Genomic DNA, 288,358 nt, shown 5'->3' with positions numbered 1-288,358 from the left:
CAGAAGCCAGCCTTGGCCTCTCACCTATACAGTGTCCACTTTCCCAGGCTCAGTGACAGACATCCAGAGATGGCATCTGTCCCAAAGGGCGCCTTGCACCAGGGCTGAACCCGACTCAATGCAGCTGTCCTGGCATCCTCCTCCTAGACGTCCACACCCCTGCCAGCTCTCCCCGCAACACTCCACACCCCTGCCAGCTCTCCCCACAAGACTCTACACCCCTGCCAGCCCTCCCCGCAACACTCCACACCCCTGCCAGCCCTCCCCGCAACACTCCACACCCCTGCCAGCCCTCCCCGCAAGACTCCACACCCCTGCCAGCCCTCCCCGCAACACTCCACACCCCTGCCAGCCCTCCCCGCAACACTCCACACCCCTGCCAGCCCTCCCCGCAACACTCCACACCCCTGCCAGCCCTCCCCGCAACACTCCACACCCCTGCCAGCCCTCCCCGCAACACTCCACACCCCTGCCAGCCCTCCCTGCAACACTCCACACCCCTGCCAGCCCTCCCTACACGGCTTCTCCATGGCCATCATCTCCATAATCAGGAGCCAAGAGTGACCATGACACTCCGGTCCATGACGTCTAGTGTCCACTGTTGGGGCCCCCATCACCCTCCTCCCCAGCAGCACCAGGAAGGCACAGCGCTTTCCTCCCAGATTTCACCCCATAGTTTCCAGAAGCTTCCTGGTCCCCATCAAATCCACCACTTGCAGTCCACACAGAGCAATGATCAGTGAATCAATCAAGGTGGCCCTCCAGGAATCCTGCCAGGGAGCAAGAAGCCAGTCTGGCTGGGCTGAGGGGGAGGGGCAGAGACTGAAAGGGGCCAGGCCCAGGGTGGGGGAGTGAACAGCCAAGCTGGCTCTCAAGGCTTGAACTCAGAGGGATCCGTAGAGTAAAACAGGGGACTTTCTATTGGCAGAACTCTTGTGCGGTGGGCCTCAAGGCTGCCCTAGGTACCCAAGGACAAGAGGTGAATCCCTACCACCTGGCTGGGTTGTCAGATTGCAACCCCTAGCTCCCCCTGACCCCTGGGGCTCGCAGCTGCTAATTTGGGTCTGCATTTAGCACACCTTTTCTTCTCAGCGCTGGTTGTCATTGGCTCAGCCACTAACTAATTAGAGACCCCCCCCCCCCCGCTCCCCTCCATTCCTGCTTGCTTGCTTCCACAACTAGCATTTCTGTCACTGAGAGATGGAGATGAAAACTCAAGCTGTGACAGCAGCATGAATAAGTTACTCGGACCTGGCAGCTCTGCTTGCCAGGATGATCTGGTTCAAAAAGGATAACACATCACCATGGCTGAGAAGCCAGAAACCTGGAACCCTGGTTCTAGCCCTGCCATGTGTTAAGACTTCCACCAAAGGTTCTCCTAGCAGGGAAGGGAAAGCGAGAGCCCCTGGGGACTTGAGCTCTGCAGCCCCGCTCTGTACCCACAGCCTCAGGTTCTTCCTGGGTAAAGTGTGGTGGTCATACCTCTCTGGCCTTCCTTCGTCCACTCCCTTTTCTTTCCAGTCTGCTGTCTGTCAGTGCTGCAGTCACATGAGCTTCCTAGATCAGAGCCTCCTCTCTACACAGTTCTCCAAGTTACTCAATAAGGACCTGCTTGCTCTAAACTCTACCAGGCTTTTTCTGCTTCCCCTCCCGTTTTAACTCTTCCATCTTCCCACAGTTCTCTTCTCTGCCACAGGCCCTTTGCACACGTTGCTTACATGTATGGCATGCTTTTCCTATCTCTTCCATCAAACTGGCCATGTCTCATCCTTCCTAGAGTCTCCCCTTGGAACCTGAGCCAAGAGAACAGACCGAGGCTCCTCTTCTCTGTAGCAGCTGTCAAAATTACAAGTTCACATCTGCATTATCATCTGATGAACGAACTAAACCTACCACAGGCCAGCAAGCTGCATGAAGACAGGCACCTTCACATCTAACCCAGTACCTATAGAAAGGGTCAAAATGCATGCAATAAAAATCCAACAACGACTAATATTTATGAAGCGCTTCACAGCAGCCCTAAGAATGATGCTTTAGCCAGGCACAGCGGTTCAAGCCCGTCACCTTAGTTCCTTAGGAGGCAGAGATAAGGGGAATCACAGTTCAATGCCAGCCTGGGCATAAAAGTCCATGAGACCCCATCTCCACCAACGTGCTGAGGATGATGGCTCTCAACCCTTATCCCCGCTACAAGGGCAACACCATGTGACCCAGGGAAGCATGAGTAAGAGGATCATAGCCTAGGCATAATGGCAGGTTGAAGACGTGGCTCTGGTGGGAAAGCATCTGCCCGGCAAGCAGGAGGCTCTGAGTTCAAAGCTGAGTTGCAGAATTTTCTACCCAACATCGGCCAGTAAATGGTCTGCTCCCCAAAGTCCATTTCTTATGGACTGAAATCTGTGAGTCCCTGAGGCAGAATCAGAGACTGAGCCTTTAAGAAGCATCCCATAATAACTACAGATAGATGGTGAATATCTGTTATGGTGTCCAAGACTGTCCTGAAGTCTTTTACGTGAATTAACTGATTTAATCCTACCTGCCATTCTGCTCACTATACAGACTAGCAAACTGAGACTGGGAGACACGAGCAGTCCACAGTCACCTGGCTCGTAGAAGCAGAACTTGAACCCTCGTCCACTTTGTACAAAGCTCTGTAGTCTCAGGGAGGCCTGGGCTGCAATAAATACAGAGCTAGAATACACAGAGCCAGAACCAATTCTCCATAGAGCTCTGAGCTTCCTGCTTTTCTGTCCCCGAGTGAGAAAGGTCATGCTTTGTATTTCTTAGAGTGGTACCCAGCTGGGCCGGGTGTGCCCTGGGGAAGATAAAGCCAGCCACTGGCATAGGTCCCTGGTCAAGGAGGCTGCCCTGTGATCTGATGGAGTAGCAAGGGAGGAAGAAATCTGCACCCAGAAGTGTGTGTGTGTGTGTGTGTGTGTGTGTGTGTGTGTGTGTGTGTGTGTGTGTGTTATTAACATGACCATCAGTAACAAGGCAAATCCCACCTGGCCCCGCCTTTGCCCCTCTCACTTCCACCAGTCATCCAGGACCCAGAATGTATTCCCTGCCCAAACCCCAAGCCTTACCACTTAGCAAGGGTGACATCCTTTCAAACCAGTGGTTGAACTTTTCTGCCCCTCAGATTCCCCACAGAAAAATGGGGACCAGAAACACCCACTTCACAACACTAGTGCAGCTCTGAAATGAGGTCATCCATGTGGAAGGATTCACATGGTACCCAGTGGGGTCCTGGGCCGAGGAGAAGAGTGAGACACACAGCACAGTTCTCTCAGAGCCCCTGTCTTTCCAGTTCCTGCCTGTGCCCACACAGGGAGCTTCACAGCTGGTTTCAGCCTTCCTCCCTCCCAGCACAGGATGGCAGGATCCGTGAGAATGCAGATAATAGATAGCCATTATCTAAGTGCGTGCCGTGAATGAGATACTGGGATAACCACTTTGTATTTATTAGTTCTTTGGTCTTCACAGATATTCTGTGAGCTAGTCTGAGAGCCCGACTGACAAATTCGTCTAGCCAGCCAACCTTCAAGCTGGGTCACTCGAGGCAGATTCCTTAAAATTTCTGTCCTCCAACTTCTTAGGCTTTTAAGTAGGTTTTTCTCATCGCACCTGCTTCTAGGTATTGAGCGGTCTGGCTCTCTACTAAAGACTTATACTCCTCCCATAAAGTAGAATTGTGGGGAGAGCCAGCTGCCCAGCCCAGACACCCCCAACTCCCAGCCACTCTGCTTGAGCTAAGGCCATGTGATAGAGCTGTGGCTATTGGCAAGGGGAAGGAATCGACAAATCTCTGTTTGGAATTGTTTCATAAAAACCTCTCATGAGACTGGGTACCAGTGGTAATGCCTATTACCCTAGGGACCCCAGAGACAGAAATCGGGAGGACTTCAGTTTGAGGCCAACTTGTAAACCAGGTTCACAAGAGCTTGTCTCAACCAGGAAACATTGAATACTATGCCTACCATTCCAGCTACATAGTAGGCAGAAATAGGAGGATCATGGTCCAGGCTGGCCCAGAACTCAACTGCAAAACAACTCAAGCAAGAAGGATGGGTGGGATCCACAGTAGAGCACCTGCCTAGCACGTATAAATCTCAACACAGAAGCAACAACATATTTTCACATGATCTTTCATACTCTGCCCACCATTCCCAATCAGAGGAGTTCCTCCCTCTCAGTCACCTTCTGTACCTGGCAGACCATGGTCAATTTCCATGGTCATCGCCCCACATCAGCCTCTGAACACAAAGAAGGAAAGAACTTTTGATGGTGTCCCGTCACAAAGACCCTGGATTTATCCGACACATCCACTGCCTGATGAATATGGAAATTGCACCAGGAGTAGGGCATTGAAGATATGTTACCCTGACTTAGAAATCACATGTTGGTTCTGATATCAGAGGCTGGGAAACTGGAGGCCCCTGAACTGTAGTAGGAAAACATGAGGTTTCACTGTCACCTAGGCTAATTTAGCAGCAGAACTCCTGCTAATCTGCAGCAGTTCTAATGAAAGTGGTAGGAAATGAAAAGCTAGTTCTGTTTTCTGATTGTTCCTGGCTATGTTTGGCAGGTTTTTAAACCTCAGGTATAAATCAACCAGTTGGCAAGGAAAAATTAGAGAAAAATAACTGAGAGGGGGGAAAAGTTAACTATTTCTAGACCTCAAACAATAAAAGCTTTCAGAAAACTTGAAGTGTAATACATATCAGACCAAAGGTCTAAGTCTAGTGGCCTGGAGGTAGATGTCCTGACAATGAGAGCAAAAGAGAGGCACAAAAATCCAGAAGTAAAGAATACTCTAGGCTTGAGCTGGGCATCGGAAAGAACTGGGAATATGACTCCTGAAACATGTGACATTGGTTATGGTTTGGCCTTACCCAGCTCCCTCTGCTTGCTGATTCTACTAGAACTGCTCACTCCACCAGGCACCACTACCATTGTCATCTGTCACCAACCACGGATCCTCATCCAGAACCGAGCCAATGCCCTTGAACCTAAATAAACTTTTTTTCTTTATCATGGTAACTGCTATGAGTATTTCATCACAGTATTACAAAGCTGACTAATACAACAGAGAGGCATAACTGAAAGTGCTATTAACCGTAGAGGGAATTGCATTGGTAAAAATCTCTAAGCTTGGATTTTAAAAGTTGTTTTGCTATTGCAGCATTAAAATAATCTCTGAATGTTCAAAAAATTATTTCATCCTCACACACATTTTGCAAGCAAGTCCAAGAGCTTGACTGACAAATTCCAGTCTAACTAGGCCCTTGCAAGCTGGGTCACCCAAGGAAAATGCTGCATTCAACCTACTTCATGTATGATCAAGAAGAATAATGAACATAGAAAATCCTCCTTCTTGTGACCAGAGAGATGGTGGCTCCTTCCTCCCTCAAGGAAAAGTCAAGGACAAGCTACTTGGTGGGCAAACAGTCAGAGGGACACATGTAGCCAATGAATGGACATACGGGCGCCATCGACTTAGGATCCTTCTACAATACCTTTCTTCACATCTTCTCCTGCTTCCCATCCCTAATGGCTCATTGTCCAAGGGGGAACTGGAAGCTACAAGCTGACCATACACAAAGCAAACCCTCCACGAATCGAATTTAAGTACCCAGTCATCCTCCTGCCGCCCCATCCCACCCACTCATCTCCCAATCAGAGTTTAAGTGAGAAGTGATCTTCTATTATGACAAGAAGATATGGTGACCTCTTTTATCATAGCTGATGTGGCAATACAATACTACAGTATTATGTGTACTACAGTACACTTAAAGCAGCACCTGGCAGGTAAAAAGCTGTGCAAGAGTAGCCATTGTGGTTATGACACCCATTTTACAGATCGGAAAACTACAGTTTACAAGTATGTCTGACTTTAGCATCAATTACTGTTTTATATTTACCTTTCCGTAGATGATAATAATAGTAATAAATATAATAATAAGAATAATAGTAATTAGAGCCCTTTTATAGGAAGAATTTGTCATCTGGCTCAAGGTCATAACGAGTAACAGGCTCAGAATTAGGTTTGCCTCCTGTTCAAGCCACAGCACCCAACCCTTGACCTCCAGTCTCCATGTTGGTCTTGCAATACTTTCTTGGGTCATTATTTTTGTTTTATTTTTCCCAGAAACATTCAATTTAAATGGTCCAGCAGGGAAATGACAAATGCATGTGTGTGGAGATGTGGACACACACACACACACACACACACACACACAAACTAACCCTCTACTGACCCAAATTCCAAGTTTTTATTTATGTCAAGCCAGGTAATTAAGAATCTGTCCTGTGAGGAAAGACACCACTAAGGCTGGCTCATCAAATGGCTGAGTTCTTCAAGTGACATTTCCATCCAACACAGGAAACGACACTAAGGAACAGAATGACCAATTCCATGATGGGAAAACTTTGCAGCAAGCATTCACTGTGAATCTGAGTCCACTGGCTACCAAAAAACAGAGGACCTATGAACTACCTGCCACCAAGCCAGCATGAGCAAGGCATGGGTTACTGTTAATTTATGCTTAGAAGAAAAATCACTGGAGATCCCTGAAATGAAAGCGATAACTCAAAATCCCCAAAGTACCCTTATCACCCGCCTGGTGAATCTGTTTCTTAAGGAAGTCATTATTATTGAGTGGTGGGGGTTTTCAGAGATGGCACTGGATCTAATCCTCTGATCCCCCTACGAGCTAGATTTGGGTTCTTGGATCAAGTTCTCATTTTCAAATGAGGAAAACCAAATTCAGCAAAAGTTTCCTGTGAGAAAGCAGTACAGCTGAGATTCCAGACTAGATATATCTGTCAAGTTCCACCCCTTTCCCCACAACCCTTGGCCTCTTCCAGCCTTCCCTTCTCATTCTTTCTGGGTTTTAAAAAGAATATTTAGCTAAATACTGGTGACTCACATCTGTAAATCCTAGCTACTCAGGAGGCTGAGAGATGAGGACCATGGTTCAAAGCCAGCCTGGACAGGAAAGTCTGTGAGAATATCTCCAATTGAACCATCAATATACTAGAAATACAGGTGTGTGGCTCACGTGGTAAAACACCAGCTTCCAGTTAAAAAGTATGAGGGTCTGAGCCCAAACCCTAGTAGCAGACAGACAGGTGTACACACACACACACACACACACACACACACACACACACACACACTATTCAGAAGCACCTATAGATTTTTTTTTTTGCTTTTTCCCCCCTGAACTATACATTCCAACACAGATACCCAAATATGTGCAGATATGGCACAAATGGGAAACAAATGTAGAAATTTCCAAAGATGATTGGAGCCAGGTGCTAGTGACTCCCACTGTAACTCTAACTGCTCAGGAGACCAAGATGTGAGGATCATGGTTCAAAGCCAGGCCAGAAAGGAAGCTTTGTGAAGCTTTTATTCCCAATTAACCACCAAAAAGCCAGAAGAAGAGCTGTGGCTCAACTGATAGAAAGCTACCTTGAGTGAAAAAGCTTAAGGACAGTACCTAGACCCTGAGTTCAAGGCCCAGGACCAGGGATCATGGACACACACACACACAGCAAAGGTGATCTGAGAAACTGCAAAAGTAATTGCCATTGCATAAGATAGAACACTTGCTTGTTCGACTCAATAGGCACTTAATAAGTGTCAACTGTGTATAAGGCTCTCTCTTAAACTTAGCAAAGAATATGATATATGAAAACGTAAAGTTCAGTACTGCCTAATTCAGTTTGGTAGGAACAAAAGGCATATCAATCAGGAGAAAAATAATGTCACATTGCACAGAGTCTCCATTCAATTATGAAGATAGTGAAGGATGTCCTGAAGGCAGAAGACTCATCCATCTCTAGCACCAGATACGATAGTGATTAAGGGATAGACCCTGCCAAGTAAGGTGGCTCACACTTTTAATCACAGCTATTTGGGAGGTGGAGGTGACCCATGGCCAGTCTGAGCAAAACAAAGAATCCAATCAGGAAAAGCAAAAAGGACTAGCTTGGCAAGCACAGGCCCCACTGTTTAAATCCTGTTGTGAACAAAGGTAAGGAGGAGGGGAAGAAAGAAAGAAGTGGCCTGAAGCTCATCTGCCTTTAACCACTCAAGGTACTCACGTCTCCATGCCTCAGTTTCTTCTCTAGCACCTTTTCGAAAGAACACAGGGAGGTGAAATAGGTTAATGTAAAGAGTAATGCTGGCTGTCCTTATCTCTTTCCCTGAGCTCCCTTCATTGAGTTCCTAGCATTTAGAAACTGCTCAATAAATATTGACTAACAAATGAATTCCCAAATGAATGAATAAGTGGTGTTACTGAGTTAAAGGGGAGAAATCTATTAGGAAAGTTATGCTCTCTTTAATAAGGCTGTTGGCTCAGAGAGCCTGTCATGCAAAACAGCTTAAAGAAATAGGCCTGATGTTTAGTGTATGTTTCACATGGTTAAGGCATTACTCACTCATTCCACAGCTCTTCACACATGCCCTGCCGTTTTGAACAAGTTCAAGGAGCCCAGATGAAGAGATCACAGCGAATTACAAGCCCTCCCTCACCTACCCTCCCCCCAAAAAAACCCAGGAGTTAAGCTCAGTGGTGTGGGAACCAAACAGCCAGCCACACTCACTCTGTCCCAAACCAACACGGTGGCCTTTTCTTTCCTGAAATGATCCCCACTCCAAAAAGCATAAACACCAACGCTGTCATTATAAGACATGATGAAGGAGCATAAGTACAACACAATCTATTTGAAAACAACAAGGCTTCTAAGAGCTAAGGAAGGATTGGGGCTGCCACCTATGTTCACTGGAAACGGGGGTTTATGGATGAGAGGCTGAGATTCAAAGTCACTGGGAATCGCAGCTTAAGAGACCTGTGGACAAGTGGCACCCGTCCCCCAGGTTGGCAAACTGGATCATTTTGAGGAGAATAAGAATTCCTCAGAAAGGAAAATGGGGAGAGGAAAGAAAAAAAAAGAGGCCCCAGACTGGAGAGGAGGGTTGAAGGCTGAGGGTTGGGGGAAGGAGTCACCCCCTCTGGGCTTATTTGGAGGGGTGGGTGAATGGGAGGAGGGCGGTGGGCTTCCAGACAAAGACGGATCTGCAGGCAGGTGGTGGGTGGGGACAGGTGAATCCCTTGGTTTTGAAGAAACGCTATCTCTGCCCGGATTGTTTGATACAGAGCGTATGGACTTGTGTGTAGATATCATCACTGGGGGCTGGGGGCTGGCAAAGAAGGAGGAAGGGCTCTGGTAAATAGACCCTGAAGAATGTGGGGATTGATGCACCTTTAGCCCCCAAACACACACACACACACACACACACACACACACACACACACACACACACACACACACACACACACTTTGTCTTTTCCTTCCCTCCGCCCCCCCATGATCAAATCCAGGTGAAATAGTGGAACCCAGAGCCGCAGGGCCAGTTTCTGATAGATTTGGGCTGGAGCCTCATGCCAGGGCAGGAGCTCTCCCTCCTGCATGCACTCCCAGGACTCACTCCCAGGCACATGCACACACAAGCAACGCAAACACACACACGTACATATTTGCACATGTACACGTTGGCACGCGTACACACACACACGCACACACACTTGGCATAAGCAGCGCCCCCTCCATCCCTTCCTGGGGTCCCCAGGGAAACAGACAGGCAGCGACATGAATGAAATCTGCCCAGAAAGGCTGCATTTCAGCCCCGACCACGCAAACCTCGGGCCAAACCACTGACTATGTAACAAAGTTTGACTCGGCTGCTACAGTCTCCAGTTACGCTTCTACCATTTCCTGTGGAAAACTGAAGCTTTGAAGTGTCTCGCTCCGGCTTTCGGAGACACACAGGACCGTCGGGGCCAGCTCAAAAACAAGCGTCCCCACCCCACCCCACCCCTCCCAGGACTCCGCGGCGAGAAATGTGGGTTCAAACCCGCCTGGGAGTCTCCAAAACAGGGGAGGGTGTGCGAAGAGGGGGCTGCAGATCCCGTAGGAAACGGCACCCTAAACTGACAACCCAATCCCCCCTACCACACACAGACACAGACACAGACACACACACAGACACACACAGACACACACAGACACACACAGACACACACACACACACACACACACACACACTCAAGCGGGGGACCCAAGCTTGAGTGGCCTGGTGCTTTATTTTTCTCTTGGCTCTGCCTTGGGGGGCGGGAGAGGGGCAGAAAGCAAACTTGGCGCTGCGGACTCCACCTCTTACCACGCACACCTTTGCAGGATCGTCTTCAGGCTGCGCCAGCCGTGCGTCCTACCGCGCCCGCGGGCCCGCCGGCCCCTCCTTCCCCGGGGAACCTCCCGCGTCCCACGGGGGGAGCAGGGCCAGAACCCGGTGGCCGGGAGAGGACCGCGGGATCCTCCTCCAGGATCCTAGACCGCCGAGCTGGTGGGCGTGGGCTGAACGATCGTAAATGAGAGGGCTCGGGTAAAAAGTAGGTACTAGGCGCGAACGCTCTCACACCTGTCCTGGAAACGCGCCTTTGGGTTTTGCGCACCGATGGCGGAGGGAGCGGGGGGGGGGGGGGGTGCTTTGTGCTCCAGGACCTGAGATCTCCAGCTAGGTGGCCCCCTCTCCAAGCCCCAGTTCAGCAAGAAAGGCGGGGAGGGATGGACACGAGAGGAACTTGTGCCCAAGAGTCGGCCGAGTTAGCGCGCAGCCACTTACCGCTGGCGTTCTTCCCGCAGATGAGGTGCTGGTAGGGCTGCAGGAGCCCCCAGATCTCGGAGTCGTTGTTGACCGTGTGCTCCAGGGTCTCCACGGTGAACTTGGGCGCTTCGTGGAGCGCGTGGTGAAGGTGGTGGTGGTTGGCGGTGGCCGGGGGGACTGCGGCGGCCCCCGTGGCGGGCGGGGCGCAACAGCCGCTGCCCCCGCTGGCGCTGCTGGCTGCGCTGCAGGCGCCGCCGCTCGCCGCGCCCCCACCCGGCGCCTCCCGCTCTTTCTCCACCGCGGGGGCCGAACCCGGGCCTGAGCTGGGGCCTGGGCCGGAGCCCGAACCGGAGCCCGAACCGGGGCCACTGCAGCTACGGGGTAGCCCAGAGGCCACCACCCGGGAGTAGATGTCCCGGAAGAGGCTCTCCATGCAGGCGGTCAGGTAGATGGCTGCGTGCTCGTGGATGCGCAGCGCCACGCGGCTGTCCACCATCCAGCGGTACACGCGGCCCACGGAGAAGGTGAGGCCGCAGCGCGCCGACTTCCCGCGGCCCAGGCGGTCGCCGCCGGCGCTGCTCATGTTATAGAGGGACAGAGCGGCCAGGGCGGCCGCCGTGCAGTGCGCGGCCAGGCCCCAGGACAGCACGATCTCCATGGCGCTCTGGATCTCATACTTGGTGCACTTGGCGAAGCGCAGGCTCAGGCGCTGCGCCTCTTTGGCGATGCGCACCAGCGCCCGGCTCACCAGCATCGACAGCTTGGCCAGCGCGTCCTTGGGCAGGCTGCCGGGGGCCGCTGGGCCTGCCCGGGGGTCCCGAGAGCGCAGCAGCAGCGCCTCCAGCTCCTGGAGGGTCCAGGGGACCTCGTCGAGGTCCGGCAGCAGCCGCGGGCAGTGCTGGCCGGCGCAGTCCAGCCCCTCGGAGTCTTCCACCAGGGCAGTGTTGACCGTGTCAAAGCTGTTGTGCCGGCTGTGCATGGAGTCAGCTAGAGGCGGCCAGCAGCTCCCGCCATACGGGGACGCCGGGTGCGAGTCGGAGCAGCACAGGGACAAGTTGGAGGAGCGCACAGAGTCCGCCGCGCCACCATAACCCGAGTCCAGCGTCAGATCCTCCAGCGTCCGCACCACCGGCTTCTTACCTCTCCTGGCCATCGCTGCGCCACTTCATGCTGCGGCCGCCGGGGGGTCGCGGGGGTCCGCGGGCTCCGCGCTGCCTCGGCTCACTTTTCCCACCAGGCGTCAGCACCCGGTCTCACTACTTCGGGTTGCTTCGCCCCGGAGCCGGCGCCGCCGGAATACGCTGCCACACACAGCTCGGGCGCTGTGGTCGTCGGCTCCGGTCCGGGCCAGCGCTGGGGCGCCCTAGAAGCCAGCCAGGCCAGGAGGGAAGCTCGGGCCGGGACTCGCCCGAGGCATTCCAAAATAAAGCGTGTCCATCCAGCCCGCCCCTCCCTGCGGCTCGGGTGGGTACCGACGCCGCCAGGCGCCCGCCGCAGTGTTGGTGGGACCCAAGCCCGCCCCGGATGCCACCGCCGCAGCTCCGCCGGCGGCCGGCTCCGCGCCCGCAGCTCCCGCCCGCCCCGCACTGGAGCACTGGAGCGGCCCCGGCGCCGGCGAAGCCTGCCCAACCCCAGCAAACCCCAGGACGGCCGGGGGGCGGGAGTATGCAAAGAAGGGCCCGTGGACAGCCAATGGGATCCGAGGACGCTAATGACCCTCCTTTTTAAATTCTGCCTCTCCGCGCGGCCACGCCCCCACGGCCACGCCCCCGGCCTTGACCATGGCTGCGGCTTCGGGGAGCCGCGAGGGGAGGCCAGTGGGATCATGGAGACGGGGAGGGGGGCGCTGCCACGCTGCTGCCCGTCCCTTGTCCCTCGGGTACCCTCGCGGGTGAATCCCCCACCGAGGAGCCATCGCCCCAGCGGTCCACCGCGCAGGGCCCCGTCAGAGGATCACTTTCTGCTCGGGTGATTGATTGCGCTTTCCTCCCCTCCCCCATACCTGCAGCGGGTCTGGGGGGTATCTTTCTTCTTCTTCTTCTTCTTCCCTGTCTCTGCACTCCCCACCCCCATTTGATACCCACACCAGTCCTCGTAGACTGTGTCAGCCCCGGTTTGCTCCTGTGTGGAGGGAGATAAACCAGACCAGCAATCGGAGGGGCCTGGGCGATGAACGCCACCCTGAGGCCGAATCTCAGGACACAAGCCACCCGCCATCAGGGCTCCCTAGGGATGTTTTAAAAATCATCATCATCATCATCATCATCATCATCATCATCATCATCATTATTAGGACACTGTGCCCATCCTCCAAAGCCCTCACAGGTGTGCTGCAGAAAGGACTCAAGTACCACTTTGCTTGATGGGCCAAACAGCTCAGCTTGACAATTCTCCCTGTCTCCCTCTTTTCCTCACACATCCCCTCCTTGCCACCCCCCCCCCCAGCCTTGGTGCTTGAACTCAGGACCTAGCTGCCGCCCTTTAGCTTTCTCCCTCAAGGCTGAGGCTATACCACTTGAGCCACAGCTCCATTTCCAGCTTTTTTTGATGGGGCACAGGGGAAGACTTGTAAACTGGGAGGCGTCTTGTTAACTGGATCCAGTTTGTGGTTGGCTTGGAGCTACAATCCTCAGAACTCAGCTTCCTGAGTAGCTAGGCTTACAGGTATGAACCTGTAATCACCTCTGCCTTCCCTTTTTTGACTACAGGGAAAAAATGTGCAACTTAGCTGCATCTCTGTGTCAAATGGATTGCCTCGGTTACATGTACACCTGCACCCATCCTAGCAGAAACTACATTTTATTCATCTGGGGATCTCAGCACCTGTACAGTTCCTCTTATCTGAGAAGTCTGATCCTACAAGGAAAGCCTTCCCAGACCTCTCCAAACGAATTTGATTCTGCCGCTCCTCACTCCTATGACTGTGAATTTCCGGTTACTTTGGTAGCTATAGACTGTGGATTTGCCTGGAATCTGTGTGGTGAGGAATTTGCCACACACAGGCCTGGCACAGAGGAAGCTCTCCACAAACACATGTAACTAGAGGAAGAAGGAAGAATCCGCCTTTGAGCTGTTAGCTTGGATGCTCATGGGGGCCAACTGGCCTATGAAAAGATGTTTAACACCACTGTCTTCAGGGAGCTGCAAATCAAATCCATAACGAGCTGTCGCCTCACACCTGTTTAGGATGGTGATTATCAAAAAGTCAAAGATAACAAGCATTGGCAAGGAGAAAGGGGCGCCTCTCCCCCTGTGCGTGGAATGTAAATTAGTACAGTCATTATGGAAAATAATGTAGACTTTTCCTCCAAAAAATTAGAACTGTGCTCACTTTGGCATCCTACTTGGGGATCTATTCAAAGGAAAGGAAAGGAAAGGAAAGGAAAGGAAAGGAAAGGAAAGCTCCTGTTTAGAGGAGCTGAATGCATTCTGTGTTCACTGGAGTCTCATCTGCAATCACCAAATGCTGGAAGAAGACAAAGAGTCTAACAGATTAATGAAGACAGATGATAGATAGATAGATAAATAGATAGATAGACAGACAGACAGACAGACTCTCTCTGTGTACATGCTGCCAAAATATCATGCTGCACTTTGTAATTTGTTGTTCATACCTCAGTAAAGCTGGGAGTGAGGGCCAATAGATTAGCTGGTGTTCTTCCTATCTGTGAGCTCCAACTCTGCCATCACACTGACTAAACTACTACACTAATTACACATGCTTGTTACTTCTTACTGTGATTATTAGTGATTTTCTACCCATCTTCTTCTGCCTCTTCTCTCTCTATGATCCATCCAATCTGAAAATCTTCTAGCAGACCAATCTCATTTTATCATGCAAAACAAATCATCTTAGCCAAACCAAATGTGAACTGGGCCCAGATCCACACCTATAATCATATGTACTCAGGAAACTGAGATCTGAGGATCACAGCCTGGAGAGAAAAAAAAATCTGTGAGACTCTTATCTCCAATTACTCAGTAAACAAGCAAACAACTAAAACAGAGTAGAGGTGTGGCTGATACAGTACCAGGCTTGAATGCAAAGGTCATTTCATTGCAAGAGGCCCTGAGCTCAAGGCCCAGTAGCAGCACAAAATAACAGCAACAACAAAGCAAAGACTCCTCATTGTTTTATAGGTTCATAAAATGCATCCTGATTAGCTAGTCAGATCTGTTCCCAAACACTCTTTCCATAACATTGAAGCCTTTCCTAAGAGGTAGTCTAATAGTCTGAATTTTGTCTCCTTCTCTGGCCTTATGAACACACACACACCAGCTCACGGCTGGTTTTCCCAGTCAGTCTGCATTTCCTCTTACACTGAGAAGCATTTCAGGTCAGTACCTGCTCCCTTTGCTTTCACAAAAACCCTCCCCCAGCCCGTACCTGGCAAACCCTCTCTCCCATCCTCTTCAAGATCAGCTCCGGGTTGACTCAGCCAGTGTTCCCTGCTTTTCACCCAGTCCAGGGCAGAGGGGGGAGAGGCCCCATTCCTTCCCTCCTACAGGCTTCTCAGATGATCTCATTCTCCCAGCACCTTCAGTTGGTACCCCTGTGGTGATGATGCCAGAGTGTCAGTGATGGGTACTCAGTACAGCAAAGGCTTCATGAGAACTGGGAAAGGCTCAATGTGTGGCAGTGGACAGATGCAGCAGAGTGGTAACAGCAATGGACTTAACATCCTCTCTATCTTCCAAATGCAGATTACAGGCATGGATTTCACACACACAGAAGAGTGATTATTCTGTAAACTATTTTTGCATTCTGACTTTTCCTCAAAAATTTCCCTCCAACTTTTATAATAGAATCATTTCCCCATGCTGTTAGATAGTCACCCAAAATACTCTTTCATTGTGGCTACAAAACATTCTATGGGTGTGCTTCAACCTTAATTAGCATACTGATTCCAAGTTGGTTGTTTCTGCTTATTATGGATAAGTAACGCTTGGATGAACATAAATAATGCTTCAACACCATGTCTTATGTTTGTTATCTTCTAAGAAATGCAAATAAGCACATGCTGGAGATTAAACAATTTTAACTCCAAAAGCTGGTTATTGGTGGCTCATGCCTATCATGCTAACTCCTCAAAACACAGAGATCAGGAAGATCAAGGTTCAATGCCAGCCTGAAGATACACTAGAGACCCCATGTCCATCAACAGCTGCAGGCATTGGTGCATGCCTGTCACCCCAACTGTGTGGGAATCAAAAATAGGAGATCGAGGTGCAAGCAGGCCAGGGCATAAACACGATAAACACAATAAAAAGTTCTAGAAGCCTGGCCTATGTAGTAGAGCACCTGCCTGGAAAAGCAAGGTCCTGAATTCAATCCCCAGTACTACCAAAACATTGAAGATCAGAAATGAAACTACTGGAGTATTTTGCCTAGCAGATGAACAAAGGTTTGACTGAAGTGTGTCAGGACAGAGTATAATGCTGAGCAGTATTTTGGATGGTGCCTTGACAGTGTGTGTCAAATGGAGATAAGAGTTTCACAGACTTTGTGGCCCAGGCTGGCTTTGAACCAAGATCCTCAAATCTCAGCCTCTTGAATAGCTAGGATTATAGGTGTGAGCTACCAGCACCCAGTTACATGGCATTTAATAAGGCCAAATATATTAGATTATAGTAATTCATACAAAGGAGTATGAAGTGGTTGCCCAGAATAACCATGTGACCTTTATTTCCACAATCTGTGTATTAAGGAACATTTAAAACGTATGTTTTGAAGGTGTGTACAAAGCAAAATCTCATTTATAAAAAGTGCTTTGTGTAGAGCTAAATATATACACATACACAGTATGTAAATGTGCCAATAGAATGGAAATAATAGCAATTATATAGTTCCTTTGGGTTTTTTAAGCAACTTTCATTCATTCTCTCTCTGTTGCTTTCATTCTTATTTGCTTTTTCTGAAACTTCTAAACTTTTTGCAATAAACAAGCATCGTTTTTACCAGATCCCTTTTCAAAAGAAAGTAATTTTTTTTCTGCCCATGAATCTGACTGTCTGTCAATCAAAGCTTGAATAGAAGACTTCATCTTTCCACATTCTATAAGTAAACAATTGGAGGTATCAGCTCAGTGCTGGTGCAACAACCATAATGCAAACCAGCCTCATTCAGCTGCAGGCACATCTGTGGCTCTTCCCAGGACCTCCTGATACCTATCAAGTTGGCTCTAGCTGCCATGAAGTTGGGGTTTGAAGCCTGCATGTCAGCAGCTTTGTAGCCTTGAGCAACTTCCTTAGCCCCTTAGGCCCTGATCTGCTTTTCTTCATTATTCATTAGGGTTAATGGTTGATTAGAGATGAGTCTCACTTTCCTACCTAGACTGGCTTTGAACCACAATCCTCATATCTCAACTTCCTGAATAGCTAGGATTGCAGGTGTAAGCCACCCATGGCCAGCTCCAAATCAGACTTTCAATCTGCATTGCTTCTGTTCATATTTCATTGGTTAATGACAGTCATACAGCCACATCTACTTTCAAAGGAGCAGTATAACACAGACTACCTACCCAGAAAGCTGTGTGAAATATTCATGAACAATTATAAGAATTACATACAACAAATACAGCCTTCAGATTCTCCAGGAATATTACTCTAGACACAGGGGCATTTTCTCTCATTGACAAGACTCGGGAGGAGATGCGAACTTTCCCAAGTTCATTATCTGCCAGCAATCTGGTCTGTTAAAATCTGACAGTGCTGGTGATAAGCAATCGGGGAGTGGAAAGAAAACAGATAGGCATGTGTGGTGTCTGTGCCCTCTGGTGCTAGGGTGACATGAGATGGCAAATGGAAATGGTTCCAGTACACTCCCCACCACACAGCCCACTTGGCTCTCTGGCAGAGCCTAACTTCCTTTCCTTAGGAAGGCCTAACCTGACCACATGACCCCAGGCCAGGTCAAGCTCCTCTGTTTCAGCCTCAGAGCACGCTCACTTCTCCTTCACAGCGTGTGTCCTAGTTTTTAAGTTATAGATTCATGCTAGCTGGTTAATGTCTTTGCTCTCTAACTGGACTTTAGGCTTCAAGAGGGCTCACAGCTACAAATACCATCACCTAGCAACATTAGACATACTAAAAAAAAATGGTCAGGCAGGCAATGTCTGTGTGGAATCTCAGCATGAAGAGGATGAGGACAGAGCGTTCAAGGTCAGACTGGACTACATAGTAAATCCCACACTCCTGTGAGCTTCCTAGTGAGGCGTTGTGTTAACAGAGCAAAATAAATAGGAGAAGGAAAAAAAGGAAGAGAAGGAAAGATTGTTGGAGTGGGAGGATAGATGTCCTGATAACAGAAATGATTCTAGTATTGTATTTTTAGATTGTATATATATATATATTTTTTTTTACCTGAAAGCTTCCATTTTGTGACCCAATTCTCTGACAGGGTAACTCTAGCCAGTTATTATCCCCCCCCCCCCGAATCTACCCCATGAGCCATCCTTTCTCTCCATTATTACACCAAAGTCCTCTCTGAACTGCACCCATCACCTCTTGTCCCTAACTGATTTGGGGGTTGTTTGTTTTAGTTTCTTTTTCTTTTTTCTTTTTTCTTGGTTGGTTATGGGGCTTGAACTCTGGCTGTCCTTGAGCTCCTTTGCTCAAGGCTAGCACTCTACCACTTCAATCCACAGCTACCATTTTACTATATAAATATATATAGTAAGTTGGCGTTACTTCATCTCAATAAATATGAGTGGTAAGTGATGCCTGTAATCCCACTGATGAGGAAATGGAGGCAGAGTCCCTGCTATTTCCCATAGGTCACACAGGCTGGATGCAGTAACCCAGCAGTATGAACCAGATTCTGTGCCACCGTCTTGTTTTATGATATTACCTCTCAGCATAGCCTAACATTTGCTTAACTGCCCTTGAAGGTGATTTGTTTCTCTCTTCTGTGTTTTATATCTTTGTTTAGGAGCATTCCCCGTGTGTTGATTTCTCTTTTATTTATTTATTCATGGTCCTAAGATGCTTGTCTTTTCTTTACAGATCTTTATGAGTTACTCACAGAATTTTAGCATATAGCTCATTCTGCTATAGATTGTAAAAAAAAAAAACAAACAAAAAACCTCTTACATGGTTTGTCATTTTATTCCTTTAAATTTACTTACTTATTTTGCTATCATAAAATTTTAATTTTCTCCTAGATAGATGTGGCAGTTGCTGCTTAAAAGGTTGGTAGGTTTTAAAAGGTCTTTCCTCTTCTTGAGAGGATAAATATGATCCAATATTCTTATCTTCTCTCCTCACACTTTATATTCTGAAATCTTCAATCCATCTCATTTCGTCTTATTTTAGCACCAGGGTGGAAATGGGTCATGTCAGTCGATGGGTTGGTTCCAGAACATTCGCTATGTCATGGAATCCAGGAAGGTCACACGAATTCCTCAAGAGTAATGTCCCAAAGACAAAACCACTCCCCGTGTCCATCTGCCTTCTAAACTGACATCCCTCCCGCTGTGTTCTAGGGGAGATTCGAAAACACTCGATATGTTGGACTGGCAAGACAAAGCCTATTTCTCTTACATGCCAAGAATTCATTCGATTTGAAGGACCTTTTCAGGGCTCTGTTTGTTCCCAGCATCCTTTAAACATTTTAAATACAGCCCAATGAAGTGTTTCTGGCACTACTTCAATGCCATTATGCTAGCTGCCCTTGAGGACAGTACTTCGCTTCAACAGGCTATGCTATTTGCAGCAAGGCTGTGATTTTAACGTTCACTGATTCCTTTCTTTCTTGCCTTTGCTCTTTGCCCAAATATTGTGGCTGAAACCATTACAAGCAAAGTGAAACAATTAGCAATTTCCAAATATACTTCAGGAGCAACCATTCCCTGCTTGCAGGCTATGCAACCTAGTAGACACTCAGTCAATGTTTGCTCAGTAAATTAGTGCCAGTATGTGTGGTGTGTGTGCAGGGGGAAGCTATGAAATCCATACTGAACATCTGACTTTTTACAAGGGAGAATCAGCCCATAAAATCACAAGTGTAAAGCTGTGTGTGATGGTCCAATCCTGCAAGCCTAGTTACTTGGACGTTGGAAACCAGTACATTACAGCTTGAGGTCAGACTATGTTTGCCAAACTCTGTCTCAGTCTATGGCTGGGCACAGTGGTACACACCTGTTATCCACAAAGGAAAGCACAAATAGGAGGACTGCAGTCTAGGCCAAGATTGTAGACAGGCCCTATCTTGAAAGTAACTGATACAACCAGGCAGAGTGACTTGCGCCTATAACACTAGCAACTCAGGAGGTTGAGATATGAAGATCTCAGGTCAAAGCCAGCCCAAACAGAAAGGTCTAGTTGAAAGTGGAGGAGTGGCTTAACGGGTAAAGCATTAGCTTTGAGTACCTGCATAATAAGCCTAGGACCCTGAGATCAATCCCCAGTACCACCAAAAAAAATCAGAAGTTTAATCATTGACTCATTTAACTGAAATTTCTAATGTGTGTTCCACAAAATACTCATCTTAGCTAGATGATGGTGGCTCACACATGTAATCCTAGCTAGTCAGGAGGTTAAGATCTGAAGATCATGGTGTCAAGCCAGTCCTGGAAGGAAAGTCCATGAGATTCTCCTCTCCACATAAACACCAAAAAGCTGGAAGTGGAGCTGTGACTAAAGTGGTAGAGTGCCAGCCTCAAGCAAAAAAGCTTAGAGACAGTGCCCAGGCCTTGAGTTCAAGCCCCAGGACCAGTACCAGTACAAACAATACAGACACACAGACATAGACAGACAGACAGACACACACACACACACGCACACACATACATACACACACAAATTTAGTCTTACAGAATACAGAACAAAAAGATAAAATAAAATTAAAAGTTGAGAAGTTTGGGATCCTCTGAACACATTCTCTCCCTTTAAGAGATTCATGATGAACATTTGCATATTAAGGCCTCATTTATTTCAGCAGCAGTGAAACATGCTTTAAATTAATTAACTCCACTAGGGCAGAAGTAAGTTCTGTTGAGATCAGTAATGTTCTCAGGGGCCTCACAGAGTGCTCTTGGATATTTATTGAATGAATGAAAGAATGTACTTGGTTATCTATTGCTCTGTAAAGAATTATTCCAAAATGTAGGGCTTTGGAACAGCCAACACTTATGATTTCATAGTTTGGGAGTATATTTTAGTGGAGCCCCTCCTTCAGAATCTGAGAGGCTACAATTAGGGGTGCAGGGTGGCAGGCTTTTGGGGAGAGCCACGTGTAAGATCATTCAGACGGCGCTAACTACAGCTTCTGGTCCCCTGTTCTATGGACAGATCCCACAGACAGCAAGTTTCTCTCCAAACAGAAGAAATAGTGCCCAAGACAGAAGCCACAATCCTTTTATAACCGAATCTCAACAGCGGTGTTTCTCTGCCATGGTGTACTGTTTAGACGTAGGTCAATAGATGCTGTGCACACTCAAGAGGAAGATAATTGCACAAGCATATGCATGCCAAGAGGTGGGGCCATTAACCAGCTCAGAGGCCAAGAGGTGAGACCACTGACCAGTGAGAGATGAGATCAACCGTGATCTGAGTATCACAGTTCGAAGCCAGCCTGGGCACTAAAGTCCGTGAAACTCTTATCTCCAATTAACCACCAGAAAACTGAAAGTGGTGCTGAGGCTCAAGTGGTAGAGCACTAGCCTTGAGCTGAAGAGCTCAGGGACAGAGCCCAGGCCGAGTTCAAGCCCTATAATCAACAAGAGGGAGGGAGAGAGGGAGGAAGGGAGGGAGGGAGGGAGGGAGGGAGAGAGACTCACTGAATAAGAGATGGGATCATTGGCCAAATTTGATGTCAGGAGATGGAATTATTAGTCAGCCTAGAGGCCTTCTCTCACAAAGAATAGCTGAAGGAATCCATTATTCCCACCAATTATTTGGCCAAATCTCCCCCGCCCCCACCACGGCACTTCCCACCAGTGGCTTTTAACTTAGAAATCTATTTCAGGAAACATGGAGGACTACTATGTCTAGAGTGGTAAATTATAGAGCACCAGGACAAATAGGACATAATTTCTCCATATATATATTATATACATGTATATGTATATAATATATAATATACATATATAATATATTTAATATATCATATAAATGTATATATAGTAAATGTATATATACATACACACACACATATATATATATATATACATACACACACATATATTTACATTTATTTATTTTTGCCAGTCCCCTGGGTCTTGAACTCTGGACCTATACCTAAACAACTCTTGGTCCGAGGCTAGTGCTCCATCACTTTAAGCCTCAGCTCCACTTCTGGCCTTTTCTGAGTAGTTTATTGGAGATGGACTTTCCTGCTTCAAACCCTGATCATCAGACCTCAGCCTTCTGAGTAACTAGGATTAAAAGCGTGAGCCACTGGTTCCTGGAGGAAGAATCCTTTTTTCTTTTTCTTTTTTTCTTTCTTTTTTTTTTTTTTGCTAGTCCTGGGACTAGAACTCAGCATCTGGGCAGTCCTTGGGTTTTCTCTGTACCACTTGAGCCACAGAATCACTTGTGGCTTATTCTCTGTGTGTGGTACCAAAGAATTGAACTCAGGGCTTTATGCATGCTAGGCAAGCTAGCACTCTACCACTAGGCCATGCTCCGGGCCCCTGAATCCTTATTTTATTATTTTATTTTATTTGTCAGTCGTGGAGTTTGAACTCTGGGCCTGGGTGCTGTCAGCTTAAGGCTACTGCTCTACCACTTGAGCCACAGCGTTACTTCTGGTTTTCTAGTTTTTAACTGGAGATAAGAGTCTCACAAACCTTCATGCCTAGGCTGACTTCAGGCCCTGGTCGTCGGCTCTCAGCCTCCTGAGTAGCTAGGATTACAGGCATGAGCTCCCAACACCCAGCCCTCTGTTTTTTGTTTTTGTTTTGTTTTTGGTCACAAATATGTTCTCTGTGCCTGGTGCTACCCCTTGATGAGGTCAGAGGTCAGCCTCTTTGGCCTACATTGCCCTGCCAGAAGCAAACTATACAGCTGAAGAAATGGAAAAATTCTGTCATCAGTATGGCTCTCTGACAGAGTAGCACATGCCCTCTCTCGTGTGCCTTCTGGAATAAGGCACCAGATATAACTTAGCCAGTGGAACACTTACATCAGGATTAATTGGGGGTGGGGAGGGCAGTATTGGGGTTTGAACTCAGGACTCCCACTTGATAGGCAGGTACTCTGTGACTGAGCCACACACCCCCCCAGCCCCTTTTTTCCCTTTTACTTTTGAGACAGGGTCTTAATTTCTTCATATGGGCTAAAATCTGCTCATTTTAGGCTTCCTATTGCAGCTGGAGTGACGTGTGGACACCACCACCCCCAACTCCTTGACTGAGATGGCATCAGGCATTTTTCTTCCTGGGCTGGCCGGGATGATCATTCTCGGAATCTTAACCTCCCCTGCAGCTGGGACGACGACGACGGTCACCTATGGGTTGAGAGGGAGTCTCTGACACTTTTCTGCCTGAGCTGACCTCCTACTCTGAATTTTTTCAGGTAGTTAGGAATTACAGTCATGAGACATTGGTACCTGACTTGGGGATTTTGAAAATAGTTTGAAGCAGAGCCTTGCTGTAGAGCCCAGGATGGCCTCAAAATTGAGAGCCTTCTGTCTCAGCCTTTCTAAGTGCTGGAATTGCAGGTGCATGCCACCATTCCTGGCTCCAGCATTTTGACTTGCAAAGCTAGTGAGAAAATATTCATGATGGAGGTGGCATTGGTATCCTGGAGACATCAAACTGATCACAATTATAAAACTCTTCTGAGCTGCTTAGTGAAATTGTATGCCCCCCATGCTCTAGGAAATTGGGCAGACATGTGTTTATCCTGGTCAGTGATGCTTGAAGAGAAATAGCATATCAGAAAGAAACTTTAGGGATGAATGTATAGTTCTCCTTATACTCTTTTCTTTTCCTGCCTCTGGGATCACAGGAGTTAAAATGGAGTTTCTGTTAGCCTGCAACCTCTAGCCACTCTGAGGATGGAACAGATGATGGAACCAAACCCTTTTTTGTCGGGATAATGTATAGAGGGGTTACAGTTACATTAGTCAGGTAGTAGGTACATTACTTCTCACACATTGATATCCCTTCTCATGTTTTTGTCCCCATTTCCCTTCCCTCACTCCTCCCAATCATCTTGTTTTCCCCCTTCCTTTCCTATTTCAAATAAACATATATACAATATACCAGGTAACAAAGTCAGATACAGTAACAATATAAGATTAACTGTAAGGGCAAAAAAAGAGAAGAGAAATAACAGTGCATTAAGGACAACAATCATATAAGATAAACCTCTTGTTTCCGTATCTTAGGGTTCCTTTCATTTAGTTTCATCCTGTATGACTTTATGTACCTTGGTTTTGAGTTATTGTAATCCTCTGCTAGGAGAGTCCTAGATGTGTACTAATTACGACAAATGAGGGAAACCATTGAGCCTGTGTTCCTTTGGGTCTGGCTTACTTCACTTAATATGATTCTTTCCAAGTCTTTCCATTTCCTTCCAAATGGGGCAATGTCATTCTTTCTGATGGCAGCATAGAATTCCATTGTGTATAAGTACCACATCTTCTTGATCCAGTCTTCTACCGAGGGGCATCTGGGTTGAATGGAAATAACCTTTGTCATTTAAGACATTGGGACTTACAACGTTACTACAGCATAATCTAGCTGATACAGCAGTCTGGAAGTGAAAATCAGCATGACTGAGTGTCTAGCTGTGGTAGTTCCAGTGCTGATGTCTTGACCAGCCAGGACTATGGCTGGATTTCTGTTGTGTAACTTCTATTGCTTCTTTCCTGTGTTATGAAATTGGTTGTGAGCTATATCTGTTCAATAAATCCTTTTCTTGTTTAAATCACCCAAGGTATGTTTCTGTTGCTTGCAACCAAAAACCCTACCTAATGTCAATCCTATTTCATCTAACAGGAATTTATCGACCCCCGTGCTCATTACTGTCCTAAGCACAGGCAATAAAGGCACATTTCATATCAGAATCCAACGATGAATCACACCTACTCCTTAATCTCAAGTTATTTATAATCTATTAAACAAATAATATGCACATAAAGGTACCTAGCAGGGAAAATTAAAATAAGCACATGACGATGAAGATACATGGGTGTGTTCCTTAGTTACAAACTTTGCAGAAAAATAAAAACATACAGATAAAATCAAGTAGGGTATTTACATTTTAATTGGCTTGCACTATTCTTTTTTTCTTTTTGCCAGTTCTGGGGACTGAACTCTGTCCTTGGGCTTTCCTCAAGACTAGTGCTCTACCACTTGAGCCACAGCACCACTTCCGGCTTTTTCTGTTTATGTGGTACTAAGGAATCAAACCCAGGGCTTCATACATGGTAGCCAAGCACTCTACCACTAAGCCACATTCCCAGATCCAATTAGCCTTTTGATTTGAGCAGTATTCTCTCAAAATAGTGATATTATTACCATAGTGCTGGGTGCATAGTAAGCATAGTATATATTCACTGAATAACTAACTGAATGAATGTGATCAAGGGCATAGGCTTTAGAAACTATGGTCAAGGGTTTAAGTCTTACTTGACCACTTACTAATTCCTATACAGTTTCCTGAAGATTAATCGATCAGTTTTGCTAAGCACTAATGGCTCGGCCTGTAATCCCACCTACTCAGGAGGCTGAGATTGGAGGATCACAGTTGGAAGGAGGCATTTACTAATTCATACAGTAGCCATTTCTTGGTGCTTGCCATAGGCTGCACCTCATTTAGGATCAAGAATCAGTCTATAGCTGACTTCTTGCTTCAAAGCACTTTTCCACAGTTCTGGGAATCCCCAAGTCCTTCCTTGTACATCTCCTCCCTGAGGAAAAAAAGATCGAGTTGTGGCCGAGACTTTGACTCACCTGCCACTCATCAATTCTCCTTTCTTCCTTCTATGAAAACCTTGATTTTCGCGAGAGCAGGAGCACATCTTGCTGTAAGACTAACTCCTCCTGTGACCAGTTGTGGCCAAAGCCATGTAAGCGGGATTATTCCAGCCTTTTCAGGAAAGTACTTGATGGTGTAGCCTATGCAATTATGAATGCAACATGCATTTTATGGGTATTGCACAAGATAGTAAGGTGCTTAATGAATTGTTCTGTACAAATGACTGGAAAATAGCAAGTTCATGATGTTGATCTTAATACTAAGAAACATAGGTCTTAGCAATGTAACACTATTAGAACTCAGAGTGATTACACTGAACCACTGAATGGATGAAATCAGACAGTTTTCAATTTCCATGTGACATAGAGGGGGCTTGAACTTGAGACACGGACACTGTCCCTGAGTCCTTTATACTCAAGGCTAAGACTCCACCACTTGAGTCATGGAGCCACTTCCAGTTTTTGAGTTATTAATTGGAGGTAAGTTTCATGGGGGCTTTTCTGCCTAGGCTGGCTTTTTTTTTATTAAAGAATTTATTAACATTGATTTTTGCATCATAGTTCAAATGACATATTTAACAAACAAGTATTCAAGAAGGGAATCTCTATATACAATAACTGACACTTAGAGTTTAGTACATAATTGAAATTAGGCTGAGGGTTTGTATGTCATAGATACATATTAATCTATGTATAAAATATTATGTCTATAGAGTCACAAATTTTTATGTTTATATAGTTGTGTTTATATTTCCAATACCAAGTCCATAGCATTGGGTATGTAAATAATGAGTCCTTGCTCTTGTATTGTTTGGATCTAATAGCTACATATTAAGAATACCATGCGCCTTTTGTTCCTTTGGTCTTGACTAGTCTCACTCAACATGATTCGCTCTAGATTCATCCACTTCCCTGCAAATGCCATTTCTTTATCTTGTCTGTTGGCTATATAGAATTCCATTGTTTATACATACCACATTTTCTGTATCCATTCATCTGCAGTAGGGCATCTCATTGTTTCCATCGCCTAGGCTGGCTTTGAATTTCAATTCCCAGATCTTAGCCTCCTAAGTAGACAGGTCACTCAACCCACTTGTCTTTCTTCCCTATTGCAAGCTGCTGCTCTGGAAAACAGGACTGAGCCATGCAAGGTCCTGATGTGCCAGTGTTGACACCACTTCACAGGGGACTGCTGGCTGAGAGGGGACACTCAGGCATGTCCTAGACTTGTTCAAAAATGATACAACCTGGAAATGAAGCTGTGGCTCAAAGTGGTAGAGTGTTAGCCTTGAGCAAAAGAGCTCAGGGACAACACCTAGGCCTTGAGTCCAAGCTTTACTACAGACAAAAAAAAAGAACTGATACAACCCAATATGGTAGATACAGAGTTCTCAGCATGAATGAATGGAGAATGTTGCAACCCTGTGCTGCTAGGCCTAGCGGAAGGAGATTTGTGATGAGAGGAAATAATGGGAAACTATGTCCTGCCTGTGATCCTGTACCAGAAGCACTTGATACCATGAACTTTTTACCAAGGAGTCTATTCTTCAAGCCAGGGTTTATGATTCCCACTTCACAGATGAAGAACCCAGGCCATGCAGATACCAAGGGACTTGACCAATGACACAGGTAAAGGACATAAGGAAAGCAGGGTTTGAACTGAGCTCCCCTTACCCACCTGAAGTATTGCAGAGTACCCCTCCCCCACTCCCCACACCATTGCTCACCCACTCATACAAAGTAAAGGCTTTGGAATGATGTCCCTCAGGCTGCTTCTCAATCACACATCAAACAAGAGTATAGATGCTAATTTTGTCCTGGTAAAATTTCTGCCTGTGATAACCCAAGTATCCAGAAATTGTAAGGACAAGGAGGTGGCTCTGGGAGCAAATGCCACATTCAGGTTTCACTTCTTTATTTATCCATCCATTCACTCTCCCTATGCATGAAGCACTGTGCTGGGTACAGGGACCCAGGGTGACAGAAAGGTGTCCATCTTAGATTTGGTATGGTCATGGGAAAGGCAGATGGAAAGAAAAGCAGAGGAGTCACGAGCGAGAGTGTGAATAAGAAGCTGACATTAGCTGGGTGCTGGTAGCTCATGCCTATAATCCTAGCTACTTAGAAGCCTGAGGTCTGATGATCCCAGTTTAAAGCCAGCCCAGGCAGGAAAGTCCATGGGACTTTTATCTCCAATAAACTACTCAGAAAAAAATTTCAAATGGTGCTTTGGCTCAAGTGGTAGAGTGCTAGCAAAATGATGCTCAGGGACAGTGCCCAGGCACCAGGAGTGGCAATTTTTTTAAAGCTGGTATTGAGAGCCAAACATTGGGCCAGGACAAGAGGCAGGAAAGAGACATTAAGACAGTCCTGAGAGATGAGAAGGGCAGAGTAGGGCAACAAGCTTACCAGATAAGGTGACCAGGGTCCAAGCCCTGAGATAAAAAGCCTTTGGCATTGTGGCTGGAGTCCAGGAGGTGGGGAGGGAGCAGTCCCCACTGAGTTTGGACAAATTTTCAAGACCACCTAATACAGCTTGGATTTTACTGTAGTTATGCCAGAAAGCCACTGACCTTGAAGTACTGCTTTCAAAATGTATTGTCTTACAGAAGGAAATGAGTAGAGATGAGAGAGTTACAGTTTGGTAAGATTAAAATTGTTCTTCCCATAATTCTCTACCATCTCTATCCATGTCTTTTGCCACTGGACTTTCCCAATTCCTCTCAGTATGAAGAGTCACCTGGCATCTGGGCTGGGCATTTTCTTATGCCTTGCATAAAGAAAATGTGGTGCAAGCAGAGATTTGAAAAGGTGTTAGCATGTTTCTACTTGTTCTGGCATTCCCTTGAAACAGAACTGGCTTACTTAGAAGAAAGACAGGAAGAGCTGGGAGTCAGACAGATCTAGGCATCAGTCATCTCATTCAAGGCCACACTGGCTCAGCCAACAGCCAGCCATACTTGTAGATAAAGCTGGGCAGCTCAGCTGGGCCCACCAGCAAAGTTCATCTGACCACAGGCTCATGAGTGATTTCAGCCAAGCCCAGATGGGGCAGACGAGTGAGATTAACCAGTGCTTAGTCAGGTGCTGGTGGCTCATGTTTAATAAACCCATCTCCTTAGGAATCTGAGATCTGAAGATTGTGGTAGGTACTCCAATTAGGGAAAATGACAATGTGGGTGGGGAAATCTGCAAGGCTCTCCAAATAACCAGCATAAGCCTAGAAATAAAGACATAGCTCAAATGGTAGAGTGCCAATCATGAATGAAAAAGCTGAGTGAGAGCACAAGACCTTACATTCAAGCACTGTTCACTGCTAGATGTCACTGAGGCTTGGTGGGTGGCTTTTACACAATTTTTTGGTAGCAATGGAGAATGCAACCTTGCCTCAAACTCTGCTAAAATATAAACCCCTGTAAACCTGAAATTCCAGTTCAGATAAAGGGCTTGGATGATTTCATTCCCAGCATGGACTCTAGTTCCCTGGAGAGAGTTCGGTGGGGGGGGAGGATGCTTTGCTTCTTATCACTCGGCTGTGCCTGCGCAATATATTTTTCTTCTCGAACCCTCAGTTTTTGGCATGTAGAATGGGCTCAATGTATCACAGCTGCACAGCAGGGTTTATTAGGAAAAAAATCAGAAAATGATCAGTTATGATGGTACAAGTCTGTAATCCCTAATACTCCAGAGGTAGAGGTAGGCAAGTCTGGAAAAACAACAAACAAACAAACAAAACCCCTAAAAGCAAAAGGACTGGAGATATGGCTCAAGTGAGTAGAGTGTTAGGCTTTGTAAATGTGAGGCCCTGAGTTCAGTCCTCAGTACTGTAAAAAAAAAAATGGCTAGGGGGGATTGCTCAGGAGGTAGAGTTCCAACCTCACTGTCAAGAGGGACTGAGTTCAAACACCATACTGCCCCCCCCCCCCAAAAAAAAAAGGAAATAAAAGGAGCCATGAGAAGTCACACAGAGCCTGCCATTAAAAGTGACTCCTATTAATAAGCAGAATCTGCCATGGAGGAAGAAGCAGAGGAAGGTGGTCTTTTGCCTGGAGCAAAACATGTGCTGTTTGTACACTGGTGTTAAGGAATGCCAGATGCTAAGGAACTGTCAGGTTAGTTGGCCCGAGGCCTGCAGCGGCCTCCTTGGCTAGTCTATCCCTGTGGCTTCCTGTAGAAGCATGGCCCACAAGTCTGTGAGGGCAGTGTTACCTGGCAGGCTGGGTGCTCAGGCTGACAGGGGTCGATTCACATGAGGATGCACACAGAAGGCAGCAGTTGAAGACAATCCCTTCCCCTCGCTTGGAAGGCCAGGCTCCTCCTTCCAGGGAGGCCAGGCCTCTAGGCTTCTTCCCCTTTGTCTTTTTAAAGCTTGCCTCCCTGCTAGGTCTTCCCTCAGGATGCTACCACACCTCTAACTCTCTCCCCAGCGCACTGACAGTAGCACTAAACTCCCATGGCTGGTTGCCTCCCCCAGTTTGAATGCTTTGGTCTGGCCTCCACGAAACAGAATTCTAAGCAGTGTTTCCAGTTCTTCAGACCCCGGCTGGTAAGCTCTTCTTGTGGCAATGTCTCTAGTTTTGTATAGTCAGTCTCTTCTGCTCATACTTGGTTGGTGCAGTAACGATGTGGTGGAAGACACCTTCTGCCTCTGTAGGAAAACCCATGTGACACAGGGTGAAGATGTAGACGTGAGGGAAGAATCTCAAGCAATAAGGCAGTCTGTCACATAGCTGTATCTCTCTAAGCAAACCGATTTCACTGCAGACAGGCACAGATACACAGACATAGACAGACAGACAGACAGACAGACAGACACACACACACACACACACACACACACACACACACACACACACACACTGCTTCTTATCCCTCTCCTGAGATAATGTAAGAGCTTTAGAGATGATAACTCGTGGGTTGCCTGAGACAGGAAGACCCTCTTCCCATTCATAAATAGAGACCAGAAGCAGAGTCTTGTAGATATTAAGGGTCCCCTAAAACTTAAAGACACTCATGACACCAACCACCTGTGCTTCCAGCATTCTAAAACTTGGGGGGCATGAAATAGTCCCCAATAAAGTCTGAGATTCATTTCCCACATCTAGTGAAACATGTGTATAGTGTCATAACGAAGTTGACTTCAATTAAAAAATGCTTTCCTATACGTCTGAGTTGAAGAACAGTCATTCTCCCCACCCCCACCTAACTATAAAAATTATAGCTCAAAAATTTCAAACCAAGGCTTCTGGAAAGATTAACCTAAAATAGCATTTAGATATTTGAGGACATTTGTTCCATTTTCATATGAAATCTTGTAAGTGCAAAGGCCTGTGCAGGATGCCAAAAGAGAAGTACCCTTAATGAGACAAAAGACCTTAGTCCCCACCTTCCAGGGTCGGAGGGCTCTTTTGTAAAACCCACACGATCACAGATTGTGAGGTGAAATTAGCAATAATGTTTAAATTATGCAGGTTCCCAGCTGTGCTGTGATGTTTGCACACTTTCTAGGAAATGACTAATTATAATTGGTGCTTCAATACAAAAGAAGTACTGTCATTAGTGAAAAGGAGAGAAATCACACTGATGGCTATGTTCATCCACTTAACGCTGGCTGCTCGCTGAAGGACAGGAGGAAAATGAATAGCGCTCTCCTCCCTCTGTGAGAGAAGACAGATTCAGAGGCTGCTAGGTCAGGAGAGGATGCTGAACACAGAACAATACCCAGCACTGCGGAGCCAATGTCAGGAAAACGGGGAGGAGAGGTAAGCATGAAGCCATGGGCAGAGCTCATGGTTCTAGCTCTCATTCCTTGGGGGAAAAGCATTTATCTTTTCCCGGTCTCAGATTACAAAGTAAGACCAACCATGCTTGCTCATAAAGATTGGGTTTTTCCTAAGGATTGTTTCCCTGCTATTTCTTTGAATGCTTGTAAGATGCAAGACCCTGAGCTACAGCCTACGGGTTTGAAGGTAGGAAGGAAATCATAGAACCTTCCCCCTTGAGCTCGCTTGCCCTTTCTGTTTATCTTTACTGTGCTAGTTTTCTCAATCTTTCTTCAGTCCTTTCCCAAGAAAAGGAGGATCCAAATCCTATTTTCTGTTTACTGTTACATTCCCAGTACCGACCGTGATTCTGGACATTGTAGACACTGGATAAGCATTATTTGGACAAAGGAAGAGAAGTGCCTTAACTTATATTGGCAGAAAAGGATTTAAAGGCATTAGTCTTGCCTTGACTACACCATAATGCCTTGCAAATGAAGGGAGTGTGTGTGGCATTTCTTCTGGCATTTACTAAGGTGCTCAGCAGTTCTGAGCATGGAATTACTCCTGTGATCCCATGAATAATTATCAAGCCCTCCTGTGCACTAGTGCTCGAGTAGATGCTGAAGGCCCAGCACTGACATCCAGAGTTGCACTGCCTTATGGGACTTGGGGAAGGAGAGTCAGGTTGCTAATGAGACATCAGAGCAATAAACTCTCCACCAAAGCTGGGAACAGCCCTGCAGCAAACACTGCAGGCTGCCCTCGGAGCACCACCCTTTCCTCTCCTGTGCTAACTGAACCCCAATTGTTTTGGGAAGGCCATACTTCAGGTTTCACACATGATTTGGCAGAATGTTATTGAGGTAGATTAAAATGTCATACTACTTCCATTTCCCCAGAGCAGCCACATGTCTTCGTGGTCATGGCCAATAAGCCAGAAGGAATCTTCCAGAGAGATTCTAGGAATTATTTTCCTTGTGTGAAAGTAGAAAGCTACTTTCCTTGTTCTTCTAGCTTGGGGTGTAGTCACATGACACTGATCATTGCTGTTGTGGCAGTCATCCTGTAAGACTAAGGGCCACAACTGTACTAACGTACAGTGATGATAAGCTTAACCTAGCTGGGCTTCCGAGAGTGTCTGGCAAGAGCCTGCGGATGCCTTGTGAGTCAGGTAATTAGGATAGGCATGAAGCAGAATCCATCAGCCTGATTGCTGGCAAATGCTCAGTGTGTGGCTAGAGCTTCATAGAGGATGGGCTGGGCCTGAGTCTTCAGGCAAATATAGCACTAGGATCAGAATCTACCTGGAGAAACATCATGCACATGTGCTGTGTGTGAGACTCCATCCCCCTGAACAGACTGACCAAATTTATCAAACACACAGCCATCCCTCTCCAGGATGGAATGAGTGCAGTCGAAGAGCAATCAGGGTTTGCAGTGACCCAGAGGATCACTGTGATACTTACTGCCCATAGGAATTCACACAAAGCACTGTACCTCATCCCCAGCCACATGACTTAGCCTCTGCACAGGCCTCAGCATTGCCTTTGAACCTCTTGTAACCTGATGCTTACACATGTGAAACCTCTGCATGGCTGAAGGGACTTTTAGTGAGGTGTGATGTTCACTGCAACCAAAGCATCTCAACTGGTCGGGGCACGACAAAGGAAAAGCAGAGGGAAACCACGCAAAAGGGAGCCTCGCTTTCACCTGGCCAGGGGCAGAGGGAGTCACAGGGACTGGGTCTAAATTTACACCATTAAAGCTGCCCCAGAAGGGTGCAGAGGATGAAGAAGATTTTACAGACAAAGGAAATAGAAAGTGAGAACACCCCCAAAGCATCAAAGGAAGTCCCTACATGGAGGAGGGAGCTGTGTGAGATAGGATTCCAGGTGTTGATTCCTGGGTTTATATGTGGGATATGACAGGGAAAAAGGGCATTTCCAGGAAGCAGGCCATATGGTGGGGTTCTGCCAGCAAAGATGTTCACTAAGGCGTAACCTTGAGATGAGTGTCTGAAAACAAGGGAAGGGAACGAGGTAGGATTGGGCAGGTGGACCCATGGAGGCTGGTGCAAGCTCAGCAACTGGCGCCAAGGTGAGTTGTTCTGGATCTGGAAGAGCCCTTCAGAACTGTCCCAAGATACGTCAAAATCAGAACTTTGTGTCCTCTCATATAAAACCCTCATGGTATACGGGCCAGTGGAGAAGATGGCACTGCAGTGAGGGATCTCACTAAATGGCTGGCAGTTAGGGATCATCTCCAAAGGGCTGGCAACCAGAGAAACAAGATGTTTCCTGAAGATGTCGGGCAATATCCTAAATGCAAGGAACGCAGCACAGGGGAGGTCGTAGAGAAGAGGACTGGAGGAGGCCGAGTCATTCTGAAGCCTGCATGCCATTCCAGACTGACTTGTACAGTGCTATTGGATAGAGGGCAGGGTGGTCTCTGGGACCTCCTTGTCATTTTCTCATCTCAAGTCTCTTCTTGGCCTCTTTCTGCCAGTTGTTTAGGCTGAGGTTGTTTAACCCTGAACTTACTGACCTTGGGACTCCTTGTGAGGTGGACTATCTTGTGCCTCAGGATGTTCTGCAACCAACAATCTCTCTAGCCATTGCCCAATGTCTCCCAAGTATCAAATTGCCCAGGTGAAGAACACCTAGCTTAAAGTATTTGCACCACGGGCTCAAAGGCAATGACATAACTTAATATAGATCCATTGAACCATATAGCTCTCTCAAATCATTGAGATGCATCAAGGACTATGTAGATCCTTTGGAAAATATTCCTGACTATATAGATAGAGACTCTATTATAGATTCCATAGAGCTTTCAAACCATTTAGGTCCCTGGGCTATATAGATCTTTAGGCACCTGCATGGGATAAGGTAGGCAGGCAGCCTTTACACATTCTTGATGCCCTTACAGAGAGAGACTCAGTGATTCATGTAAACTTGAACATGTGGAAATCTGTACAAGTACAGCAGTGACACCCTCCCCTACCTTCCTCTTACTCTACAGCGGACTACTGAGTCAAAAGCAAGATCACAGTTACCAAGTCTTCCTGCCGTCTTACTAAACAACTCATTGTTTTCCCTTCTAGCATTATCCCTGGGCTTCTCACCCAAGCTGACTCATTTAATGCCTCTTCAGAATTCTCTGCCCAGCCTTGAACTTTATGACTCTCGCCTCGGCATACATTCTATTCCGAGCCTGATTTGAAATGTGTTCAGTCAGCATCTGCTCCTATAAGGATTTAGCCATTCACCAGCTTTTGTTTTCCTGAATCTTTGCCTGTGTGACAGGGTGGAGTTCTTAGAAGGGAAGGAAGGCCTGGGAGCAGAGCCACTTAAACAAGTGCAAAACTTAGAATTGCCACAGCTCCCTCCTTCAATGAATATATCCCCTTCCACCACCATCTCCCTGGGTTTTCATGGAGTACTGAGATTTGAACTCATAGTTTCCTGATGACTATGCAAACACTCTACACTACCACTTGAGTCATGCCCCAGGTCCTTCTCCATTTGAGTGCTTTTCAGATAAGTTCTCCAATTATAGCCCATAACCCTCCTACTTCCATCTCTTAAGTTTCAGGAATTACAGGTGTGTGCCACCACATCTGCCTGCTCCTCCCATTGTTTGATGAGTCACTCCTTAATGGAAGCTACAAGTTTCGTTCTATATGCGGTCTCTGAGGTCGCCATATTCACACAGTCTCTCCTGGCTCATCACTGAGCCAGTCATGACCAGTTGAGCCAATTGTGCTCAGCTTCTTTCATCCTGTTCAAATAATTGGATCATTGTGGAGCTATTGGCAGCCAGATAACCCCACCCCCATAAAAAGAAGTCCACGTAGAAAGAGACGCAGGAAAAGGCAGGGGTAACAACTGCCTTTGAGATTTTGTGGTACGTCTGCCACAGTCATTTGGCTATTTCAATAAAAGTGTCTTCAAGAAGTACCAGTGAGGGCCGGGAGTTTGGCCTAGTGGTTAAAGTGCTTGCCTAGCATGCACGAAGACCCGGGTTCGATTCCTCGGTACCACATACATAGAAAAAAGCCAGAAGTGTGGGGGGTGTGGGGGGGGAGGGAAATGGGTACCAAGACATGTGAAAGGGTATCAATGTATGTGAATTAATGCACCTTCTATCTGGCAAATATCATGTAACCCTTTTACTAATTACAATAAAAAAAAAATAAATCCAAAAAAAAAAAAAAGCCAGAAGTGGTGCTGAGGCTCAAGTGGTAGAGCTCTAACCTTGAGAAAGTCCAAGGGCAGTGCTCAGGCCCTGAGCTGAAGCCCAGGACTGGCAAAAAAAAAAAAAAAAAAAAAAAAAAAAAAAAAAAAAAAAAGTACCAGTGATTGCATATAGAGATTCCTTTCTTGAAGACTTGTTTGTTAAACGTGTCATTTGAAAAAAAAAAAAAGTGTCTTCAAGGTCTAGGTACCTCAAAACAATGATCTTTGAAATGTAAAAATCACATTAATCATTTTAAAATGTAAGCTCATTGATACGAAAAAAGACCAACATAAAATATTGAGTATAATGACATATGTATCCGGTTTGCTAAAGTGAAAGCAAGAAAGAAAAATGCTACAAAATGAATGTCATAATCTATGAATTACATAAGCCTTCCTTTTACTACTCCTCCAAATTGTTGTCCAAACAAGAAAGCACTCAGACTTAGGAAAACATATTCTTCTGCTAACCCATGTGTTCCGTTAACTTCTTTGGCTTTGGTTATGTTGCTCTTCTCACTGAGTCCTCACTAACGAAATCTCTCTTCAACAAGGAACTGAAATCACTTTCCTAGGAAGGTTCAGGCCCAGGCTGATTGTTGCTTTTCTACATTCCCCGCAGCCCTGGTGCGGCTTCACCGTCTCATTTGAGTTCACTGTGTTTCCCCAGCTAGACTGAGATACTTTGAGGCAATGCCAAGATTGCTTTCCTGAAAACTAATATCACACAAAGGGAAGAGTCTCGGCCTGACAGCATGAGTTCACAATGATTAAGCCCTATCAGACTCATGCCACTTCTGCCTTTGAAGGGCTTTCTGGCCAGCTGGATCAAGGAAAGAAAGGAAGAAAACGGATATTTCAGTGACACGTACATATGTTTGTGTCAGGACTGGGTTGGGTTTATTTAGCTATTTTGCAATTTTCCCCATGTGTTTACTGTATTTGTGGCACACTGCTAACGTCTATATGAGCACACTTGAAGTTTTTGCTTACAACAGCATTATGAGGCAGGAGTTAGCACAATTCCAGTATTCTCCATGAACACACTAGGTTTCTGAGAAATTCAGTGACTTGTCTCTAAGTCAGCAGTAGAACTGGAATTTGAACCCAGGGAGTATAGTTCTCTAAGCAGCAACTATAACTTCTGTTTAATCATCATCATAATCTCAGGAGTTGGGAAATATTTTCTATCTTTAAGCCACAGATGGAAAGTCTGAGACTTAAAGACATGAAGGTATTTATGTGGGGGTCATAACAAAAAGTGGTAAAATTAGCACTCAGATTTAGATTATTCCATTCCAACTTTACTGTCATTTTGTTTTGGTTTTTTTTTTGTTGGCTATGGAATTTGAACTCAGGGCCTGGGTACTGTCACTGAGATGTGTTGCTCAATGTTAGTGCTCTACCACTAGAGCCACAGCTCTACTTCTGGTTTTCTGGTAAGTTACTGATGAAGAGTCACATGGCCCTTCCTGCCTGGGCTGGCTTGAAACCAGGATCCTTAGATCTCAGCCTCCTGAGTAGCTACAGGCATAAACCATCAGTGTCCAGCCAATGGACTAGTTTTCTCTGTGTTTCTATCAGATTAGATCTAGACAGACAAGATGAGACTCACATGGACTTCCATGGTAGATTTCTCAGTGCCTAAGACATGCCACAGTCATAACACCAGTGTGACCTTCCAGAAGCATGAGAAGAATGTTAGAAATAAACTACAATATGTACTTCAACCACTGAGACTCAAAGTCAGGAAGAATTTATTTAGAAGCCATATATGGGGGCTCATGTCTATAATGCTAGGTAATTGAAGATCCCAGGAGTCAAATAGCCCAGGTTATGGTTTAAGACCAGCCCGAACAAGAAGAAATGTGTTAAATTCCAGCTCAACCAATTGCCAAGTGCTGGTCTGAATACCTCTTACACCATCTATGGGAGAAGTATAGTAGCTGGGCATAGTGATTTGTGCCTGTCATACCCAGTGGCTTAGGAAAGCACAAGTAGGAGGATCATAAACCAGGCTCAAAAATAACCAGTGAACGATAGCTGTTATATTATATAGATTGATATGTATCTATGACATACAAACCCTTAGCTTAATTTTAACTATGTTTTAAAATCTATGTGCCTGTGATTGGATATAGAGATTCCCTTCTTGAATACTTGTTTGTTAAACATGACATTTGAAATATTATGTAAAAATCAGTGTTAATAAAATCTTTCAAAAAATAACCAGTGAAGAAGCTGGAGGTGTGGCTCAAGTGGTAGAGCACCTGTCTCGCAAGCACAAGGCCCTGAGTTCAATGCCCAGTACCACCACCAAAAGAAAAATGATTCACTTGAAGTTGGAATAATTCATTGATAGAATTATCTGTTTAGATCTAAATAAACCCAGTGTTAGATTTTCAGAGTGTTTGTGTTTCCAACAATAGTCCAAAATAATCTCTTAATATGCTAGAAGGTAAAAGAAGAAAAACCAAAAATGATAAGAATTGGAAATGACATAGGCCTGTCAAAAGACTATGAAAGGAGAAAAGTGAATTATGCAGTCCTGTGTGTTTCACAGTAGTAGAAAAATCATCAATAAAGATGAAGAGTGTGTGCATTTCCTAGAATCCTTCCTGAGTAAGCCTCACCCACTTTCTCTGCTATGTGCTGCTGAGGGGTTTGCGTGATATCTGTGTTATAGCAAAGCAGACAGTGAATGGGCATCTGGCAGGGAGAAGATGCTGTAGGTATTTTCAAACATTGATGGAAAACAAGCTTCAAACAGTTTTTAGGGTTTGTTTCAGTCATGACATTCTAGAAATTTGCAAAGGGAGATAAGCCTCCTCCCCCACCCCAAGGAAATGCTAAAACAAAATACAGAGGAGGAAGACATGTTTTTCAAAGTTTTTTTAAAGAGGTTTTTCTTAATGTCACTACCTGCTTAACAGTACCACCTGGTCACCGCTTTTTCCCTAAGAGGAAAATGTCCCCTGGTACCAACATGAACCCTGCCATTATGGTTGTAATGACAGATCTGTATTGTGTTTGTACCTTAATAACAGTTATGGCAAGAAGGAAAGACAGTTATGCTGTTTTAGCTAGAATGAGCAATAAGGCAAACAGAATGCTTTCTGATAACATTGTCTGGGTGAAAATATGGAAGTGAAAATATTGCAGACATTCTGTCTATACAGAATGAAGTCTCTCTAAATTCTTCTGGCAAACAAGCAAGCCCTAGGTAAAAAGGGCTTCCAAGTCCTTTTACCCATTTCATTGTAGAATCTTCCAACTAAATTCTATTTCTGCATCTGGCTTGTGGAACCAAGGCTTTCTGCCTGAGAGCAGGAGCGGGCAGTTAAAAGGTGGATACATGTTAGATAGGAACCTCCATTTTTCTCCTGCTTCATGTTTCCAAGTGGTGGTTGGGGGTCATTATTTGAGTAACACTCTGGGCTCTCTTCCCAAGGGAAGAAGAGGAACTTACCTGATTGCTGAAGTTAACACGAAGAAACAAGCATGCTCGTTTGTATCTCTCTGTCTTTTTGTCTCTTTCTCTCTGAAGCATTATCAATAGCTCCAGGTAGATCTGTTCCTGTAGGAAAGGCCTGTCTGTTATGAATTAAATTCAGTACTAGGAAGTGTTAATGAGCAATCTGGACAGATACAGGCCATATTTATTGTTTTGTCAGTAATAATGCTCACATTTTAATCTCCATCTGCAGGACTCTTTGGGGTTTCTCTCAATGAATTAGGCATTCAGGCAGGAAGCAGGGATGCCACTGATGAAATCTCTAATCCTCACAGTAGAATTATCTCACTTGCTTTGGTTCACTCATCTCTCCAGCCATATCTCCAAGAATATTTGGTGTCATAGCCCATACTACTACATGCACTTACGGCTTTGTGTTATTACTTATGTGGACACACATGTCCCCTCCCCACCATACTCCTTGCTCTGTCTGTTAACACTTACCCATAGATCCATCCTCATTCTATGGAGCACCACTTCCAGGAAGCCTTCCCTGTCCATTCCCACCACTCTTGACTCAATCTTTTGTGTTCCTCTATGTTGTTTTAAAAGGTCTCTGACAGCACTTGGTTTTTGAGTGGGGAGTAGGCGTTCTCTGAATCCTTCGCTATTCAGAAGCCTCCACAGACAGCAAGCACATTCCACAGGTGTTAATGGGTAAATTAGTCAGCGGTGGGCAGTGCACAATCCTGAGGCTGGCCTGCATGGGGAAGGGCATTTTCACTAAGCCAGGGAGCAGAAGAAAGATGACAAAGTAACAGGGTCAAGTGCCTAGTCCACAGAACAATGGCAAAGTGAGCAGAGGCAAAAAAAAACCACCTGACAAGACAAGAGGAAGGAGAAGCTGAAATGGCATAGGGGGACAAAACATGGGCCAGACAAGTGATGCAGAACTAAGGCTGTGGGAAGCAGCTTGAGATGAGCCTTGATGCCAGGTGGTCTGTGGAGCTCCTGTGGTTTGAGTGTGTCTCCCAGAGTGCCTCCATCGGAAACTTCCTTCCCAAATCCAGCATATTTAGGAATGGAGACTTGGGAGGTGAGGAAGTTGGGCCACATAGATAAGGTTCCCATGACGGCATTAGTGGCTTTATAAGACATGGAATTTGGGTATGGTAGTGCATGCCTGTAAGTCTAGTGCTCAGAAGGCACAGGCAAGAGAATCATGAGTTCAAGGATACCTGGACCGTAAGTCATTGTCTACTATGGCGATAATTTGTATGTTATGAACCCTCAGGAATGGACAGAAATGAGGAGATGAGGAGGGATGCAAGGCATTAGGGAAGACTTCCTGGAAATATTAGTCCACAAAGGTGAACCAGACATACACAGGTAGAAAGGATGAAAGAGGTGGGTGGGTGGATGGATGGATGGATGGATGGGTGGGTAGAAAAGTAGGATATTCTTCATGTCTCCCTCCCAATGGGGTTTGAACTCAGAGCCTTAAGCTTGGTGGGCAGGTGCTCTATAATTGGAGCCACACCTCTAAAAATGTAAAGATAAACATGAACGTACATGGGCTCGCCAGGAGAGCTGCTCTGGGAGAGTAAGGACAGGGGAAAGGGAAAGAAGCTGACACTGTGCTACTGCATAGGGTTGGTTCTTGTGGCGGATGTATTTTGGGTTGAGAAAATTTGATATCCCTTCCCCCTCATCCATCTGGAAACTTCCAATTCTTCCTTTACAATTTAGCCAAAGCAACCTTCCTTTCTGTACGATTCCCCGTTCCTTGATGCTGACTACTGCCTCTGCCTTGGGCAAGTTAAGGGCCCCAGGAAACCTGGTCCTTGAACCTCATGACCATAGTGCATTTGCCACCTAGGTACTGAGACCATGTGCTCTTCTCCCTCCTACTCCAGAGCCCGCTTCCCAATTCCCATCGAGGGGAAGAACCATTGTTAGTGTCATGCCGGAGATGTCCGGGAGGCTCTTTTTCATTAAGAGCAACAGCTGTGCCAAGGCCACTGGGATTCTTTCTGTGGCGGGACCAGGACTTCCACAGCCTTCCTATTCACCCATGGAGGGTCCGGGCTGCAAGTCGAACACCACTTCTATCCCTCCTCTTCACTGATTAGTTTGTTTTTTGAGGGGGTTGTCAGTCATGGGGCTTGAAGTCTGGGCCTGGGCACTGTCCCTGAGCTTTTCAGCCCAAGGCTAGCACTCTATCACTTTGAGCCACTGTGCCACTTCCAGTTTTCTGGTGGTTAATTGGAGCTTAGAGTCTCACAGACTTCCTTTCCAACATCCTTAAAGCTCTGTCTTCTGAGTTCTTAGGCTTATAGGCGTGCCACTGGTGATTGGCTCTCCTGCACACTCTTGGTCGCCCAAGTGTCTCCTCCCTCTGTGGTGGCATCCTGGCCTGTGTCCACAGAGATCAACCAGATGTGTGCTCTGTGCGCTAAGCTATCTTTTCTGATGAAGAAAGAATTTGGAGACCTGACTTGGGTTTCCTATCCCAGCTGTGGTTCATGGCAGCCTAATTTGCATGAGTGCTAATGGAATGATTAGGCATCCGTTTATTAATTAATCAAGTGGAACTGTGGTCTTTTTCCTATTATTATTTGTGTCTGTTTCTATAATATATATACATTCGAGACTCCTGCTGTCAGAACTCTGGGACTGAGAGACTCATGGAGCAGGAGTTGGCACTTTAATATCCCCCCTCTCTACCCACAATATATTTTTAGTGAAATATTCAAGCCCAGTGATTTTTTTTTTCAGCCCCAGTTGGTTGTATGTTAGAATTGCCTTCCCCCCAGGAAATCCAGATGGTTCTAAGTGTGTGGTTAAATTTGAAAAGCTGTAAAGGAGCACTTAGAAAGTCACCTCACCCTCCGAAGGACATGAACTGTGTGCTATGGAGCAGTGAAAAAGAAGCTTCTGGAAGCAGTAGCTAGAAGCAGAGTTCTGAGTGACCTTGAGTCACATCACCCAGCATCTTTGACAGAAGAGGGTTCACCAGGAGCTCTGCTTTTGATATTCTGAGCGTCAGGGACACCTTCGAAATGGTCACAAACGTTCTAGGCATCTCCCCAGGAAAAATCAGTCTTCCATATGTGCACACTTACCTTTCACTTCTGGGGTGCTAGGAGACCCTGGCCTCAAGTACTAGTGCATGGCTTTCAGATTCATTGTCCCCAGCGCTTTAATCTGTTAGAGAGGAGCTGTGGATTAGCCAGTCCTCCCCGTCAAAACACAAGTTCTGTGTCTCTCAGCCCTCGAAGCAACAAGATGCTCACATAAGAGAAGGACAGGCAGCTGAAGGAAACAACAGCTTCACTACTAGTCAAATTATTATTATAGTATTGTTGTTGTCATAGTAGTTTTTATTCATCACAGGGCTTGAACTCACGGCCTGGATGCTGTACTTGAGCTTTATCTCTCAAGGCCACTTGGAGCCACAGTGCCACTTCTGATTTTCGGATGGTTAATTAGGGATAATTCTCATAGACTTTCCTGATTTGGCTAGCTTTGAACTGTGATCCTTAGATCTCAGCCTCCTGAGCAAGCTAGGATTCCAGCCATGAGCTACCAGCACCCAGAAGTCAAATTATTTATTCGATCTACTAAGCCTCAGGCTCTGGGATAAAGTCTTGAGCAAAACCTGCACACACACACTGGGTACCTTTGTCTTGATTGGGGTGGGGGATGTCTCCTATTCTGTACATAGTATAGAACACAGACATGTGCTTACTGTGTGGAAGTCACCCATATTTAGAAATCTCTCCTTGTCTCTTTCTCTCTCTGTCTCTGCCTTTCTAAGTGGCTGAAAGCTCATAGGTGGCTTTTTTTGAAAGAAATGTAGTATTTCCCCAGGCCAAAGCCTCTCTCCTTAGCCAGCTCTGTAGAGGGTGCAGAACAGAACCCCTCTGCTATGCTCCTCTACCCACAATGAGGGGGGCCCATGAGGCTTCGGATGTGTCCTCCTGGGGTGTGCACCCCCCACACACTTCCACACCATGCGTGCTCTTGGTATCTGGGACCCACTATTCCTTGCCACAATGTCCCCAGGGCCTGTATAGCTTTGAACTGGACCACAATGAATGCTCATTTACATCTCTGTCCCCGGATTGGTGACCAAGGGAGGGCTGGGAGATATGTAGGAACTCCTATAGGCTGGTATATTCATGTGACCACGTGAGGCTCCTCCCCCTGCCCCAGCAGAGAGTCAGTGTCAGCGTTTCCCCGGACTGGAGACTGGCTGGGCCTGCCTCTTTCTAGGCTGTCACTATAGCACTCCGAAACTAAACATTCTAAATTTAAATCTGGCCTTCCAGGGTATATTTTTGTAATGATAAAAATATATTTGTCAAAGTAGGTACATAGAACGTATTTTTAGTTTACAGTTTTATAAGTTTTAAATGTTTATATAAATGGCATTTGACACTTTACTTTGACTGCAGGTCCCACAGATGCTAAGGCAGGACCAAAGGATATATGGGTATGGTGTGAATCTGATAACTTTTCTTTACTAGTTCTTTATGATAGCAAAAATAATGCTAACTGTAAAGTCTGTCGAAAGGAAACTCCGCGCAGTTCAGAAGAAGAGGGTTTGTTGCGTGAGGAAAGAGCAGACTCCTGCCACCCAAGATGGAGTCGGGGAGCAAGAGAGCTTAGGGCGGGCAGTGAGTGATTATATAGGGGCAGGGGTATAGACACAGAGGATGGGGAAATGCCTCAGTGGGGACCTCCCACTGCCCCCAGGCATGCCAGGTGCCAAGGTTACAGGGGCTGGGTGGGGATTTCCAGGGTGCAGGGGGAGAGAGCCAAGGGAAGAAGTCATTTCTTCCAGGCGGACCTAACATTCCTGACTTCTGATAGTTGTAAAGGTGTGGGGAGCCGGGCCCCTCCCGCGCGGTGGCGGGACCTGGAGGCACGTGTCCCCCTTTCACTGTGGGGCCACCTGTGGTGCTGGTGGCAGCGTGACTCAGGGATATCCGCCCCATCCGCCGCATGACTGGATGAAGGCCGGCATCCATTTTGGGGAGTGCTGCCATTGTTAGCGGAAGCCTGGTCTCTGCGTGGCCGGATGCATGAAGGGTGCATGACTAGAGCGTGTGAAGCCGTGATTGGAGGGCCTGAGCGAGTTGGCATGAGTTGATTGGCCCACTGCCTGTATATAGCCTCAGGAGAGGAGGAAGGGGGAGGAGAGGCCTCAGAGAGGGGAGGAGAAGAAGAATAAAGGATCCTGCTTAAGCTAGCATTGTGTTGAGCGTCTTCCTTGCGGGACAGGGATAGCGCGTGATATAAAGGGGCGCAGATTCTTTCTGGCTACTTCCTGCTGACAAGGGGCGTCGACATTGAGGGTAGAAGGCAGGGATGCTGTCCATGCAGAAGGAGCAGTAAGAGTTCCATGGTAGTAAGATGTGTCCTTTGGATGAAATTCAAAAGAAGTCTTAAGAGGCAGGGGTGCCATCTTCTTCAGGGATGCAAGATACCGTGGCATCATAGAAGGGGCAAGAGCAGGAGCCTTTTTCATTCTTGCCAGAAGAAACCACAGTGGCTGTCCATTGAGCTAAACTGTGTGGGAGCGGTCAGCAGGACCTGATGAGGCCCAGTCCACTTAGGATGTAAACCAGAGAGATTAAGGGTCTTAAGAAAGAATCGATCCTCAGGCAAAATTGGGGGAGAGGAAAAGGGCTTTAAGGGGCTGAGGGAGCCTTGGATAAGGGACAGCGGGGTAAGATTAGAAAGGAATGTTAAAAAAGGAAAGCTATCTATTCTACAGAGCAAGTAAGAAGGCCATCTATACCCACCATGGAGATCTGGGAGGGGAAAGACAGGCTGGAACACTCAGGTAACAATGAGTAACTGGCTCCCATATCCAAAAGAAAGGATACAAGTAGCGTGCCTGCATCCTGGAGGCATACCCTGGGCTCCTCCATTGTGGGATCCAGCGGCCCTGGGCACCATCACACTTCCGTTGCCAAGCTGAGTTATCTCGGATAAGTTGGGCTCCTCCCCATGTGTGGGGGGTATAGGAGGGACTGGCCCACCTTGTAGAGACAAGGAGGGATAGTCGACTCCCCAGCATCCCGGCTGTCCACACTTTGGTGGGATCCAGATGGTGGTTGTAGAGTAGGGCAAGCCCTTGCCCAGTGGCCTTCCTTGCCACACTTGAAGCATGGTCTGGATGGTGTGTGTTGGGTGCTTCTTCTTTGAGGAGCCCAAAGGGCAGCAGCCAGGAGCTGGCAATTTTTCCTATTACAGGCAGCCTTATCAGCTTTTTTATGTTCCTCTTGGTTGTTAAAAACCTTAAAGGCCATGCTCACCAGATCTCCTTGAGGGGTTTGAGGGCCATCCTCAGCCCTTTTCAACTTTTTTTTTTAATATCGGGAGCTGATTGGGAAATGAAATGGGTATTAAGGACCATTATACCTTCTTTTGACTCCGGGTTCTGCTTAGTATAACGCTGGAGTGCCACTGTAAGGCTATCAAGAAATTCGGCAGGGTTTTCAGTGGGTCTTCTTTAGTTTATCATAGCTGACTGCATGGTGGGCTGCCTTCTGGAGGCCAGCTACCAGGCAAGTTACCATCCTGTTTCTGCTAACCCTTCCAGGAGCATTATTTTCATAATTCCATTTGGGCTCTTCCCTGGGCACAGCCGTTGCCCCTACTGGGAAAGTATTGTCTAGGCGGTGGGTTTCATCAGCATGTGCCTGGGCTGCAACCCAAACCCTTTCCTTTTCTTCAGAGGTAAGGGTAGAGGACAGGACTGTATATAAGTCATGCCAGGTGAGGTCATAAGTCTGAACAAGGTATTTAAACTCTTTGGTATAATTATTGGTATCTTGGGAGTCTGATCCTAGTCTCTTCTCAATCTGGGAAAGATCTGTCATTGAAAAGGGGGCATGCACACGAATGACCCCTTCTGCCCCTGCCACCTCCCGCAAAGGATATAGGGAGGCTGGTGGAGGCTGTGAGCTACCAGTACAAGATCGAGTATGAGTAGCAGGAGGTGAGTCAAAAGGAGATGAAGGGGGAGGAGAAGGAAGGAAAGGTTCAGCTTGGGGAGGAGAAGCAGAATCTTCAGTGTTGAGTAGGGGATCAGGCACTTTAGAGTTAGGAAGAGACTCCAGGCTCTTAGGTGATTTGGCAGGGACAGGCTGCCCATGTGCCAGGAGGATAGGGGAAGTTGAACAGGATTGGTAGAGAGAAGGGCAAGCATGGAGAGCAAAGAAAGCCTGAACATATAGAACCTCTGGCCATTTACCATTGTGTCGGCAGAAACTGTCTAAATTCCTGAGAATATTATAATCCAAAGTCCCATTTTGGGGCCATTGAGACCAATTGTCTAGCCTATACTTTGGCCAGACATAATTGCAATAAAAGATGAGCCGTTTTGGCTTTATGGAGTCTCTGAGTAGAAGAACATCTAAAGAGCGTAAAAGATATCCCAAGGGGGTGTCCTGGCTTGGGTGAGACTGATGAGACCCCATTGTAATAAGAAACACTAAGAGGAAGTGAAGTCTGTGAGGATGGGGAGTGGTCAGTGAGGAGGTAGGGGAAGAGTTAGTGAGGACATGGGTGGGGGGTCCAGTAGGTGAGGACACCAGGGAGGGGTGGAGTCAGTGAGGATGTCAGGGGGTGGGGTTACTGAACATGGGGCAGAGTCAGTGAGATGGACAGGGGCGGAGTCCATTGGGTAGAGTCAATAAGGATGTTGAGTGGGAAAATAGTGTGGTGGGGAGGGGGAATCCAACCTCACCAGAACATGTTGGGGGTGGGGGGTCTTAAACTAGACACAGGGAGAGAGCCCTAGGCAGGGGTGGGTTAAAGGAGACAGAAAAGAGGCCTGCAGGCAGGAGTCACTCACCAGGTGCAGACAGGAAACATTGTAGCGAATGCACTGCCAGCAATGGGAAAGACAGAGGTCCAAAGTGGAGTTTCCTTTCTCTGGTTCAATGGAGGGGGGGCAGAAGGCGCATTGACCCCCGAGAAAAGAGGGGATCCAGCCAGTCCTCTCCCCCATCCGAGTCACGGCACCAAATGTAAAGTCTGTCGAAAGGAAACTCCGCGCAGTTCAGAAGAAGAGGGTTTGTTGCGTGAGGAAAGAGCAGACTCCTGCCACCCAAGATGGAGTCGGGGAGCAAGAGAGCTTAGGGCGGGCAGTGAGTGATTATATAGGGGCAGGGGTATAGACACAGCGGAAACGGATGTGATCTCAGAGGATGGGGAAATGCCTCAGTGGGGACCTCCCACTGCCCCCAGGCATGCCAGGTGCCAAGGTTACAGGTGCTGGGTGGGGATTTCCAGGGTACAGGGGGAGAGAGCCAAGGGAAGAAGTCATTTCTTCCAGGCAGACCTAACACTAACCACTATAACCTTTGTTTGTTTTGTTGTTACTGAGTTTTGGTCAGTCATGGGGCTTGAACTCTGGGCCTGGGCACTGTCCTTGGGTTCTTCAGCTCAAGGCTATCGCTCTACTACTTGAGCCACGGTGCCACTTCCAGTTTTCTGGTGGTTAACTGTAAATAAGAGTCTCATAGACTTTCATGCTGGGACTGGCTTTGAACTGCAATCCTCAGATCTCAGCCTCCTGAGTAACTAGGATTATGAGTGTGAGCCACTGGTGACCGGCTTTCACTACAACTTTTTGTATAGAACTTTTGCAGTACTAGGGAATGAGCCTGGGCCTTTACATTTGCATAGTAAGCATTCTACTTAAGATTTTTTTTGTTATTATAAAGGTAAAAAGTACATTTCGTTCTGGACAATATCACCCCCATTCTACTTCTTTTTTTTTTTTTCGCCAGTCCTGGGTTTGAGCTCAGGGCCTGAGCACTGTCCTTGGACTTTCTCAAGGCTAGAGTTCTACCACTTGAGCCTCAGCACCACTTCTGGCTTTCTTTTTTTCTATGTATGCGGTACCGAGGAATCGAACCCAGGTCTTCGTGCATGCTAGGCAAGCACTCTACCAGTAGGCCAAACTCCCGGCTCCCTTCTTATTATTTTTGTCAGTTATGAGGCTTGAACTCCAGGCCTGGGTGCTGTCTCTGAGGTCTTCTGCTAAATCTAGCATTCTATCACTTTGAGTCACAGCACCACTTCCAGTTCTTTGATGGTTAATTGGAAATAAGAGTCTCACAGATTTTCCTTCTCAGGATGGTTCTGAACTGAGATCCTCAGATCTCAGCCTCCTGAGCAGCTAGGATTACAGGGCGGAACAACCAGTGCCTGACTCACATTCTATTTCTTGAGCCACCATCCTAGCTGTTTTAAGATAAAGTCTCACTAACTTTGCCTCAGTGATCCTGCTGCCTCTGCTTTCATAGTAGCTGGGAATGTAACTGTGAGCCACCATATCCATGTCTCAGAATAAAAGTCTTGCTGAAGCATGATATACATACATAAAACTCTCACTGAAGTATAATTACATAAAAGCGCAAATATAGAATAAAGATATCCGTAGAAGAACTAACAGGATGGAGGCACAGAACTTCAGGAGCATTTTAAACACCCTCTTCCCAGTAACTACTCTCTTCTGAAAATAAACATTGTTCTGGTTTACCTTTGCCTTTTTGAATTTTATAGAAATGAGATAATATCTTACATATTCTTTTGTATCCAGCATTTTTCCTCCAGTACTAAATGCTACTCACCCATTGCATTTCATGTGAAAATCGTTCATTCACTTGCATTGTGATATGGTATGCCATAGAAAGAGAAATTCACTTTTCATTTACTCCCTTGATTCTCAGAGAGACATTTGGGCTGTTTACAAATGCTGCTATGAATATTCTTTGCAGACCTCTTGGTGTTGATATAAACTCATCTACAGTGCCTGTATATTCCTAAAAATGGGATTACAAGGTCTCAGGTCATAGACAAACAGCACTACCAGCTATTGCAAAATATGTGTTTGTGTGGGATGGTTTTAAATTATTCACTGTGCTTCTTTCATGGATCCTGTTAGTTGGTTTCCATTTCCTCAAGTGTCAGTTTTGCTTTCCAAGATATTGGTCCATTTCTTTAGGTAGCTTGTTTATAATAGCCTTTGTAATGTTAATACTTATAGAATCTATATTCCTGTCCCATTTTTACTTATGAAGTCTTTGTCTTCCTTTCTTTTTTTCTTTCTTTCAAATTTTTGTGTGTATATCAGCGCTTGGGCTTGAACTCAGGTCCTTGGTGCTATCCCTGAGTTGTTTTTTTTTTTTTCTCAAGTCTAGTGCTCTACACTTGAGCTACAGTTTTACTTGTACCTTTTCTGGAAATTAGTTGTGGACTTTCCTGCCAGGCTGGCTTTGAACTGCAATCCTCAGATCTGCCTCCTGAGTAGCTAGGATTATAGGTATGAGCCACCAGCACCAGGTTTGTTTTTTTTTTTTTTTTCATTTTTATTTGTAAGTGATTAATCAACTTTATAAGTCTTTTCAAAGAAATAACTCTTGTTTTGTTGATTTCTCATTGAAAATTTGTTTCAATGGTCTGTCCTTATAGCTGTTCCCTCTTTCCTTGTATTTTGTGAGGATTTAGCAAGCTGAATGCTTACTAGCTTCTTAATATGAACAGTAAGCCATTTACTGCTGCTCTGACAGAATATCGCAGTCATGGTGAATTGTGGATGAAAAAAATGTACATTTCATGGTTCTGGAGACCAGGAAGTCTGATTTCGGGGTAGGGATGGCATCTGGTTGGGGCCTCTGGCTGCATCATAATGTGTCAGAGGGGCCAGCCCATTTGTGCGCAAATGAAAGAACAAAAGAGACCAGGAAGGAACTGACTTTTATTTCAGCCTACTCCCTGACTCACTAACTCACTCCTACAGTAACGGCACTAATCCACTTATGAGGGTGGAGAGCTCTTAAAAGTTGTACCTCTTCATATGTGATGGTAGTTGCATTTTCCTTATGGGTTTAGTAAAGGCCATTTGGACCACAGTAGATATTTGAGTAATTTGATTTAATTGCAGCCTTCCTTCTTTCCCAATATAGGTATCTAAACACACATATATTTAATGTATGTATACATATGCACCCATATATATAAATACATATCCATACTCCTTTTGGATATAATACACATTATGTTTTCATAAACACTCCTATGTTTTATCTTTTATCTATCCATTGTTTCATTCATTCACTTATTTATTTTGGTGATATTAGATTTGAACTCAGGGCTTTGTGCTTGTGATGTAGGATTATATAAGCATTGCATTCTAAATCTCTTCTGATTTCCTATGTGACACTGTTCATTTTTGCTTATTTATTTATTGAGACAGTGTCTCCTTGACCTGTCTAAGCTGGTCTGGAAATCAGTATGTAGCCCAGGTTGGCCTTGAACTTGCAATCCTCCTATTTTGGCTTTTTCCATGTGCTGGGACTACAGATATGTGTACAAGTCATCATTTCATCGTCATTATATTATTAAAAAGTATATTGCTTATTTTCCAAATATCTGGAAATATTTTAGCTGGCCATGGTTATTTATTTCTAGCTCAATTTCTTTGTGGTCAGAGAGCTCAGTTCTTCATGTCAGCCCTTTGAAATGTATTGAGATGGAAGTCAGAAAGCATCGACACTCCACAATGGTGAGGCCTAAGCTTCTATATATATTAACTAGGCCACGCTTTATGATCATGCTGGCCTTGCTGCCTCTTGTTCTATCAGTTACTGGAAAGGTTTGTTAAAAAATCTCCAAAATTTCTGTGGGTTTGTCTAATTCCCATTTATTTGTGTCATATTATTCTACCTTTTAAGGTGTTATTAAAAGTTCATACATACTTAGAATATTTGCAATTTCTGTGGCTCGACCTCCCATCATTTGAAATGCTTCCCTTTATCCTCAATATTTCTTCACTTATTTTTCTACAGTTGTTATATAATCATGCCAGCTCTTTTTATAATCATGACATCTACCTTTTTCAGGCCTTTTATTTCAACTCTCTTCATCTGAGTATTTAAATTCTGTGTTGTAGCCAGGTGTTCATGGCTCTTGCCTGTAATATTAGCTACTTAAGAGGCTTAGAGCTGAGGCTTGTGGTTCAAAGACAGCCTGGACAGTAAAAATCTGTGAGACTCTTATTTCCATTAACTCTAAAAAGCCAGAAGTGGAGCTGTGGCACGAATGGTAGAGTGCTAGCCTTGAGCTGAAGCACTCAGGAATGCACCTAGGACCCAAGTTTAAACCCCAGTACAGGCACAGAAAAATAGATAAAGTAAATACATTTAATCAGTTCTGTATTGTAGACATTAATATAGCTTTATTTTTTCTGTCCCATGTGAATGTTTATTAAATACTGAAAAACAAGTGAAGCCTAAACAAAAAATATCTCAACTCACCTATTACCTCCTCTAGCTCAGCAATATCCTCTTCCTCTACCCCAACGTCAGCCTGCTCCTGCAACAGCTGCTCTGTCCTTCCATTTCCCCATAAGAGCAACGTTCACAAAGAATGCACTCAGAGATACGCAGTGTGAGAAAATGACTGTCAAATGTTGTTTCCTCCACTGTTTAATGTTTCCAGCTGTACTGGTTCTCTGTTTTATTTGGTCCAAGACCAGGACTTAAACTTGATACCTGCTGCATTCACTCACTGGCTAGCTCTCTACTACTAACTAACTGAGCCATGCCTCTAGCCCCTGCTTCTCTGTTCCTTTGGGGAAGGTTCCTTCCCACAGGTCTGATGTGTGCTCATGGGACGCTGACACTTGTAACTTTTCCATGGACCTGTGTCTCAGTCTTCAAGGTAAATGGTCTCATGACTTAATTTCATTAAAACAGTTCACCACTTCTTGAGATGAAAAGTTCATTTTCTATTTTGAGTAATTTTACTATATTGTGATCTCTCTATTTAGTTCTGTTGGGGTTCATAAGACTCATTGAGTAAGAGTAATGTTCTGTATCAATTTTAGAACAATTTCAGCCACTGTCTCCTCATATAGATTCCCCCCGTTCTAAATATTTTGGTCATCTAGAATTCCAGCTACTTATTTCTTCTCTCTCCCATTCTATGTTTTCATTATTTTAATCCTCCATACAGATGACTTGTCCTGCACTAATTCTGTCTCAGCTTTTTCTAACCTACCAATAACTCTACATACTCAGTTATTCACTTCTAGAAACTCTAAAATAATCTAGGCTCTTGGTTTTTAATACTTTCTTATTCTATGCTGAAAACATCACCTCATCATTTAATTTGAACAAACTTATGAAAGTTATTTTTAGCCTATATGAACTTCAGTATCTTTATTGCCCATCTGAATTTCTTTTCTTTTTGGACATTTTGTCTTGGCTTCAAGAAAGTCTGGCAATTTTGATATAGTGAGTGATTGTTGTCCTTAATGTACTATGTTATCACTCATCTCTTTTGCTGTCTCTTGGTTATCTCATATTGTTACAGTATCTCACTTCGTTATCTGATAATTGGATATATTTGTATTTGGTTATTTGAAATTGGATAGGGAAGGGGGGAAAACAAGATGAGGGGTAGGGTGGGGGGAGGGAAATGGGGACCAAGACATGAGAAAGGGCATCAATGTTTGTGAAGTAATGCACCTTCTATCTGGTGAATATAATGCAACCCTTCTATTAATTACAATAAAATTATATGGAAAAAAAGAAAATCTGGCAATTTTGGATTGAAGATGAGATCTCATCTGTAAAACTGTGGGTGCTGATTCTCTTTTTCCAGAGAGGTTTAACTTTTGCTTTTAATAAGTAACTAGGGGGCTGGGAGTTTGGCCTAGTGGTAGAGTGCTTGCCTAGCATCCACGAAGACCTGGGTTGGATTCCTTGGTACCATGTACATAGAAAAGCCGGAAGTGGTGCTGTGGCTCAACTGGTAGAGCACTAGCCTTGAGGAAAAAGCCTGAGTACAGTGTTCAAGGCCCAGAACTGGCAAAAGAAGAAGAAGAAGGAGGAGGAAGAGGAGGAGGAGGAGGAAGAAGAAGAGGAGGAGGAGGAAAAGGAGGAGGAAGAGGAGGAGGAGGAGGAAGAAGAGGAGGAGGAGGAAGAGGAGGAGGAGGAAGAGGAGGAGGAGGAAGAGGAGGAGGAGGAGAAGGAGGAGAAAAGAAAAAAAGAAATGATAAGTAACTAGGTAAAGGCAGATTGGCCCACCTTAGTTAAACCAGTGATGGAACAGACTTCAGTCTTTGAGAATGGAAGCATTTCTAGCTAATCTATATTTCTAGGTTTTAACCATTGGGACACCAAATACAAGGTAAAGACTAGCTCCTTTCCCCATTACCTTTTGGGTTCCTTCCATCCTACAAGTCTGGCAGAAGTGACACTCAGTTTTAAACTCCTTGTCTTTTCTATTCTATTTCTTGATGTCTTAGAAAAAAACCCATTTTTCATAAAATAAATGCCTTGTGGGGAAGAAGCACAGAATATTGGGTCCATTTCTCTTTGTTTCTCTTCTTTCTGAGATCTTGGGCTCCAAGTTCTTTCAGCCTTGGCAGGTCTCTGGAGCCTTTGTAATTTATTTCTTAAAATTTCATCTCATTTTTCTAGTTGTTCTTGATGGAAGAGCTGTCCTTAAACAAGAGAGCTACTCTAAATCCTCACTGGCTAATATGTATGCATAAAGGTGCCAGGCACTGGTCCACACTTTCTGGGTATAGCTATTCATTTAAACATCACATTCCAGAAATGTAGATTCTCCAGCTTTCTCTGCTTCACATGGAAGAGAAATGGTGAACAGAAAGACAAGTTGCTTATCTAAGGTGATAGAGTATAAATGATATATCAAGATTTAGAAGCCAATACATGAAAAGACTTCCAGGATATGGAAACAAGAGCCATATAATGTGATTATTGTTCTTAATGTACTATATTATTTCTCATCTCTCTTGTTGTCCCTTGGTTATCTCATATTGTTACAGTATCTTACCTTGTTATGTGATATATTATATATATGTTTATTTGTTTATTTGAAATAGGATAGGGAAGGGGGAAAACATGAAGGGAGAGAAATGGGGACAAAAACATGAGAAGGGGTATCAATAGTTGTGAAGTAATGCACCTCCTTTCTGGCCAATATAATCATTAGAAAACCAGAAGTGACACTTTGGTCAAGGGGTAGAAGGGGTAGCCTTGAGCTGAAGAGCTCAGGGACAGTCCCCAGGCCCAGAGTTCAAGTCCCACAACCAATCAAAAAAAAAAGAAAGAAAAAAAGAATTGGAAGCCAGTCAACTTGAAACCAATTCCTTAGTTGTAAAACCCTAAACTTCTTAATTATCAGAAGAGAGAGAGAGAGAGAGAGAGAGAGAGAGAGAGAGAGAGAGAGAGAGAGAGAGAGAGAGAGAGAGAAAGAGAGAGAGGGGAGGGAGGGAGGGAAGGAGGGAGGGAAGGAGAGAGACAGAGATTGGATGCTGGGTCTTGAACTCAGAGCCTGGGTGCTATCCTTGAGCTTTTGTGTTCAAGAATAGTGCTCTGCCACTTGAGCCACAATTCCAATTCTAACCTTTTGGTGGTTAACTGGAAATAAGAGTCTCACAATTTTGTAGCTCAGGCTGGCTTCAAATGGAGATCCTCAGATCTTAGCCTTCTGAGTAGCTAGAATTATATAGGCATGAGCCATTGGTACTAGTTTTCGCGAGTCTTAATGCTCATTATCCATGATGTGAATCTAAAGATTCACATCTAAAGATGTGATACTAAAGATATATTTTATTGGGGGTCATCTAAACAAAATGCTATAACTTGCAATCAGGGATCACTTCTTTTCTTTTTTTTCTCTGTCATTCACTTCTTCCTTTTTTATTTTGAAAGAGTCTTGACTACATGGGTTCAATTACAGAACCTAATATTTTCTAAACAATGAAAAAAAGAAAGAAAGATATATATGAAAGAAAGAAAGATATGTTTTGATATGTAGCTCAAACTGGCCTTGAATTCACACTCTTTCTGTCTTAACCTCCTATGCACTGAGATTACAGGTGTGTGCTACCATGCCCAGCTACACTATCAAGTGATTTCTAATCAAACTCCTTGAATACCCAAATGCTTCATTAAAATAAAAGCCCCAAATGGATATTTTGTTCACTCACACACCTTCTCCTCATCTACTTCCTTTACATTTCAAGGAAATGCACTGACAATTCCCAACGTACCAGCAAACCTATCCACAAGAAGTAAAAGATATATTAAAGTTAAAAGTAGGCAGCCAGAAGGAAGGAACAAAGTTCTCCAGCAAGGTTAAAATCGACCAAGCTTGTGGTCTAAGCCCCAGAGCACAGCTTGAACAGAGAGGTAATTGAGCCAGCTGCTGAGAGCCATCCTCCATGTCTCCCCAACTCATTAATCTGCCTCCCCCAGCTATGAAAGGGACTCAGGGCTTCCATTTTAGCAGCATGAGGAAGCACACCATTTTTATACATTGTACCATAAAAAAGATCCCCTTGCAAAACTAAAGTAATACTCAAGAGAACAGCCTCTGCAGCTTCCTCTAGCTTTTAATAGCAGATCCTACCTCTTCAAACGCAGCCATCGGTTTATTTGTTCATCAGCTGGCCAGTCGTGTTATACAATGGCGGGTGTTTTTGGTCTATTCTCACTTACAGCAAGTCTAGGAAGAAGGGAGGAGATGAAAGGAGGTTGGTGGAAGGGAACAAGGGATAAGGAGAGATGTGTCTTTGGTGAAATGGAATTCTAAAGCAGAGTGGAAGCCTTTCCTCTTTGTCAGGACACAATGGGGGAAGAGGAGATGGATGCTCAGCTTGTCTGGTGACACTCTGTTCCCTAGCATCCAGACAGAAACCCTCAGATCCCTGTGAGAAAGGAGCACCGAGAATCAGCAAGAGCACTCATAAGGACTGGGGCTGCTTGGCTCAGCAGATTCCAATAGAAACTCTCTTCCAATCACCCTGCCGGGATGACGGATTGACGGATGACAATGACGATGATGACAGGTCATTTCACTGGCTATTATTCATTAGATGATGTATATGCATTGTCTCTAAGCAACCTGACAGGTTGCTATTTTTATCCTAATTTTACAGATGAGAAAATGAGGGTGGAAAGATGGCTCGACTCTATGTTCTTTCTCAAAATACCACCCCATCTTACAACTTCTGTTTATTGGCACACCACAATGGTAATGAGGATTTTAAAGCACGCTCACATCTGTATTGTGATGGAATAACTACTTTTCCACATAGAAAAAGAAACACTAAAGATTGTCTAACCTAGCCTTGGGCGAGAGGCTTCCTACATCCTGCAGTGGACAATTAGACTGAAACAAGTTTCCAGATAACCCAACCTTCCAAACAAATGTTTGGACTAGATGGTCCTGCTTATGTGAAGGGTGAGCCTTCAAAAGAGAGTCTTCCTTATCTCCTAGCATAGCAGTGCTCAATTTTTTTTTTCCCCTCAGAGACCTCTCTACATGCTTAAAAGTGATGGATGACTCCCTGGCTAGAAGTATGGCTCCAGTGATTGATAAAGCAGCTGCTTAGCAAGCAAAAGGCCCCAAGTTCAAACACTGGTCCTCCACACAAAAAAAAACCCTAATAAAAATTCTTGATGATTCAAAGAGATTTTATTTGTGTGAGCTATATCTATGAATGTTACTAGTAATAGAAATGAAAACTACAACTGAACATATTTAATTTGGCTAAAAGCAATAAAAAATAAGCCCATTGTGTATTAACACAGATCTTTTATGAAAAATAGTTTCAAAAACAAAGAGCTGATGAGTAGCATTGTTTTACAGTTTTAAAAATCTCACTAACATCTAGCTTCATAGAAACTAGATAGACTCTCATATCTGTTTCTGTATTCAAGCTGTTGCATAATGTTGCTTTGATTGAAAATTTGATCTCATGGGAATATGTGATTGGAAAGGAAGAAAATCTTGCTAGTTTTCTCTATAACCGTGGAAATTCTTCTCTGCTGTTACACCAAAACTAGACAGGCACTACAGTAATCTCTTGAGCATTATTTGTGTCAATCACTTTTGTTCTTTGTCACATTAAAAATCCTCTGGTCTGTCTGGTACTTAGGATGGATGCATTTTTTAAGGAACATAATCCATTGTTTTATCATTTGGAAATATATAGATAGGATTTTATTTTATAGATACTGACACATTGCATTTTATCTGAGCCACAAATTATATTCATTCATCCGCCATGCCACCCAAAAAGTCTTTAAGTATGGAAAGCTATCAAGCAATCAAATGTAGACTTCATAAAAATTCCAATTTGTCCTTGAAAACTCAATTTTTTTATTACTGGCAACAAAAACTATCAACTTTGTTTCTTCTGGGAGTGTCAGGCTCTCTTTGTACCTTTGTGAGAAAATAGACACCAAATTCCCAAGTCAGTTCAGCATTATATGAGATGTCAGTTTTTCCTTCGAATAAAAACAGTGATTTGTAGAAGACGAGGTCTGTTCTCTCAGCTTGAAGCTTGTTCTCAAAGTGTTGTCTTAAGCATCCCAGTTAGCTTGAAGCAGAAGGACTTAGTTCTACTTTCTGTTCCATGACAAGACATTCCTATAAGGATGTATATTCAAGGTTTGAAACCTACTAATTTTAGTATTTTTGTTTTACTTGTCAAGACATTCTTAAGTGAAACCAAATGGTTTTTCCTCTACAGGTGAGTGCAGACTGGTAAAGAATCTAGTTTAGACTGCTGCTGTACTTGGGTTCCATGAATTTGATTAAATGTTATCACCAGCTTTTACCACCATTACTTCATTCCATGAGCACAAAAGACACAATAATCTAAAGACAGTACTGGGGTTTGAATTCAGAGTTTGGTGCTTTGTTAAGTATGAACTTTACTGCTTGAGACACACTTTTAGCCTATTTATTTATTTATTTATTTGACTGATTATTTTTGAGATCGGTTCTTATTGTTCTGGACGGCAATCTGTCTATTTATGCTTCTTGTTGTAGCTGGTATGACAGGTAAATGCCACCATTTCTGATCTCAGGCATGTACCACCAAGCTCAACCGGGCAAGTCATTTCTTATTATAAAAGTATTTGAACTTTTTGAGGCTCCTGAAGGAGCCTTAAAGACCCCCAGAAACCCATGGTTCGTAGTATAAAGGCCTAGCAAACTGGACAAAGGAAGTCCCAAGATCACAGAAAAAGTGGAGAATGGCTCCCTCTGTGGAAACTTGTGGGACTGCAGTGTTGGCAAGCAAACGCTGGCTGCCATCTGAGTGAGAGGAATCTTGGTAGAATCTTGGCACGTGTACCCTGGCATGTAGGAATAGCGTGAGATACTTGAGATGGTCGATTTGGGCCCTGTCTCCTGAGGAGGAGGAAGAGGAACTTTATGGTGATTTGTCCATCCGGATGGGGCATTCTTTTCTTGCTTGCCCCAAACATAGTACATACTAGTAACAGCTCTGGTTTGGGGAAAATGTTTGCATGTATCCAGGGGCTTCTCACTTAAAGACTTCTGAAATCAAGAAGCACAGACTCAGTGTCTGGGGAGAGGCTGCTTCTTGGCATTTTGTAGGGGTCATGATAGGAAAGGGAAGACAACTCTCTAGGGATTTATATGTAGTTATTAATCACATTCATGATCACCTATCAAATGCCAAACTCCTACTATTGTAATACAGGGAGTGGGATTTTAAAGTAAGAATTTAGGGAGACTAGAATGCAGGGTTTTGTTTGTTTACTTTGTGTGTTTCAGGATGGGTCTTGGACTCTGGGCCAGGGAGCCCTTCCTTAGCTTTTTGCTCAAGGCTGATGCTCTACCACCTGAGGCATACCTCTACTTCCTGGGGTTTTTTTCTGGCTAAATGGACACAATACTCTCATGGACATTTTCCACCTGGGTTGGCTTTTTTTTTTTTCTGTCAGTCATGGCACTTGAACCCTGGGCCTGCACGCTGTCCCTGAGCTCTTCAGCCCAAGGCTACCACCCTACCCTTTGACCTGGACATTATCATTCAGCTCTTCAGCTCAAGGCTACCACCCTACCCCTTGAGCCACAGTGCCACTTGTCACTTCCAGTATTATGGTGATTAATTGGAGGTAAGAATCTCTCGATCTTGGATCTTTCAGTTCCTGGGCTGGTTTTGAGCCATGATTCTAAGATCTCAGCCTCCTGGGTAGCCATGCCCTGCCTGAGTTGATTTTAAACCTCAATTCTCCTAAGTAGCTAGAGTTATAATTGTAACCACCAGCGATCATTTGGTCTCTGGTTCTGCACTTAAAAAGAAAGTGGAGCACTCTTCTATCATGCTGTTTTACCATAGCTGAGAGTTCCAGGGGACTCCAGAGCTTTCCAAAACCTCAAGTCCGGCAGTGTGGGGTTAAAAGAAGAATCAGGAAGCCAGGCTTGGATGGTTCACACCTGTAATCTTAGCTACTCAGGAAGCTGAGAGCTGAGGATCAAGGTTCAAAGCTAGCTTGGGCACAAAAGTCTGTGAGACTCATCTCCAATTAACCACCAGAAAGCCAGACATGGTGCTGTGGCTTAATGGTAGAGGCATAGCATTGAGATGAGCTCAGAGACAACACCCAGGCCCAGAGTTCAAGTCCCACAACTGACCAAAAAAAAAAAAAAAAAAAAAAAAAAGTCAGGAGACCTAGAGCTGTCCAAGGTACCCAGGAAAAGGAATGGTTTCCAAGATGAGGGAAACACTGGCAGGACATGTTCCTGCCATCAACCAGCAGATAATTTATCACTCTCTGATTTTTTTTTTTGTCTGAGATTGGGACTTGAATTTGGTGTCTGACACTTTTGCTCATTAGCTGGCATTCTACCACTTGATCCATGCCTCCAACCCCAGTCTTCCTGACTCTTAATATGCTGAAGGCTGCAGATCCAGAAAGTGGAGCAGAAGGAAGAAAGGCAATGATTTGCAGGCCCTCCTTCCTTTTCCCTGTGCAATACGGGGAAGATGAAAGAACAGTGGCTCAGAACTCCTTTATCCAAGGCAGGGAAGTGTAGAACTCTAAAATGGACACTCAAAACAACAATTTTACACTAAACTGAAATCAATTTAAATTGTCTGCTCTTGTCAAGAAAATCATGTAAGCCAGGCGCGGTGGCTCATGCCTGTAATCTTGGCTACTTAGGAGGCTGAGATCTGAGGATCAAGATTCAAAACCAGTGTGAGCACAAAAGGACCTAATTCTCCTCTAGAAAACAGGAAGTAGGGCTTGCCTGAAGGGTAGGGCGATAGCCTTGAGCTGAAGAGCTCAGGGACAATGCCCAGGCCCAGTTTAAGCCCCATGACCCACAAAAAAATCATTTAATTAGCTTTTGACAAAGGATTTACTATCCTAAAGGAAAGAGTTAAATAAGTATAACTAGGGGTAGTAAGTGGGATAAATAAAACTGTATATGAAAAATAAAATAATTAGTTCCCTATCCCCTGAGCTGAGATTCCCCAAATCACTCACATTTAAATAGATAATATTGACTGAAAGGCACAGGTTCAAGGTTCTTTGTAGTCCGCTCCCTAAAGCACCCAAGTGGCAGGGAAATCTCATTCTGGAAATGAAGAGAACACTGACTAAAAGAACAATGCTCTCTCTTCCCTTCACCCAGAGCCCTTCTTTTCATGGTTACTATATCTCCTGATCCTGTCTGGTGCCCGAGGGGATCACCATGCTCTCTTTCTTGTCCTCTAGCGACAGGGTCAACATGTGATTCAGGCTTAGCTAACTGTGGCACCTCATTTCCTTGATTTGAATGATTACTGTTGTGGAGGAAAACCAGAGCCTTGTAGACTATGCAATCAGTTTCTGTGACAGCTTTGATCTATGATTCATAAGAGAGGAAGTTGAGGGTTTTTTTTAATCATGGAGCAAAATGAATGGACCAACTTTGCTAATAGGTCCATGGTGAGTAGACAAAGAAGAAAACAGAGCTGAGGGAGATAGGTCTGGAGGAGGGGGGTAAAGGAGGAGGGAGGGAAGAAGAGAGAAAGAGGAGAAACGAAGTGGGAGAGAAGGAGGAGGAGGAAGAAAAATGGAGAAAAGGACAGTAGTAGAAAGGAGAAAAGTTGAGTAGAGAGAAGAGCAGAGGAGACAGCAGGGGAGAGGAGTGGAGGGGAAAGGAGAGGCAAAATGTTGACTCCGATTCCATTCTTGGACCTCTTATGGCTAGCCGGAAAACATTCTTCAGACTTTTAAGTTAGGGGCCTTGCTGTTAGGTTGTTAAATATTCCTCAGCGGTTCCTGGGCAAAAGCTTGATCCTCAGGGTAGTTGTGCTGGGAAGTGTTAGGGATCTTTAAGGTGTGGGAAAATGTACAATGTGTACATTTTTGTTTTAAATCCTGGCAAGGGAACTCTTGAGCTGGAAGCATAGCACAAGCCCTGGATTCTACCCTGAATACCACAAAAAATGGGTTGGACCTGATGGGAAGTCTTTAGATTTTGGGGAGTCATACCCTCAAAGGGGCTTGGAGGACCCTAGGACTCATTTCTCCCCTTCTTCAGTTTGAGATATGACTACTCCTGTCATAAAATGCATCATCTCCCCTCCTTCACAGAGCTCAAACCAATGGTGACATCTGATCTTGGATCTGAGCTTCCAAAGAGTTGAGCTAAATAAACTCCACAAGTAACCTGCCCTAGGAATTATGTTATAGTGGTGTAAAACTATAACAGATCTACTGTGCTTGCGCTCTCTTTCTCTCTCTCTCTTCTCTTTCTTTCTCTCCCTCTTCCCCCCCCCCTCTCTCTCTCTAACCAGGAAAAGTTTGGGTTTTGTTGTTCTGTCTGCTCAAAAGTTCTGACAACACTGGATTTGGATTCCACTATTTCAATTACTCACATATGAACATATACAACTTATGAAACTTCATTCAGTCTTTGGTTTACTCATTCACTTATTCTGTAAATATTTCTTAGGTATATCCTAAGTGGACAACACCAGGGATACAAGACAAAACTATTTGATCTCTATTTTTAAGAAACTCCATATTTGGGAGATAAAAAATAATAAAGCCAGGCGTGGTGGCTTATGCTTGTAATCCTAGCTACACAGGAGGCTGAGCTCTGAGGATCAAGGTTCAAAGCCAGCACAGGCACAAAAGGACTGAGACTCTTATCTCCAATTAACCTCTAGAAAACTGGAAGTGGGGCTTGGCTCAAGGATAGGATGGTAGCCTTGAGCTGAAGAGCTCAGGGACAGTGCACAGGCCAAGTTCAAGCCCTATGACCCCCTCCACCCCCCCCCCCACAAATCAGAAAGAAATCAATGAAAAAAATACTGCTTTAGAATTTAGGGGCAGGATGGAGAAAAGGCATCAACACCCATCTGTCTAGAAATACCAAGCAATGCAGTGCAGTTAGTTTGGGGGTTGCTGTCAGAGAGCGACAAGGACATCTGAGACCGAGAAGAGCATTTGCAAAGATGTGAGGGACAGAAGAGGGATTGGAAATGACTCAGCCAAGTGGATAAATGGGAGAGTTCATAATCTATGTCATGAAAAGATGGCGGCCTTTATCCTACACAGCCCCATGGGAAATCTGCAATCACCCAATTCCCAAACTATAATACTTTCTTAGGAGCGAGTGAAAGAGGGTCGGGCTTGAATGATGAAAAACCCAAACAAATGAAAACAATCCTAGATAATGGGAATGGCGCAAAATAAGAAAGGGTAATGTGGTTCAGAAGGATAGCTAATGAATCATCCAGGTATGATACAGTGAATAACTGGGCTGAGATGGTAGACATACAAACTGAATTGACAGAACACAGTGGCTCTTTGGCAAAAGGTAAATGGGGTGAGGACTGCATACTACTTAGTGGGTCTATGATGAAAATAGTTTCTATCTTCCTCCAAATTTTGACCTTTGGTGCATTATATAGTCCCCACGAAGAATGTATTCTCTACCCTGTGCTTTCCACCAGTAAGGCCACCTGCATTTGTGAGTCCCAAAGGCCGCCAGTAGCCAGGATCTAGACTTTATGCCAGCTGCTCTGTTGGACACTTCACACTCAGCTTAGTGGCTGCTCACCAGGATTAGAGGTTGTCGGCTGAATGAATCTAACATTTCTCAGGCACTGGCTTGACCGATGCATGAATTGTTATGCTGATTTGGGGATGGGGTGGTTCACAGCCAGAAAATACCATGGCCAAACCTCCCTACACACAGCCCAGGGACTCCTCCCCTACAGAGAAACTTCCACAGGTGCCTGACTTTTCCAGGACAGGCAACCTTCTGTCCAGAAGCTGAAGCCTGAGGCAGCACTCCAGGAGTCAACAGGGCGCAGTATTTAACAGCTGCTCTTGGAAATCGTCCATGCTGCCTGTCACCTAGTTGGGCTTGTTTGTGCCTTCCAGTGCTGGGAGCACTGCTTACTCCTTTGCGTACTCGAGATGCCAGGTTTCAGGCTGCACAGCCTTTTGTAGATGTGGTGAAGTGATGTCCTGCCACCGCTCTCCGAAGCATTGGATAGGTTCTTATCTGTGGACTGTTCCAAAGACTATATGAGCACCACTCTTGCAGTGTCACCTAATTTGTCCTTTAACTAATCTGAAGTTTGCTGGATATGTGAAGAAACTAATGCTGAATAAATGACATGGCTGAGTTCATAGGATCAATTTGGAGAAGAGAGTTTCCCAGATCCTCCCTGCAAGAGGTAGTTCCACCATAGTCATGCTCCTGTGTGTGTGGAGGGTAGGGGGTGGGGAAGGGATGTATTGGAGGGCTTGAACTCAGGGCCTGGCTGCTACCCCTGAGATTTTGTGCTCAAAGCTAGTGCTCTACCTCTGGAGCCCACAGCTTAAAACTTGGTTTATTAGAAATATGAATCTCACAGACCTTCTTGCCTGAGCTGACTTTGAACCATGATCCTCAGACCTCAACCTCCTAAGTATGAGCCAATGGCAACTGGATCAGACTCATCTATCTCAACTGACAGACAGTAGACTGGCAGGAAAGCTTGCTGCAAGTTCAAAACCCCAGCCCTGCCTCTCAGCAGGGAAGATCCAATAGCTTTAGGAAAGGCCTGAGAACCTTTTGGAAAGGGCTCCAGGTAATTGTGATGCCAGGGTTTTCCAGATGATACTCACAGTCACATTGCTCTCAACCTTCTGCTTTATGCAGACAAAGAGCACATTGTTCTTGCCTCCATTTCTCTAGAGGCTGCAGAGCACCAGGCCCATGGCAAATGCCCAGGAAAGTGGGCAGGCATTTGCTGAGATCCTGCAACATGGCGGGTTCTACAGGAGGTACTTCAGGTGTGTTCAGAGAGACAGGTATCCCCAATGGTCAGACCACTTCTCCCCCCCAAAAGCAGGGAACATGGCTCCCAATACTTGTTTGGCTGACTTACTTACTTCTAACAGGCAGAATAAGCAGATGTGATAAGATCACATGCCACATTAAGTTAGACAAAAGGCTTTGTGTAGACTCCTGGCCCTGAGAGATTTGACCAGCCAGGCTGTGCACTGTTTTGTGGAGATGCCTACGTAAGAAGGAATGAAAGTATCAGCCATTGAGCCAATAAACACCCGAGGCCTCCCATCCGCCATGCTGTGGCCTTGGAAACCATCACTGCCCATCCAGCCTTGAGAAGACCACAAGTCCCCTCCCCACTCCCACAGTGGGCACCCTGATCACAGCTAGTGAGAGAGCTTGAAGCAGAGGCCTTCAAGGTACCTTGAACTGCAGAGCTCTCAGATACTATGCATTTGTTGCCTTGAGCTGTTGGATTTGGATATAATTTGTTCTCCTCAATAGATAAGTCATGCAGTGATACTACACAAAGGTTTATGTAGAAAAGAAAAAGAAAATGCTTTGTTATTGTTGGTAATTCCATTAATTGGGGGTGGGAGGATGACAACACCAGAAGAGAGCCGCTGTTGCCTACAAGAGGGGATGAGCCCTGTAGGAAAGAAGAGAAGGTGATTTGAGATCAAAGGCCATCTGCAGAGTGAGAGCACAGATTCACTGGAGAACTGCTCTGCAAAGTCTCAGGTGATGAAGCTCGAGTAAAACGGGCAGGAAGTCTGGGTGGATTATTTTTGTTTTTCTCCATTCATATTCAGCTACATAGGCTGGACTTGGAGCAGGAGGAATATATTTAATCACGGCTTTCATTTTGCCAAAAGAGGAGGCTGAAGCTGAGAGAGTGTTGGGCTAAGGGTGTATGCCATGGCACTTAGATCAGTCCTTGGCCATTGGCCAAGCCAGACGAGGACAAAGGATTGTTAGAGAAAGGACAGTGGTTAGAGAATGGACTCCAGAAGTGAAAGTGAGGAATGAGTGCAGTCTCAGGAGAGGCCGAGGATGAGGAGGAGAGCCTCACTGAAGGAAAGAAGTGGGGAGAGGTCAATGTGGATGTATCCACTTTATCTTCAGTAGACAGGCCATGGATGCATGTTAATAAATGAAGATGCTAACTGATAGACACATAGGAAGTCACTTTATAAAAATCTCAAGCCAGTTCAGGAAAAAAGGCAGTTCTAGTCATATTAAGTATATAACCCTCTCTTAATCTCTGCTAGGTATTATTCTAAGGATTAACTGGATTAACTTGCTCCCTCCTTATAGCAACTGGAGGAGAGGGGTTTCTGTTACAGCTCCCATTTTCTTTTTTCTTCTTTTTTTTTTCTCTTTGGTTGGTCATGGGGCTTAAACTCAGGGCCTGGGTGCTGTCTCTGAGTTATTTTGTTCAAGGATAGCACTCTATCACTTTGAGCTATGGCTCCACTTCTGGTTTTTGAGTGGATGATTGGGGAGTTTCCGGCCTTTAAACCGTAATCCTCAGATCTCAGCCTCCTAAGTAATTAGGATTACAGACACAGCCATGAGAGCCCAGCACTGGTCCCATTTTCTGCATGAAGAAAGAAGCACAGGAAAGTTGAGTTACTAGTCTCAAATCCAACTGCTGATAGACAGAGAGATAGATCCAAGTTCTCAGGCCTAGTTTTAGCGTCTTTACCCTCGCCACTTTATTATCTCTATAACACTTATTACTATTGGAAATTATTATACATACTATTTATTTCTGCCTCTTTTCCTAGCATATAAAGGCCAGGAGGGCAAGAATGTTGTGTTCCCTCTCACGGAGGTCATCCAATGCTTGGCATCAGAAACCACTCACTAAACCTTTGCTGGCTAAATGTTGAATGGGCAGCCAGAGCTGTTTATAACAAAGGTCCACATTAGCGGAATGTTTACTGTGTTCAGGACATTGTCTTCCACCCTTCTTATGAATTTCTTCATTGTATCTCCACAAAGAGCCTACTGAAGAAGCACACCGGTGCCTACCTCTGCCTAAGCAGCTCTGGAGAGCAGAGCAAGTTAAGCCCCACCTTCAAGGTCACCGGAAGGCAGATGGAAGAACCAGGTGTCCCAACCATGATTCACAAAGCCTACAGTCCTGACCAGTGCATTTTTTTTGGGGGGGGGGTTGAGAAATTTCTGTCTTTCCTTGCCAGAACTTTCTTATTCCAGCCTGGCTGCTATATCTGGCACTCAGGCCAGCTGCCTTCAGTCTCACCAGGGAACATCCTGGAAAATACCCAACTTTGTTCTTTGTAAAAGAGCCCCCACTGGGCTGGGAAAAGCAGGCCCTGTGAGGCTCCCGCTGGCTTGCCCCTGCCTGCTGGCACAGCCACATGGCGGTGATTGATTTTCGAGAAGAAGCCACCAGGTGCCAGAGTTGCTGAGCCAAGGGTCTCAACGGGCTCCTCATTCCCACAGCCTCATCCTGCTGGCCCCATACTTCCAGCTCCACCAGGGTATTTGCTATCTCCAAATATTCTGCTCCCCTGCCTGGCATGTCCTTCACACCTCCTTGTCCTCATGCAAACTCCTACTCATCCTTCAAGACTCACTTCCTGAGTCCCCTCCTCCAGGAAGCCCTTTCTGATTTTTCCCTGGGCACATTGGAATGCCCTTCTCTGTCCCCCCATTCTCTGCTGTACTTTGAGGCATGAGGTAGAAAAGCCAGGCAAATGAGAGGACAAACCATGGCAAATCTGCTAGTAAGTCATGTGACTGCAGGGAGTTACTTGAACTCCCCAAGCTACGGTTGTCCTATCAGATAGACAACAACAGTACCGAGCTCACGGTGTTGGTGTGAGGCTTAACTGAGGTCATCAAGGAAGGCTGGAGCAACAGTTAGTAGCAACTCCACCCCCTGAACAATCTTCGAGTCTGTTTCTCCCTCTCACTGCATTGTCACCTTGTGGTACTGTCTCATACTCCTGAGGCATAAACGGTGCCAAGAATACACTGGCTCTACTACATAAAAAAATAGCTCTGGTCATTGTTCAGAAAGTATACATTGAGTGAGAGTAGGACAGAGCTACTAGAGAAGCAGTAAGGATATAGTTGATCTGTCTGTCTGTCTGTCTGTCTGTCTGTCTGTCTGTGTCTCTCTCAACTATCACCACCACCGCCAATGACAACAACTTTTTGTTTTGTTGAGGAATAGTCAGGGTGGATCTGAGGACTGTGGCCTCTGTGCCTACTCTTGACCTGAGGCCAGTCTCCTTCAACAGCTACCTCACAAAGAGGAAGTCTTCCCAGGATGCTATGGGCACCTCAGAACTTCAGGCCCCAGACAAAGCGGCTGGACCTTTCCCCAGGGTCACGCTGGGATCAGATTTCTCCTCCGGTTCCTGTGCATTTGTTATTCATGATCAGCCCGATGGCAGGTAGTTTCATGACTTTACATGCTATATGGCACAGGCTCTCTGTGCTTAGAAGGTGGGGGCGGGGAAGGGCTCCCCTATGTCATACCCCTCTCCTCACCGTGTTCCCTATGAGTGCTCACATCACCTCCTGGCTCTCATTTCCCAGCATTTCCCGCTCCTTCATTATATTTCTTTTCCTATAAAAAGTCCCACATTCAGCCAAATTCCTTTCAAGAGAACTTCCTATAATAAATACCCTACCTTAACATAGCACATTAATGCCCTTCTTTAAAAAATATCTTCTCATTACAGAAGTAAAGCGTGTTCATTATTAAAAACTATGGGAAAAGCAAGGACATTTTTTTAAGAATATTTAAATCACCCATAATCTAAGAACCCTGAGAAAACCACAGCTAACATGTTTGTACAGGTCCTTCCAGACTTCTGCTTGTGCACATAGTTGTACATCATTAATGCCATGTTATTTATTAAACAGAGATATGCATCACACACATTGCATTATTTAGAGTTTGTGGGTTTTCCTAATATACACCCACCAGTTCACTTTTTTTCATTTTTTAAATTGTTTTTGGGTCAAGACCACCACCATTAAAAGGAGAGAGGATATTAGAATGCTGGAACGCTTAACACAGAAAAGTAAGGCTCTGCTGGATGCTAGTGGCTCATGCCTATAATCCTAGCTACTCAGGAGGCTGAGATCTGAGGATCTCGGTTCAAAGCCAGCCTGGGCACTAAGGTCCGTGAGACTCTTATCTCCAATTAACCCCCAGAAAATGGGAAGTGGCAATGTGGCTCAAGTGGTAGAGCACTAGCCTTGAGCTGAAGAGCTTAGGGACAGCACCCAGGCCCAGAGTTCAAGCCTCACAACCAACAAAAAAAAAATGAGGATACAAAGGAAGTAACATTTTCAAGCTCATGGAGTTTGCTTACATAACTGGGGTTGGAAGCCAGGTCTCTTGAGTCTTCAAGTCATTTTTCCACTTGTCAGAAAGAAAGAAAGAAAGAAAGAAAGAAAGAAAGAAAGAAAGAAAGAAAGAAAGAAAGAAAGAAAGAAAGAAAGAACACCTGCCCTAGCAGCACCCAAAAGATGAATCTTAAATACTAATAACAAATGTATGAATATAGAACCAAGTTCTGAGGTTGTTTACTTCTAAATCCAAAGTCCAAAAAAGGCAAAGGTTGGAACATTTTCAGGAGGTGAATTTGGACATATGCACTTTGATCAGATGGAGTGAGGTCTGACCTTGCCCTCACCTTGAAGCTCACATTGCTGACCAGCTCTTTTACTTAGTTTCAAGTTACAAACAGAAAAAGAACTTGTTCCAATGCCATGTAGAAAACTAATGGATTCAAGGCTCTCAGGATGTCATAGAATCTCCAAAAAGACCAGACAAGTAGGTTTGGTAGCCGTATAACTAGGAACAACCAGGTGTAGGGCAACTGTCAAATAACTGGCAACCGTGTTTTAGACACCAACTAATCTGAATGGTAGAGAGCCTGTTGATAATCATGACATTGTTCTGTAATGTCATCACTGAATATTAGCCCTACCCAAATCAAACCCCCAAAACAGTCCAGTCAGGTCATTGTATTAGTCAGTTTTCTTACATAATAAATTATTCCTAGCCACAACGACGAATTTTTTTTTAAATTTTCTGTTATTTTATTTGACTAACCTTGACTGACGGTCTGGGGTTCATAGTGTGGGTGAGGTGTAGGTCTCTTCCAGGCATTGTCATTTTAAGGATCCAGATGAAAGGGACAGACATCACAAGGAGTTGCCTGCTCTGATGATGAGGGAAGAGGCTCAGGAGGGCTGATCAAAATTTACCATGGTTCTCAAAACCTTTCCCTGGATTAACTTGAGATGCTGTCCCTTCCACCTGCAATCCATGCTCAAAACAAATCCTCTAGCCAAGCTCAATGTCAGGCATCTGGAATGTAGGTTCTGTGTGCTATCCTAGGAGGCACTGAAACGTCACATAGCCTATGGCATGGGTTCCATTAAGGAGGTAGAGTGAAGAGTGGAAATGGAGGTCCTGTCTACCCCAGCCCTACCATCCCCACCCCTACATATAGCCCTGTACTTTACTGAAGCCCTCTTCCTACTGCCCCTGACAAATGGAGGGGCCTGCCACCATCTTCATGAAAATAGACACTTTTCTGCTTTGTTTCACTAGTTCCCAGTATTGTCATCTAGAGCAGATCTACCCCATTAGCTGTTTCCTTGATTCTGAGAAGGCTTAGAAAGTTCCTTAACTTTGATAGAGGATGAGGGTGGAAAAGTTAATTCATTCAAGGAGATTTGATTTATTAACTTGGGGATTTCTTTCTTTCTTTTTTGTGGGTCATGGGGCTTGAACTTGGACTGGGTGCTGTCCCTGAGCTCCTCAGTTCAAGGCTACCTCTGTACCCATGAGCCAAGCCCCACTTCCCATTTTCTAGAGGTTAACTGGAGATAAGAGTCTCAGGTCCTTTTGTGCCCAGACTGGCTTTGAACCTTGATCCTCAGATCTCAGCCTCCTGAGTAGCTAGGATTACAGGCGTGAACCACTGCATCCAGCTTTAACTTGGGGATTTCTCCAACATTGAAACTCCAGCTCAGCCCTTGACCCAGCCCTTCACTTGTAAAAGCAGAAGCCATTCCTTGGATGTTTGGAACTGGGAATAGAAGATTTTAGTTAATGCTAAATCAGTCTCCTGGGAAGAACTTTTATAATTATTAGTAATTGCCAACTGCTATGTCAAAGTCCAGTCCCTAAAATGGCCTGATTAACTCTGCTCACTGAGTATGAGGACTAAGTCCAAAAGCCTTGAAGATCTTCTGAGTTTGATGGCTGACACAGTAGAACTGTCTACAAGGTGCTAAAAAAAAAAAAAAGGATATGGCTTTATACTATAAAGTGTGCAGAGTGGCTGTTTTATTTTTTCCCTCCATTAATTATTCCTCAGCCATAGTCAGGTTTGGTCAGAGTAACCTGCTCACTGGCTTACCTCCCTGCTCTCAATATTTACTATCTGCAGCAGCCTGGGGACCCATCCTGTTCTCCAGAAGTTTTCTGCTCAGGGCCTGCTTTGAGCTGTGAGGGCTCCTGCTTGCATTATTGATAGGAAGTAGAGAATCTGAAAGGCCAATGCAGTGAGCCTGCTTCAAATTCCTCCTTCAAGTCTGGGCTTGTACACCAAAACTGGCCTGGTGATTTCAGAAATGTACAGCTATATTACAAAATTCAAAACACAAACATCTCCCCCACAGTCGATGTCTCGAATTCTGAAAAGCACAGTTCAACTAGAAAGTGAGGAATTTAAAGAAACCTGGAGTGAGTTGGGGATCCACTGAGACTTTTGAGCTGGTCTTGCTGTAGTCCCTTGGAGAGCCACAGAAAAGGATTCAAGATACCCCACTCCCCTCTCTCTCTGGACGAAATAAAATTCAGTGGACTACATACAGCATCTCACCCTCATGAATTAAGGAATGAATCTGGAAGAAGCACACACTGAGGGTTTCTCTAACCTTGCTACCCAGAAGTAACCCTGAGCCCTGACAACTTCAGTGTCACCACAGAGGGAGAAAGCTTTGAAGTAAGAAGCAGGAAGAGACTATGAAGAGAAAAGATTCACTGGTATCTTGGGAGCAGACATCAAGGATGAGCTGTGTGGTGAATGTGATATCTGTGCTGATGCTCTCTGGCGTCCTGTTGAAAATACTGCCTCCTTCAAAAGCATTCATTAAAGACAGCATTCATTCCAGTGTTGTTCACAATAGGAACATCAAACCGTGGAGGATGGAGCTCATCTTCAAATCACTCAAGTGGGGAGACAAAAGATGATTTCTTTAGGCAGTTAGAGCTTGGGAGGCACCCCCAGATTCAACTCAGGAAGTCCTGAGAGATTAGCTTGCCCCTGTTTAGTTCTCCTCTATCTGGTAAAACCTGAGAATGGGTTTTGTAAGTGAAAAGGTAAAACATCTTCTGGCAATTGCAGTGATCTCGATGGTAAAGGAAAGCTGTCTTTTATCAGTGTTCAAGTGTACTATCTTCCTGGAACAAGAGGGAGTTTTAATGCTTGTTTGGTGTTTGAGATTAATCTGATGTTTCTAGCCCTCACATCAGGCTCTAGGGAACAATAGTTATTTTCCACTTTGTAAAGCTTTCCTTCATTTAAAAAAAATCCCATTCAAAGGCAGCTATTCTAAATTTTGAGTGTCTTTTATATTAACAGAGGCTTTCTTGGACTATTATAGATGGCTTCATAGAAAAAGGCATTGTCAGTGGACTCCAGTAACAGCAGAGAAACACCTCGCCACGTGAGCCACATTCCTTCTGAGGGCTAGTGCTCAAGGTTTTATAGACATGACCGCAACCCCTGTGTTTAATCACCTATGTTTTATACGTCTTGGACATTAGACAGTAAAACCTTCTAAATTACCAATAAATCACGAAAACACAGCCATGCAGAAATGAACCACATGTGTTGAATTCACTCACAGGCTCCTGAGGAGAGGACTCTCATGAGGAAATGGCCTTCCCAGAGGGGAGATAATGCTAAGACATCCAAATACACCTGTCCCCAGCTTCGGAAACTGGCTGGAAAGCCTCAGAAAAGGCTTCTCATAGCACAGTGAGTAGTTGATGTGGATTTTATCTCATTGTGCTCATTAGGAACTCAATCAAAGATGGATATACCCAGGTTCCTATCATGGCTTCATTATTTAATAACTTTGTGACCTGAGAGAAGTTGCTTAGTCTTCTTCTACCTTCATTTCTTTGTTTGTAAGATAAGAATACCTGATCGAGTTATTGCACAGTTAAGTGAGGTACTGACAATAAGTCTCTTAGCCAGGACACATGAAATGCTCTAGGTCTTTCGATTGAAAGGAATTTAATCCAGGAAATGAATGATACAGGAGATAGTAGAAATGAGAAACTCAATAGAGGCCAAAAAGACAATTTCAGAGGTTAGGAATGACGAGTCACTGGGGCTAGAGAAACAATAGGAGCTGAAACCACATGAGGGTCTAACTTAAAGGCCCAGACAAAATGCTCCAGGATACAGAGAGAGGGGGCAGAAATATTCTGGCTGCTCTGTGAAATCTGTTTCAAAGTCTCTTTCGCAGAAGCTCCAATGGCGGAACCTTCTTGGGGACTATAAGGTAAGAGTGCCCAGAGACTGTTTCCCCTTGTAAAGCAGAGAAAAAGAAGCTGAAGGATGAGTCTGAGTGAATCAGCAAGTGCTGATATTTAATGAGCACTTACCATGAGCCAAGGACTGAGCTCAGTGCTTCACATGGATTAATGAATTCAAACCTCTTTGAAATAGCCAATAAGTTTTTAGTGTTCCTAAAGTAATTAGCATAAAGCTTTCCCCTCTCCAAAAAATAATGACTTATCTCACATTCAAATACACTGATGTACAGAAATATGTCTAATTCATCTTTAAGTCCCAAGCACAACGCATGGTACCTTGCCTTTGGCAATCCTTTCATTCAGATTTGTTAAATAACATGAAATTAACAGCAATGGAATCAGTGAAGAAGAGTGAAGTAAAGCAATCTCTCCCACCTTCTAGTGATTTCCATAGCTGGATCCCAATAGAACCCTGCTGGGCTTTGTGTCTAGCAAGCATCAGAAATGCCACTTACCAACTAGATATGAGACGTGCATAGTGTCTTCAAAGCCAGTGCTGGAAAGCAAGTCTGAGCAGACCACAGAGGAGAGAGAGGTCTGAGGAGTCCCAGGCCCTTGAGTCTACAGCCTTGAGTCCACAGCTTCTTCATGCATGAAGAAACCTTCGAGAGGCACCGTGGCCCAGGCTGATAGCAGCCACATGAATAGATATGGTGAAACTCCCTGCTGAGTCCCCTGAATTGATGCCCTACAGACAACACACAGGTAGATACCACACATTTTTTTTGTTTATTTTATTAGGCAGCAATAGATTATTGATCTATAACTATATAGATATGTAAAATAAAATAGCAGTAGCAAAAGAAAGCCCAAATAAATAGACTAGCAAAAGGTACTTCAAAATAAATCACAGTGATTGTCTTTGATAGTGAGTGTGTATGTGTGTATGTGTGTAAATTTTTTTGAATTCCTTTATGAATTTTTTAAATAATTTTTTATTGTGATTAATAGAAGGGTTACATTATATTCACCAGATAGAAGGTGCATAACTTCACAAACATTGATACTCTTTCTCATGACATGGTCCCCATTTCCCTCTCACCCTCCCCCCACTTATCTTGATTTCCCCCCTTCCCTATCCAATTTCAAATAATCTATTAAGCACATACAAAATATATCAGATAACGAGGTGAAATATTGTAACAATAGGAGATAACCAAGGGATGGCAAAAGAGATGAGAGATAACATAGTACATTAAGGACAACATCACTCATTATATGGCTTTTGTTTCCTTATCCTGGAGGTCCTTACATTTAGTGTCATAGTATTTGGCCTAATGTCTCTAGATTTTGTTCTATTGTAAATCTCTGAATAGGAGATACACTAGGCCTCCTTGGCACAGGTTGAAACTTTCTCAATAAGGACCGAGAAACACAACAAATCAGAGAAAGGCTGGATAAGTGGGACTGCATTAAACTGCAGAGCTTCTGTATGGCAAAGGACATAGCTAGTAAATTAATTAGGAAGCCTACAGAATGGGAGAAGATCTTCACTAACCATTCAGCGGACGAAGGCCTCATATCTAAAATATATCAACAGCTCAAAAAATCGAATCACTCCAAAACTAATTTCCAAAGTAACAACCATCCCATTAAAAGATGGGCCAAAGACTTAAAGAGAGTCTTCTCTGAAGGAGAAATAAAAATGGCCTATAGACACATGAAGAAATGCTCAACATCTCTGGTCATAAAAGAAATGCAAATCAAAACAACTCTAAGATTCCACATCACTCCAGTTAGAATGGCCAGGATCAGGAAAACTAATAACAACAGATGCTGGAGGGGATGTGGCCAGGAGGGATCACTACTACACTGTTGGTGGGAGTGCAAACTCATTCAACCACTATGGAAGGCATTATGGTAGTTTCTCAAAAGACTAAACATAGAGCTCCCCTATGACCCAGCAATTCCACTACTTGGCATCTACCCAAATGTTCAGAAATAAGGGCATACTAAATCCACTAGCACAATGATGTTCATTGTAGCACCATTTACCATAGCAAAGATATGGAACCAACCCAGATGCCCCTCAGTTGATGAGTGGATCAAAACGATGTGGTATTTATACACAATGGAATTCTATGCTGCTGTCAGAAAGAACGACATTGCCCCAATTGTAAGGAAATGGAAAGACTTAGAAAAAAATCATATTAAGTGAAGTAAGCCAGACTCAAAGGAACATAGGCTCAATAGTCTCCCTCATTTGTCATAATCAGTAGAAACCTTTATGAATTGTTTGTGTAGGTATTTCTTTGAAAAACTGAAAAACTGAATTTATATTTAAAAAAGAAGAAGAAGAAACCAATACTTAACAGTGGGTGTTTTGGGCATCAAGGTTCCTTCAGACAAGCTCTGAAGTTCACAGCAGGGATATGAAACTGAATCACCTGAAGTCTGAGGGGGAACTAGGCCCCCTTGTCCAACCCTCCCACCCCCTTGGACCTTGAATCTCCAGTACGCATACCCTTCAAACAGTTGTCCAGCTTCCCATGAATTAAACACCTCTGTGACAGAGACTCATCCCATCCAAGGCAGGTTCCTGCCATCTTCAGCCTCACTGACAGGAAGTCTTTTCTCCTAATGAACTGAAAGTATCTCCTGGGAGCTTCCAATCACTGGTGGTACTCATGAAATATGTATGAAGCCATCATCAAGTGTCTGCCATGGGCCATGCATTGATGTAGGCCTTGGAGAAAATAGGGAGCAAGACAGAATGCTTAGCAAGGAACTCAGATAGTAGCTGGGAAGACCCATGATTTAAAATAAATATGACTGCTATAGCTTGAAGGGATCTCCCAGCAGTTCCTGAGCAGCAACTTTACTTCCCTGTTGTGGCAGTTTTAGAAGGTGGGACACAATGGGAGGTGCAGGCAATTGAGATAGAATCGTGTAAATGGACCAATGCCTTTCTCTCAGGAACGGATGAGCTACAGGCAGGGTCCTGATTTCCCTTTTGCCTTCTGATCATGAGTGGAAGCAGCCAAAGGCCCACATCAGATACAAGTGGATGATCTTAGACTCCCTAGTGTCCCAAGTCTTGAGCCAAAATAAACTTCTTTTCTTTATAAATGACTCACTTTCAAATATTCTATGACAGCAATGGAAAACAGAATAAGAGAATGAAGACATTGAGTGCCTTGAAGAAAAGAAATCAAGGTGAGAGAACACCATGGCCTGTGGAAGAACACTGTAAGTGGAGGAACACCAAGAATAAAGTCCCCAGGCTCCGGAATGCTTGGCAAATGAGAATTCAGAAGGCTAAGTTGGCTGGAGGATGAGGGAAAGATAGAATGTAAGGATGGGTATAACCACTTCAGGGCCATGCAGAGGACTTTGGATTTCATTAGATGTGATGGGAAACCACTGGAGGGTTTTGCACGGAGTGGCAGTCGCTGACTAATGTCATGTGAGAACAGGAGACGGGTGAGGAAGGAGGAGAGTCTGGGGACCCCCTGGCAGGTTGCCAAGTGCCAAGCAACAAATAGGCAACAAGTGGGTGGATTCTGGATGTATCTCAAAGGTAGAAGCAATAGGACCTGTTGGGAGCCAAGTTTCTTGTGAGCTTGTGGCTCCCCTATGAACAAAGAATAGTGTTTGATGTTCAAATCATCTTACAAAATGACTGCTTGGTATGTCAGATGGTTTAGAATTAGAATATTTAGAGTACTGGAATCCATAAGAGCACTTAGGGTTTCCTGAAGGAGAAATACGAGCATGTAGCCCGAATAAGGAAGGGGGAGGTGGAACCAGCATGGCTGTGGCTGGAAGGAAGAAGCTGGGAAAACCCTCTATGTCGTTGAGTATTAGTAGAATTCAGTGTGCACCACAGGACAAGGAAGGAAAATGAGGACGGGAAAGTGTAGGGAGCAAGCATTAGCCAGTATAAAGAGACTGGACTTCATCTTGAGGACCAAGAGAGTCACAGGTGGGTGCCTACACCAAGGAAGTCTGCAATGAGATGTGGGCATCAGCAAGATCTCACAGCCAAGCATGGAGAAAGGAGTGGCAAGGTCAGACTGATGGCACTGGTACTGGAACTGTAATAGAAGTGAGAAATGGAACCAGTGCAAGAGAGGCAAAGACACAAGGAAGATGTGCTAAAGAAGCCATTAGTAAGAGGGACAGACCTTGGTAGCCAATTAGATATCAGGGTGATGGAATGTAGTCCAGGATGGGTCTGAGCTCCTAATGAAGGTGAATGAAGTAGGAAGTTAGAGGGAAGGACAATGGGTATACTTAAACATTGAATTTCAGTGCCTTAAGGACACACCAAAGGGTCTCTTAAGCAGTTATATTAGAAGTCTGAAGCTCAAGGACAAGGTCAAAGCTGGAAGTAAGGAAACGTCCATGTCACTCTATTCCTGGGGGCTCTATACATCAAGACTGCTTTGCGTTTCACATGGAGATTTTTGAGGACAGCCATGTCATTCTTCATTCTAACCCACTGAGTGCCTTAGGCACCATCCCTGCTTCCTTCTACCACAGCTCACTTTGAGCACAATCTTGCTACTGAAAGAATTGGCCTGGGGTCCAGTGGCATTGCCCGGGGGCTTTGAGATAGGTAGAACCTCAGATTCACTCAGACCTACTAGATTAGCGCTTTTATTTTAACAGATTACTCATGCAGAGAACTGGTTTAAATTGGACTGAAACCCTGCTGGGTTTGTACCATGGCCCTTCGACCTGTGTGGACAGATGATCAGATTATCATTTGTGTGTGTTATATGGGGGGGGGGGAGTGGGGGAGAAAGAGGTGGAGACTTGAACTTAGGGCCTGGGTGCTGTCCCTGAGTTCTTTTGCTCAAGGCTAATTCTCTACCACTTTCAGCCACAGTTTTCTGGTAGCTAATATTATCTTTCTGTGCCTGTTTCTTTATCTATTGGGAATGTTGCAGTGGGGCGAATTAGGACTTACCACATAAGAAAATTATGAAGGCTTAAACGAAATAATTCAAGCAAAGTACTTCTTATAGTTAGGACCTCAAGGTGGATTTATTATTAATGATACTGCTCTAGACCTTAATGTACTAACTAGTCTCTTCCTAATTGCTTCTTAATTTGCCTATACTCCTCTTAAAGAAAAATGCTCACTGAGTGAGATCTGGTCAGCCCTGGTAAACAGGACTGATTCATTCTAGGATATTCCATCTTTATAACTTCTGTCTTCAGGTGGGGTAAAAGAGAGTCAATCACACCAAATAGCCCAGAACTGAACTAGGCAGCCACACTTCCTGTGTTTGGATCTTGTCCCTACCAGGCTGGGGCCTGACCCAAGCCAGTTAACTTCTTTGGGCCTGTTTCCTCATCTATTAAATAGGGGATACAGGGCCGGGAGTTTGGCCTAATGGTTAAAGTGCTTGCCTAGCATGCACGAAGACCCGGGTTCAATTCCTTGGTACCACATTCCTACAAAAAAAAAAAAAGCTGGAAGTGGTGCTGAGGCTCAAGTGGTAGAGCTCTAGCCTTGAGAAAGTCCAAGGACAGTGCTCAGGCCCTGAGCTCAAGCCCAGGACTGGCAAAAAAATAAATAAATAAAAAGGGGATACAGGGACTTGGATTTGGCCTAGTGGTAGAATGCCTGCCTAGCATGCACGAAGCCCTGGGTTTGATTCCTCAGTACCACATACTTAGAAAAAGCTGGATGTGGTGCTGTGGCTCAAGTGGAAGAGCACTAGTCTTGAAAAAGCTCAGGGACAGTGCCCAGGCCCAGAGTTCAAGCCTAGGACTGGCAAAAAAAAAAAAAGAAAGGAGGGAAGAGGGAGGAGGGAGGAGGGAAGAGGGAGGAGGAAGGAGAGAAGAGGAAGGAGGGATACAATAGTACCAACTTTATGGGATGCTGAGATGCTTTGGTTTGTATATAGTTTGTCTCTAGTGTGGTAGGTTGAGATGACAAAATCCTTTAAGAAGCAAAGTGGCCTAGAAGGTAATTAGGTCATGGTGCTCTGTCCTCATGAATGTATTAATGCTGGTTTTACAGGAGTGGGTTAGGTCTAGGAGGAGCCAATCTCTCTTGGCGGATTACAATGAAGAGAGCAATCTGTAATCAATACAGAAAGCCTGTCCTTAGCCTCTTGCTTCCTAGCTTGCACATGTGTCCCTTTTGCACATGAATTCTTCCTCTTCTGCTTCTCTGCCATTCTGTGATACAGCAAGAGGACCTCAAAGGGATGCTAGCATACTCTGCCCATACCTAATAAACCTCTTTACCCAGCCGTTAGCATTTTGTTATGTGCTTGTGAAGGTTAGATGACTTCAAGCCCTGGTGGTAGGATCTGAGATACCGGAAGTATCCACTGCCTATGATCATCAGCAGAATCCCAGAATAGTGCATTGATCATTGTATTTCAAAATCTGTCACAATCAATGATTTCCCTGGGTGCTATTCATACATACCAAAACAAACAAACAAAAAGAGCCGGGCACTGGTAGCTCACACTTGTAGTCCTAGCTACTCAGGAGACCTGAGACTCTCAGTAGAAAGCCAGTCCAGGCAGGAAAGTCCCTGATACTATTATCTCTAACCACCAGAAAGATGGAAGTGGCGTGGTGGCTCAGAATGGTAGAATATGGACCTTGAGCAAAAGTTGCTCGGGAACAGCACCCAGGCCACAAGGTCAATGACAGGATAGTAAAAGAGTAAAAAAGAATGTCAGGTCAGATGGAGGGACGGGGGTGGCTAGGTACGAGTAGGAATCGGAAGGGCTAATGAAGAAAATGAAGGAGGATGACTAGGTTCTACTAGGTTTATTTGCATATGCAAAACAGAACAATAATAGAACAATACAATTATTGAGATTGGTTTTAGAAAGGCAAGTGGGATGAGGGAGAAGGGTCGAGTGAGTGCAGCTGATGGGGACATTTTGGTTACATGTGTGGAAATATCCCAACAAAACTTGTCTTGTACAACTAATGTACGCTGATGATAATTAAAAAAAAAAACTTTATGACATTTTGGAACGCCAGATAATTGAGCACGCACACCAGCTAGAGTCATGGAAACACTAGCTTGAAAACCAGCTCCCCTAAAACCTGCCTGCATCTCCTCACCCAAGCTACCATATGCTTTGGAGCCAATGGCCCCTCACACACTGCTCTACCTACATAACAGCAGAATGGACCTGCTGTCTCTATTCTGAGCATGAAAACACAGCTGCCTCTGTGAAGGCCTGGGGAAAGATGGGGAATGCTGTCTATATTCACAGAATCTTAATGTTTTGGGATTTCTGCTTCTGGTCAGTAGTAAGTTCTATAACTATTAAAAATGTGAAGTTAATTTCAGTGGGAAATAATTTTGATTCTCCCCACACAATTGCCTGATTGCCTTAAATCTTAAAAAGTATTAATGGCTGAGGATTTTCCCTGGTACCTGGCACAGAATGTATTCATTTTTTCCACCTTTTCCCATAAGCAGTGGCAAATGGCAAAGGCATCAGCATCTCTGTCTGGTTGGAGGGGCTCTGTTGATGGTTTTTGATACGCAGAATGTCCGCCGGCATGCAGGTGCTTTGCTTGGCATGAGAGGACGATGGGTACAAACCGTAACAGTCAACATCAGAGAGGTCATTCCTCGTCCTTCCCAGAAAGCTGGCTTGGTTACATGAATCAGAAGAATAAACACCATGAGGGACCTAAGCATGGTGGCACAGACATGTAATTCCAGACCTTAGGATACAGGAAGATGACCATTCTGAGGCCAGCCAGGACTACAAAGAAAGACCCTGTCTTAATAACAAGGCACAGCAAGTGCTCATCACCAAAAACAAAATCATAAAACAATAGCAACAACGACAAAAATTCACTCTGAGAAAGCTGTGGTATAATATGGATTTTGAAAAGAATCCTTAGAGTTAGATATGGGTCATGTCTCCTTATAAGATCTTAATTTCTCTAAGCTTTAGTTCCTTCTAACAGGGAGGCTAATAATAATTTAATCTACCACATAAAATTATTTTAGAATTAAGCAAGATAAAGCACATCAAAAAGTGAAATTCTCACCTACGTAGTGTACACACTCCATAAAAGTGTAGAGGTTAAGCCTTGGGCTTGTGAGCCATTTGTTACTGCAACATAGTAGTACATGGCAACTGCTCAAGTTAATATCTGTTATGATTATTAGAGTGATTTCCCTTCAATGTCTTACACTCAGGTAGAGCACAACCAACACTTACAAGTGAAGGGTGAAAGGCAAAATCTTTGCAGCCTGTGCAGAGAGCTAAATGAATGGAGAAAAAAAAACCAGCTACAGTATATATTTTAGAAGGCAGAGAAAAGAGAGACTGACCTACAGTAATTAGAAAATGGTTGGTTTTATAATAAGTTTAAATTTACTGAGACTTTAATTTGTGTTCTGTCTAAAGTAAGAAGAAATTTAATTCCTGCCGTGTCTTGTCATATAACCCAGACCTTGCATCCTTGGGAGAAATCTTGAATTAAATATTTAAACAATTATAGCAACTAGGGCCTCCTGAAGTATTACCTGCTTTCATTAAATGTCAATTTTCTAAGACAGATGTCTACTCTTTTGCCTTTCCATTAAAGGAGGAAAAAGAGCGAAAGAAGGAAGAAAATCTAGTGTGTAGCAATAGGATACATCAGTATTTGGTCCTTAAAGCATTCTAGGCTCTTGTCTGCTGTCCATACTACCAGAGTGTGTGGAGGTCTAGGCAGTGGACTGAGATGGGAGACTATGAAGGGGAGGGGGCTGGGACAGGGACCAGCAGTATCGGCATAGGAGTGAGGGGAAAGCAATCACAATCAGAGCTGCAGAGAAGAGTCAATCTATGATCCTGGTAGAATAGGCAGTCTCCTCCCTGGGGACTCACTGGGTATGTGCAGACCCTTGACCTCTGCTTCCATGGCCATGTCTTGGTTTCCTCTGGCACTCAGATGCTGTGCTAGGAAGAAGGGAGGAGAGGAAGAACACATAACTCCAATAGGAGTCTGAGCTCAGAATAGATTCAGCAAACTGATGAGGTGCACACAGACTTTCCTGGAAGGATGGGAATGTCAGAGCAAGACGAGATCAGTGTTTGAGAAAACTGAAGCACTATTTCTTCCCCCTGAATGAGATTTTACTCCACCATCTATATGCTGATATAATCATATGCAGTGACGGAACCATGGTGGTCTCGCTGACACTCGAACAGGACTCTGGAACAGCACTTGTCATTTTGATGTTTTCAGAACCTATGTGGGTATGAGAATCACACAGAGGAAGGCCTGTGAGTGTGAGTTACTGGACTTGCACCCAGAATTCCCAGGAGTCTGGGGTGGGGCTAGGGACCTGCATTTCTGTGAAGATCTCTGGTGAGGCTGATTCTACTGGATCTGGGGCCATACATGGGGCCACTGTACCAAGTCCTGTAATTGACTCACTTTAGTTAATACTTTATATCAGCAGGTGAAATATTATAGAACAGAGCTGATTTGTTATCCTTGGTATCACCATCATCATCTTCACTGTCATCAGCACCATTATCATCATCACCATCCTTATCCTCATCACTTTCTCACCTCAGTTGGCCCTGACCTTTGCTGATATTTACCAAGCGGTTCCTATGAGCCAAGCACTGTACCAAGAACATTGTATAAAACTCATTTAATCTTCTCCTGTCTAGGTCCATTTGTGAAGCACAGAACTGAAGCAGCAAGAAGTCCAGGAACTTTGTGATTTGGGTCTGAATAAGCTTTGTGCTAGCTCATTCGAGGCTGCAAGTTGTTTTGGGAAGAGTCCACTTGCAGACACTGGCATTTTAATTATGACTCGCATTTCCACCTCTTAAAGTGTGGCTTCTCTGTATCCCCTGATCGAATTCCGGTATAACAATGACAGTACCCAAGTAGCACATCAAGGCATCACTGACCACTGTGACCCAGGGCACAGTTTCTAAACCACTGGCAATTCTCTCTGTCATCTGAATACTGTTCTGTATAAAGGGGTAATTGAGAGGCTACAGAGACCTGGAATTGATTTTAAAAACAAAAACAAAACACCCCACTGTGCATTAAACCCTTCCCTCTCCCTCTCTCTCTCTCTCTCTCTCTCTCTCTCTCTCTCTCTCTCTCTCTCTCTCTCTCTCTCTCTCTCTTTCTCATTTTTTAACTATTGCAGACACTAGGATTTTTCCAGTAGTGTTTCTCCAGAGCTTCTTCCCCAATCACTATCTCTTTAAAATTCCCCTCCCATTTTTATTCATTTCCTATGGAGAGTTTAGGCTTTAGTTTCCTGGTCAACCATCTTCATTGTCTGGGGAAGGGGGCTGCAGAGGGGCGCTTGTTTGAGCATCTAATTAAATTGAATTTTGCTAAACAAAACAGCATCTCCTCTAGAGAGAAATCATATCACTGTTTGTGAGCAGAAGCAGCTGTCAGCAATTATGTTTTAAATAGTAGGGTTTATTCTCCTATTTGATATGCATCATTTATATATTTTAAAAAAAGCATGCTTGTATGGAGAAGCAAGTCCAAGAATGAACTGGAACAAAACCAGTTATATTCAAGGCAAACTCTTGAATTGGACCCAAAGGCTATTTTCCACTATTTTCCTTGGTGTGCATGCGTGTGTGCGTGTGTGCATGTGTGTGTGCATGTGTGTGTGTTTCCACCATAATCCTGCACATTTTACCAGTGGCTGGCAGTTCCAGCTCCAATCCCAACTTTACCTTTAAGATAAGGAATGGGGTCATGAATCACAGTAGACAACTAACAAGAACATTTTCCCCACAAGCATTTCCAATGTGGGTGTCAGAGCCAGCAGGATAAAGCCATCTTCTGAGTCCATCTGCAACCACACCACATGTATTCGCATTTCCCTTCCCCAGTTCAACTGTTTCCCAGAACACGGGGAAACTGATGGAAACTCCTTTACTCCCTCATATCTTTCTCCCTTCCTCTTCCTCTTCCTCCCTGGGGTCAAGGACACAGTCTATCTGGTTCCAATTCTGTATTATGTGAAGTAGATCAGCTGGATCTCTGATCCACAATGCCAGGCAGGGGATGGAGGTGGGGCTTGGACACAGGGGATGCTGGAGGAAGATTACAGAAGTGAAATGGAAACAAAGAAACAAACAAAACTCAGAGGTGTAGCCACCAATTTACCATGTGTCTGTCCAGTGTAGTCCTTGTTCTGGGTTTTCATGAAGAGCCTTTGCAACCTTCCAACACAGAAATAAATATACGTGGTTGTGTGTGTGTGTGTGTGTGTGTGTGTGTGTGTGTGGTCAGTTGTGGGGTTTGAACTCAGGGCTTGGGTGTGTCCCCGAGCCTCTTTATGCTCAAGGTTAGTGCAGTATTTGAGTGGTTAATTGGAGACAAGAGTCTCATGTGGACTTTTCTGCCCAGGCTGACTTTGAACTGAGATCCTTAGAGCTCAGCCTTCTGAGTAGCTAGGATTGCAGATGTGAACCACTGGCACCCAGCTACACACTTTGTTTTTTTTTTTAACTCTCTCATATCCTTTCCTTTCTCTAGTTCATATGCACCCTCTTTCTTATTTTCCTGATTATAAATGAAATGTGTTCTCATTACAAAGGAAAAGAATGAAGAAATGAATAAATAGACAAAGGTCTCATTCACCCTCCAAAATAATCAGTGAGTCAGCTACTTTTCATATAGTTTTGAATATTTCAGAAATGTTTGGATATTTATGTCTATCATCCAGATGGTTTTCACAGCCTGACTGAGGCATACTCTTTATCCAGCTGTCTTTTTGCTTCATATTAAATTATGGCTCTTTTCTAAGCCAATCAATATATATTTACAGCATGATTCCTAATGGTACATTATATGGCAGACTTATAATTTATTCAACTGGCTGCTCTTAATGAACTCGATATCTTCCCCTTCAGTCCCAGAAAACTGACATCTAGAAACTTTCTCCTCACAGCTGCTTCTGGTTTTCATTCATCACCCCCCACAAAGGGAGCCTTGGGTCTTTCTTATGAATCCCTGTGGATAGAACCATGACCTCCAAACATTTGAAATTCCTATAGCCAGTGCACTGCTGACTTATGAATAGGATAGCTATAGACCAAAGAAGGGGAACTGGCTCTTAACTCACCTCTCTCCCGTTGACAAGCTTTTCTTCCTTAGCTTATCCTCTGTCTCTAAATGTGCAAATCTTACAGGCTCAACACCTTTCACCAACATTTCCTTCTTGTATTCTCCGTAAGCTTACCTTAGCTAACACACATCTAGAATTCTTCCTTTTTCCCTCTGTCCTGGTAAACTTTCTTTCCCGCTCTTCTATAATACACACACTGTGGTAAACATTCCTTATCCACACATCTATACCCCTCATCCTCACCCCACTAACCCACAGCCAGTAACTGAATGTTGATGGCTCAGAAACAGGGGTCCCTGGAATCCTTCCTCTCTTCTCAATGGAAAACAACTAGCCTTTGAAAAATCAGGCTGAGCAGGCCTGCTAGTGGCTGGCCGATTGCAGCACTGGAGGGGTTCATCTACCTAGATTTGAGAGCTCATGAACTTCCTCCAAAACCTTCAATAGCACTGAAGCTGAGCTGAGAAACAGGAAAAGAAAAGTAGAAATGCAAAGCACACTGTCCTAGATTGTCATTTTGCTGTCTGTATGCTGGCACGGTATAGGATTTTCTTTTTTATTATTATGAAAGCAATATTTAGAGGGGTTATAGTTACATCAGTCAGGTAAAGAGTGCATTTCTCCTTGGACAAATGGGATAGGTGTTTCTGATACATGGTGTAATCCTTTGAAACCAACCTGGTTATTCCTCAAGATATCAGGAGGATTTACAAGAAGCCTTTGAAATGACCAGGAGGTCTTCATGGAGACAATTTATTGGATTGCAAATGAGATTGTTGTGCCTTATCTAGATGGAAGTATTTCTCTGGATTTTGCTTTTATTCACCTCTAATTATTTCCCTGGAAGGAAAGGTCAGAGCTTCTTTTCTTGTTCATTTTCTTGCCATTGCATTCTACCAGTAAAGTGGCAAGGGAGGAGCTTAAGAGAGGCAGAAGTTTTACATTCACATGGTGGGTAAAAACAAGGTTCAATTACCACCTCCACTATGTTCTCCAGTGAGTCTAGACCACTCATTCACTTTGAATCTCAGTTTCTCCATCTGTAGCATCAAAATATGTTTTCTAGCTCTGAATTATTATTCCGAATTATTTATTGCTTTAGGCAATAAAGATAAGAATTGGAAGAAAGCAAGATTCTAGCAAGGCATTGGATGGCTCATGTCTATAAGCCTAGCTACTAAGGAGGCTGAGATTTGAGGATCTTGGTTCAAAGCCCACCCAGGAATGAAAGTCTTATCTCCAATTAACCTCCAGAAAACCGCAAGTGGCACTGTGGCTCAAGTAGTAGTGTATTAGCCTTGAGCTGAAGAGCTCAGGGACAGTGCCCAGGACCAGAGTTTAACCCTACAACCACCACCACCACCAACAAAACAAAGTAAGATTCTATTTATCAGTTACACTAAAAAAAAAAAGTAATGAAATGACAGTCACTTCTGTAGGTGAATGCTGATTCATAATAAAACTCAGGCTCAGACAGAAAAGGCTTCCTGGGAAGATCATGAAGGGGTCTGTTGACCATTTCCTAGATATTACCCCCTCTTCTCTCCTTTAAGTACAACAGCCTCACTCAAACATGTAATATTTTATCTGGGTAAACAACCACTTAGTCAGAGCCAAAATTTCCCAGAGTTCCTTGCACCGCTTGTGGAGTGTGAGCAGAAAGCCATTTAGCACAATAGCATGCAAGCAATTTCCTTATATGTGCTTGTTCTTGACTTCCTTTGTCCACTTCTCTTGGCTGAGCACAGGGACAACTGGAGCCATGGATTCATGGCAAAGCCTTCCTCCTACCTGAATCATTCAACTCTGGACTTTTTTTTTGCCAGTCCTGAGCCTTGAACTCAGGGCCTTGGCACTGTCCTTGGGCTTTCTCAAGGCTAGTGCTCTACCACTTGAGCCATAGCACCACTTCTGGCTTTTTCTGTGTATGTGGTAAGGAGGAATCAAACCCAGGGCTTCGTGTATGCTAGGCAAGCACTCTACCACTAGGCCACGCTCCCAGCCCTCAACTCTGGGCTGCTAATGAGAGAATTAGGAAGAAATTAATACTATCATCAAGCATCATAATATCTGAAGCATTAAAACACCAGACAGTGATGAGAAGATAACCAGACAGAGCTAGATTTGAATTCTGGCTCTGTTGCTTATCGGCTCTTAAACAGATCATTTTCCTGTCTATTCACCTTTCTATAAAATATGCGGATGCTCTCTTTTCATTGTATTTTTATTCTTTATTATTCTCCTTAAGGGGCTTGTACAAAGGGTTTTCAGTTCAACCTGTCTGTTTAGGTGTGCAATGCATCTTGCCACTGTCACCCCTCCATCATTCCCCCCATGTATTCTAACCCAATCCAACACCTCAAATTACCCAGTTCCATTTTCATGAACAATATATGAGTATTATGACTGTATTTACCTACTCTTCCTCTCTCTCTCCAACCTCTGTCCTACCCTTCTCTGATAAAAACAAGTTTCAGCTTCTTGGTATTCATTTTGTTAAACTACAAGTTCTTCAAAAAAGCTTCACCAAGATATTTTCTTATTTAGGATGACTGTGGAGGTCAACAAGGTAATATAAGCAGGTACTACTCAATAGATAGTACTTGTGATTATTATTCAGAAGGCACCATGGTAAAAGTCATTTCAGGAGGGGTCAAACAGTGGGACTGTAGGGATGAGAGCTGCAAAAGCTCTCAGCTTCAGTGGGGTACAGTGACTCACACTTGTAATCCTAGCTACTTAGGAGGCTGAGATCTGATGATTGAGCTGCAAAGCCAGCCCAGGCACTAAAGACCTTGAGACTCTCATCTCCAATTAATCACTAGAAAATGGGAAGTGGAGCTGTGGGTCCAGGAGGGTGGTAGCCTTGAGCTGAAGAGCTCAGGGACAACGTCCAAGCCCAGAATTCAAGCCCCATGACCCACAAAAAAGAAGAAGGAGGGAGGAGGGCCAGGAGTTTGGCCTAGTGGTAGAGTGCTAGCCTAGCATGCACGAAAGACCCAGGTTTGATTTGTCGGTACCACATACATAGGAAAAAAAAAACCAAACAAGCTGGAAGTGGTGTTGAGGCTCAAGTAGTAGAGTTCAAGCCTTGAGAAAGTCCAAGGACAGTGCTTAGCCCCTGAGCTCAAACCTAGAACTGGCAAAAAAAAAAAAAAGCTTCAGAACAGCATTCCTAGGTGTTACCCAATATGAGATAGAAGGCCATCAGCAAACTGAATAAATGCCCGAAGAGGAACCAGACATGGAACTATTTCAACAAAATAGAGTAAGTGTTGAGGGAGTAGGGTCAGAAAACATTTTTATCTTTCTGGTCCTAGATGCAGAATTGTACTGAATAGGTACCATATACTTTATGGCTGATCAAGTCCCCCTTTCCACTTTCATGCTGCAAAGATCAAGACCAAGTTTGTGGCTTCCCACCTGGTGATGGGCACGCTAAAGGGACAAGCACCTTGGTACCTGGTCTACTCTTTTGTTCACTTTATATCTCTAACTTGGTTGCTTTTCTCTTTCTTAATTTTTCCAAGTTATGTTCTCTTGTGGGACTTTATGAATTCCCACTAAACTCTTAATATTTTTTTTCCTGAAACGAAGAATGAATTAGTGGATAGATAGATGATTTAGTGATAGCAGAATTGAAAAAATGGGCAGAGATCTTAGGAGACATACAATAATTTAATTCCAGGGTTTCTTCCTGAAATATCCTTGAGCTATGCCTCAATATGTGCAGTGATTAGAAGACTTCTCCAGTAAGTATTATCTAAATTCACATTTATAGCATTGTATGATTTGGTTTCTAATATGTAGATATAGGACAATAATAGTGCAAAGACATTTTACTCAAATTAAGTCTAGTGTATGATACATGTGGTATCTCTTAAAACAATATATACAAGAACCTAAAAACAGCAGGCATTGCTCGGGACATGATTCAAATGATAGAGTGCCTGCCTAGCAAATTCAAGGCCTCAAGTTCAATCACTAGTACCTCAAAAAGAAAAAAGAAGAATTAGCAATCATTGTGAAAACAATAAAAAGTCAGAAAACATGACTTTATTAGGAAAATATGAATCCAAACCATAATGAAATATATATTATACCTGTTATGATGTTTATATAATTAGTTTTTTAAAAGAAAAGAATAAGTTTTAACCAAAAAATGGAAACTCAAACCTCACATAAGTTACAGATGAAAATATAGCAGAGAGAAACTCAAGTTCACATACATTGCTGGTGGAAATATAAAATGGGATAGGGTCTTTTTGCTATCAGAGTCCCCAGAGAGCTTAGGATGTCACATGATAAGAGACTGAATTCTTGCGAGACCTAGTCAAACTGCATTTTATAGTAGATTCACTTCGCAGATAACTCACTAGCCTATGAATGCACTAATCTCTTCACTGCATGAATGAATCAACTCATTTGTAAGGAGAGAGTCCCTGTAACCTCTCAAATGTCCATCTGCCTGGTGGAGAGAAAATTCAAGATGGCAGAAGAGATGTTTCTCCATTGAACTCTGTGTAGGAGTCTGGGAGAGAGAGAAAGGGAAAGAGAGAGAGAGAGAGAGAGAGAGAGAGAGAGAGAGAGAGAGAGAGAGAGAGAGAGAGAGAGAGAGAGAGAGGCAGACAGAGAGAGACAGACAGAGAGACAGAGAGAGAAATTCATGTGTAGAAGAGTAAAACTGAGGAAAAAGCACCAAGAACCAAAAGAGAGAAAGGAGGCAGCTGAAATGAGCAGGGAAACAGAAAGGAGACAGAAAATCAGAAGAGTTTGCAGCTCCAACCTTGTCTCCCAGTGGAGGAGGGAAAGTCAGTGCTTCCACTACATAGTAAACCAGGCGACCTCTGTGTCACAGTGGCAGACTTAGCAGGTGACTAATCCACACCTCCCATCCTCCTTAAACCCAGTGCAGGGATTTGGCAGGTCAGTGACTTTTATAACATGACAGGTCAGCATCAGACTTCCCACCCTCAGGAGCTGGCAGGAAGGTACCATCTTGTAGTAAAATTCTGCTTGGGATTGACATACTCAGCATATCAGATCACACTAGCTGTTTGCAGGCAGCCTGTGGCCTGTGGAGGAGTTTGAGACTGAGACACAATCTGGGGCTTGGGAATGAAGGAACCATCACATTCTGCACATTCTGACACATTCTGCAAGCCCTAGCCATTGTGTGTGCAGACATGGAAAGAGAGTTAGCCCTCTGTGCAGTGAGAGCAAATTGCTAGCCTGAGGACCATTTCAAAAAACCAAAGAATCTAGTTTCTCCTGGTCAGTTAATCAAGGGGATCAGTTTATCCCCTTGAGAGCTGCCATTCATCTTATGTATATTTATGTTATATACATATACCACACGTAGCTAGCATAGAGTATAGTGAATACATATTATATAAGCACACACATATATCCCTTATTTCATTTCATGACCAACTCTGAGGTTCCTATTATTACCCCTATTGTACAGGCTCAAAAGGAAACTGAGTCACAGGTTAAAGAAGGGTCCAACTTCAGACATTGGAAAGCAAGAACTGAGTCTCAGAAAGGCTGAAGGAGAGGGCCAGGAGAATGGCCTAGCGGTAGAGTGCTTGCCTCATATGTATGAATCCCTGGGTTCAATTCATCAGTACCACATACCCAGAAAAAGCCAGAAATGGTACTGTGGCTCAGGTGGTACAGCACTAGCCTTGAGAGAGCCCAAGGACAGTGCCTAGGCCCTGAGTTCAAGCCCCAGGACTGGCAAAAACAAAACAAAACAAAGAAAGGCAACGGGTGGTAAAAATCACACAAGTAAAATAAGAACTTAAATTTTCTATAAGAATAAATCTTTATTAGGATGTCATGTCCAGAATCTTCCACATTATTTGAATACTCATTCTCTATGGAAGTATGAATATAATAGATACTGGCACAAACAAATAGATTTATTCCTGTGTGGTAACAAGAAAAGTTGAAAGAAACAGTGAATGCCTTCTAACAGTTTGTCTGGAGGAGCTTGGCCTACTTTCTGTCTCCATGGACTTTAAAAAGGTGATTCTCTTTCTTTAGAGTTAGATCTTATTTTGGATTTGATTAAGTGCAAGTCACAGTGCTTTGCTGAGGTAAAGAGCTTAACACAAACCGTTCAAAGCTATTTGTTGCTGGATTAAAGACCCAAACCACAATGTTAAACATAAAAAAATGCAAACATAAAGTACTTCTAAAATCCACATGCTCTGAACACACATCTGAACATGCTCTGAACACTCATTATGTACTACTCCATCCCATCCCATATGATCTGGACATTGTACATCATTGTACGTGTGTGTGTGTGTGTGTGTGTGTGTGTGTGTGTGTGTGTGTGTGTATGCAGAGAGAGAGAGAGAGAGAGAGAGAGAGAGAGAGAGAGAGAGAGAGAGAGAGAGAGAGAGAGAGAGAGAGAGAGAGAAATGCAGCTGGAGAACTGACTGATCCAGCAAAAGTAATATTTACTTTTTGTTTCCAGTTCTAGGGCCTGAAGTCAAGGATTGGGCAGTAGTTGTAAGTCTTTGTGCTCAAAGCTAATGCTCTACCACTTTGAGCCACAGCACCATTTCTGGCTATTTGGTAGTTAATTGGACATAAGAGTGTTACAAGACTTTCCTGCCCAGGCTAGTTTTGAACCAAGATCCATAGATTTCAGCCTCCTGAATAGCTAGGATTATAAGTGTGAGCCACTAACACTCAACAATATTTACTTTTATTGAACAGTAAACAATAAAATGTTTATGGTGTATTAGGGCTTGGCACTTTTCATGCAGCATCTGATAAAATCTTCCTTCCCAGAATGCTATGAAAGATAAGAAAACTAAGGCCTAGAGATATAGTAATAACTGACTCCATGTCAAATGGCTAGCACTTGACATAGAATCCAGACTCAGATCTGTTGGAAGCTTCAGTTGAACTATATCCTATCAGACTTTCTGTGTGTGTGTGTGTGTGTGTGTGTGTGTGTGTGTGTGTGTTCAACTTCATACTACCCCTCTGAGAACTGTGGAATTCAGTCTCTCTGCTTCCTTGAAAGCCTAACTACATCAATTAAGCATATTCTCAGAATATATTGAAAGATCTCTACAGTAATTTTTTAAAAAACTACATGTGTATATCATACTGATTTTAACTGAAGTCTCTCAGCATACATACTGTGAAGTTTCAAGTTGACTGGTAAGGATATTTAAAGATTATGAACCCATTTAGATTTCTGGCTAACTTTGTGCATGCCAGGCCTTTCACCAAGCCCTGGGATCTGGCTTTGGCTTCACATAATCCTAACCTTAAGGGGTCTAAGATTTAATAGCAGAGACCCGGAGACATAGGAACTAAACCATCACACAATATCACCTGTGTCACTTGACATCAAGTGTTTAACATTCTTAATATCTGAATATAGCACAGGCACTGGTGAGCCACAGAGTGAATGGACTCTAGCCATAAACATCTAGTATGACTAAAGTCTTGGTAGTGGGTTTCTGTTTTGAAGAGTACCATCTACAAGAGAGGCAAGCTGCAAAGCCACGTGCTGTCTTGATGATTCAAAAGAGAGGCATTTCAGTAGGCAAAAAGAAGCCAAAAGACATCCCAAGGGAAAACAACATGAGCAAAGGGAAGGAAGAAGGTCCCAGAGAGGGGCATCTGAGACTGAGAGGTGGGTGCCCAGTAGGAATGGTGAGAGATGAACTCAAAAAGGCAGATTGACAGCATATTTTGAAGGGTCTTGAATACTTCAGTGAATCATTTGACCTTCCTTTATATTTTTTTCTTCCTTTATATTTTTGACACTTCAGTCTTATGCAGAATATAAGATGAGTGTTCCAATATGCTTGGGCATATTGTCACAACCTATAATAGCTCTTTAACTCTTCATATGCTCAATAGATTTCATAAATGAACTCAACAGGAGAACCTGAGGGATCTGTTGGGCCATCCTTATTTTAAATCTCTCAAATTCTACCAACCTCCCTGTGTGTGTATGTGTGTGTGTGTGTGTTCATCCTGGGGCCTGAACTCAGGGCCTGGGCTCTGTCCCTGAGCATTTTTGTTTGAGGCTAGCTAGCACTACCCCTTGGGCCACATCCACTTTCAATTTTTGGTAGTTAATTGAAGAGCCAACTGCTTTGGCTGGCTTTGAATTGCAATCCTCAGATTCAGACTCAAATAACCAGGATTCTAAGAATGAGCCCCTAGGTACCTGGCTGCCAACTTCCTTTCCTACAAAATTCAAGGATATGATTGGATGGTCTTTGAGATCGTTTTCTGATTTAAGAGTCTTGGAAGGTATGATATGCATGACTAAGCTTCCTTCTGGAAGTTGCTAATGCTTTGCAGTGTGAGAATCTGCACATTCCCAAGATACACTGAAGAAAGCAGAGGCAATTACTCTGAAAAGTCGATCAAGGGCAAAGCAAACTACTTTGATAAAATTATCTAGGTTTTGTTTTTGAAAGACGGTGTCCAGTCAGGTCAATCAGATGGGAAGATGTCAGCAACAATTCTAAGAGAAACCCTTTCCCCTACTTTCTGGAAGGGTATGTTTCTTAAAAGAAAGAAGAAGAAAAAAATCAGTCTCCAGAGTCATAACTATGGTTCTAGCTTCCACCAAGTTCAGCTGAAAGCAAGTAACTTCGGAAGGTGACTTCATTGCTTGGCTGGGCAATTCTTTGGGATGGAAATCTAAGTCCAACCAGCCTGTGAAACTTTTCTTGAAGTGGAATTTAAGATGGCCAAAAAGCCTGTCCTTAGTTAACCCTAATAAAAGAAGAGCCTTACATCTTGAAGTGTAATTAAGAGATGAGTATACTTTTAATTATGTGGCTGAAATATATTATGGGAATCATTTTCATTTTTAAAAAGATCTCTTTCTCCCTCTCTCCTCCCCCCCTCCCTCTCTCCAGTGTAAAGAATTTGACGGTTCCTAATGGTTCTCCTCAAGGGCAAATATTCAGGGCTCTGCTGTGACCCCACTCTCACCTCTTGTCACCAGGGAGAACTCAACAGCACTAGCTCTGACTGATTTAAAGGAACACAAGTACAGAGAGGAGGTGATGGGGAGATATATTGGGAAAGAGGGGAAAAAAACACAAATTCACATTGCAATCAACAGAGAAAACTCCTGTGACCTTCAAAAGTGTAGAGATTTCTCACGAGCAAGGATACAGCGTTGTATGTAGTAGACACCAGCTGGTGTCCCCCCAGTGTGGTTACTTTCCAGTTCCAGATCACACACAATGCAGTCTCGGCCCTCAATATTCTCTCCAATGAACCACCAGAAAATATAGAGTGGAGCTGTGGCTTCAAGTGGTATAATGCTAGCCTTGAACAAGAGACGAGAGTTTAGGGACAGTGCCCAGGCCCTAAGTTAAAGCCTCACAACTGATCTAAATAAATAAATAAATAAATAGTCTTAGCCAGGCGCCAGGGGCTTAAAACTGTAATCCTAGCTACTTAGGAGGCTGCAATGCCAGCCAGGGCACAAAAGTCGTAAGACTCTTATCTCCAGCTAACCACCAGAAAACCAGAAGTGGTGCTGTGGCTCAAGTGGTAGAGCACTAGCCTTAAGCTGAAGAGCTCTGGGACCTCACCCAGGCCCTGAGTTCAAGCTTCCTGATGAACCAAAAAAAATTTAATTAGATAGACAGATGATAGATAGATAGATAGATAGATAGATAGATAGATGATTGATAGATAGATAGATAGATAGATAGATAGATAGATAGATAGACAGATAGATAGATTTGGGGAAACCGGGGCATACCTGGGTATTAAATAAAAAAGAAAATAGCAAGACTCTGGGATTCCAATGGAGGTAGCCTTAATGCTAACTCCATGTTAATCAACTCTGCATGTTATTCTCCACAGTGTTTTAGGCAAGGGGCCCCCTGCCTGCAACTACAGAGTAGATGTGCAATAGCTGCAGGGTGGCTACGAATCCACTTGGCCAGAGAACAATCCACAAACAAGGATAGAATGTCCCAGACATCTAGGCACAAATATCTTTGCAAATGTACACAGCTGCTATTGCGGAAAAAATAAAAGTATCAAATATTGAACACATCATGGCTTTTACTTACGGTTTCTCCATTTGAAATCCAAGGGAGAAATCAAAGTCCACATAGATATATCCAATTACTGCCATCTTTTTGCTGAATTTTCAGACACTGATAGATGATTCTTCTGTCTGTTATTTTAAAGGAACATCAATCAAAAGAATAAATAAGTGCAAATTCTAAACAGAGGCGATGTAAAACGTTTTTATGGAAGCATAACACGCACAGGGAGAGCAGCACACATCCTGGTGGAACATCTGGATGAATTCCATTAATTGACACATCTGCATAACTAGCATCCAGAAGCAGATCTGGAACCTCTGAAGATTCCTCGCGCTTCCTGCAGTCACTTTCCAGTTCCCTCGAGGCTAATCATTTGTACTGGCTATAGTTGTGTCTCCCCAAAGAGTCCTAAGACCTGGCACTGGACTGAATGGAACCTTATCTGGAGATTGAGTCGGGCCTTTGCAGATGCATAGTGAGATCATAGTGAATTCAATGACTGAGGAAAGAAGACCACATACAAAACAGGATCCTGCCCCCCCCCCAAAGACACAGAGCATGGCACTGGAAGATGGCCTTGTGAGGCCAGAACCAGGCAATGGGTCGATGGAGCTACACACTCAGAGATGCATGGATTGCAGATGGCCACAGGAAGCTGAAAGAGGCAAAAAAGGAGCCACCCCTAGAAACTTGATAGTGGGTGTCCTATCCATCTGACCCCTTGGTTTCTGACTTCTAGAAAGTAAATGTCGCTTTAAGCCACCTAGGGTGTGGCAATGTGCTACAGCACTGTAGGAACCCAGCAAACCATTGTTAAGCCTACTAACAGCAGGGTCAGATTTCTGCTTGTGTTTGTTTCAGCTGGTGGAACCACACAGAGCATGCTCCCTGTCTTCTTCCTGTCAGCACCCAGCTCATGATTTCGCTGCTGTAATTGCAATCTTCTGTCCTTTTGTCTTCAGTATTCTATCTAAGCAAAGGAGCTTTAAATGGACCTGTCACCCTGTCTCACTTGAGTTTATAACCCACCTCTTTGCAAGGGTAAGGAAACTATGCCAGGTTTGTATGAGAGTCAGAGTTCATAGGCTATACATCTCACCAGCTTCTTGTAAGAAGAAAGCATCATCTTAAGTTCCATGTAGGAAATCCCCAAGGGTCTCCTCTAAGAGACACAGAACGTTGCCTGGTATGGGCTATTGGCCTGAAACTAAATAGTATTAGGAATTGTGGAGAGGAGATCCTGTACTGAAAAAATACTTTGGTTTTCCAGATTTTCTTTCTGGAACTGTCTAATAAAGTTGTCATAGTGTTAACATTTCAGTACATTCCTTTTGTGGGTTCAGGAGGTCAGAAAAGGCAATAAAAAAGTAAATTCTCATACTCAAAAAGCCAAGAAAGCATCAAAGAAAGTGATGGGAGGTGGGCAGAATTATTACAACATGAAAGAATTGTTACAGCATGGAAGATTGATAGACTTAAACAACAAAGGTTATTGTTGTCTCACAGTGGTGGAAGGTAAAATGTAAATATGGAGATTCACACCTGTAATCCCAGCACTCGGGAGTCTAAGGCAGGAAGATCAGGATGTCAAGACCAGCCTGGGTTAAATATCATGATGGAACCATCCATAGAGCTAATTTCTTTCTTTCTTTTTTTCTGTCGGTTGTAGGGCTTAAACTCTGGGCCTGGGCATTGTCCCTGTGCTCTTCAGCTCAAGGTTACCACTCTACCCCTTGAGCTGCAGTGCCACTTCCAGTTTTCTAGTGGCTAATTGGAGATCAGTCTCATGGACCTTAGTGCCTGAACCGACTTTGAACCTCGATCTTCAGATCTCAGCCTCCTGAGTAGCTAGGATTACAGGCACAAGCCACTGTGCCTGGACAGAACTGATTTCTTGTGAGGTCTCTCTCCCAGGTTTGTGCATGACTACCTTACCCTTTTCCCTCCTGGGTGTTTTGTGTCCCTATGGTCTTTTGTATGTCCTTGAAAAGATACCAGCGTGAATTAGAGCCCACTGTGATTGACATTTTTTAACTTGACCACCTCTCTTAAAGTCTAAACCACAAATATAATCATATCCTAAGGACCTGGGGGTTAAAATAATGTGAATTTGGAAGAGGTGATATGACCCAGCCCATAAAAATCATTTGATGCTTTTTTTTTTCTTCTTGTTTTTTTTGGCAGTACTGGGGTTTGAACTCAGGTCCTTGAGCTTACATTTGGCTTTTTTATTCAATACTGGCACTCTACCATGTGAGCTATGCCTCCAGTCTAGCATTTTGCTGGTTAATTGGAGATAAAATCACATGGACTTTCCTGCCAGGGCTGGCATAGAGTCACCATCCTCCAGATCTCAGCCTCCTGAGATCCTAGCCAGGATTACAGGTATGAGCCGCCAACACTTAGCTATTATTTTTAATTTGTATGGTGGCTCCATCCTCCTGCTGATGGGCTTTCATTTGAGCAGGCTTCAGTCAAGGACAACTAAGGCTTATACCAATGCCACCCATACTGTATGGGGCCACAGGGGCCCAGAACTCTCTCCTCGGCTGAAGTCTCTATTGACCATTTTGTTTCTTGCTTGCTTTTTTTTTTAAAAAAAAACTTTGCATTTTTATTAATGTGAAGTGTTTTTCTTTTTTTTTATTGTAATTAGTAAAAGGGTTACATGATATTTGCCAGATAGAAGGTGCATTAATTCACATACATTGATACCCTTTCACATGTCTTGGTACCCATTTGCTTGCTTTTTTTTTTTTTGCCAGTCCTGAGGCTTAAAGGAGCACTGTCCTTGGGCTTTTTCAAGGCTAGAGCTCTACATTTGAGCCACCACCGCACCACTTCTAGCTTTTTTCTATGTATGTGTCACCAGGGAATCAAACCCGCTTCGTACAAGCATTTTACCACTAGGCCATGCTCACTCTCTCTTTCTCACTTTCTCCTTTCCTCCCTCTTTTTCACTCTTATTTTTTCAATGCAGAGACATTCTGGCTAGAGACTGCAGAGGTTTAAATGTTTTCATAATGAAGCTTGACAGGAGCATTTTATTTTCCCAGGTACAAGTGCAGTGCCCAAGACTAGCAGTGACTGCCTCGGAAGCAACCCTTCTCAGCCAGCACTTTCAATGAAAGCGTGCCCTTTGCAAGGATATAATGCAAAATGTTTGTTCCCTGTGGTTAGATTTCTCTTCCTTTTATTTTTTGAACTTTCTGTGTTTTGTTGAACTATGTATTATGGAAAGGTTCATAAACAGGGGCTTTTGTTATCATGAATGTATACAAAATAAAATGAGTCAAAATCTCCATCCTTCAAGGAGTCTTTGCTGAGTGTCTCATTGTTGGCCATCGTGCTCAATTCTGGAACTACAGAGATGGGGACCAGAGTTTCAGGGTCCAGCGCCAGAGACAAGAGTGCAACATCTGATTCTCAGGGTGCCAGACAGTGGCTAAGGACACGGTGTGCACTCTGGCCTGACATTCCTCTGAGCAGTGGCCCTTCTAGCCCTCAGGGATAGGGTCTAACAGTGACAAGGAGCAGAGATGCTGCCATCAATCCACCACACTGGTGGGATAAGAAGGAAACAAGCTGCCAGGCACCGGTGGCTCATACCTGTAATCCTAGCTACTCAGGGAGGCTCAGATCTGAGGACTGAGTTTCAAAGACAGCCCCAGTAGGAAAATCCATGAGTCTTTTCTCCTATTAACCACCTGAAAACCAAAAGCAGAGCTGTGGCTAAAGAGGTAGAGCATTAGCCTTGGGCAAAAATGCTCAGGGACAGTGCCTAGGTCCTGAATTCAAGCCCCAAGACCACCACCAACAACAACAAAAAGAAGAGGACAAGTGTGATGTGTTGAATTATGGTTCAGAAATGTTCATCATTCTCTGCTAATCACTTGACCTTAAGATGTGAATTCAGGTGCTGTGATGGTTACTTCATTGCTCTGAGAATTACATGAATCCATGTAAACAGAGAAGAACAGCACTCATTCTGAGACAGAAGCAGAAACATGCTGCCTTATGGTGATAAGTGTGTATGTACATGTATGTATGCATACTCTTAGCACTCCAGGTCCTGTTCCTGTACCTCCTAATAAGCCCCTCTTCTCCTATGCTAGACTTACACTATAGGCTTGTGGGCCAGGTATGATTTTCTCATTAAGGACTGTCCTGCACACTGCAGAATGTGTAACAGCATCTCTGGCTGCTAGTCATCAGATGCTAGCAGTAATGATCAAAAAACATCTCCAAAGATGATCAGATGTCCCTGGAGAGGTAAGGGTAGAGCATGGAAAACTCCTGTGCTACAGGGCATGAGACTCTTTTACCTGAGACCAAAAGAGCTGAGGTCCTTCCTAGAATCTGGGCTGGCCCTGAGCACACCAGGCATATGCACTAAGGAAAGGGTGTCCAGACCCAGGGACTAGGAATTCAAGTTAAACAAGATGAAATAGAGCTATGTACCCTTCCCTTTCTCTTTTCATCTTAATTATCAGAGATTTAAAAAAAAAAAAAACAAGCTGAGATCTGAGGATCGAAGTTCCAAGCCAGCTGGGGCAGAAAGGAAGGTCTGTGAGACTCTTATCTCCCATTAACCACCAGAAATTCAGAAACGGTACTGTGATAGAGCACTAGCTGTGAGCAAAAGAGCTCAGGGACAGTGCCCAGGCCCTGAGTTCAAGCCACAGGATCAACTAACTAAAGAAATAAATGGCATATAGTTCACTCACCAGTGAATAAACAAAATGTGTTATATTCAAACAACAGAATTTAAGTGGCCCTGAAAAAGACTAGACTACTGATGCTTCTCTAATTGAACTGAACATCAGTGCTCAGGGAAGGAAACAAAACACAAAAGACCACCTAGCCCGTAATTCCATTTATACACAAGTTCAAAACAGGAGAATGTACAGGAGGTCTCTATAAATTTTTAAGGGCTAGGACAGGATATTGGGAGATAGGGAACAGGTACAGGGCTTCTTTTTAAGATGAAAATGATCTCAAGTGGTAATAGTTGTATAAATTCATAGCCACATAAAAATTGTTGAATTGGGTATATTAAATGGATGGGCTATATATATATATATGAATAGTATCTCAATAAATCTACCTATGCAAACAGATGCTTAAAGCTTCTAAACATTGGCCGGGAGTTTGACTTAGTGGTAGAATACTTACCTAGCATGCACAGAGACCCGGATTAGATTCCTCGGTACCATATACGTAGAAAAAAGCCAGAAGTGGCGCTGTGGCTCAAGTGGTAGAACACCAGCCCTGAGAAACCACAAGGATAATTCCTAGTCCCTGAATTCAAGGCCCAAGACTGGCAAAAAAAAAAAAAGAAGCTTTTAAGCACTGTAAATATTAAATATGGTCATATTCAATATTAGGCTGAGGTCTAAGGATCATAGCTCAAAATCAGCCTAGAAAGGAAAGTCCAGGAGACTTTTATCTCTAATTAGGGTGGGGGGTGGGAGAAGAAAGAAAACTGAGAAGTGGTGGTGTGGTTCAAGTGATAGAGTACTAGCTTTGAGTGTGAAAAGTTAAGAGAAAGTATCCAGGCCCTGAGTTCAAGCACCAGTACTGGTATGGATGCATGTGACACACACATGTACAAGCACGCATGCACACACACACACAAATACATACACACAAGCTACTGTAGAGTTCTCTTTCCTTTCCTCCCTTCCCCTCTGTATGGTGTCATGCCCTCTTGGGGACTCACAGCTCATTTAGGAAACGATGGAAGTAGTGGATCAGATTCCTTTGCCTCCCTCTTTCACAGTGGGACACTGCTGGAGAGAGCTGGCAGCAAGGCGGGATACCTGATTAGGGGGTGAGGATGAAAAAAGAAAAAGACAAGTAACAGATGGGGTTGGGAGGGCTACAGCCCAAGACTACACCCTAAGGCCATAAGCATAAGACCGCAGCTCCCGTTTAGTTCCCGTTCCGGTCTTATATAGACTCTACAAAACAAGAACCTGTCAGGTGTTACATTGAGAATCAATTCTCAGCAGAGAGTGATAAAGCAATAACACATTCGTACCCAATGGTAATCAAGTCTCAGCAGAAAGTGATTCACAAAACCGGCAATGTAGCTCAAAGTTCATAGGCATGGCGTCATACATGACAGCTCATTTCTTTGTGTGGTTATCTTACTCAGTGAAGCAGATTCATGGGCCAGCCTGACCCCACACTCAGCTCCCAACAGGGCACTATTAAAAGTTAGACATCCTATCAAGTACCCAACTTGAGAACCAAAAAAACAAACAAACAAACTCTGCACCCAACTCAAGAGTAAAAAAGAACTCTCTCAACAACAAGCATAGCAATGATGTGAAGAAAACAAGATAGGATGAGACTGCTCTATTCACACTCTCTTCATGGGTGCATAAATGGGCATAATCACCTTACTATTAAAGCTAAGCTATACAGACCCTAAATCCCAGCAATTTAATTTCTTGGTATTTACCCAACAGAACTGCAAACAGAGAGGAGGAGATAAAGGAAAGCTGGCTAATGAGAACCAAATCACAATGAAGCAGAAGGAACAGAGTGACCCACACACCCCAGAGGGATGACAGAAGTTCACAGTAAATATTATATATTTTATGAAGACCTAGGGAAGAGCAGCTTGAAGGATCCAAGCACAGAGGAATTGTAAAAGGGAAATTATTTTTTCTTTCTTTAAAAACCATTTTTATGAAAGAGAACTTTGGGTGATTACATTTAATCAATGGCTGCTCTTTGTTGAAATACCACCATATCCTATTAGTCTAATGAATTCAGGTTAACCCAAAATATTTTTCATTTGTATAAACAAAAAGGAATGCAGGGGGATGGGAGTTTGGCCTAGTGGTAGAGTGCTTGCCTAACATGCACAAAGACCTGGGTTTAATTCCTGGGTACCCCATAGAAAAAGCCAGAAATGGTGCTGTGCCTCAAGTGATAGAGCACTAGCCTTGGGAAAGCCCAAGGACTTTGCTCAGGCCCTGAGTTCAAGACCTAGGACTGGCAAAAAGAAAAAGGAACACAAAACAGGAACCTCAGAAGACAGCTGCTAGAATGCTCATAACAGCATTGTGTGCAATAGCCCCACACCACAAACAACCCGAATGTCCATCAGTAGACACACTCCCACAATGAATTCCATTCCTACTGAGAATGAGTGGGTTGCTCCTATACACTGAAAATGAATACATCTCATGAAAAGAAAATAACTTGATTTCCTTTTTCAGGGTTTTAAAGTTTTCATCAAAAAGGGCCTTTACATTCTTAGTTAAGCTAATTCCTAGGTACTTTATTTTCTTTGAGGCTATTGTGAAAGGAGTTTCTTTCCTGATTATTGCCTGTTCCTCTCACTGTTGATGTAAAGGAGAGAAGTTGATTTTTGAGGGTTAATTTTTATAGCCTGCTACCCTTCCAAAGTTTTGAATCAGCTCAAGGAGCTTGGGAGTAGAGTCTACAGGATTCTTTAAATACAGAATCATCTGCAAAGAGGGATAGTTTTACTTCCTCTTTCCCTACTTGGATCCCCTTTATGCTTGCTTCTTGCCTTATTGCACTGGCTAGGAATTCTAATACTATGTTAAAGAGGAGTGGAGAGAGTGGGCATCCTTGTCTCGTTCCTGATTCTAGAGAGAATGGTTTTAGCTTTTCGCCATTAAGTATAATACTAGTTGTGGGTTTGTCATACACAGCCTTTATTATATTGAGGAATGTTCCATGGATTCCTAGTTTCTCCAGAGCTTTTAACATAAAGGGGTGTTGGATCTTGTCAAATGCCTTTTCCGCATCTATTGAGACAATCATGTGATTTTTGACCTTGCTCCTGTTGGTGTGTTGAATTATATTAATTGATTTGTGTATGTTGAACCAGCTTTGCCTCCCTGTGATGAATCCTGTTTGATCATAGTGTATAATTTTTTTTATAAGTTGTTGTAGACGGTTGGCCAGTATTTTGTTGAGAAGTTTTACATCGATGTTCATCAAAGAAATAGGTCTATAGTTCTCTTTCTTTGATGAATCTCTGTCTGGTTTGGGGATGAGGGTTATACTGGCTTCATAGAATGAGTTTGGTAAAGAACCTTCATTTTCAATTTCGTTAAAGAGCTTGAGGAGTATTGGTGTGAGCTCTGCTTTGAAGACCTTATAGAATTCAGCTGTGAATCCATCTGGCCCTGGGCTTTTCTTAGGTGGTCTCTTAAAAGCAGAACTAAGAAAATGGAAAAACCTCCCATGCTCCTGGATTGGAAGAATCAACATTGTGAAAATGACAATCTTGCCAAGGGCTATCTACAAATTCAACGCAATACCCATCAATATCCCAATGGCATTCTTTAAAGAAATAGAAGAGGCGATCCAAAATTTCATATGGAATAATAAAAGACCCCGTATAGCAAAAACATTTCTTAACAGAAAGAACAGTGCAGGAGGAATTTCAATACCAAACGTTAGACTCTATTACAGAGCTATAATTATCAAAACAGCTTGGTACTGGCACAAGAACAGGCCTGAAGACCAATGGAATAGAACTGAGGACCCAGATATTAAACCATAGACCTATGGCCACCTAATCTTTGACAAGGGAGCCAAAAAAATAGAATGGAAGAAAGATAGCCTCTTCAACATGTGGTGCTGGCAGAACTGGTTAAGCACCTGCAAAAAACTAAAGTTGGATCCTTCTTTGTCATCCTGCACTAGAATTAACTCCAAATGGATCAAAGACCTGGAGGTAAAAGCTGACACACTGAAAACTTTACAAGAAGGAATAGGAGATACACTAGGCCTCCTTGGCACAGGTCAAAACTTTCTTAATAAGGACCAAGAATCACAACAAATCAGAGAAAGGCTGGATAAGTGGGACTGCATTAAACTGCAGAGCTTCTGTATGGCAAAGGACATAGCTAGTAAATTAATTAGGAAGCCTACAGAATGGGAGAAGATCGTCACCAACCATTCAGCGGACGAAGGCCTCATATCTAAAATATATCAACAGCTCAAAAAATTGAATCACTCCAAAACTAATCTCCAAAGTAACAACCATCCCATTAAAAAATGGGCCAAAGACTTAAAGAGAGTCTTCTTTGAAGAAGAAACAAAAATGGCCTATAGACACATGAAGAAATGCTCAACATCTCTGGTCATAAAAGAAATGCAAATCAAAACAACTCTAAGATTCCACCTCACTCCAGTTAGAATGGCCAGGATCAGGAAAACTAATAACAACAGATGCTGGAGGGGATGTGGCCAGGAGGGATCCCTACTACACTGTTGGTGGGAGTGCAAACTTGTTCAACCACTATGGAAAGCAGTATGGCAGTGCCTCCAAAGGCTAAACATAGAGCTCCCCTATGACCCAGCAATTCCACTACTTGGCATTTACCCAATTGTCCAGAAACAAGGGCATACTAAATCCACTAGCACAACAATGTTCATTGCAGCACTATTACCCTTAGGAAGATATGGAACCAACCTAAATGCCCGTTGGTTAATGATTGGATCAACAAGATGTGGTATTTACACACAATGGAATTTTATGCTGCTGTCAGAAAGAACAACATTGCCCCATTTGTTAGGAAATGGAAAGACTTAGAAAAAAATCATATTAAGTGAAGTAAGCCAGACTCAAAGGAACTTAGGCTCAATGGTTTCCCTCATTTGTCATAACCAGTAGAAACATTGGGCTCTACTAGCAGAGATCTGCAATAGAGCAAAACCTTGATACATAAGGCCATATAGTATGAAGCTAATTGAAAGGACCTCCAGGATATTGAAACAAAAGCCATATAATGAATGATTGTTGTCCTTAATGTACTATGTTATTTCTCATCTCTTTTGCTGTCCCTTGGTTATCTCATATTGTTACAGTATCTCACTTTGTTATCTGATATATTGGATATATTTGTATTTGGTTATTTGAAATTGGATAGGGAAGGGGGGAAAACCAAGACAGGGGGTGCGGGGGGGGGGTGGGGGAGGGTAATGGGGACCAAGACATGTGAAAGGGTATCAATGTATGTGAATTAATGCACCTTCTATCTGGCAAATATCATGTAACCCTTTTATTAATTCCAATAAAAATATTAAAAAAAAGAAAATAACTTGAAAAAAAAAAGAAAATGACTTGAGTGAAAGAAGCTAGACATGAGAGGGCACAGAGCAATTCGATTTAGATGAAGAAAAGTAGAGGAATCCATATTGTTAGAAGTCGGGCCTACACAGAATGGGAGAGATCTTCACTGGCCATACAACAGACAAGAGGCTCATATCTAAAATATATCTACAGCTCAAAAAATTGAATCTCTCCAAAACAAATCTTCAAAGAAACAATCATCCCATTAAAAGATGGGCCAAGGACTTAAAGAGACACTTCCCTGAAGAGGAAATAAGAATGGCCTAATGTCACGTGAAGAAATGCTCTGGCCATAAAGGAAATGTAAATCAAAACAACTTTGAGATCCTACCTCACTTCAGCATTATTCATCATAGCAAAGATATGGAACAACCCAGATGCCCCTCAGCAGATGACTGGATCAAGATGTGGAAGGTATATACGATAGAATTCTATGCTGCCATCAGAAAGAATGGCATCGACCCATTTGGAAGAAAATGGAAAGACTTGGAAAAAATCATAGTGAAGTAAGCCAGACTCAAAGGAACATAGGCTCAATGGTTTCCCTCATTTGTATTAATTAGTACACATCTAGGACTGTCCTAGAAGAGGATTACAATAGCTCAAAGCCTAGGTACATAATGCCATATAGGATGAGACTAAATGAAATGAACTCTAGGATATGGAAACAAGAGCTTTATCTTGTGTGATGGTTGTTCTTAATGTACTGTTATTTCTCTTCTCTTTTTTTGCCCTTCTGGTTAATCTCATATTGTTTCTGTGTCTGACTTTGTTACCTGGTATATTAAATATGTTTATTTGTTTATTTGAAATTGGAAAGGGATGGGGGAAAACAAGATGATTGGGAGGGGTGGGGGGAAGCAAATAGGGACAAAAACATGAGAGGGAGTAGCAATGTGTGAGAAGTAATACACCTATTACCTGACGAATGTAACTGTAACCCCTCTATACATTATCCCAACAATTAAATAAATAAGAAATCAGGCCTTCTTGAGGTCAAGATGCTAGGGGGAGGGGAGTTTGCTTTATTTCTCACCAAGGTGAATGCCATGGGTAGATTTGATTTGTATGAATTCTTGGAGCAGGAGACTTTGATTTTCACACTTTCCTACATGTTTTCTATATGTTAAACCAAATAAAGGTCTGCTCTGGGGCCTTTGCATTTTCAGTTCCCTTTGTCTATGAGATCCAGAATGACCACTCTTTCCCAGAAAGAACTTGATTCCTGATTACCCTGTCAAAAATAGGATCTACTATTGCATTCATTTTATGTTTGTACCAGTCCTGTGACCAGAATTCTGGGCCTGGCCACTGTCCCTGAGCTTTGTTTGTGCTCAAGGCTAGTACTCTACCACTTGAGCTACAGCTCCACTCCTGGCTTTTTGGTAGTTTACAGTCTGGCTGGCTTCAAACCCATGATCCTCAGATCTCAGCCACTTGTATAGCTAGGATTACAGGCTTGAGCCTTGAAGCCAAACTACTCCATTACTTTTAGTCCACTTTATCCACATTTGTTGCTGTTATTGTTGTTTGTATTTGAGTTTGTACTCAGTGTCTCGTGCTTGCTAGCTAAGCCACCAGAGCCACTTTCTCCATTCTTTTTTCCTAAAAGTGCTCAATGCTACACTGGACTCTATTTATTTATTTATATTTGTTTCTTATTTTACTTTTCCATCTCCCCAGTAAACGATTATAGAATCCAATGGTGTTTTGTTCACTGTTGCATCCATAGTAGCAGCTGGCATACAGCAGGTGATTAATAAATACCTACCAAAGGGAGAAGGACATTCCCCTCACAGTAGGAAATAGCAATTCTCGACTTGACCCTGTGTCTTGACCTTCTTAGCAAAGGTCTGGCCCAGGGGAAGAAGTCAGGGAATACATAGTCCATGAGTAATCACCCATGTTCTAACTAAATTCTCTATTCTAGATGACACTCTTTAAGGGTGAGGGTCCACACCACCTGTCTTGTACACCCCTACCTCACAGTCCTGTGCCTTGCAGCTCTCGCATTTCTGGAACTCCTGGCCTCTAAAGCCAATGTCCATTGCTCTGTACCTACAGGGCACTTCATCAGTCTGTTTAAATTCCTACTGCACACTTCCACTTAATCTTTCTATTGCCGAGTTCATTATGAGGCAGAAACACACATATTAAACAAGAGGATGACCACATGGGGAACACATGGCCCCCGTTTTGACTCATTGGATGATTTTATGTTCACAGCTTCAGCAACCTGCTATTAGACTGCACCACAATGAATCTGCTGAATGCAGAATCAGATCCACTTGGAACAAGATTAAGTTCTTTTTTTTTTTTTTAAAGTACCACTTTTGCCATTTTTAAAATAGGATGCATCTTTCAGTGAGCCTTTTGGGACAGCTTGTTTAAGAAACTTGCATCCTGAGTGAAATATAATAGCCTTGGTGAGAAGCACTTTCTAGAATAAGCAAGTAGAGGAGAGGACAGGCTTTTTCCTTTTTGATCCAAAGGTCAAAAGAGAATGAAGTTGTCAAACACTTTGCCCCCATGAGAGAATTAAAGAGCTGGGTTTAGGCTGTTTCATTATGAAGGGTAGTGAAGAGTGGAGCGGGCAAGAGGAAAAGAACAAGAATGCTATTTACTTAATTTCCTATGGAAAACATTAAGCACAGTACCGCGCATGTGCCCAGTGCACCCATCTCAGTCCATCTGGCTTAGAACTTGGGGCCAGGGCCAGGCACCAAGGTGATGGGGCTTGTTGTTTTTGCCAGATTCTGGCTTGTTACATACAAAGCTTGGTGGAAATTTGTATTCTCCCCGATTCTGGGGAAATCAGATTTAGAAACAGGATACAGAGAGAATTTTTTAGAATCTAATGACTCTCTTTATAAGCCAAAGGCAAAAATGTTAGCTCAGGTGGCAGGATAATGAAGTAGATCGTTAACAGCTCCTGCAGCTCCTGCTCTGGTGAACCATGAGAAATCAGTTGGAAGATTGCAGATTGCCCATTTAGCCTGCTCTCAGTGCTATGTCACCGAGCAAGATCTAGGTGTTGTCTCTGGTTTGGAGAAAAGCAAAAGAAGCTGGAAATAATCTGTTAATTCCCTGGAAAGTAGGTGGAAGAACAAATGTTTTCAAAGGTGCCCAGAGTCTAAAGGACTAGAACAGGACCTCTGATGCATTAGGAAGAAAGGGGAAAAAGTAGCATTGCCTCAGCCTAAGTATGCATAATACAGGAAACAGCCATTTTGCTAGATGACTATTGATTGCAAATCATCACATGTAAAGAGAAGCTTAACCTTCATCTTAATCACAGATGATGTTTCTAAGACTACCATGAAGCCAGACATGGTGGCATAAAACTTAATCTCAGCACTCAGGCTGAGGCAGGTCAATCACAAGTTTGAAGCTCTTCTAAAAGATATAGTACGTATGTGTGCACACATGCATATGTGCACGTGCATTATGTTTTAAGTTTGGGGTCGAACATGCAGACCCTAGTCTAAGAAATGTCCTGTTGAAGAATATCTTTAGCATCTGTCATCTGGTCACTGGCTTAAAACTGGCATTTTAGGAATAAACCTACACGTCTGCTAACCAGTACTTAGAGGTAAGAGAGGAAATTGCATGTTCAGTGTGGTATATCACATTCTGTGAACCATGAAACATCAGGTTTCATATGGGGGCAAGTCTTATCCCAGAAAATGATTCGCAGGCATTAGTATGCCCCAGTTTGGCACATTGGTTCAAGGTGCCTATGGTAATAAGTTGGGCTTTGTATTCAGCCTCCAAATACCAAAATCAAAGGTCTGTTACTCCTAAGGAGTCAAAACAGTGAGGGGCTGGAGTTGCAATCATTGGCTCTTGAAAATTAGGAGTTAACTGCTCAGGAATTTTTTGAGTTCGTTGTTAGTTGTTGTGAAGCACTGTGGTAGGAATATTTATGCAATGGAAATTGGCACACATCACAAAGCTTGGCTTCGATTATTTTTTTAGGAGTCATTTTACCAGCATGAGGACGTTGAGAGACGTGGAAAAACGAGTTCATTGGGAGCTGCCAAGGTAAGCCCAGGAGCACAGACTCACTGGGAAGCTTGCAGCAGTAAGAACACTGGTCTTAGAATTAGGCCAACAAGATTCTGATCCTAGATTGAGTCTCTCATTCAGGGCCAGTCTTCCACGTTTCTGTTCATTTTCTCTGGAAATGTCTCCACAGAAAACACCCAGAACCAGGATCTGTGTTTTATTAATCTCCTAGGTGCTTTTCAATCTGATCAAGAGAGCAGCCAAGATTCACCATTTCAGGAATATAATCTGCTCCAAGGTTCCTTGTCATCTTCTGGCTAATGACAGACATCTTGGAGAGCCAGAAATTTGGGATAAAGATGTTATATCTCTGTCTCTTTCTCTCTTTCTCTTGCTCCATTCAGTAACCCAGGAGTTCAAAATTTGCTGAGGCCAGAAAACTGGGCTAGGAGGTGGCTTTACTCCTGAGTGGTCACCATCTTTATGGCTGTTCACTAATGAATTAGCATTAAGTGTCTCTTGGATGCCACTGAGACACTGCACAGAAATGGATGGGATGCTGTGTAGACCTAGTATCCAACAGCCACACCCCCACTCAGAGTATCAGGCTCTGAGGTCCCATTTCCATATTCCCACCTTTCCTGACCAAAAAGCTCTTCCCTTCTGCAGTGGGTCTTTAGAAATCTCTTGCAGGCCCTGTTTTCTGGGGAGTGGGTAGAAGAGATCTACTCTTAGCTAGTCTTTTGGAGCATCCCCCCCCACCCTCATTCTTCTTAATGATTTACCCTGGTACAGAATCTCAGCACATATACTCATGGCCTGATCAATAGAATAATTCTGGACATGTAGACTCGCGGGTGGCCCTCATTGTGAATTCAAGCCACAGCAGACACAGGAGGTGGTAAAGGTGGAGGCAGGGAGGCCTCACTCAACATTATTCTCCAGGAAAATTCCTTTATTCTTTTATCAGCTCTTGCCCTTGACATACTAGGTGTCAAGTACCCAGTTGGTACTTCATGAGTCCTCACACAGTGCTGTGCTATGCTGGTAATGGCTGTCCCTGTTTCACAGTAAGAAAGCAGGGTTCTAGGCAGCTGAGTCTTCACTGGGTTCTGACTCTGCTGTCTGAACTCCCAGTTTCCAAGTGTTGCCACCAGTGAGATCACAGAACAGAAACGTGGAAGGCAAGGATCCTTGTTAAATGTTATCTGATAGACCAGCAGTGACCTTAGGAAAGACTAGAAATGCAGGTAGAACCTAGTCCCAGTGAGACAATTCATCCAGAGTAAAGAGAGGTATAAATTCAGGATTTCTGACCTTCAGGCCAGCCCTCCTGCTTCTCCACTTCCTGGCTCTCTACTATCTGGAAAAGAATACTCCTTTTGGAAATCTAGTTTCTTTGTACTTCTGTACTGCAGAACAAACCACCCTTTAGCAAAACCCAAAATAGTAATTTTCTGTGGCGTGAGTAATCACTCACTTCAGTATGCTAAAACAACATACTGTGGCCAAAGCAAGAGACGTGTGAAATATCTTGTGCTTTTGTTTCCCTCTGTGTATAAAAAGGGGTGCATGTGTGAACATGCTGTGTGTACATATTTTTCAGTTCACCTAATTTATAAACAAAAGATGGCTGCCCACCCACTGCCACCCTGAAAATTCTTTACAGGCTCCAGCAGAGCCAGCTTCTGTAGCTTATTACTTTTTATGTTTGTTAGTTAAAGAAAAAAAATCAGCCAGGCACAGTGGCTCACTCCTGTAATGTTAGCTCCTCAGAACTGAGGATAGTGGGTCAAAGCCAGCCTGGGCACTAAAGACCATGAGACTCTTATCTCTAATTAGCCACTGGAAGACAGGAAGTGGCACTGTGGCTTAAGGGATAGGGCAGTCGCCTTGAGCTGAAGAGCTCAGGGACAACGCCCAGGCCCTAGTTCAAGTCCCATGACTGACAAAAAAAATTTAAACTCTGAACAACTTTTAGCAGGGTGGCATCGACAAGGCATGAGGAGGTTGGTTAGGAGATGGGAGTGAGGTGAGGCAGAAATGGCTGGGGTCATTCCCAGTCTTGACCAGGTTTTAATAGAGGTGAGCACAAACAGACACACTGAATGCTTAACAACTGCCAGGCTGTGACATGGTGGGGATGCAGAAATGAGCAGCAATTGCTCTCCAGCTTCAGAGACTCAAGGACAGGGTCACTGGATGTGTCTGAATGAGCTCTCTGAGATAGGAAAGAAAATTAAAAAGCCTTCAAGCACCAAAAAAGTCATCTCAAAGAAAAGCTTTCTAAGGCCAGCTGCTGGTGACTCATGCCTGTAACCCTAGCTGCTCAGGAGCGGGAGATCTGAGGACTGAGGTACAAAGCCAGTCCAGGAAAATCAATCTATGAGACAATTCGTTCCAATTAACCAGTAAAAAGCCAGATGTGAAGGTGTGGATCAAGTGGTAGAGGACCAGCCTTGAGCAAAAAAGCTAAACAAGAGTGGGAGGTCCCAAGTTCAACGCTAGTATCAGCACGAAAGAAAAAAGGGAAGAAAAGTATAGCAGCATAATAGACAAATCAGGGAAACCATCAGAAAACTGGGGTTCATATCTCAGCTCTTTTGCCAGCCTGACTGCTCTGGGTTTTTTCCATCTGAGAAGTAGGGATACTTTCCATGTGTATATCCTGGATTTGCCAGGGTTAAAAAAAAAAATCAAAGACTGATTGTGGCCTCTTGCATGTAAATGCTTGGGACATTGCAATAAAATAAAGTGGGATGGGGCTATGAAGATGGGAGTTTAGTTATTTAGAAAGGAGCTGAAAACTGAAGCAAGAAGGAGGAGAAATTTATCCCAGAGCAGACAGGAAGCATGAAAGTACGCCAAAGGCAGAACAAGGTAGTGTGGCTGGACTGAGGAGAAGGCAGGGGTAAGAAAACAGGAAAGGCTTTGGTCTCTGTTTCAGTGGAATGAAAGCTATTGGTGGGATGTAAGTAAGAGCCCATCAGGGAATCATATCCTCATATGTTGATGGCTGACAATAGACATAGAACACAGGGCAGCTAGTTAAGGGGCTGGATCATCCAACAGAAGCCAGAAATGTTCATGTTCTGTCTGCTGGCAGCTAGAAGAGCAGTGTGAGCTCTTTGAAGATACAGCTCACAGGATATGATTAGGTCACCGTATTCAGTTTGTTTGTTTTGGCTTTTGTCTTTTTGTGTCTATTTCAGGTAGTAGAAACTGATCTTCAAAAGGACAGAGATTGAGCCTTGGTTTTCTCTGATTTTTTCCTTTTCATTGCTCTGGCACAGTTTCTAAAACAGTGTTTGGTGTGTAAGCACCAACACTCAATACATATATTTGTTATGTATCTGTTTAATGAATAGCACATTGAATATGGAGTATGAAACAAAGTGTTGAATGACTCCATATGTGTGTGTGTGTGTGTGTGTGTGTGTGTGTGTGTGTGTGTGTGTGTTTAGTTTGCCAACACACCAGCATCCTGATTCTTTTTTTTGTCAGTCCTGGGACTTGCACTCAGGGTCTGGGCACTGTTCTTGAGCTTTCTCAAGGCTAGCACTCTACTACTTGAGCCACAGCACCACTTTTGCCTTTTTCTATATATGTGGTATTAAGGAATTGAACCCAGGGCTTCATGCATGCTAGGCAAGCACTCTACCACTAGGCCCAGTGTGTGGCAACCAAGGTTAGAAATACATGTGGAGGGGCTAGGAGTTTGGCCTAGTGGTTAAAGTGCTTGCCTAGCATGCATGAAGACCCAGGTTCGATTCCTCGGTACCACATACATAGAAAAAAGCTGGAAGTGGTACTGAGGTTCAAGTGGTAGAGCTCTAGCCTTGAGAAAGTCCAAGGACAGTGCTCAGGCCCTGAGCTCAAGCCCAGGACTGGCAAAAAAGAAAAAGAAAAGAAAAGAAAAAAGAAATACATGTGGATAATGGTTACTTGATGTCAAGATATCTCCTCTGAGTTTGAGATATAATAGAGCCAGGAAACATAAACCACCATACCAACAGCTCACATTTCTGAGTGCTTATGTCAGGTATTGTCCTAAGTATTTTAAATCTATTAAACCAGTCCTCACAGCAACTTTATGAAGCAGATAGTGTTATTATTGTCAGTTTTGCAGATGAGAACAGTTAGAAACTGAGCAACTTATACAAATGGTGTGACAAGTGAATGACTGAGCAGGGATTTAAATGTAGGCAGTCTGGCTCCAAAGTCCAGATTCTCAACAGTCTACTGTACGGTTTCCCAATAATTACAACCTAATCACTTAAATGGCATTTTAACTCTTGGGATGTGCTAAGCCTTATCGTGGAACCATATGATCTCTTTTTATCTCATTGAATCCTTCTAATAACCCAGTGAAGCTAGGTTTCCTAGCCCAGCTTTGCAAGCAAAGAGCTTAGAAGTTTAAAAGGCTTTCATTTATCTTGCTTGTTTCTACTTTTTCTCCCCACTCAGTTATTGGTGTCAGGAGGCAGGAATTGAATGGATGTTTGAGGACACAGAATCTTACAACTGGAAGGAAATTTAAAATGCAGCTAAAGCTGATCCTGGTACAGAACTTAAATTCTCCTTCCACAGGATTCTTGGACTCCCATTTCCGACATGGGGCCAAGAAATGTTTTTCTCTTTCTCTCTCTTTTAACCTGGTTTCCCTGAAGTAAATTCTGGCTGAATTTTTATTTATTTATTTTTTGTCGTGGGACTTGAACTCTGGGTCTGGGCACTGTACCTGAGCTATTCAGCTCAAGGCTACTGCCCTATGCCTTGAGCCACAGTGCCACTTCCAATTTTCTAGTGGTTAATTGCAGATAAGAGTTTCATGGTCTTTAGTGCCAGGGCTGACTTTGAACCACAATCCTCAGATCTCAGCCTCCAGAGTAGCTAGGGTTACAGGTGTGAGCCACCTCGCCTAGCATCTGACTGAAATTAAAAAAAAAAAATCTCCCTCCATTATCTTGGTTTTAACCTTTGATGATCAAGTTGTTCCTTCCAGACTTAAAAAGGAGGCATCTCTTCATTTTAAAGAAGATAAAGCCATTTATTAGAAGGAATCTGTAGAAAATAACTATGAGAAAAATTTAAGGCTATCTCTAAAACTATTTTCTTTTTAAACTTTTATTTATTATTAGTATTATACCAGTGATGCACAAGGGGGTTACAATTACATAAGTCAAGTGATGCATACATTTGGGGGCAATGTCACCCCTTCTCTCGCTCTTTCCCAGTTTTTCCCTCCCATCCATATCTATGAGTGAGTACCACTGCTGCATTGTTTACCCTTTCCCCCATTTCCCTCTTACCCTTCCAAAGACTGAGAAGACAAAAAGAAAAGAAAAACAAAACAAAACAACAAAAGAAGACCTCCTGCTTCCAAACCCTGGAGTTCATTTCAATAAATATTACTTTATATGATCAGGTCCACATAGGCATTATGCCTTTGCATTCCTCTCCTAAGAATATCCACCTTTGGTCTCACTGTGTGTGAATGCCTCGAGTCCTGTATAATGAATGTATCATGACCTAGCATATTTTAGATCTAGTAAAAGCTGTTAATTTTCTAAACCCTGAAAAGTCAAAGAAGAAAGATGGTAGTTCTATTTGACAATCCACGCAGGAAAAATGGCTAGTCGATTTTGTTCCCTATCAACAGCATCAAGGGTTTTATGACTAGACTTGCAAATGGCATATGTTTACTTATGCCTACATCCCCCTGGCAGATGCCAGTACACAGCCCAACCTAAGTGCAAAGGAGGCTGTGAATTGTAGTTTATGTATCTAGGAAGAGAGAAATAAAGCCTGCTTTTATAGGATAGGTTATCTCTGTCCTTAGTTTTAATGATTTCCACAATTTTACTCCTATTATTTCCACTTAATATTTGATCAGGCAATTATATAAATAAGTTTTTACAAATGAACTATATTCTTAACACCTAACACTATTTTTTTCTTTTTTATTGTGATTAATAGAAGGGTTACATTATATTCACCAGATAAAAGGTGCGTAACTTCACCTAACACTATTTTTAATATACTGGAGGGAGGATCATAAATACTGAATGAATGGATGGATGGATGGATGGATGGATGGATGAATTCACCTCACAAGTTTGAACATAGTTCATCATCTAGTAAGTCTGGGACATGGAACTAGGAAAAGGAATTCATCTTGACATTGCTCCCCACTGACTTCCATTTCTTCCTCAGCAATTTTATGGTTCAAGATTACTTTGAAGAACACAGAATGGTGGACTTAATTCTAAAATGTTAGACCAAGGGTCTAGTCTCAGCTATAACACTTTGTAGGCACTCTGTGGTATTTAACAAACCCTTTACCTCAATGAACCTTAGGGTTTTCATCTGTGATACATAGAGAGAAACTAGCTAGAAGCCCATCTAACAGTCCTTTCACTTCTTCTTGGGTAGCAGAAGTTCAGTTGTTTGTAGGTGGTAATACTTCATCTCTCCAGATTTATTACAATAGTTCAAACTCAGGATTTAGTTCTTTTCTTGTCCTTTTTCTTTATTTGTTTTTGTTTTGTTTCTTTGGGTTTTTTTTTGTCAAACATGGGGCTTGAACTCAGGGCCTGGGCACTCCTGTGAGTTCTTTTGCTAAAGGCTAGTGCTCTACCAGTTTGAGCAACAATGCCACTTCTGGTTTCCTGGTGGTTAACTGGAAATTAGAGTCTCACAGACTTTCCTTCAGGGCTGACTTTGAACTGACATCCTCAGCCTCTTTATTGGCTAGGATTACACGTGTGAGCTACCAGCACCCAGCAAATTCTTTTCCTTATAACATTACTAAATATGGAGGTAAGTTTGTTTGCAGGTTATGGTCAGTAAGATTAAGGAGATGTAGGCTGGAGATCTTTAGGAAAAGTTTGTCCTTCTTGATAAAAGACAAATCTGCATGAAGAAAAGTTTCTCTGACTCTATCCATTTCCTCTTTGGGGAATTCTGACATGAGGAGCTGTGTTCTGCATGAAGAAAAGTTTCTCTGACCCCATCCACTTCCTCTTTGGGGAATTCTGAGATGAGGGGCTGTGGTCATTCAAACTGTGGTATCTTGCTTAGGAAGTTGAAGGAAGACATGACAAAAATGCAGAAGGTTCATCACAGAAAGATAAGAGGAACCAGGATGCTTGTGGACATTGCTGAACCTCTGAAACAAACCCAAGAAAACTTGTTTCCCGTCAAAACTGGTCCATGAAAAAGTGCACACCTATTGTCTAAGTCATTTCACATATCTTATTACTTGCAGCCAAGAACATCCCAAACAGGAAACAAGTAAATGACTTTGAGAAGTCTTTGCACCCCCAAATTGTCAGCCTTAAATAACACTTCAAAGGGGGAGAATAAAGAGGTGACATCCTGGAATAGATAAAGGGAAGAGTTTAAATGAGAGGAGAAACAATTGAAGGTGGCAGTGCCTAGATATATCAAGCAGGTGACAATTTCCACATAAAGAGCTTAAATGCAAATCTCAGTGTCCATAGAAACAGAAAATTGGGCCAGATCCCTATGGAGAAGGAAGAAAGCTGGTGCAGTTCTTAAGAACAGAATCGGAGAGTAAATATAACCTGAACAAATGTGCAATTTTATCACCAAACAAATGACCATTAGAAAAAAAGTCTTTTTATATTATAGTTATTTGAAGCAAATGCTGTCTTCTGATAGGCAAAAGAAAACTAAAAATGGATAAGTTTGAAATGATTCCTTGTCGTTGAAATGTTAGGTGCCGATGGTTGCATTTGGTAACTAGCCAGAAAAACATCACCTGTGCTGGCCTATGAGGAGAATAAATTGGAAGTCAAACCAGAATAAAAAATAAAGTTGTTTGACAGTTGTCTACAGCCCTTGCACAAAACAAAGTTATTTACTCCCTGTTTCTGATTCCATGACTGGCATTAATTTTTTTGGTAGAAAATCTATTGTCTGCCATTATATCTGGTGCTTATAAGGTACTCCACGAATAATGTCTGAATCTGATTTTGTATATTATTGTTAGTGGCTCTGCTCTATTTAGAACAATAACTGGAACAAATGGAAGGTCTCAGTGAGCATTGAATGGATGAGGAGTAGGAAGCTGGGTGTAATAGGACATGCCTTCCATCCGATCTGTGCAGGAGGCCAAAGTCAGGAGGATTGCAGGATCAAATGATGTGGGGATTAAAAAAAATTGGGGAGACACCATCTCAACCAAAAAGGCATAGGCTCCTGTCATCCCAGCTACTACAGAAGTATTAATAGGAGAATCATAGCTCTATTCTTATTCTTAGTTGCATTGCAAAATATTATTGTCACTTTCACTTTCCAAATTCCAAACTACTTGCATTTGTTGTGTTTTCTTTTTATCCAGTGGTTAACATTGTGTGTTTTAATGCCAAGCAGCAAGTCTGCAAAACAATATTTTTATTGTTGTAAGTACTTTCTAAAATCAGCCTCTGAGATTTGAGGTTTTATCCTCAGAGAATAAAGAGCAAAGTCTCTTTAGGTTTTGTTTTTATAAGGTTTTGCTAGTCTTTGCGCAACTATGGCCAAGACGATCTCAAAAATAACCAGAGCTAAATGAGCTGAAGTCATGGTTCAATTGGTGCAGTACCTACCTACCAAACATAAAGAAAAACAAAAAGCAACCTTAAGCCCATATTTCAGTACCTCAAAAAATAAAAGGCAGTAACAGTACAGTTTTAGTCTCTTAGAAGGAACATAGAAGATCTCAGCTTCACTTTAGAATAATAGATCAAATCTAGAATCTTGGCATGTGGGTAATGTACAGAAGATTATAACAAGAACAGCCAATATATAGCCAGGCACAGTGGCTCATGCCTGTAATCTTAGCTACTTAGGAGGCTAAGATCTGAGGACTGAGTTTCAAAGCCAGCCCTAAAACTAAAACTAAAGTCCATGAGACTCTTGACACCAATTAACCGCTAGGAAAGAAAAACAAAAACAAAAACAAAAAACGCAGGTGGCCCCGAGGCTCCAGAGGTAGGGCTGTAGCCTTGAGCTGAAGAGCTCAGTGGCAATGCTGAAGCCCAGAGTTCAAGAACCACAACCGACAAAAAAAAAAGTCAATATGTCTTGAATCATATACATTCATGCTCCTGTTCGTGTGTGTGTGTGTTTGTCCTGGGCATTTTTGTTCAAGGCTGCCTACCACTTAAGCTACAGCTCTACTTGCAGCATTTTGGGAGTTTAATTGAAGATAAGAGTCTCACAGACTTTCCTACCCGGGCTGGGTTTGAACTGTGATCTTCAGATCTCAGTCTCCTGAGTAGCTAGGATTACAGAAAACAGGTGTGAGCCACTGGTGCCTAGCATATGTTTGCTCTAAATAGGCCTCTGAGCTGGGAATCTTTGTTACGTCCATGTTGTACATGAGTAAAGGGTTTAGGTAAGTCACTTTTCCAAGGTCACTCAGCCAGCAGAGCAGCAGAGCTGGGATTGAAGCATAGTTCTACCTCACTTAAGAATCCATTGCTTACTCTTGTACCACACTGCTCTCTGGAAAAGAAAAGGAAGAGGAAGATGAAAGGGAAGAGTGTGTTCTGTACCACACAAGGCCAGAAGAAAGTTGCTTCTCAGATAGGCAAGATCAAAGAAGTGTAGGCTAGAAGGAACTGGAAATCAGACAAATCTTCCTGGCAGAGCTGAGAGAATTAAGGAAGAGAGATGACTCAGCATAATACTAGGATAGAAACAGGTAATGAAATATAGACTTCTAACAGAATCTGGAGGGGAAAAAAGAATTAGGCAAAGAACAGTTAACTTCAAAAATCAGTGCATCTGGACTTCTCTGAAAAAAAAATTCTCTGGACAAATTTCTTACCTCCTGTACTGACTGGATTCTTCCTAATTCAGCTTTTTTGATATCTGATGGAGTTCTCATTCTGCAAGAAGCAAAACATTGGATGAATCTTTCACTTGCCTTGTTAGCAATTTCTTCTTTTAGAAGATCCAGGGAGCGATCATGAGGGCCATGTGACTGGGGTACTGTGCTGATGAGATCAGATTTTTCAAAGGGCATGAATAAGAGGGATACATAATCAAGAATGGATGTGCCAGGATGAGTAGAGCTCTGGGAGAATAAAGTCTAGGAGGCTAAAGCCCAAAATCTCAAAGGCTGATTTAAAAAATTCTAAGAATAGGAAAAAATGAAGTATTTTGTTTATACAGAGAACAGACCTATTGCTTGGAGTTAAACATATAATGCTAATGGATTCATAAAAAGAAAAGGTACATGTAGAAGCAAATGGCAGCTTCAAATAGTAGTTTGGATGAGCAGTTTATTGGAGTTAAGCGTTTCATGGAGGACTAGGAATGTGGTTTAGTGGTAGAATGCTTGCCTAGCATGCATGAAGCCCTTGGTTCAATTCCTCAGTGCTATATAAACAGAAAATTCCAGAAGTAGTACTATGGTTCAAGTGGTAGAGTGCTAGCCTTGAGCAAAAGAAGCTCAGTGGGGCGGGGAATTTGGCCTAGTGGTAGAGTGCTTGCCTAGCATGCACAGAGACCGGGGTTCAATCCCTCGGCACCACATATCTAGAAAAAAGCTGGAAGTGGTGCTGTGGCTCAAAGGTAGAGCTCTAGCCTTGAGAAAAGTCCAAGGACAGTGCTCAAGCCCTGAATTCAAGCCCCACGACTGGCAAAAAGGACAGTGCTCAGGCTCTGAGGCTCTGAATTAAGCCCCAATACTTCCCCACCTCAGGGGGGGGGGGGGAAGAGCCTGTCACAGAGTGGGGTGGCTAACCAAATGTTTCAGTCTTCCTGAAACATTTCCCTAGCTCTAACCAATTCTATTTCCTTGAGCCAATGTCCATGGTACAATTCTTCCCCAATTCGGTAAATACCCTTCGTACAAAATGGCTTCTTTCTAGATTCTCCACAGCAAGAAACAAGTTTTGTAGGCCTCTCAGTTTTTCATGATGAGAAGAGCCCCATTTCGACTTGTTTTTCAGACTACCACAGAGACAGATGATGATAGATTCTCACTGCCTTCCTATTACTTTGCCTTGAGTCTAGAAAGCAAGCAGCTCATTGAAAGACATTTTCCAGCCTTAGTTTCATCTAGGTGGGGTCAGGTGACTTGTTCTGACCAATGGAATGAGAGCAAACATGATATCCACCTCCTTGGATAGCCTCCAAGGTGGCTAGTTAAGTGTATGGTGACTTCATGCTCTCTGCCGGCACTCCCTTCCATAGCAGATGTTGAAGACAGTGGCAACATAGAGTGCAAGGACCCTTAATCACTAAATTACCACTCAGATGAATGCCACTCGGGATGGACATGTGGCCAGGAATATTTACACCTTGAAGAAGAGAAATAAACTTATTGTGTGAAGAATGGCTGGTTCTTTTTGTAGCTATTAGCTACATTCTCACATATAAAATAGTATAAATATTATGTATTATACATGACCGATATATATTATATATACTTATGCCTTTTTACTTTATGTGTGTGTCCCTTCACTGTATGTGTGTGTGTGTTTGTGTGTGTGTGCACAGGTAGGTCCCTTTTGGAGTTACTTCCTAGCATCCAATTTCTAATTACCCACCCTTGGCTTCAAATAATAGCAACTGGTGGCCTGACTCGTTTTCTTTATTATTTGAGGCAGTTCTAGAATCATGGAAAGAATCTCATTTTTGAATCCAAGTTCTACCACTTACTTAGGACACCTAACCTTGAGCAGATTCCATCACTCTTTGCTCTGTCAAACAAGGATATTAATAATGCCTTCCTTGTCAGGTTGTTGTGAGGATCAAATAAGATAAGGGACATGAAAACATTTTGTTCACTCTCAAGCCTTAGACAAAATTAGTTTTCAGCTGTTAAAAGGAAGTCAAGTTGCATTTGCCTTCAGAGATCATTTTCTTTGGTCCTGATGTTGTCAAGTTAATTTCCAGCCCCTCCTTTTTACTGGCAGTAAATTTGCTTCCTTCCTTCCTCACCTCTATTAACAGGAAAGTAGTTCTCTTTATTGTTTGGAAATTTTGCAATTTGAGTTGTGCCCAGAGAAGAATGACTCAGAAAATACAATTTTAAAAAAGGTCCTAAAATAAATTAATAGAAAAAATACCTTCTATACATTTGGCTTATAGCCAAGCTCATCTTTTGCCTTCAGTTGTGTGGATTTATATTTATATTTATATTGACATTGTTGAATTTCCCACATGTACACATACACACAACACAATATCCAAATGCCGTGGGTCTTTGAAAATTCCAAATAGAATGTAGCTTTATGCTATTTCAAGTTTCTTCTGTATTTAGCAGTACACTTTTTTTTAGGCTACCACTCTATCCCTTTCAGTTTTCTGGTGATTAATTGGAGATTCGTTTTTGTTTGTTTGTTTGTTTTTTGTGAGTCATGGGGCTTGAACTAGCATGGGTGCTGTCCCTGAGCTCTTCAACTGAAGGCTACTGCCCTACCCTTGAGCCAAGCCCTACTACCCATTATCTAGAGGTTAATTGGAGATAAGAGTCTCAGGTCCTTTTGTGCCCGGGCTGGCTTTCAACCTTGATCCTCAGATCTCAGCCTCCTGAGTAGCTAGGATTACAGGCGGGAGCTACCTCGGCTAGCCTAGCATATTCTACTGCTGTCTTGTTGACCAAAACTGTGTTGTAAGATCATCTTTAGTTGCAACAAAGAGAGTGCAGTTGTCCCTCAGCCACTATGGGGACTGCTGCAAGGCCTCCCTCAGATAACAAAATCTACAGATGCTCAAATCTCTTCTTTGAAGTGGTACCATCACCCATGTTCCCAGCTACACTACCTACCACAGAAAAGCTATGGAAACAGACCAGATACCCTACAATAGATGCATGGATCAAGAAAATGTGGTATATATACAATAGAATTTTACTCATCCATCAGGAAAAATAATATTATACTATTTTCAGGAAATTGTTAGATCTGTAAAATATTATATTAAGTGAAATCAAACTCAGAGAGACAAAGGGTGCATGTTTTCTCTCATATGTGGAAGCTAGAGCTAAACTGTAAACACATATGAAAATATACACAGGGCCACAAACAAGTTGACTAAAGTATGGTATATGCAGGGGAAGATTTCAGTGGTGTAACTCCTTTGAACAATTAACTTATGGATTAACAAAATGAATACTAGGAAGCTGAAACATGGTTTTTCAGTGGGGAGGTCAACGAGAAAGAAAGCAGACAAATGGAGAAAGGAATAGTGGGCAAACGTGGATACAATAGTCAATGTACATATGAAAATGGAACCAACTAACTTGAAGGGATGGATGGAGTTGGAAGAAATATGAAGAATAATGGAAGGGTGATGCTGATCATAAATTGACAGGTTGAATTGAGACTCCTGTCTACAAGTACTTAAAGATAATTTTAAAAAGCAATACAACACATTTCAGACTCTCTTAGCAGAGGAGCACAATAGCTCAAAAACTATGCATATACGGTCATATAGGATAATTTAAATGAAATGAACTCCAGGATATGGAAACAAGAGGTTTAGCTTATGGGATTGCTGTGCTTAATGTACTATGTTATTTCTCTTCTCTCTTTTTTTTGCCCTTATGGATTATCTCATATTGTTACTGTGTCTGACTTTGTTACCTGGTATATTGTATATATGTTTATTTGAAATAGGAAAGGGAAGGGGGAAAACAAGATGATTGGGAGTGATTCAGGGGAGGGAAATGGGAACAAAAACATGAGAAGGGGTATCAATGTTCAAGACGTAATGCACCTACTACCTGATGAATATAACTGTAGCCCCTCTATACATTATCCCAACAATAAAATTAAAAAAAGAAAAAGTGGTACAAGCCAGGTGTGGTGGCTCATGCCTATAGTCCTAGCTACTCATGAGGCTGAGATCTGAGGGCTGTGGTTCAAAGCCAGCCCGGGCACTACAAAGTCCATGAGACTCTTATCTCCAATTAATCACCAGGAAACCGGAAGTGGTGCTGTGGCTCACTTGAGCTGAAGAGCTCAGGGACAAAGCCCAGGCCCAGCATTCAAGTCCCACGACCAATCAGAAAAATTAAAAAAAAAAAGTGGTATAATATTGGCCATGTAGTGCTTGCGTAGATGCACAGAATCCCAGTCTCTATTCCTTGGTACCACATACATACTAAAGCTGGAAGTGGTGCTGTGGCTCAAGTGGTGCTGTGGCTCAAGTGGTGGAGCACTAGCCTTGAGGAAAGCCCAAGGACATTGCTCAGGCCTTGAGTTCAGTCCCCAGAACTGGCAAAAAAAAAAAAAGTGGTACAATATTTGTGTATTGCCTACATATCCTCCTATTACTTCAAATCTTCAGATTGCTTGCTATAATTCAACACAAAGGCTACCTAAAGGGGCCAGGAGTTTGGCCTAGTGGTAGTAGAGTGCTTGCCTAGCATGCACAAAGACCTGGGATTGATTCCTTACCTAGAAAAAAGCTGGAAGTGGTGCTGAGGCTCAAGTGGTAGAGCCTTGAGAAAGTCCAAGGACAGCGCTCAGGCCCTGAGCTCAAGCCCAGGACTAGTAAAAAAAAAAACTTTAAAAAAATTTTAAAAAGGCTACCTAAACAGTGTCCACATTACACAGTTTAGGGAATAATGACAAGAAAAAGTCTGAACATGTTCAGAACGGATACAATTACTGTGGTTACAACTACATAGCCCACGGACAAGACAAGAGGCAAATGCTCAGCCAGGGTGGGGAGATATGGGCGTCTGTGCCACAGGTGGAGGCCACAGCAGGCTCGAGTGCCACTTCCCTCCTTCTGTATCTGGCATAGTGTTCAGTGCATGGCAGATTCAAGTTTTGGGGTTTTTTTGTGACATGTTAGGATTTCTTTTCAGACAGTTTTAATCTGAAGTGGGCTGAATGCACTAGAACAGAACCCATGGCTGCTGGAGAATGACTAAGCACATCGCTGTCCCCACCAAAATCAGGGCTGTGTAAGCAAGTAAAGAGGGCCATAGATCTCCAGTTAGCTACCACAGTGTCTGCTGCTGCCTGTGGCTTAACAGGAGCTCAAGGGTGATTTGTAGTTACCCTTAGATGCTAGGATTTTGGTGTGCAGAGTTCCAGCCTACAGCTCTTTCAACCTACTCTATCCCTTCAATGCTTTTTGCTCTTTTTCTTTCCCTCCTTTCCTTCCTCCCTTCCTCCTTCCCTCCTTTCCCCTCTCTCTCTAGCACATGAATCTTCCCTAAAAGATATACAACCCATCTACTGGAAATTTTCTCTCCAATTGCTCTGTAGTTATTTATCCAAATGCCTTAGTTAAGAATGTGACATTGATGGGAATCTAATAAATATAAATCTTGGAGGGTTTTGTGGGGTTTTCTGAGTTTTGATTTTACTTTCAGGTTAAAATTTCTTATGACAAGTAACTCTATCTTGTCCAGCACTCTGGAGTTATTAATAACTTGCCCTGCTGAATAAAATCAGAGACCCTGAAAAAAATGTGGAGTAAGCATTTGTTATGCACATATGGGATTTACCAAGTTCCCACGTCTTGAAGGTCTAATATTAGGATTCACAAATAGTGCACAGCTTTGCAGAGGAAAAGACATTTCCCATCATCTTGACTTTGAAAACAGAGTATGTTTTGCATGCCAACAAATCTGTGAATAGGATGATTTTGAATAAATAACCAAGACATAAGGTTTCAGTGAACAATAAGAAACACATTTCCAAGATAATTCCGAATACGGAAGGGGGGATATACGAGTAAGGATTTATATGTACTGGCAGATTAAGAATTATTAGGTTGCCATTCAGGTTGGACTCTGCCTATAATTGGCAATGTGATCTTATAGAACTCTATTTAACATCTGGGGGCTTTTGTTCTGTCTTCAGTAAGAGGAGTCCTCCGTCCCTTCCCCCAATCCCAGGCCTTGTCTAAATCTGCCACTCTCTTTGATAGGCACTGAGCCTAAGAGACTTTAATTTTGTAATCACATGATGGTTAGATCCTAAAAAGAGCAAGCTAACTTTTTTCCATGGTTATCTTGAACCTAAGGCTGATTTTTTTTAAGTTATTTAAGCAGGGTATCGGTGGCTCATGCCTGTAATCCAGCTACTCAGGAGGCTGAGATCAAGGAATGAGGTTCAAAGCCAGCCCAGGAAAGTCTGTGAGACTCTTATCTCTAATTAATCACCAGAAAACTGGAAGTGATGCTGTGGCTCAAGTGGTAGAAAGCTAGCTTTGAGCTGAAGAGCTCAGGGACAATGCCCAGGCCCAGAGTTCAAGCTCCACAACCAAAACCACCAACAACAAAAAAATATTTAACAGAGAAGTATTTCTTTTTTCTTTTTTTGTAGGTCATGGGGCTTGAACTTGGCTTGGGCAATGTCCCTGAGCTCTTCAGCTCAAGACTACTGCCCTACCCTTGAGCCAAGCCCCACTTCCCATTTTCTAGAGGTTAACTGGAGACAAGAGTCTAAGGTCCTTTTGTGCCTGAACTGGCTTTGAACCTTGGTCCTCAGATCTCAGCCTCCTGAGTATCTAGGATTACAGACGTGAGCTACTGCACCTGTGTGCCTGGCTTAACACAGAAATATCTTACTCTGACATTTTACTCTGTTTGGAATCCAGATTTATAGTCATTGGAACATATTTTAAATTCTATTGTTTCCTCACTTAACATCTTATCATAGTTGCCCACATTTCCACAAAGACTTCAAAATTAATGTTTTGTTAGGGCCATATTATTCTATGTTGGTGTCATACCACAAATTTTGTAGTCATCCTCCTGTTCTCAGATCCTATGGTCAATTACTCAGGAAATCCTGTCAGCTCCATTTTTCAAGTGTATCCTAATTGCTTACCACTTCCATTCTAGCCTTACTTGTCCATGTCACCCTATCCATGGCCTGGCATGTTCACAGATGGCCCCTCCAGTTCCCTTCTCTCTCCCTATTATATGTGCTCCGAAATGCATTGCAAAGGTCTTTATAAAACAGCAAATCATAGCTTGATCCTCCTCTTCAAAACTGCCCATAACCGTCCATCTTCCATCCATCCAGGTCCTTCCTATGCCTACATCATCTGCATTGCTGTCTCCTTCCCTGAGCTCATCTTCAATTATGTTTTTTTTTTCTTGTTCACTTTATGCAGCCACTTAGATTCCTTGCTGCTCATATTAGTGTCATTCATTTCAGAAAGCTTTGGACTCAGAAAGCCATTTTCCCCAGAGGCTGCTCTCACTACCTTCAGCTCTGTTCATAAATTGGTTTAGAGCGGGCTATCCTGACCACTGTCTCTAAACTAGCAACAACTTCCAGGATTCTTCAGGCCTCTTAATATTTGTTAACACTTTATGCAATTTGTTTATAGACTTGTACCAATACCACCAACCCCTATGAAAATGGAAAAGCTATGAGGGCAGGGACTTGATGTAGTTCACTGCTCCAACCCACAGTTGTTTCGTGAATTAATTAAGCCATTCAGTGAGTGCAGAATGTCAGGTAATGTGCTGTAGAAGAGAGTGCTAGGAGATGATACAAGGCAGGCAAAGGAATTCAATCATGAAGATCTCTGTGCTGTGCCCAAGCTTTGAATTTCATCATTAACTAATCAGAAGTTATAGAAAGGCTTTAATCAAGGAAATGACAAATCATATTTACATTTAAAAACTAAACTGTGTCAAAAAAAACTAAACTGTGTCTACAACGAACAGAGAATCCTTTTGATGTGAAAGAGAGAAAGCAATAAGGAAGCTAGTGCTAAAGGAGGCTATTGCTAAATAAAAAACAGAAGCTGAACATGAACACTCTTGGGACCAAGATAGGAAGACCACAAGTTCAAGGATAACCTCTATTATATAATGATTTCTAGCCTAATCTGAACAGCATAGCGAAATCCTATTTCAAAACATAAAGAAAACCAGAATTACTAAGTTGAGATGTAGCTTGGATGCTAATTAAGCATCCAAGAGGTCCTGGGCTTGCTCCATCCTCAGCACCAAAAACAACAGAAAAAAGGGAATTAACAACTGGGGTTCAACAACTCCACTTCTGAATATATAACCAAAGAAACAGAAAGAAGAATCATCAAAAGATAAAAAGCCACACATTGCTGGGCACGATGGCTCACTCCTGTAATCCTAGCTACTCAGGAGGCTGAGATCCGTGGATTGCGGTTCAAAGCCAGCCCAGGCACTAAAGTCCAAGAGACTTAGCTCCAATTAACCACTAGCAAAGTGGAAGTGAGGCTGTGGCTCAAGAAGTAGGGCAGTAGCCTTGAGCTAAAGAGCTCAGGGACAGTGCACAGGCCCGGAGTTCAAGCTCCAGACTGACAAAAAGAAAAAAAAAAAAGGCTACACATTCACAGCAGCAGCATTCAGAAAGCTAGAAATAGCCAGTATGCACCAATGAATGGATGGATGGATAAACCAACATTAATATATACTTGCACACAATGCAACACTGTTCAGCCCTAAGAAGGGAGGGAATTCTGACAAATGCTACAGCACGATGGACCTTGAAGACATTATGGCTAAATTAAATAGAGTGGCCATGAAAGGCACCTCCTATATGATTTCTTTATAGATAGTAGTGTAGTGGTGGACCAACGTGAGAAAAGGAGAACGATCAGTTCACGGGTGCAGCATTTGGTTTTAGAGGACGATGTAAGTTCTATGGGTGGATAGTATGAGTACGTATACGATGATGTGACCACACACAATGCCACTATGCTGTACAGTTCAAAATGTGAAACTAGGTAGGCCAGGTGCTGGTGCCTCACGCCTGCATCCAAGAAGCATCTCAGGAAGCTGAGATCTAAGGGTCATAGCTCAAAACCTGTCGGGGGAGACAGATCTGTGAGATTCTTCTAATAAACCATTAAAAAAAAAAAATCGAAAGTGGGAGCCGAGAGTTTTGCCTAGTGGTAGAGTGCTTGCCTAGCATGCATGAAGACCCAGGTTCAATTCCTTGGTACCACATACATAAAAAAAAAAACCGGAAGTGGGGCTGAGGCTCAAGTGATAGAGCTCTAGCCTTGAGAAAGTCCAAGGACAGTGCTCAGACCCTGAGCTCAAGTTCAGGACTGGTTAAAAGAAAAAAAAAAATCGAAAGTGGAAGTGTAGCTCAAGTGGTAAAACACAAACCTTGATGGAAATAAGCAAAAGTTCATGGCCCTGAATTCAAGTCCCAGTACTGGCATAAGAATTAAACAGGAAAACAGAAATGGAGAGGGGGAGAGACAGAGAGGGAAGAAGAAAGGGGATGAGAGGGAAGGGAAGGAAGAGAAGGAAGGAAAGAAGGAAGGGGTAAAAAAGGAAGCCCTGAAGTGTGTAGCTTGAATCTCACAACTGGAAACTGAATGGAGATGTTAATATGAGTAACTTGAGGAGTATGGTAGATTTAAAAAAAAATCAAACTGAAGTGAAACTGCTAAGAAAGAAGAAGCTATAGTTAGGAACTGAAAAAGTATGATGTAAACGTGAATCCCATGTACAGTATATATAAACTCACCTATAATGATGCAGACCTTTAGTTTTGCTATGAGTTGGGGGGCAGAGAGCAGGGATTTAATTCTGTCAGTGACTTGACATATGTCCACCTAATCAGCTCTGAATAAACAAAGAACATACCTGGTTTAGAAGAAATGATACCCAGAGCTGAGTGCTAGTTGTTCAGGCTCACAATTTTAGCTTCTCAGGTGGCTGAGATCTGAGGATGGAGGTATGAATCCAGCAGGGGCAGATAAACTAAGAGACTCTTATCTTCTATTAACTAGCAAAAGCTTAAAGTGGAAGTGATAGAGAACTAGCCATGAGTGGAAAAAGCTGAGTGAGTATTTGAGGACTGGAGTTCAAGCCCCAGTAGAGGGAAGGATGGAAGGGAGGGAGGAAGGGACAGAGTAGAGAGGGAGGGAAGGAGAGAAGGTGGATGAAAGGAAAGAAGGAGAGAGAAAAAGAAAAGAAGGGAGGGAGGGAAAGAAGTAAGGAAGGATGGAAGGCAGTAAAGAAAGAAGGGAGGAAGGGAGGAAGGTTTTCCATAGTAAACATGGTAGTTTTCTATTCATTATCCTTTCTCCTTCTTTATCAGTAACAGAACTTAGACTTTAATCAGGGCAGTAGAACATTTAGCTAAAAGCCTACTTTCCTGTCTTCCTGCAGCTAGGAAAGATATGAGTGGAAATCTTTGCAGAGAGTTTTCAGTAGAGATCCATAAAGCTAATTCAGAGGGGGACTGAGTTCGGGGTGTGGGGGGTGGCAGGAAGGAGTTCCTTTTTGTCTTGTTCCCATATCTGGGAAAAAAAAATGTGATGGCTGCACCTCCCAGAGGGGATACGGCAATGCAGAAAATACACCTATGTCCTAATGTGACCACAGAGGTAACTACACTGTATCTGTAATGTTGACCTACAGGCTTCTTGTATGTGACAGAATAAACCCCTACTTGATTGTGGTTGGATCTCTGCTATTAACAGCTGGATACAATTGCTAACTGAAATGCCACCTCATACATCTGACTGTGAATTAATATTCCATTCAGCTCTGGCCTCCTTCCAGAGTGACCAGTAAATGACTGCAATATTAAGAGCACTGACGAAGTCAGATACTGGAGAAATATACTTACTAAGCTGCTGACACCTAAAATTCCTGAGATAGCAAACAGAATCTTATTTTACCTCTCAAAATAAGGTTTAAATTGCAGTCTTAAGAGATTTGTCTCAAGGGCTAGAATTCATTCTCAGTGCCCATTTGTTTCTGTTTTTGTTTGCTTTGGTGTCAAAACTGGAGTTTAAACTCAGGACTTGAGCCGCAGCCCCACTTCCTTTTTGCTAGCTAATTGGAGACAAGAGTCTCCTGGACATTTCTGCCCCCAGGCTGGCTTCAAACCACAATCTTCAGGTCTCAGAGTAGTTAGGATTACATGCACGAGCCGAGGCATCCTGGATTTTGAACAGGGGGATGGAAAAAACAGAAAATGAATGAACTCTGTGAGGAAAGGGTAGGAGCCCATGGCAGAACCAGGCTCTTGGTTCTAGGGCCCATGAGACATACCCACCAGTTGCAGAGGTTTGCTGTGGGTTGGCCCAAGTAAGGGGACAATAGCAGTGTTGGGGGGGAGGGCTAATCCAAATCTAAATTTTACTTGCATTTTTTTCACTTTACAGATAAGGAAACTGAGGCACAGAATGGTTAGGTGCACAGGGGACTGGAAATGTGGGCCACGATCTACCTCAGATAGAGCTTCAGCTCTAAGTTATGTAACTCTAAAAACAGTAATAATGACAAATAACCTATAACACACTCTATCTGCCAAACAATTTACATCTATTCAATTCACCAACCTCCTGGCATATAGATCATGTCTTCATTTTATTGAAGAGAAAAATAAAGACAAAGAAAGGTCACCAAATCTGTCCACATGCAGTTAGAATTTGAACTTGAATTTATCTCATTCCATAACTAGTAAATATTGAAAGGAAATACATATTCACTCTATATTTTTTTCAAGAAGCTTCCTCTATATGTGTGTCAGTGCTATTCCTGGAGCTTAAACTCAGGGCTGGGTGCTGTCTCTCAGCTTTTTTTGCCCAAAGCTATTACTCTACCACTTGAGACACAGCTCCACACCCAGGCTTTAGGTGGTTCATTGGAGATTTAAAAGAAGTCAGGTCAGGAGTTTGGCCTAGTGGTACAGTGCTTGCCTAGCATGCATGAAGACCCAGGTTTGATTCCTCAATATCATATATGTAAAAAATCCAGAAATGGTGCTATGGCTCAAGAGGTAGAGCTCTCCTTGAAAAAGCCCAAGGATAGTGCTCAGGCCCTGAGTTCAAGCCCCAGGACTGGCAAAAAAATGTCCTAGGACTGGCAAAAACAAAATGTTCTTTAAGCCTGGCCCAGTGGCTCATGCCTGTAATCCCAGCTACTGAGATCTGAGGATCAGGATTCAAAGCCAGCCCAGGCACAAAAGACCTTGAAACACTTATCTCCAATTAATCACTAGAAAATGGAAAGTGAGGCTATGGCTCCAGGGGTAGGACAGTAGCCTTGAACTAAAGAGCTCAGTGACAGCACCCAGGCCCAGAGTTCAAGCTCCATGACCCATAAAAAAAAAGTCTCACTGAACTTTCTTGCCTGGGCTAGTTTTGAATTGAATTGTAATCGATAGACCTCAGTCTTCTGAGTATCTAGAATCACAGGCATTAGCCACCAGGGTCTACCCAAGAACTCTCCTACTCAGAAGTCAGAAACTAAAAGATGGTGTACAGCGCATCTTAGCTCCCCCATGCTATTTTCCTGCTAAAAACAAACACTGTAAAGACTTGACCAAACAGAATGAAGGGGTCAAATAATGGCCTCATAATAATGGCAAACCCACCTGATTGATATGGGATGGATGAAGGTGAAGGCTGAGGCCTTTCCTCATAAGCCAGAAGTTATACAGATCTCAGAGTCCTTGACTTAAGAAAAATCTAAAGATGAAACTCTACCTTCCCCTTTTCTCTCCATGTTTGGAATAAAGGTTCACAGAGGAATTCAATCATGGCAGCCCATATAGTCTGGGAACAAGGTACATGCTTTCAGCACTGAGTTGCAGGATGAGCACTGTGATGAGATGCAGGATAGGAAAGAGGCCCCATGGATCATGCTGACATCTGAGGACCACTGCTGGAAGAAAGGGCAGAGAGACCCAGCAGTGTTTCCACCAGCAGCTCCTGCTCCCTGGCTCTGGGCATGTTCCATTTCTACTGGCAACACTGTCATTGAGGGGGACAGAGATCACAAAAGAAATCCAGAGCTGAGGCTAGTGCTGGCATCCAGGAGCCCGGACAGGTTCCCTGGAGGCCTTGACCTCTATCTGTCCTGAGCCAGCATCTCCATTCCTGGGCTCTCTATTCCTTCAAGCTAGGGGGTTCTAGCAGGAGCCAGGCCTCTGAGGCTATGCTTGGAAGAATTCTGTGACAGAGCCCATACTGAGGGACACAGCTGTGTCCCAGGCTTCTCTTCTCACCATTAATTCCATTGAGGTAGTCAGTATATAGGTCAGAGGAAAGGAGGCATAGGACATGGCATGGGACAAATACTGTGTTCACACACAGTTTAGTTGAAAGCATGAGCTATTTTTGTTTTAAGTTTTGTATTTTTTACAAGCTTTAACATTTGGTTAAAAAAAAGAGAAAAGAAAACAATTTTCTCTCAAATGGCCTTGTCCACCTGCACCCTGATTAGCATATTCTAACACTGAGCAAAGAGGAACTTAGATACTGGGAAAATAACTTCTTCAAGCACACAAAAAAAGTTTGCTAAGAAAAATATTAATCTCAGCTGAGCATGGTGGCTCACACCTGTAATTCTAGCTACTCATGAGGCTCAGATCTGAGGATCATGGTTCAAAGCCAGCCCAGGCACAAAAAAACAAGAGACTCTTACCTCCAATTACTAAAAAAATGGAAAGTGGGGCTGTGGCTCTAGGGGTAGGGTAGTAGCCTTGAGCTGAAGAGCTTAGGGACAGTGTCCAGGCCCAGAGTTCAAGTCACATGACCCACAAAAAAGAAAAGAAAAATATTAATCTCAAGGGTAGATACCTGCCTTGAAAGGAGAATGTGAACAAAGTCCATTGTCTGATATCAATGACTCAAGTGTGGAGAAGGGTCCCATCTGAGCCAGTTTTAGAGAAGCAACCTTGAGGTGTCTGGGCCCAAGTGGTAAGATAGTGTGACATCAGTGATGATGAGTAACCAGGTGTTACAGTAAAGAGAAACACTTTTGGGGGGGACAGGAGGAGTCATGGGGCTCAAACTCTGGGCCTGGACACTCCCTGTCCCTTAGCTCTTCAGTTCAAGACTACTGCCCTACTCCTGAGCCCCATTTCCCATTTTCTAGTGATTATTTGGAGATAAGAGTCTCACATTCTTTAGTAAGAATATAGAAAAATACTTTGTTTTATGGTGAATTTGAGCCAAAATCCAACCTACTCTTTCACCATTATTACTGTAGAATCTGTTCTCAGATGTGCCTACACTCATGTCTGGGTTCTGGTCTCTCTCTCTCTCTCTCTCTCTCTCTCTCTCTCTCTCTCTCTCTCTCTCTCTCTCTCTCTTAAATCAGGGTGATGTACAGAGGAGTTATAGTTACATTATAAGTTAGTGAGTATATTACTTCTTGAACACTGATACACTTTCCCATGTTTTCCTCTCACTTTCCCTCTCCCATCCCCTTCCAAGTGGTAAAGTTCATTTCCAACATATTGTCTTGTGAATATCACTGTTACACTAATTCACCTTTTGTCCTTTGTCTCATCATCTTGTTTTTCCATTTCCCTTCCCTGATTCAAATAAACAAATAAGCATATATACAATACACCAGGTACCAAAGTCAGATACAGCAACAACAGAGGATAAACCACAAAGGGGGAAAAAAGAAAAAGAGAAAAAAAGAGTAAGGAAGTAACTTCACATAGTACATTAAAAACAATGCCCACAAGGATAAATCTCATTTCCTTAACCTGAAGTTCATTTCACCAAGCCTCATCCTATATGACCATATGCACATAGCTTTTGAGCTATTGTGTTCCTCTGTTAGGAAAATCCTAGACCTGGCAATCCCACTTCTGGGCATTTACCTAAAAATAAGACCATACTAAATCTACCAGCACAACCATGTTCATTGCAGCATTATTTACCATAGCTATGACATGGAACCCACTCAGATGCTCCTTAGTAGATGAATGGATCAAGAAGATGTAGTATACATACACAATGCAATTCTATGCTGCCATCAGAAAGAATGATATCGTCCATTTGTAAGGAAATAGAAAGACTTGGAAAAAGTCATATTAAGGGAAGTAAACCAGAGACAAAAGAACATAGGCTCCATGGTTTCTCTCGTTTATGTACTGTCTTTCTATTTCTCCTTCACTTTGACTGACAGACTTTCTTGTTCTCTACCTTGATTTGTTCTCAGTCCTCAGATTCTTTTTTTCTTTTTCTTTTCTTTCTTTCTTTCTTGCAGCAACATTAAAAACTCATTTTCCATGATCCAGGCAGAGGCCTATTCCCCTTTGGAGATCTCCTCCCTGGAACATTACCAGCCATGTTAAACATCCCAATGAATGGACTATTGATGCATGTGTTCATCAATACCAATTTTGCTTAAACTCAAGCTTGATGGTTTTTTGTTTTGTTTTGGTTTTTTTTTTTTTTTGCCAGTCCTGGGCTTGAGCTCAGGGCTCAATCACTGTCCTTGGACTTTCTCAAGGCTAGAGCTCTACCACTTGAGCCTCAGCACCACTTCTGGCTTTTTTTTTTCTGTGTATGTGGTACCTAGGAATTGAACCTGGGTCTTCATGCCTGCCAGGCAAGCACTCTACCACTAGGCCAAACTCCTGGCCCCTGGGTTTGTTTTTTTTTAATTAAAGCAAGAACAAGAAAGCATTTTCTACTTTTGGATTGTTAGTAAGTAAAGACTGATGAATATATAGAGGTAAATAAACATTGGTGCTATATATAGTGTTCTTCTAATACTTAGCAGGTGAAAATATAGATTGGCAAATAGCTTGGCAAGTGCCTGAAAATGTATTATTTGATTTCCTATTGTTTTAATCAGCCATGGGGCTTGAATTTTGGGCCTGGGCATTATCCCTGAGTTCTTCAACTCAAGAATAGGGCTCTGGGCCGGGAGTTTGGCCTAGTGGTTAAAGTGCTTGCCTAGCATGCATGAAGACCCGGGTTCGATTCCTCGGTACCACATACATAGAAAAAAGCCGGAAGTGGTGCTGAGGCTCAAGTGGTAGAGCTCTAGCCTTGAGAAAGTCCAAGGACAGTGCTCAGGCCCTGAGCTCAAGCCCAGGACTGGCAAAAAAAAAAAAAAAGAATAGGGCTCTACCTCTTTGAGCCACAGCACCACTTCAGGTTTTCTGGTGGTTATTGGAGATAAGAATCTCATGAACTTTTGTTCTCAGGCTGGCTTTGAACTGTGATCCTCAGATCTCAGCCTCCAAGGTAGCTAGGATTACAGGCATGAACCACCAAGGTCTGGCTCCTAATTTTACTTGGGAATTAGTCGTAAGCAATAAGTAGGAATGTAAACTGGTGGGAATTTTTTTTCTCTGTTAAAGCCATTTGGATATTTACAACATCATTATAAGCCATACACATTTTTAATACAGGCAGCTGGACTTTAGGCAGTCAGCAAGAATCGTCATGTGTCTGTCCTATCATGTGCCAAAATATGTTGAGAGCTTTATATAGATCAATTGTGAGATGTCTTAGCGAACCTTCTTTAGAAGCTGATCAGAACAACTCCCCCCACCCCACCTCCCACACATTATGCCCTGTGGTTTAAATGGCAACTTCTCCATCCATCAAAGTCCCCTGGCCAGCAATGATGGAAAGAAGAAGGCTTGGACCCAACTGGGCTCCAACTAGACAATTCTTACCCTCTTAGTCAATTACCGTTTAATTGGAAATTATTTTGCAAGTTGTGTTTAACACATGCACCTGGAATAATTCAGATGTTCATTGCTGCATTATTTATATATCTAAGAAACTCCTAAAAAGATTTGATTCATTACTGTTCTCCTCTCTTCTTTCTAGAAGTTATCAAAACTGCTTTTGTCCAAATCAATGATTCCACATTGTGGACCACTGGTCAATTCTTTTTTTTTTTTTTCCAGTCTTGGGCTTGAGCTCAGGGCCTAAGAACTGTCCTTGAGTTTTCTCAAGGCTAGAGCTCTACCACTTGAACTTCAGCACCAATTCCAGCTTTTTGCTATGTATGTAGTACTGAGGAATCAAACCCGGGTCTTTGTGCATGCTAGGCAAGCACTCTACCACCAGGCCAAACTCCTGGTTCAGTTGGTCAATTCTTAGTCCTCATGTTCCTAGATTTTACCAGCTAACAGCATTTGACCCAGCTGATGATTCACAAGTTCTTGAAATGCTTCCTCCACTTGGATTTTAAAACTCAACCTTTTCCTGGTCTATCCTCTACTTATCCCTTCTTTCTTAGTATTTTGTTTTTTTCTGGTTCCTCGACATCCTCCCCAGTCTCAGACATTGTGGTGTTCTGAAGTTTAGTCATCAGGTATTTGATCCTCTTTTCTTATATTCCCCCGTTGACTTTACCTGGCCCAGAGCTTTCTCATCCATGAATTGATGATTTCTAGACTTCTATTTCTAATACAGGTTTCTTCCTTGAACCCTATCTAGACTCTTACATCAAACTGCCTACTTCATTTTTGCATTTCACAGACCCATAGACTTCTCAAATTGGTCCAAAATAGAATTCTTAATGTCCAGTTACTACTTTGAACAATGAACTTACAATTGAACAAAATGGGTATCTGCTGAAACTTGTAGAGTGCAGGGGGTGGGGGGGTGAAGTCCAGGGAACGGGAGTATACAAATGGAAAAAGAAGAGAAGGATGAATACCATCATAATATTCAATGTTTATATATAAAAATGGAACTAGAAAAATTGAGGGGATGGGTGGGCTTGGGAGAAATAGGAGAGAGTTATGAACAGCGCTGACATTGCTTAAGATGCATTGTTCTCATAAACTGACATGTTGAACTGAAACCCCATTCATACAACTACGTAAAAGATAATTTTTAAGAATTAAAATTTTAATTTCCCCTACACCTCAGTGCTCATCTGTCAGACTTACTCTTCCAGTCTAAGTAAACCCATGTAACTCTTCACTTTCTTGGGCAAGTTTATACCAGAATAAGACTGTCCCTGGATGACAGAAGGTAAAGATTTTTTGGTTTTCTTTGCACCATTGAATGAGCATCATTGATCAGAGGAGGGAGGATCAATCATGATACAGCAGGAATGGAATTTAGCAAACACATATTCTGAATTTAAGGAAAAGGGTGCAAAATCCAAAGATCCTAATAGGAAACAACAAACAAACAAAAAAAAAACAGGCAAAATTAGGAAGTGGAAACTGGACCATGCAGATTGTTTATATCCTTATTATCTTGAAGGTAAGGCAGCCAAAGCAGCTGGAGTTTGACCAAATGGAGCAGCACATCTGCATGTGAACGTACCATTCATTACCTTCGCAGCTCAGGCAGACGGTGACTGTGGCCTGGGTTTAAGCATAGATGAGAAAGACACCACATTCCACTCCCACAAAGAGTATTACTGGGATGGAATTGCTGGGGCCAACCTTGGTTCCCATCTCTCTCTATCTCAGAGAGGTGCACCTAAATCAAAAATAAGCTTCAATGCCTCTGGTACTCCCAGACATAGCAGCAGCTGGAAACAACCAATCTGGCCATATCAGGCTCAGCCACTCAAGTTATCTAAGCTGAAGGCTCAATTCCAAGACTTGGAATTCCGCTTGTAATTTTTCATTATCTGCATCTTCACTATAGGTCTTTACTGTCTTTCTATGGGCAAGACCAACCATGGAAGTCTTCATTAGTCAGGATTCTACAGGAATAAAACAACAACAATATGGAGACTCAAGGCATAGCTCAAGTGGCTAGCTAGCGAGCACAAAAGAAAAACAGGAAGCTGCGCACTGTGGTTCACACCTGTAACCCTGGCTACTCAGGAGGCTGAGATCTGAGGATTGTGGTTTGAAGCCAACCTGGGAAGACAAGTTCACGAGACTCTCATTTCCAATAAACTACTCAGAAAAAGGTGGAGATGGCCCTGTGGCACAAGTGGTAGAACACTAAGTCTTGGGCACAGAAAGAGTCAAGAACAGAGCCCAAATCTTGAGTTCAAGTGTTTGGACTGGCAAAGAAAGGAAGGAAGGAAGAGAGGGAGGAAGGGAGGAAGGAAGGAAAGAAGGGAAGAAGAAAGGAAAGAATTAAGGGAAAAAGATAAGAGAAAAAAGAAAAAGAAAAAAATGGAAAAGAGAAGAGAAAACCCAACAGAATGGATGTGTGTATCACATATGTGTGTGTGCAAGGGTGTGTGTGTGTGTGTGTGTGTGTGTGTGTCTAATATATTTATTTTAAGGAATTGACTCACATGATTGTTGAAGCTTAGCAAGTCCAGTGGGAAAGAGTGATGATGCAGGTCCGATGTCCAAAAACCTTCTCTTGGTCAAGGGAGCTTTCTTCTATCAAGTCCTTTATCTGATTGGATGACCACCCTCCCCATTATGTAGGGTGATTTGATTTTACTTTTAATCTGTCAGTTTAAATCTTCTCCAAGGGCTGGGAGTGTGGCTTAGTGGTAGAGAGCTTGGCTAGCATGCATGAAGCCCTGGGTTCAATTCCTCAGTACCACATACACAGAAAAAGCCAGAAGTGATGCTGTGGCTCAAGAGATAGAGTAAAAGAGGCTCTGAATTTAAGTCCCAAAAGACTGGCAGAAAAAAATACATATATATATATACATATACATATACATATATAAAATAAATAAAATCTTCTCCAGAAAAATAACTTCACAGAAACATCTAGCACAACATGTCACCTAATTCATGGGCACCACATAGACCAGCCAGGTTGAGAAAGAAAGTTAACCGTTACAACCACCTCCCTTTGGTTATTGGATCTTTACTTCACAATGAAAAACTCAGTATAAATGAAATCCAAAGTGCTGCACGTGACCACACTGGTTTCACCTTGGGAGAAAGTCAGAGAGATCTGGTGAGCATTTGTGTCACTGAAAGGGTGCCCACGAGTTCGTGTAAATGGCCTAAGTTGGGTTTATGCTCATCAGAACTTCAGGATCCCCAGGGATATTCTCCTTTCTCCTACAGATTTTGATGGACCCTCACAGATCAGAAACCATACGGCTCCGTATCTGTGTTATTCCACTTGCTCTTCCCCCTGCACCACGGCCTCAAAGGATTCTTAGTACAAGGGTGTCAAGAGTTCATTCATTAGCTGATGTGCAGGTGTTAGCCCAGGATGTCAGCAACAGCAGCCACCTTGCCTACTGCTACTCATCTGCTGTGACCCAGGAGGGCTGAACTTACCCAAATACACTTATATAAGAAGAATAAGCAAACAACACATGCCTGGTTAAATGTCCTTTGAAGATAACTTTTTTTTTTCTATTGCCAGTCTTGAGGCCTGAGCTCAGGGCCTAGGCACTGAATTGGGCTTTCTCAAGGCTAGAGCTCTCCCACTTGAACCACAGCACCACTTCTGGCTTTTTCTGTGTATGTGGTACTGAGGAATCAAACCCAGGGCTTTGTGCATGCTAGGCAAGCACTCTTCCACTGGGCTATGCTCCTGGCCTCTGAAGATAACTTTTTACATTATACATAGAAAAAGTATTTTAAATAGTGAATGGAAAATATATACTTGTTAGAGAAGCCAAAATCTCAGAGAGCCAGGGGCCAAGAAGCAAAGGAGCACAAAGAGATAAACAAATCCCTACTCTTGGAAGCATCCCCTGGGTTTCTTCCCAAGTCTCTGGTTGAATCGGACTCCTCTGTTCTTTGAATCTGTGGCATTAATCTGAATCCTTTATTCCTGATATTACCTGTTATTTGATCCTGTCTATTTTACTTAGCGTGACCTCTGAGAGTGAATCTGATTAGTTTTTATAATAAATGTTTACAGGGGAAGTCTGAGACTTTTCCCCCTGATAGATGACTGAGGTTGCCTTTGTAATATTGATTTCTTAAAGATCGCTTGCCATTTCTTGTTTATAAAATGATACATTCCAGGGCAAGATGATGCCTTGGTGTTCACTGGGTTCAACTCTCTGGAAATTGGGAAACAGATTCAAAGTGGGGGGTCAATGACTTTGTCAAGAGGTTGAGCAAAGATGGGCATAAGAGACAGCTCACCTCGTTTCCAGTGTCCTGTCTACTACACAGCAGGGAGTAAAAGCAAGTGTCTCACAGGAGGGTGCAGAATCCCTAGCAGACAGAGAGGGCCCCCAATTCCTTCCATGTTCACTATTCCAGGAATGAAAGCATAATAATGGCTTACATGGTCAATCTGTGAAGGATCAGCAAAAGGGAGACCTAAGAATTGCTGCAGATGGCCAGGAGCTGGCCCTAAAGGGCCAAGACAAATGCATCAAGGCCTCCTGCAAAGCCAATTTGGGGGAAATGGTGTGATTGCTGGATAAATCACACCAGGAAATTGAAATGAGTGTTGAGCAAGGCACAAGCAGGGTACATTATAGGGTAGCAAACAGCTCTGTATACCTTAGAGAAATCACTTGATCAGAAGTGGTGAGGAATCCTGCCTTATGTCCAGGGAAATAAGGAGAGACAAGAACGAAGAAAAGAGCATATATGAGATACATAAATCAAAAGGATAAATTGATGTTAGAGGTAGTCTAGAATTAAAAGAAAGAAACTAATAGCCAAAGACAAGATTGAACGAGGAACAAGGCTATTAGGGAAATGAAAGCTGAAGAGTATACTTCTCTTTCAGTGCTTCCTTGGCTTGGTTATTTATTCAGTTTTATTTATTTTTTAATTGCAGTTTTCACTGACATGACTATCAAGCACAGACCTCTAGTTCTTTATCCTTGCAAGGCTATACTGGCAAGACAAAAAAAAAAGGCTTTGACAAATAGTTATTTCTTTTTGTCGTGTTATAGGTTCGAGCAAATAGAGGTACATTTTTCAAACATAAAAATAAAAATATAGGAAGTCTAGAGTGAGTATACCTCCTCAGAAATGACCCCAGGACCTAGGCTAAGTTGTAGAGTGGTTAGCACAGGGAACACTCACTTGCTCTTACTAAATCTTAGCCCTGTTATTTATTCCTTGGATGATCTTGGAAAAGTTCATCTCTTTCCAGTTGTCTAGGTTTCTTATCTGTAAATTGGAGATCAAAACAACAGTCTTCTCTCCCATGTTTGTTCAAAGGCCTAATGGTTTTTCACATGCAAATTAGTGGATGTAGTGGACAATGTGTGGGATCGCTGAAGTTGTTCATGCCCTCACCAGCCTTGACACATTGGATTTTGTCCCCATTCATGGCCTCTCATGGTCTCTCTCAAGAAGAATGCACATCTCATACACCATAAAGCATTCTGGATGAAAAGAAAAGGAAAGACAGAATGGGAATGTTTAGCACTGCCTAACCACTGTTAAGAATCAAGACTATGACAGGTGTCAGTGCCCTATGCCCATAATCCTAGCTACTCAGGGGGCTGAGGTTCAAAGCCAGCCCAGGAAGAAAAGTCTGTGAGACTCTTCACACCCTTAGTTCAAGTCCCAGGACTAGCAAAAAAAAAAAAAAGATTCAAGAATATATGTATGTACTGAAATGGCATGACAAAAACTTGCAATTTAATACATCCAATGAAAAAATAAAATAATGGTGGCATTGCAAGATTAGCTACTCTAGAGAGTGAGAGCTGAGAGTTAAAATTAAAAAGCAGCCTGGGAAGAAAATCGTATAGGACTCCATTTTCCAAAATAACCAACAAAAAACAAAGCTAGAGGCATGGCTCAAGTGGTAGAGTGTCAACCAAGCAAGCCTAACGCCAGTAGTTCAAACCCATTATCACCAAATAATAACAACAAAAAGTCTTAGAAGCATTCATACTTAGCCAGATGCTGGTAGCTCATGCCTATAATCCTAGCTACTCGGAAGGCATTAATATCTGAGAATTGAGGTTCAAAGCAGCCCACACAGGAAAATCTGTGAGACATCTCCAATTAACCACCAGAAAATTGAAAATGGTGCTATGGCTCAAAGTAGCAGAACACTAGCCTTGAGCAAAAGAGTTCAGGGACAGCATCCAGGCCCTGAGTTCAAGCCTCATGACAAAGAAAGAAAGAGAGAAAGAAAGAAAGAGAGAAAGAAAGAAAGAAAGAAAGAAAGAAAGAAAGAAAGAAAGAAAGAAAGAAAGAAAGATTCATACTTTTAACACACAGCAACTATTTTCTTCTTTAAAACACCACATGCTTATTCACTTATTCAATTTTATATTGTTATTTTTATTATTGCCAAATACAAGTTTAACCCAGTAACTTGATTCTCAGTAAATGGTTGCAAAGCCAGGCAAAAACTACATCCACGAAGATGCTGGCCACATGCTGTTTTAATGGCCAGGAAGGTTGTACAAGTGATTATTAAGCAATCACAAAAATTATGTCTACAAGGAGTTTTCAACATTATAAGAAACATTCTGGGGCCTTTTGATTGTGTTTTAATGTTTGCATTTTTAATGTTATGAGACATAATGTGAGGAAAATGTTCACTTCTACATTATTAAGTTGGAGTGGGGTTTACTAATGTACTCAGTTCCTGCACAGTCTAGTGGGGGAGCATCTGGACTTTGTTCCATCTGCATCTCACTCCTCAGCTACTTACGCTGGGCTCATGTCTCCCATTTCAGCTTCTAAATGCAACATGGAAAGATGGAAGAGGGAAGGGAGCATTGAAGAGAAAAGACAAATGTCAGCACAGTGAGGACGGGGTGAAGGCCAGTTGGAGCAGATCGCTGCCTTCTGCTTCCTTAGAGGTAGAGACCACACTGCTGGCAATTCACCTCCTAAGGCTTCTCTACACTCACCTCTGCCCATTTCCTGAGTGACCTGAAAAGCCGGTGGTTTGAAGACAGCCTTTGAAAAAGAAAAGGCTCCGCAAGCTGCCCTGGCATTTGGACCGGATGATCAAACAGATCTGCCACTGCAGGAAGTGACTGACAGGGATGAGGTCTGGAGCCTTTGGCAGTCCCTAAAGGTGAACTGCAAGGTCAGACCATGGGCCTCCACGTGTGCATCTATTGGCTGTGTCTCTCTGAAGAGCCCTCGCTGCTGCAGAAGCCTTTCTTGCTTCTTTCAGCCTCAGGAGACTCCAGGCATCCTTTGCTCATGGCTGGCTCTTTCCAGTCTCTGCCTCTTTCACAGGGCCTTTTCCTCCTATGAGAACCATTTCTTCTGACCTTTCAAGGACACTTGTCATTGGAGTTAGGGCCCATCAGTTAATCCACCACAATCTCATCTTGAGATCCCTATTTATATCTACAAAGGGCATTTTTGCCAAGTTAGGACACAGTCATAGCTTCTAGGTATCAGGAAGTGTGCTTGCCTTTTTTTTTTTTTTGCCAGTTCTAGGCCTTGAACTCAAGGCCTGATCACTATCCTTGGGCTTTCTCATGGCTAGAGCTCTACCACTTGAGCCACAGCACCACTTCCAGCTTTTTTCTACATATATGCTACCAAGGAATCGAACCCAGGTTTTCGTGCATGCTAGGCAAGCACTCTATCACTAGGCCAAACTCCTGTCCTAGTGTGCTTATCTTCTTAGGGTTACCACTATTATACCTCTTTAAACACCACTCTCCTTCCTCAGCAATGCGACCTTCTATAACCTATGACATATGTTGATCTGTCATTTTAACATTTTCAAGACCTCCTCATAAATAAACCCAATTCATGACTGTAGTCTAGAATATCCTTTGACTTCTGTACCTTCCCTGACCTCAACTCCTGCCTCTCTATGCTCTGGCCATACTGGTCTGGAACCCACCATACTTTTTCTTTTGCCAGTCCTGGGGCTTGAACTTAGGGCCTAAGCACTGTCTTTGGGCTTTCTCAGGGCTAATGCTCTACCTTTGAGCTGCAGCACCACTTTTTTCGTATATATAGTACCAAGGAATCTAATCTGGGGCTAGGCAAGCACTCTACTACTAGGCCACATTCTTGGTCCTCTATACTTATTTCTCTCTTTGGACATTTGCCTTTAACATGCTTGGCTAGGACTCCGTGTTGCAGTGCTCTTAGCCCCAGTTTGCCACGTAAATCACAGTTCAAATATAGCATCCTCAGAGATAGCCTTCTCGGAACGTTCAACCTAAATTTGGACCTTTCCAAAACTGCTTCATCATTTGGTTTACATATTTGCTTTCAAGTTTATTTCCATATTCTAAGACTGCAGAGATTTTATCTCATTCACTACTTGAAAACTATGTATGGAAAAGACAATAATAATACTAGGCCATTCACCATTGGCTCATACCTGCAATCTTAGCTGCTCAGGAGGCTGAGATTTGAGGAACACAGTTCAAAGCCAGGCAGCAAAGTCCATGAGACTTTTATCTCCAATTAAGAAAACCAGAAGTGGCCCTGTGGCTCAAAGTGGTAGAGTGCTAGACTGGAGTTGAAGAAGAGCTGCGGAACAGAGCCCAGGCCCAGAGTTCAAGTCCCACAAGCAACAGGAAAAAAAAAGGAGGGGGAAGCAAGAAACATGGTCCTCAAGAAACTCTGCACAAGCTGGTACCCCAACCTCAGACTTCTAACCTATAAAACTTAGATTTCAGTTTCTGTTGCTTAAACCCAGTCTATGGTATTTTATTAGGCCTCCCAAACTAAAACAGTGGTGATACTAACAACAACAAGAGCTTCATGTCCTCTAATAGTTTGTTTCGCTGGTCTGTGATGCCCAACGGCCTCTCTAGGAAGCTAGCCCTATACATAATGCCCGAGTGAGCCCTTAGAGAAGCCTACGTGTGGCCTATCCATGTTTCCATTCCTCTCTACACTTTGAGAAAGAAGAATAAATGGTTGGCAGGTGCCTTTGGAAACAGATGGGTGTTCACTTGGCCATTGCTGAGATAGGTAAGTTGGTGGAAGGCAAGGAAGAGAAGGAAGCACTGAAGGTGTCGTGTGGTATGCCTGGGAAGAAGGCAGGGCAAGCCTTACTCTGTCCCTGCTCTCTGTGGCCTTCACATACTGCAAGAGACCTTGAAAATCCCTGAAGCTTCGAGAAGTCCCAAGGTCAGTAGAAGAGTAGACCTCTAAACCAAGCAAAAAGATGCCAACCTGGGGAAGGGGTCCCCAAGAATTTTGCCTGTGGGGAGACTACCTTGCCAGGAGATGGCATTCACATCAGCTAGCCTCAGACAAAACCAAAGGAAAGGTAGAGACAAGTGCCTTTACATTGGCCCGTTTGTGAGCAATTGCAGAAGGAAACCTGTGTCCAGACTTCCTCTATGTATGACTCATGACCCCAGGGAAGGGGGCCAGGTCGTCTCAGGGTCATTTCCGGCCTTCTACTCCTAACTCGCAGAACATGATGTGTCTGAGGTCAATGTGTCTGCTTTTGATCAAGTTTATTATTGGGGTCATGGAAAAGATCAGAACTGTCTTAAACTGTGAAACGGAGATGTTCATCTCACCTAAGCAACTGGGAAGTCATTAAATCTGCCTAAGTTATCACCAAAAAGCCCTGCCAGGGGAGAAGAGGAAGAAAACAGCATGGTTCGAAGCAGTGAATGGGAAAAAATGAAAAATGTATCATGAGTATTATACTAAAAAGAAATGAGAACCTTCAAAGAATTGATTTCCTGTATGTTATTATAAATTTGAGTCTCAACATCAGCCCATAAAATTAGTCATTATTATCCCACTTTACAGATAAGCAAAGAAAGACCGGAGAGCCCCAGTTGGGTAAGGTAATGGGTAGCAGAATCAAAAGCTTAGCTAGAAATCCAATGGCCTTTTTAATACAAGCAAATTATCATTACCTTTCATCAAGTGGCTATGATGGAACTAGACCCAGAACAAAGGACTTTGGTTTCTGCTATGGTTTAGATCTAAAACACCCTCCATAGAACAATGTGTTAAAGGCTTTGTCCCTATCCATGGTGCTGTTGGAAGGTGGTGGAACCTTTAAGAGATAGGACCTAGTAGAAGGTTTTGGGTCATGGTGAGTGTGCCTTCAAAGAGATTGTGAGATTATAGTCCTCTCTCTCTCTCTGTCTCTCTCTCTGTCTCTCTTTCTCTCTCTCTGTCTCTCTCTCTGTCAGTCTCTGTCTCTCTCTCTGTCTGTCTCTGTCTCTCTCTCTGTCTCTCTGTCTCTCTCTCTGTCTCTCTCTCTCTGTCTCTCTCTCTGTCTCTATCTCCCTCCCTCCCTCCCTCCTTCTCTCCTTCCCTCCCTCCCTCCCTCCCTCTCTCCTTCCCTCCCTCCCTCCCTCCTTACCTCTCCACCCCAACATCTCTCTGTTTTTCTTCATATTCTAACCATGTGGAGACTTGCTTTCCTTCCCACTTCCTGACCCCAAGATGCACTCTCTCAGCATAGGCCCCAAAGTAACAGAACCCAAAGGCCCAGAGCTGACACCTCAAAACAACTTTTCTTTCTTACATGTTGATCATGAGGTATTTTGCTATAGCATGAAGCATGCAGAGCTTACAATACCGCCTATAAAATTTATAGCCCTGCTTGGGCTCCTGTATTTTGTAGGCAAGGAAGCTGCTTCTTTCTCTGCAGGAACTCAAGGATCTTAGCAATCTGCAAAGTGCTGTGTACATAGTTGGGAAGACACGGTGCCTGCTTGCTGAAGCTCAACACATAGCCAGGTCAAAGAGAAGTAGTAAAGCAATGCAGAGGATTATTAAAAAGAAACTGAAGACACACAGAGACTATGAGATGACAGGCACAAGGCAGGGAATGATTTGCATCAAAACTAGGATTATTATTGAGGGGTGGGGAAGGGGAAATAAGACAAAAACCTGAGAAGGGGTATCAATGTGCAAAAAATAATGCACCTACTACCTGACAAATGTAACTCTAACCCCGCTATATATTATCCCAACAATAAAATTAAATTTAAAAAAAGAAACGGATTATTTCCCAAGACATCAAACCAAAACAAATCATCATTTTTCTGAGTCTTAAAATATTGTCCAGGTATGAAAGAATAAAAGTAGAAATAGTGAGGTGGGTCCCGAGGAGTTGGAGTAGGGATATAATCAATCAGATCTCAAAGGCGGTTTTCAAGGACAATGGATCCTATAGTCCAGCTCAAGATGGATCTTCAAAAACTGTATTTGTGGGATGGGGGAGGAGGGAAAGGGTATCAATGTTTGTGAAGTAATGCACCTTCTATCTGGTGAATATAATGTAATCCTTCTTTTAATTACAATTTAAAAAAAACAACAACAACAACAGTATTTGTGAGGCCTGCCTCCATCTCCTTCTCCTCCTCCCCTCTAAGCAAACTGCGGCAGGCTTTGACTTGCCTGTTCAGTTTCAATTGGCACAGCACCTTGGCCAGATGCCTTCTCTAACTCTAACCACAGAAAACTGGAAGTGGTTCTGTGGCTCAAAGTGATAGAGCATTAGCCTTGAGCTGAAGAGCTCAGGGACTGTGGCCAGGACCAGTGCTCAAGCCCCACAACTGACAAAAGAGAAAGAAAGAAAATTTGTGGATATTGTACAAAGAATTCTTTGCTGTCAATACCTAACATCCAGCACAATCAAGAAATTGCTATGAACATATACTACATTACCTATCATTTATTTTGGGTTCCTGTGGTTTATCCACTAATGCCCTATATCTTTTCCTATAGACAATCTAGGATATCACATTTTATGTAGATGTTGTATCTCAAATAACACATTTTTTTTCTTTTGTCGGTCGTGGGGGTTAAGCTCTAGGCCTGGGCCTGGGCACTGTTCCTGAGCTCTTCAGCTGAAGGCTACTGCCCTACCCCTTGAGCCACAGTGCCACTTCCAGTTTTCTAGTGACTAATTGGAGATAAGAGTCCCAAGGTCTTTTGTGCCCAGGCTGGCTTTGAACTGAGATCCTCAGATCTTAGCCTACTGCCTATTGAGTAGCTAGGATTACAGGTGTGAGCCACCGCACCCAATTCAAATACCACACTTTCATTGATTAAGATGTGTTTACACGCACAAACACACACACACACACACACACACACACACACACACACACACACACACACACACACACACCAGTACTAGCATTTGAACCCTGGGTCTCATGCTCTTGCTTGCTTTTTTTGTTGTTGTTCAAGGATAGAGCTCTATCATTTGAACTACACTTGAAGCTTTTGGCTAATTAATTGGCCATAAGAATCTCTCAGACTTTTCTGCCTGGGCTGGCATTGAATTGAGACTCTCAGATCTCAGCCTCCTTAGCAGTTAGGATTATAGGTGTGAGCTTCCAATGTCTGACCAGGACTTTCATTTGGGAGTGGGCAGTCGAGGCAAGAGACAGAGAATAGAAAGACCAGCCAGATGAAAATTATTCAAACTTCAGTTTAGAAGGCTTATCCAAAAAAGATGACATCAGAGCCAGGCTTCTCCCCTCCCTCCTTAGCACTCATCACTAACATGCTATCTGCTTTCTTCATGACAGCAGAGATTTTTTTTGTTTCACTTGTTTCTATATTCTGCTACTTCAAACATTTTCTTCTTCCTCCTCCTCCTCCTCCTCCTCCTCCTCTTCCTCCTCCTCCTCCTCCTCGTCGTCGTCGTCTTCTTCTTCTTCTTCTTCTTCTTCTTCTTCCTCTTCCTCTTCCTCTTCCTCTTCTTTGTTTTCTTCACCAGTCTTGGGGTTTGAACTCAGAGCCTGGGCACTGTCTCTGAGCTTCTCTTGCTTAAGGCTAGCACTCTACCACTTGAGTCATAGCTCCGCTTCCAGTTTTTCTGTTTATGTAGTATTGGGGACCTGAACCCAGTGCTTCATGCATGCTAAGCAAGCATTCTCCCAGTGAGCCACATTCTCAGCCCTGTTTCTAAGCCCAAGGCATTTTGTGCTAAAAGATCTAGTAAAAAAAGTACTATGACAAAAACTGAGACCTGAGACAGCTTGAAAAGAAAGACTCAGGACTGATCTTTTCATGTGGCATTCTAGAAGGACCATCATGAATAGAAGAACAGAGGAGAAATGCTGTGGATGGTAAGTGGTCCCTGTCTACTGTCAATGAGATTGACAGACCCAGTTTCCATCCCCCAATAGGCCACCCTCCCCCAAAGTCCCACTGGTACCATTTCATTCTCTATAAAGCCCCCAAACTGTAAGGGCTCCCCAAAATGATGAGAATCACTGGATCAGGAGCAGGCCCACTGAGAATAAGCTAGGTGAGTCTGACCCTCTATTTCAGTCTCAGTGTCTTCATTAACACAACTAGGTGGTTCAGAGCTCGTGTGACTCCAGGACAGAAAGGCTTCAAGCAAATCCATTATGTAAGAGGTGCTTTCTGCCCTGTCTATCCAGTTATCCAAAGATGGAAGCAATTGTGGTCATCCTTCCTGCTCAAACAGCAGCACAGAGCTGTATGGTTGGAGTGAGGGGAAGTGGGGCTCTGTAGGGATGGAGAGCAAAGCTGATGTCTCCAAAAAGAGGCAATAAACAGAAAGGCAGCTTTTGTAATTTTGTTTTCATGCCTGACTTCTTTTCTTACAGTACAGTAATCTCATTCTTAGAGCGCCACCTACTGGCATTCAGATTTCTAACCATAGGCAGGTGTGCAGGTATCTTTACCTAATCTCAAGTTCATGAGTTTTAGAAAAAGAATTATCAGGTGATATTTAGGGAAAAAAAAAAAACTCTTCTTGTTCCAGAGAAAGAGAGAGAGACAGAGAGAGAGAGAGAGAGAGAGAGAGAGAGAGAGAGAGAGAGAGATTCTGACCCTGAACCCTAGCATTACCCTAACCTTGACTGTTGATAACCCCTGACCCTTGACCTCTAACCATGACCCCTGAGGCTTGACCCTCAACCTCTGACCTTTGGCCCTTAACTTTCTACCAGTGTCCCTGGACCTTTGATCTTTTACCTTTAACCTATGAGCCTTGGTCTGTGACCTTTGACCCTTGACCTTTGGCCCTTGACTTTTGGACTCTTGTCCTTGCCCTTTGACCTCTGACCTTTTGGCCTGTGACCTCTGGTCTTTTGGCCCTTGACCTCTGGCCATCAACCCTTAAACTTCAGCCTCTGACCCTTGACCTTTAACCTTTGACCCTTGAGCTATGCCCTTTGACCTCTGACCTTTAACCCCTGGTCCCCAGGCTCAAAGCCAGCCTGGACACTAAAGTCCATTAGACTTTTATTGCCAATTAACCATCAGGAAACTGCTGTGGATCAAGGGGTAGGACGGTAGCATTGAGCTGAAGAGCTTAGGGACAACATAGGCCCAGAGTTCAAGTCCCATGACCCAAACGAAAAGAAAGAAAGAAAAGAAAAGAAAAGAAAAGAAAGGAAGAAAGAAAGAAAGAAAGAAAGAAAGAAAGAAAGAAAGAAAGAAAGGAAAAGAGAAAGAAAGAAAAAAAGAAAGAAGGAGGGAGGGAGGGAGGGAGGGAGGGAGGGAGGGAGGGAAAAGGGACATAATGAAGCAAACTAAGCACAAGACTTAGGAACTGTGAAGCAAAATTGTAGGTATTATAGATTAAGCCTTGACAAAGCATACGACAACAGAGGAATTTTCAAAGAAAAAAATCTAACATATATGCAAATTTATATTTCAGTGGAATTGATTAGACTTAAAAACTATTTTTGTCTTTTTTTGCCAGTCCTGGGGCTTGAAATCAGGGCTTGGGCACTGTTGTTTTGCTCAAGGCTAGCACTCTCACACTTGAGCTACAGCACCACTTCTGGCTTTGCCTGTGTATGTGGTTCCGGGGAATCGAACCTGGGTCTTTGTGCATGCTAGGCAAGCACACTCCCACTAGGCCATGATCCCAGCCCCTTGAAAACTATTTTCTATGTCTACTTAGAAAACCCAATTCACATCTTAAAAGAAAACCAAAACTACACATAGGAAAAGTGTAACAATAAAAACAAGAGCTTCCTTAATCCCCAAACCCAGAGTGATAAGCAATGTCCTACAGTATCTTTTGTGTATATTTAGTTATGTAGATATGTGGATATCTACATAAATAGGAGTAAAATTGGAATTGAGGGGCCAGGAGTTTGGCCTAGTGGTAGAGTGCTTGCCTAGCATGCAGGAAGACCCAGGTTCGATTTCTCAGTACCACATGCATAGAAAAAAGCTGGAAGTGGTGCTGAGGCTCAAGTGGTAGAGCTCTAGCCTTGAGAAAGTCCAAGGACAGGGCTCAGGCCCTGAGCTCAAGCCCAGGAGTGGCAAAAAAAAAATGGAATTGAATTTTAAAATAGCCACAAGAAAGTTCTAGCATACTTTGGAAAATAAAAGTCAGTTCTAAGAAATGACTCATGATCAAGTTAGAAAAATAAAACTTACAATACTAAGACTCAGATGAGAGTACTTGAATCTCCAAATATTCTATCCAAAGCACTAGGCACTGAAGGAGCTGGAGAAAACCACAGAAGCAAGGTCACTCTGCCCTTTCACCACCACCTTGTATTAGAGCTGAGCACAAAGGAACTCTGACCTCAGACCCTCATAATAGAGGGGTCCTGCCACGTCTGGAACAATGACCACTCCTGAGAAAACAGGAAGAACCTGAACAGACAGTCCTTGTTCAGTTCCCCACTCAGCCCAGTATTATGGTACCGTTACCTTTGGACACAATCCTATTTCTACACCACTGTCATCAAACCAAAGGAATATAAACAGCTGCCTCTGGGTCTTCCTTTCTAAAAGCTCCCATATCGCATACAAGTTGAAATAAATGTGTTATGCTGTTTTTTATTAGCTTGACTTTTGAGATAGGAGTATTGGCTGTGGTTTTTATGATGGCTGATGAAGGTATGAAGTCTTTCATCTTTATAACTTATATTCTAGAGTATAATTCCAGGAAAAATAATTTGTAACTTAAAAGATGTTAGAAGCCAGGTGCTGGTGGTTCACGCTGTAGTTCCAGCCATTTAGGAGGCTGAGATCTGATGATTCTGGTTCGAAGCTGGTCAGAGAAGAAAAGTCCATGAGATTCTTATCTCCAATTAACCACCAAAAAACTGGAGTGGAGCTCAAATAGTGGTAGAACCTTGAGCAAAAATCTCAGGGACAGCACCCAGTACCTCATTTCAAGCACGGTGGACACACACACACACACACACACACACACACACACACACACACAATGCTAGCTTCTTTTTGGAGGATTTTTTTCCTGACAGTACTATTTTTTATTTTTCAGGCTTTTTAAGGGGAAACAATTTGGATATCTTTTTTTTGTCTATCATGGGATTTGAACTCTGGACCTGGGCATTGTCACAGAGCTCTTCAGCTAAGGCTTCTGCCCTACCCACTTCCAGTTTTCTAGTAGTTAATTGAAAATAAGAGTTTCATGGACATTTTAATGACCGGGCTGGCTTTGAACCTCGATCCTCAGATCTCAGCCTCCTGAGTAGCTAGGACTACAGGCACAAGCCACTGAGCCCAGCTTAAAAAAAATTGGATATCTTAAGACCATTAAGATTTGGTTATCTTAAGGCCATATCTGAGACCATTTAATTATGTTTTATACATCTCTTTTTTACTGTTTCCATTGTTGCAAAGAGACTTCAAAGCACCCCTCAAAATGTAACCATTAAGATCTTCATTAAAAAGTAAACGAAAGTTCCTGGTTGGAGATGGTGTGTAGCCTTGAGAATGGAATTATATGGTCCAGTGAGAATAAAAGATTGCAATTAAAAGTGATTGGATATAAAAAGATCATGTGTGGGCAATATAAATGAGTCTACAATTTGCTCTCTTAAGATTTAAGGATTGTTTTTTTTTTATCAAAGTGGCCATGTAATCTCTGTGAACTCTTATGGGATGAGGAAAACACATTTAATTATATGAATATTGTGTAGTTCAGAGCTTGCCACTCCATGTTGTTGGGTAAAACTTAAACCAGGTGTTTTATTGTGTATGTACCTTCTAAGCAAGACACAAAGTCTTGTTATTTAATCAAAGTCAAAGTTTTGGTTTTTGAAGCACCCAAAATGAAACAGACTGAATGCCATTTTGGTAGCTGGGCTCTGATTCACAGGGACAGAGTTTGTGAATTTGGAAAGGAATTGAGGTGCATGAGCATTGCTAATATCTTAGCACAAGTGCAGAGAGCTCATCCAATGCGAGTGTGTACATGACCAACCTCACCCAGTCCTCCAAATAGCCCTGTGAAGCAAAACCTTTCATACACCCTCCTATGCAGATGAGCAATCACAGGAATAGGTAGGAAGTGGCAGAGCCAGGACTGGAGACAAGGAGGATGAGATCCGAACCTCTGTGTCTATTGAGACTGTCCCCCTTTCCTGGACCTTTTCTTGGAAAAGAACAAAGATTCCCTAAAGCCACATTTCAGGCTCTTCCTGTGTTTCTGGATCTACTTGACTCCAATATCCTTCAGAATTCTCTAGAAACTGTGCTTCCCTAGAAAACTCCCCTGCTTCCTCGGTTACATTGGCTCCACCTCTTTATTCATACCTTTAGTGTACTTTGCCCAATTATCCAAACTTATAATTTTTGGAAATTCCCCATAAGTTTAACTGACACCTCCCACCCCTCTCCTACACACACACACACACACACACACACACACACACACACACACACACACTTGCACACGCACACTCACACACACAGAGTGTAATTTTCTTAGAGAACAGGGACTGTGACTGTTTTTCTCTCCATTGTAGTCCCAGTGCCAAGTGCAGTCCACACATAACAAATCTTTACTGCACAGGTGGATAGATACGTGAGTATCTATTATAACTGTCCTTGGTCATGGTAGATGATGGAGAACATGAAGTGTGTCTCCATGCGCTGTGAAAAACCCACAACCAAAACCCATTGGGCAGGTTCATAGCAGAGAGCACTCCTGACACCTGCTGGGCAGTTTGAGTATTGCGGGGAGGAAGGTTTGCCAAGAGAGAACTCATGGCAGGGTCCTCTTGGGACCGTACTCACTCAGCCAGGCTGCAGACCTTTATTAGGCTATTACATGCTGCTGCCCTTCTAGGGCTAGAAGCAAAACAGAAATCGTCATTACCAGCTTGATAAGTTCTGGCCGTGAAGCCCTGAGAGAAGGAGGGGAAAATAATCCTGTTCATGGACTCCAATACAGAAGGAAGCTTCAATCTATCCAGGATTTTTTGCCATTCAGTATTATTTTATCATGGCTTCTGCTTGAGTACAGCTTGTGGTTACTTGTTTAACCATGCTCACTCTATGTTTTGTATTCTGATTCCAATTTGGTTTGTTTATTCCTTAGACATATTTTTATCAAATACTTTTAAGGCCAAATGTTGTGTTAGCCAGTGGGACACAAGAACAAATAAGACCAGTACAATCCCCACTGCTCAGTGTGGTAGACTGGACAATACACAGATGTTTAGAGGCGGCAGCTTCTGCATGAATTTCAGGGAGATGTGTGTGGTGGAGCGAGGGTCCTGGGGCTTGAACTCAGGGCTTGTGTACTGACCCTGAGCTCTCTGAATCAAGGCTAGTAGTCTACTACTTGAATCACACCTCTACTTCTGACTTTTTGGTGGCTACTTTGAGATGAGTCACATGGACTTTCTTGCCCTGGCTGTCTTTAAACTGTGATCCTCAGATCTCAGCTTCCTTAGTTGCTAGGATTACAGGCATGATTGCCCAGCTGAGATTTTTTTTTAATCTCTTAAGGGTAAACAAAAATAGATATACTTATATGTGTAGTTTTTTTCATTCTTTTCTGCAGATTCTTAATCATCTTTTAGCTAGTGGTTGGTATAAAACTACATGCAAAAGTCCTACCTAAAGCATGTTTTTCCAGAGCTGAGGACTGGACTCAGGGCCTTCCACTTGCCAGGCAAGTGCTCTTCCACCGAGCTAAATCCCCAACCCCCTCAAAGCATTTTAGAAAACATCCAGCTCAGCTACTTTGAACTAGATGGACTATGTCATTGGGAACGAGTGGACACAGCTATGAATTAGGTACCAAAGTATCTGGTTTAGAGATTCTGTGTCAAGACTATTCAAAGAGAACAAAAGGCAGGGGTTCCCTTCATGTACTGCCCTGGCTCTTCACCACCCCATTCTGCATAAAATACAAAAGAAGTATCAATATTTTGATTAGAAACTGATACATAGTAAGATCTTAAAGAAAAGTTAGGGAATGATACACACAAAATTCAGGATAATGCTAAGTACCTGTGGCTCATGCCTGTAACCCTAACTACTCAGGAGGCTGAGATCTATGGATCACAGTTCAAAGCCAGGCCTGGCAGGAAAGTCTATGAGACTTTTATCTCCAATAATCTACTAAGGAGCCCAGAAGTGTAGCCTAGTGGTACAGTGCCAGCCTAGGATTCAGGAAGCCCTAGGTTCCATTCCTCCGCACCACATACACAGAAAAAGCCGGTGCTTTGGCTCAAGTGATAGAGCCCTAGCCTTGAGCAAAAAAAGCTCAAGGACAGTGTCCAGGCCCTGAGGTCAAGCCCCAGGACTGGCAAGAAAAGAAAAAAGACAAATATTTTATGCTTTCTTATACTGTTAGCTGCTTGCACAATTTTTAACACAGAGAGACAAAAAAAATAAGTGTTGGAGAAATAAAGAAAATAAGAGTACAGAGCCGGGTACCAATGGCTTCTTGATAGTAATCCTAGCCACTCAGGAAGTTGAGATCTGAGCATCATGGCTCAAAGTCCACTCAGGCAGACTAATCACTAAGACTCTCATCACCAAAAAGATAGAAATGGAGGGTTGGTTCAAGTGGTAAACCACCAGTTTGAGCTAAAAAGCCAACTAAGAGTTTGAGGTCCGGGGTTCAAGCTCTAGTACTTAGCACCAAAAAAAAAGGGGGTGGGAGAAATGAAGGAATATAAATATAACAAATAATAGTGTTTACAGTTACATAAAGATAATTTTAAAAAGAAATTTTAGAAACATGAATAATAGGTCCAGGAGTTTGGCCTAGTGGTAGAGTGCTTGCCTGACATGCAATGGGTTTGATTCCTTGGTACTACATACAAGAAAAAGCTGGAAGTGGTGCCGTGGCTCAATTAGTAGAACAAGTTGAATTAAAAAAAACAAAAATTATATATATATATATATATATATATATATATAAAGAGAGAGAGAGAGGAAGTAAAATAAGTATACCCACCTCCTCGAATCCTTGGTAAACATGACTCAGGCAGCCAGGGATTGAAATTAGAGGAAGTGCCTGCAGACAAAACTTTAAAGTATTCCCTGTCAGGGTTCGGGATGCTCCCAAGCTGAGGTCTTCTCCAAGCAGATGTGTAGACAATGTCAATAGACATATGGTACCTAGAGGCAAAGGGGAAATTTCACTTAGACCAGGGAGCCAGGTCCAAAGATGACTTCCAGTTATCAGGGCTTAGCAAACTCACAAACACCTGAACCACATACACAGGGAAAACACTTCACAATGGGGTGATATTTAGCAGACTTTTTGTGAAAGATGGGTCCAATCTAAGCTTCCCATAACTGCTAAAAGAGAGTTTCAAATCCTCTGCTAATGATAACTGTCAAGCCTTTGTTAATTTGGAAAATAAATCCTGCCTACCTATTACCATTGGCTTTTCTATTGTAGCTGCCTTGGTCTCCCTGAAGGCCTGTGCCTCTGTTTTTTCTTTTTTTTCTTCTTTGTTGCTTCTGTCCATACTAAGGTTCAAACTCAGGGCTTTGTACTTGTTCTTCTTGTATTCTAACACTTGAGTCATGTCTCCAAGTCTACTTTTTGATGGTCATTTTGAGAATGGAGTCTCTCAGACTTTCTCTCCCCAGTTTGCTTCCAAACCCTCATCCTCAGGATCTCAGCTTCCTGGGCAGATAGAATTGGAATATGAGCTACTGGCATCCACACAGACAAAAAAAAAAAAAAAAAAACAGAAGTGGCACTGTGCCTCAAGTGGTAGAATGCTAGCCTTGAGCAAAAGAATCTCAGGGATAGTGCCCAGACTCTGAGTTCAAGCCCCAGAAATGGAAGGAAAGAGAGAGAGAGAAAGAAACAAAGAGAGAGACAAAGAGAGAAAGAGAGAAAGAAAGAAAGAAAGAAAGAAAGAAAGAAAGAAAGAAAGAAAGAAAGAAAGAAGAGAGAGAAAGAGAAGGAGAGAGAAAGAAAGAGAGGGGGAGAGGGAAGGAGGGAGGGGTGAGGGAGGGAGGGAAGGAGGAAGGAAGGAAGGAAGGAAGGAAGGAAGGAAGGAAGGAAGGAAGGAAGGGAAAGGAAAGGGGAAAGGGAAAGGGAAAGGGAAAAGAAAGGAAAAAACAGGAAAGGAAATTACTATGCCAGGTGACAGTGGCTCAGAAGGGACTCAGGGACTAAGAGCTGAGGATTGTGGTTTCAAGCTAGCCTGGACAGGAAAGTCCATGAGACTCTTATCTCCAGTAAAACATTAGAAAACCGGAAATGGTACTGTGGCCAAAGTGGTAGAGAGCTAGCCTTGAGTAAAAGAGCTCAGGGACAGCGGCCAGGCCCTGAGTTCAAGCCTCATGACAAAGAACAAGAACAACAACAACAAAATGTTCCTAGTTAACATTGTCTTAATGTGTATACTAGTATATATTATTATTGGTGGCGATGCTGTTGTTGCTGTGGGTTGTGGGGCTTAAACTCAGGGCCTGGGTGCTGTCCCTGAGCTCTCTTACTCAAGGCTAGCACTCTCCCACTATGAGACCACTTCCTGGATATGAACATTTTTTTTTTGCCAGTCCTGAGCTTTAAGCTCAGGGCCTGAGCGCTGTCCTGGGGCTTTCTCAAGGCTAGAACTCCACCACTTGAGCCACAGCACCACTTCTGGCTTTTGTCTATGTATGTAGTACCGAGAAATCGAACCCAGGCCTTCATGCATGCTAGTAAGCACTCTACCATTAGGCCAAATTCCTGGCCCCTGAGACCATTTCCTAACTAGAGAACTTTAGGAAGAATATCGTACCCATTTTTGAATCCAGATTTATAAAAGTTTAAATAATATAAGGAAGAATAACAGATTAGATTATATCATAATTCTAACCTTCATAGAATTTTTATTGTAATTTTCATCCGTATAGAAGTGTTTGCTGTTTTAGCATTTGTAACACTTAAGAAGCAAACTCCTAAATGATGTAGCTGTTAAATTTCATTCCATTTACACCACGAATATCCAATTCTGTTTTCAATAAGTAATTAGCATGCAGGCTAATTTCAGTAAGTAATTTGTGTGACTGTAAACAGGAAGATAAGAGACCACTCTCTTCATTTTTCTTCAACCAAAGAGAAACCACAAGGCAAACAAGGGATTCTGGAATTACCTTGTCATATACTTAATGCAAGATGTTCAAAGAAGATGAAGGAGCAGCTATTACATTTTTAAGGTCATTTGAACAAGAGAGTATCTTTAAGGTAGCACTTTGCAGATTAAAATACCAGTAGAGAAAGGCTAACCAACAGAGATTGCCTGCTGAGACAGTCTGAGGAAAACATACAGAGGAAGTAAGCAGTGTTCAGAAAGCAAGCACATTTTATCAATAAAGATATTCCTAGCTTGCTTTTCTGGAGAAGATATGCTAAAATTGATGTACACACTATAAAAGCCAAGTTGCAGATGGAAATGGAAAGAACTGTTGACCTGAAAATCAGTGAAGTTGGTGCATGGCCACATTTCTGTACCTAAGGTTTCAGAACAACCTGTTCTCAAGTGATGGTCTGATGCAGAAATAAACAACCTGAAAAGATGTTCTGAATAACCCTTGAGAGCAAGCTGAGGATGTAGCTCAGTGGTAGAGTAGCTGCCTCACCTCTCTGAGGCCCTGGATTTGACCCTCAGCATCATTAAGATAGCAACATGACCTTTGGAGAAATTTCATTTTTGCTAGGAAAAGCAGAAAAAAAGCTTTAGCCAATATCTTATAATCTCACCTTGTCACACTCATTAATTACCTTTAAATTGGTGGTAGTTTAAAAGGTACAAAGAGGGCTAGGTGTTTAGCCTAGTGATAGAGTGCTTGCCTAGCATGCACGAAGACCTGGGTTCAATTCCTCAGTACTACATACATAGAAAAAAGCCAGAAGTGGTGCCGTGGCTCAAGTGGTAGAGCTCTAGCCTAGAGAAAGTTCAAGGACAGTGCTCAGGCCCTGAGCTCAAGCCCAGGACTGGCAAAAATAAATAAAAAATAAAAGGTGCAAAGAAAGGGGGACTCATACATCTATTTGCATATTGTATTAGTCAGCTTTGTGTTAGTGTGCCACAATGCCTGAGATAATCACCGAAGGAAAAGATTTATTTTGACTCAACATTTGAGTCCACTATCACCTGGTACTGTTTCTTCGGACTGTGACAACACAGTGGCTCTGAACATATCAACAAGAAAAGCCCTAGAATTATCCTGTTGGAAGGAAGCAAAGGGAGGATGGGGCTGGGGTTTCAATATCCCCTTCAAAGGCATGCCCTCAGTGTCCTAACTTCCTTACATTCACCCCACTTCTTAGAAATTCCACCACCAAGGTAAAGTCCCACCTTGAAAAAACCGGAAGTGGTGCTGTGGCTCAAGTAGTAGAGCTCTAGCCTTGAGAAAGCCCAAGGACAGTGCTTAGGCCCTGAGTTCAAGCCCCAGAACTGGCCAAAAATAAAAAAGAGACTCCTAATTCAACCTCCCCCCCAAAAAAAAAATTCTACCACCTTTCAATAGTGCTTAAAGGATGGTGACCAAGCTTTTAACACACCAGCCTTACATTTACTCAAACCATGGCAACCATGACACACTGGAAGAGACCTCATAGGAAGTATTGTCTTTCTGAGAACGTCCTCTGCAGTTATTCACAAAACTGTTCTTGCTTGTTCTTGTAGTTTTTTATCTCTCATTTGTGAAAGTCAATATCTGATTTCAAATCCACAAAGGTTCTCAAATGGAATTTCAGTTCAATAGGGACCATTTTGACAATGGTTAGTTTCTAGGCTAGTTCCTAAAGCCTATTTAATTCACATGTTGGATGAAACAAATCACATTTAAACGGAAAACTGTAGGAAATAATACTTTCACATTATTTAAGGGAGCCTTCAGCGTGTGTGTGTGTGTGTGTGTGTGTGTGTGTGTGTGTGTGTGTGTGATGTTCCTTACACAGGAATGACCCCTGAGGAAAAGCTGATCAAGGTTGATTTGCAATCCTACACTCCAGTACTATACCCTACGAATTTCTGCATTTCCTTTTTTGTTGTTGTTTTGTTTGTTTTTTCTTATTTTTTCTTTTTCTTTTTTTTTTTTTTCTCACTCATGGGTTCCTCACAGTCTCTGAGATTTCTTGCTCAAGACTAGCATATTAACACTTAAGCCACCACCAACTTTTTTGAGAGACAAAGAGTCTCATATACTTTCCTGCTTCAGCTGGCTTCAAACCATGATTCTTAGATCTCTGCCTCATGAACAGCTAGGAGTACAGGCATGAGCCACCAGTATTTATTTATTTATTTATTTATTTATTTATTTATTTATTTATTTATTTCTTCCTTTTTTGTGGGTCATAGGGCTTGAATTCAGCCTGGGCATTGTCCCTGAGGTCTTTAGATCAAGGCTACTGCCCTATCCTTGAGCCAAGCCCCACTTTCTGTTTCCTAGAGGTTAATTGGAGGTAAGAGTCTCAGGTCCTGTGCCAGGGCTGGCTTTGAACCTTGATCTTCAGACCTCGGTCTCCTGAGTAGATAGGATTACAGGCATGAAGCACCTTGCCCAGTTGCCTGTCTTTATAGTTAGGGATATTTTCTCCAGTTTCCCATCTTACAAATAGTAAATGTTCTAAAGGAGAAAAAAAAATTTAAAGACTTGTGAGTATTTTTGTTCATGGAGAAAGGCGAGGTTGGTGATATGTTCAGAAAAGATTATTTTTAAACTCATATTCAATGTATTGAAATGGTAAGAATTAAAGCTTAGTTTCCCTTAAGCCTTTTAAGTTCAACATACAAATCTTATTATTCTATTGACAATTGTAGTACATCTTAATAAGAGAACTTGGGTTAATATTCTCAAGCCGAACAAAACTAAACTTCCTTCAATCAATTCTGCTTACAAAGTTAGTTTAATTAAATTTCCTTTAAAACACTTTCAACTGCATTCATAAATTGAACATTTTCAATTTTCTTCTTTTAAGCAAGCTAATCACCTACACTGATGAGCAAAATATTCCCAAGTACTTACAAACTAAATTAAGTTAACAAAGGCAATGAATCTTTTATGTATTCCAATATTTTGGCTTACAAACCATAAAAAACCTCTTTCTTCTTATTATTTATTTTGCCAATTCTGGGGCTTGAACTCATTCATGGCCCAGGCTCTGTCTCTAAGCTTCTCTGTGTTCAAGGCCAAAGCTCTTGGAGACTCTTATCTCCAGTTAACCACCAGAAGTGGCACTGTGGTTCCAGAGGTAGGGCGGTAGCCTTGAAAAGAAAAGCTCAGGGACATCGCCCAGGCCCAGAGTTTAAGCCCCATGACCAAACAAAAACAAAACAAAATGAAACTACAAATCTGAACTCACCTACACTATTTGTCCACCACATATTGCATCCAATTATTTTAGACATTATCAATACTGCAAAGACAAAATATGCATAGTGAGTCCCAAATACAAAAGTCTTAGTACTATGTATTTGATCACTTGATATTTAATTCTAAGTCTTTCCAGAGGTAAAAACAGATGTATACACTACAATCACAAGGATACCTTTATCCTCTCAATGTGACATAATAAAGAACATAGATGACAAAGATATAGCCAAGGTGATATTAAACGGGGGAAAACTGAAACTATTTCCTATAGAATTAGAAACAATACAATGTGTCCATTCTCCCACTCTTTTTTTTTTTTTTGCCAGTCCTGGGCTTGAGGTCAGGGCCTGAGCACTGTCCTTGGACTTTCTCAAGGCTAGAGCTCTACCACTTGAGCCTCAGCACCACTTCCGGCTTTTTTCTATGTATGTGGTACCAAGGAATCAAACCCGGGTCTTCGTGCATGCTAGGCAAGCACTTTAACCACTAGGCCAAACTCCCGGCCCCATTCTCCCCACTCTTACCCAATATAGTGCTCGAAATACTAGCCAAAGCAATAAGGCAAGAGAAAGAAGTCAAGAACACATAAATAGAAAAAGAAAATAAGTCAGATTATCCTTACTTGCAGACAATATGGCTCTATGCTAATTATAAGACTCTAAATAAAGACTCTACCAAAAATTATTTGGATCTGGTAAATGCTTTTTTAGCAACATAGTAGGCACAAAATCAACAACGGCATCTGTGTACCACCAGATCCATTAACAAATGCTTCCAGCCCCACAGATTGCCTCTTTGGTCATGGTCCCATAACAGCAACTTTCATGTTTGTTTAGGGTTTTGTTGTTATTGTTGTCCATGTTAGGGCTTGAACTCAGGTCCTGGCTGCTGTCTCTGAGCTTTTTCACTCAAGACTAGTATCCTAGTGTCCTAACACTTTGAGCCACAATGCCACTTTCAATTTCCTGATGGGTAATTGGGGATAAGAATTTCAAGGACTTTTTCTGCCTGGCCTGACTTTGAACTGCAATCCTCAGATCCTAGCCTCCTGAGTAACTAGGATTACAGTTGTGAGTCACCAGTGCCCAGCAACTTTCATGGTTTTTGTCAAGTTAAAATTATTTTTCAGGGGCTAGGAGCATGGCCTAGTGGGAGAGTGCTTGCCCCAGCATGCACGAAGCCCTGGATTCAATTCCTCAATACCACACACACACACACACACACACACACAGAAAAAGAAAACCAGAAGTGGTGCTGTGGTTCAAGTGGTAGAGTACCAGCCTTGAGAAAGCCCAGGGACAGTGCCCAGGCCCTGAGTTCAAGCTCCAGGACTGGCAAAAAAATATTCGGATGGTATTTCACCATTTGTAGACACTAGCATGTATACTGCATATGATTATGGAATGTTATGCAATTAAAATCCCTCTGCTTTAGTTCCTTCATCTGAAAAATGGGTTTGATAACAGTAGCTACCAGTAGTACCCAGTAGGATTAGTCTTAGGATATACCAGAGATATTAATGAGTGGATTTATCAGGGACCAGCTTGGAACTGGGAACCCCCTTAGGTCTTCAAACAAAGGGGGGAAAAAACAAAGACCTAGACTATAGTTAGAAATGTTAAACAGCCTCTAGAGACAACCTGGCAAGAAGTTGAGTCTAGATTACCAGAAAATAGCTGTCACCAACAAAGAAAGAAGAATAGACTTCTGCATAATTTAGTGACTTTGTTTCAAAGAGATGTTATCCCCAAAGAGATGTAGTAGCAGCTTTGGGAAGTTTCAACATGGGGGAAATCTCAACAGGAAAAAACAAACAAACAAACAAACAAACACTGTGTGTGTGTGTGTGTGTGTGCTGGTCCTGAGGCTTGAATGAAGTCTGGATATGCCCCTTATCTGTTAATGCTCAAGATGGCACTTTACCATTTGAGCCACAGTTACACTTCTGGGTGTTTTATTTTTTTGGTGGATAATTAGAGTTTCAGACTTTTCTGCCCAGGATGGCTTTGAACCAGATCATAGCTTCCTGAGTAGCTATAATTATATGCGGTGAGCTACTGGCACCCAGTTTGCAATATTAAAAAATATATAACACTAAATTATACAACACACAAAATGAGTAGTCAGCACCCAGACCTCAAAGCACCATGTGGAGGAGACACTGGTCATCTAGTTAGCAGAGACCCACGTGAGCACTCTGGGCAGTGCCTGGGGCCACCTATCTCTGTGTGACTCTCAACAGAGAAAAGAGAAAGTCCAGTGGTGATATGATAAACTGCAAGCGAACTTGGCAGAGTGGAAATGCAACATGATAAATGAAGTTGACATGTGGTAATCAATTTTCCTCAACATCAGGCTTTGGAGACTAAGGTTTACATTAAATAAGATTGAGCAAGAGTTGGCCTGGAGGTGGAATTAAGTTGCAAAGAGTGAAAAAGAAATGTCTGAATGTGAAGTGCTAGCAGGCAGTAGTGGGGTTTGGTGGGGACCAAATATAAACTGTTCAGTAGCTCAGGATTTCTTTGAATGTTAAGGGGGAGGAAAGTTACTTAAGAGTTATTCCTCCAGGTAGGGTAGCTGGTGGCTCACACCTGTAACCCTAGCTACTCAAGAGGCTTAGTGGAGAGTGCTTACTTGGCATGCATGAAGCCATGGATTCAGTTCCTCAGTACTACATAAACAGAAACTGCCAGAAGTAGTATTGTGGCTCAAGTGGTAGGGCACTAGCCTTGAACACAAATAGGCTCAGGAACAGCACCCAGGCCCTGAGTTCAAGCCCCACAACCAACAACAACAAAAAAAAATGCTGTTATTATACTAGGATTATTTTTGTTATGCTATGTCTATTAAATTCCATACAATTTAAGTGGCAAATTACAACTACATTTTTTTTTCCTATGAGCCTTGTGCATCTTTATAGGATGGAGATTTCTAAATATATCTATTATTCGTGCGTCATTTATTTTCTTCTATCACTAAGCCTCCAGGTGGCAGCACCAGTACCAGGAACTTTCTTTGCTCTCTTGGGATCCTAGGAGATCTGTTCTCACCATCTGTGTATATACATATCCTGATTCCCTCCAGGGCCTCTTAATTTTGTCTACTATTCATAGCTAAGAATCCAGTGGTGGAGCTTGAGCACCGTTGCTCGTTGCTCATGTCTGTAATCCTATCTAAACAGGAGGCTGAGATCTGAGGATCAAGGTTCAAAGCCAGCTATAGCACAAAGGGACCTGAGACTCTTATCTCCAATTAACCTCTAGAAAATGGGAAGTGGGGCTTGGCTCAAGGTTAGGGAGGTAGCCTTGAGCTGAAGAGCTCAGGGACAGCACCCAGGCCTAATTCAAGCCCCTAACCCACACACACACACACAAAAATCCAGCCAAGTGTGTTCATCCACACCTTAATTCCAGAAGTTCAGAGGCAGAGGAAGGAGTATTTGAAACTCTAGGCCAGTTCAAGGTATCTAGTGAGACTGGCATATACATGTGTGAAACCTCTTACTTTATATAATTAATATAAACACATTTTTAAAGACAACCACAAATATGTAGCTTTGAAGTCAGAAGAGTCTTCCACTACCTTGAACTCATAATCATTGTTTCTCATGTGTGTTTTCTTTAAAGGGCTCATCAGTTCAGTTGTGGCTTTGGTTAACAAATCGATTCCTAAATCTGATTCTCTACTCCAAGTGCTTCCATCTCAGTAACACAAAGAATCACAGATTTATTCTTCAGTGAAGGTTCAAAAAGGAAATGATGAGGGCATTAGATAGCAAACACAGGGAGGGACTTTCTAAAAGGTGACCCAGGGGAGGACAACCTGAAGGCAAAGGGAAGAAGAGGGGGAGGAGATGCCATTCTAAGCAGAGGAAAGAGTGAGTGCAAAATGATTGAGATAGGAGAATTCCCGGCAGGCTTGGGGACCAGCCAGTATTAAATCCTGAGGATAGAGTCAAGTTTCTCCAAGGCTTTGAAGTGGACAAGTTACCCCCTCCAGGCAAAGGGATTTTCCAGCATCCAGTTGAAGTAAAGTGGCCCCCACCCAGTTGCTGGAATGTGGCCTGGTGGGGCTGTTACTGGACTCTGGGTTGGGGGCAGACTAGGTAGGGGCTATCTTATCAATAGCAGTAGCCCACAAGGCATTATTTGTACTAGTTGTGTCTTAATTTATGCAGAACTATAAGAGGAATGGACCTCAGGTCAGAAGTTGATGACAGTCCACCTGACCTTTTGTATATCTGATGAACGCCTATTTAGAGTGTAACTAATCTGTATAAAACCCAAAGTCCCAGCCAGGTGCCATGGCTCACCCCTGTAATCCTAGCTACACTGGAGGCTGAGGTCTGAGGATCGCAGTTCAAAGCCAGCCCCAGTACTAAAGGAGGCACTAAAGACTGACTCTTATTTCCAATTAATTACTAGAAAATGGGAAGTGGAGCTGTGGCTAAAGGGGTAGAGCTGAAAAGTTTAGGGACAGTACCCAGGCCCAGAGTTCCAGTCCCATGACTGACCAAAAAAAACCCAAAACATAAAGTCTCTCCCCACCCACTCTGAGATCCAAACTTCCTTCTAGTGCTAGCCTCACTTGGGTCACCGGCAAAATATTCCTTTAACATTTCTAAAAAGTGTTCATGATCTTTGCTGGTCTGTGATACTACAACAACTTGTTTGGAAATGACAGCAAATACAGTATTTGTAGTCTATAAACCAGAATCCAAGAACAACTGCTGCCATTCTTCCATAGCTAAGCTTAGTCTCAGGCTGCTCACTGGCAGAAAACTGAGCAGTTTCAGGTCTTCTCTGCTGTTTTAGGATTTTTCTGTCTTTGTATTTCAAGCTTCAACTAGAGGTATTCTGAAACCAATGTCTTCCTTCCTCTGCTTCATCCACAGGATAGCTGCTGAGCTCCTGCAGGCTGAAGCGGGGGGCATGATGTCTTGAGGAATCCCACCTGAGCTATGGTCTGCTTTCAACTCCCAGCCCTGCTTTCTGTATAATTCTGTCTGGTTGCCAAGCGTTGTAACCTCTCCAGACTGGCTTCTGTGAAGAGGCCCATGACCCCATCTGACCACTGGTCACCTCTGTGACACTTTGCATCATGCTGTCTGTCCTGTTGACACACTTTGGTTAGCTGATTTTCTCTTTTGGCTTTTACCTCTCTTTTCTAAAGAAAGAAGGCACTTAGAAAATCTGTTGATACTCTTAGGTGGCAGGGCCCAGCCTCCCTTGCCCTGTGGTATCTCCTACAGGCAAAGAGATAGGACTGCCAAGAGACTCAGTAACCAGATTTCAGATGGGAAGTTGACTTGTCTCAGTTATCCTCAGATCACCCTAGGCTTATCTAGGTACCAGAAGCTGTTCTGTGATGAGTACTGGAGATACCATCTCATTTTAGATGACATAAATTCTTAATGTATCTTATTTTCCAGGTACTTTTATCCCAGCTCAGCCTTACTGGGTTACAAAAAGAAGTGGGAGATAGGGAGTCCTTCTAGATTTACATAGAGACCAAGGCTCTGGAATTAAGAACCACCTTTGTCCTCTAGTTCTGTTGTTCTGAGTTAATAGGACTCACAGCCAATGCCTGCAAGGGGTTGGTCACAGGCCCAACAACAACAACAACAAAAAAAACAAAAAGAAGGAAAGAAGAAAGAAAAAGAACTGTGGAGGAAGAAAACATTGACTAATATTTCACAATATCAAATTGCCACATTTGTAACTATTTACACTTTCCAAATTCACTCAATCAAGAAAAATGGTAAGAGCAAGCAAGAAAACTGTTCACAGTACATCCTTGTAGACTAGGATCAGTTACAAATTGCATCAGTATCCAACCAGGAGACAGAAAACACTCAGTAAATCAAATGGGAAAGCTGGGCGCTGGGTGTCTCATTCCTGCAATCCTAGCTACTCCAGAGGCTGAAATCTGAGGATCTCGGTTCAAAACCAGTTTGGGCAGGAAAGTCCGTGAGACCTTTATCCCCAGTTAATCCCTAGAAAACTGTAAGTGGTGCTGTGGCTCAAAGTGGTACAGCACTAGCCTTGAGCAAAAAAAAAAAAAAAAAAAAAGGCCAGCCCCATAATCATCAAGCACAACAACAAAAAAAAATTCAAATGGGGAATATTTAATAACATTGTGAATTATAACAAGTCATTAAAGATAAAGAAGGGCAGTACCTAAGAAATGGTACTTGGAAGGAGTGCTAGGAATTCACTCCAAGTTGGGATTCAGCCTTCAGCAGAGGATGATGCGGGACCACATGGTTGGGTTTGCGCTGGGCCAGGGATGGAAAACTGTAAGAATTGCTTTCCAAAAATGCAGGTGGACAGAAGCAGGGTAACGTACTTCTGGATGTCTTGAGACTCACTGAGAACTCAGAATACCCACCAGCAAGGATGCCACTGAAACTTGAAAGGAGTGAGTTCTCTATATGTCCCTTCCCCTAAGAGGCACTGTCAACCCTGGAGGTCAGAAAAGAAAAAAAGAAGTGGGGGTCTGGGGGGAAGGACACCAGGACTTGGGGAAAGTCCCTTTACAAATCCAGGTTCTTTGCAACACCTTCTAAGGACAACAATGTGTCAGTGACAAAGGGAAAATCCTTCCATGGTCGACTTCCATTAGGGAGGAGAAGGCAATGAAAGATGAATTTGGAAATAGAGGCAATAACTTGATAAAGAGATGCTATCAAATGTTTATTTAGAAAATGACTTAGAGGATGACAGCCCCATTCTTTTGGCCTCCAATGGGGCCCTAATAGTGAATGATAACACGGCAGGGACGCAGGCGAGAGCTAAGGATTCCACTACCAGTGGAAGCCACAACTGGAACCCCATAATCCCTTGTGAAGGCAGCATTCTCAGTGACCCAAGTCCTTCCCACGAAGTCCACCTCTTAAAGATCTCCCTACTTCTCATATCACCACACCGAGAACCAAGTCTCCAATACACAAACCTGGGAGCAAAAGCCATATCCAAACCACAGCAGTCAACAATTAATCAAAAGCAAGATGGGATTGCAGCCAGTGTTTTTCCTGTAGTCTCATACACTACAATCTCCATAAGATTAGAGTCAACCAGAATTTCATTATCAAGTGCTTCTTGACAATGCTTATATATATAACGTGCACTCTGACATAGTGTTGGTGTTAAGAAAAGAGCTTTGGACTGGGCACCAGTGGCTCATACCAGTAATCCTAGCTATTCAGGAGACTGAGATCTGAAGGTCAAGATTCAAAGCCAGCATGGGTAGGAAAGTCCATAAGACTTATGTCTCTCCATTTAACCAGAAAAATCCAGAAGTAAAGTTGTGGTTCAAGTGATAGAGTGTTTATCTTGAATAAAAAAGTGACAGGTTCTAGGCTGTGAGTTCAAACCCCAGTATGGTGTGTACATAATAAGTGCATGTGTATATATGAGTATATACACAGACGTGCACACACAATGGCTACAGATTCAGAAAGTTTTGACTTTTCATCTGCTTTTACAAATTGTATTCTACTTTATCAGTAAAATTGACATAGATTATCATAATACAGTAACAAACCACCTCACAAAAATATACAAATACCAAATACTATAGCCCAAACCTGTAATTCTAGCTACTCAGAAGGCTGAGTTTTGAAAATAGTGGTTTGAAGCCAGCCCAGGCAAGAAAATCCATGAGACACTCAGCTCTAATCAACCATCAAAACGTTGGAAATAGGGCTGTGGCGTAAGTGGCAGAATGCCATTTTATTTTCCAGTCATGGGGCTTGAACTCAGGGCGTGGGCACTGTCCTTGGATTTTCTCAAGGCTAATGCTCCACCACTCGAGCCACAGCACCACTTCTGCCCTTTTCTGTGTATGTGATACCAAGGAATCGAACCCAGGGTTTTGTTCATGCTAGGCAAGCACCCTAGGCCACAGTCCAAGCCCCAAGAATGTCACTTTGGAAAAGGGAAAAAACTAAGACACAGAACCAAGACCTTAAATTCAAGCCCTAGTACTGGAAAAAAAAATCACAAAGTCAGTACTACTTTCTATAAATAACATGACATAAAGTAAGTGTTCAATGTGACGTAATGTTTAAAAATGGCAATCACACCACCAAAAAATCTCAGATTACAGTGACCATCACAACCATCTCCATGTTATAACATCATTCAGTACTTGAGGAAGGCACACTTGAGAGTACTAACACTTTCTTTTTAATTTTGGTCAGTTGTGGGACTTGAATTCTGGGCCTGAGTGTTGTCCCTGAGTTCTTCAGCTCAAGGCTATTGCCTGCCCTACCCCTGGGCCTGGGCATTGTCCCTGAGCTCTTCAGCTCAAGGCGATTGCCCTAACCCTTGAGCCACAGCGCCACTTCCAGTTTTCTAGTGGTTAATTGGAAATAAGAGTCTCAGGGACTTTAGTGCCAGGGCTGGCTTTGAACCTTGATCCTCAGATCTCAGCCTCCTGAGTAGCTAGGATTACAGGCATGAGCCACCATGCAGTACTAACACTTTTTCATTAATTAGTGCTCTTATATTTACACGAAAGTTACACAGAACACCCCCACACATCTGCCTGCTAAAAAATCATCTTTTTTGAATGAACAATCCATAAACTTAAGTCAGCTCTACACTGATCAATATTCTCTTTGCCTCCCACGCTCATGAGGATGCTTGAAAACAAGCCTTATATGGACACAATCTCCTTACTTTCAAATTCACTAAAATGAAATTAAAAGAACAGTATTTTATTTTTAAGTACAACAATAGGCCCTAGATTTTGAGGCAATCCACGTGAAGGCAGAGCGGCTGTGTGCCTCACCTTTTGTATAAGAGGTTCAGATGGATAAGTACCCAAAGCTCATTCCAAGCATTGAAAATAAACAGTATTTGTTCATTATCTGGTGAACAAAAGGTTTTTATATACATAAACTTAAGTGCCTTTTATAGAAATTTAAAAAAACAAAGATACATACTTCTGTGGCATGAGAAGCAGAGGTAGGCAGGACAACTATTCAGTGATACTGGCTCCCTAGATAACTGGATTTATTTTTTTGCTGTTATTGGCTTACTAGCTCTGCCATGATAGGGCACCACATATTTGGTGGCTTAATACAAGAACTAATCCTCATACAGTTCTGTAGGCCAGAAGTTTGAAATCAGGATGTCATCTAAAAAGCAAGGAAGGGGTCTGCTCCAGGACTGTCATAAACTCTGCTAATTCTTTGTGTTATGGTCAGTCATAACCCCACTGCTACACGGACTTGTCTCTGTGTGTGACTGTGTCAGTGCTGACAGTTACCTTTTTTTAAAGTGATTAAAGAATTTGAAGGAGTCAGAATTCAGGCAGGTCAGCACTGCCATTTTCTTCCTCCTTTTATTTCTGCCAGATGCACTCATTTCATACAATGAATGCTGGAATGCATGTGTCCATACAATACAAGGGACTAGTAATACAAAAATAAACAAATTGGACTGAGATGCTGTCCTTGAGAGATCACACTTTGGAGAGGACATTTTACTATTCTATGACAATCCATACTATTTATTATTGAGCATATATTGCTAGGTATATATATAAAAAAAGATCTTTTTCATTAGGTGATCTTTATAATCATGTGACAAGTGATGCTTTGGTAACTCATATTGGAGGTCCTAAATCTGCTCTAAGAGAGAACAGAATACATTCACAGATTATGTAACATTTTATGAATCCAAATGAGTATGTGGGAATACACTAGGAAGCTCAATGGTCACGATGGTGGTTTTAGCCAGAGGTGAATTCCAAAGAGCATTTTTTTTCCTTTCTTTTCTTCCAGTCCTGGGACTTGCACTCAGGATCTACTGTCCATGGGCTTCTTTTTGCTCAAGGGTAGCACTCTACCACTTGAGCCAAAGTGCCACTTCCAGCTTTTTCTGTTTATGTGGTACTAAGGGAGTTGAACCCAAGGCTTGTGCATGCTAGGCAAGCACTCTACCACTAAACCACATTCCCAGCTCCCAAAGAAGAGCATTTTTATAGATTAAAGTCCAACTCATATAAAGGGTAAGAGACAGACTGGAGATGTGGCTCAAGTAGTTCAAAGTCTTGAGTTCAAAATCCCAATACCACCAGAAATAAATTAACTGGGTAAATATTAAAAGAGAAATGGTAAAAATCCGTGAGGGCCTTATTTTTTTGTGTGTGGGGAGGGGTCTATTTTATTATCTCCTCTATCTCCAATGCCTTGAGCATTGCCTGCTTTGGGAAATGAAGGATGACCGAATGCATTTTATGTCTAAGGCATGGCAAACGAGGCAGTTTCTGGAAAGGCAAGCTAAGATGCAATCACACCAGGCCCCGTACATTGCACAGGGTGTTAACGGAGATCGGATGGGTAGTATTGAGAAATTTCAGGGGTGACATTGTCTTTGCCTGACTTATGTAACTGTGATTCCCTCAGCACCTCGCCTTTATCATAACAAGACATTTCGGAGCCAGACACGGGAGGCTCACGCCTGTCATCCTAGTTATTCTATGAGGATCGTGGTTCAGAGCCACCCCGGGGAAAGTCCGTGAATGCTAATTAACCAGCACTCTACCAGAAGTGTAGCTGTGGCTCGAGGGGCAAAAGCTGACGAAGGCCCGCCGCGCTCTGGCTCCGCGTCCCAGCCCGGGGGCCTGGCGCGCGCACGCGCCGCTCCGTAATCCCTGGCACCGCCAGGTCCCCCAGGTCTCCACGGAGCGAGCGCAGGCCCGGGGCGCCCGGCCCGGCTGAACAGTGGTCACGGTTGAGGGACGACCCCGACACTGCGAGGCACCCCCCCGGGATGGAAGTACTTGAGGGGCTTCCCATTCTCTTCCTTACGCCCGGTTCTCCCCTCACAGCTCCGCGGGTAACTCCCCTCGGCCCCTCCGAACTCCAGTGGAGCCGTCCCGAGCTCGCTCCCGCTCTCGTTCGTCCGCTGGAACGTCGCCAGAGCGCACGCGCGCCTCCCCCCACCTCCCCGGAGCAGAGCGCGCGCCCGCGAGCTCCCCGCATCCCCGTGCTCATCCGGGTCTCAGCGCGTTCCCACCAATGGCGGCGGCTCCCAGCTCCCAGGGGCGGGGCTATCTCGGTCTCCACTCCGCCCCCCTTGTGCCGGGCCTGTGGTGACCGCGAGCGTCTCCCGGAGACTGCGACTCCATGACTCGAGGGAAGGAGCCGAGGCAGGGAGTCCCAGCATCTGGGCAAGGATCGACACTGAGCCTCAGCGGCGGCTGCCTCACTAAATAAAAGGGCTCGAAGAGCGAGCCGATCGCCCTGGCGGAGTCGCCGTAGTAAACACACTTCAGAAACGTGAGGTGCCGGGGGTCACGTGGGCGGCGCGTGGACCAATGAGGAGCCGGGGGCGGGGCCGAGGCCGCTGACGCGGCGGCTGCAGCGGCGGCGGCGGCGGCGGCGGAGTCACCCGGGTAGCCTCGGGACCTGCCACCGGCCGGCAGCCGTCCAGCCGCCTCGACCACCGACTCTTCCCCCCCACCTCCATCCTTGGCTTTGGGTCCCGGGCCGAGAGGTAGCGTCGCCTGACGGCGGCGGAGTCCTCTGCGGATCCTCCGGGTGACTCACCGCGGGAGGGCCGTTCTGTCTTCGCGGGCCGCCTCGGCTGGGTGAGGTGACCGTGACGAACCTCCGTGGCGGCGGCTCCGGCGGCTGGGACTCACCGGCGCTGCGGGGGTCCCGGGCCCAGCAAGTTATGTCACTTCTCCGGGCACTGGCCGCGGGCGCAGGGTCCTAAAGGGCGTCAACCCCGCGGCTGGGATCCCTCCATCCACCGCGCCCGAGGCGCCCTCGTCGGGGGCGGGCCCCCTCTCCAGGGTCCCCGGACCCCGAGCCCGCGGCCGGGCCCCTTCCTCGCCCCGGGGTTGGGGGGGGGGTGCGGCGGTTGTCCTGGAAGCGCGGAGCTGTCGGTTATGAGCCCGATCCTCCTGGCCTGAGTCTCTCCCGGGGGAGGAAGTCGGCGGTGAGCCGCCGCCCGCCCGCCCGCCGCGCCCGGGCATGGGGGTGAACGCGGTGCACTGGTTCCGAAAGGGGCTCCGGCTCCACGACAACCCCGCCCTGAAGGAGTGCATCCAGGGCGCCGACACCATCCGCTGCGTCTACATCCTCGACCCCTGGTTCGCCGGATCCTCCAACGTGGGCATCAACAGGTGGCGGTGAGTGGAAAGCTCGCGTGTGGGGGGGGCGGGGCGGGGGGGCGGAGGAAGAGAGGGGTCGATCCCTGGGTTTTGGAATCGGGTGTTGGGTGGATTCTAGGGGGATCGACTGAAACTAGAGCCAGGAGATCGCCTGGCTTGGACTTTTTTTTTTATTTTCATCATGCTAAATGCTGTAAATATTACACGGACATGATTAAACAGTCCTCTGGGCCCAAGAGCACTGACGACTGAGACCTCCCCCCCCAACTCCCCCCTCCAGCCGTCAAGTTAATACACTAACAGAAACTCTGCTTCCATCAATGGTGACTTAGTGGTGACATTGAAGATCACATCCTATCCCCCGCCCCGTCCAGGCCTGAGTGTCCTGGTGGATTGATTTCAGGAACTTCCTTGTAGCACCCGAAAGGATTGTGGTATTTAATGTTGTACGTGTGTGTGTGTGTGTGTGTGTGTATGTGTATGTGTGTATGTGTGTGTGCCAAGGTAACCGAGAGTATGGAGGAGAAAACATCCATTCATTACCAGTCGGCTCCAAATCCAGTTTTCTTCCCCCTTGAGGTTACTGTAGGAAAAGCATGGGGGAAAGCTTTAACTGGTCTCTTTGGCTGAGTTCTTTCAACTCCTCCTTGTGGCTGACAAGACAAAGCACAGTTTTTCTTTCTAGGCAAAGTGAAAATCCTTCTAGGGATCAACAAGCTGGAAGAAATTCTAGAGGAGTTTTGTGATCATTTTCTGGAAAACCAGACGAGTGAAGTGAAAGCATTAATTTGACAGGCTCTTATCCCTTGTTAATAATAATAAGCGTTAGTTCAGACACAGATTGAAACACCAGGGAGATAGCAGTAAATAAGCAGAGTAAGAGTCGTGTCTTTTTTAGGTGTTATGTTCTAGAAAGTAAAATATATGTAGTGTTTAGGTGGTAAGTGCTGTTAAAAAAAATAGATCAAAGAGATCAGGAGAAGGGCTACAGTTTTAAGTACACTGCTCTGTGTAAAGGCCAGGGAGAAGGAGCAGACCTAATGGAGGTTGATGGGTGTAGATGTCTAGGGGAGAATATGGCAGACACAGGAGTCAGGACGGTGAGCTTGACCTTGGCAAGGAAGTTAGTGTGAACGGAGCACAGTAAGTGAGGAAAAGCAATAGGTGATGATGTGAGACTTGTGATGGGGACAGAAAATGTAGAGCTTTATAAACTACTGTTAGGATTTGTGTTGTCACTGAGTGAAGTGGAAATAATTACAGAATTTGAAGCAGAGGAATAACATAATTAGTTAGAAAAATTCCCCATTTGTAGTTCTGTGGACAAATAAACCCCAGAGTTAATATGACAAGATGCAGAAACACCACTCCTTCTAGGTAGAATGAGAATGGCTCACAAATGTAAGGATGAAGGTGATAACAAGTACTCAGTTCCTGGTATATTCAGAAGGCAGAATACACAGAATTTGTTGGCAGACTGGATAGATAATGACATATTTTAAAATAAAAGTTGATTTCAGAAATTTGGGCATGAGGCTTAAACTGTGCTTTAAACCTATCAGAAGCCTTTGAGAGGATGGTTGGAGTTCTCTTTTGGAATTTGGTAAACTTGCACTGTTTCAGACATCCATCTGGAGATCTCAGATAGGCAGCTGGATATGTCTAGAGCTCAGGATAAAGATGCAAACAGGAGTATAAACTGGCACATTATCAGCTTATCGATGCTATATAAAACGATGCAATTCACACAACCATTGATCAACAGGTGTGTGTGAAACATCTTCTAAATAGCAGACACTTATAGGGGTGAGAGAGTTAGCATAAACAAAGGATCCCCAAATCCCCACCCCACTGAAGCCTACAATCCAGGGGAGCAGTGAGATTCTATGAAAATTATATGAGTATTTGTCTAGCATGCATAAGATCCTAAATTCTACCACTAACACTGGAAAACAAAGCAAACAAATAAAAGAGTATAAATAGAAAAGAGAGACGATGCTTTAAAATTGGTAAGTATAGAAGAGTGAGTATAAAACATTCTAAAGGAACTGCCAAGAAGAAAGCTTGAAGACTGGTCTTGTAGAAACCATATAAAGCAAGTACTTAAAAGTGGGGAGTGTTTTGCCCTTGTCAAGTGCTGCTGGTAGGTGAAGTAAGATGAGGACTGAAGATTTAAAATTGGATTTAGCCTTTGGAGAGCTTTCATAACCTTAACTATTATAGTGGCTCAGGTAGTATCTGAGAAAACGCTTTTTGAAGTGTTACTCAAAACTCATTCAGTGTTTCCATGTAGTATTAGGTCACTTTTTTTTTTAAGTTAAGATAGTTTAATGTCAGTAATTATGTATTTAAACCACTTTATTTATTTCCTTATTAGCTGTAGGGTAAGTCCTTAGTCTGGCTGTCAGGGGGCTTAGGAAAGAAACAGTAGGTACTGGTGAGGAGGCTAGGATCACTGAATGAAGTGTTGCAGAGAAAGATAAGAATTAAAGATAGGAATTATTGTTTAGTACTACTTTGGTTGTTGATTGGTTGTGTGAATCAAACATACCCAAAAAGATAATTAGCAGGTATAACTGAACCATCTTAAGGGGAGCCTGACTTTAATAATTTGTTGAGGACTCAGAAGATGTCAATTATGATCAAAACTTTTCTGTTTCTGAACTTCACTTACTTTGCCTTGGCTTCTCAGTCTGGCCTCTGGTGGTAAAACACAGCAATGACAGCAGTTGTAGTAGTAAAAAGTATACGCCTCTGCTCTAGACAGCTAACAAGAGCCTTGTGGCATTTTAGTAACTTGAGTCCAATTTCTAAATCAATTGTTGGGAGCCTCAGATTGTTGTAGCTGAAGTTATGTGCCTAGTGGAACTAGCTCACTTGGACTGAAGTACCCCAAGTGGAATGAGTAGAAAATAGGTGGACACCCTAAAACACTGCTACTGAGTGGGACCTGACCTTGACTACATCATTACCTTATCATTTATTCACTAGACACATTCAGTGAGAGCTCAGTGAGACCACATGTCTGCCTGCCAAGCAATAGCCTCCTTCCTCAGCCTCCTGCGTAGCTATGAATACAGTTATGAGTCATCACAAGCAGCTAAAAATCATAAAAGATACGTTTATTTTTTCCTATCCATCAACTTTTGATTTTCCTTAATTTTAATGACCACATTTCAAAATATTGTTTTCTTTCTTTCTTTCCCTCCCTCCCTCCTTCCCTCCCTCCCTCCTTCTCTCTCTCTCTCTCTCTCTCTCTCTCTCTCTCTCTCTCTCTCTATCTCTCTCTCTCTCTCTCCTCTCCCCCCCCCCCAGGGCTTGAACTCAGGGCCTGAGCACTATCCCTGGGCTTTCAAGGATAGAGCCCTACCACTTGAGCCACAGTATCATTTCCAGCTTTTTCTTTTGATGTGGTACAGAGGAATTGAACCTGGATCTTCCTTCATGCTAGGCAAGCACTCTTCCACTAGAACAAACTTCTGGCCCCTCAGAATATTATTTTCAATTCTATGTACTCACCTAATCCAACTCAAGAGATAAAGAGATAGAAACACACATGTGTACTCTCACACACACACACACACACACACAAATAAGTGCCATGAAAAAAATAAAATATATCAAGAAATAAAGAGATAAGAAGTGGGAGTAAAAGGTAATAATTTCGTAGAAGATGGTTATAAAAGGCCTCTTGAAGAAAAGGATATTAGGGATGCAAGTGTGGCTTAATGGTAGAGTGTTTGTCTAGGATGCATGAAGCCTTGGGTTTAATTCCTCAGCACCACATAAACAGAAAAGGCTGGAAGTGGCCCTGTGGCTCAAGTGGTAGAGTGCTAGCCTTGAGCACAGAGAGGCTCAGAGACAGAGCCCAGGCCCTGAGTTCAATCCCTGACTAGCAAAAAAAAAAAAAAAATAGAAAGAAAGAGAAACTGAGATTTGAAGGTTGTAGTTTGAAGCCAACCCAGGCAAGAAAATCCATGAGCCTCTTAATTCTAATCACCCACCGAAAAGTAGGAAGTAGAGCTGTGTCTGAAGTGGCACATTACCATTTTATTGTCCAGTCCTGTTTTTGTTTTTGTTTTGTCAGTCCTGGGGCTTGAACTCAACTCAGGGCCTGAGTACTGTCCTTGGGCATTCTCAAGGCTAGCGCTCTACCACTTGAGCTTTAGCACCATTTCCAGCTTTTTCTTTTTATGTGGTACAGAGGAATCAAACCCAGGTCTTCGTACATGCTAGGCAAGCACTTCACCATTAGACCATGTTCCTGGCTCCATGTTTTTGGGCTTTCTCAAGGCTAGTATTCTACCACTTGAGCCATAGCACCACTTCTGTCCTTTTCTATGTATGTGGTACCATGGAATCAAACCCAGATCTTCATGCATGCTAGCACTTTACTGGTAGGCCACACTCCTAGCCCCAATTTTATGTTTTTCTAAAGCATTTATATTTTCACTTATATATAAAGATCTTTATGAGCATAGTAAAAGAATAAGAGGAAACCATGTAGAGATTTATCAAATACAACACAGAAATATTTTAAAAGGATAACCTGTCTTATTGTTGAAGATGAAGATTGGTTTAGTGCTGGAAATGTATTAACACAAACTATTAATAACTAATTGAGTATTCATAGAAATAGATAAAAAATATTGCATGTTCTGAAAATTCTTGATAAAATGCAACATCCATTTTTGATAAAAACCTAGTGAAACCAGAAATAGATGCTTTGTAATATGTAAAATCAGCTCAATAGTCTGCTTCTTGTTTAATGCGTATATTTTACTTCTACAAAGTCTAGAGCAAGATAAAAATGCTGGCCATCATAACTGTCACCATTATAGTATCAGAGGTACTAATGGCACATAAGAGGTATAAAAGTGAAAATGAAAGTAAAATGCCTATTTTTAGGTGCTATGATTGAATATCTGACATATTCAGAAGAACTGCAAAGATGTTACAGTAATAAGATAATTCAGTTACATGATCAGATACAAATCTCTCTCTCATCTGCAAGGATGGGTTTAAACCAAGGTCCTCAGATCTTAGTTGTACAGATAGTAGGGTTAACATTTTTTTCTTAATCTTGCATAGAAGTGAGGAAATCTGTAGTTGAAACTACAATTTTCATCACTGATTATTGATTTCTTTGTGTAAATTATGTAAATTAGCTACTTACAAAACATTTTGAGATATCTATGGGTTTGGAAGCTTAGTTTACTGTGTTTTCAAGCCAATACTGATGTCTGTCTCATTTTTGGTAATGAAATAATGGAATAGAGTAGTTATTAAAACCTTTGTTTTCATTCATGAACACACACATTAGTTGTGTGATTAGTTGAACTGGGCCATTTTTCTTACTATGAATAAAAAATGTTTGTTTGTTTGTTTGTTTGTTTGTTGCTTACGGGGCTTGAACTCTGGGCCTGGGCAGTGTCCCTGAGCTCTTCAGCTCAAGGCTACCACCCTACCCCTTGAGCCACAGTGCCACTTCCTGTTTTCTGGTGGTTAATTGGAGATAAGAGTCTCACAGACTTTAGTGCCCGGCATGGCTTTGAACCTCAATCCTCAGATTTCAGCCTCCTGAGTAGCTAGAATTACAGGTGTGAGCCACTCACTGTGCCTGGCTTTAAAAAGTTTTAAAATCACTGATTAAATCCACTTACAGGATGGAGGAATAGGTTTATTGAGAGTAAACTACTGGCTCCAGACCTTACCTGTGTTTATTATAATGTCTTACTATAAAGCACAATTGTTTATATTCTGAATCCTTCTAGGTTGTTTGTGTAATTGAAATTAATGATTAAATTGTCAAGAGTTGTACAGGTATAGCATACTTCACCCAACACATGAACCTTTGAGGCACACAAACCAGACCCTTTGTACCGTCATACACTATTTATGCTTACTGTGGTACAAACACCATGGAAATCTTTCTATATGGTATTTATTGGGTTTTCTTTATACCATCTTCATTGTTGTTTAGTCAGTTTGGATTTTTTAAATTTTGCCTACAAAAGCATCGCTAATATTGTATGATGCTTTTATAACTATTTCCCCTGCTGTATCATAAACGCTTGGAAGGCAGTGACTTTCTGCTTCTTGCATACCTGACAATCATCTGTAATCACTTTTACTTCTGCTTGAAACATATAATTTAAATTTTTCCTTTAGTGACATCTTTTGAAGACTGTTTTATATTAAAATATGTCTATGTATTTGTCTTAATTCCTGAAAGATGTTGATGACTGTAGGATTCTAGGTTGCTGGGTTCATTTTCAGCTTCTCAAAACAAAACAAAAAAATCTATTGGGCCGGGAATTTGGCTTAGTGATAGAGTGCTTGCCTAGCATGCATGAAGACCCAGGTTTGATTCCTTAAAAAGTTAATTAGCATTGGCATGTGGCTGAGTGCTAAAGCTACTTCTATCTCAGTTTCCCTGGATTTGTTCCTATTTAAGGTTAACTTCTTAAGTTTACTTAAACTTTTTTTTGGTGGGGGGGGCGGGGGGGCAGTCATGGGGACGTAACTCAGGGCCTGAGCACTGTCCTTGGGCTTTCCCAAGGCTAGAACTCGACCACTTGACCACTTGAGCCACAGCACCACTTCCAGCTTTTTTTTCCCTATGTATGTGGTACTGAGGAATCAAACCTGGGTCTTTGTGCATGCTAGACAAGCACTCTACCATTAGCCCACAATCTCTTTAGTGTTATATTTTTCATATTCATTTCAAAGTAATTTTCTAAAATTCATTAAGATCCTTTTATTCATAAAAGATTGAGTTGTTATTATTACTTACCTGTTTATTATTTGCTTAATGCATAGTCTTTTGACAGGATTACTGCAAAAAGTCAGACATTCACTCCATTCACTCACACCCAGGATTTTCCGTTAGTATTTTTCAAGCACTCACTGGATCTTATGCAGTCAGTCACAGTTCCTACAGGGCTCTAGTGTTCCCACAGTCAGTACTTTTGCCTATTCTGTAACAGCAGCATAGGACCTTAGATACATGGGCTTCGTTTAAGTTTTTCCCATCTTTGGTATAGTTATTCTATCTCTGGTTTGTATGTCTCCTCTCAAATTAAATATAACTGCTCTTGTGATGATATCAAGAGGTCGAACCTTTAAGAGGTGATTAAGGTCTGAAGCTGTTTCCCTCGTGAATTAATTAAAGCTGTAACATCGAAAATGAGTTACTTTGGGAGTTGCCTCTCCAGATGGGCTCAGCCCAATTTTTCTTTCTGTCTTGTTTCTTTGCTACTTTAGAACATCAAGAAGGTTCTCACTAACATTTACTGTTCCCTGCCTCTGACCTTGGACTTTCCAGCCCCCAGAACCATGAGCCAAGCAAGCACATTTGTATTTGCCCTAGTCTGTGGTATCCTGTAATAGCAGCAGATGTGTTTTGAAGGAAGCTGATGATTTGCCACAGCTTTACATGTGGGACTTGAAAGAAAGATCAAGGATGTTATGGTAATTTTCGTCCATATCCAATTCTTTTTTTCTGACCTAGGCTAGCATTTACTTATCAACTCCCAAGTTCTGTTACCTAATTCTGGCGAATGAGTTGTGTGAGGAGATGTGTAGCTGCGGCAGTGCAAAACTCCCTGCCTACTTTACTGGCTCTTCCCTCACTGCGAAAGTGGCTCCTTGTGTGTATATTACAGAGCTACAAGATTAAGCAACTGTAACAGTAAAGTCACTATCTAGAAGATGAGAGCCTGGAACGACAGTGAACTCAGTACAGTAGACACCTTGTACTATGTGAAGCCACTGATTTGGGAATTAATAATACAGCATAAGCCATCCTTTTCAGACCAAATAGGTGAAACTTTATTCTGAGTATTTGAAGGTAGAATGAATCGTCAACTGAGATTGGGATGGTCTGAGGTAACCTTCGAAAGGAGGTGTTTGAATGTGCAATCTCTGATATCGTATCAAGAAATCCTACTGTAATGGTGCTGTGGTACATATGCCATGATTTATGTCTGGAACGCACCCCCCAAAAGGCCCATGCATTGAAGACATTGTCTCCAGTCTAAAAAGTGTCTAGAGTGTCCTCCGCTTCAAAAATTGGAAGTGGCTAGTGGAAGGTCTTAAGGTTAGTTATTTGGGGGGGGGGGGGTCATGCCCTTGAAAATTATTTTTTGTGTGTGTGTTTCACCTCTTTTACTCAGGATAATGATTTTTGAGCACCATTCATGGACTTCAGTGCAGCAGTCTTGAGAAGTGAAAAGGGTGTTTTTTTTTTTGTTGTTGTTGTTGTTTTTTTAACTATATATTTTTTTTTGTCTTTTCTTTTTTGGGACTGGGGATCGAACCCAGGACGTTGCACTTCCTTGGCAAGCACTTTGCCACTGAGCTACATCCCAGCCCCCCTTGAGAATTATTATAGGACCCTGGCTCCTTTGGCCTCTCCTTTCTCAATTTCTGCTCTGGGTCATAGGGCAAAGAGTTTTGCTCCAGCCACACATTTCTGTTGTGATATGCTGCTGCTGTACCACACACCTAGAAGCAACAGTTTTGAACTGAAATCTCCAAAACTGTGAGCCAAAAATAGATTTTTTTTTCAAGATAAATCAATTTACCTTGAGTATTTGATTTACTAGAGTATGTTACTATGAGTAACATAGCTGGGCGTGGTGGCTCACACCTGTAATCCTAGCTGCTCCGGAGGCTGAGATCTGGGGATTGTGATTGAAAGCCAGCCTGGGCACTAAAGACTAGAAAACCAGAAGTGGCCCTGTGGCTTAAGGGATAGGGCAGTAGCCTTGAGCTGAAGAGCTCAGGGACAGCACCTGGGCCCAGTGTCCAAGCCCCATGACGGACAAAACAAAAAAAGATGAGTAACATATTTTGTAAAATTATAAGCACCTCCTATATCCCGCCACTCAGTTTTTGTTTCCTTTGTAGAAATTATTACCACTGAAATAAATATGGTGGTTCAAGACCTTAGACTTTAAGCTAAGAAGAAGGGGTTTAATATCCTGACATTGCCACTTTACAATTCATTTGAAGTTGGAGAATTTCCTAATCTTTATATGCTTTGGTCTGGAACTGGAGAAAGTGCACACAGGTAAAGAGCTTAGAGTAGTATCTGACACATACTTTATCGTTATTGTAATTATTACCACTTATGCAAACTTTTGTTACCCCACATATTTAACTTGACTTTTGTTTATCACCAGGGTCCATGGTGATGTCTGAGATAGGATGATTCTTCAACAAATTTTGGCAAGGCTGTTGCATTGTGTCATTCTTTGTAGTAATATCCATATGGAAAAGTCTGAATCACTTACAAAACATCAGACAGGCCAGCGAGGCCGGAGCGAGAGGGGGCCGGAGCGAGAGGGGGCCGGAGCGAGCGGGGCCGGAGCGAGCGGGGCCGGAGCGAGCGGGGCCGGAGCGAGCGGGGCCGGAGCGAGCGGGGCCAGAAAAAGAGAGAGAGAAGGGGGCCAAAAAAAAAACAACAAAAAAAAAACATCAGACAGAACTAAATATTTCTTTGTGTGAGATCAAAAAAGTAAAATAATTTTTCAGCATTTTTAGTATAAAGGATAGAAATTTCAAATAAGATAATTAAACTGTAGAAAAGCAGTATATGCAAATCTAGGACATTGTGCTTTTAAATAATGCTAGACAGATGTTATTTAGTTGTGTACAAATCCTTTAAAGCCTAGAAGTATATCTTACTAGATTTGTCCTGATCTAGTGGTGTAATGATGCAGGGGTTGCTAAAATTAACAAGAAATAAGATTCTAGAGTATAAATAGCTCTGTGTGATTTTTGAGGCTACGAGCATAAATTACATAGAGTGTATTAGTGCAATTTGATTCCAGAGGTTAAATAATTTTAACCCATCAGAGCTCTTATTAATTTTAATATTTTTGATTATTTTAATATTGCTCAATATTCTAATTTTTGTGTTTATTTTCTTAGTATGCCCTATTTGCAGATAATCATCTGTTTTGTTTTTTTTTCCTTTCCTGTTTATTTATTGGCAATACTGGGGTTTGAATTTGGGACTTCATGCTATTTAGGTAGGTACTCGATGGCTTAAACAATGTCACCAGGTTATTTGAGATGGAATCTGGCTCTGTTTTGCCCACGTTAGCCTCAAACCATGCATTTCTGTCTCTATTTCCCAGGTAGCGGAAATTACAAGTGTGAGAACCACTATGTCCAGCCTGTCTTTAAAGTCTTCCTTGTTTTGTGTTTGTTTGTTTGTTTGGGATTTTTTTTCGGGGGGGGGGGGGGTCAGTCCTAGGATCAGTACTCAGGGCCTGGGTAATATCCCTGAGCCCTTTGGCTCACACCTGTAAATCCTAGCTACTCAGGAGGCTGAGATCTTAGGATCACAGGTTGAAGTCAGCTCAGGCAGAAAAGTCTGTGAGACTTTTATTTCCAGGAAACTACCCAGAAAAAGCCAAGTGGTAGAAGAAGGAAGTAGTGATAAACAGAGTCCTTGTTTTCTCTTTTCTGAAATGCCAGCAACATTTCACCTTTGAATATGTTTTCTGTATATTATAGATATATGTTTTCAAATTGAAGACGTTACCTTTAAGTCCTAGTGTGTTGAAGCTAAGTAGAAGATAGTTTTTTTGTGTGTGAGTCACGGGGCTTTAACTCGACCTGGGCACTGTCCTGAGCTCTTAAGCTCAAGGCTACCACCTTATTGTTGAGCCAAGCCCCACTTCCTGTTTTCTAAAGGTTAATTGGAGATAAGTCTCAGGTCCTTTTGTGCCCAGGCTGGCTTTGAACCTTGATCCTCGTATCTCAGCATCCTGTGTGGCTAGGATTACAGGCAGAAGATACATTTTTTAATTATTTAATATATTTTTATTGTAATTTATAGAAGGGTTTGATTATATTTGCCAGATAGAAGGTACATTGCTTAACAATCATTGCTACCCCTTCTCATGTTTTTGTCCCCAGTTCCCTCCCCTACCCTAGAAGATACATTTTTGTTACCATTTTTTTCTGCATCTGTTTAATGGATAATATAAAATTTATGTGTTTTTATGTTTAACTTTCAGATAGAGCTTCTGGAAACCCAGGCTTTGCATTGAAGGCCTATTATTAGCTTTCTTACTTTGACTGGCCCTTGACTTTATCTTTTCTCTCACTCAACCTGGGTTAAGCTCTAGGGCTCTGAAAAAATCCTCAGGGCTAAAGCCGACTTCTGCTTACCTCCTGAGCCTTTTTTTCTTACTGGGCTGCCCAGTGAATTATTCTAAGAGATTTTCTTTTATACTTGTTTGTTGTCAGTTTATTATTGGTTACTTCTGATAAGAGATCTTAATCCCATGTTCTATCCTTAGAACTTGTGGCAGATTTCATCTGACATTGATTTTAAATATATTTTCAAATGGGATGGGGAAAATAAACACTTTAGTAGTATAATTATAGTCTTTCTCCTAGCAGCCTTTCCCAACTCCCAACTGCTTTATGAATTTCCTTGATTTCTCAGCATAGTTTTCTTTCCATTGACTGCCCTTTCCTGCCTCATCCTCTTTTCTGACACCTGTTCATTCTAAGCATGGCTCAAGTGTTGTCTTTCTTTCACCTTCCTCTGTTCTCTCCCCCAGCTCTTACATTTAGGTTTTAATCATCACATGACACAAACATACCCATGTTTAGAAACTGAGGTTCAATTTGTTACTGTTCACCGTTATTCACTGTCCCTTCCTGCAGGAATGTTATGCTTTTGGGGGGGGGGGGGAGAAGGGGCACTAGGTCATGGGGCTTAAATTCTGGGCCTGGGTGCTGTCCCTGAGCTCTTGAGCTCAGGGCTATCACTCTACCATTTGAACCACAGTGCCACTTCCCATTTTCTGGTGGTTAATTGGAAATAAAGGTCCATGAACTTTCATGTCCAGGCTGGCTTTGAACTGTGACCCTTAGATCTCAGCCTCCTGGGTAGCTAGGATTACAGGCGTGAGCCACCAGTGACCTATGAAGTTTATGCTTTTTAAAAGTCTAACTGCCATGTGATTAGCTTTGACCTGTTAAATGTGAGTAGAAATGTCTTAGCTAATCTTCAGTACAGCTTGTTTTATACTATGGAGATTTGAAAGGAGTTTGTTTTGCCACAGCAAAAACACTAAGCTCTTCTGTCTTAATTTATATGTCTGCCTATTGTGGTTCATATATGTTCCCCAACTTGTTGGATGACATCCAGTGGCCAGTAATTCTCCTTCTCTATCAGCTATAAAGCATGGATCCTTTCTGTTATCACAACTTCCTTGATATATTTTTTCATATATTTTTATTGTAATTAATAGAAGGGCTACATTATATTCACCAGATAGAACTTCTTTGATATTTTTGCCTAAACCTGTCTTCCAGCTCAGGAAAAAAAAAATCCTAAGTGGTGGTACACTCCCATTGTCTCAGCACTTGGAAGGTAGAACCAGGAAAATTGAGAGTTCAAAGAAAAGTCTGGACTGCTGAATCTGTCACAAAATTAAACGACAAAATGGTTATGATTTTCCTTTCATTTTTTTTTCTTTTCTATTTATTTGTTGTTTGTTTATTTCTGCTAGTCCTGGGGCTTGAACTCAAGGCCTGGGCCCTGTCCCTGAGCTTTTTTTGCTCAAGGCTCGCACTCTACCACTTGAGCCACAGCACCACTTCCAGCCTTTTCTGTTTATATGGTACTGAGGAATGGAATCCAGGGCTTCGTGCATGCTAGGCAAACACTCTACCACTAAGCCATATTCCCAGCCCTAATTTTATTCTTGTGTTTTAGTTTGAGGACTATTTTAGTTCTATTAAATTGGCCTATATGGTATATTTGACCTATTGTTTTTATTTTAGGACTTGGAAAGAACATTACAAAATACTTGTCATAAAAAATAACTGTCATTGTATAGGTTCATGGGATTTGGTATCTAGCAAGTATAAAATTCTTGTGTCTGTTGCACATTAAATTATTCTCTTTGGGAAAAATGTATGTCACAGTAGACAACTGGATTCAAAGAAGGCACTAAAACTTTTTTACAAACCATAAAAATACAGCATCAATGAATGTGTAGAGACACAAGTACTTTGTACTTGTAAAAATTTTAATATAGCTTAAACATCAGTTCATGACTGAGACTCCATCTTTTCTTTATGGTAGTAGATCTAGAACCTTATTTTTTCTAAGTTAAACTCAATTAATGTTTTGTATGTAGGATAAGACATACTGTGGGGCTTTAATGATTTTAGTTTATGTTTGTATGGTCAGCAAGGAGTTGTTCTGATCAGTCAAGGCTATTCTAAAAGAATAGGATAAGATGGGAAGTGAGAACCAGATGGCTTTATTCTGGTATGATACATGTTAATTCATAGTGCCTTGTTCTCGGCAGTAGGATTATGTTGTATCTCACCATTGCCTTTTTTAGACTATTTAATAGACAGAACTAGAAATACTAGTTATATAAAGCTCTTCTAGCAGAGACTAGAAAGTAGGTCATTGTGATGGGAGTATACTACACTGCCCACAGGTTGCTATAGTGATGACCTACTTTAAGAAACTATTTCTGTTGATTCATGTTGAAATCATCTTTTAGAAGTGGTGTAAGGAAGCTTACTTAATACAATTTTTTAAATAGCAATAAGTAGTTATTTCTCTAAAAACATGCTTAAAACATTTAAAGTGAAGAAATGTAATTTCTTACCTACCACCTCTTCATTCTAAAGTGGTACATTTAGTATTGCAATTAAATAGCACGAGGACTGTGCTTCTCTGTTGACAATACACAATTAGGTAAAGGTTTGTTTTGTTTTAGTATGGTTTGGCCTATTTAGAAGCTAATCTGCATTATTAACTGAACCTACAAATGAGTATAATTCAGGAAAACAGCATACATTATAAGCCGAATTGGTTTTCTCACCAAGTTCTAAGATGTGTTCTTTATGTGTTTATAACACATAAAGATTGAAATTGGAGAACAGTCTAAACTCTTGGCAGATTCCTCTTTCCAGTTGAGGGCAAAATATGAGGGATTGAGTTTTTTTTTATTGTTGGGGTAATATAGAGGTGTTATAGTTACATTCATCAGGTAGGTACATTACTTCTTACACATTGATACCCCTTCTCATGTTTAGCACTTTACCACTTGAGCCACAGAACCATTTCTGTGTATGTGGTACCAAGGAATTAAACCTGGGTTTTGTGCATACTAGGCAAGCACACTACTAGTAGGCCAAACTCCTGCCCCCCCTACCCTTTTTGTCAGTCATGGGGCTTGAACTCTGGGCCTGAGTGCTGTCCCAACTCTTTAGCTCAAGGATGCCACCCGACCCCTTGATCCACAATGCCACTTCTGGTTCTCTGGTAGTTAATTAGAGATATAAGTTTCATAGTCTTTAGTGCCTGGCCTGGCTTTGAATTGTAATCCTCAGATCTCAGCCTCCTGAGTAGCTAGGATTACAGACAGGAGCCACCACGCCTGGCAAATCCCCCCCCCCCCCCCCCCCCGTTTTGTTGTTTTTGTTTTTGTTTTTTATAGTACTATCAAGGAAGAATGTATGTTTGGAGATTTATTGATTCAGTCTTAATTGCACTGTACCTTCTTTATGAATATTTATTCATATTAACATTAGCCTTGTCACTGAGAAAGGTCAAGCTTTGATTCAGTTTCCTATCAGCTGAAATGAGCACTTCAAAGTGATCCTGGATAGGTATAGGCATCTTTTCTGTTTTCTTTCCCTTTCCTTTTCTCCCCTCCTCTTTCCCTCTTCTCCCTCTTCCCCATATACAAAATAAAATAAGAAATTTTGATTGCTTTTTGATTGCTTTCCTCTCTAGGTAGATTTGAATGTAGGTATAGGTATGCGCGCGCGCGCGCGCGCGCGCGCGTGTGTGTGTGTGTGTGTGTGTGTGTGTGTGTATCTATTTTCTCTTCTCTATGGGTTGCCAGAGGCTGTGGTTATTAGGAGAATGGGAGGGACTGGAGTGGAGGCCTCTGCCCAATGCAGCATGCCTTGGAGACAGTACTTGGGAAGCCCCAGGCCCAAAGTTTTCTAGCTCCCAGGCTTGGGATTCACTGCTAGGGGATTCCACTGCATGCTTCCAAACAGAATCCCAGGCCCCATCATTTTTCTTTGCCCGATTTCTTGAGTAGCTTTCTGATGTGTAAGTTCCCTTACAGATCAAACTATCAGCTCTCCGGTGCAGGCACTTAAGTTGTCCCTGCTGGCATCTTATTCTGTCCAGCTGCCAGCACAGCTCCATACAACTTAAACTTCTCTGTGAGGCTGTCAGGTTCTCCTTATCAGCCTTCTGTGACCATTTCATACCCAACCTCTATGGCAAAGGGCACCAACACTATTTCTTTTTTTTTTTTTGCCAGTCCTGGGGCTTGAACTCAGACCCTGAGTACTGTCCTTGGGCTTTCTGAAGACTAGAGCTCTACCACTTGGGCCATAGCACCACTTCTGGCTTTTTCTATGTATGTGATATTGAGGAATCAAACCCAAGTCTTTGTGCATGCTAAGCAAGCACTCTACTAATAGGCCAAACTACTTATTCTGAAATCCCCAACAATAAGCACACTCTCAAGATGGTGTCTTACCATTGGCCTCTGAGACAAGAGGAGAGACAGAATGCTTTTCTTCACTGTTAGCTTATACAGGAATAGTTGCTGTTTCCTAAATCCTTGTATTGAGTTTAAAGGCTTGTGAGATGTATGGGCTTGTCTTGTGGCTAGGATTGGCCATGTTATCAAGACTGTTTTCCTTTATAATGGAGTCTTCAGCTTCCCTTTTCTAGGTTACTGGAAATGGTATTAGAATTCTTCTTCTTTTCACTGCTTTTCTTCTGTTAACCTTGTTTCTCCATGCTTTTCTGCCTTCTTCCTTCTTTCATGTTCTGAGATTCTCTTCCACAGTTCTCTCTTGAAAATTTCATTCTTGTGTTACCAGAATCTTCTCCCTTAACAGAGAAAAAAATGATAGATGCCTTTAATCTACCATCCTGCCCACATCTCTTAATCTGCCCACTGAGTATAATGATTCTTGGGCTGTAAGTGGGTATATGTGAAGGGCATTCAAGATGTTTGTCCCAATGCCTGATCCACAGTGAACTCTCAGTACATGTCAGCCACTATTGTGTGGAACATGAGAGCAGCATATACTCAGGAAACTGTCTGCTTTGCCTTCCTCCTCTCTTCTTCCCTCCTCTCCTTGCCTTTACAGGGTGGATACATAGCTCAGTGACCTCAAACACAGTCCTCCAGGGCTAGCCGCTAAAAGTGCTGCTTCATTCCAACAGGCTTAGAAATTGTTCTTAAGGGAAAATAATGACATCTGTTTAATGTATATCTGATAATGGGTAGGTATTCTAGTTGATTTTATGCAGTCTTAAGCCCTTTTAACAATTATACAAGACAATCCTAGTAGTTATTTTATCCTATTTTTAATTGTTCATCAAATTATACAGGGTCCATGATGTGATTCATTTGCTAAATATAGGGACCAAAACCATAGGTTAAGAAAACTCTAATTGAGAATCAAACACAGATACTTAAGTTGAAATATGTGTATATGCTTGTATGAATGATAGCTATATTAAGATGTACAATTTGATAGGCTTTTGTGAGTTTGTTTTTTGGAATGAGATGCACTATGCTCTTTGACAGTTGAGAAGATACAGAAATTACCTGTAAGACTTCAGACTTCCTGAGTTGAGAACTTGAAGAGATAGGAATTGGCAAAGTATTCTCAGCTGAGGAAAGAACATGGAGCAAATCCGTGAGACTTAATGTATAAGGAAAAGAGAAACTATTTGATTTGGTGTGAAGGAAGGTACAATAGGGTAGAAAATGAGGCTGGAACAAGAAAATGATTTTTTCCTTATTGTATAAAGAATGAGTCTAGAAGACATTTCTGTGCCTATTGTGTGCTAAAATGTATTACAGTGGACAATGATTGTTGGTAGGCAGATCCATTTTTTTTTCGTTTTTTCTTTTTTAAGTTTTTTGTTGTTATAAAGGTGATATACAGAGGGATCACGGTTGTATAAGTCAGGGAAAGAGTACATTTCTTTTTGTCACCCCTTCCCTCACTCTCTCCCAATTTTACCCTTCTACCACCACCCACCACTTGTATAGTTCATTTTGAACATAATGTCTAGTGAGTTCTACTGCTGTGTTTGTTCATCTTTTCTCCCTCCCCAACTTTGCTGTCCTCAAGACAGGTAAATGAACAAACAAGACAAAAAGAGACAGTAGCAAAAACAATGCAGGAGAAAACCTCTTCTTTCCATTTCCAGGCAGATTTATGTTAAAATACTGCAGTAAATAACACAGTAAAAGCCAAAATAGAATAGAAATTGGTAGATAGCCGGGGGAAGTGGCTTACACCTGTAATCCTAGCTACTCAAGGAGGCTGAGATCTGAGGATCAAGGTTCAGAGTCAGCCCAGGCACAAAAGAACCTGAGATTCTTTTTTCCAAATAAACTCTAGAAAATGGAAAGTGGGGCTTGGCTCGAGGGTAGGGTGGTAGCCTTGAGCTGAAGAGCTCAGGGACAGCGCCCAGGCCTAGTTCAAGCCCTATGACCCACCAAAAAAAAAAGAAGAAAGAAAAAGGAAAAAAAGAAAGAAAGAAATTGGTAGTAGGGAATTAAAAATTAATAACACTCATATAGTAGTTTCTCATGTAGGCAAACACTATTCTAAGAATTCTATATTAATATATTGTCACAAAAAAAATTCTACAGGTGGGTCCTGTTACTAATTATAAATTATAACAGCTATGAAGAAAGACATCATAGAATGGGAGAGAAATTCCATCAACAATGTCTGTTGAAGGAAAATATCATCCTTAAATAGTTGCCTTCATTCATTCTCTCATGAAGTACAGAAACAAAGTAATACCAGGTTACAGAATGTTTCCCATTGTAACACTGTACTTTAGTCAGTACCATTCTGTATATTTCTTTGGTTCAAAGCCTGTATATTGAAAAGAAAAAAGAATTCTTATTTAGCCTGTGTGGGGGAGAAAGGAAAAGAAAGGGCTAATTATTAGCCAATCCAAACTTAGTTGTTCATTTTATGAAACAATCATGTCTTTTTCCATCTATTAAACTGCTACTTTTTCCACCTATTATACACACAGCTGGGTGCCAGTGGCTCCTGCCTGTAATCCTAGCTACTCAATAAGCTGAGATCTAAGGATCACAGTACAAAGCCAGCCTGGGCAGAAAAGTCCATGAGACTTATCTCCAATAAGCTACGCAGAAAAAAAACGAAATAGTGCTGTGGCTCAAGTGGTAGAGGGTTAACATTGAGCTCAGGGACAATATCCAGTCCTGAGTTCAAGCCCCTGGACTGGCAAAACAAACAAAACCACATAGACATTCTTTAATTGAAAGTTTTGATATGAAGAATGTATTACTAGCCAACTCTAATAGAAAAGATAAGACTAATGGTACAGTAGAGATTTGAGGATTATGTTTGTCTTATTTACCTTTCCCAAGGCCTTTTAATTTTGTACTGTTTCTATTTAAGGAAACTAGATAAATCAACTTAATCTTTGATTAGTCTAAAAACTCCTTATTGTATTTCAAAAAAAATCTCTTACTAAACAAATGCAAAAGTTAGATAGGTTCCACTAAACATCCATCACTAAACTTAGTAAGGGGATAATTTTATGAAACTTGATGCTTTTACATCTAAACAACCCAATTGTGAACGACTCCAAGAGACTTCTAAGATGAAACAGGAATGTGTCACACTTAAGTCATGGGAAAGGAAGTGCCAGAGCCGACTAGTTCACTTAGGCCACCAGTAACTACAGATGTAAAAAATCAAGACTTGATAAAATCATGGGATCAGAATGGCAGAGACCATGATGATCTAGACTGAGCAGTGTTCTGGAATAGAGTTGTCCATTGCACTTCATGCAGTGATAAAAATGTTCTTCATCTCTGCTTTACTATATGGTAGCTACTAGCTGACAGTGTGGTATTGAGGATTTGTAAAGTGACTGATGTAACTGAGAAACTAATGTGTGTGTGTGTGTGTGTGTGTGTGTGTGTGTGTGTATGTGCATGTGTGTGCATGTGTGTGAAGGGGCTTGAACTCAGGGCCTGGGTGCTGTCCTTGAGCTTTTTGGTTTGTTTTTTTGTTTTGCTAGTCCTGGGGCTTGAGCTCAAGGCCTAATACTCTACTATTTGAGTCACAGCACCATTCCCAGCTTTTTTTTTTTTCCTATGTATGTGGTACCAAGGAATCGAACCCAGGTCTTCATGCATGCTAGGCAAGCACTTTTACCACTGAGGCAAACTCCCGGTCCCCTGTCCTTGAGCTTTTTTTCCCTCTCAAAGGTAGTACCCTACCACTTTGAACCACAATGCCACTTCTGGTTTTTTGGTGGTTAATTGGAAATGAGAATCTCTCAGACTTTCCTGCTTGGGCTGGCTTTGAACCTTGACCTTCATATCTCAGCCTCCTGAGTAGCTAGGATTATAGGTGTGATCCACTGTGCCCAGCAACAGTGCATTTCTTGAATGTATCTTTCTTTGCCTCTCAACTATTCCTCTTCACAAAGAATTCATATGCCTTTTTCTCAATGAGCATATGTTCAGTAGAAAAGATGTAGTTAACCTTAAGACTAAGAATATAACAGAAGCAAAGTAGTATGGAAATGAGATGTGTCCAGCTGAGAGGAACAGAATGTACGTGAAAATTAACCTGAATCAAACAACGAAGTCAAAGCTTCCAGGGTAGACATCTCTTCCAGATTTATTCTGGGGAAACGCTCTGTTTCTTCACAATAGAAGCTACACAGTAAATAATAGCCTTCCCTTACTGCCCTAGAATGTCCCGATTGTCTGTCATGTATGAGCTTTGTTAATGCTTCTTCATTGAAAAAGTCTGTAGCCTCACTGCTCCATGAAACCATTTAAAAAATTAACCTAGTGTCCATTACATACAGTCAAGAGTTAATACCACATACTTGACCATCTGTTTATTAATTCCTTTTTCTTTATAGTGAATTAGAAACTCAAAAAATGGACATTTTGATTTCTCATAGAAGATTGCTGTGAAGTACCCATATTCTCATATTCTGAAATCATTCACTTGCTCAGAGTCGTTAAATAGACCTCTTCCATTTTTTTCCCCCAGTTAAACAAGTTTATAAGCTGGGTGAGAGGTAGCTCATGCCTGTAATCCTAACTGCTCAGGAGGCTGAGATCTGAGGATCAGAGTTTCAAAGCCAGCTCAGGCACAAAAAGTCCTAAGACTCTGATCTCCAATTAGAAAATGAGGAAGTGGGCCTTGGCTCAAGGGTAGGGCAGTAGCCTTGAGCTGAAGAGCTCAGCGACAGTGCCCAGGCCAGATCAAGCCCCATGACCCACAAAACAAACAAACAACAAAAACATGTTTCTAGATCTTTCAAGATGGCAATTTCTATCAGCAAAGTAATTTTTTTAGAGGAACACATTTTTGATTCATCAGGTTTAAACACTGAAATAAACTCACGTAATAGTTTCGGTATCTTTTTACACAATTTTTATGTTTACAAGTTAAAATATGTGCTATTTTTAATAAAAATTAGTGATTTAACTTAGGATTTCATTAAGATAGTGGGGAACTTTTGGTATAGTTCTAAAGAACTGTGACTATGATTGCTGGAGCTGGGGAGCAAGAATAGATATGTCCATAAGGAGCAGTCCTAAGATAGCCTGCCATCTTACTCACAGGGTGACTTAATTTTTCAATACATTGTATCTTCTAAACATTTATTTTTAAGAATTTTGACATTTTCTTCTTCATAGATTCTTGCTTCAGTGTCTTGAGGATCTTGATGCCAATCTACGAAAATTAAATTCTCGTCTATTTGTGATTCGTGGACAACCAGCTGATGTGTTTCCCAGACTTTTCAAGGTAAGTTGAAAGATACTTGCATAAAGTAATCTTTATCAGAGAAGATAACATACTTGGTAATAAATAATAACCATGACCCTCAGATCTCAGCCTGTGGAGCTGCTAGGATTATAGGTGTGAGCCACTGGAAAGGCCTTTTTTTTTTTTTTATTGGTCATGGGGCTTGGTCTCTGGCCTGGGCACTGTCCGGAGCTCCTCAACTCAAGGCTATCGCCCTACTCCTTGAGCCACAGCACCACTTCCAGTTTTCTAGTGGTTAATTAGAGATAAGAGTTTCATGGACTTTAGTGCCTGGGCTGACTTTGAACCAGGATCCTCAGATTTCATCCTCCTGAGTAGCTAGGATTACAGGTGTGAGCCACCCACGCCTGTTTTTTTGTTTTTTAACTAATGTGTTGGAAATATAAGTAGTTTAAAATGGAAATAGGGGGCTTTTTCTTTTCTTTTAATGAAAAAGTTATACATTGTAAAATCAGAAGTTGGAAGAAAAAGGTTACAGTGACTGGTTAAATCTTTTGTCTACTTTTTTTTGGGGGGGGGGGTAGAGAAGGGGTTGGTCATAGGGCTTGAACTCTGGGCCTGGGCACTATCTCTGAGCTCCTCAGCTCAAAGCTAACACCACTTCTGGTTTTCTGGTGATTGATTACTGGTAGTCTCGCCTGCTTTTATGCCAAGGCTGGCTTTCTTTTCTTCTACCTTTAAGTTTCTAGTTGCTCTCCAAGAAGTTTCAACTACTTACCAGTTTTCTATGTGTTGAAATGGAAATACTCTTTGTAGTCTCAAGAATTTATATGTGTATATGTATAAATATATGCATATGTATAGTGTATGTATGCTCACATGCCTGTGTGTCTATTACCTGTTTCCCTTTTTAACAACTAAAATGGTGTTCACTAGAAAGTTTATAATAGCAAGTTAGGTGCCAGTGGCTCATGCCTATAATCCTAGCTACTCAGGAGGCTGAACTCTGAGGATCACATGAGCAAAAAATTCATAATAGCAGTATTTTCTGGAAGTCACTGAATATATTTGTCATTATACCCAATTATGATTATGTATAAATTATGTACAACTAAGTACAATCATGACATACATGTTGTTTTCACACTGATAAATTGCATATTTTCTTTCTGAGTTTTTGAAGTCTTGAGTGTTCTTGGATATGGTTATGACAAAGGTTACTGTATTACTTGAATACATTATTACCCCTTCGTGTCTTTCTTTCGTTTTAGGAATGGAACATTACGAAACTTTCAATTGAGTATGATTCAGAGCCTTTTGGAAAGGAACGAGATGCAGCTATTAAGAAGCTGGCTACTGAGGCTGGTGTAGAAGTCATTGTGAGAATTTCACATACATTATATGACCTAGACAAGTAAGATTTCAGATTTTTATTGTGAAAAATACACATAATGATACTTACCAAAATACACATAATGATATTTACCATTTTAACCATTTGCGTGTGTGTGTGTGTGTGTGTGTGTGTGTGTGTGTGACACTACTGGAGCCAGGCCTCTCACTTTTGCTTAGCGTTTTTTGTTCAAGGTTGGTGCTTTCAAACTTGAGCCACAGTTTCACTTCCTCTAGCTTTTTTGGTAGTTAATTGGAGATAAAGAGTATTCTAGGTTTGTCTGCCTGGGCTGGCTTAAAACAATGATCCTAAATCTCAGCCTCCTGAGTATCTAGGATTACAGTCGTGAGTCTTTAGTGTCTGGTTGCATCTTAACTATTAAGTACACTATGTATTAAGTGCACAGACAGTAAGTTTTAACTGATGGGACTGCAGTATGTAAAATGAACCTGTACATCATAGTATTGTGGGACAATTAAATGAACACATTAAATCCTTAATATATTATTTAATTGCTATTTTTTTTTTATTCATCGAATATCAAACACCAAATTTTAGCCGCAGTGCCTAAGACAAAAATACTACCTAGAGGTGATTGAACTACCTAGCTCAATTGGTTGAGCACTTGATGATAGGCACAAGACCTTAGATTTCATCTTCAGGACCACAAAAATAAACTCTTTCTACTCTTTGTCTTTCTAGGATGTTAGTGTACTATAGAGTTTTTTTTTCCTGTAATTTTCACTATCATGTAGTGGCAATATAGAATCATTGTAATCAGTAGAAATTTTTTATCACCCTATGTATAAATGAAAAATACGATTGCATTAAGAATAAGAGGTTCTCACATAGTAATGGATGTATGAACACAATAGGAGATAACAAGTAGTTGTGACTATAGTAATATAGAATTGTATTGAATAAACAGTGGAGGAAATGGGGAAATCTGGATCCAAGGCTAATAAGTCACAGATGTATGGAATGAAGTCTAAAGATCAAAGGTACAGCATAAAGACTGTAGTAAAAAAAAATGCCATTGTGTTTGGGATTTTGTTCATTATTTTTTAACTGTTCCTATCACAAAAAAAGTACCTGAAATGAGAAATGTGTTAATTTACTTTTATCTATGCAATAATACCTTGTAAATCTCAAATATATGCAACAAAGCCTATTTTCTACTGACTACTTCTTAGTGTACTTATTAGCCTGCTTTAGATTTTATTGATGATTGAGAGATTGCTTGAGTTGGGTCATAATAAATTTGTATGTGTCCATGTATATTAATTTCCTGTTATTGCCTTTAGTTCAGCCACTTAAGTCACTTTTTTCACTCATATGATTTTAATATTTGCTTATTATATAGCTTTGACACCAAATTGATGTCTAGAAAATGGAGAGAATGGTTTTTAGACCCACTAATCATGGTGAACATGTTTTTCTGGTTTTATGAGAAGCTAACATTCTAGCCACTTGAAATAATAAATTTTCTGATTTTAAGCCTTTTCAGAGCTTATCAACCAAAATATATTGTCATTTTTACTAACTGCATTTTACTAACTCTTGTAATAGGATCATAGAACTCAATGGTGGACAACCACCTCTAACTTATAAAAGATTTCAGACTCTCATCAGCAAAATGGAACCACTAGAGATACCGGTAGAGACAATTACTTCAGAAGTGATAGAAAAATGCACAACTCCTCTGTCTGATGACCATGATGAGAAATACGGAGTTCCTTCCCTGGAGGAACTAGGTGAGTATAAACTGGTATAAATCTTAAGTGGCTCTAGCGTGGCACCAGTTGTTCATGCCTTAGCTACTCAGGAGACTGAGATCTGAGGACTGCAGTTTGAAGCCAGCCAAGGCAGAAAGGTCCGTGAGACTCTTACCTCCAATAAACTCAGAAAAAGCCAGAAGTAACCCAGTGGCTCAAGTAGTAGAGTGCTAGCCTTGAACACAAAGAGACTTGGAGATAGTGCCCAGGCCCTGAGTTCAAGCCCTAGGACTGGCAAAAATATGAAAAAGAAAACACAATTTCTACTTGTCCCACATAAAGTATTTTTTATGAAAGAAAGAAAAAAAGAAGGAAAGAAAGGGAAGAAAAGAGGGAGAGAGGAAGGGAGGGAAGAAGAATGGGTGAAAGGAAGGAGTAAGGAAGGAAACTGAAATATTAGGAGATAAATCTGTGTAGTACTTATATGCTTTATAAATATGTGATCTGTTACCACCTTAAAGTGTATGTCCTGGCTCATGCCTGTAATCTTAGCTGATATCTGAAGTTCACAGTTCAGAGCCAGCTGGACACAAAAGTCTGTGAGACGCTTACCTCCAATTAACCACTAGAAAACAGGAAGTGGCAAGTGGCACACACTGGCTCATGTGGCTCAAGGAGTAGAGGGCTTGCTGTGAGCTGAAATGTTTAAGGACAACGCATAGTCCCACACGACCAGCCACCCCCCAAAAAAAAATAAATAAATAAAATTGTATGTCTTCGCCAGGTGCTAGTGGCTTATTCCTATAATCTTAGCTACTCAGGAAGCTGAGATCTGAAGATGATAGTTTAAAACTAGCCCTGAGGGTTAATTTCCAATTAACCACTAAAGTAGAGCTGTGTTTCCAATGGCAGTATGCTAGCCTTAAATAAAAAAGCTTAAAGACAACGCGCAGGCCTTGAGCTTAAATCCTAGGACCAGCATAGAAAAGAAAAGAAAAGAAAAAAAAAAGATGTATGTCCTAAAGCTAGGAATTACATTACAGTCTTTTATAAACCTTCAAGTTTTTTGTTTTTGTTTTTTGCCAGTCCTGGGGCTTGAATTCCACTTGAGCCACAGCACCACTTCGGGACTTTTTCTACGTATGTGGTACCCAGGAATTCAACCCAGGTCTTTGTGCATGCTAGGCAAGCACTCTACCACTAGGCCAAACTCCCAGCCCAGATCATCAAGTTTTTATTCTCCTCTCACAATGTTGCTACAAACAATTTGTGCTCCCTAGATACTGTGGTCAAATGAAAGTCACGTTAAATTTTAGAATAATAGTTCTCCTTCTTTTTTCCTTAGGTTTTGATACTGATGGCTTATCCTCTGCAGTCTGGCCAGGAGGAGAAACTGAAGCACTTACACGTTTGGAGAGGCATTTGGAAAGAAAAGTATGATACTATAGATTACATAGCCATATTCATACTTCCAAAATGGCATTATGGCATTTTAAATACTATTTCTTTCCGTCCTTTTCCCACCTCCCTTCACACACACACGCACACACACACACACACACACACACACACACACACACACACACAGTATTGGTATTTGAACTTAGGACCTTGTGTTTGCTAGTTTGCTATGCCTCTCAGTTTTTTCATTGGAACCAGTTTGGACTAGGATCTGCTACCTAAACTTTTTTTTGGTCATGGGACTTGAACTTAGGGCCTGGGCACTACCCCCTTGAGCTCTTCAGCTCAAGGTTAGTGCTCTATCACTTTGAGCGACAGTGCCACTTCCAGCCTTTTTAGTGTATGTGGTACTGAGGAATCGAACCTAGGGCTTCATGGATGCTAGGAATCGAACCTAGGGCTTCATGGATGCTAGGCAAACACTGTACCACTAAACTACATTCCCAGCCCCCTCTTCTGTTCCTCTACCTAAGCTTGTATCACATAACCATACCTTTGAAGCTAGGATAGAAGTTTTCTACCTTAGTACCAGCCCCATCTACAAGGAATATATTACAGGACCGCAGTGAATTCCAGAAACCAGATAACAATGAACCCCATATAATGTCCCAGTGTACACATTAACCATTCATCGTACATAAACCATTTCCATCGGCCTTCTGTACTCATCCTTTGCAATCCCCAGACCCTACTCATTCCCTTGTAATTCCTCTTCTACTTTCAGATCAACTTGTATGAAGTTTAATTTGTAAGTTAGGCACAGTGAGAAATTCACACAATAATGATAAAATAGAATAATGATAACAATACAGGGTAATAAAAGGGTATTTAAAGCTTGCAAATTACTTGCTTCTGGGATTTTCCATTTAATATTTTCCAACTGTGGGTGACCATAGATATCTAAAACTGTGGAGGGGGCAAGAAGGCTGCCATGTTTCACTTTACCTCAGTGAGAGGAGATTGAGTGAAGATCCTTCTCAGTCTTGTGCTGATAATTTATTTCACACAAGCATTGGCTACATGGATATGGCTGAAATTATTCTCATTTTTTTTGAAGGCAGTTGGTGTAATTGCCTGTGTGTGTTTTCAGGCCTGGGTGGCGAACTTTGAAAGACCTCGAATGAATGCCAATTCCCTGCTCGCAAGCCCGACTGGACTCAGTCCTTATCTCCGATTTGGTTGTTTGTCATGTCGGTTATTTTACTTCAAATTGACTGACCTCTACAAAAAGGTATGGTCTCAAATTAGAGCAGATTTTCCAAAATAGTTTTTAAAAAAATGGTTGATAAGATGTCCTTGCTTCTTCATCACAGGTAAAGAAGAACAGTTCCCCACCGCTTTCTCTTTATGGGCAACTATTATGGCGTGAATTTTTCTATACAGCAGCAACAAATAATCCCCGCTTTGATAAAATGGAAGGGAACCCCATCTGTGTTCAGATTCCTTGGGATAAGAATCCTGAGGCCTTGGCCAAATGGGCAGAAGGCCGGACGGGCTTCCCATGGATTGACGCCATCATGACCCAGCTTCGTCAGGAGGGCTGGATTCACCATCTAGCCAGGCACGCCGTGGCCTGCTTCCTGACACGAGGCGACCTGTGGGTTAGCTGGGAGGAAGGAATGAAGGTAAGTGCTCTGCCTGATGTGTGTGGCCCGGTGTGCACCAATCTTATGCCTTCTTTTGGAAATCAGATCCTAGAAGTTGACTATTGTTCAGGTTTATTTACAGTCTCCTTTTTCATAGCTATGGTATATGATCCCAATACAGGGAAGTTTTGAAGGTAGCATGTTAAAATCAGGAGTGGGGTAAATTGAAGTGACTTGAGCGGTTAAACTACCTTAGCCATTAGTATAACTAGTAAGATTTAAAACTCTGGATTTAGTGGATACTTTTTTTTTTTTTTGTCATGGGACTTGAATTTTGGGCTTGGGTATTGTCCCCAAGCTTTTCAGTTCAAGGCTACCACCCTATCCCTTGAGCCACAGCACCACTTCCAGTTTTCTGGTGGTTAATTGGAGATAAGAGTCTCGGGGACTTTAGTGCCTAGGCTGGCTTTGAGCCATGATCCTCAGATCTCAGTAGCTAGGATTACAGGAGTGACACCCCGCACGGGCTTTAGTGGATATATTTCTAGATGATCATTTCTATAAGAAAAAGTGTTAAGCCAATAGCATGGCCTGGTGGTAGAGCGCTTGCCTAACATGTATAAAGCCCTAGATTCAATTCCTTGGTACTACATACACAGAAAAGGCACTATGGCTCTGACCTTGAGTGCAGAGAGGCTCACGGATAGTGCCCAGGCCCTGAGTTCAAGCCCTAGGACTGGCAAACAAAGAAAAAAGTTCACCCAAGAGTTCATAGAAATAGTGAACATAAGAGTCTCTTGGACTTTCTAGGCTGAGGTAACTTTGAACCACAATGCTCCATAGTAGCTAGACTTAGAGGTGTAGCCATTAGCATCCGGCCATTTTTACTTTCTTGAAAATTATGTGCTAATTTTTCTATCTACTAATATTATCCTTTGAAATAGTGACTTGTGTAATTTTGATGCTTTCCACAAGAAATAAGCTGGGCACAGTGGCTCACGCCTGTAATCCTAGCTACTCAAGAGGCTGAGATCTGAGGATTGTGGTTCAAAGCCAGCCTGGGCACTAAAGTCTGTGAGACTCTTATCTCTAATTAGCCACCAGAAAACCGGAAGTGATGCTGTGGCTCAAGGGGTAGGGCAGTAGTCTTGAGCTCAGAGAAAATGCCCAGGCCCAGAGTTCAAGCCCACAAAAGTTGGAGAAATAAATTCTGTTCATAAACCTATATACTAGCAATATATTTCTTTGCCTGGAAATTATTAATTCAGAGACAGACTATACATAAGGAAGACAGATTGTAATATTGAGTTTTATGGTTCTGTGCTAGATTATCTTTGCCTTGCTTTTTCAGTTATGACTTCAGAAACTAATGTGTGTGGAAACTAATTGGTTACTGTTCCTTCTGAAGGTATTTGAAGAATTATTGCTTGATGCAGACTGGAGCATAAATGCTGGAAGTTGGATGTGGCTCTCTTGTAGTTCCTTTTTCCAACAGTTTTTTCATTGCTATTGCCCTGTCGGTTTTGGCAGGAGAACAGATCCCAATGGAGACTACATCAGGTAAGCCATGGCGATGGTGTTTCATGCTGAACAGTAGTTTAGGTATTCCTCCCCCGAGAGGAGCAGCAGAGAGATGTTTTACCCTTCTGACCATCTCAAAAAATGGCCCAACCTAAATATTCTGATCTTGATTTTTTTTCAACTCATATTCCTAATTGTACATAAAGGATATAGTACCTAACTCATAAATTTATTTTTAAAAATCATTTCTTCCAGCTTTGGTTACTCAGTGTAGCTAATAGTTTGTTTATCGTGTATTTTACTAATCTTTCTTTCTTCCCCCACAAGACGTTATTTGCCTGTCTTAAGAGGCTTCCCTGCAAAATACATTTATGACCCTTGGAATGCACCAGAAGGTATCCAAAAGGGAGCCAAATGTTTGATAGGAGTTAATTATCCCAAACCAATGGTGAATCACGCTGAGGCAAGCCGTTTGAATATCGAAAGGATGAAACAGATTTATCAGCAGCTGTCCCGATACCGTGGACTAGGTATGTCAGCATCCCTTTTGGGTTTGTTTCCTTGACAACTGTTTATTGATGCATCTATCCCTTTTTTTGGTGTGTGTGGGGGGGTGCCCAGGTAGTACTGGGTTTGAACTCCGGGCATTGTAGCCCTATATCCTTGGTCTTTTTTTTTTTTTTTTTGGACAATATCAAGGTTTGAACTTAGAACCACTAACTTGTTCAGCTAGCTTGCTCAGATCGTGTGCTATACCACTTGAGCCACAGTCGATTTTTTTTTGGTCAGTCATGGGGGCTTGCACTCTAGGCCTGGGCACTGTCCCTGAGCTCTTCAGCTCAAGGCTAACACTCTACCACTTGAACCACAACACTACTTCCAGTTTTCTGGTGGTTAATTGTTGAGGATAAAAGTCTCAAAGACTTTTGTACCCCTGCTGGCTTTGAACAGATGTGAGCCTCACATCTCAGCCCCCTGAGTAGCTAGGATTACAGACTTCAGCCACCAGTATCTGGCTTGTTATTTTGGAGATGGAATCTTATAGCCTTTATTGCACAAGCTGGCCTCATCTCTGAAGTAGCTAGGCTTACTGGCATGAGCTACCAGCACCACCTTGCATTTTCTTTTAATCATGATTTAACAAACACTTCTTTTCCTTTAGGTCTTCTTGCATCAGTGCCTTCTAACCCTAATGGGAATGGAGGTCTCATGGGGTATGCAGCTGGAGACAATCTCCCAGGGTCTAGCAGTAGTGGAAGTAAGTGGAAAGAAGTTGTTCTACTTCAGACTGTTTACTGAACCTTACTTTCATAGGTGTTCATGAAAAAAAATTACAAAATTAATGCCAGTGGGATCTTTGCATATTATATTCATGTGTATGTACACACACAGCCCCTCCCCTCATTGGTAGCATTTTAAAGATGGGAAACATGAGTACATGTAGTAGACATTGGGACAAGATAGCAGTGTGAACCAATCGAATGAGGTCTTTCTGTTTTTGCCATGCTGAGGTTTAAATTCGATTCACACATTCTAGGCAAGCACTCTACCATTAACTGACCCCCAGACAGATAAGGAACTTTAAGTTGTAAAATGGCACATAAAATAGCCCTTATTTTTAATTCTCCTGTGATGCCCATCATCTGTAAGGCAGTTGTAAAGGTCAAGGCTGTGAGTTCATAGTATGGTAAGGACTCAGCATAAGATTTCTGTTCCATGGTACTTGAATATGATTGGCTCAGCAGATAGTTGCCAGGGATGGTAGTATACTTTGAGAAATGTTCTCCCTCAGGGTTACCCACAATTTGAAGCAAATCCACACAATCTGTCATCTCACAGTTCTTTCAGCTCTCTTTACTTGATTCATACTGCACAAGATGAGACTGAGAGACCAAAGCTCCGTGAGGCACTGACGTAGCAGGCAGGTTGCAAAGAGTGGGACTGAGCAAGCTCCAGGTTCCTGACTGTAGACAGTGAGGTGCAGGCTGCTTCCTGGTCCACGTTCATCTGTAGCCTTAACTTAAAGGAAACTCCAGAGTTAATTGTGGCAGTAGATTACATTGAGATACTTTCATAAATTTACAAACATTAGGTAGAATAGTTTAATTTTTGTTTAGAGCACTGTGCTTTAAGATGCCTTTTAAAGACATAAAAGACAAAAGCTTTCTGAAATGATAGTCTAAATAGGGGAGTGAGAGTGATAAAGACAGAGGGAAGCAACGATAGATATGGAGGCCCTGGCCTCTTCTGTAATAGGAGAAAGACAGGACCCTGCAGGGAGTGGGGTGTTTTTAGAAGATGATGGGGTAGGTACAATGTGGGTAGTCAGGTGGAGGAGAAACATGCTAGATCTAGAAATGGCGCTGTTGTGAAAACACCTTTGGGGATTGGGACTGCTCTCGAGCATTCCTCTGCCACTTCCTCCTCAGCCCATCTCCTGATCCCTCCTCCACTGGCCTTTCTGTGGCTTATATTGCACAGTGCTTTAGAGAGTGCAGCACAAGGCAGATCCCCATGACTCTTCACATTTTCAAATAACTACAGATAATTCTTCATAAATACAAATTGCTTTTTTTTCCCCTCTTGCTGCTGGTCCCGGGGCTTGATTTCAGGGCCTGGGTGCTGTCCTTGAACTTTTGTGCTCAATGCTCTACCATCCTGACCCACAGCACTATTTCTAGCTTTTGGGTAGTTAATATGAAGACTCTCATGGACTTTCCTGCCTGGCCTGGCTTTGAACTGCAGTCCTTATATCTTAGCCTCCTGAGAAGCCACCAGCACCCAGCCACAAATTTGCAGGGTTTTTTTGTTGTTGTTTGTTTTTCTGGACGGGGGTGTTTCTGGGACTTGAACCCTGGGCCTGGGCTTAAGGCTACTTAAGCCATAGTGCCACTTTCAGTTTTCTGGTGGTTAACTGGAGATAAGAGTCTCATGGAGGGGCCGGGAGTTTGGCTTAGTGGTTAAAGTGCTTGCCTAGCATGCATGGAGACCCGGGTTCGATTCATTGGAACCACATACATAGAAAAAAGCCGGAAGTGGTGCTGAGGCTCAAGTGGTAGAGCTCTAGCCTTGAGAAAGAGTCCAAGGACAGCGCTCAGGCCCTGAGCTCAAGCCCAGGACTGGCAAAAAAAAAAAAAAAAAAAAAAAAGAGTCTCATGGACATTTTAGTGCCTTGGCTAGCTTTGAACTGAGTTCCTCAGATCTCAGCCTCCTGAGTAGCTAGGATTATAGGCATGAGCCACCATGCCCAGCCTTACTGTAATTTTCTTCTCTTTTAAACTGTCCATCAGTTCATCACTAGGGAAATAAAGATATCCCATGTTGCAAGCCGGTACCTCACACACACTCAGGCCCCAGCTGTCACTGTTTGCCTGGGACATACAGATTTAGTGCTCTAGCCTAGAGAGGACCAAGCACACTAGGGCGAGCTTCTACCTCTGCCCACTAGAGTGGCTAAGATAGAAAGAAAAGGACACCAAGTGTGGTGAGAAGGGAAAAAAATCATGGGAGCATTGTTGAGAGATGGGGATAAAACAGTTCAACTACTTTGTAAATATAGTTTGGCAGAGCTATGCATGATTTTACTATACCCTAGAAATTTTATTCCTAAGTGAACAAGAACATGTTCACATAAGACTTACAAATAGCCATTTTACTTACAGGAGTCAAAATGTACTACATATAACAATTAGACAGTTCTCACCAAAAGAATAAGATACTAATACTCTACATACTAGAATGTGCTCGAACCTCAGCATTATGTGAACGTATATGAACTATCTAGAAATGGGAAATTGCTATAGATAAAAAATAAAAGATTAATGATGGGAAGAGTGAATGAAACGAAACTATCATGAGAGATCTTTGGGGACTGAGAAAATGACCTAACACTGGATTGTGGTGATGGGTGCCATAATTAACTCCAGAAAGTCATGGCAAGCCAGGTGCTGGTGGCTCACGCCTGTAATCCTAACCACTCAAAGCTAGCCTGGACAGGAGAGTGCATGACACTATATTTCTAATTAATCACCAGAAAACCAGAAGTGACGCTGTACCTCACAGTAGTAGAGCGACAGCCTTAAGCAAAAGAACTCAGGGACAATGCCCTGGCCCCGAGTTCAAGCCCAACGACTGACTAGAAACAAAAAAAAGTGTCACTAAATTATACATTTAATGGAGATTGATTTTTTGGTATGCAAGTTACACTTCATAGTTTCTTTTTAAAAATCCTTTCACTATAGAGAATTTGGGAAGAAGTCAGAGAAACAGAAAAATAAAGAACAGATATCGCTCACAATTTCAGTTAATAGTCTACTAAAATTACTTTCAATATCTTTTTTTTTTTTTTGCCAGTCCTGGACTTGAGTTCAGGGCCTGAACACTGTCCTTGGACTTTCTCAAGGCTACAGCTCTACCACTTGAGCCTCAGCACCACTTCCAGTTTTTTTCTATGTATGTGGTACCGAGGAATCGAACCCAGGTCTTTGTGCATGCTAGGCAAGCACTCTACCACCAGGCCAAACTCCCTGCCCCACTTTCAATATCCTTTAATGGAACTTCAGCCCCACATTAATTTTTAAGTACAAAATCCTTTTGATGTTATTGATGGTACAGCTCAATCCCAATGGAATACCGTTCGTTGTAGCCTTTGTTTGGAGCAGGGTTTCTATGTGCCGGAGGCTGGTCTGGAACTCACAGTGCAGTCTTGGCAGGCCTCCAGTTTGTGATTATCCCACCCTGCCCTGTGATTATCCCGAGTTTCTGCAAGGCGTATCCCAGCATGCCTGGCTTCAGAGTATGTAACCCTGATAGACATCTCTGATTTTAAGGAGTTTTCCTATATTTTAAATGCAGGTTGCCCTCAAGGAAGTGGAATTTTACATTATGCTCATGGAGACAGTCAGCAAATGCACCTGTTAAAGCAAGGTAAGAGAGCAACATTTGAGCACACGGTGTTTTTTACCTTCCTTATCCTAAATGTACACTTCTCCACTATGTAGGAAGAAGCTCAATGGGCACTGGTGTTAGCAGTGGGAAACGCCCTAGTCAGGAAGAGGACGCGCAGGGTATCGGTCCCAAAGTCCAGAGGCAGAGTACCAACTAATTAGGTAAATACTTTACAGCTTCATCACCTGCTTTAGTCTAATGTGTAAGGAAATAAGATGATTTCCAGAATGGAGCTGATCTCTACTTTAAAGCCAAAGAATCATAAGGCATTAATTCTTAAGCACTTCTGTACGTTCACATAGCTATTGAACAAGAGAGATAAATCTGTACTGAAGAAAGTACTGCGCTCTGTCTACCCTCATCTCAATCAGTGATGAACATGTTGGAAATATAAGCAGCTTTGTGCTTCATTATTTTCTTTGAAAAAGACAACTTTTTTCTATGTGCTGTTGAGTTTAGAACAAAGTGTCCTCTATATTGTAGTGGTGTGGATATAATCCCTCTGAACTTTCCCCCAAAATCTTTGCCTTTTCATCATTTATAAATTTATTGTATCTGCTTTGAGGCTACCAATTTTTATTTTGCCTTTTTGTCAGTTGTGGGGCTTGAACTCAAGACCCGAGTACTGTCCCTGAGTTCTTTTATTTGAAGCTAGAGCTCTAACACTTTAAGGCACAGCTCCACTTCTGGTTTTTAGTAGTTAATTGGATGTAAGAGTCGCTTGGGGACTTTTCTGTCAGGGTTGACTTGGAACCATGATCCTTAGATCTCAGCCGCCTGCGTAGATAGGAGCCAGAACCTGGCTCCCGAAATCTTAATATATTTTTTTTTAATGCTAGCCCTCTTTGCAAATACCAAAACACCAAAATCCAGTCTAATTGGCTTTGGGATAACATTTTGTACTACTCTTGTGATTTAAATTAACATGAAGGATATTTATATTGTGTATTTGCTGCAAAGTTTTTAAAGACTTCGTTTCTTTAGTTATCATAATCTATGTTTTTAATGCTTAACTTTAATACTAACTTAACTAGACTATAAATTTCTTGAAACTGTAAATTCAATAAACACCAATTTTTATCATTCAATTCATTGTAATCAAGCTTTACTCAGTTTTCTTTCCCTTAAATCACAGAAAACATTCAGGAGGAATACTGTTGCAGCTGAAATTGGTGGGAAATTCTTTTCATTGAATTATTTAAGTGTTCTTCATTGATGGAAAGCAGTTACATTTCAAACACATTGTTTCTAATGACATTTCTGTGGTTTCAACTTTTTAATGAATTTCACCATAGGACAAATGATAATTTGTATATAAAGAACTTGGTAAATGAATTTGCTTAATGTAAATATAGTCACAATTAGTAGAGACCCATCAGTATATTTTTGATAAATTTTCATGTATGGTAAAAGTTAAAGAGAAAACTGATATTCTGATATAAAATTCAAAGTTGGAAGAGTCAATGTGAGAAAGTAGGTTTTTAGACTTTCTTAAAAAAAATATTTGTTAAAATCCTAGGACAAAATTTTCTTGACATTGTTGTTTGATCTAACATCATGCTCTTTGATAGCAGTGTTTTAGAAAACGTGTGTAATCAAAATGAGTAGTGTTGCCTCTGTTAACCTGTCTATTCTATGTCTTAAAGCTTCATGTATGCCTGTGCTTGTCTTGGCCCAAACTTCTGGAAAAATCATGTGTTCTCTTTCCCCCTGTTTGTTCCTTTATAACCAAAATGACTTTGTTATTAAAGTATGTGCAAATATAGAATATTGTGTACTTTGTGCGTTTTCTTTTTCTTTTTCTTGTATTTGGTAAGAGAACAGTGCCACCATTTGAATGAATGAACAGGTACCATATACATTTAACGAAACGATGTTTTCAAAATTATCTGCAAGAAATGCAATGCTTAAAACCCACTTTTTACGTAATGGGCTTCGCTATTCTAAGGTTGTATGAGAGGAAAATGGATGAACGGCTGCTGTGGGGAGCTTAGATTGCCAAGAAGCTGTAGGGGTTTAAAGGAAAACATCCGAGGGTTTTTTTTCCCATATATTTTTACTGTAATTAATAGAAGGGTTACATTATATTTACCAGATAGGAGGTGCATTAATTCACATACATTGATACCCTTTCTCATGTCTTGGTCCCCATTTCCCCCCTTCCCTATCCAATTTCAAATAACCAAATACAAATATATCCAATATATCCGATAACAAAGTGAGAGACTGTAACAATATGAGATAACCAAGGGACAGCAAAAGAGATGAGACAACAATCACTCATTCTGTGGCTTTTGTTTCTACATCCTGGAGGTCCTTTCATTTAGTGTCATCCTATATGGCCTTATGTATCAAGGTTTTGCTCTATTGCAAATCTCTGCTAGGAGAGCCCAAGGTTTTTACTGATTATGACAAATGAGGGAAACCATTGAGCCTATGTTCCTTTGAGTCTGGCTTACTTCACTTAATAGGATCTTTTCTACCAATGGCACTCTTTTCTATTAATAAATTGCATCTGAATCAGTTCTTCAGACTCTTTATTCCAGTGGGGTTACATGTATGGAAACTTTCTGGTCATTGAATTTCCTGGGTACAACTCCAGACATGCTTTGAAATTAAGTGAGACTCTTCAGGTTTTTGTGTGTGAATGCAGATTCTCCTCCTAGTTCTCATGAGTGGGAACATGACCTGGCCTGGTTGGGCCCAGTAGATCACCCTTGTAATCCCTGCTAGTCTGAAAGATGAGATGTGAGGATTGCAGTTTCAAAGACAACCCCATCCGAGGGTTTTTTAAATGTTTCCGAATTGTACTTTTTTTTTTTTTTAATTTCTGGGTATGACATTCTGCGTAGGGCAAAGCGCCTGGAGTTCCTGATGTCTTGGATTGCGGGACGGGACGGGATGGGTGGAAGACGCGGGCGCAGGCTCTGCAGGAGCCAGGCCCGCTGAATTAGATTCCCACGCCCGCCAGCCTCCGCGGTTTCCCTTCCGCCCGGAGCTGCAGAAGGGTTACGTACTTTGTGTCCCGAGGTCAGATTGGCTACGTTGGGGCTGAGGGGGCGTGGCTTAGGGAGCTCCAGTTTCCCAAGCTCTGATTGGCTACGGTTGAATAACCTCTCTCTCCTACCCCGAGTCCTAACTACACTCAAGGAGACGCTGGGCTGCCGAGGCTGGACTGGCAGGACTGGCGGACTGGGACTCAGCACCTTGCTGAGAAGGCACCCCGCCCGGGTAAGCTGATCCCTGTGTGGCCTGCTCAGTGGCTGCTGGCTTCAAGACGCCGTGCCCGCCGGAAGCCCTGGCTTGGGCCAGCTTGGGAGCACTGCAAGGGCAAAGTTTTTTGTGTTTTCGTTCCAGCTGGGGACGCTTTTGCACATACTTTCATTTTTCCTTGCTGGTAAAGTGCTGGGATTGAGTTTAAATTGTTAGCAAATCATACATGTTATAAAAGTAATGTTACAGAGTGGACTGTCTTGGCTATGAAAATGGTATTGTTATGTGTAACTCACTCTTCAAAAACACTCAAGAAACAAGACAGCGAATAGATCACTTTGTGATTTCACACTGCCCAAGAGCATTACTGAATAGAGGACCTGAGACTAACCAGGACTCCAGAAAAACTGGGAGGTTCGAATCCAGGGTCTGCCATTTGTTGCAACCCTGGGTAAGCCACTTTGCCTGGATGTGTTTCCTCATCTTAAAACAGACTATGTTCCATTAACAAGTTAGTATATGTGAAAATTATTATTATAAATGACTTATGGCATTACTCCTGTTTAATCCCCACCACTGCCCAGAAGTAGTGTCCCCTTGTTCCTGATGGCCAAACTGAGGCACAGATAAGTGAAGTGACTTCCTCAGCCATGTGTGGCTCCAATAACTCAATGTTGCCATCTACAGGAAATTGCTTTGGGATGTGTGTTTGTGCTGGGACTAGGACTTAACTCAGGCCTGGATGCTGTCCCTTAAAAAGTGTTTTCTCTCAAGGTTAACATTCTAGAACTTGTGCCACAGCTCCACTTGCTTTTTGGTGGTCATTTGGAGATGAGTCTCTTCAGCTCGTTTTGAACTACCATTGTCAATTCTCAGCCTTGGACTAGGCTTCTAAGTTGCTTCTTGCAGTCCATTTGTTCATCCAGTTTCACTTGCCAATCGTTGACTTTGCAATTCGTTAACCAGGGTCTTTATTTGTTAAAGGGTTAAAGCAGAACAGTACTGGCTTCTTAAGAAGTTCAGTGCAGATTGCTCATGACGGTGTTGGTGAATCCTACTGTAGATCTAGCCTGGCACAGTGGCTCACACCTGTAATCCTAGCTACTCAAGGAGGCTGAGATCTGAAGATCGCAGTTCAAAGCCAGCCCAGGCACTAAAGTCCGTGAGACTCTCATGTCCAATTAACCACCAGAAAACCAGAAGTAGCGCTGTAGCTCAAGTGGTAGAGCAATAGCTTTGAGCTGAAAGAGCTCAGGAACAGTGCTCAGGCCCAGAGTTCAAGCCCCATAACTGAAGAAAAAAAAAAAAAAAGACTAGGTCTAAGTCCTATGTTCTGGAATCTGTGGCTCTCAAGTTCTCATTTGGGTTGTGAGCTTAAGGAAAGTAGAAAGAGGAGCCATTTTAGCAGATGAGATAGTACCTAACCTAATACCCCAGGAACAGGTTGAGTTTAAAACAAAGCAATCACACCTTACTGGTCAGATAAATGAACAGCCTACAATAGTATGCCAAGTGCCTCAGTAGAGCCAAGAGTGGGGTGTGGGGTTAGAGAAGTGACCAAATGAGCGAAAGCACCAGATACCAGTTGGAGTCCCAGTGTCAGAGAAGGGTCCAGGGGGTGTTCAGAATTTCAAAGCTGGACTGGAACTGTGGCTTAGAGGTAGAGTGCCTACCATGCATGAAGCTCTGGGTTCAATTCCTCAGTACCATATAAACAGAAAAAGCCAGGAATGGTGCTGTGGCTTAGGTGGTAAGGTGCTAGTCTTGAGCTAAAGCAGTTCAGGGACGGTGCCCAGACTCTTGTTCAAGCCACAGAACTGGCATAAGTAAATAAATAAATGACAAAGCTACTCAGGAGACTGAGATCTGGGGATCGTGGTTTGAAGCCAGCAGGGACAGGAAAGTGCATGAAACTTTTATGTCTAATAAATTACTCAGAAAATGCCGGAAGTAATGCTGTGGCTCAAGTGGTAGAGCACTAGCCTTGAGTACAAAGGTTCAAGTACAGTGTCCTAAGTTCAAGCCCCAGAACTGACAACAGAGATGGATTGATAGATAATGAAGAGTGACACTTATGCCTGATGGTTATTAGGCATCTTGAACACAGAGACCTCACAGACTTCAAAGGCAACACAGGGAAACAGGAAGAGCACCTGGGTCTGAGAAGGAAGTGGGTATAGTGGTATAGAAGAGGGAGCAGCGGGGGCCGGGAGTTTGGCCCAGTGGTAGAGTGCTTGCCTAGCATGCACGAAGACCCGGGTTCAATTCCTCGGTACCCACATACATAGCAAAAAGCCGGAAGTGGTGCTGAGGCTCAAGTGGTAGAGCTCTAGCCTTGAGAAAGTCCAAGGACAGTGCTCAAGCTCTGAGCCCAAGCCCAGGACTGGCAAATAAATAAACAAACAAACAAATAAATAAATAAATAAATAAAGAGGGAGCAGGGATTAAGTTGGTGGCGGAGCCCAAGAGGCTGTGTAAACTACATTTATCCTAAATGTAGTTGTAAAGTCCTTTGCAGAGAGGTGACAAGATCCTATCTTGAGAAGCTGAAAGAATCCCAAGATTAGCTGAAGTCCTTGACAGTCTCTTTAGGACTGTAATACCAGTAAGTGGGGAGGGTTTAAGCTAACTAGAAGATGGGCATGCGAGGTTAACAGAGAAAAGGTGACCAGAGGCCTAGGAAAGACAAGCAGGAGAGATTTATCTTGGAAGTTAAATGAATATTTTGAGAAGTGGCCAGTTAGGCTGAAAGCTGCAGAGGCCAAAGAAATAGGAACTGAAACTACACACTGGTTTTAAATGCCTGGAAATTGTATTTATTGACAGATAAATAAGTAGGAAAACAGGAAACAGAGGATCTAATAGCCGAAGGGGGGAGCAAAGCGGGAGCGCTGCAGGGAGGAAATAACTGGTTGTAACTGGAGCAGTGAGAGAGAGGTGTGGGAGGAGAAAATTCAGAAAAACAGAATCAGAGATGAGCATACCACATTTTATCATCATTGTTGTTCAGGTTTGTGCTAGCTTGTTTGAAGCAAGTCCATTATTGCCATTCTTCCAGAGACTTTCCACTCCATCTCTGTGTTACATTTTGGGAATTCTCACCTTTCAAGCCTTTTCTTTCGATCTGTTTTTGTCGTCAGTGATCTTGACAATACGAGCATTTGCAAGCAAGCCATGCCCATGTAAGATGAATTGTTAAGTGCTGAATGCATTTTCTCCCTCTCCCTCTCTCTCCATCCCTTTTTCTTCTTTCTCTCCTAAACTTCCTTATCCTCTGAGACACAATATTGAATATGCAAATCTAAAAACCTGACAGCAGGTGTTGAGGGCGTGGCTCCATTGGTAAAGTGCTGGCCATAGAATAGAAGCATCAGGTACTGAGTTTGAATCCTGGTCACATACCAAAAACAAAATGAAAACCATCGCAAGAGCCAAGAAGAGGTATACTGCCAGATCTCTTCGGCCAAGTTGTGAATGGAAAGGATAAATGATTGGAGGAAGTTTAACTGAGACTCTAAAGAAAGCACACATGTAAGAAAGTGAAATAGCTTGCTGTTCGCATGGAAACTTTAGGGATCGATGCAGATGGAATGAGCCACAGCCAGATTCAGAGTGAGGCTCTCATTCCTCACTTCTGTAATGGCCAGGAGAGGTTAGGAAGCTTCAGAAGAAAAGTTTGATTTGGGAGGTTAGAGGAAAGTCGCCTTGATAACGTAATGTATGAGGAGCCACATGTGCAACTGTAGAGGCTTGAGCAAGTTATGTAGGAGGCCTAGGAACTGATGGTATCTTTGGCACTTCCAGGACAGGTTTTCAGTGGAGATGCCAGCCTTATAGTAAAAGAAGTTGGCATTTAGTACTTGCATAGCTAGAGAAGTCTGTCTACTGGGAGCCTCTCAGGAGGCTGAAATCTGAAGATTAAGATTCAAAGCCAGCCCAGACATTAAAGTTCATGAGACTCTTTCTCGTTAACCATCAGAAACCGGGAAGTAGTAGGGCTGTAGCCTTGAGATGAAGAGCTCAGGGACAGCGCCTAGGCTCAGAGTTCAAGCCCCATGACTGACCAAAAGAAAAAGGGTGGGGGGAGAAGTCAGTATCTGGCCTCAAAGCATCAAAGGACAGGCTGACACTCTTGCTGCAGGATGGGCCTGGTAACTCAGAAGAAGCCAGGGCTCATTAACATTTTGAAAATCCAAAAGCCCTTAGGAATTTAAACAATCTGCTCTGCAATTGCCCTAAAAAGGGCACAAGAAAACCAAGATGACAGCGTCATGTAGTTTAAGTTCATTATTCAAACCTGTTCCGAAATAAAGATCTTAGTGCTCATTTCCAGTGCATGTGCTCACAGGGGCTCTGCTGGTCAAACTTCAGCAGTCCACAGTCAACACCATTGGAGGTAAAACCAACCAGCAGAAATTACACCTTGCTGAAAGCCCAGATAACGATTAGCAATTTTTAGCTATGAAATTATTTTGTTTTATATGCAGGTCAATGCGAGGCTTGAACTTGGGGCCTTGGGTGCTGTCTCTTTGGCTCAAGGCTAGTGCTCTACTACTTAAGCCACAGCTCCACTTCCAGCTTTTCCTGAGTAGTTTGTTGGCTTCAAACCATAATCTTCATATCTTAGCAGCTAGGATTACAGGCGTGAGCCACAGTGCCCAACTGGTCATGGGGCTTGAACTCTGGGCCTGGGCACTGTCCCTGAGCTCTTCAGCTTAAGGCTACCCCTGCCCCCAGAGTCACGGTGCCACTTCTGGTTAATTGGAGATTTTGGTTAATCAGACTTTGGTGCCCGGGCTGGCTTTGAATGATCCTTAGATCTCAGCCTCCTAAGTAGCTAGGATTACAGGGAAGAGCCACTGTGCCCAACTAGAGGCTCATGGTTTTAAGGAATACAATTTTACTTGATTTCTTAGCTAGATTCCTTTAGAGTAGCAGCGTTATAGATTGTAGAAGAATGATTTTTTTTTTAAGGCATTGCCGGCCTTTGGTGACTCTTGCCTGTAATCCTAGCCACTCAGGAGGCTGAGATCCGAGGATCATGATTCAAAGCCAGTCCCATCAGGAAACTCTTATGTCCGATTAATCACCAGAAAAGACACTGTGAAGCATCCTGAAACCTAGAAGTCAGTGATAGCCACCTGGAAGGCAATACTTGTAATTGTCACCACAGAGTGATTTTTTTTTTTTTTGGCCATTCCTGGGCCTTGAACTCAGGGTGTGGGCACTGTCCTTGGTAGAGCTAGAGCTCTACCATTTGAGCCACAGCACCATTGCTGCTTTTTTTCTGTATATGTGGGGGAATCCGGGTCTTCATGCATGCTAGGCAAGCACTCTCCCACTAGGCCAAACTCCTGGTCCCTACAGAGTGATTTCATAGAATAAAAGGGTGAATAGCCGAAGAAGTTGGAGTGGAACATTCCTTCATAGAAGGGAATCACTAATGGTGGTCCTTTTAAAGTTATTAGTCTTGTTTGTATCATAAACATAGTATTAAGAAATAATTTAGCTGGGCACTGGTGGCTCATACCTGTAATCCTGGGTACTCAGGGGGCTGAGATCTGAGGATTGCAGTTCAAAGCCAGACCAGGGAAGGAAAGTCTGAAACTTTTTTAATGGGTCATGGGGCTTGAACCCTGGGCCTGGACACTGTCCCTGACCTCTTCAGCTCAAGGCTATCATCCTACCCCTGAGCCTGGACATTGTCCCTAAGCTCTTCAGCTCAGGGCTACTGCCCTACCCCTTGAGCTACAGTCCCTCTTCCTGTTTTCTAGTAGTTAATTGGAGATAAGCCTCATGGTTCGTTAGTGCTCAGGCTGGCAGTGTCTCATGTTGTGTTGGTTAGTTCTAGATAAAGAGTCTCATGGACTTCAGTACCCAGGCTGGCTTTGAACCTCAATCTTCAGATCTCAGCCTCCTAAGTAGCTAGGATTACAGGTGTGAGCCACCTCGCCCAGCAAGTCTGTGAAACTCATCTCCAATTAACTACCAGAAAACTGGAAGTGGCATTGTGGCTCAAAGTGGTAGAGCACCAGCCTTGACCAAAAATGCTCAGGAACAGCACTCAGACCCCAAGTTCAAGCCCAGGAATAACAAAAATAGCTTGTTCTACTTAGAAATAGTGTAAGACAGAGGGGTCAGATTCTTTTTTTTTTTTTTTGCCAGTCCTGGGCTTGAGCTCAGGGCCTGAGCACTGTCCTTGGACTTTCTCAAGGCTAGAGCTCTTCCACTTGAGCCTCAGCACCACTTCTGGCTTTTTTCTATGTATGTGGTACCGAGCAATCGAACCCGGGTCTTCGTGCATGCTAGGCAAGCACTTTAACCACTAGGCCAAACTCCCGGCCCCAAGGGGTCAGATTCTTATACAACAAAATGAAGTTACTCCCTGGCTGCAGAAACTGCTGGAATCAGGCCAACAGGTGCTACTTCAGTCCTGCATTCATGAGATATCTAAATTGTGAGCAGGTGTATTATAATAGGTAAATATTATTTTAATAGTATGTCAAATACTTTATATGAACAGCTTTCCTTTTATGCTTGCAGAACCTAGGGCAGTAGTAGGGACTGAACCCATGACATTGAGTATGCTAGGCAAGTGCTACCACTGAGCCACATCCCTAGCAAATAATACTCCTTGAGTCCATTTCCATACATACTACTTAGAACTCAGATTGGTAAGGAACTGTAAGTCAGTGCTCCTTTATCTTCTGACAGGAATGAGAAGTCCATCCTGAGTCGCAGGCCTGGGGAAGTTATCCAGAGGACTGCAGGCATGTTATGGAAGTTGCTGGTGAGATCCCAGCCTTGCAGGCTGTGTTGTTTCAGAAAGACACAACCAACTCCGAAATACAAGCCTCATTTTCCTTGCTTCACTTATACCACTGATACACAGACCAACAGAGAAAACAGTAGAACAGTGGAAAAGCTCTATAAACTCTCAGTTGACATCAGGAAGATTCGTAGATTAAAGGGATGGGTACTTCTGGAGGATAAAACTTACATTGAAGAAATCACAAATCTTTTACAACAGCTAGGTGCCAAGGAGACTTCAATAGCTAGTATTTTGGAACGCTGTCCTGAAGCGATTATTTGTAGTCCAGCTGCTGTTGATACTGAAAGAAAACTCTGGCAATTGGTGTGCAAAAATGAGGCAGAATTGATCAAGTTAATAGAGCAGTTTCCAGAATCATTCTTTGCTGTTAAGGACCAAGAGAACCGAAAGCTGAATGTTCAATTCTTTCAAGAGCTGGGACTCAAGAATGTGGTCATTAGCAGATTTCTGACAACTGCATCTAGTATTTTTCATAATCCTGTTGAAAAGAATCAGCAAATGATAAGGACTCTTCAAGAGAGCTACATGAGTCTGGGTGGCTCTGAGGCCAACATGAAAGTTTGGCTACTAAAATTATTAAGCCAGAATCCATTCATTTTGTTAAACTCTCCTGAAGTTATAAAGGAAACACTGAGATTTCTCCAGGAGCAAGGTTTCACAGACCTTGAAATTCTTCAACTTCTGTCCAAACTCAAAGGATTTCTTTTTCAACTCTGTCCAAAAAGTGTAGAGAATAGTATTTCCTTTGCTAAAAATGCATTTGGATGCACAGATCATGACCTGAAGCAGTTAGCTATAAAATGCCCTGCTCTCTTATATTACCCTGTTCCGGTTTTAGAAGAGAGACTTCAGGGACTACTGAAAGAAGGAATTTCCATAACTCAGATAAGAGAGGCACCAATGGTTCTTGAATTAACACCACAGATAGTTCAGTACAGAATAAAAAAGCTGAATTCCTTGGGCTATCGAATAAAAGATGGACATCTGGCAAATATAAATGGAACAAAAAAGGAGTTTGAGGACAATTTTGGTAAAATTCAAGCCAAAAACAGAAGGCCACTTTTTAACCCGGTGGCACCATTACATGTGGAAGAGTAAAAAGCAACATGCCACATGTCTTTCTACAAAGTGAGACTGACAAAGACAAGCTACTCCATTTACAGGAATAAACAATTTGAAATGCCTATAGTATCTTCAGAATTGTTTGTTACCATTAATAGTTGACCTCTGGCTGTATTTGTAAAATAGTTTTTATTTAAAATAAAGTTGGTTGGTAACTTTGGCCTTGAACATTTATTCCTTGGGTACTGTTAAATGGCACATCAGTGTGGTGCTTTATGTGAAACATTATAAAAGGACCAATAAACACACACAAAGTGTGGGGACATTTTTACCCACATAATATGCAGATCCGGTCTCCCTCCGCCCCCAAGTCCTGGAACATGACTGTCCTGTGGTCTTAATACTGTGGCTCAGTGGTAGGTGCAAAGGGAATGAGCTTCTGACACACTTTTAAGGGTTGCAGTTCAGAGCTAGCCCAGGCAGGAAAGTTTATGATACTCCCTGTAACTGCCAAAAGCCAGAAGCGGTGCTGTGGCTCAAGTAGTAGAATGCTAGCCTTGAGCAAAAGCAGTTTAGGGACAGCAATCAAGTCCCGGGACTGTCATAAAAAAAGAAATATATATGGTCTTGACCCCACCCTGCAAAGATACAGCAAGTTGAGATAAAACCTAGAAATCTGCATTTTAATCTTTATTAAGTTGATATAAATATATTGTATTTTACTGTTGTGTTGTCATCAAAATACATATCCAGGATGTCATGTTTGTACATTATCACAAAAATTAAGAACTGGCTATGGCACTGTCTGAACTATATAACTCAAAGTTCTAAGATTACCCTGTTTTAAAATTTCTTTTATTTCTTTAGATCTTCATGAAGCATTCCATCTTTACAGATCATAGTGCCCTATTAACAGATTTATGTGTTCTTTTCCCATCCCTTTTAATACAAAAAAACATTATTCAATTATTTTCATCTGACATTTCACTAAGTACAGGATTCATAATGTTGATATTAGATCAGTCAGTGAAGTGGGTGACACAAATTTATCTTTGTTGTGCCAAATACCCACTCAGAACGAGCTGAATAACAGATGCTTCCAGGTGTATACAACAACCATAGTTTCTTCAAGTGAACTAGTCCTGTTTAACAGGTCAAATTGCTAGTCTACGTAAATAAACTGGAAAAGACTCGAGTATGCAGCTGTACATGTCATTAATGGCAAAGTTCATTCCACTAACAAGTTCTAACTGACTGTACATTTGGACAGTCCTCTGCTATCATTGCAAAAAGTCCCTCCGATCCAAACTGTCATTTAGAATTGAAAACAATCGTGATGAGATAAAATATATCAGGGTAGCTTTTCTATAGCAGAAATTAATTATAGCCATTTTCCTCAAGCAATATTAAAGACAAGCAAAGCTGAAAATAAATATGCAAGCATATAGTAAATTAGAAAAAATAGAAAAAATTCAAGTACAAAGCACAGCAGAGCCTATCACTACAGAAGATAAATTAGAAATACAAACGAGCACCGAAGCAGTAATTCCTTCTAAATAGCAGGAAACAAATTTTCCAATACCATTATTTATATCACATACTAATTGTTAACTTTGGAATTTAAGGAACAATCCCATTTTGTTGAAATCTGACCAAATATACCAACAAATGTCTTAATCATAGTACTATGAAATAAATGACCAATTCCTTGTGAACTGAAGTCCTTCATGACTTCTTTTAAGTTTTATATAAGCAGAAAAGTCCAAGAACTCTTTGCAGATTTGCTCAAATCCCTGCTGGCACTTCTGAAAGCCTTTAAAAGTGACATTCTTATAAATTGCAGTATGTATTAGTGATACCCTTAGTGACCACAAACAAACACTGAAGGTCAGGTATTAGGTTGATTTGTTCAGGTTCACAGGGGCATTGGATTTTCGCTTGACTTTCAGGAAATCACCTCTTTCTTCCTCCATAAAATTTGTGAGTGGCAGAGTAGAGATAAATCTCCAGAAAAAAAAAAGATCTTTCTTACTTGGATTAGAACCCTCAGTTAAAAGGAATGCCAAATATACCTGCCAGTTGTTAAATTTTCACCACAAAAAAAAAAGAATTCTAGCTAAGTCATCTTGGAGAAAGAACAGGATGTGATGACATATGTTGTTAAGACATGACACACTGATCAGCCATGATGAAAAACATTAGTTCCCTGCTTGAAATTGATGTGAAAATGGTACCACGTCCACAGCAGCCTTGAGGACTCTCATATTTTAAAAGCCTACTGAAAGCACTCTTATATTTTACATTCAAAACTAATACATGAGGCCCATTTTGTTCAATTTAAGTCAGTAACTGGTGTAAAGCATTTTGTCTTGGATATTCTGAGCAATTTCTAAGAACTTAGATTTAATATCTGTTCTTTAATATGAAACTCTTCCAATATGGCTTCTAACTAACTTAGCAATGTTCCTTGGGGACTGTAAGAAGTACTAATGAGGGAGTATGAACCCAACCTGAAGTGTACAATTTGATTTTAACCACTGACACAACAGTTGGCAAGCACTATCTTACCCGCTGACAGCAAGAAATACCTTTAAGTCAGTGACTCCCAAGATTCTTAGCAGGAAAAAGTCACTTCACAACCTTTAAAAGAATTGATCGATAATCTTAAGAATTACATATACTTAAGGTACTAGAAAAGATGTTTTCTTTTGTAAGGCATCAATGAGTAACTAAACAGAATGCATGTCCAACAAAAGATGACTAACAGTATCATAGAATCATTTATCTTTTCTTTTAAACGTTTTGAATTCCTGCTACTTTTGCCAGCTAAAATAAGGAAGGAATGCCTCTTGGCCTATACAACTATAGTATAAAAAACTAAGACATTTGAAGCTATTAGGCACATCAAAGGTACAGTTTATGGAGTTCAAGGTCCCTTGTGTAAGGGGAGAATGAGTTACCTGGCACATTGTACATATGGAACTGTAAAGATTATCTACTGAATTCAACTTTCACATTTTTAGTCAAACTGAAAGACTTATAGTAAATATTGAAACATACCATATCTTCAGTTACAACTGAATAAGTGTAACATTTTACCAGATAAAAAGCTGGAACTTAGTACGAGAAACCTTCATATACTGTGCTAGTATTGGTCTCTTCTTTTTAGATGAAAGCCATCAATACTTTCAACACAGCAGTTTAGAAGATACGCATCCAAAACAGGTGACTTGGTTGAGGTCTATAATTTAGCAATTCAATGCCACTGGCATCATAGTGCTATGAGGAGCAAGTGTCTCTCCATGTTTTAGTCAGATTTGTCTTTCTTCTTTCCTGTTAAGGGCACTTTGTTGACAACAGCAGACCCAACAGCTGTCACACCTCCGGCCACAGCAGACACGCCCCCTTTCACCAGCCCTATTCCCATGGAAGGCACAGTTGTAACGGCTGTTTTGGTCACCTCCAGACTCTTCCCACCAATCCAAGCCACACCTCCAATGGTGGCACCCACAGCCCCCTTTGTAACACTGAAGATACCCCCGGTCACCCGGGACAACATGCCTGGCTGCTGCTGTGGATGGTCTTTCATTGAACCTGAGGAGAAAAAACAGCATGACATGGTCAGATCATCAAGTGACCTTAGGTTCTCAGAATGCTGGGGGTGATAAGGCCTACTGCACTGCCAGATACAGGTCACTTGTGCCTTAAGGGTGGAGTTGGGTACATTTTTATAGCATCTTTGTCCAGGGCTTAACCTTTTTCCTTGTTGGTCCTCATGCTTGAACTCAGGCCCTGGATACTGTCCTTGGCAGTTTTTTTTGTTCAAGGCTAGTGCTCTACCACTTTGACCTACAGCACTTATTGTTTTCTGGTAATAAGAGTCTCATTATCTTTCCTGCTCAGGCTAGCTTTGAACTTCTATCCTCAGATCTCAACTTTCTGAGTAGCCAGGACTAGAAGCCTGAGCCACTGACACCAAGTGCAAGTCTTATTTCTTTGAGACAGGGTCTTACTATGTATGTGGCCCAGGCTAGCTTTGCGGCTTTTTTGGTTGTTTGGTTTTTGTACCAGTCCTGGGGCTTGAACTCATGGCCTGAGCGCTGTCCTTGGGCACTCTCAAGGCCAGTGCTCTACCATTTGAGCCACAGCACCATTCCAGTTTTTCCCCCCCTATGTATGTGGCAAGCACTCTGTCACTAGGCCAAACTCCTGGCCCCAGCCCAGGCTAGTGTTAAACCTGCATTCCTCCTGTCTCCACCTCTAAAAGTGCTGAGTTTATAGGCAAAAACCAGTGCGTGTCACCGTACTCAGTCTAATATGGTGGGCTGAGCTTGGAGTTAAAATACACATAAACACACACATACATACACAACCAATGGTAATGCCAGGCACTGGTGGCTCATGCCTATGATCCTAGCTACTGCGGAGGCTGAGATCAGAAGATCTCTGTTCAAAGCCAGCCTGGGCAAAAAAGCCCTTGAGATTTTTCTGTCTCCAATTAACTTTCCCCAGCATAAAGGCTGAAAGGGGAGCTGTGACTCAAGGGTTGGAGCACTAGCCTTGAACAGAAAAGCTCAGGGACAGAGCCCAGGCCTTGAGTTCAGTCCACAGGACCATCACACATAGACACATAGACACACACACACACACACACACACACACACACACACACACACACACACACAGCACAAATCTGCATGTAACTTCAAGCTCATCAAATGACCAGCAGGAAGGTTCATAAAGCTTGATTACACCAGATTTGAACAGACACAGGCCTTTTCTCTGTTCCCTAATAATTTAGGGAGCAACAACATGTAAACAATGATGTTTTCAAAATTTTATGGAAAAATATCTGAGAATGTTACAATTACAATCCCATACAAAGCCAGGTAATTTCTATGTACACTCGCAGTGAGACCCCCAAACAGGATGTTAACTACCACCAAAGGTGACATGGTGAATACAAAGAGATTTAAGGAGAAAAGAAAATTTAAAAATGCTGGGGGGGAGAGGGGATGAGTTTTTATAACAAGGTACAAATTTCCTTTTTTTGGAGGTTTTACATTTTGCCAAAAGTAGAAAAGGCTTACTGATGAATAAAACTCATGCACAAAGGTGGCTGTTTTATTTGTTATTAAACTGAACCTTATGCTTGCTAGGCAGGCGCTCTACCACTAGAGCCACACCCTAAGTTGTTTTTGTTTTTATGATAGGTCTCACCTAGCTTCTGGACCAACTGTGATCCTAATTATGTCTCCTGAACTACTCACATGGCAGGTACACATCACTCTATCCAGCTATTGGTTGAGACAGAAGTCTCCCTAACTTTTTGTCCCAGCTGGCCTGGAACCACAATCTTCCCCTCATCCACTTCCTGAGTAACTTGGATTATAGACATGATCCACTGTGCTAATCTGCAATAGCTAATTTTTTAAAAGCCAATATTATTTTATTAAAACTAATAGTATATAATGCAAAATTTTAACTGGCTGAAAAAAATGACGAGGCAGATGAGTAGTTGATTATAAAATTATGATGGAAGAGCCAGGAGTTTGGCCTGGTGGTAGAGTGCCTGCCTAGCATGCACGAAGACCCAGGTTCAATTCTTCGGTACCACATACATAGAAAAAGCCGGAAGTGGTGCTGTGGCTCAAATGGTAGAGCTCTAACCTTGAGAAAGCCCGAAGACAGTATAGTGCCTAGGCCCAGGACTAGCAAAAATAATTTTTTAAATTAAAAAAAAATTATGATGGAAAAGACTACCTAATTGGTAACTCTTTTGTAATCAAGGTCAAAAACATTTAAAATATGATGTAAAAATCAACATTAATAAATTCTTAAAAAAAATTAGAAAAAGGGTAAAAATACTCATCTGAGGATAATAAATAAATGCTTAATAATATCTTAGTAAAATAAGCTTGCTTTGCCTGATATGGTTCTCTTGTACTAAACGGAGGCAATTTTACTTAAGATAAATATTAATATACTTATCTCTGCCCCATTTAAGTCATCTGCTTTGTACTTTAATCGTATTGGCTTACAAAGACATTCCTGAGGTTCTGTTCCCTCCCGTGACACTCATACTTTTCAGTGGCCTTTGCCCCTTTCCTAACTTCTTTCCACACAGTGCTTGTTAATTTTTTCACTGACTTAGCTTTTCTAGCTCTAAAAAAAAATAAAGCTGGGAAATGCAGCCATGGTATTCACTGATCAACAACAACAACAACAACAAAAATTACCAATAACAAAAATTACCAACAACAAAAAAAAGAACTGCTACTTGAATTACATTGATTTTTTTTTTTTTTTTTTTTGGCAGTCCGGGGTTTAAGTCAGGGCCTGGGCATTGTACTTGGACATCTTTTGCTCAAGGCTAGTGCTCTGCCACTTGAGCCACAGCACCACTTCTGGTTTTATGCATGCTAGGTGAGCACTACCACTAGGCCATGCTCCAGGCCATGTTGATTTATTTTATGTAGGTTATCAAAATTAAACATAACTCATCCTTTCTGTCTTTCACTCCTTACAAATGAAATCACATTCTTACTTGTGAAATAAATTGTCTTAAAATATAACAGGAAATATACCTTATATAATAAAATTAAACTGTTCTTACAGTTCCAAGTTCCATAGTTCCTTATTAGAAGCTTAAAATATTTATCTTCAATTTTTCTTTTCTCTCTCCTTCCTTCCTTCCTTCCTTCCTTCCTTCCTTCCTTCCTTCCTTCCTTCCTTCCTTCCTTCCTTCCTTCCTTCCTTCCTGTCAGTTGTGTTGTAAGGCTGGAACTTAGGGCCTGAGCACTATCTCTGAACTTTTGTGTACTCTACCACTTTGACCCACAGCTCCACTTCCAGTTTTCAAGTAGATAACTGGAGTTAAGAATCTTGGACTTTCCTTTCTAGGTTCACTTCAAACCGAAATCCTCAGATCTCAGACCTCTTAGTAGCTAGGATTACAGGCCTAAGTCACCAGTGCCCAGCTATTCATTATTACTATTTTTGTGGGCATGGGGCTTAAACTCTGGGCCTGGGTGTTATCCCTGAGCTCTTCAGCACAAAGCTGCTGACCTATCCTGGAGCCAAGCCACTTCCCAATTTCTAGAGGTTAATTGGAGATAATAAAGAGTCTCATGTCCTTTTGTGCCGAGCTGGCTTTGAACTCTGATCCTCAGATCTCAACTTTCTGAGTAGCTAGGCTTACAGGCGTGACCCCCCCAACCCCCCCACCCTGTGCCCAGCTCTTCAATTATTTTTGTAACATGTTTGCTGACCAAGTAAATAGACTAGAATTCTGTAAGTTTAATTTGAAAAGAATCAGGGCTTGGGCCAGGAGTTTGACCTAGTGGTTAAAGTGCTTACCTAGCATGCATGGAGACCTGGGTTCGATTCCTCAGTACCACATATAGAAAAAAGCCGGATGTGGTGCTGAGGCTCAAGTGGTAGAGCTCTAGCCTTGAGAAAGTCCAAGGACAGTGCTCAGGCCCTGAGCTCAAGCCCAGAACTGGCCAAAAAAAAAAAGAAAAGAAAAGAGGGGCCAGGAACTTGGCCTAGTGGTTAAAGTGCTTGCCTAGCATGCACAAAGACCCGGGTTCGATTCCTTGGTACCACATACATACAAAAAAGCCGGAAGTGGTGCTGAGGCTCAAGTGGTAGAGCTCTAGCCTTGAGAAAGTCCAAGGACAGTGCTCAGGCCCTGAGCTCAAGCCCAGGACTGGCAAAAAAAAAAAAAAAAAAAAAAAAAAAAGAATCAGGGCTTTAAATCACTACAATGTATTTTCCTTCTTAGTGTTATATACACTTACCTTCTGGTGGTTCATCACTAAGGTAGGATGGGATTTCCTGTTGATTTTTATCTGCCTGATTCATGATTTCCTAAAAAAAAAAAAAAAATCCATACAAACATTTCATGTTAAGGTGAGACTACTACATTGCACACACTAGATTAAGCCTTAATTTAACTTTACTCAGTTAAATAACATTTTAAAACATCTACCACAGAACTATTTTATCTTAAGTGGCTGGGGATAGCCCTAAGTTCCCCCCCCCCCCTCCAGGGACCACACACAAAAAAGTCACTTTATGGGCTAAGAGTCTGGCATGAACAAAGACCTGAGTTCCATTCCTCGGAACCATGTACATAGAAATAGCTGGGAGTGGTGCTGTGGCTCAAGTGGCAGAGCTCTAGCCTAGAGAAAGCCCAAGGACAGTGCTCAGGCCCTGAGTTCAAGCCCCAGGACCGGCATTAAAAAAAAAAAAAAGTAACTTTACATTTCTGAGCTGGGGATGTAAAAGTCCTGGGTTAGTTTTTTGTTTTTGTTTTTTTTTCTGTGCTGGTACTAGTGCTTAAATTTAGGGTCTCAGTGCTATCCCCTAGGCTTTTTCAGTAAAGGCTGGCATTCTATCATTTGAGCCACAGTTCTACTTCTGATTTTTTGGTAGTTAACTAGAAATAAGAGTCTCATGGACTTTCCTGCCTGGGCTGGCTTTGAACCAATATACTCAGATCTCAGCTACTATTACAGGCATGAGCCTCCAGCACCCAGCTCCAAAGTGGTTTTAATGATATATTGTCTTGATCAGAAAAGTAGTACTAGGATTCTAGCAGTGTACTAAACTTTTTTTATTGTTTTTTTCTTTTTGGTCAGTCATGGAATTCTGGGCCTGTCTTGTGTTCTGCGGTTAGTTAGTTCCAGATAGTCTCATGGATTTCAGTGCCCAGGCTGGCTTTGAACCTCGATCCTTAGATCTCAGCCTCCTGAGTAGCATGTGCCACCAGCACTGGCAATATGTCTTGGTAATACATTCTTAAAGCCTAAGTTTCTATAAACCATATGAAAATAAGATATGGAAAAAGGATATTGTACTTGCAATGTAGCATTAATTAATACATAGTAACTAGGCTAATCAATATTTTAGGTATAGAAGGTAGAAAATCCCTGCCCACCTACCCACCCATATACATACAGACACAAATGTATATGGAATAATCTATATAACTTTCTACCATAAACATATACTACTTTTATAAACAAAACTACTTTTAGGACTTAGAAACTAATGATTTCAAAATTATTTTCTTTTTGGTGATACTGGGAGTCTGAACTCACACTAACCCTTTTAATTTCAGATAGGACCCTCGAGTTCTTTATCCATAGCTGGCTTTGGACAGTAACCCTCCCACCTGTGCCTCCTCCAGAGCTGGGATTGCAGGCATGCTTATTTGTTGAGATGAGGTCTTGCTAATGGCCTACACTGGCCTGAAATCACAATCCACCTGATCTTTACCACCCAAGTGGTGGAATTACACTCGTGAGGCACCATCCATTATATCTCTAAAAATCGATCTGGTCCCAGTTATGACAAGGGCTATTAACCGTGGAAAGAAACACGGACAAACAGCTTTATGTGGGCGATTACTACATTAGCTGTACAATATTGTTAAAGGATGCTACCCACCATATTCCTGCATAATGTGGAATACTAACTATATATCTAGGTGATTTCTTTAGAAGGAATTATTCAGAAAATGCCATTTTCTCCAAAATATAGCAAGTTTTCTTTGGGATTCTAGTCTTTTCAACTTAAAAGAGAGAAGGTTACGGTGTCTCACTTCTCTTTTGGCTACCAGGAGTGTATTTAAAATGCCAGCTTAACTGGGTAGCATTCCTGTGGCTGCATAGTGTCTATTCTCCATTCTATACCCTTCCATATTTCCTTCAGATGTCTCCTCTGATTTCTATCTTCCCTAGTCTGTAATTTTATTTACACTTTAAGTATTTTTTTGAAAACATATAGGACAAAAACATTTGTATCTACACTAAGCACCACTAGAAAACATGTATGTCAAGCCTGGCACTAGTGGCTCATACCTATAATCCTAGCTACTCAGGAGGCTGAGATATGAGGATCATTGTTTAAAGCCAGCCAAGGCAGAAAAGTCCATAAGACTTTTTTTTTTTTTTTTTTGGTGGTCCATGGGGCTTGAACTAGGCCTTGGCGCTGTCCCTGAGCTCTTCAGTTCAAGAGTACAGCCCTACCCATGGGCCTGGGTGCTGTCCCTGAGCTCTTCAGCTCAAGGCTACCGCCCTACCCTTGAGCCAAGCCCCACTACTCCCCATTTTCTAGAGGTTAATTGAAGATAGGAGTCTTAGGTCCTTTTGTGCCTGGGCTGGCTTTGAACCTTGATCCTCAGATCTCAGCCTCCAGAGTAGTTAGGATTACAGGTGTGAGGCACTGCCCAGTTCCTCAAGACTCATCTCCAATAAACTACTCAGAAAAGGCAGAGGCAGCATTGTGGCTCAAGTGGCAGAGTACTAAGCTTGAACACAAAGAGGCTCAGGGACAGTGCCCAGGACCAGGAGGGGGGGGGGGAAGAACCATAAATCAACATTTGGCTAGAGGATTTAGTTAGAAAGGGAGGAAAGCATAAAAAGCATAGAGAAGAAAACAAATTCTAAACTAGGTTTGCGCTTGATGAGTAGGTAACGGTATCTAGTGGCTTCAAGAAGCCACAATACAGACATGATGTATGTATTTTAATCCATAGTTATTTAAAACACTTTATTATTTTTTTTGTCTGTTATAGACTTGAATTCTGGGCCTGGGTGTTGTCCTAGAGCTCTTCAGTTCAAGGTTACCGCCCTATCCTAAAATATTTTTATTTTTAAATCCATAGTAAAAAGCAAAATGGAAAAAAAAGCAAAATGAAAAACGCATGCGTTTTTTTTGTTCTTGTTATTTCTAGAGCTTGAACTCAGAGCCTGAGCCCTAACCTTGGGCTTTTTCAAGGCTAGCGCTCTTTTACTTGAGTCATAGCACCACTTCTGGCTTTTTCTATATATGTGGTACTGAGAAATGAAACTTGGGTCTTCATGCATGCTAGGTAAGCACTCTACCACTTGGCCAAACTCCCAGCCTGTGATTTTTTTCTTAGGGGGGTGGGTTGGGGGGAGGGTCATGGGGCTTGAACTCTGGGCCTGGCGCTGTCCCTGAGCTCTTCAGCTCAAGGCTACCACTCTACCCCCGAGCCACAGCCCTACACCCCATTTTCTAGTGATTAATTGGAGATAAGAGTCTCGCAGTCTCTAATGCCAAGGCTGGCTTTGAACCCCAATCCTCAGATCTCAGCCACTTAAGTAGCTAGGATTACAGGTGTGAGCCACCTTGCCTGTCCTCTTTTTTTTTTTTTTTTTTGCCAGTCCTGGGCTTGAGCTCAGGGCCTGAGCACTGTCCTTGGACTTTCTCAAGGCCAGAGCTCTACCACTTGAGCCTCAGCACAACTTCTGGCTTTTTTCTCTGTATGTGGTACCGAGGAATTGAACCCGGGTCTTTGTGCATACTAGGCAAGCACCCTACCACTAAGCCAAAAGGCCAGTCCCCCCTTTTTTTTTTTAAATAACTAAATTTTCAAGAAATTTCACTCCTCAAGGTGCAGTCTCAAGGACTGGAGGAACGGCTCAAATGATAGAACACCTGACTAGCAAGCACAAGCGGAGTTCAAACCACAATGCCACTAAAGAGAGACACAAAAAGGTATGCTTCCAGATGTACCCATGGCTCCCCTGCTAACCACGTTCCCATTCCTTCCAGAAAGCCACTCTGTCCTCAAATTGTAGGCATTCTTTACAAGAGTCTGAAATGAAGAAACTCATGCCAGGCCAGGCTTGTCTACATAGATTAGAGGAATTAGAATAGAGGACCTTGAAAATCATACTGGTTATTGGTTTTCATGTTTGGATTTACTGCACATCATTAGCCTCAATATTACAAGTAGGTCACATTTTTATTCCTCCAGAACTCAAGATAGCACAAACCGTGTGAAAACCCCAAGTATTAGATGATTTTTTTCTCCCTGAATTCTGAGCTGTAATGTAAGATAGACCTTTAATGTTATGTACTAAAATACTTACCTGTAGTATTAACTGTACTTTTCATATACATAAATTATTCTTAACCTCTACTCACATACATGATAATGTATATAAATATAGTACTTTACTACCAAGGAGAAATAATTTCTATATAGTTTCCCCTCATCTGTAGGGGTATATTACAATGCTGAAATTAGACAGTACCAAATCTCTACACATACTATATTTTCTCTTGCACATATATGTACTCCAATGAATTTATATACTAGCCACTATAAGATACCGAACAATAGATTATTAGAACACTGTATGACAATAAACATTACATTAATGCAGTCTCTCAAAATCTTACTATATATCCACCTGGACTGTCATTTAAAGGAAGCACAGCAGCTTCTCTTTCACATATGAATTGCCAGCATCCATACTCGGAGATTTGAGACCATTAAGGGTACAAAAAAAAAAAAAAGAGTTGCCTGAACACAAGCACTGTAATATTCTCAACAGCCCAGAGGGCCACTAAGTGGCAGCATGGCTACATGGAACAAAGAAGCAACTCAGACCCCATATGGGATGGAATGGAAATGCACACTACTCACAATTAAGTACAATTTAAAACTTACAAACTGCTACTCTCTGGAATTTACCCTGTAATGTTTTTGGTCCATGATTGCCCATAAATAATTTAAACAATGGAAAGCAAAATCTTGGTAAGAGTATTACTACTATGCTGCCATTGCTGGTTCATAATCCTAGTGGAGCTATGAGGATCAAGGTTCAAAGCCAGCCTGTGCAGGACAGTCTGTAAGAGTCTTATTTTCAATTAAACCACCAGAAAGCTGAAAGTGGAGCTGTAGCTCAAGGATAGCACCCAGGCCCTGAGTTCAACCCTAGGACCAGCACACACTACACACAATAAGTGCTTTACTCTAATTCATCCCTACCACTGCAACAGAGCTATTTCTCTTAAACTGAGAATTGTGAAAACATATTCCTCAAAACATACTCCTCCTAATCACCTAAAAAATGTCTACTGAAAAAAAAAATATACATATATAGTGGGGGGTTTTTTTGGCTTGAACTCACGGCTAGCGTTCTACCACTTTAGTCACAGCACCACTTCCAGCTTTTATTTTTTGGTGTGTCAGGGCTTGGCTGGGCCTGAGTGCTGTCCCTGAGCTCTTCAGCTCAAGGCTAGAGCCAAGCCCCACTTCCCATTTTCTAGAGGTTAAGTGGAGGCAAGAGTCTCAGGTCCTTTTGTGCCTGGCTTTGAACCTTGATCCTCAGATCTCAACCTCCTGAGTAGCTAGGATAACAGGCGTGAGCCACCGTGCCCGGTAACTTCCAGATTTTAAAGTACACACATGGGAATTAGTACTGATGAATAGTCAATATGACATTTTGAAAACTGTTATATTATCATTATCATTATCAGTTTCAGGGCTTGAACTCAGAGCTTAGGCATTATCCCTGAGCTTCTTTTGCTCCAGGCTAGTGCTCTACCACCTGAGCCACAGTTCTACTCCCAGCCTTTTTTGTGTGTGTACACAATTAATTATAGAGATAAGAGCCCAATGGACTTTGCTGCCTGGGAGGGCTTTGAACTTCCATCTTCAGGTCAACCTCCTGATTACAGCTACGAGCCACTAGTACCTGGCTAAAAAAATGTTATTCTTAAATGGTAAATAGGATTACTGGATTCTGTACAAGCAAACCATCCTGCCCCAAACTCATGGAGTCATTAGTTAACATATATGTCAGATAGATATCCTGTTTGGCACTTAAGGTTTCACACACAGCCCCTATTCTAAGCTGAGGTTCACAATTAGCAAGAATACCTCATCTCAATATATACAACTTTAGTCAACCATGCCATGCATTTAAGAAAACACATGGGCTGGGAGCTTGGCCTAGTGGTAGAGTGCTTTGCCTAGCATGTGCGAAGCCCTAGGTTCGATTCCTTGTTATCGCGTACATAGAAAAAGCTGCAAGTGGTGCTATGGCTCAGGTGGTAGAGTGCTAGACTTGAGAAAGCTCAAGGACAATGAACCTAGGCCCTGAGTTCAATACCCAGGACTGGCAAAAAAGAAAAATACAGGAACTAAGATGGGTGGTGGCTCATGCCTGTAATCCTAACTACTCTGGAGGCTGAGATCTGAGGATCAAGGTTCAAAGCCAGCCCAAGCAGAACCTGAGACTCTTATCTACAATTAATCTCTAGAAAATGGAAAAATGAGGCTTGACTAGGCTCAAGGGTAGGGCTATAGCCTTGAGCAGAAGAGCTCAGGGACAACACCCAGGCCAAGGTCAAGCCCCATGACCTACAAAAAAAAAAAAAAAGAAAGAAAAAGAAAATACAGGCACTGTTCTTGGAACTCTTAAGGCACTAGAAATGATAGGTCACAAATAGCCTTTAGACCAAGTTGAAATAAGTATTTTGTTTCGTCTTTAGGTCCTTCACAATCAAACTAAAACAGCTTGTATGTGTATTTATAAGCAAGTGGGGTGCCAGGCACCTGTAATCCTAGCTACTCAAGAAGCTGAGATCTGAGGATCACAGTTCAAAGCCAACCCAGGAATGAAGTCTGCAAGACTGTTATCTCCAAATAACCACCAGAAAACCTGAAGTGGCACTGTGGCTCACCGTGGTCGAGTGTAGCATTGAACCTGAAGAGCTCAAGGGACAGTGCCCAGGCCAGAGTTCAAGCCCCACGACTGACTGATACTGTCACACACACACACACACACACACACACACACACACACACACACACACACACCCTCTCTGTAATGTGAAAGACTTGTTTACTGTAACTGTATAGCAGGACAGCAAATTCATCAGCAGTTACTTTAAGGGGGGAGGGGTGGAGAATAACTTATCCAGTACAATAGCATCAAAGATAACAGCTGGCAGATATATTGAGTGAATATTAATAACAACACTATTCCCTAGAGGGTGATTTATTCCAATAATAGAAATAAGTAAACAAATGCTTCTTGGAAACCTCTGTTTTTTCATCAGAAACCTAAAATTACTGATGAATCAAAGTTGTTTGCGGCTTTCAATAACATCTAATATATAAATTTAAGCTTTTTGTGTGTGATGAAAACAGTCTGAAACAGCATATAAATCTGTCCATGGTTACCTCCCCTCTAAACTACCAGGGAAGTTCAATCACACTTGGTATAAACTCCAGCACAAAACACAGTACATACGAGTTTTTCTTGAAAGATGCTTCAAAATATTAATAGTCAACAATTTCCTATTTACAAAAAAGACTGAATGAAGCTCAACCCTTCTATTTGTGCTATATACGGGAACTTGCCACGTCCTCACGCTTTCTCTGCTTTTTCTTTTTGCTAACCTGGGGGCTTGAACTCAGGGCCTGGATGCTGTCCCTGAGCTTTTTTGTGCTCAAGACTAGCACTCTACCAGTTGAGCCACAGCCCCACTTCCCACTAGTTTATTGGAAAGCAGAGTGTCAGGGACTTTCCTGCCCAAACTGGCTTTGAATTGCGATCCTCATATCTCAGCCTCCTGAGTATCGAGGACCAATGCCTGTTTGTTTCCTTGCCAAAGTAACTGCAAGGAGTTTCAGAAGCAGTGTATACTAAGACACTACCTTACTGATTTTAGAATCTTCTAGATGACCAAATGTACTGAATATGCTGCTTGTAAAGCTGGCCCTCCCATTAAATCAACAACAAACTGCAAAAAAGCATGAGGCTGGCAAGGGAGAAAAAGTAATCTATCCGTAAAACTTGTAAGGGCACACCATGACAAATGGCAGTATCAAAGAAAACAAATAGAATTAAAATATCAGTGAAGCTACATTCCTCTTACACTGCTGGGTTCAGAACGCATACAGACCCACTTTCTGTGGTAATGTTTTAAACTCAGGACTTTTTGCTTGCAACCAAGAAAGAGCTATATCACTTGAAGACTCTCCCGCTCCCCCAGCCCTTTTTGATTCAGTTTTATCTGGGACCCCAATCCTACCTATATTATAGCCCCTGCTTAATTGAGATTGTAAAGCAGGAACTTGCCACAGCCAGCTTATTTGTTAAGATAGAGGGGGGCGAGGGGGGGAGGTCTCTAACTTTTTACCAGAGCTGGCCTTGAACTGTAATCCTCTCAAGTAGCTGAGAACACAGACTGAACCCCATGCTCCACCCAAAGACCCTCCTCTACAGATGTTTATGCATTGCTGGGTTAAGATCCCATCAGGAAGTAGGGAAGGAGCAAATGTCTAATTACAGAAACAAAGAAAGGCCAAGATGTTCCTGGAATTTAAACTATTAAAAAAAAAAAAAAAACCCAAAACAAGAACCAGTACATATACCTTAACACAGAAACCATCCAAACTTTTCAAACAAAGCTTTCGGCATACAGTTTTTTTTTTTCCAAAAAATATCGAACTAGACATGAAAGCGAAAGAGGATGCTTGTGTGTATTTGTGACAAAGACACACACACACACACACACACACACACACACACACACGCCCAGGTGTGGTTATGACTACTTCTGGGGAAGTCCCTGAGAACCTCCACATCAGTGGAGGTCTAGAAGCTTCAACAACACAGCACGTACGTCGTTCCTTTTCACTCTGAGTCGACAGCGTCCACCGAGGTTCAAGAACACCCCCGGGTGTCTGTAACTTCCCGGCAGCCCCAGCTCCCTTCATTGATTCCCTCGGGGCGTCTGCGAGTCTTTTTTTTTTTTTCTTTAGCCGAGGGAGTGACGTGGCAGGAGACTGAACATGACCCCGGAGGCGCCTTGGCTCCTGGATGAGCTCCTCCCTCCTCCCCTCCGCGCTCACGCTGTGCACCCCACACGCCCCCGGCTCCCGAGGGGTTCGGGCAATTCCACCTCGGACTGGGCGAGCAGCGCCGGTGGCGAGTGGAGGGCGGTGGGGGGGGGGCGGGGGCCTCGGAGGGGCCCGTGTGCGCGCGGCGGCCTCTGCGCCCGGCTCCCCGTGGAGGGGCGAGCGCCCCGGTCCCCGCTCACGCAAGGCTCTCCCCCGCCCCCCCACCGTGGGAAGGACGCCGGGAACCGCCACGGGGGCGGGGGTGGCGCCGAGCCCGGTGCCCTGGAACCTGGAGGAGCCGTCCACCTCCGGATCGGGAGTGGGGCCAAGCCCCGCCGGGCATCCCCACCGACGCCCCCCGCACCCCGCTCGCACCTGGAACCCCCTCCCGGCCTCAGCCTGACACCCGAGGCTCCCCGACCCAGCCAGCCAGGGAGGAGGGGTCGGCCCGCCGCCGAGCGCCCATCCGCCCCCTACTTCGTCCCCTCACCCCACGCACCCGCAGAGAAGGCCGGGCCGGGGCCGCGGAGGGAGCGAGGTGAGGGGTAGGGGCGCTGACGGAAGGACACGAGGGCGACAAGGGCAGGAAGCCAGGCCGGCGCCCTCGCCCCCAGTTCCCCCCACTCACCGCGGGGTCGGGGCCGGCGCCGGAGAACCGGGGCCGGGCTGAGGCGGCCTGGAAGGGAGGCAGCGGCGGTGGCACAGCCCCGGGGCTCTTCTCGAATCGCGGGGCCAGAAGACTCGGGCGACGGCGACAGCGGTGGTGGCGGCGGCGGCGAAGGCGGCCTCGGGCTGCGGACGTGGCGCCCGGCGAGACCCGCCCCCTCCGCAGCCTCCTCAGCCCCCGCCTCCTCCCGCGGCTCGGGCGCCAACGCGTTCGCGCGCACGCGCACGCGCACCCGCGCCCACCCCCCTCCGTCGCGCGCCCACCCGTTTCTCCAGAGGCCCAGCCTCTCCCAGCAGCCCCCAGCCCGCCTGCGCGCGCCTCTCTCCGGGGATGTCCCCGCCCCCTTCCCACCCACCGTCCAATCAGAGCCGAGTCGGGGAGACGCGCGGGCGGCGCCCCTCAAGGCCCCGGGTCTCGCGCTGCGACTCCTTCAGAGTTGTTGTTTTTTTTTGGGGGGGGGTGAGGGGCTGAGACGGGGTTCCGCCGTCGAGTAACGGTCTTCGGAATCTGGAACCTTCTGCAGTCTCTCCTGGCTCGGTCTTCACCCCGGGAAGCGCTGCCTGCCTCTCCAAGTAGCTGCATCCCTCAGGGGAGTGGCGAGCCGGGCCTGCCTGCAGCGCGCACGTCGGGGCTCCCCGCGCCGCCCCGGGGACCAGGTGATGGGGTGAGGGGACATCTCGCTTATTTGGAGGCGTTGTTTGGTGCCGGTTCAGGAGCTGGAGCTCCTGAGCTTTTTCTAAGGCCGGCCCTCGACCAGTTGAGCCCCAGCTTCCCTTCCAGCTTGTTGCAGGTTCATTGGAGATGAGAGTCTCCTGGACTTGCCTGTCCCGGCTGATTTCGAACCCCGATCCTCAGATCTCAGCCTCCTGAGGAGCTAGGATTACAGGCGTGAGCCTGGTTTGTCTTGTGCACTTGAAATTCGTGCAGAAGGAAGGGGTGATTTTTTTTTGTTTTTTTTTTTGCGCCCCTTCCCTATCTGGAACCTCCGGGTCTTCCCATCCGGGCTGCCCTCGCGGGGCAGCGGGAAGACGGGTTGTCCGTGGACGCGACTTGTCCAGTGCAGCCCCGACCCGAGATTCCAGGAGTGTTAACCTAGTGCTTCCATGACCGCGGCCCAAGGAAGATAAATTGCCCAACGTCTGCTTGCCCAGTGAAGTGCTAGTCATTTTACTCTGATCATTTTCTACATCTGTAAAATGAAGATGAGGCTAAATCCACCCTGCTTTTTGTTTAGTTTCACCAATGGTGGGTGCGAATGGCTTTATATCAACTATGGAATCTGACACAGATGTGGGATTCTCCTTTTCACAGCCTAACCAGTAAGTCAATACACAAGTAGCAACAAAATATCAAAACATATGCACGAAGCAAAAAAAAATCCTTATTAAAAATATCTTTTCCGAGTAGCCGGGCTTTTGACCTACTGGTAGAGTGCTTGCCTAGCATGCATGAAGACCAGAGTTCAATTCCTCGGTACCACATACATAGAAAAAAGCCAGAAGTGGTGCTGTGGCTCAAATGGTAGTGTTCTAGCCTTGAGAAAACCCAAAGACAGTGCTCAGGCCCTGAGTTCAAGCCCAGGACTGGCAAAAAAAAAAAAAAATTCCAAGTCAAGCACTAGTGACTGGTGGTATAAAACATTATCTTGACTTGTTTTCGTATAGATTTTTGAGAATAGTATGTAGCTTCACATGACCTTGGACTCAATTGCACCTGTCTCCACCAAGTACTGGGAATAAAGTGCCTCCATGCCCAGCTCTCAGCATTTTAAGATTAGCTAGAAAACAGCTTATTTACATCCAGTGTAAGTAACAATGCATTTCTGTCCTCGATTGTATGCTCTCTTGACAGTTACCTGCAGAATTCCTTGATTTTCCTTTCTTTACCTCAATATTCTTCTTGTTTTTTCCTATGATTAATAGTAATAATAATAATAATAGCTATCGTTTATTTAACAGAAGCTGTTAGCCTGTGTCATCTCATTTCCTTCAACAGTGAGGCAAATATGTCCTATCTTCATACAAGAAAATTGAGGCACAGAGGAATTGGGTCATTTAGCCCCTGTTCATTTGTTGAAGCTTAGGTTGTGATTTAGTCTAACTCTAAAACCCACTATATTCTGAGAGAAATAAAACTATCCCCGGATTTTTGTCAATGAGCCAGAATTCTTAGAGGTCTTGGTGTTGCCAGCAGCTTATGTAGCAGAGCTAGACTTGGTGTTTTGTTGAACATCAGCAATTCACAATCATGATGTTCAGAGCAAAAATAAGACTATATTCCCATCATGTATAAACACTGACAAAATTTTGAGAGTTGTCCAAGTCACCAAATGGAATATACAAAATGAAAACACCAAATAGTTACTTCTTCACTGGCTACAGCTTTGCTCATTCTGTCCTTTCCAAGTAGGATTGATCAAAATAACCAACCATAGAATTTCTCCTGCTTCCTGAAAGTATCTGAAAGTTCTACTTTTCTTAGCCTTCCATCAAAACACCTAACACACCAGGCGCCTGTGACTCACACGCGTAACTCTAGTTACTTAGGAGGCTGAGATCTTAGGTTCATAGTTTGAAGTCAGCTGAGGCCAGTGAGACTCTTATCTCCACTTAACCATCCCAAAAAGCCAAAAATGGAGATGTGACTCCACTTGAGTGGCAGAGTGCTAGCACTGAACAAAAAAATCTCAGGGCCAACACTCAGGCCCCTAGTTCAAGTTCCAGGACCAGCACAAAAAAGATAAAATATAACACTGAACATATCTGGTAGCCTCTGGTAGCCTAACCCTAGCCATTTGGGTGATAGAGATTGGGTTATTGCTGTTCAAGGCCAGGCCAGGCAAAAGTTTGTGAGACTATCTCAACCGATGACTGGGCATAGGAGCATATGACTGTCATCCCAGCACCATAAGTAAGCACGAGTGGAAGACTGCAATCTAGGCAAACCTGGGCATAAATCAAGACCCTTTGTCAAAATTACCACAAAAAAGGGCATCAGAGTGGCTAACTAGATAGACTGTACCTTCCTAGTAAGCACAAGACCCTGGGTTCAACCCCCCAATATGATTTTTTTTACCCAGTCCTAGGACTTGAACTCAGGGCCTGAGCACTATCCTTTGGCTTTTTCAAGGCTAGAGCACTACCACTTGAGCCACAGCACCACTTATGGCTTTTTCTATGTATGTGGAATCAAGGAATCGAACCCAGGTCTTTGTGCATGCTAGGCAAGCACTCTACCAGTAGGCCAAACTCCCAGCCCCCCATATGATTTTTTATAAGAAAACACAAAGGTAAAAACCACCTTTTTATTTATTTGATTTTTTTTTTTTTTTTTGCCAGTCATGGGCTGTAAACTTAGGGCCTGAGTATTGTCCTTTGGCTTTCTCAAGGCTAGAACTCTACCACTCGAGTCACAGCACCACTTCCAGCTTTTCCTATGTATGTGTACTGAAGAATACAACCCGGCCTTAGTGTATGCTAGGCAAGCATTCTACCACTAGGCCAGACTCCTGGCCCTTAGAAACTACCTTTCTACCACCCTATTACTGAGATGCCCTATGCCTGTATTGTGTATTCTCCCTTGCTCAACTTGGTCAGTCACTGGTTGTCTTTGTCAGCCACTGCTTGTCTTTGCCTTGAGAACTGGGGCAGTTCTTCCTGGATGTCAACTATCTATTTCTATGCCATGGAAAGCATAAAGCCACTGCCTCCAACTACAGAATTGTCACACCCAATCTAGAAAGTTTCTTCATTTTTGTGGACCCTCCATAGGGTATCTGCTATATAGAGCTATACTTAGAAGGTAATGAAAAAAGCCAATGTGGTACATGTATGCAGTCTCAGTAAATGGAAGGCTGAGGAAGCATGATTGTGAATGGGCTGTCTAGCGAGCCCATTCTTTAAAACTACAAGCATCAGAAGCACATTAGGAGAATATCTTTTTTTACTCTTTGTAGTGAGTATGCTAGTCAAGAGCTCTGCCACTAAACTACATCCTCATAGCCCAGGACATCATTTTGGAGAAGAAGACAAAAAAGACCTTTAACCCATCAACTCACACCTTGGACCATGTGGGAATAATTCAAAACAGCTCATAGAGCTAAACATTAAACTATTGAAAACAGAAGATATGTAAAACTTTTAAAGAAAACAAGAAAAATCTTGGTCATCTGCTTTGTATCCCAGCCACTCAGGTGGCACTTGAATCCACAGCATAGAAGTCACCAGCACTCCGTTAATCGAGCTAGGAATCATTTTAATAGCTGTGCAGGGACTACTGTCCTCCTCCAGGCTGGTGGAGAACAGCCCGAGCTTCACTGGGGCTAAGGGGTTTTGTTTGTTTGTTTTGGTTGTGGGGCTTGAACTCTGGGCCTGGGGCTGTCCCTGAGCTCCTTCCTCAGTTCAAGGCTACCACCCTACCCCTTGAGTCACAGCGCCACTTTCCTGGTTTTTGGTGATTGATTGGAGATAAGAATCTCAGGGGGTCTTAAGTGCCCGACTTTAAACCATTATCCTCAGATCTCAGCCTCCTGACAAGCTAAGATTGCAAGCATGAGCCACCACGCCCAGCTGGGGTGAGTTTTTTTGTTTGTTTGTTTTTGTTTTTGTGGGTCATGTGGGCCACTGTCCCTGAGCTCTTCAGCTCAAGGCTACAGTCCTACCCTAGAGCCAAGACCCCTTGAGCCAAGGCCCACTTCCCGTTTTCTAGAGGTTAATTGGAGATAAGAGTCTCAGGTCCTTTTGTGCCCAGACGGGTTATGAACCTTGCTTCTCAGATCTCAGCCTCCAGTGTAGCTAGGATTACATGCATGAGGCACCTCGCCCGGCTGGGCCAAATATTTAAAGGCAAACACCGCATCCAGGTGGCTGGCACTGTATGATGCCCTAAGTCAATAACCACAAGAACAAAACCATACTCAGGTGGTCCAGTAGAGTAAGCATTTTTACAAAAACAGAATTTGGCAGCTAAGCTTGACAGATTATTACATATAGGGTTAGAAAAAGATCTGAACACAGAATGAAGCATACCTTCCACAAAAAAAAAGTTATCAACCTATAAAAAGCAAACTAAATAAAAACTACTGCTGTTTGGGGGCCAAGGGTTTGGCCTAGTGGTCGAATGCTTGCCTAGCATGCACAAAGACCTGGGTTCCATCCCTCTACCACAAACATAGAAAAGCCAGAAATGGTACTGTGGCTCAAGTGAGCTCTAGCCTTAAGGAAAGCCCAAGGACAGTGCTCAGGCCCTGAGATAAAACCTAGGACTGGCACAAACAAACAAACTAATGCTGTTTACATGGCATTGCTAAGAAAATGAAAACAGCCAAGTTCCAGTGGCTCATATCTGTAATCCTAGCTACTCAGGAGACAAGACAAGAATGGACACCAAACCATGGATTGTAGTTTGGAGCACCAGGGGCCTGGAGTCTTCCTCCAGCTTCCGGTGTCCTAGGTCTGTTTTCAAGGTATTTATTTATTTATTTATTTATTTTGCCAGTCCTGGGCATAAGCTCAGGGCCTAAGCACTGTCCTTGGATTTTTCTCAAGGCTAGAGCTCTACCACTCAAGCCTCAGCATCACTTCTGGACTTTTTCTAAGTATGTGGTACCAAGGAATCGAACCCAGGTCTTCGTTCATGCTAGGCAAGCACTCTACCACTAGGCCAAACTCCCGGCCCCACAAGGTATTTATTTATTGAGAAGGGTACAAAGGAAAAAGTGAGGTAACAAGCACCAATCATGTGATATCCTCCAGAGATAAACAACCTTTTTTATCTTAAGCAGGTGCAAGTAGTAGATGATTTAGGATTAACATAGATTTTATCTATCCCCAAGTTCCTGGGAACTAGAATTAGCCTACACCTAGGATAGGAATTTGAATTCCTTCAAATCCTTTCAGATCTCACAGCTTTTCTTTTGGAGGCTCTCATAAAGGGGGAAGGAAAGAGAGAAAGAGAAGGGAGGAGGGAGAGAATGAAGACATAGCTAGGTGACAGTGGCTCATACCTATAATCCTAGAAGCATTGCTGTCATTGATGGCCTGAATGACTGATTGAAGAAGCTTCCAGGTTAGGTTCAGAGATTCCATATGTAATCCTAGCAGTCATAAGGATAATTGCAGTTTGAGGCCACAGCAGGCAATGTTAAATCAAATCTCCACCAATAAGCAGGATATGGTAGTACCAGTTACTTGGGAGGTGAAGGTAGGAAGACTGAGGTCTGATCCTGGCCGGGCAATATCGCAGACCCTGTCTGGAAAAAAGAGAAAATGCTAAGAGCAAGGTTCAAGTGACAGAGTGGCTACCTAGAAAGTGGGAAACCTTGAGTTCGAACTCTAGTACTGAAGAACCTTCCAAATAATGACATTCTTCAGTTGTTTGGGTCACTTGGATTTTTAGAAGTTATTAGTCTTCCAGTGTAGACCCAGACATTTTAGACTAGAGACAACTCTATTGCAGATTAAGCAAATTCTGACCCACAGAATCTCTGAACATGTTAGATAGTTTTGTTTAGAGTGATTGGTTAAGCCAGAACAGCAGGGATGTGGCAGAGAGGGATCATGTTCTTGTCACTGAAAATTATCATTTATTTAATGATTTCATTGATGATGTTCATTTTGATAACTCATTTAACCTGCCCTCTGCTCTAAGGCCACTTTTATTCCTTCACAACTATTCCTTCCTTGGATATAGACATGATGAAACTTTGTAAATATTTTCTGTCAGGAAAATGGAGAACGGAGAAGGAATAGGCCTAGTTAACAGGCAAGGACTGTTTATTGAGAAACAGCAAGGGTCACAGACCTTCCTGTGGGATTGGAGGGTGTGCTGGGACTGGACTTTGGAATAAGCTTATATAGGGCTTGACAAGGAAGCAGAAAATAGAAAATGGGTTATGGTCTCTTAGAGGCCCAGGGCAATGTCTTTGGTTGGGCCCACAAATTTGAGGAGCTCTTATCCCCTGGGGACCAAGGGTGGTGATGCCCAGATTGGAATCCCTTGCCTGCAGTCAGGCATTTGGTCACGCTTGTTCATGTGGGTCTAGTGTCTTGCTTGACCTTAATTTTCATTTTTTTTTTTTTTTGCCAGTCTTGTGCTTGAGCTCGGGGCCTGAGCACTGTCTTTGGACTTTCTCAAGGCTAGAGCTCTACCACTTGAGCCTCAACACCACTTCCAGCTTTTTTCTATATGTGGTACCGAGGAATCGAACCCGGGTCTTCATGCATGCTAGGCAAGCACTTTAACCACTAGGCCAAACTCCCAGCCCCTTCATTTTCTTTTACCCAACTTTCAGTTTACTCATTGAGATGAACACAAACCTATGGATTTCTGTTTTGTTCAGCAGATTATTCAGTACTATTGTAAGGCTCAAATGGACTCGGAGTGGCTCTGCTTTGGCTAGCAAGGGCCCAGTCAAATTGGCTTCTGGAATCTTTGAACATGACCCATGTAAGAAACTGATTTTAGTCTGTGTGTCCACTGCCGCAGCCTGGAATCATCCATTTCATCCAGGGCCTATTAGTGACAGGAAGTTGTTCACATGGGGACGGGGACAGTGTGGAATTTCAAAAAGACCAAGGAAGCTATCTTGGTAACTCTCTTAAGGACTCAAAATAAGGAATTCCCAAAAGGACAGGAAAGAAAATAGAAGGGAATAAGGAAGAAGATGGTATTTAACTTCTTACTTTCTTTTCTCCAGTTGGTCATGGGGCTTGAACTCTGGGCCTGGGTGCTGTCTCTAAGCTCTTCAGCTCAAGGCTACTGCCCTACTCTCTTGAGCCTCAGCCCCACTTCCAGTTTTCTAGTAAATAATTGGAGATAAGAGTCTCATGTTCTTCAGTGACCAGGCTGGCTTTGAACCAGATCTCAGTCTCCTGAGTAGCTAGGATAACAGGCGTGAGGGATGGCATCTGGCAAGAATTTAACATTTTAACTATAAAACACATTTGTAAAACAAGTTTCTATGTGTAATACCCAAAATAAAACAACTGTATGTTTTAAAATGTTAGATATGGAATCTACTATCTTATCACAATTACAATCTTACAGCTACATTTTTCTTTGTTTACAAAGACAACAGAATGTGATCAAATCTAACATCTCAAACAGATTGCTTACTGCTCAATATCAAACAAATATATATGTCTCAAGTCACAGCATAGGCAGTTTAACTAAAATGCATAGATTTTGTCATTAAAAATTGATTAAAAATTACAATTATAACTGAGCACGGCAGCACAGCCAGTAACTGTAACACTTGGGGTGTCAGAATGGTAGAATGATAAATTGGAGGCAAACCTTGAGTTAGACAAAGCTTCATCTTAAAAAACAAAACAAAAGGACATTTTGAAGAAAAAAATTAATGCAAGCATGCATTCGAAAGAAATTTACATGCAGGAATTTTTTTAAGTAAAATATACCTATACAACACTATGAATATAAAGTAACATAAAGTTTTTCTCTAGGTATTTCCCCTTGGGTAAAAGCACTGCCACTATTGGTCACAGAAGAGCAGAGCCATTATGTGAATTTGATTGTTTTACTAGATAGTGCACCTAAAGGCAGAGCTAGTAACTTATCTCAATGTAGGACAATCAGGATTTATATTGACCTGGATTTTTATTTTAACAGTAGTTTCTATAAATAGTAGCTTTTAGAGCTGTGTGACCCATATGGCTAAGAATAAGCTGAATTAGGGCTGGGAATGTGGCTTAGTGGTAGAGTACTTGACTAGTATGCATGAAGCCCTGGGTTCAATTCCTTGGTACCACATAAACAAACAAACAAACAAAAAGCCAGGAGTGGTTCTATGGCTCAAGTGGTAGAGTGCTAGCCTTGAGCAAAAAAGAAGCTAAGGAACAGTGCCCAGGACCAACAACAAAAAAAGACAAATTAGGTGGTACTATTCTAGAAGTTTCATATAATACATGACTGCTGGTGTCTGACTAACTTCATTTAGTATACTCTTCAAAGTTCATCCATTTGGGCTGGGAAAATGGCTTAGTGGTAGAGTGCTTGCCTAGCATGGATGAAGCTCTGGGTTCAATGCCCTAGTACCACATAAACAGAAGAAGCCAGCAGTAGTGCTATGGCTTAAGTGCTAGCCTTGAGCAAAAGCTCAGGGACAGTGCACAGGCTCTGAGTTCAAGCCCCAGAACTAGCAAAACAAAACAAAACAAAGTTCATCCATTTATGACATATTATTGAAGTACTTATAAAGCCAGATATTTGCATAAAACAATACACATCCTATATAAAAGATATTCTTTAAACAATTCAGAAAGGTTATAAACAAGAAGATGAAAATATGAAAATAAAAGCATGGGCAGACAAATGTATATCAGGCAAATGCAAACAAAAGAACTTACAAAGTAGAATTCAGATCAGAGAGCATTAAACAGAACAAGTCAGTACAATTTATAACATTAGACTCTCCCAGGTAAAATGCTATATAGGTAAGTTAATTCAACTCCTTGTTCTGCATTGGAAAATGCAAACATGGGTTAGTGAAAGTTAGGCTATAGTAAGAAATCAGTGTGCTTTCAACTCAACTTGTTTTTGTTGTTGTGGTCATGGGGCTTGAACCCAGCCTGGGCACAGTCCCTGAGCTCTTTAGCTCAAGACTACCACCCTGCCCCTGGGCCTGGGTGCTATCCCTCATCTCTTCCACTCAAGATTACTGCCCTACCCTAGAGCCAAGTCCCACTTCCTGTTTTCTAGAGGTTAATTGGAGATAAGTCTCAGGTCCTTTTGTGCCCAGCTGGCTTTGAACCTTGATCCTGATCCTCAGAGCTCAATCTCCCGAGTAGCTAGGATTACAAGCATGAGCTATACACCCCCTGGCTTTTTTTTGTTTTTGTTTTTGTTTTTTCTTTTTGGTCTGTCATGAGGCTTGAGCTCAGGGCCTGGGCACTGTCCCTGAGTTCTTCAGCTCAAGGCTATACCACCCTACCCTTGGGCCTGGGTGCTGTCCCTCCGCTCTTCAGCCCAAGGCTACCACCCTACCCTTGAGCCAAGCCCCACTTCCTGTTTTCTAGAGGTTAATTGGAGATAAAAAGTCTCAGGTCCTTTGGTGCCTGGACTGCCTTTGAACCCTGATCCTTAGATCTCAGCCTTCTGAGTAGTTAGATTTAAAGGCATGAGCCACCCACCTCGCAGTTTCCTGTGGTTTTGAGTGAGGTCTTGTTACAAACTCATAGCAATAGAACAATTTACTCTGTGTAATGATCATGAATATATGTTAACTAACTGCAACTTTCGTTAAATAGTAATTATAAAAGGAGAAACACCAAGAAGAGATATTTTAATTCAACACAGATTAAGATGCCTAAATATGTTAAAGCAAAAGATGTGTACTTTGACAACAGAAAAGAATGTATATTTTTTTTTCTAAAGCTTCTGAAGTTTCACATATGTGGCCATACTTGTACTACAAGGAAAGTTTCCATAAAATCCAGAAGCAGAATCAATACAGCATTCCCTAATCACAACACTAGAAATTAATAAATTGATCAAGATAAGGCCTTTCTGCCTGAAAGTGTTACTGTTCTTTACAGAGCTGTATCATACCTGGAAGCCTAGCTACTCAGGAGGCTGATATTTGGAGGACAGTGGTTTACTGTATAGTAATTCATCAGTGTTGGTTTTTTAGTGTTCACAAATGTACCGTGGGCAGTATAAAATGTTCAAAGTTGGGATGGGCTCCAGTGACTCTTGCTTACAATTCTAGCTACTCAGGAGCCTGAGATTGGAGGACTATGGTTCAAAACTAGCCTTGGCAGGAAATTCCATGAGATCCCACCCCCAACATTGCCAGCAAAAAGCGATATTTCTTGTATATTTTCTACCTTAAGCCTAGAACCAGCTACCCCGCCAAATTCTTTGGAAAGTAGTAATAGAAATGGATACCAGATGCCAGTTTTTTTTTTTGGTCTATTGTGGGGCTTGAACTCCAGGCTTGGGTGCTGTCCCTGAGCTCTTCAGCTCAAGACTAGTGCTCTACCCCTTAAGCCACAGTACCACTACCAATTTTCTGGTGGTTAAGTGGAGATAAGAGTCTCAAGGACTTTCGTGCCCAGACTGATTTTGAACTGTGATTCTCAGATCTCAGCCTCCTGAGTAGCTAGGATGACAGGCATGAGCCACTGGTAATGATCCTTTGGAAATTATCCTGACATGTAATGTGAAGAATGGATCTACTTTTATGTGTATTCAGATGGCCAAGCAAGCTGCGTGGGCATGAGGTACCAGAAAGGTACAATAAAGATTTTTTTAAGTGTTTACAGATGAGTAAAGTGGTTGAGGGAGTACACAAGAACACTCCTACTATCTCTGCAACTTTAAGTGTAAAATTTAAATATTCTCTTAAGTCCTAAAACTAAAAGTTTACAGGAAAAGATGAATTAAAGAAAATACTAGAAGGGTGACATTTATTAACTGTATGTCAGGGCCTAAAAGTATTAAAAAAAAAACCTTAAATCTGTTAAGATTTTGTATGCATATATTATTTTATTGGGGCTTCATAACAAAATACCATATATTGATTAGCTTAAACAACTAAAAAATGTTATCATATATTTTGAGACCAGAAGTCTTGCCACCAGAATGAGGTTTCTGCTGGGCCCATGTTCTGGACTTGTAGTTGGTTATCTTCTCTTGGCCTTCATATGGTCTTACCCTGATAGACCAGAGTCCTAAGACCTTCTTTTTAAATCTCTGGTCGTGCATATGCCAGGCATCCCATCCAAGTAAAAGGATCAAAGTCTGAGGCCAAGGAAGGCAATAAAACAACACACACACAAAAATAAAACCTACCAGACCCTATCTGAAAGAGAGCTAAAAAAAAAAAAATGGCTATGTGTGTGGCCGAGGTGGTAAGGTACCAGCCTGCAAAGCACAAGGCCCTGGTTTAAACCTGATGCCACCAAAAAGAAAGCGAGGGAGAAGGGAAGAAAGAGAAGGAAGAAAGGGAAGGAAGGAAGGAAGGAAGGAAGGAAGGAAGGAAGGAAGGAAGGAAGGAAGGAAGGAAGGAAGGAAGGAAGGAAAGAAGGAAAGAAAGTTAAAAACTGCTTCAAGGGGCTGGGAGTTTGGCCTAGTAGTAGAGTGCTTGCCTAGCATACATGAAGACCGGGGTTCGATTCCTTGGTACCACATACATAGAAAAAAGCTAGAAGTGGTGCTGAGGCTCAAGTTGTAGAGCTTTAGCCTTGAGAAAGCCCAAGGACATAAGGATAGTGCCCAGGCCCTGAGATTAAGCCAAGGAATGGCAAACAACAACAACAACAAAATCTGCTTCAAAAGAGGGCAACATGATGGTTCAGAGTATCTGCCATTTTCACTCTGTGAATGAGAAGAATCCAGTGACACAAATGAGATCAGATTCTGAGGGGAAAAAAAAGGTTAGAAACCTCAGAGGAAGTGGCAGAAGGCAGAAAATTACAGGCATGTAATCACAATCAAAGAAAAGCAGTGAGAAGTTTGGTGCTGGTTCCTTCTGGGGGTGGGGAAACTGGAAACAGCGATCAAAAGTAAAATCAGATGGTCTCACTGTGGGATTGCCAGTTCTGACTGTGAGCTAAGCATAAGTCACTGAAGGCAGGGGCCCGGAAGGCAGCAATTACCCCACTACTGGAGGTGGGCTGGGAGAACTAAGAAAAGCTGTGGCTCCCTGGTCCTCAGAAGTGACAGAGACTTAACATCCTGAGAAAGTTTGGGAGCCCAGAGACAAGACGCAATCCAACTTTAAGTGTCTTACAGAACAATTTGCCGTAGAATTTTTATTAAGTTATGTGTGCGAAGAGAAGCAGTGTGTCGGACAGAGACCAGTAGAGAAGTTGAAGTTGAAGGAAGCTACACTGCCAACTTAAATACCATGTATACATACATAAATACATACATACATAGCCTACTGGTAGAGTGCTTGCTTAGCATACATGAAGCCCTGGGCTCCATTCCTCAGTACCACATAAACAGAAAAAGCCAAGAGTGGCACTGGGACTCAAGTGGCAGAGTGCTAGCCTTGAGCAAAAGAAGCTCAGGGATAGTTCAAACCCCAGGACGGCAAATCAATCAATCAATCAATCAATCAATCAATCATATCCTAAAACATAAAGCAAAACTCAGCAAATACAAGAAAATTGAAGTGATCCACTGTATTCTGTTAGGCTGTAATGGAATTAAACTCAACAGCAAAAATACTACAAAAAAATATTCAAACACATAGAGACTGAATAACACATTGTTGAATGCCATAAGAATCATTGAAGAATAAAGTGATTAATCAAAAAACTTCTGGAGCTGGGTGCTGGTGGCTCTGCCTATAACCCTAGCTACTCAGGAGGGCCCATGGTGATTTGAAGCTGGTTAAAAAAAAATAAACAGTAACAGTAACAGTACTCAAATAAATAGGCTTACCATACACATTACATTTCTTTACCAAAAAAAAAAAAAAAAAAAAGAAAAAGAAAAAGGAACAAACCAAATACAAAGAAATAATATAGACGAGTGGCTGGGAGTTTGGCCTAGTGGTAGAGTGCTTGCCTAGCATGCACAAAGGCCCAGGTTCCTTGGTACCACATACATAGAAAAAAGCTGGAAGTGGTGCTGAAGCTCAAGTGGTAGAGCTTGGTAGAGCTCTAGCCTTGAGAAAAGTCCAAGGACAGTGCTCAGGCCCTGAGTTCAAGCCCCACGACTGGCAAAAAAAAAAAAAATAATAATAATATAGGTGAATGCAGAAATGAGTGAAATAGGAGGGGGGATAAAACTATACAAAGAACCAGTAAAGTAACAAATAAAAGAAATCTAAAGTATGAGGAAATACTCTGAACAAGAATTGATAAATAGGACTACATGGAATTAAACAGCTGCTGCATGGCAAAAGGAACCAATGACCAGAGCCAAAAGACCTCTTTCCTCTGGCCTAAGCCTGCTGAGCCACAAGGAGTAAATAAGGGAATAGAGGTTAGGCTCCTCCCCCACCCCAGGCGCAGAACTTATTAGAGGGCTGAAGGGGATACGGGAATACCTGCCCTGTCCACAGCTCTCAAGCACCACCAACTTAGCAAAGCTTTCCCAGTACAGGCTGGCTTCCCTTATTATCTGTTCTCCTGGAGCTATTTTTCTTGGAAGCATTTGTTTATCTCAATCACGATTACCTTTTTATTTCTTCTAGACTGTTAGATTCACAAGGGTGATCATCATCTCCTCCTCCTCCTGTTCCTCCTCGTCCTCGTCCTCGTCCTCCTCCTCCTCCTCCTCCTCCTCTTTCTCCTCCTCGCCTTCTTCTTGCCAGTCCTGGCTTGAACTCAGGGCCTGAGCACTGTCCTTGAACTTTCTCAAGACTCAAGCATTACTTCTTGCTTTTTCTATGTATGTGGTACCGAGGAATGGAACCCAGGTCTTTGTGCATGCTATGTAGTCACTCTACCACTAGGCCAAACTTTCGGCCCCTCATGTCCTCTTTTTAAATTTGTTGTATGTTTACTTGTCACAGATTAAGCACTTACCAATTTAAACTGGATAAATGAATAAATGGATCTGTGAATAAGTGTGAAAAGAGTTCTTTTGTATTTAACCAAAAATGGCAATTATACTTCAAGCTACAAATACATAGGTACTATAAGCACTCACAGATATGAGATAGATATGAATAAAACATCAGCAATGATTACATTTTAGTGATGGGATTTATCTACAAAGATGTTTAAATAGCTTTAAAATCCCACACAGCAACAACACAAAAAAATCAATCAGAAAAGATACATATGATAGTTTTAGTGCAACAGGGATCCCTGGGCAACATTCTTTATTAAAATCTGAAAAGGGAAGAGGACCAAGGGGATGGCTAGAGTGGTAGAGTCTGCCTAGCAAGTGGGGATCCTGAATTGTAATCCCAGTACCTTCAAAAGAAAAAAGAGAATAGACTTGTGTATGTACACCAAATCCTTCTGTGTTCATATGTGGAAAGCTGGGGGTGAAGTAAAGGCAGAGATCACAATCATAGTCTTCCAGGAATGGGTGTCAGGGAAAGACAGGGAAAGAGCAATGCTTGCTGTTCGGCAGGCAATTTGCAGAGTGTCTGTGATATCCCTTTCAGCTACTGAAGTAAACAGAATGCTTGGCTGATGGCATTGCTTCTTCCTAAGTGGAAATACTGCTTTTGGAGTGAAAGAACCTATTTCACAGTCAAGCGCAGTAAATGGTTGATCCTCAAAACACACAGACTCCTTTTCCTGCCTTTAAAAGGATTTTTCCAGGTGATAGAAGTGTTGCTTCTTGTCACATCACTGGGGCCTTGACAATTGGTAGCAAAGGTTAGCATTACTATGTATTTCACTGCAAGCTGTTTTCTCCATTTCTTTATTCATTCATAATAAGAATTTAGGGCCAGGAGTGTGGTCTAGTAGTGGTGGAGTGCTTGCCTAGCATGCACAAAGCCCTGGGTACCACATATATAGAAAAAGCCGAAAGTGAAGCTCAAGTAGTAGAACATGAACCTTGAAGCTCAAGGACTGTGCTCAGCCCTGAGTTCAAGTCCCAGGACTGGCAAAATAATTATTAACTTCCTGGTATGTGGTGATGCATAAGCTATTGAAGAATACATCTCCAAATCACAGTCTAGAGCCTATTAAATGCCAGAGGTTGAATAGTTAGGATACTAAAACCCTACTTCCATGTACTCACCCATCCGCCAGTGCCTGCACTCTTAGGTAAGTCCTATGAACACCTGCTACACTGAATTACCAAAAACCTGTAGGCTATTGAATTGCATTAATGACTTTTTTGTTAGTCAAAAATTTCAGGCTCAGATCTGATTTTTTAAAAATATCTGTTGGTGTGTGTGTGTGTGTGTGTGTTTATACTCAGTTACCCACCAGAAAGCACTGACAGTACAGACGATGTTCACATATCCAATGAAATCTGTGTTTTGAACCCTCTTTCAAGATGCCAAATCCGATTCACACAGCTCCAGTTCAGCCACTAGATGGCAGGAGCAGCTTATGCTGTTTTCACACTGGCTAGCAAGTCTGCAGAGGAAGAAGCACTCAGGAATAGATGGATGCTCCATCCCCCTCCTATAGAACACCTGGGGAAACTGAGGCCCTCTCCCTCACATTACACACCAAGGCAAAGGCAGTAATCACAAGTCTATATAACTAGTTAGCCAACCAACCTAAAATTCACTTGACTGTATGCAGCTCACTGACTTTCACAACTCTGTATTTTCTTAGGGTTACAATTGAAAGTTAATTTTATTTTATTTTATTTTTTTTGTCAGTCCTAGGGCTTGAACTCAGGCCTGGGAAATGTACTTGAACACTTTTTTTGCTCTAGATTATTGCTCTGCCACTTGAGCCACAGCACCACTTCAGGTTTTTTCTGTGCATGTGGTATCAAGGAATAGACCTCAGGGCTTCATGCATGCTAGGTGAGCACTCTACCACTAGGCCACACTCCTGCCCCTATTTTTTTTTTTTTTTGGTCTAGTCCTGGGGCCTGATTCAGGGCCTGGGCACTGCTCTTGAACACATTTTACTCTGCCACTGGGGCCCCAGTGCCACTTCCAGCTTTTTCTGTGTATGTGGTTTCAGGGAATCAAACCCAGGGCTTTGTGCATGCTAGGTGAGCATACTGCGGCTAGGCCACGGTCCCGGCTCTTAATTTTAAATGTTTTTATGCAAACCTGATTTGGAAAAAAAATGGAATAACAAAACTTGTGTTGTCTCAAGTCTCTTTCCCAGAGAAGACACTGGCTCTCAAGTTCTCATAACCATCCAGAGGTATATCAATTAAACACACACACACACACACACACACACACACACACACACACACACACACATTTAGCTGTGAAGCAACTTCCAAAGTGTGTGTGGTGGGGAATGGGGAACAGTTGAGAATAAAGCATATAGACTGTTGATCTAGAAAAAAATGTGTCCTTCACTCAGCTTTTGGAGGACAATCTGTGGTGTGGTTTCCAGACTCTAAAGGTTTTTTTTTTTCCTTTTAAACCATTTCTGTTGATATAACAGATTAAAACTCTTGTCAGTGGCACCCACAGAACCATTCTTGATAAACCCCACCTTCTGAAGCTCTCTGGCTGTAATTAAATTACTGTAAATATAATTAGAAGGTCCCTGTAGGTGGTCTGCCTGACACCAGCCCCAAAGGCATTGTCTTGAGATATTTGAACCCAAAGTAAAGAACTAAGTAGCGGTATCCCCTTAATCTTTGGGGCCAGTCCTTTTGAGGATTTGTGGCCGAGGCTGTTGGGTTTAGACAGAGCAAGCAGAGCTTTCAGGAGACAATTTTCTCCACTATCACTGGCCTTCAGGGGCAGTGTGGGTTGAGGGACCCTCTGGCCTCCACTACCAGTTTCCTGCCCCCTCCTCTACTTCCACCCCATCACCTCCTTCAGCAGTTTGCAAACTCTCTTTCCCACCTGGAAAGGCCCTGCAGGCCAGCGGGCACCTGGTGTCCACTTTTACATAGTGTCAGGAGCTGTTGCTATGTGGCTCACGTGTGTTGCTCAACAAGCTTAAACTTTGCATAGCCCATGCTAAACTAATTTGCGTCAATTTGTCTACACCATGCCAACAATCGTTCGGAGAGTCCTGAATAGAACGTACAAGTCCACTGATAAAGGCCTCGGAGCAGATGCCACCTCCATTCCGCAGGGCCTCTCAACCCTTAGTTCTTCACCATGGTTTCTTCAGACCCTAGTGACAATGTTAGCTTTTCTGCTGTGGAGTTCAAACTTTTTCCCCCCTAACAAAGGACAGCGCCTATACAACTGGCACTCCAATCTTTTTCTTTCTTTTTGAAAAGAAAGATGTGTCTGAATTCAAGTGCTCATATTTTGTAACAACTTTTTTTTTTTTGCAAGTTTCAAAGAAAGCAACTGAAGCTAAGTTTTTAAACCAGTGCTTATGCAAACTGTGACCAGGTGCTTTTTTACAGAAGGATATAAGTGTATTCATAAGCAAAATTAGGAGGTGGGAGTTTGGCCTAGTGCATGAAGATCCGGGTTCAATGCCTTGGTACCACATACAGAGAAAAAGCTGGAAGTGGTACTGTGGCCCAAGACCTCTAGCCTTGAGAAAGCCCAAGGGCAATGCTCAAGCCCTGAGTTCAGGCCCCAAGTCTGACAAAAGTAAAAAGAAATAAAAAACAAGCAAAACAAGAATGAGCTTTTAGAACCAAAGACAGCAGGAATATGAGACAGCCAAACGTAATTGGTGCTATGTGAGCTCTAGAAAATAATCTTGCACTGATGAGAGATTTCTGGATTTTCCCAAGTCAGTCCAGGAATTCATCGTTCCAGACAGCATGGGTGACCCCAGACACCCTGGGAAGCTAATGGAATCACTGTGGTCATTTCCACTTGGATAGTGGTCCACCCTCTGTTTATAGACATCATCCCTAGGTGATATCTGTCCTAGTTTAAACCCATTAAAAATACTTCTAAAGGTTGTCCTTAGAAATCTGGCACATGTCCAGAAGTATTGTGCCACTATGCTTGGCAGTACGTTAGTGCTCTGGGCCGAAGGAGCAGTGGGAGTCCAAGCCCTTGAGGCTGGCATGGTTTGGCACTGCTCTTAGTAGTGCAGCTGAAGACCAGGGAACAAGAGAGGTGAGCAAGAAGGAAGTAAGGTCCCAAAGACACGGGGGTGAACGGAACTGGAGAGTGCCTGTGGTGTCCATTAAATGTCACATGGAATCTAGCAGCAAACTGGTGGGCAGTCTGTCCTGTGACCCCTAGAGAGAACCCTAGAGGAAGGAGGGCTACAAGACAGATCAAAATGAAGACTGGAACGTGACTGCAGCTATAGGCATATGATAATGTCCCCAAATCATTAGGTGTGTGTGTGTGTGTCTGTGTGTGTCTGTGTGTCTGTGTGTGTGTGTGTGTGTGTGTTTGTAAATCTTGGGGTTTGAACCCTTGAGCTTTTTTGTTTTTTGCTCAAGACCACTTGAGCCACAGGTCCACTCCAGCTTTTTGGTGATTTAATTGGAGCTAAGAGTCTCACTCATAAGCCAGGTACCAGTGGCTCACACATGTAATCTTTTTTTTTTTTTGGTAATGTATAGAGAGGTTGCAGTTATGTTCGCCAGCTAGACAGTACATTACTTCTCACACATTGATACCCCTTCTCATGTTTTTGTCCCCATGTCCCTCTCTCCACCCCTTGCAATCATTTCCCCCTTCCTTTTCCTATTAAAAATAAACAAATAAGTGTATATACAATATACCAGGTAACAAAGTCAGATACTGTAACACTATGAGATTAACCAAAGGGCAACACAAGAGAAGAGAAAGAACATAGGACATTAAGAACAACAATAGCATAATATAAAGCTCTTGCTTCCATATCCTGGAGATTCTTTCATTTAGCCTCATCCTATATGGCCTTATGTATCTGTGTTTTGAGCTACTGTAATCCTCTGCTAGGAGAATCCTAGGTTTGTACTAATTATTACAAATGAGGGAAACCATTGAGCCTCTGTTCCTTTGTGAGTTTAGCTTACTTCACTTAATATGATTTTTTTTCCAAGTCTTTCCATTTCCTTACAAATGGGGCAATGCCATTCTTTCTGGTGGCAGGATAGAATTCTGTTGTATAGAAATAGCAAATCTTCATCTTCCAATCATCTCCTGAGTGGCATCTGGGTTGGTTCCATATCTTTGCTATGATAAATAGTGCTGCAATGAACATCGTTGTGTTAGTGGCTTTAGTATGTCCTTGTTTCTGGACATACTGTAATCTTAGCTACTCAGGAGACTGAGATCTGAGGATAAAGCCAGCCCGAGCAGGAAAGTCCATGAGACTCCTATTAATCACCAGAAAACCAGAAGCAAAATTGGAGCTAAAATGGGAGAGTGAAAAAGCTCAGGGATAGTGCCCAGGCCCACGACTGACAAAACAACAACAACAAAAAGGAGTTTCATAGGCTTTGCTGCCTAGCTGGTTTCAAATTTCACTCCTCAGATCTCAGTCTCCAGTAGTTAGGAATATAGATGTGTGCCACTGGTGCCAGCCATTAGTCATTCTTAAAATTATAAATTAGGGAAACAATGAGATTGAAATTTTCTTTTCTTTCTTTCTTTCTTTCTTTCTTTCTTTCTTTCTTTCTTTCTTTCCTTCTTTCTTTCTTTTTTTTTTTTGCCAGCCCTTTGAGCTCAGGGCCTGAGTGCTGTCCTTGTTTTTTTTTTTTTTTTTTTCTCAAGGCTAGAACTCTGCCCCTGAGCCATAGCACCACTTCCAGCTTTTTCTTTTTTTTCTTTTCTTTTTTTCATATATTTTTTATTGTAATTAATAGAAGGGTTACATGATATTTTCCAGATCGAAGGTGCATTAATTCACATACACTGATACCCTTCCACCTGTCTTGGTCCCCATTTCCCTCCCCCCCACCCCCACCCCTCCACCCCTCATCTTGTTCTTTTTTTTTTTTTTTTTTGGCCTTGAGCTCAGGGCCTGAGCACTGTCCTGGGACTTTCTCAAGGCTAGAACTGTACCACTTGAGCCACAGCACCACTTCCAGCTTTTTTTCTATGTATGTGGTACCGAGGATTCAAACACAGGTCTTCATGCCTGCTAGGCAAGCACTCTTTTTTTTTTTTTTTGCCAGTCCTGGGCTTGAGCTCAGGGCCTAAGCACTGTCCTTGGACTTTCTCAAGGTTAGAGCTCTACCACTTGAGCCTCAGCACCACTTCCAGCTTTTTTCTATGTATGTGTAACGAGGAATTGAACCTGGGTCTTCATGCATGCTAAGCAAGCACTCTACCACTAGGCCAAACTCCAGGCCCCACTTTCAGCTTTTTCTATGTATGTGGTACCAAGCAATTGAACCTGGGACTTTGTGCATGCTAGGCAACACTCTTACCACTAGGGCAAACTCCTGGCCCAAGACTGAAATTTTCTACTAGTGGTCTGGCCAGAAAAACAAACAAGCAAAGAAATTAAAGAAGGAGAGAGAGAGAGAGAGAGAGAGAGAGAGAGAGAGAGAGAGAGAGAGAGAGAGAGAGAGGGAGGGAGGGAGGGAGGGAGGGAGGGAGGGAGGGAGGGAGGGAGGGAGGGAGGGAGGGAGGGGAAGGAAGGAAGGAAGGAAGGAAGGAAGGAAGGACAGAAAGAAAGAAGGAAAGAAGGAAGGAGGTGCCAGGAGTCTAGTGGTAGAGCACTTGCCTAGCATGCATGAAGCCCTGGTTCAATTCCTTGGTTTCCATATATCCAGAAAAAGCCAGGAGTGGTGCTGTGGCCCAAGTGGTAGAGATCTAGCCTTGAGAAAGCCCCAAAACAGTGCCTAAGCCCTGAGTTCAAGTCCTAGGACTGCCAAAAAGAAAGAAAGGAAGGAAGGAAGAAAGAGCTGAATCATGTCAGTTGTTGGCCAAAGAAATCTGAGGACAGTAGATAGAGAAAATATCTCTATCAGATAGATCAGATAGATTTTTTTTTTTAAAAAAAAGGCCTTGGTTGCCTTCTCTTGGAGTTCATTTCAGTGTGTATATTCTATATCCATATGAAAAGAGGCTTTGATATTGCACCTTTATGATTCTCTCCTAAGAGAGAATCTTTTGGTTTCACTATATGTGAGTATCTAGAATCATGTGTAATTTGTCATATCCCTGTGAGTTTTAGATCTAACTTCTGCATATCAGGGAGGACATGCGCCATTTGTCTCTCTGAGTTTGGCTTGCCTCACTGAACATGATTTGTTCTAGTCCCATCCATTTCCCTACAAATGACATTTTATTCTTTGTATGGCTATGTAAAATTCCATTGTCTATAGGTGTCACATTCTTTGGATTCACTTACCTAATGTGGGACATATGGGTTGTTTCCATCCTGGGTTGTTCTTTACTATTGAGAATAGTACAGCAATGAACATGGATGCTTGGGCATCTTTATCTTATCTGGGTTCCATGATGCTCAGGGTAGATACCTAGGAATGATATGGCTGGCTGATCAGCTCCAGGAGTTTGGAGATGGAGTTTTTTTAGGTACTTTAGGTATAAGATCATGTCTTCTGCAAAAAGGGATAGTTTAATTTCTTCTTTCCCCTTTGTGAATGAATCCATTTATGTTATGCCTCTGTTATTTCCTTATTCCTCTGGCTAAGAATTCCAGAACTATACTGAAGAGGAATGGAGAGATTGGGCATCCTTGTCTTGTTCCTGATTTTAGGAGAAATAATTTTAGTATTTCCACATTTAGCATGATATTGCCTATTAGTCTTTCATATATAGCCTTTATTATTTTAAGAAATGTTCCTTCGATTTCTAGTTTCTCCAAAGGTTTTAACATGAAGGAACTTTTTTGTTTTTGTTTTAGTTTTTGCCAGTCCTGGGAACTGAACTCAGAGTCTGAGCACTGTCTTTGGGCTTTTTTTCCCTTCAAGAATAGAGCTCTGCCACTTGAGCCACAGCACCACTTCCAGCTTTTTTTCTATGTATGTGGTACCGAGGAATCAAACCCAGGTCTTTGTGCATGCTAGGCAAGCACTCTATCACTAGGCCAAACTCCCTGCCCATGAATGAACTTTTTTTTTCTTTTTTGGGTCATGGGGCTTGAACTCTGGCACTGTCCTTGAGCAATTCTTCTTATGGCTTACCACCCTACCCTTGAGTCATAGCCCCACTTCCTGTTTTCTAGGCTTTGTATTACCCAGGCTGGCTTTTTGAACCATGATTCTCAGATCTCAGCCTCCTGAGTAGCTAGGATTACAGGTGTGAGCCACAGTGCCCAGCCCACAAATGAATATTCTATTTTCTGTGTCTATTGAGATCGTCATGTGGTTCTTGTCCTTTGCTTTGTTGACATAGTGAATTACATTTACTGATTTGCATATGTTAAACCAGCTTTGCATCTGTGGGATGAAGCTTACTTGGTTATAATGTATTTTTTATTTGTTTCTGAATTCTGTTGGTTCATATTTTATTGAAGAACTTTGAATCTGTGTTCATCAGAGAAATTGATCTGTAGCTCTTTGTTGTTGTGGGATCCTTATCTGTTTTGGGATGAATGTAATTTTGGCTTCATAGAATGAGTTTGGAATTGCTCCCTGTGTTTCTACTTCATGGAAAAGCTTGAGGAGTATTGGTATTAGTTCAGTGGTAAATCCATCTGGGCCTGGGCTTTGCTTTAATGGAAAGCTTATTACTTCCTCTATATCACTGTGTGTTATTGGTTTGTTTCACTGGTTTATATCTTCTTGGTTCAGTTTAGGCAGTTTGTATGTTTCTAAAAGTTCATCAGTTTCTGCTAGGTTTTCATTCTTTGTGAGTATAGGTTTTGAAAGTAGTCATTTGAATTTCTTGGATGTTCATTGTAATGTTTCTTATGGCCTCTTGGATGCTGTGGATTTGAATCCCCTATCTTCTTTCTTCATTAATCTAAAAGTTGTCTGTTAATTTTATTAATTTTAAAAGAACTGCTTTTTGTTTCATTGATTTTATGTATAATTTTCATTTCTGTTTCATTGATTTCTCACCTAATCTTTGTCACCTTTCTCCATCTAGTAGTTTTAAGTTTGATTTGTTCTTGTTTCTCTAGCACTTTAATTACATCATGAGGTGGTTTACTGAGCTGTTTGTTTCTTTCCCCTCAGTACTGCTTTTGTGTATCCATAGGTTCTGTTGTGTGATGTGTTATTTTCATTGAATGGTAAGAACTTTTTTTTTTTGCCAGTCCTGGGCTTGAGCTCAGGCTTGAGCACTGTCCTTGGGCTTTCCTCAAGGCTGGTGTTCTACCCTGAGCCACCACACCATTTCTGGCTTTTTCTATGTATGTGGTACTGAGGAATTGAACCCGGGTCTTCGTGCATGCTAGGCAGGCACTCTACCACTAGGCCAAACTCCCAGCCCCTGGTAAGAACATTTAATTTCTTCCTTGATTTCTTTTTTGAGCCAGGTGTTATTCAGTTTTCATGTATTTGAGTGATTTCTGCAATATGCTTTGTCATTGAGAATTAGTTTGATTACGCTGTAGTCATATAGGATGCTATGAATTATGTCAATCCTCTTGTATTTTCTTAGGTTCTTTGTGTGTACTATAATATGATCTATTTTGGAGAATGTTCCATGGGCTACTGAGAAGAATTGGGTCATTGTTGGGTGGAATACTCTGTAGATGCTGTTAAGTTTATTTGGGTGATAGTGTCATTTATTTCAGAGAACTCTTTGCTTATCTTTTATTTGGTTGACCTGTCCTTTGGTGATATTGTGTTTAGATCTATCCCTGTTCTGTAAGTCTGAGAGTATTTGTTTAATATATTTAGGTGCTCCAATATTTGGTGCAAAGATATTGACCACTGTGATTTCCTATTCATGGATCACTCCCTTTATTACTGTGTAATGACCTTCCTTGTCTCTTCATTCTGATTTTAATGAAAAATCTATTTTATCAGATATCAATATGTTGCTTCTGACTTCTTGTAGGGTGCACGTGAATGGAAGATCTCTTTCCATCCCTTCACTCAGCACTCGATTTTATCTTTGTGAGATTGGTCTCTTGGAGACAACAAATGGATGGATTTTGTATTGGAGCCAATCTGTTGTTCTTTTTTTTATTATTGGGAAAATGAGTTTAGTCATTACAGAGAGACCTGTCATGTTTCCTGCCATTTTTCTTGATTTCCTATATTTTACTTCTTTCCCTGTGGTCCAATGTATTTCCTTGGTTTTGATTGTTTTCTTCAACTGTATACTTCCCTTTATTATTCTTTGTAATGAAAGTTTAGTGCTTATGAATTCCTTTAATTTTTGTGATGGGAGGTTTTAGTTTCACTATCAAATGTAAATGATAGCTTTACTGGGTACAGCAGTTCAGGTTGACAATTGTTCATCTTCAGGTTTGGATTATGCCATTCTAGGCTCTCCTTACATTGAGAGTTTGTGGGGAGAGATCTACAGAGATTCTGATTTTCTTTCCATTGTAATATAGCTCCTTCTTTGATTTAAAATCAGTTCCTTACTATTTAAGTTTTTACTATGCTATATCTAGGGTTTCCTCTTCCTCCTCCTTCTCCTCCTTCTCCTCTTTCTCTTCTTCTTCTTCTTCTTCTTCTTCTTCTCCTTCTCCTTCTCCTTCTTCTTCTCTTTTTCCTTCTTTTGTGGCTCATGGGGCTTGAACTCAGCCTGGGCATCATCCCTGAGCTTTTCAGCTCAAGGCACCACCCTACCCTTGAGCCAAGTCCCACTTCCCATTTTCTAGGGGTTAGTTGGAGATAAGAGTCTCAGGTCCTTTTGTGCCTGGGCTGGCTTTGAACCTTGATCCTCAGATCTCAGCCTCCTGAGTAGCTAGGATTACAGGTGTGAGCCATCCGCCCGGCATTAGAAGTGTTTCTTCTTGGTACTGTCTACTGGGGCTCCATAGGCTTCTGTCAGGTGGGTGAGATTTTCTCTTGATTGGGGTTCTCTGTTATTTCAGTGAACAGTTTTTCAATGCCTTTAGTATTGAATTCTCCCCCTCATTGATCCCAACTATGCATAAATTGGCTGAATCTGCCAATTTTTGGATTTCCCTTTGGTAGGCTCAGAGTGTGATTTCCATACTTTGGCTTTTTGTTCTAGTGCCTCTGTTTCATCCTCGATGCTTAATATTCTGTTTTACACTTCACTTATTCTGTTACCTAGGTCTGCAATGTGGACATTGAACCTTTTATGCTTCTGAGATCAATTCTTGAAATGTGAATTTCATCTTTAAATGAGGTATACAGTGTTTCTATTTTTACCTGCACATCTTTTGGGGAGTCCTGGTCCTTTTATGTTATTTCTTCTTTGGATTCTTGAAATTGTTTTTGCCTCTTTCCTTCTATTTCATTGGGGAATTCTGTTATTCTCTCTCTCTCCCCCCGCCCCCTCTCTTGCCAGCCAGCCCTGGGACTCAGGACCTGGGCATTGTCCTTCAGCACTTTTTTTTTTTTTGTCAAGACTAGCACTCTGCCACTTGAGTCACAGCTCCACTTCTAGCTTTTTCTGTGTATGTGGAATCGAACCCAGGGCTTTGTGCATGCTAGGCGAGCACTCTGCCACTAGGCTACATTCCCAGCCCTCATAGTTTCTTCAGTGGTTCTTTTGTCTTCCATTTCTTTTCACTCTCTCCGGGGTCCTTTCCTGGATTGTTGTTGGCTTGTGGATTTGGTTTGTTGTCTTGGTTGTTCATGAATCTTGCCATCTTTTGTTGTTATTTACACATTTGGGTTCAGGGACTGTCGGGGCCTGCTTGCACCTGACAGGCGGTTGCCCACCCTTGGCCCAGGCTAGTTTACACTGGGTAAACTAGCACATGCTCAGCCCCCTGGGCCAGCAAGTACTTGTGGGCACGCACTTGCCCCTGGGCTAGCTGAAAAGAGCTCAGTCCGGGGCCAGCAAGCCTGGTCCAGTCTGCGGTGGTGGAGGCTGGCAAGGCTAGACTCAAGCTCCAGGTTGGGTGTGCGGCACTTTGTCTATGCTTGGGCCTCTGGTTCATTCTTACCACGTAGGTGGCCAGCCCTCGGCTGTCAGCTTGCAGGAGCATACTCGGCTTGGCCCTCATCTAGGGAACTCTATCCAGTAGAGGGTACTTGGTCTGCTCTGAGGCAGGGGCTGGGAAGGCTAGATGCAAGCCTCCAGGATAGCTGTGAGGTTTCAGAAGGGATGGGCTCCCACAGGTCTAGGGTTCTCCAGAGATGATGCTGGTTTCAAACAAGCCAAGTTTCCCTGCCAATAGCTAGGGTTGTGCAGGGCATAGGGTCCTATCACCTACTCAGTAGAAGTCCCAGTGGTCTCTCACTGGAAGCCAACAGGCGGGTGGGGGGGGATGAGGAAGGGCTCCAGCTTCTTTGTCCTCTTCAAGTGTGGTGTTCCTTCTTGGGATGGAGGGAGGGGTCTGGGACAAGGACTGTGAGTCACCACTAGTGCTGCTCTCCTATAGATAGGGGTCTCTAGCAGGGTACTTACCGATGGGGGCATTGGTCGTGGGTGGTACCGTGGAAGTTCTTTGGGTCTAGATGCTGCTGTTTCACATTGATGGTCTATGTTACTGTGTGCGCTGTCCGGCACTGTGGAAGTTTCCTGAACCTGGCTGCTGCAGTATTGTTGCTCAGGTCCCAGAGCCCCAGGCAGCTGCAGAGCTGGTGTGGGATGGGGTTGGTAGTGGTGGTGGTGGGCTCTTTGCAGTTTTCTGTCCCTATATGTACAGGTTATGAGATTGCCCCGCCCCTGTTCCTGTGATTCTCTATTTGTTTATGTATTTGCTGTTGTCGATCTCAGTCTCAGAGATTTCAGGCCAAGCTGTGGTTGGTCCTGTTACTTTCAGATCCCTGGTGAGGCACAGCATCCAGGCTGGGAGTGAGTGTGGTATTTAAAATAGGACTTTTAATTTAAGGCTTGGTGATAATAAATAACTTTAATCCCTGTACTCTGGAGATGGAAACAGAAGGACCATGAGTTCAAGATCAGCTTAGGCTACATAGTAAGACTCTCTCTAAAGCAAACAAAAATAAGCTTTATAAGCAGTTCAGTGCATAAGAAATAGCTTTTGAGATCTATCTGTACAACCTGGCTTCCTGCGACATCAACACTACCCACATTTTTTATTTTGTGCCAGCTTGGGTCTTGAACTAAGGGCCTGGGCACTATCCCTGAGCTTCTTTTGCTTGAGGTTATGCTCTACCACTTGAACCACAGCTCCACTTCTGACCTTTGTGTGTGCATGAGCACGCGTGTGCACACGTGTGTGTGTGTGTGTGTGTGTGTGTGTGTGTGTGTGTGCATGATTAATTAGAGATAAGAGTCTAATGGACTTAGCTGCCTGGGTTGGCTTTGAACTGTGATCCTCAAATCTCAGCCTCCTGAGTAACTAGTTAAAAGAAACTCCCAGTTAAAAGAAACTATAACTACAGGTCTCCGGTGACTCTTTAACCAGTTTGGGCTTCAATTTTTCCCTTTGCAAAAAGATCAGACAATGGGGCCAGGAGTTTGTCCTAGTGGTAGAGTGCTTGCCTAGCATGCATGAAGACCCGGGTTCGATTCCTTGGTACCACATACATAGAAAAAAGTCGGAAATGGTGCTGAGGTCAAGTGATAGAGCTCTAGCCTTGAGAAAGTCCAAGGACAGTGCTCAGGCCCTGAGTTCAAGCCCAGGACTTGGAAAAAAAAAAAGATCAGACAAGATCAACAATGCCAAAAAGCTTCTCTCAGCAGGTTTTTCTTCATAGATAAATGGATTGAATCAGGTTATGCATTCTTCATTTGGACTCCCCTGAGGATGCCTCTCCCTGCTAATTCCTCCAGTAAAATCAGAATCCCTCTCTGCAGTCAAGCCAGGCTTGAGATCCACAGGACTAGATGATCCTCTTGGATATGCACTGAATCTGTCCATCCTGAAGACCAGGTTGGGGTAAGAGAGTCCTCTGACCCCCTGGGGAGTGTGCCCTGGGAGAAGCCTGTGCTGGAAGGTGGGCACTGGTCCTGGGGTCACCTGCATTTGTCAGAAGCTGGGTATGAGATGTGGCCAATGAAGCCAGGCCCGGGGAGCGAGCTGCCAGGGCAGGGACTTGGCTCAGGGGAGGCCACTTCTCACAACCAGCATGAATAGGCTGATGCTTGGTGGCAGCTCTTCAGCCTCTGCCAGGCATGGCCATGCACCTGCGAGTTGGGGGCTTCTTGGCAGATAAGAGGGAAAGAGAATAGGGCTTTTCTCAGGCTGGCATCTGGGAGAGGGTGGGGAGGCCAGGCCAGGCCTCTGTCTGTGAGAAGCCACTGGGGGCAGCAGGCAAGGGGGCTGTGTTGAGTGCTTCTTTCCACAGCTATGTCCGGAGATCAGCATGTTCTGAGCACTGTGAATAGGCTGGTGATTCTTAGTGTCAATAGAAACTGGCCTCTTTTCACATAGCTGGCATGGGAGGCTCATGCCTGGGATCCAGAATGCTATGGGAGCTTGGCAGGGCCAGGCATGGGACCTGAACTGTGGCTCTGTGGGTCGGTGCTGCCTGATGGAAGAGGATTATAGGCTTGCAAACCACACTGGAGCATGCACTCACCCATAAATGACTTTTTTTTTTGCCAGTCCTGGAGCTTGAACTCTGGGCCTGGGTACTGTCTTTAGGCTTTCTAAGGTTAGAGCTCTACCATTTTGAGCTACAGCACCACTTCCAGGTTGTGTGTGTGTGTGTGTGTGTGTGTGTGTGTGTGTGTTACCAAGGAATCAAACCCATAGTTTTGTGCATGCTAGGCAAGCACTCTACCACTAGGCCATGCTCCTGGCCCCATAAATGTCCTTTATACACCAAAATGAAGGAATGGCCCAGATGATTCCACAGCCTCCTAAACAATAGGAAAAACTACTGTGATTGAGACAGTTCCTGAAAACGGAGATTAAGATCAAAGTTATATTTCCTACTTACGCTTTCTCAATAGTGGTAATTCCCTGAACTTTCTAAGATTCACATAAAGATATGATTCCCACTTACTATTATACTTTAGATAGGGACTTGATGTGCTAGTCCAGGTTGACCTGGAACTGGTGAGCTTAAATGATCCTCTTGTCTCAGCCCCTTGAATGTTGGAACTATAGGTATGTGCCACCACACCCACTCCATTTTATTTATTGCCCACTCCCTTTTATAGTTAGAGAATTGGGTTCAGGGAAATGGAGCTGCTTGCCCAAGATTGTACAACTAGGATTCAAAGTCTGTTTCAATACTGCAACCCCCATTCTTCCTCCTGGGCTAGGTTTTCTAAAAAATAAACTGGGAGAGCTGGGTGCAATGGCTCACGCCTGTAGCTACTCAGGAGGCTGAGATCTGAGGATCACAGTTCAAAGCCAGTCTGGGCACTAAAGACCATGAGACTCTTATCTCCAGTTAACTACCAGAAAACTGGAAGTGGCACTGTGGCTCAAGGGGTAGGGTGGTAGCCTTGAGCTGAAGAGCTCAGGGATAGCACCCATGTCCAGAGTTTAAGCCCCCTGACTGAAGGGGAAAAAAGAAAAAGAAACTGGGAGAAATGTGATAAATGCGTGGTATTGAAGGGAGATGATGACAAGAATGGAGCTGTTTCTCAGCTTGTCTAAGGGGTGGGCAAGTTTGATGTCTGAGATCTTAGAAATAACATTCATGAAGCTTCCAGAAGGCTTTGAAAAATGAGAGACTGAAAGAACCAAATGGATCTGCTTCCGGCTTATCTCCAGGTTCATGAATTCAAGAAGCAAAAAACTTTTTTCATTGTGAAAAAACAAAAGAGTTCAAGCCACACCACTTACCTGAACAAACCAAACCAAACCAAACCAAACCGAACAACAAGAAACCCCAGCGTGGTGATTTTCTCCTTCGGCATTTCACTTACAGTGCTGTCAAGCATGCCGAAGCATCCCTAAGACCCGAGGCTGGTTCTGAGTATTGTGACAAAGATGCTGCGGAGAAATGACAGCTGTGTAACGTGAGCTTCATAAAGAGCATGTGACCAAAACACACTTCTAATTCAGATGAGGTTAGAAAAGTTCCTCCATGGAGAGAACATAGCATGCAAATTATAAACTCACGTCCCGAGAAGTTACTAAGGCTCTAGACTTTCTACACTAGTCATTGTGAGTGCCCTCAGACAGACTTTACATAAAACTAGCATTCGCCACCTTTCTGACCCCAGGCCCTGTCTCGCTTGGATTCCCCTCCCCCCACCCACCCGATTTAGAAGTAAAGGGCCAGGATTTCTGATTTCTGATATATTACAAAAGGATTTCCCCCAGAGCCCCTAGAGACTCAGTTGTGGCTGCATTTTCCTTTCACAGTACTTCCCACAAATGGACGTGATACGATTATATCTTGGGAGAATGTGTTTACTGTCTCCTGACTATCAGCTGTTCCACTGGATTCCCAGGGCTGGTGGCTCAGGAAATACTGAGCAAGAGGCTTTCTGTTTGTTTTGCTTATTACTTATACAAAGTTTCATGGTCATATGTCCATACTTGCATATAATATATTTTGATCAAGTTTATCTTTCTCACACAGTGTGGATGATATTCAAGTGAGGGTACTAGGAGAGAAAGTTTCATAAACTGACAAGGCTGCCACTACTACTGGTACTTGCGGTAGCCGAGCTGGGATGACCTGGTCACATGCCTCAGCTGCCCCCTCACAGAAAAATATCCATTTCTTCCTTCTCCTAAATACAAGACTCTGCTTCAGCAGGCCCTGAAGTGGGACTGTGTCTGTAATCTGGGGTATTTCTCTCAACTTGATCATCCTGCCTCCAACTTGGCCGGGCTCATTTTCTGGCTTGCCCCAGCCTGGCACTGTGGTAGTGCACTGGCAGGGATGGGCTTTTGTTGTCTCTCTGGGCCTCTACCCCGGCACCTATGGCTACTCTTACTCATTTCTCTGGGAGCTGCCAGACTGCAGAGAAAGCCTTTGGAACCCTTCTCTTTTTTTAGCCAGCCTTTATTGAATTTCACTTCCATGGCTTCCCCCGCTCCCTTTTCCAAATAGGAACATCATTTATCTTGGACACTAAGTTGCAGTGGTCTTTAGAAGCATTCTCTTTTCCCAGCTGCATTTGTTGACACACAGTCAAGCCTCCACTCCCCTCTCTCTGACGCCACCTCCCATACAGGCCATAAAGTGTCTACAGCTGTGCCCTTTATTACTCCTCCTTTTCTCTGCCCACAAGGGGGATGAGCTGAAATATAGCACAGCCATTACTGCTGACAAAAAGGGACAATTTTCAAACATTTTTGCTTTTCATCGGGGAAGCCATGGTACAAAGCAAGCACATCATTTTTATTCTAAATGCTTTTTGAATATGGGTCACTTGGCCATAATCAGCCCTGAAGGGTGGGAAAGTTCAAAGCCCCAGAGCAGCTGGGAAGACACCAGTGTTTGTTTTCTCTCCTTACTTAAACATTATGCTAATTGACACCAAGTAAAACAAGGCTGAGGTGGTAAGTGGAGAGCACTGAAATTGTGATATGTGTTTGCTGCTTTATTTTTTACTTCTGTTACCAACCTTGTTAAAACTAGGTAACTTGGCCAGTTCCTGGCAACTCATGCCTGTAATCCTAGCTACTCAAGAGGCTGAGACTTGAGGATTGCGGTTCAAAGCCAGACTGGGCAAGAAAGTCTGTGAGACTTCAGTGGAAGTAAAGCTGTGGCTCAAATGGTAGAGAACTAGACTTGAGTGAAAAAGCTCAAGGACAATGTCCTGAGTTCAAGTACAACAGCAACAACAAACAAGGTAACTTCTTACGCAGGACTTTCAGGATGGGATGAATTCCCAATTATTGATGGAGCAGAAACTCTTCCCATGGCAGATCACCATCTAGTCAACTGCCCAGTCACTACTGCTATACTTGGCATTCTGTAACCCTCTACACACTGAAGATGAGGTTTTGGTCATGGACTTCCTACACTGGGGACAAGGTCAGTCATGTCTGGAGCCCCATGCACTTTAAATAGCACCTGCTCCCACAATTGGTCCACAATAATGACTGCACAAACCAATGTGAACGTGGTTCTTCTGTGAGATGAGCTTGTGAAAAGAATTCTACAGGGCAAATATACGGAAATGAAGAAATGCAGTACAAGTTATTTTCCGAATTCTTTTCCTCACTGTGGTTTGACATTTTTTTCCCTTCTAAATAAAGACTACTGCATGTTCCTAATTGCAAAAGCAATACACAAGTAGCATGATATTTACATGGCATTTGACAACAGACTTGGATTTGCATCTTACTACACATAGCAAAAGCAAAGCAAATTAAGAGAACTATATTCTAGTTTCTTCATCTGAAGAGCGAGAGCTTTGTATCACAGTGCTTACTCTATAAGATTGCCAGACAAATTAGAGCAAGTGCTTAGTACAGTAATTTTCCACAAACCTTGGGAGAATAATTTCAACTTTTCTCAAGGACAGATTTTTCTCAATCAACGTTCAGCTGGATCACAGAAAAAGAAATGGGTGGAGTTGTCAGCCATTTTCCTGTGGACATTACTTAACACCCAATGTGGTCCAGCTGTAAAGGAAGAGGCGTGTGTCTCCATTATCCAGTTGCGACCAGAGTGTGAAGGCCACTTCCTTGTAGGGACAACTCTGCTACTTCTCAACATCTGGAATAGGGCTCAGCGAGTACATCTGTCACATCAGCTAACCTCTAGAAATCTCTTCCTCCCTTCCTCATCATGTGTGCCAAGAATATGATTCATGTTTCTTTTCCATATTGTGCCCATTACAGGCCCATATGGCTGACAGGTGTCACCTTGGTTTCCTATAAGAACAGGCCATTCCTCATCCTGACCTTGGCTCTCCACTTCTAGAAAACAAATCTCAACAACCCATGAACCACTCCTCACCTCCAAGTTGTGTGGGCACACAGTCCAGCCGTGCACTTCATGGTTTCTGCCACTCCTGTCTGCCATTCCTAGTTGGCTCTGCTGTGCTCACAGGACTGTTGTGCTCCAGAAAAACATGAGGCAACATTTTTTTTTTAGTGGGTGGAGACAGAGACTACAGGCCAAAATGTTTCTTTTAGAAAGAATACCAAGCAGGCAATTGGCAGTATTTGCCACAAATCATGTAATGGAATTATCATATAGCCATTAACTTTTGAAGAATATTTATTGACATGGGAAAATGCTCACAATATGTTAAAGAAGAAAGCAGGATACAAATCTGTAAATACAGCATGATCCCAATCTTGTAGTAAAATAAATTATATATGCATAGAAAAAATACAGGAAAGAAATACACTAAAATATTAACAGTGATCTCAGGGTGGTGGGATTTGGGGTAGATCATTAATCTGGCTGTTTTCTGCAATTTCTAAACTTTCCACAATGAATGCATGGGAGGGAAGAAGGAAGTCAGTGTGAGGGGCGCAGTTCCGGGAGAGTGCGGGACTGATGTGCTACTAAGGTCTTTACCATCACTTGTACGGCGTCCCTCTGGGTCACTTATTAAGGACAAAAGGGCTAATGACACCTGTCTTGCCTGCCACCCAGGACCACTGGGTAGCCTGGTGGCTGTTCCTCTAAAGCAGCAGCTCAAATGTTTTTACTTTAGGGCACATTCCTTCATCTCCCATTTGCAAGGTTAGGCGTGGAGGAGGGGAGAGGGCCTGCAAAGTATGGCCAGGAAATTTTGATCTTCCAAGTCTCCTCTTATCCCCAGAAGGGGCAGCCTACACCCAGGGCCTCTGCTCTACCCAAAAGGATTCGTTTCCTACTCTCCTTCCTCTCCAGGTCACCTCTCTGTTGGAACAATCCTTTAGACAGCTCTGCTGGAATAGTTATTGCTTTAAAATAGCCTGAGAATGGCAGACAATCCCCTACGTTTCAAAGCCTACGGCTGGCTGCGCAGCCTGTACAACCCAGGTGTGAGGGGGAGGAAGGGGAAAGGAGAAAAGAGAGCGGGAAGAAGGAAAGGAGCAGCTCTGGGGAACTTAGAGGAGGAGCTCTCTCCAGAGGAGACGTGATGAGGCCATAGGAGTGGACATACAGGAAGCCCGGCAGACAGGCACGCAGTGAGCTTCCAACAGGTGTTAGCTTCCTCCTGTGTGTTGGGTGAGGTCACTCCCAGCTTCTCCTTTTGCAGATTCTTCCTCTTTAAAAACAAGACTTAGTGCCCAGCACAGAGAATTGCAAAATGAAACAGAATGCACTGAAAGCAGAGAGCACGGCTGCTTAAACAAGACTGTGCAAACACTCGGCAGAGAGCTGGCGAGACAGCTATTTCATTACGCACACCTTCATCTACACGGGCTGAAAATGCATGCCCAAGCTAGCGGACGGTAGAAATTACAAAAATACTTTAAAAATGCATTTATAGAATGAAATAACAAAAATATCAGATTTTTCTAACTTTTTCCCCCTACATAATCTAAAACGATGAACTGCCAAGTTTCATGTTATTGGCTGTTGGATGCATCGATCATTACAAGCATGCCAACAAAATTGGATGACCCCCCCTTCCTGAAAGTGTTCATCTGTCCTAGTCTTTTATAAAGCATTCTGGATTTAATTTATTCTTTAAAAGAAGCTCAGTCACCATTATGAGATCTGGTCTATGGCTTTATGATTAAGCATGTATTGTCTGGGTCAAAGGGTATCTTTTGGTAAGAGTCCCAGATTGACCAGACCTTGAATAATGTCTTCATTTTCCCATCTTGGTACCTATTTTTCATTTGGTCTTTTTTTTTTCTTTTTCTTCCTGCTTTCAGTAGGCCTATCTTCAATCTAGCAGCCTCTTTCTTTACTATTGTTTTTGGAAAGCCAAGTAACAAGTCAGATAAGTATGCATGCTTATGGGCTAAAAGTGACAACCTTAAAGGTCTCTTCTGTCAGTAAACTGTGAGAAACTTTGTGACATCTCTCTATCCCCTCAAAAAAAAAAAGGCCTTGCAAGACTCAATTTCTGATATGTTGCTTTGTCAGAAAAGTAAAATCTAGACATATGTTATTTTCACTAATTTTCCAAATACTATGCCTATCCTCAGAAAGGGCTAGGATGACAAGTGAGAAAATGGATGGAAAAGCACTTTCAAAAAGCATGAGCTGTGAAATAGTATTGTTTAGCCCATGTATATATAAAGAAACACACACAGATGGCTAAATTGAATCAACCCCAATGTTTTATTTAATTTAAAGTTTTAAAAGGCAGTGGTTAAGCACATTATCTATGTGTGTGTGTATATGTATGAGTGTGAGAGTATGCAGACACACTCTCACACTCACACATATACATAAAAGGAAACCAAACCCTTTCAACTTTAGCCCCTGATCAAACTAGGCCAACTGTCTATTGCATGATTGCATTCCTACTTCTTCATTTGACCAATTCTAACAGTAAAAATAAACAGCATCAATCAGTTTAATAGTAACTATCTGTGTTTCTTTCTTTTTAAATAAATAAAGTCACCATTAAACTGATCACATACATAGAAAGGGAGAACGAACACACACACACACACACACACACACACACACACACACACACACACACACACACACCCATTTAAAACATGGCATATAAATGACCGTTATGTACAAATGGGTGCTGCTGACCTCACTCCCCACAGAGGCCACAAAAGAACCCCCATTACTTAGGGAGCCTCGTGGTCTCTGCTGGGCTAGTGGCTAGGCCTGTTCTTGGCACCCTGCGCTGACCTCAGAATGCACACTCACAGTGCAATGATGCAGATGGCGTCCAGTTCTACGGCACTAGTGTTTAGGAATACCAGGGAATAAATAGGCATGAGTAGCTGCCTGGAACAAAACCATCATTTAGAACTCCTTCGAAGGATTAATGTACTCTGAAGTTGTAGCTACATGACATACAAACTTTTAGTGTAATTAAGTTTGTAAGTCTAGGGCTGTGTGTGTGCATGTGTGTGTGTATGTTTCCACTTATATAAAACTGAAATGAAGAGTGGGACTAGGTTTACAGAGCAGCCGCTTGGCTTCTGTTTGGTCAGTCTGGACCTAAGGAATCACTTGCCTCAGCCCTTATTTGCCAGCTCATTCTGCTCTCACACGCCCCTGGCTGCTAGAGAGACTCAGGAAGGGTTGCTCACACAAGTGAGGAAAGGACATGCCTGTTATGTTCAGCTAGGAATCTTGGCAACCCAGGACTGCCAGATTTGTCCAGGGCTGCTTTACAGAAAGAAGTCCTTCGTTCCATCCAGATGAAATGGAATTACTGTTTCTGCTTCTAACCCCTATGACTCTGCCTAACTGCAGCTCTGTATGAATGCCTCAATATCGCAGAAAACACAAGATCACCTTTTAAATATGCTGGGTTCTCAATGAGTAAACCAGTTAATGTGTTTCTAGCCAAAGCAAGGGCATAAATGTTTTAGAGAAAAGATTCTCCTGGAGCTACAGAGAAAGGATGCCAATAAAAGCAATATTGAAAGTTGAGCAGGTGATGCTTTTAGTCCGTGTCAGAGCTGGTTTCTTCGATGACAGAGTACTGGCTGAGTGCTTCCTCCAAGGGCGTTATTGTCCCATCAGGTTTCAGTCCCATTGGCTTAAGCAACTCCTCTCTGGAAAAAGAGATAAAAGAGAGAGAAAAAAGTATTCACCAGCATCACACACACATCCCTCCCCCACCCAAATCCACATCCTTTTAAAAGGAAAAGTCCTTTAAAACCTAAGTATTTTCTCTAAAGCTCTCTCCTGTATAATAAGAAAGATGAAAGGGGCATGGAAAGAAAAAGAGGAAGATAAAAGACTTCATTCACACAGGCCAAACCTACTAAGCCAATTAAAAGTATGAAAAGTCAAGGTCTAAATGGGCTCAGGACAAGGAGCAGGTCTCTTCTGTTTTAAATATTTTTTTTTTCCTTTTGTGGATTTGTTTTGTTACAGTCAAGTCCAAGCTGCCAAAATTTCACCTGTGAAAATGGCTGATTTGGCACATATCTATTTCATCCAATGGATAAATCTATCGGATGTGATTTTGTCTCTACAATCTCTAGTGATACATAAGGCTTAATGATTCACTTCAAATCAGTTGGCCTTCCCCAACTTTTCTTTCCTTTTTTCACTTTCCTTCTCTTTCCTGTTTAAAAACACCATTGCTTTTGTTTGTAGCAGTTTAATTATGGGATTGACAGCCATTTTAATCTCTTCAAAGCTTCCCAACTGCCTCTTTTCAGTTAATCCAATTATATCTACTCCACAAGTTACAGCCTCATCTAAAGATGATTAATTATTGATTAAGCCAATCAGAAAGCATTAGGAAAGATTTATTTAATCTCTTCACAGGCCTTTATTTATTACATGGAGATTGTGGTGAATGTACCTGTTGAATTGCTAACTCCAGTCCTCCTTACACCCCCAAAAGGTCAGAAGTGTACATAAGAGGGTCCCTAGTCACTAGAGAGGCCCAGGGGCTGCTTAATGTTATTTCTCACAGAAGTAGGCACCACTCCCCACAAACAGGGTGGCACAGCTGCAATGCTGGTGAGATGAGGAGTGAAGGAAAATGTCATTTCCTTCCTACTGCTCCTTCCTGCTGCCAGAAGCCAGCATAGACAAAGGTTTTTTCCAGGGAAGGTAGGGGAAGGGCAGCCATCACAATTGTGTGCTGTTAAACACATCAAAACCTGGGAAGTGTGAGGACAGCTCAGTGATCACTGGTTAAGGCAACAGAAGCCTAAGCAAGCAGCTCTGGATACAACCAGAAGACAACTTCCAGGAGTCTGAAAGTCCAAGAGTCTTATCTGGAAAATGAAAATGGCTGACTGGCTAAACATTGAGAGTCTCGAACGTTATGAAGTAGAAAACGTGTTTCCTGATCGAGAAAAGGGATCAGAATCATAAAGCGTAAAGCCTAAAGCTAGAAGGAAGGGGCCTCGGAGATCATCTAGTCCAACCCCCTTTTTCAGTTAAGGAGACTAAGTGACTTACCCAAGGTCATTAACCCTCCTGAATCCCAGCTGTGCTTACCCTAACTCACTGTTCTGGAGGAGCACACCCAAGTTCACCTGTTCCACATCTGCTCAACAGCTAGGTGCAGGCTCTGTGCCACATACTGGTCAGGGAAGCAAGACTAGGTGCAGGAATTGCCCTTAGTGAGCAGGTGGAACAAACGTGGAAAATGAGAGAATTATGAACAGAGCATGGTGGTGGCCCCCCAAGGTGAGGCCTGACCGAACTGTGGGGGGAGGAGGGGAAAGCAACACAGGAGTCCTGTGCCAGGCCCAGGGCACATCACATTTTAGGCCGCAGACACAGTGTCAAGAGTTCTGATTCCTTAGGACCTGTGCACTTAGGAGGACCTTGTCTGTCCGATGTCTGGGGTGTGGACAGGTTCAAGGAAACAGTGGTAGGAGGTGAGGGGGATTTGGGATCTAACAGTCAAATGTTTCAAATGCCAAAGTAAGCAACTTAACAATTTGTCCTGTAAAGAACATCAAACAGGGTTGTTTCCTTTGGCAGCAGAGTGGCAGACAACACTGGACTAGGTGGCAGAGCAACTAGGAGCTCATTTTTGACAGTATATGAGAGAGGAGACAGAGAGCTAGACTATGGCTGAGGTTGCAGGAAGAAAATTCAATATGTCTGAGGCAGATCTGATGAATAAGTGCAGCTCAAGTGCTGAGGGTCACGAGGAGCTGACATTAGTTACTAAAGGCTATGGAGTGGACTTGGTAGGAGGATGCTGGTAACTTTCAACATGAAGAGCTTGAGTTGCCCTTATGACAACTAGGTAGAAATGTTCATTGGAGCGTTAGCAGCAACCTGTTTCCATGAAAGACTTCTCTCTAGCATGGATATGCATTACCCTGCTACAGATTACAACATTCACATTCCTGATTCTCACTGATGGTGCTGAAGACTTCATGACGCAGGATACTACATACTAAAAACGCATGTCAAAGAGAAAGAGGTCAACCTGCTGGGAATAAAACACGGAGGGACAAGAAAGATCTTGATCTAAAGGTAGGTGTGGTGGTGCACACTCGTAATCACAGCACTAAAGAGATAGGCTGGAGGATTGAGACCCATCTCCAAAAACAAACAACAACAACAACAAAAAAAAAGAGAAAAAAGGATCAAGGTCTTAGAGGGGTTGGTGAAATTAGGGTAGGGGGGGTGGGTAGGGGCTGAAGAGTGGGAAGGCAAAATATGATTGGGAAGTGGGACTAGAGGAGTTCTACCAAGGACAGTGATGCATTGCTGGTGATAGAGATGCACATGCCGTACCTGCCAGATCAACTAACTAGAGCTCCTGGTCTCCGTGGTAACAGGATAATTTGAGGGCGAGCCACCAATTTGTATGCTGTACCTGGCACTTCCTCATCTAAACCCAGGAGGACTATTTTAAAATTAAGTCTGCTGGCTCTATCCCTATTCTTTAGTCCAATTTTACCTCGAAAACCAAACAACAACAACAAAAAAGAATATCATAGTTTTATAGTCAAATTGTGGAAATTCACTTATAGAATAAAAGGCCTACTATTTTGATTTTCACTTGTGAACTATTCTCAGGTTTTTTTTCCCCTCCTTCTTGTGCTTTGTATCACCTTCTATTACAGTGGATACTCCAAAGGAATGAATTCTCTTTTTCCACCTGGCTCCATGCCAGGTTTGGGTATACTGGCATTTGTGTAGGAAAGGCATCAGTGAAAACTGGCCTCATAATCATGCATTCATGCGAATAAATTAAGGCAGTATTGTGATGTCAGGAATAGAACAAAAAGATCTGGAGTCAGGAAGTCTCCATTCCTGACTCTTCCACTTACCAGCTCTGTGTTCTTGGGCAAGTCTCTAAGCCTCATTTCCCATCTGTGAAATGGGAATCATGATAATCCTAGGTTTACCTACGTCTTAGTGATAATGTAAGAAGAGGCAGTGCAATGGTAGTGATGACAGCAATAATAGCAATGTAGACTGAGTTCCGTGAAATGTGTAGGACTCAGTGTTTAGTATTATAGTGTAGTGTACTGAAAAGCACATATAGGTTTTGGGTTCTAATTTGAAATCTACCACTGTCTGCCCTAAGACCTTGAGTGCTCTGAACTCTGGCTTCCTTATGTGTAGAACTGGGAGGGGAATACTCACCTGACTAAAGCAGGGTCATATAAAGGCTATGAGACATCTGCAGGATGGTGTAATGGCTGGGAGACAGCTGGGACCCACAAGGGCATGCATTACTACTCCACACATGCTTAGAGAAGGTTTCTCAAAGATAGTTAGGAATAATTGGCAAAGAATATGCAGAGGAAAATAAAAGACATGTTCTCTGTCCACAAGAAGCTTTTAGTCAGTTCAGAAGATAAAACATACACATACACACACACATTAAACAATATTGAAGGAATTATGGAACAGCAGATCAACAAGCTTGAGATGATTAATGGGCAGAGCCCTGCTTTCCCTAAACGCGCTGGTTCATCGATCTACTTTGATTCAAGGACACCTCCCATCCTGTCTGGGTACAGGAGAGGATCATTTACCAATGTATAACTGTTTTCACCATAGATCCCAGGTTTACTTCTCACCTTACCCATGCTAACTCTTTTAATCTTTCTAATTAGCAGTCAACACATCCCAAAATGAAATCTTTGATAGACAGACTCAACTCCTACTGCTTGAGCATCTGTTTGACTCTAGAACAGCAAGATGGGGATAGCACACCAAAGCAATGTTCCTTCTTCAGTCACATGGGCTCTGCACATGTGGGAGGGACACAGGGGACAGGGATGCCAACTACAGGCTCCTTGCAGGAGGTGGACCTGGGGCCAGATTGTAACGGTAGTGACGGACACGGGATCACGGGAAGCAAAGCATCCCAGAAGCAGAGTTAGTCAAGCAGAGGCACAGAGGCGAAAGTTAGTTAGGCAAAAGTGCATGGATTCACAAGCAGGCTGGCGTGGCTGAGGAAAAGGAAAAAGAAAGCTCAAAAGAGGTAAGAGGTACACAAGAGGATCTGAATGGAGACCTTAAATCCAAGGCTGAGGAGTCTGGATCTGAATATGGAGTTATTTTTGCCTTCTATTTCAAAAGCCTCTCCTCCCACCCCATTTAAGAATATTATTCAAAAATAACTGTCCCTACCAAGTTTGAACACTGTGAAACAAAACTGCTGACATAAAAAAATAGGTTCTATGCTTTAAATCTTCCATTTTTGTATACCTGTATGTCTAGCACAATGCCTTAGACAGAAGAGGTTAAGCATTTGTGAACTAATGTTATAGTCGCTATCATCTTCCATATTCACAGAGAACAGTATATTTCCTACAAAATCCTAATAGCTGTGAGCAAGGCATTAAGATAAGTCTGTGGGTAAAAGAGTTTTTTCAGTATCAAGATTTACAGAACTAGGAATGAACATCTCTTAGGAAATTCTGAATGGTACTTCCCAGGGACTTGTTTTCTACTAGACCATGACCACCCACCCGAGGGCAGAGTCCATGTCTTATCTGGCTGCCATCTGTCAGTCTCTAGTAGAGGAGAGAGCACATAGTATGTGTACTATAAATGTTCAACGAAGGAATACAGTACATGGGCTGTGGCACAAATGGAGAATGTAGAGAGCCATTTGTCTGGGATCGTTCTATTACTCTAATTATTGTCCTTGATGAGTCAATATCATTGGACAATTCTAATGGTCCAGCAGAAGTCAGGTTTTCTCTGTATTCTATAGCCTGGAATTCCCAGCCATGACCTGATACAAACTTGACTTACTGTATAGGACAATAGAGGATCTAGATTGTCGTCTCAGACATTCTACTAAATTACTATGTGTCCTTGGGCAAGTCATTTTGCCTTTTGGGGCTATAAAATGAAGGGTTGGACAGATGATCCCAAACTTACTAGACTAAGTCTAAGTAATAGGTGAAACAATTTTGATATATTTAAAAAGTTGTTAGGATTTGAAGACATTCAAACTCATTATTCTAAGCCTTTGTTTCTAAATCAAGATACTCTAAACCTGAGTCAAATATAACATCCAACTTGTCACTGACATATACTAAGTCCACAAAACCTTTCTATAATCTACCAGCAGATGATTAACATGATTTCATAGGTAAATCAAAGCAATGGCAGGTGTTAACACAGAGGGACACAGATTCAGTCATGTCCTACAACAGACCATTTTATGAAGAGTTACTTTTGATGCTAAATTTCTGGAGGTCCTATCTAAAAAAGATGGCTAGGTGTCAAATCTATGTGTATCATGGTAAAATGGAAATATATATTAAAATGTATATCAGGATTAAGATAGTCACATAGCAACGACTCCTTCATACTTACCTTCAATGCTATACACAGGCCTTAACATAAGTTAAGACTGCCCTCGTTATCATCAAAAAGTACAGTGATGTCTACTGGATAAAGAGCCCATTCTAGGCACTGTGACAGTATCATGGCGGGCTTCTCATCTGATCAGGCATCTGGCCAGGGAAGAGATAAGCCTCCAAGAATGTTCAACTGGAACGAAACATCATTTAGAAATTTGATCTTACTAAACGATAAGGAACCATAATCTCTAAGGGCTTGGCCAGACAAGAGGATACAGACAAAGCACGTCCAAGAAAGGAAACCCTACTTTGCCCCATTCTAACCCTTGGGATGGCTAATGGAAACCAACAAAACAAAACAGAACAAAACAAAAACAAAAACAAAAAACCTTTCTTAAAGATTTAGGGTTGGGACATATTTAACTTTTTTTCTGGTCTGCTTTTAACTTTCTTTCCCCAGATATAGTTTACCGTTTTCCTGAGTCACCATTTTTCCTGTAAGTATGGTACTCGGGGATGCCTGGGCTTATATCACTTCTCAGACCCTTAGAGAAGGCCACACTTCAGCGTTTCTGGTTTCTATGTGAGTCTTTCCCCAACAAATGGCAGTGCAATATTGGGGCTCAGCTACTAATATACCCAATTGCACACTATAGAGTAGGTCAGAAATGTGTTTAAAACACCTTACTTGACCTGGAAGCAAGAGAATACTCTTGCTCACAGCACATGTGTTTGTGCAGAACAAACAAAGCATTCAATTCAAGTGTACTTGTTGAAAAACAGGACATAATTAAGCAGTTGGTAAAATGCATTCTTGTTTCCCACTTGCAGATCTCCCAAGAGTCCCTTCGAATTTACCTATACGAGTTTCAGCTTCCCGCTTGACACTTAGCTTGATAACGACTCAAAAATCATTCCCTTGTTTTCAAGGGCTCTTCTTTCTTGTCTGCTCTGTGTACTACAGGGCAGTATTGACACATGGAATTAATGACAGGGTCTGTAATGAAACAACAGTCATGCAAACACCAGTCTGCTCTTTTGATAAAACAGCATTCTAGAGACCTACCTATTCACCTCCCTCTAATTGAGTACTGCATAACAGTTCCGATCCTTTTATGTAACATATTTTGTTCTATGGTTAGAAGAGAAGAAAAAGGGGGAAGCTATGAAGCACCGCTCCTTCAGTCACCTCTGATTAATTTTCAGTTTTTAATGAGGGTGGCTGCTATTTACGCAGGTTCTATTACATACTTGTTTTGTGATTTTTGCACAATGTCTAACAAAACCCAAGATAGGATAATTGGGAACCATTTCTTTGGTGCAGGGATTCCTGCTCTTAATGTAAGGTTGGCTTGGAAAAAAGAACCCTGAGATTTTAAATTAGCCATTCCATATTTAATTCCTTTTTGTGCCTGAAAGATGGGATGAGAAATTAGTATATAAATAAAGCATTTTAATTAACCCAGATCTTTCAAAAAATGCCTGCTAGAACAGAGCCTGTGATAGCCCAGAGAAAGCAGCTTCCAAGTCTTGGCTACAATTCTAAGCCTAAGAGGATATCACTGGAAGATTCAAAATCCATGGAAGTACTGCAAATTTCCCAATAACTTGTGATATCCTTATAAACGTTGTAGATGTTTTGTTTTCTCACAGACATTACAATGATACTGTGAAAGTATCTTTAGGGTTTGGACCGTGGTTGTTCATGTTGAATTTAATGGCTTCCTGGTTATCCTGACCTTTCACAAAGTCACTAACTCAACCGGAAGGAGTATGGTGGCTTTCCCATGACAAATATGGTATCTTTATGCCCCATCTTTATAAAGTCTTCCCTTAGTGCTCAACATTACACTTTGGGATTGACTATAATTGGAAATGTAAAATATGCCATGCAAAATGTCAATTCTGAAGATAAATGCTTGTGGAGTATTGGATAAATAAATGCTTGTAGCTATATCACTACAGCCAGTCTACTTTGTAAAAGTGGCTCAGAATTGTCCCACGGGGAAGCCTTTTTACAGTTAAATTTTTAATGATGTGATGAAATGGATGAAGATACTGATTTTTCTTTTCTTTTTTTTAATTAAAGAATTTATTAACGTTGATTTTTACATCATATTTTAAATGACAAGTTTAACAAACAATTGTTCAAGGAGGGAATCTATTTACAATCACTGGGACTTAGTATTTAAAACTTAATCAAAATTAGGCTAAGCGATTGTATGTCATAGAAACATTAATTTATGAAATAAACCATTATGTCTATAGTCATAGGTTTTTATGTCTATATAGTTATGTTTATATTTCCATTACCATTCCATAGCTTTGTGTATGTAGTTATTGAGTCCTCGCTCTTGTATTCTTTGGATTTAATAGCCACATATTAAGGATACCGTGCGCCTTTTGTTCCTTAGGTCTTGACTTGTCTCACTCAACATTTTCTTTTCTTTTTAAAACAACTGAAAGTCCTATATTAACAGAATCATGGAAACTTAACAAGTTTTCCTCATAAAAAGCTGTTTTCTAGAGAAATAAGCTATTTACTTAGCAGTTGACCTGATAGACATAGAATAAAAAACTGGGGATATATGATGCATATCTTCTCTAAATCTTAATTCTTTTTGAAGGTAAATAGGTTTATTATTATTTTAAATTTAGCAATCTTGTTTACAAATAATTAGAATACTACGTGTTTTTTGTTTTTTTTTTTTGTTTTTTGGTTTTTTGGTTTTTTTTTTGCCAGTCCTGGGCTTGAGCTCAGGGCCTGAGGACTGTCCTTGAATTTTTCTCAAAACTAGAACTAACACTTGAGCCTCAGCACCACTTCTGGCTTTTTCTAAGTATGTGGTACCAAGGACTAGAACCTGGGTCTTCGTGCATGCGAGGCAAGCACTCTACCAATAGGCCAAACTCCCGGCCCAGAATACTACACTTTGAGAGCTGTTGGTAATTTTATAAAATAGCATAAGATTTGCAGCTTGTAAATTTCAAACTGCATCCTAGTGGGTGTTTTAACTACATGCCTGATTTGGGGACAGTCATTTAATGTTCGATAAGTTTACACCTTAGTAAAATACCTTTTATCCTATTTAATTCTTAGGGCTGTTTTAATAATAATTGGAGATAAAACATATGGAAACATTTTTAACATTTTATATTAGTCTATTCTCATTTCTGTTAGAAGTCTGCATGCAAAGCTTAAAAATCTGCTATCTATCTCATATTATACAAAATGGTTAATATACAGAAAGAGATTAGGGGTAGTTCTAGAAGAACACAATTCTATTTTGTTTTACATTGATAGTGTTCTTTATTTTTTTGATAATTTACTGATAGAATATTTTTACCCTGCCATCCAAAGTAATAAAATCAGTATTAATGAGATCAGCATGCCAACCGACACTGTTGAATAAAGTAGTAGAAAATAGAAGTTCTCTACCTTTCACAATTAGGAAGATTAAAAGTCAGAGGAAAAAGTTATCAAAAACAGCAAATAGTCAGTGGAGAGTATCATGATGTCATGTTTCATGGCAAAAACACATTTCAGCTAGAGCTCAATGTGACTACTATAGAGAATCCAAAGGTAGCATGGCAATGTACTTAGGGGTCTGTTCACAGTCATCTATAACTAAAGATACACTGTTCCAAGTATCTCAAACTAATCCTCCCCTGCCTCTAGATGAGACTAGTAAGCTGAGTCTAAGCACAGCCAACTGAATTTCCAAGCAGCCTTACAGCACATGTTAACGAAGGGGAACAGTGCTATTATAATAGAAATATAAAGCAAGCCATGATATAAGCCATATGTGTATGTATATTGAGTGTTCTAGGAGCCACACAGAAAAAGAACAGGTGAAATTAATTTTAATGATATATTTTATTTAATCCACATGTAAAAAATATTTCAACAGGCATTTCATCCTAAACAATTAATGAGATGTTTTATTCTATCTGGTACTAATCTTTGAACCTTGGTATTTTATACTTAGAAGACATCCCAATTAAGACTCAACACATTTTCAGTGCTCAAGAGTCATATATGGCTAGTGGTTACAAAAAGACAATGCAGATCTAAAGGTTTTTTTTTTTTTTTTTTTTTTTGGTAGGTCATGGGGCTTGAACTCAGGGCCTAGGAGCTGTCCCTGAGCTCTTCAGCTCAAGGCTAATGCTCTACCACTTGAGTCATAGCACCAATTCTGGTTTTCTGGTGGTTAACTGGAGATTAGAGTCTCATGGACTTTAGTGCCAGGCTGGCTCAGCCTCTTGAGCAGCTAGGATTACAGGAGTGAGCCACTGGTGCCCAGCCTATTACTTTCTTTATACTGTCATAAGAACAAGGGATTTTACAATGCTTTAAAAACTGGATCACGTGGGTCAGGAGTTTGGCCTAGTGGTAGGGTGCTTGCCTAGCATGCATGAAGACCTGGGTTTGATTCCTCGGTACCACATACATAGAAAAAGCCAGAAATGGTGTGGCTCAAGCCTTGAGAAAACCCAAGGACAGTGCCCAGGTTCTGAGTTCAAGCCCCAGGACTGGCAAAAAAATTGGATCATGCTTCTAAAATATACCTGAAAAGCATTTCCTTACAAAGACAGGTTTTGTAATCAGTTATTTTTTGTTACTAAAAGTAAAAAAACAAAACAAAACACCTTTATTTCTAAGTCATAACCACTTTTAAAAATGACCTTTGTATTAAAAGGAACTTTTTTTTTTTTTGCTACTTGTGAGGCTTGAACTCTGGGCCTAACCACTGTCCCTGAGCTTCTCGCTTCTCTGTGCTCAAGGCTAGCACTCTATCATTTGAGTCACAGCACCACTTCTGGCTTTTTCTGAGGAATCGAACCCAGGGCTTCCTGCATGCTAGGCACTCTACCACTAAGCCACATTCCCAGCCTCAAAAAGAAACTATTCTTGTATCTGATGCCTGCACTTATTAAGAAAGTCATGTATCAACTATCATTATGGACGAAATAAAAATGAGAGAAGAAAAAAAATATTTATTTACATACATGCATGGCTTTTTGATGGCAGAAATGCGCCCTGCTGAAACAGTGCTGGAAGAAGGGTAGAGGAGAGAAGACCAATCAATTCTAGCTTCTAAGGAACTAAAGGGTCAACTAGAGAAGTCAAAATGAAGCTGCCGCTTGCAATGTGACTTCCCTTGATTAGTTCCAGCTGCAGTCACCCGTGCATTCTCCCCTTTTCTGGAGGAGGCTGTGCAGCTCAGGCAAAGGCAACTGTAGCAGGCATGCTGTCCTTGCTCAACAACATAAAACCCCGATTCTAATATATCGTGCTCTGTTTCACTCTTGTCTATACTGGAGTTTGAACTCAAGGCCTCACACTAAGTGCTCTACTACATGAGTCATGCTCTTAGTATTAGGTATTCTCCAGATAGGGTCTCTGTCTCTGTCTCTGTCTCTCATTTAGGGCTGGATGGCCTGTGATGTAATCCTCTGCCGCTGCCACCCAGGTAATGGAGATTATATCTAGCCATCCTTTTCTCTTGCTTGACTTTTAGGAACTTGTTTTTAACCTTTTGTGGTAGAAGGATTTGAACTCAGGGCTTTGTGACTGCCTCCTTGCAAGGGACTTTACCATTTTGGTCATCCCTCCAGCACTTTTTTGCTTTATTTTTTATTTCTAAAATTATAATTTTATTGTTATTCAGGTGTTATACAGAGGGGTTGCTGTTACATAATGAGTAATGAGTACATTTATTTTTGGACAATGAATGTCATCCCTTTCTTTGCTTTCTACTTTATTTCTTTCAAGTAAGGTCTTGTGTTTTTGCCCAAGGCTGGCCTCGGACTAGAATCCTCCTAAGTCCTCCTGCATAGCTAGTATGACAGGCACGTACCACCACACCTAGCTTACAGACTGAGATACGATCTTCCTTTCTTTTTGCTTGGCTTGGCTTTCAGCCATGATTATCCCCATACCCCATTTCCTAAGTAGTAGGGACAGCAGATATGGAAGAACTGTACCCAGAAGGGTGCTCCTCCTTTCTCCCAAGTTAGAAAAGGAAAGAGACTGAGGTAGAAGGACAGGAAAATTTCATCCCCTTTCTCGTTCTGTTCTTACATTATAAATGTCAAATGACATTGATCATAAACCTCAGGCCTTAATGTTTGTTTTGATAAATGTTATAGTTATTATTTAAAAAATCATATACTCAAGTATTTAAATTACCCAGCTCTGGCCCAAAGTACCTGGCCCAAAGTAGAATTCCTTTTTATCCTTGAATTTTATGAAGTCTGTCCAAGAAATTGAACTCATAAAGTATACTTAAAGTTTTAAACCACACAAGCATTTTTCTGGAGTAAGAAGCCCCTGACCTTTGAATCTGGAGGTCAGCTATTTTCATTATTTCATCCTCCCACATTATTTCATCTAGGAGAACCACAGGGTACGAGGTACTATGCTAGAGAGACACAGTGAGATTTATAGGGTTCTAATGGCTCTCCAACTCTAAAGACCTCCAAGTGCATTGTAAATCCCCACATAAGGGACATAAGCATCTATCATGAGTAAAATGTTTATAGTGAAAAACACTACATTGTTTAGAATACTATTAAGTCTATTTTCAATGAGAAGAAAATACCTGAAAACTATCCATAGTCTTTACAAACCTAGAGTAGGTAAAGTTGCTAAACTCCTTGGGACAGGAGCTATGTTCAGCATGAAGGCCAATTTCGGTAGTGATTAACACCTATACCCTACACCAGGCTCAGTAACAGTACTTGGCATGACCAACCTTAGTCATCACTTTGGTAAGTGCTTTGGCACGGGCCACTGTTGCTAACCACCATCCTGGTGCAGGTCCTTCACATCTGCTCCCCTATGGATGGAAAAAAGGAAGTGTCTAGTGTCCATTCATGGGCCACATCACCTCCAACCCTATCCTTTCCTTGCAGGCCTTTCAGTTCAAGTGTGGGACAAATTGCTTTCATTTTCGAGAAAGTAAGATAACCAGACAAAGCTACTGCATATTCTTAGCACAATAAAGACTTAGCTGAGTGCAGAACGTACTAGAGTGACAACTGAGGGAACTAGTAAATAGTACAATGCTGAGAGGATGATCAGGAGGTGAACACTATTAACAGACAAACACAATAACAGTAGACAGAACAAAGGCCTTGAGCTATGGAAAATGAAGATCCTAGCCTCAATTTGTGTGAAAGTGTTTTGTAAACTCTCACATGGAAACAGATTATCCTCAGACATTAGCTTGGGATGTTTTAGGAAATTCTTTAGGAAATCCTTCCTTTTCTAACTGATAAATCAGCTAATGTATCGTTATTTTGTTATTTGTATCATTATTTGTTGTTGTTGTTGTTGTTGTTTTCTGGAGGAGAGATACAGTATCAAGGATCAGCAGAAACTGCTATTACTGTCTCTGTGCAGCACTTCCTGAACCATCTAGACAGAACGAGCTGCTCTTTTCCTGGGTACTCCTAGTTCATGGTAGATCTCATGTTGTTATTGCCTTTCTTTGTATTCTAGAATAGATCACAGCCAATTTTGTTTTTCCCAACTAGAACGTGAATTTCCCAAAGGCAGAGACTGTCATCTTCACCTCTGAATCTCCCTTGGCTTCCTAGCAAAGTTCCTCACACAGAGTAGCTGCTTATTCTCTGAACTGTTCTGAATTTAGTCTCCTTTGGCTTTATGGCACCTTGTTTTTTAATGTCAAAAGAAAAGAGGGTTGAAATTGAACAAAAGAAGAGAGATGAAACTTAAGATTAATGAGAAAAAGAATACAACAAACATGTAAGATGCATAAAGAATGGCTTCATTCTTTGCATTCCTCCTTTGGAATGCTCACTGCTGATCTTCTTACAGTTTGTTCACTGGATGTTATGAGTGAGAACACACACAAAGGCAGACAATGTAAAAACCCACCAACAGATCATGCAAAAAGGTCTATGGGACATTAAATGTAAGGACCTCCAGGATAAGGAAACAAAAGCCATATAATGAGTGATTGTTGTCCTTAATGTACTATGTCATCTCTCATCTCTTATGCTATCCCTTGGTCATCTCATATTGTTACGATATTTCACCTTGTTATCTGATATATTTTATATGTGCTTAATTGGTTATTTGAAATTGGATAGGGAAGGGGGAAATCAAGATGAGCGGGAGGAGGGAGGAAGGGAAATGGAGACCATGTCATGAGAAAGGGTATCAATGTTTGTGAAGTAATGCACTTTCTATCTTGTGAATATAATGTAACCCTTCTATTAATTACAATAAAAAATCTAAATAAAAGAATAAAAAAAGTCTATGAGATTTAGGATTATTCTCAAGGTTACCCTTTTTCTTCAACTTTAAGGGCAAAATTAGTACTATCAACTGACAATAAATCAATATCAACTTCAGATTGAGTTGCACATCTGCTGGGCATTTTTTGAGGGGATACTTGTATACCTTTAGAAGTTTTCTATTTCAGACTTGGTATATTTCTTTACTGACAGTGTCTAGAATACATAGATCCCCCTGAGATTAAAAGGAGAAGGACTTAGTACTTCTGTTTTCTGTACCTGTAATGGGATGTCTAATGAAATAGGTGGCGTCTTTATCAGTAAGCCAAGTATCCAGATTTTATTGCATTATCTTAGGTAATCTTGCCCCCATCTTCCACTTTCCTAGCTTGGGGTTTTCACACCCAGGGCAATTAGGTCAGCTGAGTAATAGCCTCTGTGTTAACCTCTGGCGACTCACATTGTTGATCAGAATATGAAATGTATCAACTTAAACAGTTTACAGTCCTAAAATACAAACATGCTCATGTAGGTCCTTGCTAATAATTCCTTCTTCAGCTTCCCTCATATGAACTCTGTTGGTTCTCATCCTGACATGTACTTAGTACCACTGTGTTTTAATAGCTATACCAGAACTTTCTGAAAGAAGGTCTTCAGAACCTTCTTCATTCTGTATATTTTCTGGAGGAGGGAAAAGGTGGTGTTGGGGATTAAATACAGGGCAGAAAATGTGCCATTGAGTTTCACCTCCAACTACCAGGTCTTATTTTAATACAGTCATTTAGCACTTATTATTATTCTGCTGGTATAAGTCTGCCCTATCAGTATCTTCTCCATGGCTATTAATTCTCTCAGGGAAAGACCAGGAATACTTTAAACAATGGAATGGAATGGAATTTACAAACAGGCAAAAATGTCTTTTGAAAACTATAAGCACAGTTAACTATATATTCTAAAGGCAGCACAGGGTGGGAATTTTAAAGGGCTGACAGTCACAGAGTTCTAGCATACGACATAGAGCATGACACTGCTAAAATCTACACAACTTGTACTATGCATTACTACCATCATCTGCAAAAAAGCTCAGCCCTGGTTCTTGTCCCTTTCTCCATTAACACTTCTGCTGAGAGCTTACCCTATGTTTTATTCTTATGTGCTTTATGCTTAACCTGTACTTTTTGTTGTTGTTGTTACAGTCCTATTCTAGGGTGGGCTCTTTGGTTTTCCTATTCTAATTGCTATTTTTCTTGACTGAGGGATATTAGCCTTTATAGTTACCATGAAAAAGGAGATGACCAGAAGAAATTCACCTTTAAGTGGCAGCTGCCACTAACACACAGAAAACACTCACTCAAGATGGCTAAAAGAAGACAGTGACTCAATGTATGGAAAATAAAGCAATTCAATCAAGTATGAAAGGATTTTTTTTCTAGTAATTCCTCCAAAGTGACTTGTTGGTGATTAGTATATGCTTGATATTTTTTCCAAATTGTTTATTTTTGGGAGGCAAAAGGTGTGAAGAGGGCAAGGGCACATGGGTTTTAGAATACCTAATTATATGAATGCCTGATTTTTTTTAATGCTTTGAGCTATTTCTTTTTACTTTTTCCTGTTGAATGCATGACAACTTAGAAGTCTTGGTTTCAGCAGCAACCCAAAAAGCAGAATTGCAAACTTGCACATCAAAAATGAAAGGGGGAGGAGGGAAGCGCACCATGATTCTGAACAAAACTCAAAACAGACTAGAACAAAAATACAAGAAGCAGCAAAATCACTGAACCTAACTCAGCATCTTCAACAAGACAGGGAGGTTAGTTGGTTAAATTTTACAGTGATCTAGTAGTTACTATGGAGCTTTGAGTGTCCAAACGTTTAAGAATGCACATCCAGAAGCGGCACATGTAGAGAAAACATGGTAGCCAAGTGCTATCTGAGCTACGGCTGCCTGGCCACCCTGCTCCAATCAACATGGATTTCCAGAGTTGCTGTTCTATGGGAACTCTCGGTGGGAGAGACAAGGAAATAGAACATTTTTAGAAACCAAGCAAAAAATGGATGGGAATACAATACCTGGAAAGTTTATCAAGCATGTTGACAAGTTTCATGGCTTCATATTCTTTTTGTTCTTCTGTCATTTCATCTATAGGGTTTGGCATTGGTTCCTCTAAA

General features: G+C 42.6%; 5 protein-coding genes and 1 long non-coding RNA gene across 14 annotated transcripts in view; 2 read left to right on the top strand and 4 right to left on the bottom strand.

The window, feature by feature from the left end:
• The window catches only part of Abtb3 (ankyrin repeat and BTB domain containing 3), a 207,993-nt gene extending 196,159 nt beyond the window's left edge, over nt 1-11,834 (bottom strand). For both annotated transcript variants that reach the window (XM_090328576.1, XM_090328577.1), the window contains exon 1: nt 10,700-11,834. In XM_090328576.1, the coding sequence (XP_090184702.1) occupies nt 10,700-11,834 (1,135 nt within the window). The remainder of the gene's footprint in view (nt 1-10,699) is intronic.
• Nucleotides 11,835-55,547: 43,713 nt separating this feature from the next.
• On the bottom strand, nt 55,548-172,932 carry LOC150067468 (uncharacterized). 2 transcript variants are annotated; one of them, XR_016534622.1, is made up of 5 exons: nt 172,715-172,932; nt 155,780-155,943; nt 118,965-119,025; nt 95,005-95,111; nt 55,548-55,637 (listed from the first exon to the last, which is right to left on the bottom strand). It is a non-coding gene; the product is annotated as an uncharacterized LOC150067468 (long non-coding RNA). The 2 variants fall into 2 exon arrangements; XR_016534623.1 differs by lacking the exon at nt 118,965-119,025.
• A 126-nt stretch (nt 172,933-173,058) lies between these two features.
• Nucleotides 173,059-208,515, top strand: Cry1 (cryptochrome circadian regulator 1). Of its 3 annotated transcripts, none has more exons than XM_090328574.1 (13): nt 173,059-173,301; nt 194,055-194,163; nt 195,396-195,538; nt 197,132-197,271; nt 198,578-198,666; nt 199,751-199,924; nt 200,007-200,318; nt 201,688-201,839; nt 202,128-202,330; nt 202,963-203,058; nt 206,655-206,726; nt 206,801-206,908; nt 207,883-208,515. In XM_090328574.1, the coding sequence occupies exons 1-12, from the start codon at nt 173,144-173,146 to the stop codon at nt 206,902-206,904; spliced, it is 1,752 nt and encodes a 583-aa protein (XP_090184700.1). In that variant the 5' UTR covers nt 173,059-173,143; the 3' UTR covers nt 206,905-206,908; nt 207,883-208,515. The 3 variants fall into 3 exon arrangements, with proteins under 3 accessions (XP_090184700.1, XP_090184699.1, XP_090184698.1); XM_090328573.1 differs by having other exon boundaries at nt 197,087-197,271; nt 199,784-199,924; XM_090328572.1 differs by having other exon boundaries at nt 197,087-197,271.
• Nucleotides 208,516-209,947: 1,432 nt separating this feature from the next.
• Nucleotides 209,948-218,070, top strand: Mterf2 (mitochondrial transcription termination factor 2). Its single transcript, XM_090328575.1, has 2 exons — nt 209,948-209,978; nt 216,675-218,070. Exon 2 carries the CDS (start codon nt 216,733-216,735, stop codon nt 217,888-217,890), a length of 1,158 nt encoding a protein of 385 aa, XP_090184701.1. The 5' UTR covers nt 209,948-209,978; nt 216,675-216,732; the 3' UTR covers nt 217,891-218,070.
• A 327-nt stretch (nt 218,071-218,397) lies between these two features.
• On the bottom strand, nt 218,398-235,366 carry Tmem263 (transmembrane protein 263). Of its 2 annotated transcripts, none has more exons than XM_090328571.1 (3): nt 234,319-234,564; nt 225,657-225,726; nt 218,398-221,448 (listed from the first exon to the last, which is right to left on the bottom strand). In XM_090328571.1, the coding sequence occupies exons 2-3, from the start codon at nt 225,718-225,720 to the stop codon at nt 221,162-221,164; spliced, it is 351 nt and encodes a 116-aa protein (XP_090184697.1). In that variant the 5' UTR covers nt 225,721-225,726; nt 234,319-234,564; the 3' UTR covers nt 218,398-221,161. The 2 variants fall into 2 exon arrangements, with proteins under 2 accessions (XP_090184697.1, XP_090184696.1); XM_090328570.1 differs by lacking the exon at nt 234,319-234,564 and adding an exon at nt 235,164-235,366 and having other exon boundaries at nt 218,399-221,448.
• Nucleotides 235,367-271,057: 35,691 nt separating this feature from the next.
• Nucleotides 271,058-288,358, bottom strand: part of Ric8b (RIC8 guanine nucleotide exchange factor B) — a 104,961-nt gene continuing 87,660 nt past the window's right edge. The window contains exons 9-14 of one of the 4 annotated variants that reach the window (XR_016534620.1): nt 288,260-288,358; nt 284,680-284,763; nt 282,932-282,976; nt 278,780-278,918; nt 277,935-278,111; nt 272,077-272,212 (exon numbers count right to left, since the gene is read on the bottom strand). The exon at nt 288,260-288,358 is cut by the window's right edge and continues 21 nt beyond it. Coding sequence is in view for 2 of the 4 variants with exons in the window: in XM_090328568.1 (XP_090184694.1) it covers nt 272,101-272,212; nt 288,260-288,358 (211 nt within the window). In the remaining 2 variants the exon portion in view is untranslated. Of the gene's footprint in view, nt 272,213-277,934; nt 278,112-278,779; nt 278,919-282,931; nt 282,977-284,679; nt 284,764-288,259 lie in introns of all 4 variants that reach the window. The other 3 variants (XR_016534621.1, XM_090328568.1, XM_090328569.1) reach the window with 3 other exon arrangements.

Source organism: Megascapheus bottae, chromosome 2 (genome assembly GCF_031878675.1).
Source record: "Megascapheus bottae isolate mThoBot1 chromosome 2, mThoBot2.hap1, whole genome shotgun sequence".
In the NCBI taxonomy this organism is placed as follows: Eukaryota; Metazoa; Chordata; class Mammalia; order Rodentia; family Geomyidae; genus Megascapheus; species Megascapheus bottae.
This window is presented reverse-complemented; position numbering and strand designations above follow the sequence as displayed.

Bases quoted from the DNA above. Each gene is read 5' to 3' on its own strand.
- Tmem263 (XM_090328570.1), bottom strand. From the start codon at position 225,720: ATGAATCAGGCAGATAAAAATCAACAGGAAATCCCATCCTACCTTAGT. The intron at 221,449-225,656 runs GTAAGTGTATAT...TTTTCTCCTCAG, and splicing joins TAGTGATGAACCACCAGAAG to GTTCAATGAAAGACCATCCA.
- Mterf2 (XM_090328575.1), top strand. From the start codon at position 216,733: ATGTTATGGAAGTTGCTGGTGAGATCCCAGCCTTGCAGGCTGTGTTGT.
- Cry1 (XM_090328572.1), top strand. From the start codon at position 173,144: ATGGGGGTGAACGCGGTGCACTGGTTCCGAAAGGGGCTCCGGCTCCAC. The intron at 199,925-200,006 runs GTATGGTCTCAA...TCTTCATCACAG, and splicing joins TGACTGACCTCTACAAAAAG to GTAAAGAAGAACAGTTCCCC. The intron at 206,727-206,800 runs GTAAGAGAGCAA...TCCACTATGTAG, and splicing joins AATGCACCTGTTAAAGCAAG to GAAGAAGCTCAATGGGCACT.